Source organism: Ambystoma mexicanum, chromosome 11, assembly GCF_040938575.1.
Source record: "Ambystoma mexicanum isolate Mex_15411 chromosome 11, UKY_AmexF1_1, whole genome shotgun sequence".
Classification (NCBI taxonomy): Eukaryota; Metazoa; Chordata; class Amphibia; order Caudata; family Ambystomatidae; genus Ambystoma; species Ambystoma mexicanum.
Window position 1 is genome coordinate 1,358,346,265 of NC_090934.1, and position 288,358 is coordinate 1,358,634,622.

The following is a 288,358-nucleotide window of genomic DNA, read 5'->3' on the forward strand; positions in this document are numbered from 1 at the left end:
GACCTTTTGGCAATGTGAGTTACAGGTTTCCTCCAGCTGGTGTCCCATGTAAGGGGAGAAGCACTTTTACCACCTTTGTACTGCGTTATTTGTTCGATATGCAAAATTAGTTAAACATCCTTTCTGGAGCACCCTAGGGTCACCTCTAGTATCAGGCACACTCGCTGGTCTTCCTTGGCGTCTCCGTTCCTCTCGCTGATGCTGCAGAGGAACTTCTGTCTTCTGTCTGTTCCGTTGCTGGCGCCCATATATCTTCAGTGGTCTGCACGGCTGCTTCCCGGAGCTCTGACAGCTGCATTGATTCTCCGCACTCACCGGCACACTGAAATGCCTCACGTCCGGTTGATAGCACATCTCCCTCGGCAGTGCTCCTCGCTCCAACACCGCTTCCCGCTGCGCTTACTCTGCAAATTCACAGACCTCCACAAATTGCGTCGGCATCAGCTGGCATTCTCCTTTCTGCTTCTGCGGCAGACCCAGCACTCTGTTCTGCCTCAGCTACTCCTTCAGCAATCTCTTCCAGCTACCACTCATTAAATGTCCTGCTCAGATGTTTAGGTCTATAACAACTAGACAGCTCATTCTGCTCAATGGCATTGTTAATACTTACTAACTCTGAGTCCCTTTTCTTCGTAGTACCAAGGGCATTATGGATCCTGAAGTCTATAATTGTTTGCATAGTATTTACACTTGTTTGCTCTATTTTACAATACGCCATTAATGCTTTTGAAAGAATAGGAGTATCTTGGGTTAAATGTACAATGCCCCCAGGGTCAGGATCAGGAAGCAGCTGCCTTCCTCCAGCCACATGAGAGGAGGGCCACACTGGGTTTGCAGGGATCTCAATAGTTTCATCACATAGCCTTACCCTAATGTCACTAGTTTTCACAGCCTCTATTGGGAATCGAGAAAGGAAATCTACATTACCCTGTTCTTTTCCATTCAGATGTTCGAAAGAAAAAAAACAATAGGGCTGTAAATCTAAAAACCAGCATATGACTCTGACGTTAGTGTATTTCCAAAGGCTTAGCCATTTAAGGGGGGGCGGGGTGAGCGATAACCAGTTGGAACTTCCTACCCATTAGATAGTATTTTAAATAGTTCACTGTCCACTTAATGGCCAAGGCTTCAAGATCAAGAGCAGCATTGTTTTTCTCTCAAGGAAACAACTTTCTACTGATGTAGAGGATATGCTGTTCTATACCATCATGGCATTGGTGGAGGACAGCCCCTAGACCTGTATGTGATGAATCAGTCTGTAAAATAAATTATCTGTTAAAGTCTGCCACCTTAAAGATGGGTTCACTACAACAGATATGTTTCAATTTCTCAAAACACACTTGATCTTCAGGGTGCCATTTAAGTTTCTGTTTCTGGGGTTCTGCATTAATTAGCATGTTTGTTAGAATAGAAGTGATGGATGCAAACCTTCCTAAAGTCGATAGAAAATCTCTGAGTGGTCAGGTTTAACGACCAATACAAGAGGAAAAGACCAGGGGCTTTGTGATGGTTCGATAATATCAGTGTTTAACGTGGCTTCTAACTCTTCTTGTACAATTCCCGTCCTACTATCGGGAATTCGGTAAGGCTTTAGATGTACAACCTTCCCTAGGATGTGAATATAATGGTATACTCCCTTAACTCTCCCCCGCTCAGTTTTGAACACATATGGGAATTGTTGTAGGAGGTCCAGTAAATCTTGTTTTTTGGTTTTGTGCCAGATCTGGAGAGATGAATTTGTTAGTGTCATTTTCATCATTCAATAGACTGATTAACATTGCTGAAGTGTCTTGAATAGGATTTTCTCTCCACTCTTCAAGAAGGTTGATATGATAGTTGTGAGTTTTAATCTTCCTATCAGGTTGTGAGGACCTGTTTGCTCTATAACCTCATAAGGCCCATGCCCACTGGAGAGCATTTTATTTTCAGAGGTGAGAAGTAAAACCAATACCTTTTGGCCTACAGAAAAAGATCTCACGCCATTCTTCTCATAGTATTGTTTCTGATGTTTTTGGCCATATTAGTTTGTACTATAGCTCATACTGCTGCTATAAGTTCCTTCAATCACTGAACAGTCGAGACTGCTCATTCTGCTCAATGGCATTATTGTTCCTTACTAACTCTGAGCACCACTTCCTTGCCCCTGAACCAAGGGCATTATGGATCCTGAAGTCCACAGTGGTTTGCATAGTATTTGCATTGGTTTTCTCTATTTTACAATATGCCATTAATGCTTTCGAGAGAATAGGGGCATCTTGGGTTAAGGCGGTCACTGATTCTCATTGATATGAGTGCCCTCCCATGTGATCCTCCCACATAAAACCACCCCCAGGGTCAGGTAGCGGCTGCCTTCCCCTGGCAACATGAGAGGAGGCCTATGCAAGGGTTTCAGTGATGATCTCACTAGATTCATCCCAACAATTATGAACAGTTTCACTTAGCCTCACCTCAATGTAATGTGCATTTCTTGCATTTATTAAATAGGCCTTTGTACTTGCATTAAGGGCTTGAAAATATAGCTCAAATATCCTGCCCTTATGTATGGTCTAGGCATGGCTATAACTGAGGTTACTTGTCTGCGTTACGTCCATGATTGAACTAACCCAGTCCAAGGTATATGGGTGCTGGAGGAGATTTCCTGTGCCTTCCCTACCCACCTAATTATCTTATGGAAATTGGCCAAGGGTTGTAGGGCTTCTCTCTGCTTCTGTTTAAGCCGTATTTGTGGCCCGCTTACATTAAAGGTTGCTCAAAGGCTAAGAATAGAGTGCATCCACAAATGTTTAATTTGGATTCTACTTTCTTCTGAGGTGTGCAAAGGGCTTGTAAGAAGGTTAAAACGTAAGGATGCTTGAAACAGGAAGGAAATCTTCGGTTAACAACCATGCCGTCTCTTAGAATCTGTTGACAGCCTCAGTAGGTGAGGAGGTTGCTGCAGTAGGGGGTTTCCACTGGAGGAAAGTGGTCTCAGCAGGAGTCATGTTAATGGAGATGCTTGCTTGGTCCTTAACAATTTTCTGTTTTGCAAAAAATCAAAGCTTTTGACTATCAGAATCCGGATGGACAACCCCGTCATAGTCCATTACATCAACAAATTAGGGGCAACCAAATCCCAGGGATTAGCAAATGTGATCTGACAACATAGGTTTGGCATTTTGATTGCCAAGTCAATTAAAGTTTAAGGCAGAGTTCATGCCTGTGACTCCAACACAGTAACAGATTTGTGCTTGTGTCATCTGGAAGGCCCAGATCGGCATCTGCATGGCTAGGTGTTTCAAAGGGTTCTGAAATTCTGGGGTCCTCTACAATTATTGTTTCACCGCTCATTGGGCAGCTTCTACAGTTCTTCTGTTGGAGAAGAACACAAACAATGTCAATACCAAGGGGTATATATATATATACAAACTCTCATGGCATTTGCAAAGTACTATCACATAGCAATCTCCTTACAAAATAACAATCTCAATTCTTAGCACATTCTTTATTTCATTTGTATATAGAAAAACACAGTAGATAAAAAAACATTTTAAAAAAACAATTGGGATCAGTGGTGCCACAATTACTCAAAAGTGAACACACGCACCCACCCGTCACCTATATTCCAATCATTCAATCCAAACCACAATCATTCCCATACATTTTCATTCATTCTGTGCAAATTGCTAGAAGATCATTTTTAAGAAAGATAGGTCCCAGAACTTGACCTAAAGTGCAATGTGCTTTATTAACCATACATGCATCAAGTGCTGGCATGTATCAACAGTCTATTTTAATACAATGAGTGACCTTTAAATTCAAGTAGGGTTAATCCAGCGTTTGTGTCCAATGGAGCTTGCAAAAAGGAGTCTACTGGAATTTCAGCCGGGTAATCTAGCTGTGTCTCATACCCTAGCCATCTTCAGGACACAAAAGCATAATTGCTGGTAACAATAGTGTGTGTAGCAAGCTGGTGGCTTGCGTTGAAGGAGCACATGAGGAAAATATTCAATCCAGGGAACGGAGGTGAGTAGCCTGTAGCGGATGGATGGTCTAATCACTTAAAGGGCATGCTTGCATTTGGAGGTAAGAACAGTAGCACCAATTTGAGTTTCCCTTTGCTGAGTTCTGGAGTGAGGTTTGCATCTACCGGGGGTCCATATGGGCATCACCTGCCCGTGAATGTTTTTGCTTGTTGTCTGTACCTTATGTCTTCTGTTGGAGGCCAGATCCAATAGGCCAGGCCTCGGATGCCTACGCCGAGGAATGCTCAAGTGTGTTTTGTTTTTATTTTTATATCCCCAGGCAGCAACCTAAGATCTTGTTATTCCCTTTTTTGCCCCCTCAAGTTGGAACTTGCTATAACCAGACCTGCCTTCTACTGCTCTTCCAGGATATTCTCACAGGCCTAGAAGGAGAACGGCATCCTTTGATAATTGATAGCAGTTTGGTTCCCAGGGCTTGATTAGCATCAGAGATAGGTGGGCTACCACAGACATTTCACAATCAGCAGTCCAATTTATGAACAGCTCCTATGACCCATGTACTTTTTAAACCTACAAGTCTGCCCAGGATGCCTGGATTTCATGGTCCACTCAAAGGGACGCTGATGCCCATGAACACCTTTAGTAATTATGGACAATATTTTGCCAAACTTTACATTGTTTCCGCCACCTCAGTGAACCATGATCTAGTGGATGATTTTTCAGGTTTCCTTGGTTTGTTGGCTTTTCAGAGGTGTGCAATATTTCTTCTCCCCACATTGATTGTATATTGCCATTTCGAAACTCCTGCTGCACTCTGTTCTTAGTAAAACAAGAGTTCTTAAATGGATGCTCCACTTCTCTTATCCCCAACACCTCCCTTCACCCACCTCCTCACTATCTGAGGAGCATCCCCAGTGCTCTGCCAGTGCCCCTACGCCCCTCCATCTCACTGCTTTGATCACCTGATGGACACCCCGGCAGCCCTGCCACCACACCCCCTACACACCCCTCCTTTCCCCAAGCCCCCTTGAACCCTAGTTCAACTTTCTTCCTTGCTCGCTTAATGGCCCTTTCACACATGTTACATGCTTAACGTCCATTGCGCAAAGAAGAAAGTAGATCCCCACACCAAATTATTCTCATTTGTGGGACATTAAACTGGTCTGTCATTATTTGAGAGGTGGCCTCAAGACATGCATCTCTCTAAAGTATTTATCCGCTGAAATAGTCATTTTAATGTGTTAGGTAGTTTTTGGAGCGTTTTAGACATTCGTACAATGGAGCTTAAAGGCAGAGGATTTACACCCACAGCTTCTCCTTTCATTTATGTCAATTTACTAAGAGTGCTGCTTAAGTTAATGGTCTTTTCAAATAATACAAAGATATATATTTGTCTAAAACAATATGAAAGACTGACAGCTGATTAGCGAAACTCTTAGACACTTTGCCCTGGTTCTTTGGTCCGGTTGATTAAGGGATTTCTGGAGGACACATGGGTTGATACAGTGCTATGACTTCTAGAGAGTAGAAGGTAGGATAGTCTCAAGATAGATGTGAACTTAAGGGCCTTAGGGCCTCATCACGACTTTGGCGGTAACCCTTAAATCCGGCGGTCACGCTATCACCGCCGGATTTAAGGGTCTGCCAAATCAGGACTTCGGGGGATTTCGCCCCAGCTCTTGGCTGGGGGGAAATCCGCTGAAAATTTGCGCTATTACCGCCGGCAATAAGAGAGCGAATTTTCCCCATTGAGCCCAATAGGGAATGGGGCATTCCCGAATTGGCTCAATGGGGAATGGGGAATTACATTACCGCCGAACTTGTGATCCGGCGCTATTAGCACCGGGGAGTTCGGCGGTAGGACTAATACCGCCGGCGTTACCGCCAAAGTCGTGATCAGGCCCTTAATCAGTAACACATCATGCAATGAATGGGATGCAGAATAACTCTTACACCAAATAATCAGACCGGCTCAGGAAGTTTGCAAAATTGCGTTCGACTGTTTTATTAACAATTGTCTAAAACGGAGTTACAACGGACATCAACGGACGTTCTCTCGTGTTCTCTCAGCGCAAATCACATAAACATAATCCTTTATACTAAATATGTGTCATAAGTGACATCATACTACGTGGAAAATAAGAAAAACCTACAGAGGGTTGTGGTTGGCTCAAGGGGAACATCTAAGTACACTTTCTATAAGGTGTCAGGTTGTGATAGGACATCTACTATCAGGTGGACATCTTAAGCCTGCCTCTATTACAAGTCATCCTCCACACTTATTAAGTACACAGAATACTATTGGTTCCTAAAGTATAAGGCCTTTCGTTATGCAGCCTTCTATAATTGGTTGGCACACTCGTGTCTTGTCTGGAACATTCAGTGCACTAGCAGCACGTAAGCTTAGACCCAGGTGCCAGAGGGCAGACATGACTTTCACTTCCCACCCAATTAGCCCCACATCTCTCATCGCCCATGCCTTCTGCCATGCAGACTGTCTTTGAACTTGGCCTTGCAATAGTTTCTCTTATCTTGGGAATAAAAGGGAGTATGGATCTATGCTTATCACAGTTCTGGTCGGCATGTCCAACTCCTATTTCCATCCTTGGTTCACGTCACAGGAGACCACAATTCAGCCCGTTTTATAGCATTTAATTGTTTGGAATTATTAAACTTGCCACTCATGGTGTTCTTTCCTTGTACCTTAATCAGGGGACGATCCGTCTTCTCATGGTTTTCTGGCTTTGATAACAGATAACCAGTTCTTGGCTGCTTCCAGTCCTGACACCAGGCCAAGCAGCCTTTCTCGCATTCAGTCCACGATCTTCAGCTAATTTTTTGCTGCGACATGTACAGGTCTCGATCCTTCTTTCTCTGTGGGTTTGAATGTACTAAATTATGACACCGATGTACAGGTTCTTCATATACAATGGCGGCTTCGCCTGAAGTCTATTCACTACATACAGCCAGCTGCTATGATCACTTGGTCTACTTGCGTTGCTGCGTCTGTACATTCTTTGAACGGCTTACATTTTCTTCAGTGCATCACTCATATATGCGCAATCTTCTCTTTGCACAAGAATGCTCATTCAATCCGTTATTTCATCATCAGCTTCTATAAGGTCCATACATCTTCTGCTTATTATCTTCTCAGTGTGTTACTCTCACTTCTTGTGACATCACCAGCTTCTCTTTTCTCTCATTTTCATATCCCTTCGGGGACTTCTTCCAAGAGATTATCATCTCTTTGGGGATACACCAGATAGGGTTTTCTTAATGGATATCTTTTCTCAAACACTCATCGTGGTATAGTCACAACTACTGGCGTCAAACAAGGTACAGGTTCAGGCTTCCAACATATAGGCAGTATGGGGGCGGAACTTCCTGCAGAGGCATTCGGCTGCTCCTCTACACTCCCCCCTCTGGTTGATTCATTGAGCAATTCTTCTTCATACTTTTTCTTGAAAAAGTGCTTCTTTGGAGTCAAAATCTTCACCACTCCTTTCAGGGAACCGACTGATTTGACATGTTCGTCAACACTCCAGGTCATGTAACAGCAATGTCCATTTGGATTACAATAGATCCATCCTCCCATGTACTTCTTATGGTTCTTTGGATTTAGGAACTTCATTCCTTCAGGTGCTACAACGGTGGACTTTATGCATTTTCTGATTTCTTCATCAGTCAAATCCTTATGTCCAAATCCTAATTCGACATCGATCATTATCTTCATTCCTAATGCTTTCTTGGCTGTCTTCTTGCACTGTGCGATTATTATCCTCATCACACAGAATCCAAACATTATCATCACCAATACTGCTCCAGGAAGCTTGAAGATGTTCGCCATCCACTGTGGAACCCATGAGAAGATAGCTGCAAGCCAACTGTCATCTGCAATATCTTCTGTCTCATCTTCCATTTTGTTGTGCAGGCTTGTCAGGAATGTGATGGCCTCTGTCAAGGTCATCATCATGAGAAGGTTTGCATGTGCAGCCTGATGGCCCGATTTTGGCACAAACTCCTCCATCCACTGCTGTAACCATATCAAGGACATATCTGTTCTGGAGGGTCATCATTTGTATGGCCCTCAATTTTTCCCCGATAGCATTGAATCCCTTTATGGTGGTGTTGATCATCAATGATTTGCAAGTACTTTGCATTCGCCATCATCTGGATCCCAGGCAAAAAAAGATAGTCATGAAGATTGAAGCAGTTTTGCTGAATAGCCTATGCTGATACGGAATAGCATGAAAGGCATCTATTGATTTAGCTGAGGAATAGTTCTCCTTCTTTGTTTGATTGAGGAATTAAAACAATCTTCTCTTTCTCAAATGGGCATCCGCTTTTGGAAATTCACCAATGTTCAGGTCACTCTGTGGAATCACTAATGCTGGAACATGGATCAATACCAAGGAACACATTCCTCCCCAATCTTTGGGCAGCTTCATTTAAACTCTGGACCCATAAACCCAATAATGATCCGTCAGGATGACTGTCCCTTCCTTCAAGCCTGGTACATCAAAAATGTAGCCACACCGAATCTCTCCAACCTTCCTATAACCATTATTTCTGAAACACAAGGATTCTCTCTTTAGAGGTAGTATCTAATGGTCCTCCTTTGTCATTGACCCATGTCAAAATTTCGTAATCTTTGACCATGGATCCATGTATTCGTACTATGCAGTTTCTATAACTGGCCTGTACTGTTCAGTTAATGCTGCTGCTCTACACACAATCAGTCCATCCGCCCATCCTTCTAGAGTCAGCACTGTTCATTTTGATTTGCAATTTTTATTCTTGCCTTGACAATTTAGCATTTTATTTTCTTCCACCTTAAATCCAGCTACATTCGTTCCAAGCTGTTCATATCTGATAATCTGATGCCTTGTTTCTGGTTTCTCTCTTTTCTTTAAATCTTGCACGTAAATATCTTCTCTTTGAGATGTTTCTTTATTTATCCATACAAGGGATGCTGTTCTGTCTTGGAACTGTCCTCTTGTCTGGCAAAGTGCAAGATGCACCAGGCAATGGGCTTTTTTCACTTGCACTTCTGTAGCTATGACTATCTTGGGAACACACATAGCAACTCTCCTTAGATGTTCTCTCTCCTACCCTTCTCATGTGCTGATACCACATGTTATTACCCGCGTGTCCTGAATTTTCTAGATATGTGTTTATCCCATCATTATCTTCTACTGCACTTCTCCTGTGTCTCCCTCTAAACTCTAAAGCAGCTCTACTATGGGAAGACAACACAAAGGATGTTGGCTCATTCATTGGTAATAGGTAAATCAACAATAGTTCCTGGAGGGGGAGGATCAGAGGGATATCAATAAAATAGGTGAATCAAGAGAAATAAAAAAACACAAAGCATAATTGTACATATGTATATCACAAACCAACCTATTAGTCCCCACCACCTATGCCACTCTGAATTTTCTCGGGCTTGCTCATTATCCAAAACCATATTCACCTTGTTATTTCTCATTTCTAATGTGATCATTTAAGGAAAAAAGAAACACCCTATTCCTGAAGATATAACACTTCTTCAATAATCGCTATGAGCAATCTTCTTATCACAGGGCCATTGTTAGGATCCTGTAAAAATGTATGTATGTAAATGTTTCTTCTGACAAGAGCAGGATCAGCTTGAAGGATAAATACAAAAACAGCAAGCACAAGGCAATGCACATCCCCGTCCTTGAGGACCATAAATTCAGACAAATAGATACACCATGAGAAACAAATCGTGGTATTGCTCCCTTTTCCAATTATCGAACTTGAAATTCAAATCCGGCATATTCGTGATAAATACATTTTTTCTAAAGTTCATTTTCAAAAAATGTCCTGTGACTCCTGGCAAAGATCCATGTGCCTGCTATAATATCTATAAGGAATGTCCCAAGGGAGCCACATTCAAAATGCAATCCTCATTTTTTTAAATCAACTTGTTGATATATCGTCGTCCTTCCTTGTCATCTATCGAGTCTGCACGTGCTGAAATAATTTTTCTTGTCTTGCTTCTTGATCAGTCGGGGGTGGTTCGGCCTCGCCGGTGTACAGCCTCACGTCGTTTAGATGAATTCACGCTCGTCTTCCCTGGACTTTTACTGCTGAGGGAGTGACATTTTTCAACAATGTATGGTCCATTAAATCGTGGCTCGTGCCTCTTCCTAGTGAAGTTTCTGATAAGCACAGTATCGCCAGCAAATAATTGAGGTGCTGATAAGAGTTTCAATGTAAACTTAAGTTTGGCATTCCTTTCTTTAAGGAGGCCATTGAGTCTCTCAAATATCCGTTTGCTTGTGGGTGATAAGCAGAATAAAATGTATGCCTTATGCTCAATAAAAGCCCTGTTCAAATACTTCATTGACAAAATGTGGGTCATTATCAGATATCAGCACTTCCCACACACTCCATCTTGGAAAGACTTGTGCACTAGAAACTTTGCAGCGCAGGTGGCGTCAGGGTGTGTACATGGACCTTCCTTGATTCACCTAGAGAAGGGACACACCACCACTATCAGATTCCTATATCCACTACACACCTGCAGCATATCAACATAATCAATATGTAAATGTTGACAGGGATCATTCAGTCAAGGAATAACTCATCTAATCATTTGCAGTGTATGCCCAGCGGTAGACCTTTGACATACGATGCAGTTTACTACATAAAATGCAATGTGTTGGTACCACCAGGGGGCGCACGGATGAAGACTTCCTTCGTGTGAGCTCCTCGCCCAACAGTCTCAAAAGTGGATTGAGACTCCTCCACCGTGGAAGGAACCGTAATTAAGATTTGAAGAATGCCCCCCGCACATTGAGCGAAAGAATGGAGAAAATCGGATAAGGGGACACGCTGAACGGGCCGCCCGACTGTTGTGTCAAGCCAAAAGGGGCCCAGTGAACGAAACTGTAACTGTACCCCGCCCCTGCTTGGTGCGAGCTGCGGTGGAGTCTCCTTGTAGCCCGGGCGGTATGCTTTCAGCATACACCTACTGCCACATGCGCCGTTCTGTCCTTATGAGCACAATGGCTCTGCTTTCGTTGCCTTTCACTCTGTCTGTATGCTGATCCCAGCCATGCTGTATCTGATCTCACCCGATCGCTCTGATCCTTCACATTGTGTGCCAGCACCCGCCTGTAAACCAGAAACAGCTATCTTTTTTAATGTGCATATTCGGTCTGACCACAAAAAAAATGAATTAGCCTATTGCTCTAATGTGCCCTTCTGGTCTTGCCCTGAATAGTTGCAAGAGATCCTTATACAATTGTGTTTACTGGTCTAATCCTTAAAAAGTCAATTTAGCCTCTCCCATATATGTGCCTATTGCTCTATTCTGAAAACTGAATGAGCCCACTCTATTATTGTGTCTATTGGTCTTATACGGAAAAGTTGGAAGAGCCTATTCTACATGTGTGTTTATTGGTTTTACTCTGAACAACCTGTACAAGTCCACAATTGTGTTTACTGGTCTCATCCCAAAAAGTCGAAATAGCCTACCTTACATATGTGCCTATTGTTCCTACTCTGAAAATCGAATGAGTCCACTCTATTAACATATTTATTGGTTTTGATTTGAAAAGCTGAGCCTAGCTACGATTATGCCTCTCTAGTCCTGCCGTGAAAAGGCGCAATCGCCTGCTTTGTCAATTTTCATACTGGCCTCGCTTGCCCAGGTGCCCCATGTCGACTCAGACCATCAGTGCTAATGTCAGACTAGACTATAGATGGAACTAATAGATTTGCCCAATTATGTAATCACTAAAGCCACTGTGCCCAGTGCACTGACTAGCCCACTCCCACTCCTTGTAGGGTAGACCAACCCATCCACCTCACTTTTCAGCCACACCAAAATCATGTTAGCGTGGTTAACCTTCATTATGTTCCCGTTTTGCTTTATCCCTCACTATACTCCCTGTACGGGAAGCCATTATATCGTACACAATAATGGCTCAGGCCTCCCTAAAGATGTCTGCCTAAGACACCATCCAATCCCCTGCCTCAATCCATTCCTGCCATCTACAGCCCCATTCCCATCAACTACCAACGACAGTAGAACCACTAAATCTAAGACTAAGTCACAGATCCCTACTTATGACACCTCCACTACTCAACCCTTAAAAACCACTCTGAACCATAGTAACCTTGAAAACAAGCAGTCAACGTCCATCCTGGGAAAAGTTAGACAGGTCCGCCTCATTCACGAACCCAACACCAGGCGAATGATCACACTTACATCACCCAGGCTCCTGATTCATAGACCAAATCCTCTCTCAGAGCTCACCAAATCACTGCCAAAACAAACACCGAACCCAGTACCAATACTAGACTAGTGACTGTGAAAACTCTACACCTGAACCTCCTTCCACCCTCCAAAGTGCCCTCATAAACGCCCGCTCCTTAGGAGCCCATGCCATCGAAACCCATGACCTTATCACCGAATCCCATCTCGACATTCTAATTGTTACCGAATCCTGGCTCCACCAAGCATCCGGCCCTCACCTCACTATAGCCATCCCGCCTGACTACACTATCCACAGAGTGGATAGGACACACGCACATGAAGGTGGCGTGACAATCATTGCTAGGACCTCACTCCAACTAAGATCATGCCAAATTGAAATTTACTAGGAAATGAATCATTGCTAGCCAAACTCCCCATAAATGGCAAAACAACCATTAACCTACTAGTCGTCTACAGAGACCCAAACCAGAACAACCTACCAGAGATTGATATTCCACTTCTATTAGCTCCCTACATAAAACCCAATACCAAATGCATCCTTTTAGGAGACTTAAATGTAGGATTCAACGATAACCACGACCTCAAAGCAGAAGCACTTCACTCTGCTTTGAAAGACATGAGCTTCTCTCAGTTAGTAAACTCCCTTACCCACATCAAAAGACGAATTCTTGACTGGGACCTCTCACTCAATATGGACGTCTCCATTGATTCCATAACCCCACTTGAATGGTCTGACCATTATAGTATCATGTTCACCATTAAGACCTTCAAACACCCCTCATCAACCCCTAAAAGCTGTAACTCCTATGAAACCAGAAACCTGTGCAAACTCACACCAGAAAATCTAGAGCCTCTACTGTCTAAGGCGCTAAGCTCACTACCAACTAATGATAACAGTCCCAACACTCTAGCAGATGCCTACCACAGCTGTCTCACGACCACCATGAATGCAGTAGCCCCACTCATGACAAAAACGAAATGCTCATAAAAACACTTGTGCTTCTGGTTCAGTAAGGAGCTCATCGCACTCAGGAGAATTAAACGTGCTCACGAACACACCCATAGGAAACATCCCTCAACAGAAACCGAAACAGCTTACCAGGAAGCAAATAGAATGTACAAAAAGCCATTATCTCCCACAAAGCCAATGCCTTTAATGCCCGGATTAGCAACGCTGCATCCGACTCAAAAGAACTTTTCTAAATTCTAAAAGAATTGGAAAACCCAACACCAACCACTAACTATGTCAACTCCAGCAAAGAGTGGTGCAACACCATCCAAGATGCTCTTGCTGCCAAGATTAACATCCTTCAAAACAAAATCCTAGATAAAAAAACAACTTCTTCTAGGGGACAAACCAGCCTCAAACAATCAGCTACTTACCATTAATGATAATAACAAACCCACCTTCCAGTTCACTCCAGTCTCACAAGAAATAGTGTTCAACACCATATCCAAGCTCAAAGCCTACAATTGCAAGGGAGACTCTGTCCCTGCTAAAGTTGTGAAATCTTGTGCAGATACACTGACACCCATCAAAACGAAATATATAAATGCTTCCTTTGATAATAATGTGGTGCTAGCTAGCATTAAGGAAGCTTGGGTAACCCGTTACTAAAAATAAAAACAGCCTTGACCCAACCCTGCCTACCAACTACAGACCCATAAGCACGGTCCCATTTCTATTGAAAATCCTTGACAAAATTGCATGCAACCAAGTCCAGGCACCCTTGGAACAGAACCAACACCTTGGTACAAGACAATCTGGCTTCCGAACCAATCACAGTATGGAAACAGCCCTCCTGGATCTCAAAATCCAAATGGACACCATCAGCGACTAAGGAAAACTGTATCCTACTCTTATTAGACTTATCTGCAGCGTTCGATCTGGTGGACCACAACAAACTCTGTGTAACCCTAGCCAAAGATTTCAATTTTTCTAAGAATGCCACCTCATGGATCAAAGCTGCTGATCCCATACCAGTCCCCATAGGCGTACCGCAAGGGTCCTGCCTATCACCCACACTGTACTACGCCACAACCCCTACACCAAGCTCCTATTCGAAGCATTGGATAATATGGGTGTCATCTACACCAACTTTGCAGATGACACCCAAATCCTCATCCCCCTATCAGGGAATTACATCCAAGACACATTGACCATAAACAAAATCTACTCCATAATCCAAAATTGGATGGCCTTAAATAGTCTTTGCCTCAATGATGACAAGACAGAGATGCTCAACGTGGGCTCTCAACCCAAAATAAACGCTCTTCACTCCGACTACGCTGCCATCAACATAGACTGTACCATCATCCTAGTACTGAAACATGTTAAAACCCTAGGAGTCTATCTGGATTCCAACCTCTCCCTAACTAAACATATCAGCACCCTCTCATCTTCCACATCCTACACCTCTCCCTCTGCCGCCAATTTTTGACACCTACCAACTGCATTACTCTGGCCAGGGCCCTGATTCTATCAAGACTCGATTATTGCAATGTACTACTCCTAGGCACCGCTACCACTAACCTCAACAAATTGCAGTAGATACACGGCGGGCTGCACTCAGAATAAGAAAATCGGAACATATATCCAAAATCAGAAGAGAGCACCACTGGTTACCTATCAAAGCTAGAGTTATCTTTAAAACTCTATGCATTACATTCAAATGCCTCCATGAAAAAGCTCCCATCTACCTAAATCATGTTATCTCCAGAAAAACTAATACCATATCCTTAAGATCTAACAATCAGTCACAACTGGTCTTACCACGATTTAAAACGACCAGAGCAGGGGGCACTAGTTTCCAACATCTAGCCCCAAAACACTGGAACTCGCTGCCACTCTCTATCAAAAATCAGCAAACCCTTACGGGTTTTAAAAAGTTGCTGAAAACCTGGCTTTTTAACCAATATCAATAACAAAGCCACCTCAACACTTGTAAATATGTTTTCTTGCTTTCTCCTCTCCAAATATTTTATGATGTTATATACTATTTCATGTCACGGTTTCCATACTATGTACCTTGCCAATGTAAACTGTGCCAGCCCAATCAATGTATGCTTTTTCAAGCTGTCTGTAACCTTGCCGTGATACTCAAGGGTCTGGGCGAGTAACAAATGTAATAAAAAAAAAGAAAAAACTTCCCCAATTTGCACTAATCCCCTGGGACGTGCCTGACGGCCCGAGCCGAATGCCCTGGATGGCCCGGACCCGAGTACCCTGCGGCTGCCCGAGTGGTGAGGCCCCACAGGAGGAAGGAGAAGCACCGTAAACCCAGATTAAGAACTGTGGTCAGGTGCCCCGCCAGTGAGCACCTACCACTGAAGTACGCGGGTGTAGGCTATTGGCCTCCCCCCGGTGTCATACAGCGCACCATATCCCAGGGGGCAGCGAACCACCGCAGACACTGTGGTACTCCGCCCCATGCTACGCGTAAGAGACCTGCGCCGCTGTTACGTTCCATCCTGCATGCAGCTCGGGCTCCCTTGCAGACAGCACTGGGGCTTCCCCTCGTGGGCTTCCAAGAGGACGACAGCAGCACAAAACACAGGCAGTAAGAACAGCCACCCCCCCAAACCAGACGCGCACTGGGGTGACACCAGGGCACCTACCTGAGCCATGCGCCCATTTTCGGATCAGCACGTAGCATCATCTGCAGCGTGGGCACAGGTTGGACAGGGTTTCTAGACTAAATTAAGCCAACGTACTAGCACCTTACATATATTTGGGGAACACTGAGATTACAGGCCCTGCTCAGATGGACAAATAACGCCTTCCTTTGGCATCACAAGACCCCAGCCGTCACGTCACAAGGAAGCCGCAGAGCCATAAAGTGATGGCACATTGTGAACGACTGCTAAGCTGATTGCTCCCCTCACAATCCACGAACATTAAGAACAGTAAGTGCACTGTGACTTGCTACCTGGCACATCATATGGTTAGATGCCCACAGCAGTGCCTGCATAAAACGCTGGGGCCTGGGTACAGTCTCATACAAGAGCTTCATCCAGGACAGCTGAGAAGAGGCAAACAAGGTGCAGCTGGGCTGTTTGGCTCCCTGATCACAAAAAGGTCCAGTGATGGCACACAACCACTGTTACTAGCTGCAGTAGTGACACTGAGGGAGGCCAGTGGGCCCCAGCCTAGCATCCTCTCAGACGGGTCTCCCTCAATACACAAATGTACTGCCTGATCCCTCTCAAACGACATTTCTTTCTGGAAGCATGGCATTGCTTGCCGCATAGTCAGACAGTGATCACAGAGGAACGAAGGGTTGGGTCCCCAGTTAGTGGGACGTGTGCCCTCCTTCTACACTTTAAGATCTGAGTTCACCACATCTACCCTGGACCACCTCAAGGGGATGCAACCAGATCCTGAGGTCCACGTCTAATCACCTGTATACGCAGCAAGGGCCCTGTAAAGGCGCAAGGACTGTCAATCTAACAGACTCTCGCCCGTACTCCGGCGAATAGGTAGAAGTTGATTTCCTAATCGGCACAGGTAACTTGGCTGGAGCAGATGACTGACTGATCTCCCACTTAAGTCGAAGCCCTCACCAGGCTCCAGCTGCAGCAGGTCTGACAGCGATGAAGTCGATTTGAAAACACTCAAGGCACATGACTAAGCACCCACGGACACAAACCCGCCCCAACGGGTTACTGCCGGACTCTCCCCCATTAGAATGCAAATTTCCCTCAATCCAACCCTCGGAAAGCTGTAAAGGTCAGCCCTGCAAACCAGATACACTTCACCCTGCGAGGGTTGGGCCCCATAGCTGTTTGGGACGTGTGCCCTCCTCCAGGGAGTGATACATCTCAAATACATAGGAACAAAGTCCCACCCCGAAGACAAGGAGGGAAAGCCAGACTCCCAGCGACACCCCAGTGAGTATGAATCCCGACCGGAGGGCCTGTCACAAAGTCTATGGACATAAAACAGAAATTGGCAATATACAAATACTATCCATCTCCCTCAACACTGGTAACCTCCCAAAGATCAGTCATGGCGACCTCGGGGGCGGAGGCAGCAGCCACCAAGGGGGATGTCGCAGCTCTATTGGATGAAATCAAGAACATGGGGGCCAACATGGGAGGATAGATTGATAAAATCACGCAACAATTGGATAAGATGGAGGAGAGACTTGAAGGAGTCGAGAATAATCAAACATCATTAAACACCTTAGAGATGCAAATGGACCACAGGATTGCTGAAATAGAACAAGAAGAAGAAGAATTCCATCTTAAAATGGACAATTTAGAGAATTGTGAGAGGCGAAACAACCTATGCTTTTTTGGTAGCCCGGAAAAAGAGGGGGAGTCTGAACGAGATCTGAAAAAGACACTCCACGACTTAATGAAGCTCTTATTTGAGGACGATGTCATTGATGAACCACAGACAGAAAGGATGCACAGAGCAGGTGGGACAGCGGGTAGACCGAGATCTGTCCTGGTCCACTTCCATAATTACCAGGACAACACCAGAGTTTTGGAGAAGGCTAAAGCAGTGGCCCAGTAGCCCTCGGTGAGGTGAGTGACAATCTTTCAAGATCTGTCTTCCCTGACTCTTGCCTTGAGGCAGATGTGCATCCCTCTCACCAAATGGTTGAAAGAAGGTGGAGTACATTATAGATGGGACTACCCATTCACCCTCTCACTTGAGCTCGAAGGCAAAAAAGAGAGGCTGAGGTCCGAAAAAGAGATTAAGAGCTGCACTGCCGACTTACTAGACAGACACGAGGAGGGGCAAGACCAGGACGAGAAGAGATGAGAGACAGTGGCGCGCCCAAGGAGGAAGCGTATACCTAGTTCATTCTAGGAAATACCGAAGAGGGAATGCCTCCCCGGACACAGAAGACTGAGAATTTCTGACAATACAACACGTTTCCTTGAAGCTTCGTGTTACTCCCTTATAGGGTGAGTTTGAACGCCCATCGATACATAATTCTCTGAGGTGAACAGTTGGTGGACCGGACCCACCATATGAACCCTTCATAACCACCTGCAATACGACGGGCCAGGGGGCATCTGTGTCTTGGCCTCAGGAACAGGCGATTTAAAATACCCCGGACCCTGGGGGGACCCTGGTTTCGGGGATGTTGGTGGTTGCGGTCTCGCCTGCTTCAAAGTTCTCAGCCTCTGTCACAGGTACAATTAAGCAAGTTTTGACATCCATGGCTCTGGGGACATGTTGAATGTAAAGACGTGACAAACATGAGAAATGTAGGTCTGATTTTGAAGTTATGATTCCGGGGGGTGGTGGAGGCGATGGAGGGGGCTCAATGTTACTTTGGTGGTTTCGTGTGCAGGACTGTGAGGTAACGGTCTCCACAGATGGTCCGGCATTGACTCAGTGAATACAACTGGGTCAGATCAGATGCCGTCAGGGGGAGTGGGTGGGGTGGGAGGGGTGGGCCGGTAGAAGGGAGGTGAGAACAGGAACCTCAATAAATTGCGGATTCGTGAAAATGTGGGTGTCCCATTACGCGTCTGCTTGCCGACCCTCATTAACACCAAAACAAATGGTGGATAACTTAGACTTCAAGAAGAGGGGTCTCCTCAGGGTAGGGACACTGAATGCTAAGGGTCTGAACTCACCGACAAAAGGGTCTTTGGTGTGCAGGGAGTTACGTAGAGCGGGACTCTACGTTCTGTTCCTATAGGAAACTAAGTATGTACGCGGGGAGGAACGGAGGATATTGAGCTTGAGAACGGGGACAGAGTACTGGGGTTCTGGCCCCCTGAGGATGGCGGGAGTTGGGATACTCATTAGAAAGGGATTAGAATTTGAAGCCACCAAGATATGGGAAGATGTGGAAGGAAGAGCGCTACTGGTAGTAGGAGTCGCACAGAAGGTGACCATCACATTTGCAACGGTGTACTCCCCAACTCTGGGCAGTCTCGTTTTCTCACGAGAACGCTTCCCAAAATTATGCTGGAAGCCATGGGGCATGTAATCCTTGGCGGGGACTTCAACCTATGGGCAGACACCAGACTGGATAGGAGGGCTGGCAACCCCAGTACACGGGACACAGTTGTTGGTGGTTGGGCAGGGGTTATGGACATGATGGATCTCTACAAGGTGCAAGATGCATGGCGGGGGTTTCACCCAGAGGAAACAGGATACACCTTCTACTCCGCCCCCCATAGCACTTTCATTGGATTGATTACATATATCTTTCTGAGGAACTAAGGGATGCAGCGACGGGGTCAGAAATAGTTCCGGTCACGTGGTCTGATCACAACGTGGTCACGGTAGACTTGAACTGTGATAGCCTCCCTCGCAAAAGGAGGAAGATGAGGAGTAATGAATCCCTCTGGAACGATCTGGTCTTTAAGATGGAGATGGAGGGTGAGATCCGGGAATATTTTAAGACAAACAACACAGAAGAGGTCTCTAAAATGACGGTGTGGGAGGCGGGGAAAGCAACCCCCCCATATGGGACATATGGAGGGAGGGGATCGGCATGCGTGGTATCACTATGTGGCCGCCACATCTGGGCTCCCGGGATTACAGAAGGCATCCCTAAACTCGAAAGATTTCAGACCTGGTACAAAGCTGGGTTGGAGAGAGTGGGTCAACTCTGGAGGGATGGTACTTTTGTGACAATTTCGGAATTGGAGGAGGCACTGGGTTTGGGCCCCCTTCTGGTCTTTCCCTTCCCGCAACTCAAAGGTATTCTCACAAGGGACAAATGGAGGAAGGAGACCCGTAGGGACCTTACTCCATTTGAAAAAATATTAAACATCAGAACTGACACTAAAGGCCTAATCTCTGCCATGCATAGAAAATTAATTGAATCAGGGAAGGGATCAACTTTACATTTGAAGGGTAGATCAGAGAGAGACTTTGGGGAAGAAATTGACCTTGACATGTGGGGCAAAATGTGCAAAGCCGCCTCTCAGGCCTTGATAGATAGCCAGTATAAGCTTCACACCATTAAACTGTTACACAGATTGTCCCGGATGTACCAGTTAATGAGCCCACTGTGCTGGTGTGAATGCAGGGAGAATGCAAATTACTGACACATGTGGTGGGGATGTGCCTGTATTAGAATTTTCTGGAACGAGGTCTTAGGCTGGATTAGAAACCTTGATGGCATTCAAAGGGTAGCCGACCCCCTCCTAATACTATTTGTGTTTGAAAAGTGTGAGGATGAATGCAGAAGGATTACAGGACTTTGTTGGCTGCAAAGGCTGCCCTGGTAATGAGGTGGAAAGCAAATTGGGTACCAGGGGAGAATGAATGGGTAAATGTGGCCACCATTTGTGTCATGGAGAGGATCACTACAGCTCTACATGGGAAATCTATGCAATATTAACTCATATGGGGAGACTTTGTGAATAGATACATGTCATGTTTGGAACTTGACAACGTGCGCGTGATGAGAACTGAGGATCTGGCCCTACCTAACTATTGAAAACAGGAAAGTTGACCTACCAGAGGGGACCAATGTAAATGTTTCAAATAGACCTCAATGAGGCGACCATACTCAATGTTGACTGAAAAATGAGAACACTACGCATAAATTACGAATATGAGAATTGTACATAACATTTGGAAGTTAGAGGAAACAAGGTTCCAATGGGAAAGGGGGCAGGAGGGGAGAATTGTTGTTCCGAGCCTCGTAATCAAGGATAGTTGGGGGAGGGTCATATTTGGGTGTTATTAGTTGCAATATGTTCCTAACGTTGGAGCTGTACTTTTCTTGAACTGTTTTGAAAACTTTAATAAAAACTAATTTTTCAAAAATGCAACGTGTTCTAACAGGTTTGGAACAAACCAGTCTTCTGCAATTGTTGCAGCAAGACTTTCCCTAGTTACATGCACAGGATAATGCAGCTGTTCAAGTGCGACTTAACAATGTTCCTGGCATCACTGGCTTTACAGTGCTGTCCTGTCGCAAAAAATGCTTTAGAGGGGGACAAAGAACACCCACTTCCTTTCCATAATTCCTGCTCTTCTTGTGGTGCACTTCCATGACTCCCTTCAGGCATCCAGCTGATTTCACATGCTCATCCTTGTTCCAAGTCATGAGCATGCACTATCCACTTGGACTGCAATAGATCCAACTTCCCACATACTTACGATTCATTGGATACAGGAATTTTGTTCCCTCAGGTGCATGGATACTGGTCTTTACAAAGTCTCTTATTTCTTCATCTGTCAAGTCTCTGGCATTCCATCCTGATTCAACATTGATCATGATTTTCATCCCTATGGCTTTCTTTGCTGTCTTCTTGCATTGTGTGATTATTATCATGATCACACCGAATCTAAGCAACACCTACACGATCAGGGCTCCAAGGAACTTGAACATGTCTGCCATCCACTGTGGAACCCAAGAAAAGAGTCCTCGAAACCAGCTGTCATCAGCAATGTCTTCTACTTTGTCTAGTATCTGGTTGTGTAGCTCTGTTAGCATCTCTATGGCCTCTGTCAAGGTGGCATTCTCGTCATCATGAGAAGGTATGAACGTGCAACATGATTCTCCGATTTTTACACAAACACCTCCATCCATTGCTGTAATAATGTCCAGGATCTATTCTGAAGAGTCATCAGACGTATGGCTCTCATCTCCTCTCCGATTGCATTGAATCCCTTTATGGTTGTGTCCATCGTCTGCTTCGATTCCCATCTGGTAATCTGCAGCCATTTGGTATTTGCTCCAACCTGGATTCCCGGCATGAAAATCAACGTAAATACTGACGTAGTCTGGCTGAACAGTCTGTGCTCATAAGGAATGGATTCAAAGGCTTCTATTGACTTGGCAGAGAAATAGTTCTCCCTCTTCATTCGATTAATCAGTTATACAGATCTCTTCTTCCTCAGGTGAGCATCTGCTTTCGGGAAACTCGAGGTTCAAATCACTTTTAGGAATCACCAAAACTGGAACATGAACATTCACCAGTGTGTATACTCCTCCCCAATCTTTGGTTAGCCTCATATATCTCGATCCAGATGCCCAATAGTGATCCGTGATCAGTGCTGTTCCAATGTTCATTCTGGATGCCTCAAAGATACGATCACAGTTCTAATTCTCTCCAATCTTTCTTGTGCCATTGTTTCTCAAGCACAGGTTCGCACTCTCCAATGGCACTATCTGCAAGGGTCCTCCTCTGTCTTCAACCCAGGTCAGTAGTTTAGCAAGTTTCAGCAATAATGGCTGGCACAGCACTTGTGCATTCCAAATAGTTGATTCAGGACGATCAACTACCATCCAAGCTCTGCATCTGGCATCTGTTTTTCCAAATTCGAATGTCGTCTGAAGATTTTCCTGTACTCTCAAGTCTTCTGTTTACTTCCCATCTGATTCCAGCTCCTTTCACTCTAGGCTTTTCAAATCTGATCACGTGATTCTTAGTATGATCTCTTAGCCTTGTCTTTGTATCCTGGATATAACCATCTTCATCTGGATCTGTCCATTCAGTTGCCAATTTGAGATAGGCATCTCGGCCCATGAACTGGCCTCTTGTTCGACAGAATGCTATGTGTGAAAGACAATGTGCTGTCTGGACGTATACTTCAATAGCTATGAAGATCTTCGACTTCCCCATGCTATAAGGCAGGAGTGCACATACAAAGCATTCCTCCTTTGAGGTCCTCCTTCCCACTTCTTTCATATGCTGATACCATATCTTATTCTGCAAGTGTGCTGTGTGTCCCTTCGTTTGTCTTTCCTTTCGAGCCGGTTTTCAGTGCTCATTGTTCATGCTTCTTCCGGGATTTCATTCAAATGGCCATTGGTACTGTCTCATATGCAGGTATGGTTTCCTCAATGAGAACCTTGCTTCCAGGATTCTCCTTGGCATCAGTATTTTCACTGGTACCGCACGTGTCTTACACTCTGGGTCCCAACATATAGGCAAGATGGGCGAGGTGATTGAGGTGGAGGTGCTTAGCTCCTTTTCTACACTGGCAAAACATAAATGAAGCCAAATCTTGTGAATCTTTATACAACAGGATTGAGAAAATCACATTTTTCAAATCAATCCCCATGAAATATTGTGGTTCTACTGGGATACTGCATAGTATCATCGTTAGATTCGGAACTAAAGGAAACTTCGCTTCTACAATCTGGTTAATCGGTCTCATGTCCTGTATGAATCACAGGATACACTGCGGTGTTACACAATGATTCTGATGGTAGCATAATACATAGCTCCATCAGTGCTGAAATGGTCTTAAGTATACCCTCATCAGCCTCTCAAGACATGTTTTGTTTGAGGTGAAATTGCTCCCGGTTTCAGCTTTATTTGAACTTCCCCTATACCCTTTAACAGGCCTACGGCATAGGGGCCTGTAGTCCATAAGATACTTGGCACCTTCTCAAAGTCTTTCTCAAAAAAATGCTGGACGCTGCCACATTATTGTCATTCTCTGTGGAACTTCCCTTTTTTTCTACCTTTATCTAGTAAGTAATGCTCATGTAAAACCCTACTTCATCGCCTGTCAGATCATCTCTAAACATGTCATCATCAGTAATGTCAGTCAACCTATACCAAATGTGGAATACACTCCCATTACTCACCAGAAATGAGCCTTCTCACCAATGTTTCAAGAAGTCCCTAAAAACCTGGCTATTCAACAAATTCTAGGCCGCTGCACCTGCCCCTAATCTGAATGGTATGTACTGTGAACCCGTTGTTGCCAGCTGTAAAAGTATTGATGTCAACTGTATCCACTGCTGCCATTTGTTAATGTATTGATTTTAACTGTATCCATTTATGCTAAGATGTCTGTAACTACACAGTGACACCCACGAGTTTGGGCTTATAATAAATGCAATAAATAAATAAATACCTTTCTTCGAGAGCTATCACTGTTCTCCATGGTCTGCCCTCATCATCTGTTCCTTCAAGCATTTCCATTTCCCTTCGTACTATTGGCTGCTTCTAACTCAATAGGGATAGCCTGCCCCCCCACCCCCTTCGTCCATATGTTTCTGTGGTTTGAACAAGAATTTGTCCGGTATTTTCACAGTCTTCCCCACTAAGCCTGATAGCCATGTTAATAGAATGGTCACCCCATAAAGAAAAACCTCTAGCTCAATTGGAATGCCTCACAAAGCCATTTGCCCTGTGAATGCCAATATAAATTTGCCCACGTTTAAATAGTGTATCCCAGGAGTGGAACACACTATTCATCAGTAAATGAAATTGTCATATTAAGTTTTGTCATCAAATCTCTTCCCAGAATATTAACTGGTGTCTGTTGTGAATACAACAATGGAACAGACATGTCACACACCCCTATAGAGACTGGTAATGTATCAGTAAAAGTAACTCGACTTATAACTCCAGAGAACCCTTGAGCATTCATGGCAATTCCCGACATTGGGTACTTTCCCTCTTGTGTACATGAACGTGTAGACCCAGTGTCTACTAGAAAAGAAAAAGATTTGCCTTCTATTGGCACATCGACCCTTGGTTCCTCTTGGGAGTCTGGTGTCATTGATAGTACTGAACACATCAAGTCACCCTGTGTGCTGTCTTATTGTGGGTGTACACACACCCCTATACCTGTGAAGAGATTGCCTCCCACTACAGTGGCACCACCTATTCTAGGTGTCAATAATTGTCCTGTGTTTGCAGTCTGCTGTATCTGTCTGGGGGCATGTTGAGATTGCCCTTGCGGTGGATTCATTTGTACCTTCTCTGGTTGCTGTGATTGTTGCATTTGTGGTGCTTGTGTCTGATACACATTGTCTGATCTTGGGAAACTTCCTTCCCCTAGTTTGTATGCTATATGGTGGAGGATAAGTTGTCCCCCCTTGCCAATTGTCCATTCTCTTGGCTCCCACATGATCGTGCATTGTGCCCTACGATCCCACATGTCCAACATACAGGAGGAGACCTCCTGACTAACCCTCCTTGCATGTTCGGATTGTAATTTTGCGTATTTTGAAAATCCACCTTGATTATTTTGAAATACACCTCTTCCTCTATATCCCATACCTCTGCCTCATGGCATGAACCCATTCATTGGTCCATCTGGCTGTGATTATTCGCGTGCGATGCACCCACTGCTTGCTGTATTCCCAGACCTTCTCCGCTTGTCCATATCGCCCCTTGCATGGCGTACTTTGACAATTTCCTCTGAACTAATTTAGCTTCCTCAGTTTTCCTAGCTTCATCTTTCTGCATATTCTTCTCCTGCAGTAGCCGATAGTGATGCATTATTGTCAACTGTATCTCAGCCCATGGTTTGGCTTCCATCCCCACTAATTTCTTCATCTGCCTCTGCTCCGGCTCGGACAACCCTTGACATAAAAAGTGTTAAAATAATGCCACCGTTTTTTCCCATGGCTCTTTCATTTCAAGAGTCCAAGGCTCTTGAATTTCCTGAATGTAAGCAATAGTATCTTCATCTTACATGTCTTGATTGCACCCATATCTGATGTGTCAGGATACTGTACCCGGAGAGCCCTCCACACATCTGCCCTGCAGTTATTAAACAGCGCTTTATCGTGCACTGTATTTTGTGCCGTCACACTTGAATAGCCCACTCTCGTCCATATGTCAGCTCTCTCTCCAATAATGGCTGCCAAGAGACTTTTAATATCCCCTATGGCCAACGTGTTTCCTCCTGTCATTTTTTTCTAATTCGTATATCCATTTCCCCGCACCCGATGTGAAACTCGGAAGTTTGCATCTTAAATTATCCTTGTCCACCTGTGGCCAAGGAATATACTGTGGCCTTGCTCCCCCTTTTTCCAATGAGGGAAACTGTGTGAATCCTAACCCGCAATTGGCTCCCATCGTCTGCTTATCCATTGCAGGGACAATAGTCCCTGGCCGTCTCCTCCCTGGTAATTATCTTAACCTGCTCACATATGGCAGTGATTCTCCCTTTTCACTATGTGATCGTCCTTGGGGGTGTTCTGACTATGATATGGGGTCTGGCGTCCTGTCTTTAAGTTGTTTCAGACCATCTTACTTTTTTTGTTACCTGCCTGTAGGCTTCCCTTGGGGGCACATACACCTCCTCCTTCTTCCCCATGGAATTATTCTCTCTCCTTGTCTGACTTATCTAGTCCCCAAGAAGTATGACTACCTTCTCCTTCACCCTGGTCTAGGTTCAGCTTTCTTAAGGACAGGGCTCTATGTTGAAAATGAAACCGATTTCCTTCTTTGCTTTCTAATTGAAATACAGGGGATTGCTCTCCCTTCCCTCTGCTTCCTGATTTGCTACCTCCCTTTAATTCTTGATAGGCTTTATCAATCCTATGTTCGATACTTCCTATATCGAAGTTCTCTCCATCTAGTGTTACTCTAGAGGTTCCGGACATTGCTTCCTTTAACAGAAGGAACTCTATTCTGTCCCATTATATTGACATACTCAGTTCCATTAGCTCCTTTTGAATGCAATTAATATCAAGCTCCAGTTGTCTTCTCTTTCGTTCTAATTCTTCATCTAATTCTGTTCGCTTTCTCGCCTCCCTTCTAATTCTCTCCTCCTCTTGTCTCATCTCTTCTCTCCTTACTCCTGCTCTCCTTTCTTCCTCTTCTCTTAGCCTCTGTATTCTTTTGCCCCTTAATCTGTGCACTTCCTCCTCTTCCCTCTTTATCGTCTGTCCCTATCTTCTATTGCTCTTTACCTGTTGTCATATTTCCTTTGTTCCTCTGCCCTCTCCTTCCTTTTGTTCCTGATATATCTGTTATCGCCTTTCTTTTATGTTCATCTTCCTTCAATAATTCTTCCCCGTTCCCTGTCTTTTCTATCCTGTTCATCTTTATCCTCTCCTTGCCTTACTTCCTCGATACTGTTCCCATCTAGCTTGAGTAATGTCTGTCCTCCCATCCATTCATTCTCCACAAATGTTATCTCCTCAGCTTTATCCTTTTCTCATTTTCATCTCTTAATCTTTCGTTCTATTTCTGTTGATATATTCCCTCTATCACTTTCCTCTTTTTTATCTTGTATGATCTTAAAGATCTCCTCTTTCCTCTTACGCTCTTCAGGACTGTCGTCACTGCTATAAGTAGTTGGTTCGTATATGGGGTTACTATATCCTGCCGCCGCTTTTAATTCCCATAATGGATACAACACTTTGTCTTCTATATCAACGCCTGTCACTTCAGGCGAGGCAAGTGGAGATGAAGGCTCAACACCTTCCTCCTTTCTCAGATTAAGCATCCACTCCTTGGGTGTCGGATCCTCTTTCTCTTTTACAAAGCTTTAAAATAGCTAATCTTTTTTCTAATTTCTTCCCCTTGTATGCAGTGTGCAAGTATGTGGTCATGTGTTGCATCACTGCCTTTTGACAGTGATCCCCCTTGTGGCCATGACATCTTATCTGCTGTGCCTTTTACCCATTCTGCACTAGATTGTTTAAGCTTGGGCATGTGTTTTGGCAATGCCTTACATAAGTGCATCAGAGGAGTGACATCTCCCATTGTGACAAGTCTCAATTGACTGTCAATACTTACCAGACTTTATAAAAAATACCTTCACCAAAAATAACAAATATGGGTGTGCTCCAACATTCGCCGCTCAAGCTTCTACCTTTTCACTGATCTCTGTCTACCTCTGGATTGGTACCAACCACTTTCCTAGATAGACAATATAACATTTTCTCAACTTTTCTTTAAACCTCGTCACTCTTCGACACCTTAATTCAACACAAATACATAAACAGACTAGTCGACTTTTCACATTTAAACAACGGTGATCACCCTCTATTCTTCTTGCCCTTAATCAATACTCTGATCACAGAGTTTAGCTTGACTTCTTATATGGACCTGTCCATACGTATTCTAGAGACTCCAACTGGAGTGTAAGGCAACCTCTTCTGAAACTGCTTGAGTCAGGACTCATTAGGCGTTATTTCTATCTCTTCTCACAATATTTCCTGTTACTCCCGTTACTCTCAAAATGACCTCAACCCATGTTCCCTTAATTTGCCATGCTCCTCAATCTACTCACCATTCGATTGTTCTGCTCAAGGCCTTCGGTACCGTCTCCTCCTCCAACCGACCACTTTTGCCTTCTGTCCGCAAAGCGCCTGTGTAAACCAGGTTGGGATTTCGTCAGAGACAACCTGCTCAACGGCTCGATTTTCTTGCAAGAATTCTATTCCCCGCTCTTCACAGGAAACGCTGGGTTCTTCTGGCTACATGGTAGAGGATGTCCGATCGTCCGAAACTGAGTCTTTACAGGTCTATGGGTCTTACGAAACCATCCGACAGTGCTACCAAGTGAACTTAAGTTCCTTAATCATTAACATGTCATGCAATGGATGGGATGCAAAATAACTCTTATTATTATAATAATCAGTCCGACTCAGTAAGTTGGAAAAATTGCATTCAATTGCTTTATTATCAATTGTCTAAAACAGGGACTTACAACGAACATCAACGGACGTTCGCTCATGTTCTCTCAGTGCAACTCACATAAACATAATCCTTTCTACTAAATATTCATCATAAGTGACATCATACTATGTGCCAAATAAGAAAAACCTACAGAGGGTTGTGATTGGCTCAAGGGGAACATCGAAGTACACTTTCTATAAAGGGTCGGGTTGTGATACGACATCTACGATCAGTTAGACAACTTAAGCATGCCTCTATTGCAAGTCATCCTCAACACTTACTAAGTACACAGAATACTATTGGTTCTTAAACTATAAGGCCTTTCGTTATACAGCCTTCTATAATTGGTTGGCATGCTCTTGTGCTTTGTATGGAACATTCGGTTCACTATCAGCATGTAAACTCAGACCCAGGTTCCAGAGGATGGACATGACTTTCACTTCCCACCCAATTAGCCCCACATCTCTCATCACCCATGCCTTCTGCCATACAGACTGTCTTTGAACTTGGCCTTGCAGTAGTTGCTCTTCTCTTGAGAATACAAGGGAGTATGGGTATATGCTTATCACAGTTCTGGTCGCCATGCCCAACTCTTATTTCCATCCTTGGTTCACGTGACAGGAGACCGCAATTCCGCCTGTTTTATAGCATTTAATTGTCTTGCATTATTAAACTTTGCTCTCATGGTCTTCTTTGCTTGTACCTTAATAAAGGGACATTCCGGCTTCTCACATTTTTCTGCCTTTGAGAACAGATAACCAGTTCTTGGCAGCTTATAGTATTGACACCAGGCCAAGCAGCCTTTCTCACTGCCAGTCCACGATCTTCAGCTAATTCTTTGCTGCAACATGCACAGCTCATGATCCTTCTTTCTCCATGGGTTTGAACGTACTAAATTATGACACTGATGTCCAGGTTCTTTATATACAAAAGGTAGCTTTGCCTGCAGTCTATTCACTACGTATAGCCAACTTCTATGATCACATGGTCTACTTGCCTTGCTGGTCTGTACATTCATTGAACAGCTTAAATTTTCTTCAGTGCGTCACTGGCATGACCCTCGCCCAAAACCCCCTCTGGCAAACCCATTGGCCAGGTGGAGTCAGGACTCGGGCCTCTAGAGCCTGGCATCCTCTTCAAAAGCCATCATGGGGCCAGTCCTGGCACCTATAGCGCCAGGCTCATACACCATGAAAAACAATGTGCTTGGGAACTACTTTATTGTATTTTCAGCCAACATGGAGGCATCCACATAGCTTGGTTCCTAAGAACCAAGCTATGCGGTCTAGTGTTTTGGGTATGGTAGCCTAGGGACTACTTTACCTGGACTATTTTGTTGGGGCTATTTAAACCACACCCGAGCAAGACAACACGCTTCGCGTTACTTTGCAGCTTGCAACGTGACACTCACCGTGTCCAGCTATTCCCTCGAACCTCGGAGAAGCAGAACCTGCAAGGAGACAAAAGGAACATCATTAGCAGCAGCATCATCTTACCTGCAATCTTCATCTTTAAACACTCGCAGCTACTGAGAACAGCTTCCTCGAATCTGCACGCCTCCCGGACAGAACGACCTGAAAGAGGAAGAGAGAGGCAACATTAAAGAAAGCATTAGAGACATTTACAAATTACGAACTGCTCAAAAGGCTTACCTGGCTGGTCGCCTCTCGGCTGGCACCACTCCGGACATTCCACTTGCGCTGAAAAACACCTACAAGGAAGGAAAACAAGGGTTAGCAAAGGCAAGACTTCGCAGCGCTGCGCATAGCGCTTACGTACCGCATCATAGCGCTCTTAATGCACCATCATTTCCCAGCGGGGCTCAACCAAGCCAGTTTGCCGCGTTGGAGCTCCGCATACCTAAGGAAGAAAAAAAGAGACATTTTAAACAAAGAAAGGCATGCAGGATAGCAACAAAACTAAAGAACAGCAATAAGACCTACCTGAACAATATCAAATGGGCCGGCGTCAGTGAAGTAACTGGACCGCACTCGCCCATGAAAGTCAACGCGCCCCTGCAAAGAAGGCAGACGTAGAGCACGCCTAATTCTACCACAAGGTGAGGAGAGGGCGCCAGAGGGACTGAAATCATATGGGGGTGGAGGGAGGATACTTACCCCAGTCGGTCAGTCTTGAACACAGTCCTCCTGTATTTTCAGGCAGAACCTTCCCCGCAGACCACATCAGGGCAAAGCTGAGGAGCATACCAGCGAGTAACCCGGCTGGGTAGCGTCCCTGTGGATACCAGGTGAGCGTAACAGTCACTCATATATGCAAAATCTTCTCTTTGCACAAAAATGCTCATTCAATCCCTTATTTCGTCATCAGCTTCTATAAGGTCCATACATCTTCTCTTTATTATCTTCTCAGTATGTTACTCTCCCTTCTTGTGATGTCACCAGCTTCTTTTTTCTCTCATTTTCATATCCTTTTGGGGACTTCTTCCAGGGGATTATCATCTCTTTGGGGATACATCAGAAGGGTTTTCTTAGTGGATACCTTTTCTCGAACATTTGTCGTGGTATAGTCACAACTACTGGCATTAAACAAGGTACAGGTTCAGGCTTACAACATATAGGCAGTAAGGGGGCAGGACTTCCTGCAGAAGCATTCAGCTGCTCCTCTACATATGATTGGTCTAAGGATTCGACTTTCTATTGCAAACTTTCTGTGCATGTGTCAGATGTGGTTTTTCACGCTTTTAAGTGTACATAATAGGATCTTCTGGACAATGCACTGCGTACCAAATAGTCCTGGCAGATTCTGAAGGACTTTCAAGATTCTTTTAAGTGCACAAAAGAAATAATTAACCATCCTTCATGTAGAGATCATTGAAGAAACAACACAGACCTTTTTCTAATGGGAGAATGTTTCAAGGGTTTGGCTAGAACCGCTTGTCAAGACATTTCGACCATTAAATGATGAATGTCCCAGACCCAAAAGTGGCTGAATGACGGTCATGATTGGACTTTCTATGAGACTGAGGAGTGCTACTGATGGAGAAGGGGAGGAGTACAGACACTAAGGATTGTCAGAGTGGTAGTTTATTTGTTTATGCAGGTTTCTTCTGGCTATCAGAAAAACAAGTGCATAGTACTTGCCTCTATGCCCTCGATAGAATCACAACTGTCATAATATGCTTGGACTAATCAGTAGCATATTAAATACATTTGAATCATGTGTTTCCTGTATAAAAAGTTTTCATGCAGTTTTCCATGTTGCAATTATGCCCTTCAATGAATCGCATCAATGTCTGCATGTGGACTATGATAGGGAGACATGTGGCTCCTGCCAGTCGAACCTCAGAGCACCCTGGGAGCAGGCAGCTAAACTGGCATTAGGTCATCCATCCTCAAAGCCACCTTGCTCCCTTCCTCCTCAAGTCAACTAAGGTGAGATACCGAGGTACCCACCCCTGAGAAAAAAAGATTAGCAGATGGCATAAAAAGTCTGAGAAGTGAGTCCCACCAGTCTTCTCCTCTTCCCGGAAAATCAAAAAGAGACAGCGGTATTGCATGAGGAGGGACAATGCCTAGAAATAGTCTAAAAAAGGGTTGGAAGGCCTCTGTACCTTCAAAGCATGCTTCTAGGGAAGGAGTTGTTTACAGATCAAGTGTTGCCTTTTTCCTGAAAGTCACTACCCTCAACATTGTGGCCCCAAAGTCCACTCTCCCCTTGACGGCTGGTAAGTATGTCTCAGAGTCAAGTTGAATGCCTGTTATCTTGGCTCCTCCCGGGCAATGTTGATTCCAGTGAGACAGCATCTGTCATGGCCGATCCCTTGACCAGTTTGCCCCAACCAACATCTGGGGCCCGGGCCCCAGAATCTAGGACTTTTTTCTTCCAGTCCATGCGGGACATATTTGAGGATACTGTCCATTTTGACCTACAATCTCTTGGGGGCATGAGGCAGGGTCCTTTTCCAGATGTTTTGGCGAATAAGGTGGATGCTTTGATTTTGGCACTGGGTGGCCATAATGCCAGTGGTCTTGACACCTCACCTGATCTTGAAATGCACCAGGCATCATCATATGAACACCTTTTGAGAAAGTGTTAGCTGCCTTGGAGAATTGTCATAGCCACTGGTGTGTTATAAACCTATGGACATCCATGGCCAACAAACAGACAATGCTGCAGTTTACTGCGGGCATAGTAAAACTGGATACTGCATTATATCCAAGCCCATGTTCCACCCCAGCAGTTGCTAAAGAGCTTAAAGTAAAAGCCGGCATTGGGACCATCAGTTCCACTCTTGGCACCTCTCTGGAGGGTCTTGTAGCTCAGCAGCCATGGTTAATTTAAGGTTGGCCTCTTTTGCAGCACTTGCCAGATAGAGAAAGAAGATTGGCACTCTCGCCAAAAAGGTCTTTGCCGCAAGGAGCATGGCCTTGAACGCTTCATGTCTACTGGCTATGTTTTTACACATCTTGTGGTCAGGGCGTTCATAGCCTCAGTGCATTTGCTAGAGAGTGAGGTCCAGGATGGATACCTGGACATTGTGAATGAAGTCTGGGAGGCAGCCTGTATGGGACTGCAGGCTAGGCTAGATGCAGCAAACTGTCTGTGCTTCAATGGGGATGTACTTGGTCATAGATAGGTCACATGGTTCAGGACTTCTTGCTTTGCGCTGTAGACACTGATGAAATGGTCAGATAAACCGTTCAACGGCAAGTTTTGGGCCAGAAGTAGTAGATGTTGCAGGAGTGGTTTAAGGGCTTGAAGGCCACTGCCAAGTTGTTGGGTCTGACGATCCAGCAGCTGGTCTCCAAGTCCTTTTGCTTAGTTCATAGGTGGGGGATTTCCATGGTCTGTCTTTTGCTCAAAGAAAGATGTAACAATCAAGGAAACCCTGTTCACTGAGGCAACAACTTGTTTATTGTCTTGCCCCATGGTGCAGCTAGTAGCAACAGACTCCCCAGGAATTGGAATCCTCACTCCCTTTTGCACAACACTATGTACCCATAGTGTTTCATAGAACACTCATAGTGCAACTGTACTAGAACATGGCTACTACACTTTCCCATCACACATACACACAACTGAATTTAGATAGCATATCAAAAACCAAACAAACTACCCAGCCCCCGTACTAGAGACTCTTCCACACATAGTCCTTGAATTTGATATGATGTATCCTTACCCTGGATGTACCCAACATCATGCATGCCATTCTCACGGGCCCCGATCTCTCACACGCATCCTTACCTGCAAATCTGCTTCTTTTCCATCCCCACCTTATACCCTTGCCTCCCTGGTGCACTGTCACACTTTCTTCTGCAGACTGACCCTCTTTACTACTGTCAACCACAGACATTTAACTTCATTTGGGAACCTCCCACCTCCCCCTAACACTCCTTTCTCCACCATCGTCCACCCTGCTCCCCATCTACCACCTTTAACAGCAATTATTTTCTTACTCTACTGCAAACCATCATCTAACCACACATAACCAATCCCTACCTTCACCACAATTCAGGGTGGCATGTACGCCCTCATGCCTTTGGGCACAAATCTGGGATTTTACACTCTTACTTCATCTTGCACACTCAACTCTGTGGCACCCTTCACTCCACACTTGCGCCTCATCTGTTCTTGCCTGCATCGAGTATTCTCAACACCTCGCCCATATCACCATTGGACACCATGCCACCCTCCTCCCCCAAAGCCGTGGATCCCAATTTTGATCCTGCCTTTCTGCCCCCTCATCAGTTCAAAAGGTGAGTACCCTGCAAAAGTAAATGGCCTGTGCATGTATGTCTTCAAAGCTTCTGAAGCAACACACTGCTAACTCAAATTGTTTGCAATCACCAATTGTATAGCCTCTTTCATAAACCTGTTTAGTTTCTCTACCAAGACATTAGCAGAAGGATTGTACAAAGCCATCCAGTCATCCTGTCAAACCTGATGCCAAATTTGTGCATAAAATCTGACATCTGGTGTGATACAAACTGCACACCAATGTCTGTGACGTTGCTACAAGGCACCCCTTCCCAGTCGAAAACCTTCCTCAAAAGTCTATAATCTTAACCTTGATGGACTCCATAGCAGTTGCCTCCACCAATTGTAATCCTCTAATACCACAATAAACATCAATTCCCCACCCAAGGCATCTATAGGCGCCCATAATGTTTAGAGCTAACTTTGCCCACACTTCACTTGGCACCTCAACCGGAATTACCGGTTGGTTGAAAATCACCCGACACTTGTGGTACACTCAGGCACAATCTTTGACTAACTCTTCCATGTGGCCGTACATCCCTGGCCACCAATTACACTCTGACAATCTCTGTTTCTTCAATGACCTTCCAAGATGTCCCTCATGTGCCAACTCCGCAAACCTTGTCTTTAACGCTAGTGGATGAACCAATTGATCACCTTTGTTCACACCCCATGGAACTGCTGCTACTACATTCAACACATGCACATAACGGTTCACTAAACCTGCGAGTTCCCCGCTGCCCCAACCATGGTGTAAGCCATTTGTAATCCATTCCAACTTAACATCACATTGACTTTCCTTCTCCCATTCAGACTTTTCCAATGAAGGATTGATACAGGCCACTTGCCTCCCACTGGTAACTTTGTCCTTAGCTTCCCAAGTGAGGTGGGCAGGCAGGCAACTGGATAAACAATAATCCACAGCATTCTTAACCCATGGAACACTCTACACAAAAAGGATACTCTTAAAGATCTACCATCCACTTGGTAATCCTAGGGGACACCGACCCCAAATCCCTTGTTGTCATGACATAGGCCAGCAGTTTGTGATCAGTCCTGATCACATATGGAATACCTCATAAGAACATTTCACAATATTTGGATGCCCCATACACAGCCAAAGATTCCCTCTATATGATAGCATACCGCCTCTCTGAGCGCCCTGGAAGCAAAAGCAATGGGGCTATATTGCCCTCCTTGCCATTGAGCCATAACTGCTCCAACCGCTACATCACTCGCATCAGCAGACAGAAGTGTTTTACATCTAACAGCAAAAGAAACCAATGACAGCACTTTGTCAACATCCTCTTTGATACTTTCAAACTCACCTCGACACTGCTGGGACCGTAAAAAATGCATGTTTTCTCGCATGGCAACAGTTTTTTCAGATTGATTGATTGATTAATATGATAGTTTATTTCTATCGCGCTCGTACACAAGTGTTTCAGAGCGCGACAAGGCAAGGGAGGGGAACAGGGGAGAACAAAACAGCGATCTTACTAGGCCCAGTGATATTGAGAACGCGCAAGTGCATGGGAGAGGGGGGAGGGGAAAAGTGCATGGAAGGGGGAGAGGTGGAAAGTGCGAAGCAGAGGAGAAACCGATAAATAACAAAAAATAAATAATAAAGGCAACTAACAGTGGTAATGCAGCCAGCAATTTGCAAGTGCTAGGTTTAAGGCAGCAGACAGTGTAGGCCCGATAAGTGCAGGAATAAAAAGGGGGGCTGTATGGGTACAGATACAGACCCCAGTGCAAGGGGTGGCCCGGAGGCAGTGCGGGAGGGTGACAGGATGAGCAGGTACCTGGGCCCAAAAGACAGGATGGATTATGAGGGAATTCATTTTACATAGTATTACGCCATCCATAAGAACAACCTAAGTTGATCTTAGGAAGAGGGTGCTGGTGCTTTCCTCACTACCTTAACCAACTGTTCTTTGGGTCTTATGCCATCAGCATCTATAGTGTGCCCCAGATAAATCACGCTTTGCACTCCAAACCTGGCATTTTGGCAACTTTATGGTTAACCCCTTCTCTTGCAACACCTGCAACCATGTGTTTCCTTTGTGTTCACGCGCATCCCTTCCCCACACCAGAAGGTCATGTTGAAAATCGTTGACACCCGTCATATCCCCAAACAACGCCTGCATCAACCGCTGACGCCAAACCAAAAGGCACCCATCAAAACCTGTATGCACCAAAAGGAGTCAAACAAAGTAAGAGGACGAGACTCCTTGTGCAGATCTATTTGATTGTATGTGGATAAGCCAAAAGTTGAAATCCATGCAGCTTGTCCTATGGTAGCTAACAACTTATTTATGTTTGGCAATGGATGCCCATCTACCCAAATGTTTGCATTTAACTCCCCCAGGTCCAAACACATTCTCAATCCACCATCCTGCTTCTGTGTGAACACCACAGGGGACAACCATTCTGATTCTTTAATTATTTCCATTATGTTGACATCTCTCAATTTCCGTAACTCTTCCCTGAAAGCTTCACTGGCCAATAACGGAACATTTCTAACTTGGTGTTTTTGGTACCGTTCCCTTCTCCAAAAGGATTTTGTGAGAAAATCCATGTAACATCCCCAAACTTTCTGAAATACTAAAGGATACATCCCTTTCAGATACTCGGCCGACACACCTGTCCTGGATTGTTCTCTATTTTCACTTGCACACAATACTGGCACCTTTCTGCCCTGGCAAATTTGTAAATCCAATGTGGCTTGTTCATCTCGCCATAGGACACTCTGCTTTATGCGCAACATACAATTTGCTTGTTGTACACAATCCCTTGAATTCTATTTTTGCCCTATGGTAACCCAGTACCTTTATGGGAACTTGTTCATGTGCACTCAGATTTATGTGTGAGGCTTTAAAGTCAGCCACTTCATTACAATCACTTAACACATCCAATTCTGGTGAAATCATAGCGTACAGAGACCCAGAATCAACCAACATCTCAAGTTGGACACGATTCATTGTTAACATGTCGCATGGCACTTTCATTTTGTATTTGCAACAATGTCCCTTCCGTAACTCTTGTGCTCTCCTCTGGTTCAACCATACTAACACTCTGTAATAATTTCCACCCTTTTCCTCCCCCTCTAGTGTTCAATCTACATATTCTGGAAAAATGCCCCTGTGTCTCCCATAGGCCCCAATTACACCTTTGGGATATCTGACCATCTGCCCCTCTTGTTTCATAGATCCCTCAGTCTTTCCTCTCAGAAAGTATTCGCTACTGCCAAGTTTCTTATTGGCCATTACCGCTTCTATTACTTCTCGTTGTGTGCCTCTTGACCACCACTTGCGCTGGACTCTTCAATTGCTCTCGCTATTTCCAGATCCTTGTCCAAAGGGAGATCTTGGTTGATCCACAACCTTCCTCTTATTTTGGTGTTACATGTTCTCATCATTATTTGATCTCTTATGCATTTATCCTGTATCCTTGTAAATTTGCATGTAGCTATCAAAGATCTCAATGCTGTAACATACATGTCTATTGATTCACCTGTTCTTTGTGCCCTTGAGAGAAAACTGGTAGCGTTCTAGCACTATGTTGGGCCTTCTCCCAAATTGTGTCTGTAGCTTCTTCAATGTCATCTCCTATACGCCGACGTGTCATCTCATATACGCTGACTAGTTTCTCGGTCCCCACCGCTAAGGGCTGTGATCCTTATATCATCACCTGGTAGATGTCTGAAGACTAAGAACCTCCATGCCCAAACAGTTTAGGAGAGCCGCCTCTTTCTGGTCATCAGTATATGTCGCTCCACTCGCTGCTCTTAAACTTTAAATTAATCCACCCACAAATCCCATACCACAGGCGGTTCCCCTGGATTCACCCAAAAAACTGGACGGGACTTGGCACTTGCTTGCTGCATAATGATGCTGTGCCACGTAACTATGTCGTACTTTACAAAAAAATCTATTGATTAGAGTTTGGGATCAGTCTCCTGTGCAAGCCAGAGCTACCATTCTTCCTCTTTCACTTCACACGCACAGCGTGGTGTCGTCTCTGTGCTTCCCTTTAGTTTCCTTGAGCCAGAGCTGCTCGCTTCACTGTTGCCCAAAGAGGTCTTTCCCTCTATCCATGTTCTGACACAACGTCCCTACGTTGCTGATGCCATCCTCTGCACATCCCAGCTCCCTTTCGTGTTTGCTGCTCAGCGCACCTCAGCCTGCGGTTCTAATCAATGCCAAATACCTTGTCTTGTGCCCCAGGAGCCCAGCCTGTGCATGCGCTCCAGCACACTGCTCCGGGCCTAACAATCAAACAAAAAGAAAAATATCTCTGCTGCCGCACTGTGGATGATGCCCAAATCAACTACTCCTGACGTGGGTTTGCCAGCCATGGAGTCCAATCCACTCGTCGCCAATGTTATAATCAAGGACAATATAGTTGAAGGAAGTATCAACTTGTTTATTGTGTGGACCCATTGGTGCGGCCAGCAGCAACGGACTCCCCTGGAATTAGAATCCTCCCTCCCTTTTGCACAATAACACTATGTACCTGTAAAGTTCTATGGAACACTCACAATGCAACTGTACTAGAACATGGCTACTACAAGAGCTACATGAAGCACCTGTGAAGAAGGCATGGCAGAGAAGATACACCCATTCCCGTTAGAGGTAAAGGTGGGTCTAAAGGGCAGGCTTCGACAGCAGCAGTTCCTTCTGCACGGTTATATATATATATTTTTTATATGGGATACATTACTCACCGTAATCATATTTCTGATGCTTGTATCTGCTTAGATTCACATGCTGTGCATAGGCCGACATCTAGTGGAAGCTGCAGAGAATTACAGTTTGTTTTTCGAAACTCGAAAAGGGCATCGACACAGGGCGTGCCAGTAATACTATCCCTAGTGTGACGTCCACTGTACCTATGATCCCTCACACGTCTAGGACCCTCAGATTGTATTTTTTCTGACATGAGGTAGCATGAGGAGTAGCGCGAGTACAGATAATCCAAGCAGATAGAAAGGTAAGACTACAAGCATCCATGCGCCTTCTCTCAGAGGGGAGGAAGGGTGGATCGCATGTGAATCTAAGCAGATACAAGCATCAGAAATACGATTACGGTGAGTAATGTATCCCTTCTGAGGCTTGTGGAATCTGCTTAGATCACATGCTGTGCATAGATTCGCAAGCAGTACCTGAAGAAGGAGGTGGGATGTGAGAAGAGTCATGAGCAAATAAATGTCTTAGAACCGCTTGTCCCACTTGTGTATATGTCTTGGAATAAGTGTCAATGCAGTAGTGCTGAGTAAAAGTGTGAATAGAGCTCCAAGTAGCTGCTTTGCAAATGGTGTCAAGGAGTACATTTGCAATGAAAGCCAGAGTGGCCCCAATGCCTCTTGTAGAGTGGGCCCTAGGCGTGAAAGGCAGAGTCTTTTCAGAAAGTGAGTAACACAGCTGGATACAGTTAATAATCCACTTAGAGGTGGCACCTTTAGAGACGCGATCCCCCACTCTGCCTGTAGCTATGGAGACAAACAGCTGATCTGTTTTCCTTAGCGGTCTGGTCTTGTTTACATAGTAGAGGACCGCCCTACGCACATCTAGTGTGTGTAGTTTCACCTCAGCCGAGCTTTGTGGGTCTTGGAAGAAAGCCGGAAGCTCGATGGACTGGTTCACGTGGAATTTTGAAATAAACTTAGGTGAAAACCTAGGGTGTGTGCGTAAAACCAGTTTATCTTTATGGACAGTAAAGAAGGGATCTTGCACTGACAGCCTGGATTTCACTGACTTTTCTTATAGATGTAATTGCTACTAAGAAGGCCGTTTTGTAAGTCAGGTGTTTGAGACTGCTTTTGTGCATGGGCTCGAATGGGGGGCCCATGAGCTTAGATAGCACCACGTTTAGGTCCCATCCTGGTGGTGGGTTTGAAATAGGAGGGTGAAGTCTCTTTACTCCTTCCATGAAGGCTTTAACTACTGGTACCTTCCACCACGACACCTTGTTATGGGAAGTGGTGTATGCTGACAGGGCTGCCAGGTGTACCTTCTGTGAGTTAAAAACCAGTCCTGCGTCCAGCAGGTGGAGCATGTATGTAACAATAGTGGAAGGAGTGCAATCAACTGGGTTGATTTGTTTATTCTGGCACAAGATAACAAATCTCTTCCATTTGTCAAAGTAGTAGTGCCTTGTGTTAGGTTTTCTAGATTCCTTTAGGATGTCCATACACCTCTGTGGTAATTTGAGATGTCCGAACTCTATGACCTCAGGAGCCATGCTGCCAGGTTCATTGAGTTGGGTTGAGGATGCACTGTTTAACCTTGGTGCTGGGACAGTAGGTTGTACCAGCCCGGAAGTTTGATGGGTTTGCACACCGCCAATCTGCGTAAGTGTGGGAATCACGGTTGTCTTGCCCACATGGGAGCAACTAGGACGAGCGTCATCGATTCTCTGTTCATCTTGTTGACCACCTTCCTGATTAGAGGAGTTGGTGGAAAAGCGTACGTAAACATCCCTGACCAGTTCATCCACAGGGCGTTCCCCTGGGAGTCTGGTTGGGGGAACCTGGATGCAAATTCTGGGCATTGTCTGTTTTCGCTTGTGGCGAATAGGTCTATAGTCGGGAAACCCCACTGAGAGAAGATATCTTCTATGACTTCTCTGTGTAGACACCATTCGTGTTCCTCTGGGAGGGGGTCTCTGCTCAGAGCATCCGCTAGGGAATTGAGATCCCCTGGACATGTTGCGATAACAGGAAGATGTTCTGTCTGAGTGCCCATATCCAGATTTTCTGGGCAAGCTTGGACAGATTTGGCGACCAAGTCCCTCCTTGCTTGTTCAGGTAGAACATGGCTGTAGTGCTGTCCGTCCGGATTTGCACTGACAGATTTACCAGGTAGGTCTCGAACGCTTGAAGTGCTCCGAGTACTGCCAGAAGCTCTAACAGGTTGATGTGATTCTTGGCCACTAGTGCGACCAGAGACCCTGAGCTGTGTGGTGGAGATGGTGAGCTCCCCACCCCGTCAGGCATGCATCGGTTGTGACTACCGCCTGTATCTCGGGATCGTAAAAGGGTTTCCCCTTGGACAGATTCTCTCTTGTCCAACAGTGAAGGCTTTGTAAAAGTGTTGGCGAAACGACCACTAGATCGTCCCACTTACCACTTGCCTGAGACCACTGTTTCGCCAACCATTCTTGCATGGGACGCATGCGCAGGCGCGCGAGGGGGAACAGGTAAATACATGACGCCATCATGCCCAGCAAACGCATTGCTTTGCGTACCGTTAACTGGCGACCGGACTGATATTGCGGAATTTGCAGTAGTATAATCCGAATTCTTTCCTCAGAAGGAAAGGTCAACCCCTCCTGAGTGTCTAGGATAGCTCCTAGGAACTGTTTGGATGTGCTTGGCACGAGACTTGACTTTTTCTCGTTTATTGAGAAACACAATTCGAAAAGGAGGTTGATTGTCCTTTGAATGTTTGCTCTGCAAATTACTGGGGTCTCCCCCATGATGAGCCAGTCGTCCAGGTAAGGGTACACCGGGATTGCCTCCCTGCGTAGGTGTGCTGCCGCCACCGCCAGTACCTTGGTGAATACCCTTGGAGCGGAAGCTATCGCGAAGGGCAGTACCTTGAACTGGTAGTGCCGACTGTCCACCTTGAAGCGCAAGTACTTTCTGTCCGCTGGGAACATGGAAATATGAAAATAGGCGTCCAATGTTGCCATGTAATCCCCCTTTTTTAGGAGGGGGATTACCTCCTGGAGAGTAGTCATGCGAAACCTTTGGGGCTTGACATACTTGTTTGCAGGCCGTAAGTCCAATACTGGGTGCATTGTCAAATCTTTTTTTGGCACAAGGAAGTAAGTTGAATAAATACCCTTGTTTACCTGGTGTCCCGGGACGAGTTCTATCGCATCTTTTGCTAGCAGATTGACTATCTCCTCGAGGAGGATCTTCTGGTGGTCCAAAGAATGTATTCTTTTTCGTGGAGGATGGTTTCGGGGACGCTCTAACAGTTCTATGCAGTACCCTGCGGATACTGTGGACAGCACCCATCTGTCTGAAGTGATCCCTTCCCAAGCTTGGGTGAAGTTGGAAATGCGTCCCCCTACTGGGGTTGCATGAGAAGGGACTCTGAACTGAGCGTCACTGTTTTGGTGGAGGCGTGCCACCTCCTCTACTGGGGCTGCCTCTACCTTTCCCACATCCTCTCTTATTACCCCTGCCGCAACCCTGGGTAGACTGTTGGTTATTATTGCTCCACGGTCTACCCTGCCCCTGGGAATAGTTAGATACTCTCTGGGAATTTTGGCCGCGTAAGCGACGAAAATTGCCATTCCCTCTCTGATTAGGGGGTTTATTGGTTAGTTGGCCTAGGGATTTGAGTGTTTCATACTCGTCCTTGGCATTTTTCAGCGCGTCCTCGACCGCCTTACCAAACAACAGATCCGGCTCTGCCGGTTTATCTAACAATGATGCTTGGGTTTCAGCCTTGAATCCAGACTGCCTTAACCAAGTGCGTCTCTTGATAACAGTTCCTTCTGCTATCAATCTGCCGGCGTTATCAGCAGCATCAAAGGTTGCCTTTAGAATGCAACCGGACACAGCTCTTCCCTCTGCCGAAACTCGTGCCAACTGGCTCTTTAAGGGTTCTGGGGCAGAGTCTATGAGTGCCGTGACTTCTTCCCATTGATGGCAGTTGTAGCTGGCCAACAGGGTGGTGGAGTTGGCAATCCTTTCCTGGTATGCGGAAGTGGAGGCAACTTTCCTGCCCAACCCATACAGTTTCTTGCTCTCCTTGTCGGGAGGAGCTTTGGACGATGACAAGGGTGTTTCAGCCCTCTTACGGGTGTTTGTTACAACTAGGGAGTCCGGCTTCAGATGCCCCCTTATATACAGTGGGTCTGATTGGGCTGCCCTGAAAAGTTTCTCAATCCTGGGGTTCACTGCTCTGGTGAGGTTAGGATTTACGAGTGAAGGGTCTATTCTCCTTTGAATAGACTTCAGGATAGAGATGGCCTGACCAACAGGCCTCCTTTCTCCCACTAACTCTTCGGCGAAGTCCCTCTCCTCTTGAGAACCCTGGGTGTCAATGTGGAAATGTTCAGTTGTTCGAGACCGCATTTCATTCAGGAGAGGTTGGTTGTCGATAGGGGAGTCGGTAACCGGGGGTCCCTTCTCTACGGGGAATCTACTCTGTAGGTTTCCGGGTCGTCCTCATCCTCTTCTTGGTCCTCATCATCCCCATAGTAGCCCGTACCAGTTTGTTCTTCCAACATGCCCAAATCTGGATCCTCACAAAAGGATGTCTCTCCTTGATACTGAGAGTAGGGCTGTACATAGAAGGGGTCCGAAGACCGTGTTGGTGTTTCAAACCGGGACTTTTTACTTGGAGGTATAGGATCCTTAGAGCCTGAGGGTGCTGACCCGTCGGGAGTATATGAGAGAAAGTGTTCAGGGTTTTTTGCGTAAAAATCTGCCAATGAAGACATCCTTGACATGACCCTGTCTATGTCATCACTAGACCATTCTCTCGAACTGGGGATGACCCTTTCTGGAAGTTTTTCTGACTTATCCTGACTAGACTTGGTGGTCTGAACAGGGCTCTTTGATATAGCAGAAGACTTGGACTTGTCTGTCTGTTTCTGAGGAGTGGAGTGTCTTAAAGGTGTGGAAGTAGGCAGAGGATGCTTCCTTTGTTGTTTTTCCTTCTCCCCGTGAGTGGAAGAGTGTTTTCCCTGTTTTTTCGCCCCTACGGAGCCTTTCGACGCCTGGCGTCGAGGTTCGGGGGTAGTGTCCCTATCCTTTGAGTGTGGAGGTAGGGGTTCGGGAGCCGCCGTAACGTGGTCTGCGGGCGCCGACTCCTGGAGTGTGGTCTGGGGATGGAAGTCGGCTTCGGATCGAACTTCCATTACCTTGGGGAGCGAGGCACTCTTGGCAACAGTGGATGATTGCCTGGAGTCATGCGGCGATTGTGATCGAGAATGCCCAGAGGACGCCGATTCGGACCGTTCTCTATGTGCCTCTTTCCGAGAAGTCGACATGCGCGTCGAGTCCCGGTTGGACTTCATGTGTTTTGTGGAAGTGGTGTGGGAAGCGCTTGTGTCGCCGGTGGTCTTCCCCATAGCCGCCCTGCCAGACGACTTTCCGAGGTCGGGGACTTGCGCTCGGCTGTCTTTCAACGCCATAATGCACTCACCGTCCGAAAGCACAGCGTCGCTGCCATCACTGAAGGCGCCCTGCCCTCCGCTGCCATGGCCTCTTGATTGCACGTGGCGTGCCTGTCGTCCCAAGGGTATTTGCGGTTGCACTTGGGGCAGAATTGGAAAGGGGTACCCTCCATACGCACCTTATGGCAGCGGGCTTGTAAGTGTAGGAATATATGAAAATGTACCTATATACCAAAAGAGTGTAGAGTATGTCCACCCCCCACTCTCCCTACTTGCAGGGCCGAGGCCAGCGGCCTTCCAAGGCCCGGGCCGAGGCCAGAGGCCTTCCTAGGCCCAAATCCGTCGTGCAGCTGTCGACGGTCGAATTCTTCTCCGGGCCGACGTCGAGTGTGAAAGTTCGGTGACTCGACGTTGGGGTGGAGAAATGGGTAAATTTAACAATATTTAGTAAAAGTATGGCTAAGGCCAGGGAACTCTGCCAAATGCTTCCGACCAGAATGGCGGAAAAAACAATCTGAGGGTCCTAGACGCGTGAGGGATCATGGGTACAGTGGACGTCACACTAGGGATAGTATTACTGGCACGACCTGTGTCGACGCCCTTTTCGAGTTTCGAAAAACAAACTGTAATACTCTGCAGCTTCCACTAGATGTCGGCCTATGCACAGCATGTGATCTAAGCAGATTCGACAAGCCTCAGAAATATATACACACACACACACACACACACACCTCCCAAGTTGATTCATCTGGGCATGTGTCTCTGCCTTAGTAGAGAAATGGCAGGAATTCACCTCCAACACTTGGGTTCTTACTGTCTTCCCTTCCTTCAGAAACAGCTGGACATGCCGCTCCTTACTTACTTTTTGGGACCCACTGTTTCTGGAGAAGCTGGAAGCACTTCTGGCCAAGGGGGCGGAAAAGGAAATAACATTTTTTGGAGTAGGTTCTGGATGGTGGTACACCCCAAACACATACCCTCCACACCCTGCACTTCATTCCCCATTAAAGGATGCTGCACAGCATAAATATGTGGATGTGCGACACAAGATTTGCCCCCCCCCCCCCCAGGTCTGCGTCCTCATTTAATAGGTAAAATCACGACTCGATCATGAGGAATACCTTTTTTTATTTTATTTATTGTGTTCATAGTTTAAAACAAAGAATAAACCTTAGACAATTGTTAATAAAAAAAGGAAAATACAATACAGCATGACTAAAATATCCAAATTTACAACCAAATTCCAGTAAAAATACACATATGAAGAAAAATATGCACAATTCACACATTCACAAAAAAATCCATGTTTATGATTACAAAGTTAAAAACGACATACTGACAATAGATTTGGGAGGGTTTCTTTTTCTTCCAAACAAAAACCTACACACAGCACAACATAGGTCCTTTCCCTCGCGAATGGAAGTGATCTCTTGCATAAGAAGTAGATTGAATGGAATCTCATGAATTGATTGATATCCAAGTCAAGAGCTGGGTTAAATAATGCAGTAAAATGACCCTGTGTTTGTGGTGCAACTGCTGAAAAAGCAGAAAGCTCTTACTTAATTGAGTTGCCCCAGACTCATTGCCATAAGCATATCTTAATGATGCAGGTATTAGTATTTAGCAGATTTAAAGACCCTCCAATTTAATCTAAAAACAACTCCCACTTCTGAACAAATTAGAGAGGGTGCTTGTCCATATAATCATGAAAGTCTTCAAAAAGTGTTTTTGGATGTTCTAGAATCTTCTTACATACTAGAAATCTTTTCCACATCACTCTGGAATTAACAAAAATCGGACCAATTTCAGTGCAGATGATTGCAGTGGGAACACAGTTTGGAAGTGCTAAAAATGTCCTCCACACTAATCCCTCGATAGGGTTTAGATCTAAGCTTTCAATAAAATAATAGGGTAACTCTAAACCATAAATTAAAGTAGACATGACTTTTGCCTATAGAGCATTTCTCATATTATTGATCCATTTAATCCAAGTGGACAACACGATTGCCTTGTTTTTGATAATTGTCAGGAGTGATTTATTTATTTGGGTTTTGCAGGGATATGGAAACCCAGAAATGGCAATTCATTTGCTATCTCCACTTACTGGGAATCAAGATGGCAAGTGAATGCCATAGTCTTCCTCCCTGGGGTTAAGCCCATGATCCTGGTCTTTTTAGCATTTATCATTGGACCATTTGATCTGGTATATTGTGAAAAGGCTTTTATGAGCCTCTGTAGTCCAATCTGTGCCAAGTCTAAAAGGACCACGTCTTCGGTATAAGAGTGTCAGCATAATATCACTCTATACATCTTGGCGGATATAAAGGCTGCCTGGTCCACAGTCTCATCCATATGGAAATGTATAAGTTAAATACAGAGGGTGCAAGAATGTACCCCAGTCTTAAACCCTATGGTTCAGGATGTCTTTCAATAGCTGCCCCTGCAGATTCAACCTAACCCCGAGTAATAACTGCATGCTTTTGATTGTGGCTAGACAATAGCAAAGCTAGATCTTTGTGCTAGATTTTTGCCCCTTGCATTACACCAATTTTGAAAAAAAATGTAAGCCTGCATCTGCAATAGCAGCAAATGTTCACGTACCTGAAAGCTCGCAGATTCCAGGAGTCCAAACCTTGGGTTAAACAACTTGTACCTCTGAACTTCATCACACTCACTAACAAACCAAACATTGCTTGACATCAAAACAGCAACAGATGTCAGTGTAATTTTTATTTTGGAATTCAACTTCAACAAAGTGATGCACATAAAACAACCTCTTGTACTTTGACAAATAATCCCTATGTAACCAGGCACTTATCGTCAATATTCAAGCTATATGTGCTGCTGCCTTACCCTTTTTGGCGAATGTGGCAAGTCAGTATAAGGGGGATTGGTTATCTAAATAAGACGAGAAACTCCATATACTCCAATATTAGAATGGCCAGCCCGTATAATTGGGATTAACCATTGCTTAAGTAAGGCACTAAACCAGGATCAGAAAAAGAGGAAATGGGTAAGATCCTCGCTCATCCCCAGAACACAGGTAGAATGTACTGACTGATGAGCAAGTCCTTTCCCAACTATACACAATACTTCTATTCTTAAGTTTAATTGCAGTTTAGCATTGATGTCCTTGTGCAAATTCTCTGGAATCAAATTCAGGTACAGAGGAAGTTCTTCCTACTTCCACAAAATCCTGGTGTTTTACTTGGGCAATATGACCCGAGGAGGGAAGCCATTACCGGATCGAGTAAAGCCCCCGGGGCCATAGCTAGAAGCCCTAGCGAAGCAATGGCTTTAAAGGAGCCCCGGGAACATTAGCCACATGGCCCCCTCCTCGGGTCATATTGCCTCTAGCACCCCAGCACATCGTACTGAGGTACTAACTGCAGTTTTTCGCAAGTCGAGAAACGGCACTCAACCGCTTCACGACTTCAGACAAAAACCAAAGAAAATGGTCACCAGGGATAGGGGAGAAGGGACTACATTTAGTCCCTTATCCCTTTCCATGGCAGCCATTAAAATCAATGTGAAAAAAAGTTTTAAAAATGGCAACCATGGAAAGGGCGGAGGGAGTCCCTTCTCCCTTTCCATGGTGGTCAGTCACGGAAAGAACTCCGGACGTCGCGGAGGTTAGAGCAATCCTTACCTGCCCGGATGAGAGCCAATAAGCTTACGTTTTACAAGCTCATTGACCCTCGCCGGGTACTAATACTGAGAACATTTGGGCAGCCCCAGCCCACATGGCTTCCCAAAGATCGGGCTGTTCAGTTACTTTTAAGGTCTGCTTCCCCTTTGTAGGAATAGTGGAGGGCCTCATGTTCTGGTTCTCTTTTCCTATAATTTAGACAATTCTTTTTTCCTATCACCAAACCATAATATTTTCTCATTACGGAGAATCATACAGAGCAAAAACAATTTCCCTGCACAGTGACTATGCTGGAGTTTTTCATTTTTTCAACCACAATAATGCACCCCTCAATAACAGCTTACCCCAGAACCAACCTGTATGGGCCTCACTATGCACAATTACAACACCCGTGCACAGCCATTGTGGGACCAACATTGGTGCATGACTGCACATGGACAAAATGTTCTTACAAAACCTTCAAGAAGGTCTCTCCATCCAGAGGAAAGAGATACTGCTCCCAAAAGCCATGGTGAGAACACTAGTATGACAGCCCCTGCCAGTAATGTGAGGCTCAAAAGCAGCCTGTGTAGGGAAGATGCCTACCAGGCCACCCCATCCATTTTAGGATTATATATCAAGTCAAGGCGAGATCATGCAATCAAGCAGTGACATATTTAATTAAGAGCTATTAGAGAAGGATTGAATACAGCATTCACAACCAGCCATCAGTCTCACAAAAGCACTGCCCACATCACCAAGGGGCAATCCAATATGCTACTACTGCCTTGAAAAAGACCCTGTGACGAAACATGTTTTGGCTGAACAATTCTTCTTCAAAGTGTATTTCATTAAAACCAGAATTGTGTTGAAAGACAATATGACTCATGTACTTATAGCCTCCTGTTAAGACGAGCGCGACCAACTAGAACCAATCAGTTTTACCTGGCAGTAATGCTGCACACATCTGCAACAGAAACACCATGGAGTGTGCGTTTTTGATTAAGAATCTATTCCAGTGACTAAACAAGACAATTGGCGCACGACAATACAAATCTGCAAGGTGTGCCAAAACAATGTTTCCAGTCAGTGAGGAGGGGGGGGGGCAGATAGACACAGGCATCGGAACAAGAAATATTAGTTGATGGGATCATGCAGAGGGGTGAAGGTATAAACCACGTCTTCCTGTTAACTAACCTTTTAATTTTTTTCCTGTTATAACAAGCCCATAAGAATACCACATCTCTTCACCCAAATGAATCTCTCTCCATTCAGTCCATTATCTGTATCCCCCTCCTTTGAGGGGTTTTGGGGGGGAGAGGGGGGCTTTGTTGTAATGTGTCTATATTTAACAGCCAATGTCTGGTTGCTGAACATCTGCATTGTATGTAGGCAGGGATGTCCTTTGGGGGGTCGCCAGGGGTCATAATTGCGACCCCCCTGAGGTCTCCCTTGCTACCCCTGTGTTCTCCCGTGCACCATGTAGCTCTTTGTTTCTGGGGTGGCTGGCTTTCCTGTTCAGGCCTCTTAAAAAAAAAACAGAGGGTTCCACAAGTGTTAACACTTTGAGCAGTGACCCTAAATAAGAAAGAATAGGAATAACAAATAGTCTTTCTGGAATTCTATAGTTATTGCTAGACTCATTAAAGGTTTATTTTAGGCACACTTCAGGGGTTGAGTCACTGATTTAGTCTGTTCTTAAACACCTACAATTCACAATGCAGACAAAAACTATATGTATTTTGTTTTTTGCAAAATTGCAATTATAGCATGTTTTTTTTTCTGCCGTTGACTCCGTTATGATCATCACAAAACATTCCATCTCGGTGTCCTTGGTCACTTGACAAAATCCGTGTGCCTAAAAGCTTGTGTACAGTGCAGACATTTTCACAATAGCACTTCAAGTGGCCCTTGATTTCATTGCGCCACAATAAATGCTTTGTTGTAATGTGTCTATATTTCCTACCCCCATGGCATGCTGTTCAGGATGTTTGTTTGCATGTATGAGGTAACGAGTGCCCAGATTACGGGATGCTGTGCAAGTGCGCTGCTTTCCCTGCGCTACTTTAAATTCTTTAATACACAGTTATGAACCATCCCAATGGTATGTATTTTGCCAACCTCTGAAGCCTGAAAAGTAGATCCATGCAGGCTTGACATGTGGCCAACTTTTCACCAGACCTGCAGATGAACTGGCCTACCGTTAAATCTCAGTTACCAGTTTATTGGTATCCACTACAGAGTGTAATTTGCTTTCTGACTTTGAGACCAATCAGGCATGTCATTTCTCATTTTATTATAGCCTGTAAGATAGCTATAGCTGGCAAGATAGATCAGTGAGTTGAGCGCTTGCTGCTGTGATGTATGTGCGATCTGCGGGTTGCAGGTTCGAATCCCAGCAATGCCAACTCAGACTGGAGCTATATAATAACACATCATTTTCATTTGGCCTTGGACGTCTGCTTGCATTCACAGTAATTTGGTAATATGGGCCTATACACACTGATCTTAACATTACATATGGGGATTCATTCTTGAATTAAATATATATCACATTACAGTGATATCATAGAACAAGTTACTTTCTTACCTGGTAACATTCTTTCGATGGGATGTTCCGACGACGTATCCCACATCTATAACAGGTAATCAGCACAGCTGTGGTGATTACCTGTCATAGATGTGGAATACTTCGGAGGAACCAATCCCTTCAAAACCATATTTATCAGAGCGCACTTAGGAACAATTCTATGTGATGCCACTTCCTGTTTTGTCGAGAGTTAAAGGGTTGTGTTCCATTGCGTACGGTGAGGTCACTTCGGGGTGGAGTCAAATTACATCACTTCCTGTGATGTCATTGGAGGTCAAGGGTCATGTGATGTCACTTCCGCTACCCCAGGCATTTTGGTGAAATGACGTCCCTGGATGTAGGGCTTGCTTCGTGTGCACCAGCAGTATAGTCAAGGTTGCATAAGACTGAGCGTGCTTGTTGCTGGTGTCAACCAATAGAGATAGGTTGGTCAAGCCAACATTGCACATGGCAGCACCAATTTCTAAAGACGAAAAGCATTAGCCTTTGCCTTGCCCCACTATAGATTACAGTGCATTTATTAAGAAAGTAATTATCCTGAATATTAGCCCAAACTATAAACCATACACTGACTCACCATGGCAAATTATAAGTAGCTCATTACATTTCACTTGCTCATAAGGTTTATTTATATGCTCATACAATCCAAAAGATGCTAACTGAATGTAGGGCTCGTGAAATACTACCAGACATGGACAACGAACGTTAGTCATCTAAAAATTGTATAAAAAACGATTTGGTAATGAAAATGTACTAAAGGAAATGACACATTTGAAAAGTCTTGCAAAAATGTGTTTATTTCATTTGATATATTCTCGGTCATGAAGTCTTTGCATGTATGGATAATACATGCACACTTTGAAATGAAAACTTTTTTTGTATAGAATTTGTAATCTAAAGTCCAACGTTTGAAAGGTAGATAAGCCTATTTGCAATGCAATTTACAAAACGTGCTAATTTCCAATTAATTTCCACAGAACAAGTTGGTTCCAAAGGATAGAAGGACACGTTGCAACAAAACATTACCTTAATGTTTATAGAATTTGTTTTAAATGCATTTCCTATCCATAAATTGGCACTGTGATCAAATGATATTTTTAACTAATACGCATGCTTTTGGCACCAATTGCAACCACGTGACAGACTTCTACGGGGGCTCCAAGCTTCCTCAGTTCATCCAGCCAGATCATCTGCTTGTGTGAAAGACGGTCATTGGGACCTTTCACTTCGACAACCTGAGCATTTGAAAAAGAAAAGTGATGTTGAAAGTATTGGGCTTGCAAAATAAATATACAATCCACATTCCCAAGTGAGCTGTTTTGCATATTCCAAGTTATTAAAAATACACACATGCAAATGATTTGCTAACAAACATGGTCAATGCCGTGCCACAGACATAAGTCTACTGCTTGGTGTCTTATTTAAAATCATGTGTGCTCTTACTTTTGCACCTGATCCTCCGGTAAGTCTGAGACGCCTTTCTTTTGGTTAACACGAGCGTGCAAAGGTAACAGTTGCTCAATGTTAGGAAAGATTTCTTAATTGTGGGTAATTTTCCTTCCATGTGGCAACCCCTCAACGTTTTGCTGTTTTCACCATGATCTAGACTTTGCCAGAGAAGTGCAGCCTTCTGCCGCACTCCTCTGGGCTTTCGCTCCATTCTTACGGGGAAACTGACATGCCCTTAAGACAGTCAGTACCGGGAAACGCTGTTTTCCGTAGTTTCTTTATCATGTTGCGGCTTTCGTGCAACATGACACAAGAGGGCACTGTAAGCTAAGTTACTGCTCTCTTGGATCTCTAGGCTTCTACAGGCCCTAGATACTCTTTTTGGATTGTAACTGATCGGTGCAAGTGAATCACGGACGGGAATGGTGGCAGCGATCGTTTCTTGTGTTTTGAGCTCCTTTTGGCGTTTTAAGCGCGTTTCTCGCGTTTAGCCCAAAATGGTGGGCTGGTTCCCAAAATGGCCAGACCACGAGGCTCCTTTGTCCTGTCCGCTGACCGTCTTGCCCCCTTCACCTTCCCCAGGTCGAGCCGACCCGGGGCCTTCCTTATTTGGGCATGTACTTTCCTGCGAAACACAGATGCTTTCGCAGGCTTCTACAGGCCTTGTGTGTGTCTCCAGGATGTGGGCTGGGATGTCTGGCCCCAATACACATCCTGGGTGCCAGAGAGTCTAGTGTGGTATGAATGCCTGGGACCACCGTGGTCCGTGATAGGTCCACGTATGGTGTGAGTGTTTTATGAGTGGATCTCCAATTGGGTCCCCTCCGTTTTGGCGCGAAGGGAACCGTGGATAAGAGGGGCCTAGAAACGCCACTACCATGTCGATCTCCTGAGTTCTCACGAACAAAGGAATACAGGAGCCAAGTATCCTGCAACCACGAGGCTGAACCGAGGAATCGCTGGTGACCCGCTGAAGGACTGCTCCTCTGCACTGCTGTCGCCTTGTGAAACCCTTTCTACCTCTGATCGAACCAGAAGGCCTGTACTGGTACTTCGACCCTTGGAATAGCGGGAACAGCTATTCTCGGCATCTTCACCATCTCCTGCACGTAAGCCTTCGGAAGTGTCTCTGGGCCATCCAGCAGACTGACCAGCCTACCCAGGAGTCTTGCTCTGTAACCGCCGCCAGGTTGTGTTGTATTTCGAGTCCTTGTCACTCTCACACGATTCGTACACTTGGCATTCCCAGGTCTGAAGTGAGTAGTGTACATTTGGCTGAGATACACACGGCCGCTCCGTTGCCCTGCTGTGGTAACAAACTGTGCGAGTTCACTTCGTTTGGGACATCTTTAACTCAACTCTGCTGCTGCAGAATCTACACGACAACGAGACGTCCCCTGCTTCCGTGGACCTGCCAGCACTGAAACTGACGCAGAGAAGCCTGGGTCTGCTTGCATCGGGGACCGGTGAGTAGCATAGCTAGGAACTGGTCGCCCTCCTGCAGGAGCCCATAGCTTTTACCCGCTGTGTCAAACAGCATGCCTTTCCGTACTCGCGCTCTGCTTCTGCCCACAGTAGAGGCTGCGCTTGAGTCGCAGAACTCTGTTCTTCATTTGTGCACCAAACTGAACTGCCTGATTCCCTCGAAGAGACTCCCCTTTTTGCCCGTTGGCACCAGCGGGTGCAGGTACTTTTGAGCACAAGGCTCCACTCTTCGTAGGGCTTGGACTTCCTTTTAGTTAGGTGCCTCTGAAGGCGGACTGGATCTAATCATTATTTCGCACTGCCTGTTTTCCTCCCCTTCTAGGTGGACTACACATTTCGTGCATCTAACGCTTTAGACTCGTTTGTATTTGTATATATATATATTGTATTGGTTTAGTATTTGTTGGTTTACTAGAGTTTTATTGTGATTTCTCGCTACGGTCATTGTTGCAAAGGCCTTGGAATAAATGTGTATATATTTTTAATATAACACCTGTTTGGAGTAATTTGTAAGTGTCCTTGCTTTGTGTGCTCATTGCGGGCTTTCAGTCACCCTCACCCCTCTTGAGACCTAGTCTTGACCGCCGCGATCGCTACCCTGATTGGTCTGGCTTGTCCAGAGGTTACCCTGTTCCAAGTAATTAGGTTGGCCTTCTGAACTTCTGCGCCGCCAGGACAGAGTTCAGAAATCCGTCTTAACACTCAAGAGCACCTGATAACCTAGTAGACACAAGTTCCCAGTTAATGTATGGGTTGTTCTATACATTACCTCCATGGTGAAGTATGCTATTCCTTACGAGACACAATGACCAAAGAGTTTGTATTTAATCCTCTAAGAACATATATTCACTAAAAAAAACTTAGTTAAGGTGGAGATAAATTGAGTAGATTTAACGCAACAAAATCGTTAAAATTCAGCAGATGTGGAAAGTCATGACCAGCTTAACTTGGCACACTCTCGTTGATGTCCCCCATAATGCCATGTCCCCCTATAATGGCATTTTGTATGTCACTGTGAATCCCTTCTCTTCTCTTGTAATATGTAAGTACTCTTGGGCTTTGCAACGGAAACGTGCTGAGTTTAGCTGGTCATGACTTCTCACGTCTGCTGAATTTCAAGGGTTTTGTTATACCCTTTTTTTTTTATGAGCCACTAGCCATGGTCTTCGGCCTTGTCCACATTACATGTTCCCCAGGTATGTTTATTTTTGACCCAATATACATGTTTTCTCGGGCCCATTAGCCAGGGCACCAGTGACCACGGCCTTTGGCCGTGCCCACTGTATATTTTAAAACACTAACGGGCCTTTCGGCCATGGACAGTGGTGACAGCCTGTGGCGATGTCCTCTGTACATGTTCTTCAAATATATTTCTTTTGGACCTACTAGGGGCCTGTGGCCTCTATGCATGTCTCTTGGGATCACTAACCAGGGCATCTGGCCCTGGCCAGTGAGCACGGCCTTCGGCCATTCCATCTGTATATTTTAAAAAACTACAGGGTCACTAGCCATGGCTTTTAGCCATGGCCAGTGGCCATGCCCACTGTACATGTTCGCCCAGTATGTTTCTTTTGGACCCACTAGGTGCTTGTGGCCTCTACACATGTCTTTCGGACCCACTAAATCATGGCCTTTGCCCCTGGCCAGTGCGTATGGCCTCTGTGCTCACTGGCCAGGTCCATATTGCACCCCTTGAGGTGTTGCCCAACTAGGTTACCCCACACCTCACCATACACTGTAAAATTTCACTTTTTTTTATTAATCTAATTTATTTCCACTCTTTTTTCAAAAAAACCTTTTCTTCATAACTCGGGTTATATCAGCAATGAACTACAGATAACTAAATATTTAGAAAACATTTAGGGTTATAATTGTGACGCACTTTCAAAAAGAACCCTAAATTTGAAAATAAATAACCACAAAATGCAAAAATGTTCATGCTCTGAACTCCACACCCAAATTTCACATGATGTGAGAAATCTGAAGGTGTTTCCCTGACTAGTCCCCCGGGGGTCCATCATCGCTGTGGCCAGGACACAGCCATCGCTATTGGATCCAGTTAATGAGGGGGGACCACTGAGGGAGGATCGCCTGGTTGGGGGTCCTTGGGGAGTGACGGGTGAGACGCAATATCCCCCTTCTTATGACAACTTTTCCCCAATCTTCCACGTAGGAAACACAAACACTTTACTCCCCCCGCCCCTTTTCCGACACAAACACTTTCGCATACTATGATAGTCGATGGACTAACACTCAAGCCATTTACCTGACAAGTCCCAACACCAGGGTCAGGCAAAGTCAGGAAACTGACCAGAACCGCACACACCTGACGGTCCTTTCCCTTCCCCATAGGGATAAAAGGTGGAGCACAAGAGCACAAGACGAGCAAGGCAGACTGCATGTCCAGGGAGCTAACTCAGCACGGGAGTTCAAGAGGAGGAGGAAGACGGCACATATCGAGAGGGTGACAAGGAGAGAAGCAACCTTGCCCTATCCGACAAAGGCCTGTTAGACCTCCGCAGATGGAATCGCGTTGCAGCAGATGCGCACGGTACACAAGACCCTCCTCCGCTGATAACCAAGTAGGAGAGAGACGCTGGTCTCCGTGGTACCAACCCTGAATCTGAGGAGAAAGAGAAAGCCAAGTGTTTCATCACAGCCTGTGATTCGAGGGGATAGTCGATAAGAAACCAAAATGTGTTGAACGAAAAGTAGCAAAAGGCTAATTGAACTTTGAAAGCATAAATAGCTTTAAAAGGGGGAAAACCAGCAACAGAGGAGTCCGGCACCATGTGGGTGCTCACTCAGGAAACTTTGGTCGAATACCCAAGTATTGAATACCCAAGTATTGAAACTACCGTAACCAGAATGCCTTGGGAAAGGCGAGAAGAGGGGTCAAAGTGGTCCTATAGGGGTCTTGAAAAATCCTCTGTACAGTCGAAAACTCTGACCGACAGATGATTGTGAAGCTAAGGGAAGTGAATCCTGCATCGTAAAAGTTGAGTGAGAATGACAAGATTGGCAAGAGTGAACCCAGCCGAGGGATGTCCACAGTGAATTGTTTAAAAAAAGACATTGAGATTAGTGAATTATACCAAGAAGATTGTGTTGAAAGTTATATTGAACACGGCAGAGGGAGGCTAACAATTAAGAAAGGTCCGAGCCAGGAAGAGGGGATCCGGGGTGAAAAGCATCACCCAATGTTTATGTGAAAAGGAACTTTGAACTCTTTGTTCGATTATTTGAATACATCAGGCCCAAGATGGCAAGAGACTTTTGATAAGAAAACAGACAACCACCGAAGGACCTGATTGCTGAAAGCGGAACTGTTAGCTCGTGCTGGGAAAGCTCGAGTGTGTGCTGTTGTCCAAAGTCCACCCTTATCCTGTGCTGAAAACGTGGGTAAGGGGGACCCCGAATACCACGGCCTTAGTTATGATTTGTGAACACTATCTTCTTTCTTAAGAATATTATTAAATACTTGTTTTTGTATTTAGCGTACGGATTGGCCATAGGTTTTTCTTAGTATAGGCCCTTTTATTTGACACAATGCCACTAGGACTGCCTTATTATTAGATGGTTGAAGCTTGCTCCCATCTTAGATTTAGGTTTAGGATTAGGCATTTTTCCAACCTACCTTTGCAGTTTAATAAACACCATTGAACTATGATCACTTGTGTCGGTCTTTACTGTTGCCACCATGAATTCCTTACAGTGTCCTCTGTCCCCCTCCCCAACTCTAGTCCGATGCCATTTAATTCTTGTTCCTACTCAAAATGGCATTTTTACACATTTTCATTTTTGGATTACCTCGAATATTACCCTGAATATTCATGAATATTGGACAAAGAAAAATTGCAGAATATCATTCCTGAAAATCCTCTCTGCTGCAATGCACCATGGGAGATATAGCTATAATTTTGGGCGAAGCGGTCATCCCCTTCTCCGTCAAATCACTGGACGCAATAACCCCAGCCCCACTGGAAATCGAGTCAATGCTTCATGCCCAAGTTGGTCGAATTCCGTCCAGCGGTTTTCACTGTGTGCACAAGCGCAAACTGGACTTTTTTTCTCTATGAGAACATTAATGGGGACTAGGCCAAAACTGAGCTTTTGTTTTCATAATAATTTTGTTATTTTTTAACAGATCTTTCCTAAAATGTGCAGTCTGGGGGGGCCCACAAGTACAATTTCAGCCAAATCCGTCATGCGGGTCAAACATTATAAGCAAATTATTTTGTGGGTTTCCTATATATTTTGATACTCTACTTAACTGCAACCTCCGTACTATTATATAACAAGCACTCCGCAAGTGCGAAACGCGTCTTTTCCCTTTGTGTGCCCTGGTTTGTCAATGTAAATATTTTTTTCACTAAAGACCTGTTTCCACTATACCATGGTGTTGCCTTCACTCTGTCTTTGGTGCCCCGACCTTGAAGTGCGGTCTGTACCGTTGTTCCGGCGTTTTTGTGTTTTTTTGTTGCCTGCAAAATATATCTATCTTCTAGAAGGAGCACTTTTTGGGCTGATTATAAATTCCCCCCACCCCGGGATGAATCCTCGCCAAACTATGCAAAAAAAGTATATGGCCCCTTCAGAATGGTTTTGCAAAGTTTGGTGCGGTTTCGTCCAGGGGGAGGTGGGTGGCGTGGGGGGAGAGAGTTATAAGGGGGTCCCAAAATTTGTTGAAATCCTCAGATGCAATGGAAAAAAGATGTTGCTTGCGTCTACAGCCCAAACCGCTCGATGGATTTTTACCAAATCTGTGCTAGGAGTGGTGGCTTGGTCCCGAAATTGTGCTTTTGTAAATTTGGTGTAAATCCTTCCAGTAGTTTTAAAAAAAATGGCCAAAAAATAGGTCAAAAAGAAAGTGATATTTGGATACGGTGAAACTGACTAATTTCCTGATTCGTGGTCTGCGGTCGCCTCTGGACCAATCAGGGTCCGGTGTGATGTCTGTGGACAACATACGCGCCCGCTGATTGGTCAATTAAAAACATGAGGTGCGTCAAAGCTTTTGCAATGGAAGCCATGTTGGATTTGTGAACTGCGCCCGTAGTACACGGAAATCTCTGTAAAACATAACAAAAAACACAACATTGCACTTGTCAGACAAATGAAACTATCTCTAGGGAGGTGAGCGGTGATGAGGATGGGATAGGATATGGCCATAAAAAGCCAAAAAACGCAGGTGGTTTTTCTTCTATGAAGTAAGCAAACATCTCAGATGTCCGGCACAGTCCTGCAATGTTCGCAAACATCTCAGATATTCAGGGACATCCACGCATATTTCTGCATTACAGGGTCGGTGAAAAGCAGCTTTTGGATGGCTTATAACTTTGGCACCACTCGATGAAACTGCATGACATTTTACTATATCATTTTAGACCTGACCCCGACTGATTCTTGGTGCTGTTTCGCCAAAGGGGGGAAAAAATTAGAGGGTGACCCAAAATATTTTTAAAAGGCTTACAAATGTGATGCCGTTTGACAAATCTGCAAAAAGAGTTTAGACCCAGATTTGAATGTTTTTGCTAATTTTGGTGGTATTTTGTCAAGAGGGTGCAAAATTAGAGGGGGGAATCTTAACATTTTTAGATGTCTGATAACTTTGTTGCTTTTTGACGAATCTGCACAACCTTGCATGTTTGTGCAAAGTCTGAATGGATTTTGTCAAGTGTGGGCTAAGTTCTATAACTATTTTTTGTACGTTCATATTGACATTTTTCAAAAAAGTAAAACATGATCGGATTTGCAGCAAACGCGTGCAAGGAGCATTTGCAAATACCCAAAAGCATTGTTTTGCAACTGTGTCAGCGTTTTCTTTTTTGAAAAGTGTCATAATGTAGATACAAAAAATAATGATATACCTTTGGTGACTGAGGTATAGCTTGTGGCCACGGACAATGGCCAGATTATCCACGACCCAGAAAATCTGGCTACTGGCCATGACCACGAGGGACCGGCAATGGGGTTAATGTGGTCATGGCCACCAGGGACGGGGGGATATGTGGTCCAGTTTTTCGAAATTGGGATAGGTTGGAAAGGAAAAGAACATCCTGCTTGTGGCTACCGCCCGAAGTGCTGGACAGGATTGCAGCAAACATTCGCGAGGAGCATCAGCAATGCCCTCAAAGCATGGTTTTGCAAATTGGTCCTGTGTTTTATTTTTTTATAATTTGTGAAAACGTAAATACAAAAAATGGTGATATACCTTTAGTGCCTGGGCAATCAGTCTGGCCTTGAGAAAGGACACATGTGTCGTCTGATTTGCTTATTGGGGCATGCAGCATGGCCAAAGCCCTAGGTTTAAATGGGAAAAAATATTCTGCTTACGTTTACAGCCTGAAGTGCTGGATGGGATTGCAGAAAACCTGTGCGAAGAGCATCAGCAAGGACCTGAAAGCATACTTTTACAAATCTGTCCTGTGTTTGACTTTTTTCAAAGTGTTGTGTCAAAAAAGTAAGTACAAAAAATAGTGACATAACTTTGCTGCCTCGGCAGTGGGCCTGGCCCTCGGCGAAGACAAATGTCTACTCTGGTTTGCCTATTGAGGAATGCGGCATGGCTGAAGCCCATGCCTCATGGATTGTGGAGACTGGCCATTGCTGCAAGCCATGAGCACTTGCAATTGGTCACATTATGAGGAAATAGTCGACAATGAACTAGGATGCAGGGTAGGTGCAGTGGATAACGGGGGTGGATTGGTGCAGCTGGGGTCATGGTCTTGCCTCTTGTCCTAGGCAATTCAACCAGGTCTTGCATCTCCAACATGCGCTGCTGATTACGTCACACATCGGTATGCGTTGCAAAAAATATGTTTGTTAAAGGAGGTTTACGGTTCTTTCATATATGTTAAAAGAGGAATTAATAATAACATATAACAGTGATGTAAGATCATGAAACATTTTCACTCACAAAAACCTATGCAATTCAGTGAAAAAACTTTAAAGGGACGTTATGGTTACAGGTAAAACAGAAAAGCCCTGAAATTCGCCAGTTATGGTAAGCTAAACAACCAAAATTCGCAACACCGCTGTGCATGACATCACATATCTAGGCCACTTGTTTTTGTTCACTAACAGAACTAGGCAACACGTTTTTGTACATTTACAGTCAGAATATGAAAATTCAAAAGTTGCTATATATCTAGACGTTAACCTTGTATGTTCAAACAGTACTTTCCTTAGGGTTTGGTCTCAGCTCATGCGGCACATACACAGGCAATAAGCAGGTCTCAAACATACAATACATGAAGATGAACTTTAATGTTATTGACATTTTGTGGTGATGTTCTTTCTTTTTTCCTCACTTTAGTTTCCCTGTATGTGCCGATGATTTGTACGCATTGTGGGTCTTCATATGTATTGTTTGTATTAACACAAGTGTGTAGTAAGTCTTGAATTGTTAGCTTTTTATTTCATGTTTAACATTACTCAAAACACTGATTCGGTAGCAGTCATTATTTTGCCATCCAAAATTACCAGATAAAAATGATAGTACTTCTATGGTGCATGCTGCAGCCATTGCCTGTGTGTATGTATGATTAGGTTCCTGTATTAACAAAACTCCAATATAATGTTTTGTTTTGATGAGTACATTCTTTAATACATTAAGTTCATGCTTGTTACCAATATTATAAACACAACCCCTTGTAGGGACTTTTCACCGAAATTAATTTGATATATGATGTCATCAGTGATGCCATCTTTGATGTCGTACGTGTTCTTAGCAGTGCACAGTGGTGGCGTGAGTTATGGTTGATTTTTGGCGTTTCTGAACAGAAAAAAAAAGAAAATGTCAAAGAAAATGTCTGCTTGGGAAGGGAAAACGGAGTCAGTTTTCCCTTTCCATAATGGCCATCGGGAGCGGATGCGCTGGGACAGAAAAAGGACAGATAAGAAGGTAAGTGGGGTTGGGAGGGCGCGGGAGGAGACTGTTTGTGGGGGAGAGGGGAGGAATAAAAAAATAAAACAATAAAAACGTACCTGAATCTCCAGCAGGGGAGAATGGCCGCCTACAGTCGTGTGGAGGCTCGGAGCGGGAATGGCCCCGTTTCGAGCCTCCTCATTGGCTGAGGGGCTGCCACGCCCCCCGCCGGGGACAAGGGAATGGAATTCCGGGCGAGGTATGGACCTGGGGAGGGCCAATCAGAAGGTTTGTTTCATTCCTATATAGTACCTCGCCGGGTACTATAGAAACAGAACATGACTGTGAATCGCATTCTTTAGCAAGGTCAGTAACGGAGAAGACTTATACATTTTCATTCTCTTTTATACTAATTATCGGCCCATGTGATGAAGTGTTTATTACCCAATACATTGTGGGGCTCTGAAAGGACAAGGCAAAGCATGCACATTGAAAATATCATGTTAATGGAAGGAAAGCTTTGAATATTTGTTACACTAAAATAACTGAAAACGGATCCACAAACCATGTGTGTCTGAATGCCTTTTTGTAAACATGCGTGGGAGCTCTGTACAGTTACAGTATCCATTGCTAAAACATACTCTGTACCAGACTCTAGCATTTCAGAGGCTGATAGACCAGGTGAGCTTATTTGAGTAACAGTGGCCTGTTAAATGCAGAAAGAGCTATATACAACACTATGTTAGTTCAGTACAATTAAATAAAGGTATTTGCTCCTGTAATCTTGCCTTAAAGCTGCTATTCGTTGTATTCCACACAACCAGATCAGGAAGTCCTCCTCTGCAGTGCCGAAGATCTTTGGACAGTCGCAGACACACCCCACTTAGAAAAGGGCCTCCAAAACAGGCCACCAGGCTCTGGAGGGAGGGAGAGGACACACAAACAGAAGCATCATTGTCTTGAAATCCAAAAATGAACAAGAATCTGAACAGTGAAATCTCTCACAACTGAGTCATAGACAAGATGCTAATATAAAACTGGAACCTATGTCTTCAGCAGCCAGTGCAATACATCTTCATTGTCGCTGAAAAGGACTCTGCGCTCAATGGTAATATGCTAGGCCATCATTTTTCCAAGTGTTAACCTTGAGATTTCTATCAGTCAGTATTTTGCACCTAACAAAAAGATCTATTGCAGAAGAAAATTGGATGCAACCGGCAAGCATTTTTTTCTTGAAAATACAATACTTCTCTGTGCTCTGAAAGTCTCTCCGTAGCACTCACATCCCGGAGCGCAGGACTTTTTTTTTCTGCTTTTCATCATTACAAACTTCCACTCACAATCTATTTCCGACAAAACCATACAATTGGTAGAAAACTGGTAGGCATGTTCACAATCTCTCAGGAGAAGGACTTGAATCACTGGGGAATTCAAAGGTCCACCACATTGTTAGCCAATGCCCACTTAGCCACTATATGGCCGATGGTTGGCGTTAATGCGAAGGCAGATAACCTAGGTGTTTGATTGCCATTTAGCCGCTGTATCGCTTTTCTCAAAGCTGAACTTGGCAGGTGGAGTACTCTTCATACCCTGAGCTAGGACGCCGTAGCCAGCTCTTCTGTGCACTCCTATTGTGCCCCAATTTGAAGCTCAAACATGTCTATTTGGCTTTTGCACTCACTATACCCCTCCCAAACCACTTAGGAGCTGCTGTGCAAAGTGTCCCAAAAAAGGCAGGGATGAACCACTCTACAAAACAAACAAGGATCCGTTCTGCCACAGTAACACCCATCTAACGAAAATGGATGAACACTGCAAACTCCTTCAGCACATTACTGAGACGGTTGGGCTTTCTTTTTGAACCCTACCTCTGCTGCTGACTCCAATACCTTAAAACACGCCCTGTTTATCACACTGCAAAACATTTTTTTAGTCCACCTGAACACGGCTGTGTTTCAAGCGTGATCTGTTATTGTCTTCACTGCACCTGTGATTGTCCAATAAATTATAGGTTGCTCACCGTAGCGACCAACGTACTCCTAAGTCCATAGTCCGCTTTGCTCCATACTCTATGGGCGTCCCTCGCTAGGGACGGGAGACAGAAACTTTTTCACCAGAAAAAATCTTCCGCTTTAAATTTAGAGGCACAGGGCCCTGGGAGCATGCGCTCCACCGACTCCGCCCACCACTGCCACTCCTCAGTCCCCATTGACGCGTCGACAATATTACCATTGCCTAATGACAGTAGTTTTATTAGGGGGGAGGATGGTGGGAAGTATGGAGGAAAGGGGACTATGGACTAGGAGTACGTTAGTCACTAAGGTGTGGAGAGGTGACCCTCCTTAAGAAAACAAGTTCCTTAATACTGCCTGTCCGAAATCCGCGTCTGACCTGGAGCCAGAATAGAGACAGTGGTGCTTGCAGAAGGCCGAAGGAGTGGCCCACATGGCCGCCCTGCTGATGACCTGCCGTGGAAGGTGCCTCTGGAACACGACTGCTGTGGCCTTGGCTCTGATAGCGTGGGCATGCATATTTGCTGGAAGCGGCTTGTGCTGCCCCTCATAGGCCTCCTTAATGGCCGAAACCATCCACCTTGATTTAGAGCCCTTAGAAGCCTGATATCCTGGCTTTCACCCACCGAAGGTGACAAAAAGAGCCTCAGATTTGCAGAAGCTCTTGGTTCTGTCCAGGTAGAATTTTAGAGCGCACCTAATATCTAGTCAGTGCAGGACCCTCTGAGCATCGTCCTTAGGGTCCGCAAAGAAAGTGGGTAGCACTATCTCCTCATTTAGGCGGAACAAAGAGACTACTTTAGGCAAGAACGTGGGATGCGTTCTGATGACCACCTTGTTACTATGAAAGGTAGTGTAAGGGTCGGAAGCCACCAGAGCTTGGATCTTGCAGACTAGTCGTGCAGATATAAGACCCACCAAGAGGCTGTCTTAATGGTGAACAGCCAGATGTCTGCGGATGTCATTGACTCAAAGGGTTTATGTGCCAAGACGCCCAATGCTATGTTGAGCTCCCACACAGGGTGTGGCTTCTTGATAGGCGGGTAGAGCCTGGTGAGGCCTGCCAAATGTCTTAACCACCGGGTTGGAGGATGAGAAAATGCTCTCCTCTGAGTTCCGGTAAGCTCTGATGGCCGCCAGATAGGTGGAGCAATTTCTCCGAGTGTTCGAGGTGTGCTGAGAAGGATAGCACATCGTCCAACGTGCAAGTACGAGGATCAACCTCCTTAGACTCCGCTCAGTGGCAAAACCAAGTTCACTTGGCTTTGTACTGGCTCCTAGTAGCATCGCTCCTAGCACCCTGTAAGATGTCTAGGTTAGCCTGCGACAGACGCAGATGCTTTAATGTAACCTGTTCAGGAACCACGCTGCAAGGGAAGTTCTGGGGGGCGGGGTGGATGACCGTGCCCCCCTGCTGCGATAGTAGATGAGCTGAGCCCAATGGAAGGTGCATCAGAGGATGGTCCGACAGGCTGAGCAGCTCCAAGAACCATGGCCTCGCCGGCCACCAGGGAGCAGATCACCCTGTGTACCAGGGGAGTAGGAAGGAATGTATATGTGTTCATGCTGTTCCACTGTAACATTAAAGCATGGCCCAGGGAGCCTAGGTCCTGTCCCTGCCAGGATGCAAAATGAGGGCACTTCCTGTTGTACCAGGTGGCGAAGAGATCCACTTGGGGATACCCCCATCTGTTCAAGATCCCCTGAAGGACCTGATCATTCAATTGCCATTCGTAATTGTCTGCACCCAACCTGCTGAGCCTGTCCGCCTGCAGGTTTGACTCCCCCGGGTGGTGGATCGCCATTAAGTGTATGTTGTTCACCAGAGCCCATTCCCAAATGCTGACCACCAGGGTGCACAGAGGAAGAGACCTGGTGCCACCCTGCTTTTTGATGTAATACATGCTGGGGGAGTTGTCCGTTTGAATGAGGATCGTCTTGCCGCTGATGGCAGGAAGGCTTTGAGAGCCAGCCAGATGGCCTTCAGCTCTAGCCAATTGATATGGGCCTCCTGTTCCTGAAGAGACCAACCTCTGTGGACGCTGTGGTTGTTCAGTGTAGCTCGCCAGCCCTCCAAGGAAGAGTCTGTGGTTATGGTAATCTGCGGTGCTGGTCGACAGAAGGGTCTGCCTATCCTCAAGTTGCAGTCCGTGCTCCACCAGACAAGGTCCTGGTGGAGAAAGGGAGGAATGCTGACGAGTTCCGCCTGGGAACTCCGCTCCTGACTCCATGAGGCTGCAAAGTGAAGCTGTAATATTCTCATTTTGAGCCTTGTGTAAGGTACTGCCAGTAGACCTGCCACCATGATACCCAGGAGGTGCTGGTACCACCATACTGAGGTCACCGCTCTGCTGAGAAAATGACTTGTGGCTCTCTTGATGGCTGTGATATTGTCCTCCGAGGGAAAAACTCTCTCGGAGCTTGAATCCCAGATGAGGCCCATGAACGCTAGACTCTGCCTCGGCTCCAGCTGCAACCTCTTGAGATTGATGGAGAATCCCAATTCGTGTAGCATATTCATGAGGGCGGAGGAGGTGTGATGGACCGCCTCTGGGCTCCGAGAAGGGATGCCACTGCATTCATAAGTCTAGTAAAGACCCTGGGGGCTGAATTGAGGCCAAATGGTAGAACCTTGTATTGGAAATAAAAGCCCATGATCCTGAACCTCAGAAAGGACAGATGAGGCTGCTAAATCGGGACGTGTAGGTATCTGTCCTTCAGATCCAGGGAGTACATCCAATCTCACTGGGGTAACCATCTTGAACTTTTGAAGCTGGAGGGAAAGGTTCAGGGCGGAAAGGTCCAACACAACTCTCAGGCCAGCCTGGTTCTTCTTGTGCGAAAATTCTGGAGAAGACGCCCATGCCCCACAGGGAGGCTGGGACTTCTTCCATTGCCTGACTTTGTACGAGTGCTCCAATCTCCGCCAATAGAGTTGGTGTCCCAATCTGTGGGAGTGGAGGAGAGGAGAGGGGAGGAAGGGGCCGGTAGCCTGTGGACACTACTGATAGGATCCAGGAGTCAGCGAACCTCGCACGCCAATACTGTGCGTGAATTCCTTCCTTCTTTCGTCCCTCCCTCCCTCCCTCCACCAGAGACCCTCTTTTTTTCCCGCTGGGGCTGAGGAGGGCGACTAAAAGAAGCCCTTATTCTCCGCCTTGTGCTGTTTGCAGCGGTGCTGACTTGGAGATCGGTCCGGCTGCCTAGACCTTTGTTACTGGAAGCCCCGGAACCTGCTGAAGACCCCGCCCCTTGACAGAACGCTGGTGTGTCTGGCTGTACGTCATGGGCGTGGACTTCGTGAGGATAGATAAGGATTTTACAGTCTGCAAACTGTTCTTCTTATCAAGTTCCTCATCGGTGGTGGAATGAAAGAGGTCGCTACCCTCGAATGGAAGGTCCAATATGCGCTCCTGGACGTCTGGGTTGAATCTGGTAGCCCGCAGCCAGGCAGTCCTTCTCATGTCCGTGGCGATGCAGATGGCACACCCTCAGGTGTCTATATGCGCCACTGTGGACTCCATGATGTCTTGAGCCACCAACTTTGCTTCTGCCAGTCCCGCCTTGAAGCACGTCTGACTGTGTACCGGAGGTTCCGGAAGGAAGTCGGCTATTTCCCGCCAAAGACTTTGGTTAACGGCTGCGAGCATGGCGTCCACATTAGACTGACGAATGTGCAGCGAGGGGTTGGAATAGATCTTCTTTCCATATGCCTCCAAGACCTTCTCCTCCTTGCCTAGCAGAGCCGAGGACAAGGTGGTTGAGGAAGACTGTGGCTTAGAGTAGAAAGAGGCCGCAGAAATCACTGAAGAGTGTGGTTGAGGGTGTGCCGACAGCAAAAGTGTATCCCCCTCCAATTGCCTGTACTTGGCATTGAGGCGCCGATTAGTGGGCTGTGCCGAATAGGGTTTAAGCCATCCCTTTTTGCCTAAGGCGACAAAGTCCTTCTGCATCGGAAACCCCGTTCTAGCCGTGGCTAGGACCCCCGCCTCTGGTTTTTCAACCCCGGACCTGCAAGTCCATCATGGAATGCCTTGGCTGAAGACGGAGTGTAGGGGTCCTCCTCTTCATCAGTGTCCACCAGGGTGTCCTGCTGGTCTGGGACAAGTGGAGGAGTACTGAGCACACAGGGTGAGGTGTAGCGACCGGAGACGGAGGCTGCTGTGGAGGCTGGTATGGAGGCTGGTATGGAACTGCCTGGGGTGCAGGAGGCAGAGGAGCCAGAACCACAGGGTCTGGCGCGGGCAGCTGAGGCTACGCAGGGGCCTAAGGCACTGGAGTCATAGGAGGAACGACTATGGGTGCAGGTGGCGGGACAGACGGTAACATGTCCCTGATCACATCCCGAAGGATGGTTCCCATCTGAGGGGATCTCATTAGCGTGAGGAATTTCTCAAAAAACTTGTCCTCACAGGCAGGTGGTGTTAGGTGGCGCAGGAGAAGGGCCCTGAGGTTGCTGAGGTCTGGGCGTACTCTGCCTTGCTGCCTATGTGGGGTGTCTGCCCTGCAATGCTGAATGATATGCTGTAGGCCACGTACCTGGAGAAGACCTGCCCCGCCTTGAAACTTGTTCTCCCACCTGCTCCCCACAAAGGGTGGTATCGGATGAACAGCCATTTTGTCTGGCGCAGCTGCCATTTTGTCGGGCTGCATGCCACGTGCCTGCACCGTGGTGATTGCTGTGCTAGGCCCGGCCTTCTCTAGGACTCTTGACGGTGGAGCTTGAGGCTTACCCTGCACCTCATGACGGGGCCTGGTAGGCGTTGTGCCCTAGGCTGCGTCACCGGTAGTGCTGCGTACAGGCGCCCCCTCAGACACTTGTCCGGTAGTAGGGTGTAGCCACTCGTGTGGACACCGGGTAAAAGAACCTTGCGGTCCCTCAGCGACATCACCGGCAGGATCTAGTGAACCCTCAGCCTTGCAGCCGGTAGCTGATGAAGCCTCGGTACCTGTGCTGGTGTTAGAACTTGAGCGGTACCTCCCGCTCGGACGTTTCCTTGGGAAGGAGGCACCCTTGCGGGGTGCGGATGAAAAAAGTGGCCCTACCTATGGCCTTGACTTGTACTTCACGAAGTCCTTCAAGTCCTCTGGAGGCGATCGTTCGAAGAGCTCCCTCCACCGAGCTAACCTGTTCTTCAGAGCGTGAGGTGTAAGCACGTCACAAGCGGAGAACCCTCCCAGCCTCAAACTGGCATCGTTCACGCAGTCCAAATCTACCACCCCACATTCTTTTAAGCATTTCTGTAATCACCTGAATAAACAATATGTTATTCATATTCGGCTAAAACACAATTTTTGTAAAACATCCTATAATGTTGACTGTTATCCTGTATGCTGGAGTATGGCTATGTAATACAATTTTAACACAACCATAAATGAAGAACTGAGAACAAGTGTGGTCCTAGAGCAGCCGAAGACGATGTAGCATAACAAGACTCCCACTTACTTTCCTGAAAATATCCAGATGAGGAAAGCCCTGTGAAAGCACAGCATCCGTTGGCAAACACTAACCAGGTTAACCTACTGAAGCGTTTATTTAAGTTGAGGATGATTAAATAAAGTTTTGGAAAAGGCTAGGAAGGCAGGTTTGGAAGATAAAAGAGGACTCACACAAGCTGCTCACACATCTTTCTACCCCGCCACGTCATTCCACCCACAGTGACGAGCACAGTAATTTAAGCACTCATTCTATTGCTGTAAGATAGATAGCTCAAGCAACATCAAAGAGGAGATTCTACTGCAGTGCTTACTCCAGGTAAGAATGTGCACAAACTAATGCAGAGCATGTGTATCCACAAGACATAGTCCTGGATACATGGTCAAGCAACCCTGGAACGTCCTGGTGAATCTGGATGGCCCTATTAGACAAATACAAACATTGCTCGTGGGTCCCTAGTCTCAGTGCCAAGGATATGATCATCAGTTCAGTGGTCTAAGGGTTCATGTTAGTTCCAGCCGGATTCCGCTGGCATACAAGCCAAGAGATTCTTTATAATCAGCAGCTGCCAGTCTGGTAGTAAATACTTATGAAGGTTAATTTATGAAAGCAGTGTCTGCAAAATAGCAATGGCTGTGAATCGGATAAAGCCCTCCACTGCAGGCACCCTGGTTAAATTTAAGAAGGGCATCCTTTCTTTGCCTTAAGGGCAGTTGCGCTCCATAGGACAATTGATAGAAAAGAATATAAAAATGCAGATGCAAGTCTAACCTTGTGCAATAATGTACAGGGGCATACCCAAAATGAAAGGTCTCATGCTAAATATGGTGAGGCGGCCACGCACTTCCCATTGCCATTCCAGGAGAAGTCGCCTCCCGAAAGAGGGGCCCCGATGCCACAGGTGCTGTGGTACATTTTATTACTCCCCGGATGATGTCCTTAGAAATCGGAGATCAGGATAATTAGTTGGCAATTAGAAGTATTTTAAAAGTTTAGCTTTAAAATAAACCATATGACCAACCAGAAGTATTTTTACAGTCCTGTTAATGCATTCATATTGCCTATCTTTTCCCATGATCTGATGGTCTTGAGTGCTCTGAAACTTTTGGAATACGATGACATTGAATAATTATTAACTAAACAGGTCAGATGTTTGCTAAGAGAAAGATTTCTTTTTGTATTGGGTCAATTTCTAGAGTACTCGTACAGCCTGAGCTGAGTTCCATGGACAACTCGGGGCTTTACAGACCCAGGTGAGGCATAGGTAAAGTAGAAGATGATTGCAAGGGGTGTAACATGATTGCAAATGACCTAAAGATACACAAGTATAAACAGATTTTAATTTAAAGGCATTTACCAATGCTCATGTAACCACAGATGCTTCAAATGATTTGAGGTGGAGATTTGGGGTGTAGAAGGGCAAAGGTCTAATGCATACACAACTGCCTGTGAAAAGGGCCAGCGCAGGACCTATTTTGGACCATTCTGGTGCATAATACTTACAAATATTTCAACATGGAGAAGTTAATAGCCTACGCTACCATTACCACGAAAGAGGAGTATTTGACAGAGGATGGGCATACCTACCCAGAAGGGACACTGGCAGACAGTTTCCTGGGGTTCTTTCAATCCTTTATCAATCTCAATTTCCTTAGAGGGAGAGCTTGGTGGTGTCCAAACCTATGCAAACCTACAGTCCCAGAAAAAGGGTGGGAACATCTTAAATGTGCACACACAGGAGAAGAGGACTGTGATGAGAAGGTCAACAGCAAGGGCCATTGTGGCTATGGGCAAGGTAACATTTTCTCAGCCGAGAAAAATACCTATATCTTCACCCTCTGCCCAACCACCCATGCACTGCAGAAGAACATAGAACACACCCTCCAATGACCGAAAGCACTTTTTAGGATTTAAAGTTAAAGAGAACAAAAGCACTAAGCCTTCAAAGGGTACCAAACGCCATGCCTATAACCCTCTTCCCTGAAAAATGTGACAAGGGACAAACAAGATTAAACATCCTCCTTGGATCTACAATCAAAGCATTGGGGTCCTCAGATCATCAAGCCAAAGGCTTGACTAACCTCAAGAGTGATGCGATGGGTGAAATCAGGCCACGGACGGATATGGATCCTGTGTGCTAAATAGGGACCTGCTTGCATCCATGTGCAATGAACAGCTTCCCTGATTGTTTTGCAGGAGCACCCACCAGGAAACAGCAGCACCAGATGCGTGCGTTTTTGCAAGCCTGGGGCCTAGGTTTCACATCTGCTTTTCTGCCATTTGACCGGATAGCCTCAGGAATGGCTCGAGCATAGCTGCATGTAGTACAGATAGTCTGGATTGTTACACTTTGGAGTGCACAATTGTGGTTTGTAGTTCTTGTGTTACTTTCATTGGATTCAAGAGTCTCTCTCTTCTTGTAGATCATGATGGGAGCCATGTCCACACGCCAGCAGCGCAGAGGATATACTCCCACATTGGCGAGTGTCGGGTCAGTCAGGCATTTTCAGACTTTGGAGCAGAGAAGGCACCTACGATGGTTAATACTTACCTCCACATTTTAAGCTGGCCACAGAAGTTGCACAGGGGGACGGGTGGCAACATCCTTACATCTGTAGATTGTTAAAGGAGACTCAACAAGTCATGCCTACACCAGCTACTTTTTTCAGTACTTTGGGATAAAAACATAATGCTTAGGGTGTTTCAGGAGTGGCCAGAAAATGAAAGCCTTTCCAGCTAGTCCTTGCCATTATGCTTTGTCTGCCTAGTCTCATGCCAGCAAGATTCAAACATAGGCAGAGTGTTCGCCCCTGGAGCAGTAACTTAGCACATCACTAGGCATGCGGAATGCAGGTCCAACATTTTATATTACTTGCCATTTCCAGGTCACAAGATTGTGCATGGAAAAGTATATAAAAGCTTAAGAGGCAAAAATGGCAGATCTATGATGCAGTAAACCCGGATTTCAATAGAGAACCCTGTGGCCCATTGCATCTCCAAATAACAAGGGGGGTCCCCGGGAGACTCTCTGCCAGGAGTGCTGGTTACAAGAGCCTTACCCAGAGTCTTTAGCTCACTACCTTTCACAGAGAAGAAATATCCCAAACATATCAGTCTTTGTCCTGCCCTGGGGCAGTCCAGCACCGGAATGCTAGGCAATTCTCCTCTGAACAAGAGTACCAACAGCAACACCAGACACTATTCTTAGCCAAGCAGGTGGCGCGAGGGGTGATGTGGTGATGGCCTAGGTGTTGAGGCTGAGAGATTCCTCAAAGTTGTGATTCTTGAGTTCTTTTCTGAATTGTCGGAGCGTGGGGGCGCATCTGATGCAGACGGGGATGAGGTTCCATAGTCTTGGGGCATAGGCAGAGAAGGCTTGTTTTCTGGTCCTTTCCATATTGCAGCAGTGGATTTCAAGTCTGTATGTGTCCTGGCTTCTGGTGGTGCGCTGTCCGCTGGAGATGCTGAGTTTCTCTGCAGGGTAGCTTGGTGACTTGAGCCTTATAGATGATGCAGTAAGACTTGGTGAGTTGTGCGTGCAGATGAGGGCCAGGGTGATGTGATCGTATCTGCGTAGACCCTTGATGAGGCCTGCAGTCACGTGTAGGACACTCCTCCCGGGCACATGGGAGGACAACGGGAGGCCTTTGAGGAGTGCATTGCCCCCATCCAGGTGACATAGGACCAGTGCTTGGACGGTGGCTCTAAAGCTGTCCCGAGGGAGGAAGGGCTTGACTTTTTGCAGGAGGGAGAGATGATACCAAGCTGTCTGAATTGCATTAGCTATTTGTGTCTTGAAGGAGAGGCGTTTGTTCATGTGGAAGCCGAGGGACTTGGCGCACGAGGTGAGCTCAGGTGTGAAGCCCTCAGGGGGTCATGGTTCATAGCCAGGTCTGTATGTCTGGGTGTTCATTGGTGTCGGTGAGAAGTAGGAATTCAGTCTTGGAGGGGTTGAGCTTCCAGTGTGCACTGGACATCTAAGACTGGATCAGCGAGAGGCAGGTTTTGAGCCTATGGATGTCCTTGAAGGAGTCGATCTTGAGGTATAGCGGTGTGTAGTCGGCGTATTGGTGGATGTTGTGTGTGTGGTCATGAGGGCTCCCAGCGTCTCCATGTATAGATTGAACACTAGGGAGAGGATGGAACCCTGCGGGATTTCACAGTTGACAGGTAGCATTGGCGATCTAGAGGAGTCCATCTAAACAAACTGCTTGCGGTTTGAGAGGTAGGACTTGAACCAGCGTAGGACAAGGTTGCGAATTCCCATGCGCCAATGTAGGATGCGCGTAAGCGTATGGTGGTCTACTGTGTCGAAAGCGGACGAGAGGTTGAGTAGAACCAGGTGGTGGCCTTGTAGTTGGAAATCCAACAGTCGGTTTGATCTGGTTATCTTCCTATGTAGTAGTTCCGTAGAGTGGCATTCTGTGCCCTCTCCCAGAGATACCAGACCTTCGTTTGATGGATATAAAAAACATTAAAAAAGGAAGCGTGAAAAGCTCTGGGGGACCTGGTAATAATGGGGCTTAAGGTGTCTAGAAGAAAGCAACCAGACGGGTGACATAACCAGGGCCTCCACTCTTGCAATCATGCTGTTTCAGGTTCCACACAAATGACTGGATATAAATGTAACCCCTGGTGACCTGCCTTCTTGCCCCAAAGAAAACTTCTAAAAACCGGGCACTTCGGCATGAAAACGAATGAGCAACACCCACCACCCATGCAATGAACACACAACTGGAAAGACGGGGGACTATGCCGGGCCACAGCGACGTGCAGGAAAATAAAGAGGCGCCTGAATGGGAGGGAGGGAGACCCTTGTGTACCCATTCCCATAGAGAGTCCTACCGGAAACCAAGGAGAAAGATGGGCTCAACCTAACTGAACCACAGATAGAGGGCATTAGAATTAATAGGGGAGAGGCGAACAACATTCGGAAACAGATGAGGCACAGGGAGCTCAAGGGCATAGGAACTAGCTGCCCCCCTCTCCCTCTGGAGGGGACCGTGGAGGCGGTGGTTGCTGCACACAGGGATGTGCCAGGGGGTAAAGTAATGTGGACATCCATTAGTCTGGGCACTGGGGGTAGAGGGGGCGCCACCACTAAAAAGCCCTGCTAACGACCCACACCTCTGCAAAGAAAATAGGTGCGGGAATTGTAGTACACCACAATGTACAACATTGGAAGGGATATGTGCGGTAACTGAGGGGGTAAGGTATTGCCACTAACCAATCCCACTAAAAGAACGCATCCCTCTGCATACGCCTCTCAAGCTCTGAACTAAACACAACTATCCCTCTGCAGCAAAAATAACGCACCCACTTCACTACACCGCAACAACATAACAGACCACACATAGCCTCACACAACAGCACATGATGGCTACTAACCGGAAATTCACACCTACGCTCAGCGAACGGTGTAAACTGAACTGAGGCTGCCAACAGCACATCACAGCTCTGTTGCTCTTTTCTCCCGCTCACTCCTACTAATTTACTCCCCACCTTACCCTCTTGCTTTACAGATCCGTCAGAGCACCAAGGGACCACGCAGGTGGTGATAGAGCATGGTATAAAAGACCTTTAACATAACATCTGTTGAAAGTGAATGCTCATAACATACACAATGACTTTATTAAATGCCTTTGTACAAAACAAATGCACTTTTGACTCCTTTAAAGGAGTGCAACACCATTCACATTTCAACTAATTAATCACACTTCCTTGTGATACTGAGAAAATGTTTAGTCACTGGAAGTTAAAATGTTGTTTGTCTGTGCTAAAGGTATTCTGCGCTGCCACCTAATGGCGGTAGCAAGCAATTAGAACGAAACGCTTGCTTCAAAGCAAGCACTTATAATGGCTTTGGAATCCATTGAGAAGGCCTTTACCAGGTGCAGATGAGCCTAATCCAGGAGCTAAACGGCAAATAGCGCTCGGAAATTTCGAACCCTGTATATCTCAAGACAAAATTCGGTCTAGCTGCTCACATAATGGGTCTCTTGCTTAACACATACTTTGCACAACACCTCTGGCACTATAACGCGGATATTGGAAAAAGAATTGCTAGCCATCAAGCAGGCCTTCCAAGAATGGCTGTTGCTGGATTCTCTTTTCCAGTCAATTCTATCTAGCTGCAAACATAATGTCGCTCTTGCATACTCTCTGGGCACCTGCCCACATGTCTGCTCAACATGGGCGACTAGCAGAGACTTGGCCACCCCTACCTGCCATTAATACCGGCTAAGTGCACACACGCACTCTCTCTCTGACAAATTTCCCATACCTGGACCTCGGTCCCTCAAGGACGTTCAACCTACAGCACGTTGAGACCATACCAATGGTGAAAGGCGCTATACAAATGCCCATTACATTACATAAAAAGGCATCATGGCATTGTACCTCTAATTATTTAAATTCATTTATAACATTTCTGTTTGTTGTGAGTAGGTACAAGAATTATAATAATAATCGTGGACTCTTTAAAAACAAAATAATGTTGCGTGTCTATTCCTTCCAATATATCAATCTATTTGTATGATTTAAGGGTGCAGAATAGTCTGTGCTGTGATGCTAAACCCTCTATCCCTTTAGCTGACCTGTGGCCTAAATAGAACCACTGCTTAAGACAAGCTGTTCCTAACATAATCTATGCACACCTTCCTGTACCATTTCAATCTGCACAAACAAAAACTCCAAGGGGTTTACAATAAGCCTCTAATTCAACTTCAGGACAAAACTTGAATCCATAATGCTAAAACTCTTCAACCTAATTCAGTTTCCAGAACAATCAAAAATATGCCCAGCTTTTTTGTCTCTCTGCTAAAATGGAAAAAGATATGACTTCGCACTCTCGAGCTATAAATGTAGCTTTGCTTATCTTGGCTGGCTGATATTCAAATCTAACCCCATCTCTGGTGGGTTGCTTTTACCTCCCTGCTTCCATCTTCCCACAATTCGTCTTGTCTGCCAAAATGTCACAGGATGATATTTGTTTCCAAGCAGCCTTCGCTATAATATTCCCCTTCGATGTTTATATACCCCAATTAAAATGTTAGCTAATGATTGGTCACTTCGTTTATTAAACAGCAAATTGCACTAGGTTTGGCTAAAAAAAAGTACATGACATATTTCTAGTGTGCCGTGTTCAAGCCTGCATCTGTCGTGACCTACAATAGCTCATCTCAATATGCCTACATTATGAAAAAAAGTATGCATAGCCATGGCCTTATCTCGCTCTTGTTCAGATTGTTTATTCAGTTTGACCTTGTTCTCATTGCTTAGGAGCTGAGGGCAGAGAAATAAATATATATTCTGAAAAGGAACGTCCCTGAATTCAATTCTAAATGTACTCAGAAAATAAGCCCCTCACTGTACAAGGCCAATTGAAAAATATAAACCCAATGTCTCCATCTAATATATTCACTACGCAATCTGCTCTTAGCACTATGCTGAAGCATTACACGTTGCAGTCTGATCCTCTAAGTGTTTGCACGCAGTGAAATGATAAATGTCATACGCACCCCCTAGTCTTTCTAAATCTGTGCAGTCATTGGTATAATTCCAACCTTTCTTTACCCCATACAGTGAACAAATGACTTTATAATCGGTGTAAGCACTTCTATGCACTCCAAAGCATTGATTGCGCTAATCACACTGTTGAAAGGTAGTGCTTTTAAGCACAGATGTATACATTAAATGACCTTTTCACAATTGATTGTGAAATGAAGGTCAATCAGGAGATATGCAGGGGAAACTCCCCGCAACTCCCCACTCAATCCAAAATCCCTGCAACCCTGTACCCAATCCCATTATATGATTTATTACTACAAACCCACCCCACACACACATATATATATATATATGTGTAAAATAAAGATAAAGGCCAATTGCGCAGAAGGTCAATTAGGACCACTATTATTAGGTCAATTAGGACAAAAGGTCAATTTGGGTAATACCTTTAGCACATAAGATGACATTTGTGCATTTCACTTATACCCATGCATTTTATACGACTTATCCTCTAGGCCAGAGTGGGGAATTTAGGATCTGCAGGTGTGGTTTCCATTGTGTAGGTTATTTAAACCTAAATTCTCCAGGTGTTCCATGCGGCTCCAGCCGTCCAATTGTGGTAATTTAGCGGCCTGAATTGGCTTGTAATGCTGCAAAAAACAGTATTTGGCAAAAGGGACCAGCTTTCCCCAAATGAAGGAGTGCTGGGAAGGAGAGGCGCAGGGTGGTCAAATCAGCAATGGAAAAGAAATGTACACAAACATAACAACAAAACAATCTTATTTTGATTCGTTCCTTTCATTCGAAACAACTGTTCTAGATGTTCTGAGTACATCCATTGCTCCTGGAAAGCAAACTTTACATTATGGCAGACAATGGATCAAGGAGCAGGCAGACTGCCTTAAATAAATACCCACCTTTACATGCCAGTACTTGAAGCTCTCCCAACCCTACAGAGCACTTAATTTTTAACAAGCGGATGCTAAAGATGATCACATTTCCCACAAATACCACCACCGCCGCCAGTTAGTGCCCATTGTTCAACTAGAAGAACAAGTTACTTCTTACCTTGTAACGTTCTTTCGACGGGATGTCCCTCCGACGTATTCCTTATCTTAGATATCTCCTTCCAGCTCTGCTGGTCTGGAATTTTTTTCTCTAGAGGGCGCTGCGCGTCGACGTCCTCCGAGTCGATGTCCCTCGACAGCCGCCGTATCGACGTCGACGTCATCCTGCCTATAAAGGCCGCGCGCAGCGTCCGTTGCTCAGTTCCGTTTTGTAGCCCACAGTATTTCTGTCTGGACTAGACTAATCACCCTGAAGGAGCATAAGCTGCAACAACAAGGGAAGTAGAACTGCGGGGATGGATGGGAGGGTCGATAAGGAATACGTCGGAGGAACATCCCGTCGAAAGAACGTTACAAGGTAAGAAGTAACTTGTTCTTCGAAGGGATAGTGTCCTCCGACGTATTCCTTATCTTAGATAGGCTCCCATAGCAGTATTCTATTATTGGAGGAGGGAGTACTGACTTCACGCTGTCTTCTATTGATGAATAGAGTGCAGTACAGCCCTTCCAAACCTAGTCTCTTGACTGGAGGAGGAATCCAAGTTGTAAAATTGTGTAAAGGTATGGACAGACGACCATGTAGCGGCCGCACAGATGTCTTTAACCGGCACACCTCTTTTGAGGGCCGATGAAGCTGCAATACCTCTGGTCGAATGAGCCCTAAGGTTTTGAGGGGGCTCTTTCCCTGCCAGTTTATAACATTCCAAAATGGCTAGAATGATCCATCTGGAAATGGTCTGCTTGGTTATTGGTAACCCCAGCTTGTGGCCTGTGTAACCTACAAACAGCTGGTCTGCCTGTCTTATCCTGGCTAGTCTACTGATGTAAAAACTTAAAGCCCTTCTAGGGTCCAGCCTGTGTAAACTCTCTTCTTCTTTCCCCTGATGAGGAGGAGGATAGAAAGATGGTAGGGTATTCTTCTGAGTGATATGGAATTCAGAAACCACCTTTGGGAGGAAATTAGGCTTCACTTGCAGGACAACTTTGTCTTTGTGAAAGATTGTATGAGGGGGTTTACAAGAAAGAGCTTGTAATTCGCTCACCCTTCTAGCAGATGTAAGTGCTATTAATAAAACAGTTTTAAGGGTAAGGAATCTTAACAAACAAGAATGGAGTGGTTCGAAAGGTGTGCCCATCAGCAAAGTTAGGACTAAGTTTAAATCCCATAGGGGAACTTGGAATGGTCTTGGGGGATAAACATTGGTTAACCCCTTTAGAAACTGTATTACCAAGGGTAACTTGAAATAGGATGGTTCTTCCGCAGTGCGCTTAAAGATGGATAGCGCTGTGAGATAGCCCTTAATGGTGCTAACTTGAAGGCCTGAATTCGCCAAACAGAGTAGGAAGGAAAAAACCATTGGTGTACCACATGAAAAGGGGTCAATATTCTGTTCTCTACACCAGCTGCAAAATCTGTTCCAACGGCAGCGGTAGAGAGACTTTGTTGCTGGCCTCCTTGCCGAAAGCAACACCTCCATAACATCATCAGGGAGGTCCCAATCCTTGTACCTCAGCCTTTCAGAAGCCAAGCGTGAAGGTTGAGGGTTTTGATGTCTGGATGGAGAACCTGACCTCCCTTCTGTGAGAGTAGGTTCTCTCTGAGTGGAAGTCGAATTGGAGGGCAGATGGACAAGTCTAGAAGGTCCGGGTACCACGTTCTCCTGGCCCAATCCGGGGCAATTAGGATCATGGTTCTCCGGAATCTTCTCAACCTCCTGATCATTTGAGGAATGACAGGGACCGGTGGGAATGCGTACATAAGCGGAAACTCCCAGTCCACTATGAACGCGTCTCCCAGAGCTCCTCTCGGGGGAAATTCCCTTGAGCAGAACAGATCGCATTTCCTGTTGACGCCGGTGGCGAACAGATCCACCTGAGGGGTTCCCCAAAGGGCGAAGATCTCTTGAAGGACTTCCTGAGCTAGTTCCCACTCGTGGGAGACTGTACTCTGCCTGCTCAGAGCGTCCGCTGTCAAGTTCTTCTCTCCGGCTAGGTGAACTGCCGATAGAGAGATTCCTTCTTGGATTGCCCAAAACCAGAGCTGCATCGCCTCTCTGCACAGGGGTAGTGATCCTACGCCTCCTCTTTTGTTGAGGTAATGCATGGCCACTGTGTTGTCCGTCATTATCAGGACATTTTTCCCTTGTACAGCTGGCAGGAACGCCTTCAGCGCAAGTCTGATGGCTCTCAGCTCTAACAGGTTGATATGTAGTCTGGACTCCGATGGAGACCAACAACCGCTGATGGTCAAGTCGTTGGCGTGGGCTCCCAACCCCGTGAGTGAGGCATCCGTGACTACTGTTATCTCCGGCCAGGGTTGCCAAAACTGTTCTCCTTTCAGAATGTTCTCCTGACAGGCCCACCACTGAAGGTCTCAAGCCACCCTGTCGGGAACCTGAAGAAGATCTGTCATTCTCCCTGAGAATTGTGACCACTGAGTCCTCAGTGTCCACTGGAGGGATCTCATTCTCAGGCGAGCCTCTGGCACTAGGAAAATGCAGGATGCCATGAGGCCTAGCAACCTCAAAAAGTCGAAGGCTGGGAGACGTTGGGCATCTTGGAACTTGGTAACCATCTGTAGAATATCTTGAGCCCTCACCTCTGGTGGCGAGGCTTTTCCCAGGGAAGTGTCCAGGATCGCTCCTATGAACTGGAGTCTCTGCGATGGTATCATTTGTGACTTCTTTAAATTGAGGGAGAAGCCCAGTTTGTGAAGGGAGTGGCAAACGTGATTTAGCTGGATCTGAGCTTGTTCCGAAGATACAGCCTGATCAACCAATCGTCCAGGTAGGGGTAGACGTGAATCCCTTCCCTCCTTAGACTTGCCGCCACTACCGACATTAACTTGGTGAAGACCCTCGGGGCGGAGGTCAGCCCAAATGGCAGCACTCGAAATTGATAATGAGAGTTGCCAATTGCGAACCTCAGGTATTTCCTGTGTTTGAGATGGATAGGCACATGGAAATAAGCGTCCTGAAGGTCCAGAGATACCAACCAGTCCTGGAACTGAAGGGCCTGAGGGATCTGAGAAAGAGTGACCATCTTGAATTTGTCTTTCCTGAGGAATTTGTTCAATTCTCGCAAGTCCAAGATGGGTCTCAGTCCTCCGTCTTTCTTTGGAATAAGAAAGTAAGGGGAGTACCAGCTCTTGTTCCTCTCCGCTATAGGTACCGGTTCTATGGCACCTTTCTCTAGCAGGTCCAAAATTTCCTGCAAGAGGAGCGGATCTGGAGCTTTCTGAGAGCTGATCCCCGGTGGATGACTCTGAGGTATGCGTAGGAAAGGCAGGCAGTAACCTTGGGCAACTGTTTTCAATGCCCAAGCATCTGACGTGATAGCCTGCCATTCCGCCAGATGTTGAGTCAAACTGCCTCCTACAGGTGTCCTGTGAGGGAAGTCCTCAGAGTGGTTTTGGGGCGGCTGATGCAGATGGTAAAGAGGCACCTGCTGTTGCTGAGGCTTTTGAATATCTACCCCGTCCACCTCAGGTAGTTCTTCTTTGTCCCCTTGGAGCCGGTCGTCCTCTACCTCTTCCGAATGCGGAGTAGAAGCGAAAGGACTTGCCCCTCGCACAGGTTCCTGTGGGACGAAAAGGTGTCTGACGGATTGCAGCGCCTAGGGATTTTGCTGCTGCTTTTGAAGTTTGCAGTTTCTCTAAACTGTCATCCGCCTTTTTCCCGAACAAAGAAGAGCCATCGAATGGCATGTTCAAGAGCCTGGCTTGCACATCTGGGGCAAAACCAGACTTTCTCAACCAAGCGAATCTCCTGGTTGTTGTACTTGCCGCCATTGCTCTGCTGATACTGTCAGCCGAATCAATGCCCGTCTGGAGGGATTCGCACATAGCGTCTTTACCGTCCTGTATGATATTCAGGAACGCCTCCCTTTCTTCTCCCTCCGGGATGCAGTCAGCCTTTGTAGAAGCACACTCCCAAAGTGTATGGCTGAATCTAGCAAGGGTGCAAGTAGCATTAACAGATTTTAACGCCATGCTACATGCCGAAAAAACTTTCTTTGCCATAGCATCATATTTTTTATCGTCCCTGTCCTGTGGGATGGTAGGGTAAGCAGTCTTGACATCAGTAGAAAATGCTGCCTGTACCACCAGACTTTCTGGGGATGGGTGTTTTGACAAAAACTCCGGGTCTGCAGAAGATACCCTGTATTTTGTAGACAGTTTTTTATTTACTGCCGGGACGACATCTGGGGTTTCCCAGTTCGTCATAATCTTCCTCTGAAGAGCTTTATGAAAGGGCACTAGAGGATCCTCCTGTGGGCCTTTGTCAAGAATATCCGTGAGGTCATCTTGTTGGAAAGACTGTGAAGGTGCAGACCACCCCATAAACTCTGTGATCCTGGCCATTAAGGCTCTATAGGGGGTTTCAGCATGCTCCCCCGGGTCTGGCCTAGCAAACTCCACCTCAGGGGGTGTCTAACCCACTTGCCTCATGTAAGGAATCATGAAGATCCTTTAACCTGCGTTCTTCAGAGGATAACTCCTCTCTAACTGGGGTTGCAGGTCCCTGCAACTCAAATGTGTCTTCCTGTTCAGACAATTCACCCTCTTCCATAATTGAGGACATAGTTCTCAATTGTTCTGAACTCATAAAGGGTGTAAACCCCATCTCCAAGGCAGAAGGTGCCAAACTTGTCATAATCGGCCTCGAAAACGTCAATGTCGTCGACGCCGAAGGCTTCGGGAGTGGCGTTGAAAACAAAGGCGGAGGCCTCGATGACCTTGACAGAATTGGGATTCTGCTCGAGGAAGTCGACAATCTCGACGCCATCGTCATCGAGGACCTGGGGATAGCCACTGGGTATGTCGTAACCGTGACTTTTCTTGGCGTCAACGCCGGTGTTGAAGATGGCGTCGAGTCGACAGACCCGTGTGTCGAAGGTCCCTTCGACAACGGCGCCGAAGACACCGACCTCGGCGTCGACGGTACCTTCGTCGACGGCGTCGACGGAACCTTCGAAGAAGGTTTTGAGGTCGTAGTCTTACTCGAGGGTTCGAGACGCGCTCGAGAAGTTTCCTTCGCTGGGTACTGCGACTCGCGGCGTTTTTCACCTTCGGGTCTTTCGACCAGAGCATCGCTCTCGGCAGTCTTCGAGGGGGTCGAGGCCGCTTTCTCGAAGACGCACATCATACTTTTGCGGAATTCCTCCCATTCAGCCCGGGAACTATGTTTCGTGGGGCAAGGGATTCTCTCTTTGGAGAAACAGAGGAAGAGGAAGACGGAGAAGGGGATCTTGGACGTCTCCTCTTCGAGTGCTTCGATGTAGAGGAGTGATGGGACCCACTCCGAGACCTGGAGCGCGAATGGTGACGAGGAGACGAATGTCTCGACTTCGTCGAGGAAGAAGAAGCTTTAAAAGTCTTACCTTTCTCCAGCTTCCCCCTACGCTCCTTCAGGGTCTTAGCTGTCATGGACATACAGTCCTCGCACTCCGAACAATGGTGTTCAGCTCCCAAACACTACAGACAAACTCTGTGAGGGTCAGTCAGCGACATCTTTTTCCCACAATCTCGGCATTTTTTGAAGCCGGACCGAGGAGTTGTCGGTTCCGACGAAGAAGCCATCGAGTACGGATCGAATAACTCGAGGTAAATAGGATTAACCTGACAAAACTGAGCAACGGTATTCCGAGGCACTGAGTAAGCGCGGAAAAATGGAACTGAGCAACGGACGCTGCCCGCGGCCTTTATAGGCAGGATGACATCGACGTCGATACGGCAGCTGTCAAGGGACATCGACTCGGAGGACGTCGACGCGCAGCGCCCTCTAGAGAAAGAATTTCCGAGGCCAGCAGAGCTGGAAGGAGATATCTAAGATAAGGAATACGTCGGAGGACACAATCCCTTCGAAATGCCCACCTGCTTCACTTATCAGTTAAGCAAGTCAATATATAACTTCACACGCCAATGAAATGGGAGCAATACTCTTTCGACATAGAAAACCTAGGTACACAGTTCTTTATCACTAGGTTGATATATGAAACTAAATGCTGTTAAGATTCCACCTCGACTGTCAGACGAGCATAAATAAAACATGGTTGACAAGAATTTGACCGCAAAACATTTTAAAATAGCAGAAGATGGTCCATAAGAATCAGAGTACATACCTGAGCCTGTTGCAGGGAAGTGAACCGTTCCCAGCTGACGAGCGCCGCCGCTTTGCCCTGCTGCACATTCCATACATCTGCTATCATCTCTTCCAGGGTCTCGGTGGAAGCCTCCTGGAGCAGCTCGAGCCGGGTCGCAATGGCAGCGCTCCTGTTCTCAAAGAAACTGTCTGTGTACAGATCTAGCGGGAAAGCCTGGAACAAAGAACATGCAATTAGGGGATCGAGTGTGCAATGACACCTGAATTCATTTGAGCTATTACGGGAATGAAATTTTAATATTGTGAAAGAGCCATAAAAACATGCAGTGTTAATTAGGTAGATATTTGGGTTTAGTCCCAGTACATGAAAAGATAGATCCCACAATCTGCTTTATTGCAAGTATATAATCATTTTGAAACAAGGAGGCATCCGAGTGGGGAGTTGCACACAACATTCTACACATGCTAATGCACACAGCCTGTCACACACGCAATAAAAAATTATCCAGAAAAAGTGATGGGTTATGTGTTGTGAAGGGCTTCAAAGAGATTGAGGAAAGCTCCTTAGGTTTTCTTGGTTTCATGCGGTCCTGGCAGATTGCTTTCTCCTAGGAAGACATTGATGGAATGGTTGACAGCTGATGCAGCGATGAGGTTGGTAAATTCATTCAGCTAGGCTGTGTTACTTTGTGGTGGACAGTAGATCAAGTGGAAAATACACACTGTGGTGTGGGAGAGCGGAAAGTGACATGTCAGGAACTTCATGGATTAGAGGGGTAATGAATCCTGGATTGTAAATGTCCATGTACAACCTTAAAAGCACAGCAGGCTCTGAAGGCTGCGCCACACTCATCCTCCTTGACCCCCTAGGCAGCTTTCGACACGATCAACCACTACATCCTCACGAACAGATGACTCTCTGCCCTATGCATCAGGGATACCGCCCTAAAATGGATCTCCTCTTTCCTCTCTGACCGCTCCCAAATAATGTTCCTCCATCTGCTCTCCTCTGCCCCAAGGAGTCCCTCAGGGAGCGTCCCTCTTCAACCTCTAATTTTTCACCCACTCCCTGTGCTTATCCGCTCCCACAATCTCACTGCTACAACTACACCGATGACACTCGGGTCATCCTCAAGATCCCCAATTCCCGGTCTTCCCCCACCCAGATCTTGTACCTTGCCTCTCAGACAGACCGCTGGATGACAAACCACCACTTCCACCTTCTCAATCTGGAAAAAAACGAAATCCTAACGTGCATCAAAATAACTCATCCTTACCCAACCTGCCCTGTGGCCGCCTTCCTTAGGACCCTCACCCATTGCATTGTCCTCAGTCAAAAACCTAGGATGCACTAGCTCAGGCCTGACCCTTTTTGGCCAAATCAATGCAGTCTCCAGACCATGCAACTTCCACCTCTGCATTCTCAAGAGGATTTTTTTGTATCTCTCTAAACCTTATAGAGTCTCTGCAATGATGGCCATCATCCTTTCTCGCCTAGACTACTCTAACGCCCTCTATCTAGGCGCACATACATCCCAACTCAGAAAGCGCCAACGGATCCACAACTCTGCAGCAAAGCTTCTCCTCGCACTCTTCCCCCAGAGAGCACATCTCCCTTTCACTCTGGGTACTCCACTGGCTGCCCATGAGCCACCAAGCTTCTTTCAAAGCCATGTGCATTACCCACAGTGCCATCCTTAAGAAAGGTCCTGAATTCCTCAAAATGAAACTCACACACTACCACCCCACCCCGTCCCCAGATCAGGCTCTGCACACCTTCTGGCAGTCCCCCCTTTCAAGTTCTCCAGACTAGGAGGAGCATGCTTCTCCATCCTTGCACCTACCTTCTAGAACTCCCTCACTCTCCGTCTCAAAGAGCATCACTTGGCCTTCAGGAAGGCCCTCAAAATCTGCCTGCTCCCTCCTGCATCCTAAACCCTCCTGCACCCTCCCTCCACACGCAAGCACGACCAGCAGTCAGACCCCCTTCCTATGCCCACCTCACCTGTCTGACATTGTTACCTTACCATGTCTCTCATTTATCATCGGAGCTCTGCCCCCACACACTTCCCCCTGAGCCACTGCCCCCCCCCACTCCCAAATAAATGCAGCCATGACCCAGAGTATGGAGGAGTCAAGAGGGCATCCAGTAAGTTGCACTCGATAGGGATGCTTGAAAGTGGGCTGGGTATTGCACTCTAATAGGTCCTGGGGTGAGCAACATATCACACTTAAAACGCACCTTCAGCTCAAACTATTGGATCAATTTGAGGGATGATAATTAATTGCATTTGAATCATCATTGGCGTTTAGCACTGTACGTAACTAACGCATACGAGGATGAGCATTTCCGCTGCAACTAGACATATGAGACAGGCACTGCATCACACTCAAAGAACCTGGGGGTGGGCAATGTATTCTTAGATCCACACATAGGGGATATTTATTGCACTTAGATCGTATGTAAGATTAAGCACTGCTCTTTGTACCAAGATGGAACCAAGGGGAACTTCGCTGAAGGCACCACCTCACACCTACACACATCTGCTCTCACATATAACTCAAACACGATTGCACAACACCCATGCCATAAGAATGCAGCTACCTTTCAGGACAAAATTTTGACAAAAGGTTTGAAAAGTCGCTACTCACATAACTATCTATCCTCTTACACACAACTTCCTGCTTAGTTCCTAGTATACCTCCTTCCACCCATCCACATGCCATTCAGAGATGGGTGACTATCAGGGTCTTGGCGACCCTCTCATAATGTTAATGGCTGAAATGCACACACGCATAATAGCTCTCCCCAATTTTCCCATAATTGCCCCCCCCACCCCCTTTCTTGTTGAGGGCATTCAATGTAATTATGGTGAAAGGAGCTATACAAATGACAAAATGAATGAAGTCCTGTGGATAACTGAGGCCCCTGACTGACTTCTCTGTATGTTTGACAAGCTGGCCTTGCTACTGAAAGGTCAGCAGAAAGGGCTGAACCATCATAGCAGGGGAGCACCTACAATAATCACGCTCTTTGTTGTGCTGCATCTGACTCCCTAAGCACAACCTCTCCAGTCCCTTGAAGCCAAAATGGTGGATGTCATTAACTTATAAACCTTCTTAACACTTATAGATGCACAACCAAAAGCACCTTTAAATAATAAACACAAAATATAATAATGAATTTTCAGAAAGTAGGCCCAGACTATACTGCAACATAGCCTATGTACAATGTTGCTCACATTTCTTAAAAGGGATTTCAAAGCAATGCCTAAGCGAAAGTAATGTATAAGCAACAGCATCTGTTCACATGACCTGTACTGCTCATTCTGCTACTCCAACAGAGAAGGACGGGTGCACTCTGCATACAGAAAACCACCACAAGCAAATACAATTATTCATGGGGATAAGCAGAGGGTGGTAGATTCGGTTTGAATTTTGAATCACTGATTCCTGGAAAACAAATACTTTTAAATACCTGATAGGCATTTCTGAAGACATCTGGCACTCCTTCCATGAAGATAATATCCCACATAAGCAAACTAAAGAGCGTGCTGAATGTGGAGCCTTCACCGTGAATTCCTAAAGTGAAACAGTTAAATCCAGGAAATATTAAACATTCTCAACCATGCATATCCAACTGAAAAATGACTTTAGAAAAAGGCAAGATTAGGATCTACTCCTATAGCATGCCTGCAAAAGAATGAAGTTGCAGAGGGCTGCATGCCGAAGGCCAACCCCTGCAAGGGCGTTCACCTTTGCTTCCCTACCATCCCTCTGATTGCAGGGGGCCTCCCCCCCTCTTCCTCCTTTACCACTCTGTGGCTCTCGCCTAATCATCCTACGCTCTTCCCAATCCTGTACCCCCACCTCCTTGCCAGTCCAGCTCCTCGTATCTTGCCCGGGGAAAGCTTCTCACGCAGTTGTGGGTTGACTTTTTGTATGGCCCTCTTTTGTGCGTTGTGCCTCCCCTGAGTGGCCTACAGACTACAATTGTAAGATTGCGCTTCTAGCAGAATGCTAATGAGAACAGTTGCCATCACACCAGGCAACAGTTCAACCTTCTCAGGACAATGTGGAACCAGCAACAATGAGTCATACTTCAGTCTTCCTCTTTGGGTCTAGCTCTTCAGGTCAAGCGTATTCATGGGATGCTAGGTGCAATCTACAACTAATGGGGCAGAGACAAAGGTCGACAGTCCGATCCTCTGGGGTTTGAAAAGAGTCTTATTATTGAAAGAAATATTGAACAGTGAATTAGTTAGTATGCACTAGGGATAAATATATTTGGGAGGCGAGAGAAGAGGGACGAGTGATGAGCGAATACGAGAGAAGGGGTAATGTGATTGATTTTAAGAGATTTTTAGGATCCAAATGGGGGTCTTTCTTTCTATTCCCACAACCGAGTAGGGCTGGTAAACGCACTAGCGAGAGAAAGGAAACTGCAGAGTTTGTCACACAGAGTTGTCAGCAAAAAAGTAAATCTGGAGAGTGAGGTCTGGGGTAGAGAGCCTGCCTCCTCTTGGATACTTCTGAAGCTAAGAAGGAAAACTCTGCTGAGTGGAGAATGGTCTGAAGTATGGGTATGGCTGGGAAACTGTCCAAATGTGCTGAGATGAGCAACCTGGATACAAGGAGCCAGTGTCTATCCAGGCGTGGAGAGAGGGCAAGGAGAAGGGACGAGCGTACACTGTTAATCAGCTGCCCCCTAAAGAAAGGATCTCACAAACCCCAATTGGAGGTCTCGGGGTCAGAGAGACAACAATGGGAGAGCCGGAAGAGTGGAGGACAGGGAGCGAGAAAGTGATCACAAGAGAAATCCCTTTGGAGTAAAGCTGCATAACAGGGTTGCAGCGAAACACCTAGAAAACCCACAAGAAAGGAAGGCATTAGAAAGATGCATGCTGGGAAAGAGTCTTAAAAGTCCAGAATGAATTTAACTGTCATGTATTCTAAAGCTATGCATGCTGCCTGCATGCTAAAAAAGAGAACAAAACCATAGAAAGCAAAAAGCTTTGGAAAAATGCTGCATACTGGCAAACAGGGTCTTAAAACCTGGGGGGAACTGAGCGGTCATCTGTCTACACTGCAAAATAAGGAAAGGTGACAAAGCCGGTGCAGATTAATTTGCTCACCATACTAGGTTTGGGAAAAATGTCTCTAAAAATACAATAGGAACCGAGAAGCCTAGATTAAGCCGATATATACAACATACGCTAAAGATAAGAAGATCTCTAACACCCCAATATAGTTTCCCAATATGAACTGTTTCTTACACTTGCACCCCAGTAGTCGCTCTTTCATATCGTAAAGTTCATTACACAAAAGTTTCTAAAGAAAAACGGACTCCTCAAGCTGCAGAGGCTTTAGCGGAATAAACACAAACAAAATCTAAATGAAATGAATGAAGTGCCACCAACAAAATAAATAATCGCTGAAATTACCTTGATCATAGCCCTCCTGCCTATAGTGAGCCAGGGCCAGGTCTTCGACCGAACACATGACAGTGGACAGGGATGAACCTTCACCATTCTCATCATTGCATATTTCCTGGCGTAAAAACACCGATTTTCCCATTCCGGTATGAGGGAACATCTTTCCTTTGATAGTGACCTGAAAACAACAAAACAGGTAGTTACTTTTAAATTTCTAGATAAGCGACCCAGAAACGGTTAGAGATGCCAAGAGAATAAATAATCATACTCTCTTACACAGACAGCTCTTCAGAAATTCCGAAACACAGAACCTCGAGTCTTTCTTCCAAAATAAAAAAAAGAGACAGTCCAGTCAATCAATAACCCTAATGAAGCATAAAGCTGTAATACGACATATTTGAACTTTTAGACAACAGGAGAATGGTTAGTGTGTACGCTTTATCGAGTATTTTTCAGGAAAAGCACAGTCGTAAAAACATACAATTATGATGTCCAAAACAATTGTAGAACGCTTAAAAGGTGTCAATAAAAAGCACAGAAACAACAATGCATCACCCAATAAGATTGGCAAGGAGGTATTAGAGTCCAGGACGTCAATTCACCAAAGTGCCATGGGCAGTGAAAGTGATATCACTCACCCAATTGCATGACAGAAAATGGCCTCAACATGACTTTTTGAAGACTGGAGTGGACATGATGTTACAAGGACTTTGACAAAGATTATATTAGAGGATGCGACATTGCTGATATAAACAAACACCACAATATGTATAAGTGAACATATAACAAAAAGATATTTAGTCAGAAAATAAATGAGTCTAGTTGCCCACAATAAAAGGACTACAGTGCTGCTTTGATGTGCCCGGGGTGCAGGCATTACCTGTTCTGCCGTATGCAGTTACTGTTATCTTAATGCCAGCTATTAGGCAAGCGTGAGAAACCTGAGGGTATTCTCACTCCTAAAACCCTTGGGTCCTCTGCGCAGGTGGCCAGGGAAAGGCTATAGAAGTGAGGGAGGATCACCTGGGTGGCGGGTCAGTAGGGAATGGGAGTGGGGTGCCCTTGGGCGAGACATGGTATTCCCCTTTTCCTATTGACAAACAACCCAACCCATCCCCAACCTTCATAGGCTTTTATAAGCCAGTTTGCCTCACTTCCCCACAATTGACACTTGACAGTTCTGTGATGAAGAAGCAACCAAGAGCAATGAAGACTACACTCTTTTACCACTCTAGTAATGGGACGAGGAAGAGGCCTGCTAAGATCTGTGAAGGTCAGGCATGTACCTTTGATTGTGGTCAGGCAGGGCTAATTGAGCATTCACACCTGCAGCTTGTAAAAGGAGACCTGCCCAGTGGAAGAGAGCACGACAGGAGCAGGATGCTGGGGACCAAGGAGAGAGGCGTCCATGGTATTGTGGCGGGGGAACGGGGACTCCCTGGAGCTGGCTGAGCACATTGAGGGTAGCCGTGCAGGAAGGCTGCCCCATTCCTCGTTGCTTGAAGTGCGCGTTCCCCTGTGTGAGAGAACCAATAGAGGGGTGTCTGAAGGGTAGGAGCTGGAGCCCTGACATTAATATCAAGAGGCTGTGTGATCCGCACTGCAACAAGAACGAGGAAAGTGACCAGTGAGTTTCTAATAAACGGGAAACCCGGTGGCGGAGTATGTGAACTGTGTTATATGCTGAATACTTTGTATCGCAATGGCCGCATGCCTTAAATAAGCACGTTTTCCGAAGAGCTAAAAAAACTGAGGTTACTTTGTGTCGGAGTGGTCGCGTGTGGCAAGAAACACGTTTTCGAAGGTCTCCGAACACTGGGCAATCCAATTAAAGGGAAATAAACACTTATTGAACAACAGAAAAAACGCAAAGGAATATGAAGCAAACCTCATAATTATTCAATACCGAACTGAATCAAAACCAAGACATTTTTGAACCCAACAAGGGAACAGAACTTAAATCCAAACAACCCATGGTATATTAAAATGCTGAAATGAATACAACTTTAAAGGATAAATAAACCATGGCATGTTAAGTTCTAAATTGAATGTGACTTTAAGGAACCTACAAACAAAGGTGCTGACGCTTGATTTACAGTGGAACTTTAAAAGTTACAAGAACAGTGGAAATTACAAGGAGTATCACTTGTGTGAAAAAGCTACAAACTACAAAGAACTTATGGTTGAAAACGTGAACTTTGGAACTTTAAATTCAGAAAAAAAACACACTTTGCTTTGTTACTGAAATCTTGGGGAATGGAACCCCGAGTCCTGACTTGGTGAAAGGAACCCCGTGTCCCGATTCAAGTTATTGATGGTCATTTTGAGAGTTTTTTGTGGAACTGTTTCACACTTGAGGAAGGGAGCTGAACGGAAGCTGTGAGCTGGAATAAGTTCAAACGTTTGTGTTAAACATTGTTTTCTTTTTGGTTGCTGCCATCCCTACACATTTTACAGATTTAGTTGTGAGGGCAAGCATAGGTTTTGGACACAGACAGGTTTGTCAGTTGAACTCTTTGATTCTGACTTTCCTTAGTTTCTTTAGGTAGGGAAATCCCTCCTTAGCACAGGGCAAGTTAGGCCTTTGTCCATCCTGATATTTAAGTTAAAAGTATTTATTTTGAACTTTGAATCTGTTGTATGTGTCTTGCTTCATGATGCCTACACACAAGCTATATCACATCACACGTTCAGATGTTTGCAACACATGAAAATAACAGCTTCAAATGTCCAAAGACTGAAATGTTTGCGCCAATATAACCTCACATGCCAGATAGATCCTACATTATATACAAGTTACAGCCTCTTTTGTGATGGTGTTGCCATTATATGAAGAATGGTCACTCACATGTACAATTAGCACCGCCTTATGCAGGAAATGACTTATTAGTTAGAGACTTCATATTCACAGTATTCACAGTATTCACAGTACAGATGTACATATACGGATGCCTCAATCCAATGCTCAAATAAACCCTGTGACACCACAACTACCACATACCGTTAGATAGTGCCACCATGTGCAAAGCTATCCTTACGGCAGCACATGCCCAGCAGCACCCTCGCTTATGAGCCATTACACACATACATTATTAAATGGATGCAAATTATCATTATACCTTACTGAGCAGTAATGCTGGGTAAAGAAAGTTTTTTATTCAACTGTTTTATTAAATAAGTGTGCAACTTTAATGCACCCATTTTCCTAATCGCGACCAACATAGCTTGTCGATCATACGCACACATTTAGCAAATTACAGATCAAATCATCCCGCTGTTCGTGTTCTGGTTGGCCTCCTCGGTTGTAGACAATATCTTGACATCTCAGTGCATTTATCTATAGGACATCATTAAGACACCATAAAATCACTAAGCAGTATACTCTTGTGACCCACATGACTTTCATTAAGGTTACTGGCATACACCCTAGCTTGCGAATGCCCCATTATGCCACCAGTAATAGTATCAAAGACACATATGGCAAATTAACTGCATTGTGCCCATTCCACGAGATACCTTGCGTTGAGGTTTTTCAAAACCACTATAGTTTTAGGTTTCTGTGAAGAAAATCTTAATTGGCACTAGTCTAACAAAGCGTTCACTTGGAAAGGAGGCAGGGCAGTAAGGAGTTCAGAAGCTTGGTCTAAAGCACAGCTAACACACACATGAATTTATCAAGCATTAGATTACCCACACAGGTAAGAATACACTTATTTAACAACTCATTAACAAAGCAAATATAACACAGACAAGAAAAACATGCATATATACACATATATAATCACAGTTGTGTCCAAGTGAGCAGCCCAGCCCACTTTAGAATTATAAAGTTATGGGTAAATACTGTTACAATTAAGTGGCAAAAAATATTACTATACAAGTATCAGAGGACTTTATAAGACAACCAGTAAAGAGTAACTAAACTTAACAAGTCCACCCTAATGTATGAACATGTTTTCAACAGTGTTCCAGGAACCAGGTTTCGGCTACTTTGGGGTGGGAGGAGGGGTTGGGGGGGTTTGTGGGGGGAGTTTTGAAGAGTTAGTCAAACATTCTGCAATAGGAAGCAATGGGCTGAGTGCAGTAACGCAGTGCTTTGGACACTGACCATTTTCATAAAATATATACAATAGGATTTTGCTGTAGGGAGGTTGCAGACTACCAGTCCTGGATGTCTAGAAAGCCACCAAGCAGGATGCAGAAATCCAGGTTTCACCACCAAATGCAACGCAAGGATACCAGCAGGGAGGGACTTTACGCACAATGTTAGTGAATGGGTACTAGGGAGACACAAAAACATGAATGCTCACAAGCCTTTAGAATCCAGACAATGAAGAGCAATGACCCTTGGAAGGTCTAGGCCATTCAAGAGGTTTGCTCTCACGGTTGATTGTAGAATTCTGCGCCCAGGTGTTGCGGGTGAGGTGTACTCTTTGTTCAACCACTTTGACTGCTGAGAACAGTGGTTCTGGTCTCTTTCAGCGACCTCAAGATTCAAACACTAGGCACGACTCAGGATGAAGATGATGAAGAACTTGATTCTGATCCCAAGACTATGGATGACCTCCAGGATGCCACAGGCGAGGCAACACCTGCACATGGTCAGCAGTCACGTAGAGAAAGGACCACATGGCTCAGGCTCTAGCAAGGCACCTCCTCATGGCAGAAAGCAGCAATATCTAGAGCCCACAATGTGAGCGCAGTGCTAGTTTCACAGCACTGGGTTGCGCAAGATCCAGGCAACATACAGGTCTGGTCCAGAAGAGTGATCTCTGCCATGCAGGACACAGAATTGGTTTGGCCAACAAGATCATGGGAGAGAGGAAACATGGGAGGCCTCCCTTGTCAATGAAAGTGAAGATCTCTGCCTTTCCGGGAGATGGCTTGGACAATGGTTGTCCTAGCAGCAGTCTTCCACCGTCCATTTGCAGCCTTTTGTGCTTCAGGCTCTTGACTACAGTGGTCACCTAAATGAATGGCTTCAGATTATCTCTTGATATGCAGAATAACTGGCTGGGGGCAGAAAGATTCCAGTTTTGGGTGGCTTACCAATCATGGACTCTGTTCTCCGTTTACCCCTTATCTGCACTCTGCACAGCCTATCGGATGGATCAAGTAGATATTGTTTGACTGTTGGGGGGTCCGCATGTATTCTGCAAATGGCTGCTCCCCCCCGATTGTTCCGCCAGGAATTGAATGCAGAGGTTGTCCCTCTGAAAGTGGCTCTTGAGATCCTCGCACTTCTCTGATAAAGGCCAAAGCGATGTCCTTCAGAGATACTAATTCTGTGTCCATTGGCTGAAGCACCTCCTTTAGAGTGGCTATATCTATTTTATACTCATCAATTCTCTCGCCCAATGCTGCACTATCTACTTTTTTCTTGCCAACGGCTATAATTAAGTCGACACAAAGGTTCCTAATTTCTTCACTCAAAGCGCCTTCCAGGCCTACTGTGTTGGCATACAGTTAAGCCTAGAAGATCTCCTTAAATGCAGTGCTGGACCACCACTCATTACACCATTTCCTCCATTTCTGTTTTAGACACCCTCTATGCCACTGCCTGATTTTTCCAAGGGGAAACCACCTTCCACAGGGATTTGATGTTATGAGAGAATCCTGGGAGTTTTCTTGCTGGTCTTGGTAGACATATGGTGTCCTGGGTGTACACCTAGCCCCCTGATTTCCCAGGACTGATGGTGTGCTTAAAGGTACTGTGGGTCTACACCAGAGTCCTTTCTAATAGCCGCTTGAAAGTGCCCCCCACATGTCAGGTCAAGGAGGACCTGCACTTTGGCGTTTCAATGATTCTTGTCAAGGTTATCCCCTTGAATAGGATTCTAACCTCAGGGTTGTTCTTGTTCCTCTGTCTTTTCTGCTGCCTTTCTTCCAGTCTTCTTTTGAGGGACCACTCTCCTTTCCATGCAGAGAAAAGAACGATCCCTACCAGTCACCACTATGTCTGCCCATGATCAACAGGCAGAAACAAAGGGGCAACCGGAGGGTCTACCTCCAGGGCAAAAAGCCCAAAGGCACACAAACAAACCTTAGTAAACACAGTCTCCAATGTAAGTAATAAAAATCCAAAAAAGCTCAGGACTCTTCCATATGGTAAATGATAGTATTGAGTTAATGTCCAATTAAGGTTGAAAAGTCCAATGAGAGGTAGAACAACGCAAGGCTTCCAAAAGGAGATTGTGAAAGGATTGGGAGGATAGCTCAGGGGCAACGAGTTTGTCTTGGAAGCAAGACAATGCATAGCAACACAGGTTCGAATCCCAGGCTTGGAAACTGGTACCCAGTATTAAGCACATTATAAAACAACATCATTATTATAGAAGGGAGGTGCGTGCGTGAAACTCACAGTAGTAGAAGCAAGGAACAGGGAATAGCAAGCAGGAAGCCCCAGGCACAACCACTAATGAGCAGAGTAAGTGCAGGGAGGCGACATTGTGGAAAATGCAGAGGTCAGACGAAGAGGGAGCCGGAAAGCAGAAAGCAAGGGCAGCGACGGCAACCTGGAGAAAAAGCTGCAGGCTGGAAATTAATGAGAGCAAGGCAGAAGCAGCATACAGCGAAGCGTAGAGGAAACAATACAAGAAACAAGCAAAAGATAGCAGAAGGAAGGAGATTCTACATTATGGTACCAACGTGTCCAGTGGCAAATGCCACCACAAGACCAAGAACAGCTTGCCCAGACTCAGCCGGCCAACAAGTACACCAGATAATAAAGCAGGACAAATGCTGAAGAGAACAAACTACAGCTATTGGTGAGGCAAACTTACACAAAAGGTATATTAGCACATAGGAAAGTTTCCAGCTAATCAGATGACAAGGAATGCGGTAGTAAGTGCTTGCGTTCTCCGCAGCCATCTGTGCCTCAGGTATCTGCCATTTTTCCTTTGCTGTCCCTCATTGTCCCCCTACTTGCAGCTGCTAGCCCGCCACCCCCACTCCTTCCTCAGAGTTCTCCCTGCTACACACAAAAGCCCCACTTAAATGATTTTCGCTCTGACTTGCCTTCCCGCTCACTCGGCCAGCATGGCTGCCATGGAAACCGTAAATGGACTTACTCCTTTTACTATTATCCATGGTGGGCATCTTTGGTAGGTTCACTTTTTTAAAAAAAAATTTACGAGCGATATTTAGCATGCACGACAGACTCAGTTCCAATTTCCCAAGAAGTATAGAGATTTATTATTAATGCCCTGAGGAAAAGGTGCCGGGGTACAAATAGCTATCACCACCCTTTTCGGGGGCAGACAGGGGCGTTAATAGCCCTGAGTCCCGGATAAGGCCCTCAATATGCTCAGGCATAGCCAAGGATCAGGTTGGCAGGCCATTAACCGGCCCTGTCAGCCGCAAATGTAGGAGTGATAGCTAAATATTTTTCACCTCTACCCATTATAAATCAGAAGTGGAGCGTGACATCAATCACAGAACATATTGTGTGAAGGTAGAGGTTATTTATATTTACATTGAGAGGTCAATAATAGACATGCATTTGTCAGCAGGTTGTCTGCTTCTGAATCTTCAATTGCCATCAAGACAGTGACTGGCCATAGTAACACTTTACAAGGCAAATCATTCAGTTTGAGGGATTGGGGGGTTGGGGGGAGTGTTCAATGGAAAGAAAACAGCCTAAAATAAAGTACTACAAATAAAGTGTGCAAGGAGCGCTTGTTTTTGCTATTAAGGCTAATAGAAGGGAATAGTTTCTTACCTGTAACTCCATTTCTCCAGCATTGGTATCTTTCATGGATTAACATGCTTAGAATATTCCCCGTCATCAGGCTGGGAATCCTCTGTAAATTATATAGACCTTTTCCATATGAAAAATGTCGACACTTTTGTGTCCTATCTACGTCGTTTTGGGCCGCGTACGCCTGCGCCACTAGGACGTAGAGGTATAAGTAGCCCCGCCCCCGCGGCTCCCTCAGATTTCGACCCCCAAAGTAGTATGGGAGGACATCTGGTTTGTATGCCAGGGGAGGCCGGCGGGCACATGTGAATCCATGAAAGATACCAATGCTGGAGAAATGGAGTTACAGGTAAGAAACTATTCCCTTCTCCAGCATTGGATCTTTCATGGATTCACATGCTTAGAATAGATTGTACAGCAGTATCCCCCATAGATGGAGGTGTGTATGCAAACCAATAACATTATAACCATGAATGCATATTTGTCTTGGCTAGACTTCAAATCATAGTGCATGAACAGCTAAAAAACAACACTTTAAAATACATTAGCCGAAGGATATACCCCCTTTACTGGGGCCTACCTTATTTAAACAGGTGCCGTAGGACTGCACAACCCATCTGTGTATCCTCAGCATGTTGTTGTCCGAGACAATAATGCAGGGTAAACGTATGTGGTACCGACCAGGAAGCCGCCTGACATACCTCCCAGCGGAATCCCGGACCACAATGCCGCCGACGACGAAGCAGATCTCGTCGAATGGGCTTGTGGACGTCTTTCCAGCGGTTTCCCAGCTTTTGAGTGGCAAAAAGAAATGGTAGATGACACCCAGCGGGACAGTCCTTGTTTTGAGATTTACCTTTAGCCGAAGGGCCATAGGCCACAAATAGCTGTCTTGTGTCCCTGAGATTTTGAGTGCGATGGAGGTAAAATTTCAGAGCCCTTCTCACGTCCAACGTATGGAGAGTCCTCTCCGCAGCAGACGAAGGTGTTGGAAAAAACGTCGGTAGCACCATAGAAGAGTGCCTATGGAACATGGTAGGTACTTTAGGAATGAAATGAGGATTAGTAGCCAACACAACTTTATTCTTGAAAAACCTCAAATATAGTGCTGCTAGAACCAGGTTAAGGCTCCAGATCGGAGGAAACTTCTTAGGAGGAAAAGTTTGAATGTCTCTTCCGAGTAAATCTCGAAATGGCCGCGAGATGCACTTTTATCGATGAAAAAGACAAACCTTTTTGAGCCAGGAGTAGCAAGTATGGTAGAAGCTGCTCCGGCGTGATGTGAAGTGGACGTAAACCTGGTTGATCCCCGCACCAAATACAGAATCTCTTCCATTTGTACATATACGAAGCGTTTGTGGACGGCGCCCTCGCAGCTTGCAAAATGCGACGACAGTCCGGTGGAATTGCTAACGTACCAAACTCGGAGAAATCAGGAGCCAAGCTGTCAGACTGAGGCTGTCCGGGTCGTGGTGCCAAACCGCCCCTTTGTCCTGAGACAGAAGGTTCGGGATCCTCTGGAACCTCATGGGATCCGCTGCTGAAAGATGGAGTAGATCGGAGAACCACACTTGTCTCGCCCAGTACGGGGCCACCAGGATCACCCGACATGGATATCTGTGAATCCATTGCAGCGTCCGACGTATGAGGGGAAACGGGGGGAACGCATACAAAAACATGTCCGTCCACGGGAAGGAGAACGCTTCCCCCAGTGAGTCTTGTTGTGGCCACCTGCTTGCGTATTGTGAGCACTTCCTGTTCTCTCTCGTCGCGAAGAGATCTAGAGCCGGGCGACCCCACTTTTCGAAGACACGGTGTAGTTGTTGGTCGTTCAATTCCCATTCGTGTAGTCGATTGATCTCTCTGCTGAGAGAGTCTGCTCGCACGTTTTTGACTCCTGGTAAGTGGCACGCCAATAGATGTATCCTGTGGCGGAGGGCCCAATGCCGAGCGAGTACCCCCCTGCTTTCTCAGGTAAAACATCGTTGTTGTGTTGTCTGTCATTATCCGTACAACGGATCCTTTTATGTGCGGCAGAAAAGACTTCAAGGCCCAACGCACTGCCCTTAACTCCAGCACGTTGATGTGAAGGCTGGACTCCTCCGATGACCACCGACCTTGAACCTGAAGGAAATCCAGATGAGCTCCCCATCCAGTCAGCGAAGCATCTGTCACCACCGTCATCTGGAACCCAGGTTCCAGTAAGGGCATCCCTCTTGTTAAATTTTTGGAGATTCTCCACCACTGAAGTGCCTGCACGAGCCTGCTGTTGATGGTCAATTTGTCCGACCAACGACCTTGACTCTGCGCCCATCGATCCGTCAAGAATTCCTGAATGGGTCTCATGAAGAGACGACAATTGTTTATCAAGGGTATACAGGAAGCCATGGTCCCCAGCAGGGACATGTACCTTCTCACCGACACTTTGGTGTTGACTTTCCATTCCGATGCCTTGTGTCGTAGTTTCAGAACTCTTTCGACGGATGGTTTTACCAACCCTGACTGCGTCTGGAACTCCGCCCCCAGAAAGACCAAGGTCCTTGATGGCGATAAGGAGGACTTTTTGAAGTTTATTGCGAAGCCCAAGCATTGGAGGAGGGACATGGTGGCATTCAGACTTTCCCGTGCCCTTTCCGGAGATAAGCCCCTTATTAACCAATCGTCCAGATATGGGTACACATGATGACCTTCCTTCCGTAACCAGGCTGCCACTGGTGCCAAACATTTCGTGAACGTCCTGGGAGACGATTTTAGTCCGAATGGGAGGACCTTGAACTGATAGTGGGTTCGCCCGACGACGAACCGCAGAAATATTTTGTGTCGTCGACGCATCGGGATATGAAGTACGCGTCTTGAAGGTCTAGCGATGACAATAAATCTCCCAGTTGTATCGATCGGATAACCTCTTGCAGAGTTAGCATTTTGAATTTCAGATTCTTTAGCAGTTTGTTGAGAGCCCGTAGATCTAGAATGGGATGCCATTTTCCATTGAGTTTCTTGACCACGAAGTAACAGGAGTACACTCCCTTTCCTCTTTCGGCCACCAGACCAGTTCTATAGCCCCTTTCTGCAGCATAAGCGTCACTTCCTGCACCAGTACCTGAAGATGGGATTGCGGCGAGAACCCTGGCAGAATGTGTGGTGGCTTGTCCTTGAACTGTAGGGGGTGACCCAGACGTATCGTGTCCAAAACCCATTGGTCCGCTGTTATGCGTTCCCACTCGTCGACGCAATGAGACACTCTGCCCCCTAGGACGTCTCGAAACATGTCATTGCTGGGTTTTTGCCTGTCGATCCTTCGCCGACGATGAGTAGGAGCCTCTCCTTCTTGAGGACTCGTAATCTCTGCCTCTACGAGTAGCTTGGGCTGCTCGTCTGTAGCCTTGGGAAGAGTAGGATGGTCGACTGAAACCTCGGTCTCTAGGTGATGCAAACCGGGAGTTTCCGGAAGCACCTCTGAAAGGACGAAAGGAATGAAAATTTCTGCCACTTTGGAGGGCTCCGAGTGACCAAGCAGTGTCAGAGTCTTCTTTCATGCCCTTCAAGGCTTCATCAACTTTCTCGCCAAACAGTTGTTCCCCTTCGCACGACATGTCCAGCACCCTGTATTGCACCTCTGGTCGAAAAGTCGTGCACTAAAGCCAGGCTTGCCTCCTTAACACTACGCCGTTATTAATTTGTTTAAACCCGGCCTCCGCCAGGTCGACAGCGATATTTATGGAGTGATTGGAGGCCTCTTCCCCTTCCCGTACTAGTAGCATAGCGGATTTCCTGTGTTCCTTCGGCAGATGGTCTAAGATAAGAGCCAAACGATGCCACATCTCTCTATCATACCGTGCCATAATGGCCAGGGAGTTGGCTGCTTTCACTGTAGTCGCACCGACTGACAATACCTTCTTCCCAAACGCATCTTGTCTCCTGGTGTCGTCGTCCGGCGGGGTCGTGCATTTGTGTTGCGACCTCGCTTTTCTGGCCGCAGCAGGGGACACCACCGAATCCGGCGAAGGTTGAGATGTCAAGCATTTGGGGGTTGACTCCGCAGCCTTGAATTTCTTTTCTAACCATCCTTTTATCGCCGGTTCTCAGAAAGGATGACGCATTGGCCTCAACCCCTCTTGCCAGACATGGTCCAAAATTGGGATGGCAAACATCGATTTTCTTCTCTTGCCCATATGATCGAAGGGAAAGCAATCTTTCTTCACTTCTTCCGGCACCAGGCCAAATTCCGCACACGCTTTTCCCATCATTGCATGGAAGGCCTCGATGTCATCCGGTGGAGATGGTTGCGCCGGGCTCTTTGGAGGTTCCATCTCTGCATCCGAATCCCAAGTGGGGTCCCTTGAGGGGGATAATGAGACGACTGAAAAGACCCTTCACGCTCAGTCTCTGACTCCGGCAGTTCTCCCTCCTCCGAGTGTGGGCGAGAACAATCCTCCTCCACCGGGCAAGTAGCCTGTGGTACCGTCGGGACACCAGTGTGAGGCAACTGCGTGTCCAGACGCTGTAACAGCTTCTGCAGCGTGTTCAACACCTCCAGGGACAATAGAGACTGGGGATTCAGCAAGGAAGAGGCGGTTGGGATGGCACTCCCACTCGGGAGTTCCCCGAACTGATTGCATGTAACCCCAGATCAGTCGGCTGTACGATCGGACCACGGTCATCCTCCGCCGATGAGATGGAAAGGGCCGCTTCTGGCTGCAACAAGGCCTCAGGCAAGATCGGGTTGAAAACTTCCGGCAGCCAACCCACCGAAGGTGCCACCGTCGACGACGACATCTTCTCTATAACTGCTGTTTGACCCGCCGAAGTGATCGCAGGAAGAGCAGGCCCAGATGGCAAAGAAGACTTTGACGATCTGACCGTCGACGACGAAGTTTTTGGCGCAGAGCCTTGTGGCGCACTCGCCGGTTTAGAACTCGGCTTGTGGGTCGAGGACACTCGACTCGAGGTAGAGCCATGGCGGTCTCCCGAGGAGGATTTCAATTTCTTCTCCTTTTTTGACGAGGAGGAACAAGAGGACGTTTTCTTTGACGAAGAGTCCCTCGCAGGATGTTTATCAGAGGGGTGTTTTTCCGATGAACATGGTTTCTTTGTCGGGGGCTCTGCTGACGCAGAGCGACGAGGGGGTACCGGAGATTTAGATCTCGAGGCCGTAGAGCCTACCTACGATGCAGGGTACGCACCCGCCCCATCATTGAGCCAAGTCACCAGGCGTCTGTTTCGGTCCTTCAGGGTCTTCTGGGAGAAGCCTTGACAGATCTCACACGTGTCGGCTGAATGATGAGGGTGAAGACAGTAAATACAGTCCATATGCCCATCAACTTTATACACTTTCTTAAGACCGCAGGTAGCACATGGACGAAACAACGCCTTTCCAGACATTTTCGAAGGAAGTCGAAGAAAAAAGAACGCCCAACCTAGCAAAAATAGTAAATACTCTAGGTAATCCCACTACTTTGGAAGACGGTTGAAATCTGAGGGAGCCGCGGGGGCGGGGCTACTTATAACTCTACGTCCTAGTGGCGCAGGCGTACGCGGCACAAAACGACATAGATAGGACACAAAAGTGTCAACATTTTTCCTATGGAAAAGTTCTATATAATTTACCGAGGATTCCCAGCCTGACGACGGGGAATATTCTAAGCATGTGAATCCAAGAAAGATCCAATGCTGGAGAAAAGTGGGTCTGATTTTGCATCTGTGTAAAAAAGCTGTGCAAAAACAAAATCATCTATGCTGGAAGGCATGGTGCTATCACAGGCGAAACACTGGAATGTCAATTGGCTATAAAATTGTTTCATTGCGCAAATACTTGCCTTAAAAATAAAAGATCATTCATCACATCCGTGGCATTCTCCTTGCCACCAACAAGGACAAATAAACTACATATGGCGATCATAATACATTTTTTGGGTCCAACACTTTATGAAAAAAGAGAAAGGGAAGCAGTCACCATTGACAACACTGGGAACAATGGGATGCCTAATGATCTTCCATGTCAACATCGGACATCCATGCTGAGCCTGAAGCCACATATTCTAATCCCCGCAGGGATGACTCAGCCCTTAATCCTTCTGTGGCGATTAAATTGCATACAATTAAATATTGGCAATGATTGTACCTGTTAACCCAGTGCTAAGAGGCCCAACAAATCTGTGATAAAGCGTATGTATCATTATGTATCATTATTATTGTCTTTACTCACATGCGGAACATCCTCCACTTCAATCAAAGGCATATTTTGGAACAGGTGTCGTAACTTCTTGCAGCTGGCCGAATCTCTTATCCGCTGTGCTCGCTGGTAAAGAGCAAGCCGGTGGCCTGTCCGTACAAAAGGGTCCACCAACCCCTCTAAAACATGCCCAACGGCCTATAGAAACATGAGATTATGCTGATTACGGGCCCTTGTTCAGGATATCAAAATACAAAATGGTTATCAATATATATATCACCAGAGCAAATAAGTAAATCAGTATTTTCTGCAGTAAGGCAACTATTATAGAAGCATACCAAATGTGGTAATTGGTGGCCATGGGCATTACTGATAAACCTTTCAAGGCATTACTCATATCATCAAAAATACCCTAAATCCTAATATTGGAAATGCCCTCAAAAGTAATAAATACAACGTATGTCAGCAGTTGCTTGACTAGGTTGTTCCATGATACTTGGGCAACTCTTTTTCAACACTTGGGATTTAATTTAAGAATATAATGCACTGTCAAGAGTTGAAGGTATAATAAACTTTGAATTTATCAAATTGGATTTAACCACCCATCATCAAAGATTTCAAAAGGAAAATCCAAGACAGAAAAGGGGTGTCCTTGGGACATTTAGTCCTGTTGCCTTAAACAGTTGGTTTAAGGCAACAGGACAGGTACAGGTTATTAGTTATCTTTTTGAATGTTGGGTGTGGTAGGCAATTTTGCCTACATGGCTAATGTCCGTGTCCGAGAACTACCTTGCTACTTTCAAAGATTATTGTCTACTTGTGGAAGTATGTGAGGGGAAAGTGTCAGTTTTCTTAGAGGGAGTTCCTAATGCACAGACAATAGAAATGCCCAGCCTGTATAGTGCCATGATTCATCCTGATACTACCTTTCTTTTGAAAAATTCTCCAAAAACTCTGAACTCTAGGACTCTTTGAAGAGAAGAGCAAAATGTTTGCATGCCATGTGATGGCAGAACCAATTTGTCCAAAAACCTCAGGTATGGGCTGCAAGCTATTTAGCTCCTGCATGTAGCCTAGAAAAGCCTTGGTAGACTGGCACCCAGAGCACCCAGGAGCTACTTATTACTCACCAGGGCAACTGGTGCCATACAAACATATCAACATGTGTCAAGCTCATATGTATAGCTACCAGTAGTCTTCCAGAGAAAGTTCTTTGGTGTGTATTTAACAATTAACCATAGATGCAAGCAAGTCACTTGAAACTCTGAGGATTCACATTACATTTGCTATGTCATACACGTACAAGACACATTAAAAGTTAAGCAGTTCAATTACCGAAGCTGCTGAAGAGAAAAGCTCAACCCATTTCTTGTGCATATGCCGTTTGGTTTTCTAGCTCAGTCTTTGCTCTGTAGTTTTACCGGACAGTGTTTCTTTGTAAAGTTGTCATCCAACGTACACTGAGAGACCCTTAATGATCATGCAATATGGGCTAGTGGAGGATTGCATTTAGTGCCGGATGGGCCCCAGATACTTGGCAGCATCTTCACGATTCCCCAAAGCTGGATCTCAGTCTAATTAAACAGCTACCCTTGTGTAATGTTCTTTTACCCGTAATATACAGCTCCCTGCCACCAAAGCAGCCCGGTCTCTCTCCTGGCAACCACCCTCTAAAGACCACACCTCTTCCACATCCACTCCCTTATTCAACATGTTACTTCTTCCCAGTTAATAGTAAATGTTAACTATTTCCTGAAGCCTAAATGATATTTTGGTTATAAATGAAATGAAAGAACTGTTCCCACTCCTGTTATGTTGTTACAAGTATTAATTATGGCAAAACAACTGCCCTGCAAGGAGCACCAAGGCCCAGAGATGCCCGAAACCAATCATTGACATAATTAGAAATGGTGTGAGAGTGTTCGACTATCTTAGATTGAAAACTGGAACATTTTAATTAGATGTCCAAAGGCCAAATGATCAACTATGCTTACAGAAATATTGTTCCACCATGTGGCGTCATGTACCTAGAAAGAGGTATCCAACATTTCTTTTGTGACGGGAGTTACATCATCTCAGCCAATATTGCTTCTCTGATCCCAACAAACAGAGCAGAGAGCAATTTCTACAATCTGCTTGTCATGAAGTAGGGCATCGTAGAATTAAAGGCTCTATAAAGGATAATGTTTTAAAATCAACAAGACCCCAGCAGCCAGAGATTCTGTTGCTGGGCAGGGGGTAATATGCCCACTATGGTGCCATTTTGGGGACAAACTAAAACCAAAAAATTGATGGGTGGAAGCTTTTGAATTAATCTGAACCACTGGCACTGCTCTGGGCAACCTTCCACCCTGCCGTTTTATAGCCCGTCTGCGCCATTGCAAAAGGGGACCAGTCATATGCAAATCAGTCAGGCACTGCCATTTTAGAAGCAACATTTAAGCAGCACTTTGTTTGCTTTGCATTTGGAGGATAGCAGAACAAGGCAGGCCCAGAAATACAGAATTTTCATAATCCAGCCAGGTCACAATGTATGTATATATGTATGAATGGGGTATTTATATAGTGTGAGCTAATGCCCGAGGGGGTCAAGGCGCTGAAGGAAAGTAGGGGGGCAGGAAAGGCCACATGGGGAAAAACCATTAAAACACACCGGCGGGAGAGCCGCCAGGGGCGCCGAGATGTGCTGACTTCTCTCGGCGGGTCTCCGTCCTGGGGCGCTAAAACTTTGGGATTTGAGGCCCCCAGCCCTGTTGAAGTTGGACTCCGACCCCCATGAAGGCAGGCTGAACCAGGGGCGAGTCGGCGGAGTGCGGTTTCGGAGTTCCGAGGCCTTAGAAGACTGTGTTTGAGCAGTATTCGTGCTCGAGGCGTGCGCGGCCTGCTGTCTTCGCCGGCGCGTGGGAGACGTTGGCCCTGCGTTGGAGGAGGTGTGCTCTTGGGCCGGACTGCGGGACCAGAGCTTTGGTGTCGGGAGCGGCGGCTGCCTCCCTGCACCCCCCGGGAAGTGTGTGAGGCAGATAGTGGAGCTGCCTCTCGAGCCCAGGTGAGAGCTCCAGTGTGGCTGGCGCACGGTGCGCGGCAGGAGCTGTGCCCGCGGCCAGGACCGGGTCAGAGGAACCCGCAATGGCGATTCCCTCCCCGTTCCCTTGGGGCTTGGGAGCGATGGAGGCTGGAGTGGGCCGCTGGGCCTGGGTGAGGGCTCGGGTGCGGCGAACCCCCTAGAGAGTTCAGGGAGGCTCCCCGTGATTTTTGGCAGTGCCCTTTTGGAGCAGGCAGAGGTGTCCTGGAGGCTCGATCCGGGCTGTGGCGGTGGGTTGAGCCTGGTGTGATCATCATTATTGCCCAGTGAGTTGGCTGGGCGAGTCGGCTAGCTGCTCTTGGTGGAGGCTGGTGAGGGGGTGCGTATTTCCCCCCCTGGAGAGTTTTTTGGACTGTACAGCTGTTGGACCCTGGTGTGGATACGCGTTGTGGAGGCGCGCTGAGCTGCGTGTGCCTTTGTCCCAGGGGCCTGGACCTCGTTCCTGGCGTGACTGAGTAGGTGGAGGGGAGAGGCCTTCAGGCCAGGCCAGGGACCCTAGCACAACTGCCCCAGGAGGACCCCCCTTTTTTTTCCCTTATTCTTTGTTGCCTGGGGTACCCCCTTGATCCCCCCCTGGATGGACTGGGCGCAGGCCCTACCAAAATATCGGAGAGTAGTGGCAGAGAAGGGGGAGGATGCTGCCATTCAGGCTGGGGCCCAGTTGGAGGCGTCAGAGGCCCTGTCAGTGGGCCGCAACATGGCATCCCTGCTGGAGGAGATACGAGGCTTTAGAGCGGATGTCAACAAATGCCTGGACTCTCTGGATAAGAAGGTTGACGCAGTGGAAGATCGTGTTCAGGCACTTGAGGCCAACCAGTCCTCGGCAGACCTTTTTGAGACGCAATTTGATATGAGGTTGGCTGAGCTTGAGAGGTGGGAGGAGAAGGTCACCCTCAATCTGGACAATTTAGAAAATAGGGAACAGCGCTGTAATCTGAGGTTTTTTTGGTATGCCAGAACTAGAGGGGGAGTCTCAGGCGGACATTGTGAAAGGGGTCAAGGCGATTGTGAGTAGCCTCTTTGATGGTGAAAATACTAGCAAACCCACAATTGACAGGGCCCACAGAGCTGGGGGACGCGCGGGTGAGCCCCGTACGGTCCTTGTGAAATTTCACTATTATGCTGAAAAAGCCAAGATCTTGGACTTGGCACGCAGGAAGGGTCCCATCGATTGGAAAGGCGCTCAAATTAAAATCTTTTCGGCGCTCGCCCTTGCTCGACGGCGCCTTTGTGGACCTTTGAGGAGGTGGTTGCAGTCAAAGGGGGTCCGCTATAGATGGGGACATCCGTTTTCAATTGCCTTTGAACTGGATGGCTACAAATATTCCCTCTCCTCAGAAACTGACATTCAGCGAGTTTCTCGCGAGCTATTGGGAGACCCCCCCCCCTTCTAAGGACGATGCAGGGAGGGGGAAGGGGTTGGATGGAGATCGCCCTGGCCCTTTGGAATTTGTGGGTCGGTGCCGGGTGCGGGGACACAGGAAGTTCAGGAAGGTGGCGCCTCCTTCCTCGAAACAGCCTACGCCCTGACTTTGTTGGTGTAGTCTTTTGTGCTGGTTGTTGAGGGGGGGAATTGTGGGGCCATCTGGTTTGTCTTGCTCTGGTCATGGCTGCCCTCTGGGCTGATTGTTCTTTGCTTTGTTCCAAGCTTATGTGGAGGTCATGGGGTCGGGAGGGTGGCGAGTACAGGCGGTGGTGTTTGGGGCTTGTCTCCGGTTTAGGGATGGAGGGCTCAAAATGTTATTTGCTCGCACGATGAGGCTGGCGGCCGGGTGGAGGCGTTCTCTGGCGGCCTGATGGTGCAGCGGTGAAATGTCGAAGTCTATCCAGGCGCTCGGGATTGGGGGGGGTAGGGGTGAGATGGTGCTGGTGTTTTTGGGATGGTTTTGGGTGGGAAAGGGGGGGGGTCCGTTTGTTGTTCTCATGGTTATGGATGTGTGTTTAGGGTTGCTGGGGTTTCTGAGGTGGAGGGGTGTTATAGGCCCTTTTTTGGTCTCTTCTGGTGTGTGTGAGCTGGGGGTGCGGACGTTCAAGTGTGGTCTCCAAGAGGTGGGGAATGCATCTTATGGCCGATCAAATGAATGACTCTTTGCAGAGGTCGCTGGTGGGGTCCCTGAATGTGCGGGGGTTGAATTCTCCTACGAAAAGGTCCCTGGTGGCGAGGGAACTCTCCAGGCTTAAGCTGCACTTCTTTTTTGTCCAGGAAACACACTGGGTGAGGGGGAAGGAACCGCTGCTTCGATCTAAAGCTATCCAGTATTTGTTCCACTCCCCATATGTGGCGAAGAAGCGGGGTGTTGCTGTGTTGGTCTCCCCCAAGGCTCTTTTTGTCCCAAAGGCTCATAAGCCCGACTCTGAGGGGCGCTACATTATGGTTAAGGTGTCAGTGAAAGGCAGGTTGTTTACCCTGGTAGGGGTTTATGCCCCAAACGAGGCACAGGATCTCTTTTGGGAAAAGGTGGGGGAAGACTATTCAGGGCTTTGCAGAGGGTGCACTGATAGTGGGCGGGGAATTTAACATGGTTCTCTCAACGGATAGGGATAGGAAGTCCCTTTCTCCTTGCTCCGACCAGCGGGTTCAGAGGAAGTTGGCGGACTCATTTCGGCAGCCTAATGAGGTGTTGGGTTTGGTGGATGTGCATTCCGTCGAGGGGACCCGCGACCCCTTCTTCACTTTTTACTCAGCGGTACACAGGGCGTTCTCGAGGATAGATCTGGTCTTGGTGGACTCTAAGCTTCGGGATAGTATCTCGGACTTTGGTGTGAAGGTTGTCCCGTGGTCCGACCATGATCTAGTTTGGGCCACGTTGGGGATTCCCCCGATGACGCCGGCTAGGGTTCGGTGGATATGCAATGATACGCTGCTGCAAGATAAGGAGCTTAAGGAATCTCTATTGGGTTCAATTAATGAATATTTCCAGCTTAATGACACAGGGGAGGTGAATGTCCAGGGAGTGTGGGATGCATTTAAGGCCACAATCAGGGGCGTGCTCATAGAGATGGGCGCAAGAAGAAAGAGGGAGCGGGGCAGGGAGGAATTGAAGTTGAGAGAGCGAATTGCTGCCATTCAGCCGGGAGCAAAGCTGAAGTCTCAGATGGCTCTGGGAAACTGGGAGGAGATTCAGAATCTTAAGGCTAAATTGTCGGCCTTATGTGTGGGACAAACAGAGAGAAAGCTGGCATTTTTGAAACAGCGGTATATGGAGCGGGGGAAAAGGCAGACAGGATCCTGGCGTGGCGCCTGAGGGAGCTTCAAAACAGCAGGAGGGTGAATCGGATTGTGGGTCGGACGGGGGAGGGAGTTCTGCAGGATGATATGATAGCATCGGAGTTTGGGCATTATTACGAGGGTCTTTACTCGTCGGAATATTCTGGGGACGGGGCTTATGTGGACCTATTTTTAGAGTCACTGCACATCCCTCGCCTTGCCGCCGAGGGTGTCGACGTGCTGGAGTTGCCAGTTTCTCCCCAGGAGGTGGTGGACACTATCGCCTCCTTAAAGAGCAGCACAGCTCCGGGAGACGATGGCTTCACGGTCCGGTTTTATAAGACGTTTTGCTCTGTGATAGCCCCATTTCTGGCTAAGGTGTTTAACGCTGCTTTGGATTCTGGTTCCCTGCCCCCCTCCATGATGTCAGCTCTCATTGTAGTGTTACCGAAAGATGGGAAGGATCCAGAGCGATGTCAGTCCTATAGACCCATTTCTCTTCCTAATGTAAATGTTAAGATTTTGGCTAAACGTTTGGCGAATAGACTGTCTAGGTTTCTTCCTTCCCTGGTCCATGGCGACCAGGTCAGATTCATCCCTGGTCGCCAGGGGTCGGATAATGTAAGAAAGACTATGGGGCTAATGTATGAGGCATCGAAGCGAGATTTGGAGGCCTATCGCCTGTCATTGGACTCTGGGAAGGCCTTCGACCATGTTGAATGGCTTTACATGGGGAGGGTATTGCGGAAAATGGGCTTTCAGGACAATTTTTGTAAGTGGATTGCTGCGTTGTACAATTGTCCCTCTGCTAGGGTGTTGGTTAATGGCTGCATGTCCATGGCATTCTCGCTCTCCCGGGGCACTCGGCAGGGGTGTCCCTCTCTCCTTTGTTATATGCGTTGGCAATGGAGCCTTTTGCCATTGCAATCAGGGCTGATGGGGGACTTACGGGGGTACATTGTGGAGACCATGAATTCATATTGTCCTTGTTTGCAGATGATATTTTAGTGTATCTGACAAATCTCTGCATGGCTCTCCCACGGCTGTTGTGTCTTATTCGTCGTTTTGGGTCTTTCTCCGGGTTAAAGGTTAATTTGTCTAAGTCATGTATTATGCCAATGGGGGGGTGGATCTTGAAATTGAGGGAAGAAAGGAAGTATATGGGGTGCGTGTGGAGCAGGAATCTACCAGATATTTGGGGGTTAGCATTCCCAGGGACCTAGGCAAGGTGTTTGAGCTAAACTTCCCGCCCCTTCAGGCAAACATCCAGGGCGATCTCTTAAGGTGGGCCCCCTTGACCCTTTCATGGTTTGGGCGAATGGTGGTGGTTAAGATGAATATTCTCCCGCGGCTCCTCTACCTTTTCATGTCCCTTCCCTGTCTGGTGCCGGAATCCTTCTTTGCCTCTTTGCAATCTCGTGTCCTTTGTTTTATTTGGGATGCGAAGAGACGCAGAGTAAGCTTGACTACCTTGACCCTCCCCAAGTCCTTTGGGGGTTTTGGTTTCCCAGACTTTAGAGGGTATTTTAAAGCAGCTCAGCTGCGAGTTATGTTGGAGCATTTGAGGGACGATCTACGAACAGACTGGACGTTTGTGGAGGATGTTCAAGTTCATCAAAGAAAAGTTAGGGACCTTTAGTGGGCTCCCCCGAACTGCATTCTAGGGCCTGTTAAGTCACAACCGGTTCTTGCTGTCTTGTGATCAGTTTGGCAGCCCTCTGAAGACAATAGGCTTCTTTCTTCCTGGCCTTCTCCCCTGTCATCCTTGTGGGGTCCCCCGATTGACCTGGGCAGGAAGGGATTCCGGGAAACGCAGTCCTGGTCTGATCAGGGGTTGGAGAGGGCCGCACAGTTGTTTAACAAAGGGTCCTTCTTGGAATACGACCAAATGGCGGAGGTGTTCGAAAGCAAGCCGCTCACAGTCTTTGATTATTTGAGGCTAAAGGGTATCCTCACCCAGGCGTGGTGGGTGGCTGACTTGTTGGACCCCCTAACCCCGTTTGAGAGGGTTTTTGCAGAAGCCAAGTCTAGGAAGGGATCCCTTTCTAAGATCTATAATGTACTTATTTCTTCTAATTTAACAGGAAGGCAGTCTTTCAAACGTATCTGGGAGGAGCGGTTGGGCTTGTCCTTAGATGACGCAGTTGGTGTTTAGGTCAGTGCTTCCTGGGGGGGCTTTATACGGCGGCTATGGAGCATAATTTTAAGATTTTGCACTCTTGGCATCGTCCTCCGGTGGCCCTTTCCAAGATGTTTGTGGAAGCGTCCCAATGGTGTCCCAGATTGTGTTCCAACAAAGGTACCTGGTTTCACATGTGGTGGGAGTGCTCGGTTATTCACTCATACTGGGCGGAGGTTGTTAGCTGGATTAAAGATATTCTGGGAACATGTCCCTTCTTGCACCCACTCGAGGTTCTTCTGGTTACTCCCTTGCCCGATAAAGAGGTGGGTTCCTTCTCGAGGGTAATGGGGGCCATGTTGAGAGCGGGAAGATTGGCTCTGGCTCAGAAGTGGAGGAGTCCCCTAGCGCCCTCCAAGACAGAATGGTTTACGAACGTTAATCGCTATTTTTGAGTATGAGAAACTCTCTTCTATTGTTAATGATTCTATGTCATCTTTTTTGCAGGAATGGACTGTGGTTATACTCAGTGCGGACTGTGAAGCCTTGAAATTATGAACTGTTTTGTGGTTTTATATATTATGTCGCCGGGGAGGGATTGTTGATGCTTTTACCAGTGGAAATGTGCTTGGGTGCGCGCGGAGACTCCGCCGCTAGCTTGGCCTAAAAGTATAGATGCGTTCTGTGTTCAGTCCTTGCTCTTAGTTTCCAGCATCGAGGATTTTCAGAGGCCTAGTCAACCCGTAGCTTGGGGGAGGTAACGGGCGGGATAGGGTGGTGGGATAATGGGGGTGAGGGGGGGTTTAGTTGTTGGGTGGATCCTGTTTTTGGTCTCCGTTTAATGTTTTTTGGGGAACTTGTTTTTCTTTTGTTGAAACCTTTTAATAAAAATAAAATGGGAAAAAAAAAACACGCCGGCGGAGCATTCCATATTGATGGAGCCAGGCATGAGAAGGATCAGCTGCTTAAGCGTGCTCTTTGGTAACAGGGTATTTTCAGCAAATTCTAAGAAGCAGGCCGAAGGGACCTACTGGGCTGATACCACGACATCTTCTCCTGCAGATATATTACTCCTACATTATGTATTGCATGTTGAGTCATACACAACACCTTAAATTTGATGCAGGAGTTAACAGGGAGTCAACAAAGCTTATGCAGCATAGCCTGTGCTGATGATAGACTTGAGGCATCAAGTGTCAGCCGTCTTGCTGAGTTTTGAAGAACTTGCAGCCACTGGATCTGAAACATGGGTTTTCCCAAATAGATCCTGTTGCAATAGTCAAGAAACCCCCATAATGGAGGTCGTGACTACCTGAATTCTGCACTCAGGAGGAAGGAAAGGAAGAATCTCCTGGATGGTTCTCAATTTAGCATACTGCGGTAACGTGAACGTCTCACAAACCAGAGTGCAGAAGCTTCACCCCAAAGCTTTTAACAGATCTGCTTGGCGTAGGGCAAGTCCCCAGGAAATCTGTCCAAAACTCAGACCTCCAGTTAGACTTCGAGCTAGGGGAGCTGATCCACAGGACCTCAGGTTTTATCACCCTTTTGGTTTTAGGCAGTTTTCCGCCATACACTCCCCTATTGCTGAGAGGCATGTTTTCAGTTTGCCTGCCGGGTCCCAACACTGGCAAATCAAGGCGGAACACCAATTGCGTGTCATCCATCTAGGTGTAGAAGTGCACCCCATGATGAGCAAGAAGGTTGGCCAGTAAGAGAAGATATAGATTAAAGAGAAGAGGGGAAAGAGAAGATCTCTGGGAACCCCGCAGGAAAGGGTAGATGGAGCAGATCACCCAAACACGATCTGAGATGCCGGCCTCCTCCAGACAACGAAAAAGAATCACTTGGTCAACTTTATCAAAGGCTGCAGAAAGGTCTAGGAGAATCAACACCTGACCTTGCTGCGGTCCAGAAGTAGAGCATAGTCATTTAACAGCGAGACCATGACTGATTCAGTGCCCATCTGGGGTCTGAAGCCTGAATGAAAGGAGTGCAAAAGCATATTCCCTTCCAAGAAGCGTGAGACCTTAGGTGTAATAATCGCCTCCATGAGCTTCATAAGCACTGGCAGAAGTGATATGGGGCGATAGTTAGATGGTAAATATGGGTCAAACTGAAACGTCTTTAAGTGTGGTGAGAGAAATGCATGTTTCAGTGAGCAGTGAATAATGCCGGAAAAGAAAAAATGCTGAAGAACACCCGTGAATAGTGGAATGACAGTCAAGGGTAACCCTTGAGAATGTGAAGAGGAATAGGATCCATGGAGAGGCAGACTTCAATTTGTTAAGTGCGGACCACACTAGGTCATCAGTGACTGGTTCAAATTGCAAGTGTTCCACAGGGTTAGGCCCATCGGGGCGACGCCCTTTAAATAGGGCCTTAGGGCCGTTCCGGAGAACGGTGCTGATCTATTGTCTGATATTTTTTTAACTTTTCTATGGAAAAAAAAATCACTAACGGTGTTGCATTGAATATGCGAGCTTGTCAAATGATTTCCAGATGGGGGCGGCGCCGATAGTTCTCTTGCAACCCTGAAAAGCTCTCGTGAGGAACAGGCTGCCGAAGTAATACTGTTGGCATTACAACATGACTTAGCTTCTTTGATCGCCCCATGGTGCAGATGCAATACCTGCATATATACTGATTTAGCTTCAAGATTGTATTGTTTGCGCCAATGTCAACTATGCAGGTGTGGACCACAGTCACCTGCTATCCTAACTTGAAGAGGCTCAGGATTCTGTTTAAATGCTGGAGCTGGAAAAAGGTGCCTTTAGTAACTGCATTCATTTGCGGTCACATTATTAAGTCACTTGACATTTTTATGCCCATGTTTCGAACTACATTCTCAGGAGTAGGTGGTGTGCCGAGTCCATTAGCCATGAAGATGAATTCCACCCGAGAACCTGGCATCCACAAAGCAGGGCTTCAGTGCTTAATACACTGAATTTCAGCCGGTTCAGTATTACCCATCTTTGTACCCCAGTCATACAGTGTGCAAAATGTATATCTAGGCTATCATAGATGTTCTAGAAGTTCAATAATATCTGTGTGTCATGGCATGGGCATACATAAAGCCCGTCATGCCAAAGGTATAAAGAAATGTGGCCAGCACCTGAAGTGGAAGAGTGAGTAAAGGCAATAGTGCAGACCCCTGAAGTACAACACGTGAGATGTTATTAGTATTTAATTCAAGGCCAAAAACTCTAGTCGCGGGTCAGAAAAAGGACTTTTTGACCATATGTTTATCAAAGAATAAAAAGAAGGCCCATTTACCCTTATCGCTATGGGGTATTCCCCAACTACTTAACTAAGGTGCTCATGAGACATGAATAATTGTCCAAAGGAATCAGTCCGCAGTCCAGAACTAACCTAACTGACCCTACCACTATTATAATCGACTAAGGCCAGGAGAATGACTCCCTTCACCTGGTGGCTGTGCTATTCCACTGGCGTTCTTCGATTTCAGAATTCTGCTCAATATATAATTTGTGAATAGTCTCTCGCTATACTTTGTATTAACCTCTGTAGTTCTCTTAGTTGATTGACAGTCTTTCTCTCCACTTTTGTTTCTGGGGCTTTTCTTGCTCTTGTGAGACAACTCTCTTAAAGAACTATGTGTTCTTGTATAGTCTTTCTCTGGACCTTTTGTTGTTCAAATCGTTATATTTCACTGTTTCCTGTGGTACACTTTCTTGTATACGTTTCATCACTGGGACCCGAGAGGGAGAGGGAGAGGGAGGGAGAGGGAGAGAGGGAGAGAGGGAGAGAGGGAGAGAGGGAGAGAGGGAGAGAGAGAGAGAGAGAGAGAGAGAGAGAGACTCTCTCTCGACTCCTTGTTTCTTGTCTGTTGGGTGATTTTCCCCTTTTCCCAGGGTAGTAGTTATCCAATTCTACTTCTCTCCCTCTGTGTCCTCTGTGCTTCCCCTTATTGCATTAACACAGTTCAAAGTTATTAATTGCGTTCCACACTTTCATTATTGCTACTGGGACGAGTTGCCCCCAAGTCTATAACGAGTCCCCTTTGTCTTCCCAGTATTCCTGTTTTACCCATTACCTTTGGAGTTGTAGGGGAATGTCTCCGGTGCCTGTGGGTATTGGAAACCACCTTCTTCCTTTGGTTTGTTTCTTGCTTCGCGTTTCGCGACATCTGCTTCGAACGCATTCCTGTCTCCTTCTCGATACCGCCATGAATATCCGATTCAGGAGTTGCTTCCTCCCTGAGGTGGTAACAGCTTAGTTGAGAGGGTGCCTTACCCACCACGGGCTCTCTGTGGTCATGCCACCACCGCGCTCTGTGGTTCAGCCTGCCCGGCTTTCTAATCCGCACACATGCTGGGCTTCCAGAGATGCTCACTCCAGCTCGGAGCCGTCATGAATTTCGCTGACTCCGTCAGCTCTGCCATCACCAGGTGATTTACAGTCAGTGAGCTACCCCCGTCTATCTCTACCTTCCACTCTCGTTCTCTGAGTCTTTGGCACATCGTCCCTTTTCAACAATCTCAGCTCAATCCATTGAAGATTTTGATTCAAAGGGAAAGTTTCACCTTCTCTTTGGGAACGGCATACGTTCACTTTATCTTCACTCGAGTCATAGAACTTATGATATTTGGGTGTATTGTATAGTTTCATATAGGCCATCACATGGAGGGCATCAGGGAGTTCCCCATGGGAACAGGAGTCCTTGTTCCCTTAGGGGGGAGTTCGCCCTGCTGAGGTCCCACTTCCCTCGACCCCTAGGGAGGGTGTTGCAGAGAGGGTTCACCTCACTAGCCTCACAGGGAGGTGGGCGTGCGGAGGGGGCGAATGCCCTCGATTCGTCACACTCTGCACAATCAAAAACATTTAAGCACCTACTTAGAAATGCCAAAACCCAATAGTCCACCTAGCAACATACTGCAATCGACCGTATCTTCAGCTGCCTACAGGTCAAGCAGAATCACAGCGCTGGACTTGCCACGGTCTGCTACTATTCTAATATCAGCCATCACCATTTCTGCACCCATTCCAGGACGATTTTCAACATGTTGTCGAAGCAGACACATTGCGTTACTATCTCTGTAACTCTCTTTTGTATGCCCTTAGCCTTTACTGATGCAAAATGCCTAATTTCTTCACAAAGCTAGGTTTGTGTACAGTAATTAGCTGCAGTAGAATACATAAAATAAACTTGGCTAAAGGTATCACTGTCACATTATGATTATCTTTAGCTGAGAACAGAAAAGCTATGTCCATGTTCCAGTGCATGTGAATGATGGGCTTTTCTCTTACCAAGTATAATGTAGCATGCTTAATGGAGCTTGGAAGGTGATTTTAAGGGGGTGGATAGGGTGGCAGTAAGTGTGCTTGCACAAATTACAGAACCACATCGATGACGGACTAGCAGCACACGTTGAGCAAAGTGGGAATGAAAGGGTTGAGCAAGTACCAACAGTCAGACTTTCCGTTGCATTCTTTTACACACTTCTGGGCCTCAGAAACCTAGGCCCACTCTATTATTTACTGAGAACATTATCTTTTTTTTTTTTTTAAAAGCAGAACTTTGCAAGATGCCATCATCAGCAGACACAGAATTGCAGCATTTCAAATACCATTACAAAAATGTCAATTCTTTAGGGAAAACGGTATGCCAATATATCACCAATAATAACTTAATATATATATCAAGGTCACATTTCTGTTGTCAATATTGGATAAAAAATTGACTGAAGATGGTTACGTTAAAATAAAGAATTACCTTCTCAGTGTGTTTCAAATGCTGGTGCAGATTGAGAGCCAGGCGGTCCCACCAACGTCCTCTACTGTCTGGGCAGTACACGATCTGAGACAAGAGACTTTCAAGCTCATCCACAGCCTCCTACAAATAAATGAATAGAATCCTGTACAGAAATATTTAATTTGTTCTTCGATTTCCAGTTCATAAATGAAAATGTACATTAGAGCAGCATACCCACAGTTCATGGAGTACCGGTGAGCACCCTTGGGGATTAACACAATAATCAGATTCCTAAAGAATCAAGCTAAATATCGAAAGGCATAAAAATGACTGTGATTTTCTGAAAGATAAGTCTTCATGGCCTTAGGAAACTGAGATATAGTAGTTCATTTCCATCTCAGCAATAACAGGCTATAAAGTGATTATTAGCACAGAAAAGGCAGACATATTGTATTCACAAACTACGGTTCAGCTTACTGGTCGAAGCCTTGACTATGAACTTCATGACTGAGTCTATACTTCGATAGAAAGCTTATTTACCTACCTACCAGCAGCGTACGGTGAGAAGAGCCTCTCAGTGCATTAGGGACAGTAAGAAAACCTTGCTGTTTTTTAAGACATCCTGCAAAAGGGTGATGCTTCAGGGTATTATTATTAGGATCTATGTGATCCGAACGCGGCTGATTTTCCCGCGGTCGGAAAGTTTGCATGTGAAATGTACGGACCACAAAAGGTTTGTACATTTCCACGTTCAATACCCCTACTTACTCCCACCCCCATCCACACCCACAACACCCCCAACATAAACAAACCCTACTTACATTCTCTTCACGCTGTGTCCCTGCAGCGCCAGTTCCCTTTCACTTCCACGATCGGGAAACGGCGCCGCAGGGTCCTTTTTTTTCCCGGGAGCTGCATACTCTAAAGTATAGTGAGCGGGGTGTTGCAGGGGCCACCCCCGCACCACCCGTTTTTTCTTCTTCATTTTTTTAAATTTTCAGGTGTGCTGCAGTGTTGCCCCCCGCAACATCCTGCTCACTATACCACACAGTTCACAAAAGCTCTGTGAACCATCAGTCCCATGATCCTGAGGTCCTTTGTAGTCCTGACCTCCTCTAACCCACCAATCTGGGCATAGGTCATAGTATAAACTCTCTGCCCTCTCAGGTCCCTTCCTCTTTCTTTGCTCTCAGAATAAACCATCTAACTCTTTAACTGTCCAACTCGTATCACCAGAACTGTGTAGATCCGAAGCTGGTATATCCAATGGTCCAACGGGGTCCAATGGCTCCTCCCCAACTTGCTAGAATAAACGCTGCTTCACGTCCATCTTGTTCAGGACGGCTTCTGATTGTCTCCTACGAAAACAAAGATATTCACATAAGGGCGGGTATATGTTCATAGTATAAACTCTCTGCCCTCTCAGGTCCCTTCCTCTTTCTTTTTGCTGCCTCAGTGAGATAAGTGCTTACCTAATACTTTCATTATGTTTAGAGTTGGGCACTATTTTTGTGTATTTCTGTGAGGATTTAGATCGATTGGTTGTGTACTACATGAACGTTGGTGTGGTAGTAGCCGTTCAAATTATTTATCAGCGTAACTATTTTCATACAGCGCGTTCTTCCCCGGAAGGAGAGGCGGGGTGGAGCCGCGAGCAAAGCCGCTCGTCGCAGGCAGCCACCCCGCTCTCCATGTGTAGTACCACAGGATCGACTCCTAAGTATGCGCTAAACGTTATGAATATCCCTTATAACAGGAATGCTGCAAATATTTAAAGTGCGCATTACGCTCTCCGTGTGAGGTACGCGGCCGTATACGCGAGCACTAGGACCCAGCGGCACGTGTTCCGGCATACGCGCGTATGCTTTCAGTCGGCTCCAGCCACCTCATATGAGGGTTATAGGACCCAGCGGGGCAGCCTTCCTCCTGAACTTTCCCAGCATTCCCCTCGGCTCGCCAACGTTCCTTACATTGCAAAACAGAACGTTTGGAGAGAGTTGTGAGATTCGAGTGCAGAGAAAAGATATTTGTTTAAAAAAAAATAAATAAATAAAAAAAAAAAAGTGGGCATTTGAATTCCACACAAGACGAAGCTAGAAAAGCGCAGAGTGGAATAATACGACCTCTGCTGGAGAGCCGGATTTATAGCTGATTCCCAAGAAGCTAGCTCTGTTAGCACGTGAATATGGCTCATTCATCACACCCGGGAGACTCCCACTCCACTTCTCCTGAATGGAGTGAGCAAGAGTGGGACGAGGAACGCAAATGGCAAGAGGACGATTTGTCTCTCAGCTTTAAAAAGGTGCTAGGGGATTCCCTCGCGCAAGCAGTCTCCCAAGGGGTGCAACCTTTGGCGCAAAGGTTGGATATGCTAGAAGCAAGCATGGCTGAGCAGCGAGAGAATTTAGCAGCCAGAAAAAGACGGGCAGATAGCCCTGGGGAGGGAACTTCAGCTGGACACCCTAGTAAAAGGGTTGACAAAAAGGGGTGTAACAAAGCCCGAGAGAGCCTAGACTCTTTGACTCCCGCGGGCGCAGATGAGAGGGACAACACTGTTCCCCACAGTCGGAGCGACCCTGTCGCCAGATTAAAGGAAGCTTTTCTAGCTAAGATAACCGAGTGTCATGATAGACCCCCCACCCTAGGGGTGGATAATTCAAGGGATTTTGAGGAAGGCTATGCCCCCGATGATGAAGGGGGCGAGGAGGAAGATATAGTGGAGCCCATAACGCAAAGTGCACACGAGGATGAAGATAACATCATTGACATGTTCGACCCGGAAACTATTAGACACCCTAAATCATATGAATGGGTGCCCTCGCCCAGAGTGGCATTGTATATGTCGCAGCACATTAGAAAACCGCTGGACAGAGAAGTCCGATCCCGAATGCGATCGGAGTGCCCTTCGGCCTGAGTTACCGGGAAAATTAGCGGATACACCAGACTTAGACCCAAAGATGGTCACCTTTGTTACTAAATCTGCGCAAGACATTAGGAAGGGTGTGGATCGTGCTTGGAGGGGTTGCCAAGACAAACTCCTGGATTTAGCAGGACCGCTTGCAAAAATTATGGATTTAGTAGAAAAAGCGAAAGACACCAGTACCCCGGTAGATGTCCAGGCGTTGAGTAACTGGGCGCAGAGAGCGGTGTGCTTATTAGGAAACGCCAACTGCGCACTATCATCGGAGAGGAGAAGAGGTGTTCTCTTGAAGATTGACCAGAAACTTAGTGACCTGGCCACATATGAAGCCGGGGAGGGCGCCAAAGGCCTACTGTTTGGTGAAGCCTTCGCTAAGGAAATGTCCCAGTTTGTGGGAACATACACGGCCCTTGAAAGAGCCCAAAGCTCGATAAGGAACATTTTCCCAGGACGTGTTTTTGCCGGGACCGGACGTTCTCGAGGTCGCTCGTCCGGTCGTTTCAACTATCAACGAAGGCCTCAAGGACCACGCGCCCAATATTGGGAAAGGCGTCAGCAAGACACCTTCTTCCAAGCAAGAGGAAGACATCCGAGAGGTCGCAGGGGAAGAGGCGCCTTCCGTCAGCAGAGTGCAGCAGGTGGTGAGTACTCCAAATGTTCCTATCGGAGGGAGAACTCTCCTCTACATGCAGCAGTGGCAAGCTTTATCAAGCGATGCTTGGGTTTTACAGGCAGTAGCGGGGCTGCATCTAGATTTCACAGATATCCCCGTGCAACACAGGGAACCTGTCCCAATTCGCATGAATCAGGGAGAACAGGCGCTTTTGCACAGCGAATTAATAAGTTTAGCAGGCAAGAATGCGATAGAGCGCGAAACGACGGTAGATCGAGGTTTTCTCAGCAACATGTTTTTAGTGCGCAGGGGAGAAAAAATTCGTCCTGTCATACATTTGAAGGATTTGAACAGCTGGTTAGTGTACAGCCATTTCAAGATGGAGGGCATTCACCTCCTCCGAGACCTATTGCGTTCAGGAGATTGGTTAGCGCGTCTGGACCTCAAGGACGCATACCTAGCGATTCCGATAGCGGCAACCTTTCGGAAGTATCTGCGATTCCGATGGGGGAAAGAGATCTGGCGTTTCTCATGTCTTCCATTCGGTCTAGCGTCAGCCCCATGGGCCTTCACGAAAGTGATGAAGCCGGTAGCGGCCGCTATCAGAGAGAGGAGTACGGATGATTATCTACCTGGACGACATCCTAGTGATGGGATCCTCCAGGGAGACTCTCGCAAGAGATGTACGGTGGATTTTCAATTTCCTATCTTCTCTAGGGTTCTTAGTGAATTTAGAGAAATCACAATTGTCACCGCTGCAGAGACTGGAATTTTTAGGCTTCACCATAGACACAGTGAAAGCGATCTTGGAGCTCCCAGCCTACAAAGTGAGGGCGATAAAGAAAGAGCTCAGGGCCGTGATAGCGAAACAATTTATTTCCCTTCGGAATCTGGCCAGAGTAGTGGGGTTGCTTGCAGCTTCTATTCAAGCCATTTTCCCGGGTCCATTACATTATCGAGCGTTGCAAAGATTGAAAATAAAGCACCTCCGCGGAGGCTTGAAATACCATCAGATGGTGAGTCTGGATCAGGAAGCCATAGCAGAAGTCCAATGGTGGTTAGAAAATATGGAAGCCTGGAACGGGAGAGCGATTTTCAGAGACGTGCCAGAGCTGCCATAGAGTCGGATGCGAGCAGGACAGGCTGGGGAGCCAGGTGTGCTCAGATTCAGACAGGGGGGAAGTGGTCGGAGGAGGAGTTGAATCTCCACATAAATTGTCTCGAGCTTCTAGCAGGCTCCTTCGCGGTTCGAGCGTTTACGAAGGACAAAGTAAGATGTTGTATACTGCTGAAGATGGACAACATTTCAGCAGTCCATTACATCAACAAACTAGGAGGCACGAAATCCAAGCCACTAGCGGAATTAGCGAAGGATTTCTGGCATTATTGCCTTCAGAACAACATTGCAGTAACTGCAGAATATCTTCCAGGGAATCAAAACAGTATAGCAGACTGGAATTTTCGATATCTTGTGGACTCCAGCGATTGGAGACTACACCCCAGAATATTCAGACGCCTTCAGGAGATATGGGGACCCCCAAGCATAGACCTATTTGCCTCCCGGCTGAATGCCCAGACTCCGCGATATTACAGCTGGAAGATAGACCCGGGAGCAGCGGGTACAGACGCATTCCTGCAACCTTGGAACGGAGCACTTCATTACGCCTTTCCCCCGTTCGTTCCCGATGATCACGAGAGCTCTAGCCAAAGTCTGCAGAGACAAGGCAGAACTAGTGATAGTATTGCCTTGCTGGAGAGCTCAAGCCTGGTTTCCAGTAGCGATGGAACTTTCTACGGATTTTCCGAGGTTAGTTCCGAACCTGCAGGACCTTCTACTCGATCCGTCCGGTCGGACCCACCCGATGATAGAAGCAGGATCCTTGCAGCTCATGGCATGCAGGGTTTCAGGAAGAGATGGCACTTGCCAGGAATTTCGGAACTCGCTGCAGACTGTATCCGAGATTCCTGGGCACCTTCCACCGTCAGGAGCTATAGCACAGCGTGGAACGGATGGGCTCAATGGTGTTCACAACACAGTTTGGATCCCATTTCGGCCCCTCTAGTACACATCCTCAATTTCTTAGCTTCTAAGTTTCAGGACGGCTGCATCTATAGAACTATAGGAGTGTACAGATCAGCGATTTCAGCGGGCCACGACAAAGTGGAGTGTAGGCCAGCGGGAGAACACCCTGCGGTGCTGCGTCTCCTCAAGGGCATGAAGCTGCAAAGGCCACCAGAACCCAAATATTCAGTACTTTGGGATGTCAGAGACGTGTTTCAGTTGTTCCTGAGATGGCCGGATAATGACGCTTTGTCCAGATCTCAATTATCTGGCAAACTAGCTATGCTTTTGTGCCTGGTAGCTTGCCGGAGGGTATCGGATGTTAAGGCATTGGAGATAGATAGAAAAATATTTTATCCGGAAGGAGTAGCTTTCATGATCGTTAAAAGGACAAAGACCGATTCCAGAGTGATTTCCTACCCGTATTTTACAGGAAATAAAAAACTATGTGTAGCGCAATGCATTAAAGATTATGAAGCAGCATCCGCGCAGATTAGGCCACGCGGCGTAACGCAATTGCTTATAGCGCGCAGGAAACCCCACCATGCAGTAGCTACAGCGACCATTGCAAGATGGGTGAGGGAGGTGATGCAATGGGCAGGGATAGATTTATCCTTATTTGGGGCACATTCTGCGAGAGGGGCAATGGCCTCTAGAGCATTTGCATCAGGTGTCTCTTTGCAAGATATTATGAAGTCAGCTGATTGGTCCTCTGAGTCTGCCTTTAAGACATTTTATTTCAAACCAGTATCTGATATTCCGGATAGGGTAATAGCAAGCTTTGAACAAGCATAATGCGAGCCTCCTGTCTTGTCATAGAATAAAGATTGCCCACGCTAACAGCTCAGGAAAGTCTTCATTCTATTAAAGACAAGGAGGCGAGCATTATATCCCACCCGAATAGACGAAATGATGTGTTGAATGTGATAATAAATAAAACATTAAAGTAGTTCATGTGATTATGTGTATGACACTTGAACATATACCCGCCCTTATGTGAATATCTTTGTTTTCGTAGGAGACGATCAGAAGACGTCCTGAACAAGATGGACGTGAAGCAGCGTTTATTCTAGCAAGTTGTCCCCGTTGGACCATTGGATATACCAGCTTCGGATCTACACAGTTCTGGTGATACGAGTTGGACAGTTAAAGAGTTAGATGGTTTATTCTGAGAGCAAAGAAAGAGGAAGGGACCTGAGAGGGCAGAGAGTTTATACTATGACCTATGCCCGGATTGGTGGGTTAGAGGAGGTCAGGACTACAAAGGACCTCAGGATCATGGGACTGATGGTTCACAGAGCTTTTGTGAAATTTTGTTTGGATAAGAAACTTGTAACTTTAACATTTATTTTTTTCCTAAGTTATGTAAAAAAAAAAAAAAAAAAGGAAACGTTAAAGTTTAACCTTTGAAATGCTGAGTTGGCAGTAATAAAGAAAGATAAGCATAATGCTCGCCGCCTTGTCTTTAATAGAATGAAGACTTTCCTGAGCTGTTAGCGTGGGCAATCTTTATTATGAGGCTATAGAGAGCTAACAAAAGGCTCCTTTGATCGACCACTACCTCTTCATTTCTTCGAACACTCTGACAGCCTGTATATTTATTCTTGGCGTCCTCTTGCACCCTTTCATTATGCAACGACCATTTCAATTTATCTGGCCCCCGGTCCCATTAAACTCTTTCTTGCTAACCTATTTGACCCACTCATCGGCCCACAGTCATCTTCGCTTCCAGTCACCCATTTACAGTTTTAGCCACTTACCTCAGATTGACCCTGCCAGACCGCAGATGATTCTTGGGCCACTCGAACAACAATTTCCAAGCTCAAAAACTCGAGCCCAACTTTCTTCATTCTATTTCAGCTCCAAATAGCTGCTCCCATGTTGTTGCAGCTGTCCCTCTGCCAATTGATATTTTCCCCTTTAGGCAGCGAGTCCTCCGAACAAGCTACAAATCTATTTCACAAACTCAGGCTTCATCCTACACAGACCAAATCTGTGGCATCCAATCTCCTCATATATTTCCCATGTGTGCATATTTATATTTATGCATGCCTGTTCAAAACGACTGTTTCCCTTCACAATGGGGTTCCCATTCAAGAGCCTTTTCCCACTTTGTATGAAGCTCTGTGCTTTAAATCTCATCGCGCTAAGTTGCACAATGTGCTCTCAAACTATGTTGCTACGTGCACGAAGTTCATAGCAGAGAGCAGGTCTGGATGTCAGGGTGTTTTATGTTGTTCGTCTTCGAGGGATTGAGCTTTAGGTAAGCACTGGACATCCAGGACTGGATCAATGTGAGGAAGACCGTGAGCCTGTGGATGTCTTTGCTGGAAGGTATTGGTAACAGCAAAAGAATCTTGCCAGCAAAAAGGGCACCAGCCCAATTCCCTTTTTAGCTTGAATGGGTCTAGGGGCTTTTAGGGTGCAGAAGGAAAAGTCTGACACACAGATGGCACACAGATGGCATGCTTGTTGGCATAACCTTGTATTTAGTAAAATAAAGAGAGACCTATCTCTCCCCAACTCCAAGAGGGATTTCCCTGCCTCAACTAAGGATGCTGCCAGAATGCCCAAGTAAATAAAAGAGTGTCAAAATGCCTACTTCTTTCACTTACATCATTCCTTATTGCCCATAGTTAACTCCACTATTAAGTCCCTGGAGAATGCCCTCCTTCTCCTGGTAGCCCGATGAGTACTTTCACAGTGCCAAGGGCATGACTCCCTTCCCTGGGTCTTCCTTGACTTTGCTTCACGGTATGCACGGTCAGAGGGTATGGTTTCCTTTTCCTGACCTTTCCTGTCTTTGCGGTACACAACAAAAGGGGATATGGCTTCCTTCCCATGGGTCTTTCTACAGACACTTTGCCACAGTTCACGAAAGCCAGGGGAATGACTCCATTCCCTGGCCCTTCTCAGGCTCTTTATTCAAGTTCACAGAGGCTGGGGGACCAACTCCCTTTCCCCAGGCCCTCCTCAAGTTTTCTGAGGAAGTTTGCAATGCTACAGGGGAATTATTATTATTATTACTTCATTCCCTTGGCCTTTCTCAGGCGTTACAATGTAGTTTCCAACACCAGGGGGACTGACTCCCTTCCTCTGGTGTGAAGGCATCATGAAGAAGGACATAGACAACAAATTTAATTTTTCTAAAAGTAAAGGTTATTTTTTTTTTATTTGTTATTTTTTTTAACACCTTTATTTATTCTTGCTTGACAAGGCATGCAGGGATAATCAGAACATCAATACATACAGTAATAAGGTTTATACATTTGCACGTATTATATGTATGTAGTATACAGTTTATCCTGGGACAAATCCTCAGTTCGGAGGGCCCGCTCATATCACCAGCAGTGATATCTGCTGGTGTTGTCACATCTGCTTGCTCCTCTCCCGTGTTGGCTAGAGTCTGTAAATATGCCCGGCTGGTGGCCATATATCTTGCGGTCTGCAGTTAGATGGCTACATGGATATCCAGCGCTCCTCTATCTCTGCCGCCCAGGTGACGGCACAGAGCCACTGATCAATAGAAGGTATAGAAGAACAGAGCCATACCAATAGTATACCTCGCATTGCTAACAGCGTACAAAGCGAGGCCATCTTACAGCTTATCCCTTGAATCAATATGAATTTGTGGAACAGACAGTTAAAGGGCGTAGACTCAACAGTTCACTTGAGCATCACTGATATGGCAGTACAGACCCCAGCCCAGTATTCAGATAGTTTAGGTCAAGCCCAGACCACGTGAAGGTATCCTGCCTTATCAGCGTGATCTCTGGGGCAGCAAGGTGAGTGATCCTGAGACATGATGTTCAATCTGCTAGGGGTATAGTGATACCTGTGCAATACCTTAAAGTGCATCAGACAGAACTTAATTCAAGGACACTGTGCATGCCTGAGCCCATATAGCATCCCACCTAGCCTCGGTCAGCTTGCTTCCGAGATCCCTGCTCCAGGTCTCACAGAGTTTAGTTAGGGGCCTATTGCATCACTACTGTCGTTCTTGGTAGTCTGGAAACCATGCCGGACAGGCCAGCCGATCCAGTCACGGTCACCAGTAGGGGATCATCCGGGGGTAGTGTGGGGAACTCAGGCCATCTGTTCCTAATAGCATGTCTCAGCCCAGCGCATTGCAGCCATCCAGAAGGGAGTCCACCCAGTTGCCCACGGAGTTCGGCCCAACCAACAAGTGTGCCCTGATCGTATATGTCGCCCAGGGTGGAGTAGCCGCTCGCTGACCACTTGACCACTGCACCCTTACTAATCCGCGGGAAGTCAGGGATAAGGTTCTAAAGTGGTAGATTCTGTAGGAATGGGTGGGGACTGGCGGTTCGCCTCCTTATTTTGGCCCATGCTAGGGCGGTGATGCGCTCAGGGCCGGATGCACCAGGATGTCCCCCCAGAGGAGGCAGGAAAAGGGAGTGCAGCTCCCTGGCTCCAGCCGATAGGTGCTCGATTTTCACACGCGGAAGATGGGGGCCCTCGGCTGTCCAATACGCTGCATAATGTGCCTGTGCTGCGAGCCAGTACAACTCAAAGTCGGGGGCCGCCACCCCCCCCCTGTACATGTGTCCTAACCATAATGGACCACTTCAGCCAAACCGCTCCGGAATGCCATAGAAAGCCATTAACCTCCGATCTAAGTCTAGCAAATAGTGGTGCGCTAGGCCACAGTGGGACATTTAGGAAACAGTAGAGCAGCTCGGACAGCACAATCATCTTGAGTACAGAAACCTTACCACAGAGAGTGATGGACAGCTTTGTCCAAGCGAGCAGCTTGTGATTAAGCTGATGCAGATAGTTCCCATATTTACACTCATATAGGGCGATCTGGCACCTTGTGACTACCACTCCCAAGCATTTCATTTCATCCGGTGCCCACAAGAATCCCATGAGGTCAGTTGGGCCACAGTGGTGTCAGCTAGGGGGAAGAGCTAAGATTTAGTCCAGTTGACCTGAATGCCAGACAGGGACCCATAGTGGGCCACATCTCGCATGATGGGTACGAGGATGCGCTCAAGATTCTTTATGTACAATAATGCATTGTCCGAGTAGAGAGAAACAATCTTGGGTGACCCAGTCAGCCGTATCCCCCTATGAGAATGTTTATGGTGCATCAAATCAGCCAAGGGTTCCATGACAATCGCAAAAATAAGTTGGGACAAAGGGCATCCCTGTCTGGTCCCCCTGCTGATATCGAAAGGGGGCGACAGCTGCCCAATAGTGCACACACTGGCAACAGGCTTGGCATCAGGATACAGAGTCAAACACTTTCTGTACGTCCAGCATGGCCGCAACAGCACTAACCCAAGGATCAATCTGGGAAATGAGGTTAAAGAACCGACGCAGATTGAGGGCTGTGGAGCAGCCAGGCGCAAAGCCAGATTGATCGGCATGTATCAAGTGTACCATATATGGTGACAATCAGAGGATGAACATCTTGGCAAATATTTTAACGTCATTGTTTATTAATAAGGGACAATACCATCCACAATGTGTGGCTGGTTTCCCAGGCTTACGCAGTACCGTTATCACTGCCTCTCTCAATGTGGGGGGCAGTTCTTTTTTAAGACATGACTTGTCCCATAATGCAGCCAGCCAAAGAGATTTTTGTAGCTCTTGTAGAAATTGATGGTAATTCCATAAGGCCCAGGGGCCTTATTGGGTGGCAAGGCGTCAATAGCCCGAATGATCTCCTCAGCGCCCATGGGGCGGTCCAGTGCATCGCTACCATCGTTCGAGAGGACAGCGAGCGGCAACCCGTCTAAAAAGGCCTCAATATCAACAGCCGGGGCCTCATTGCCTCTGGAATACAACTTCGCATAGAAGGAACGTAATACTGCATTAACATCTTCTGCAGTATGGATCAGCTTTCTATTAGAGTCCTCTATAAGTGGGAGGTGGCCCCCGTCCCGCTCCTGACGTATCTGCTTGGCTAGCAGGGAACCCGGTCGCTCACCCTCCAAATATTGCCTAGCAGCTATCGGACTATCAAATAATTTTCGCTCCCTATCGGTCACCTCTTTGAAGCCATCAAGTGCCTCTTCAATAGCGCCCAGTGTTGTAGTTACAGGGTTTAGTGCATATGAGTTTTCTAGTTGTTTCAGAGAGTTTTCCTGTGTGCGAATGCCCTTCGTATTGCCTTAAAGATTCCTGCCTCCTTAGTCAAGGCCATACCCCAGTTATATGCTTTAAAAGCGTCCCAGAGGATGGTCAGAGTAGTCCACCGTGCCCGTGTTGAGTTCAAAGTAGTCTTGTATACATTCCTGTAACTCAGCATTAAACACTGGGTCGAGAAGTGAGTGGGGTTTAAATCTCCAGGAACGGCCGAAGGGTGGCCACCCCGGCCAGTTTAGGGACATAGTGATCGGGAAGTGGTACGAGTATGTGCTTGGGAGTATGTCAGCATCGGTTAAACAATTAATCAGCCACCCAGATATTAACCACAGGTCTATCCTAGAGTGAGAGTCGTGTACAGTGGAGTAGAACATAGAACCCTGAGACTGTGGAGGCAACAGTCGCCATGAATCAGCTGTCCCAAGGCCTCTCAGCTTGTCCAGGACAGTACGGGCTGCTCTAGACGTTAGTCGAGCCCTGTTGCCAGATCTATCTAATTGGAGGTCTAGTATGGTGTTAAAATCCTCGTCCCAAAGGACCGGAACCAAGGGGTATCTGCCCAGCATGTCCACCAGCTGTGCGTAATACTCTGGATCATCGAAGTTAGGCCCATAAATATTGAGTAACGCCACCTCCCTTCTGGCCAATATACCATACAGCAACATGTAACGCCCCAGATGATCAATAGGAGTGTCTTTGGGTGTGTATTGAGTTGACCTATGGATTAGGGCATCACCCCACAGCTCTGGGTCAAGTTTTTAGTGTAGAAACATTGGGCACCCCAACTTTTGGCAAACCTCTCCCAACCAGCTACCAGTGAATGTGTCTCCTGCAGTTAGAGGATGTGTACCTTGTGATGCTCCACATACAACTGCAGCCTACGCATCTTGGAGTAACCACCAATTCCCTGAATAGTCCAGCTCATACATTTTATTACGTCAGCCATAATCAAATCCTGACAGTTGGAAAGGCCCGGATAGGAGTCAGTCTGAGCAGCGTTGCATCCCGATTAGTGTAACCACGCATTGTCGCAGTTGGATATCCCAGCCACCTATGTCAAGCATTTTCTGAACTTACTTAACACCCAAACCACCCATCTCCCCCACCCACCTCCCAATCAGGGGGATGAAAAACCCAGAACCACCGTAACAGACAACATTGCAAATTAGCATGGTGTATCTTATCGCGCCAAGCAGCCTGCTCCACCCACAGCGGGAGCTATATAGGTATAATTTAGGCACATATCAAGCTTACTGAAACATTGTATAGTAGAATCTAAACTGCATAGGACCACATAGGGGATAGTAATCCAGAATACGCCAGCCCCGAAAAAGCAGCCTCCATCAAGAATTGAGTTATAGTGACTGTGAGGGCTGTGTCAGCCGGGGAAGTGCCGTTATATAAACTTCATAGCTTCCTCGGGTATTGTGAAAAAGAAGACCTTTCCGGAGAGTTCGAAGCAAAGCCTGGGAGGGAACATTATTGCGTATTTTACATCTTGACGAGGGGCGATAGTTTGGGGCCATCAAGCAGCAAGAGTAGAGTGCGCTCCAAAGTCTTCCATATCACCAGGTACATTGTCCTCAGGCACGCCAATTAGGCGTATGTTGCTACGCCGGGATCTTGACTCAAGATCCTCATTCTGTTTGCTGATCTCTTGGTGGTAAACGTAGTGAGGTCAGACCTGATCGCCGTGATATCATCCTCAGCCACCCCAACTCTGGATTTGACTTCGGTCACCCTGGTATCTGTTTTCTCCATCTGAGCTTCAATTGCACTGATCGTCCCACTCATATCGTCCAGCTTTGTGTTGAGAGTTGTAAATCCCTCACTGATGCGATCCAAAATGTTCTTCATCTCTACAGGCTCCCCACTTCTACTCATGGTGCTTTGTTTCTTCCTACATCCCTTAGTCATGGCGATTCTGTATCCCTAGCAGTGAGGAACGTATTGGGGTCGAGACAGTTGTAGCACCGGTTCAGGAGGATAATGAAGAAGTTGTGTCAGCAGGTACGTTGATAAGTATTGGGGGCCGCTGCCAGAAACCATTAGAATACACCCAGCAGCTCACTGGGTCATCAGAGACAGCAGAGTTGGGTTGAGTATTGACTCACCCTAGTCACACATTGACAGCACTAAGAGCGGCCAAACGATGCAGTAGGGGCTGAGACCGCAACTGTTTTAGGTAAACCATTCACACCGCCGGGGTTCGTGGACAGTATGTCAGAGGGCCTATGAGACCGGCAGCTTGAGCAGCAGCAGGCCGCTACTAGCAAAGCAATATGGGGCGAGCAGAGTTTTAGGGATAATTGTGTGCAAGTCTTCGGTGTCAAGGCCTGCAGGCAATTATCATGGTAGCAAAGGTTAGGCCAACCAGTCAGAGATCCGTTCCATAGAGCCAGGAGGTGGGAAGCCGAGTATCAAACTAAGCAGTATTCTTTCAGGCAGCCAGTGTAGTCGGCTATCAACAACCAGGGCTGGCTAGGCCCCGGCACTCAGTCTTTAAGGCAACCCCAGGGTCAGTCTATCCGGGTGCTGCCTGCATAGGGGGGGCCTGTGTCAATATTGTAGCAGCAGGTCTTCTCTGCTTCTGCAGCCAGCTGATTCCCCCACCTGGTACGAGGTGAGGTCCAGTGAGATCTGTTAATTCCGAGCACCGGCATGGGACCGGAACACAGAGCAGGCAGGCAAGGGAAGACTTGCTGGAATGTGCATCAAATGCACGAAACGGGGCAGCCCACAGGGAACGGGTAAGATGAATGCCGGAGTAGGGAGAGCCAAGTGGTGCTTCTGCAGCACGACTTCTGCACTGCTGGCTGCCTCCCTAACACAGCCCTACTGTCAGTAGCTGAGTGCTGCCCGGCTCACCTCACAACGCATCCACAGTTCGGCATCGGTGCCTGGAGGCAGAACTCGCTGCCAGCCTCACTGCGGGTGGGCTCTTACACAGGCAGATGGTTGTCCCTTGCCGCCGGAGAGGCACAGCGGCCCACAGAGCGCCGGCAGCTCGTAGGGGGAGGTGTCTGTCCACCCGTGCCCAGCGATCCTCAGGGGTGAGGGGGGAATTCAGAGCGTTATCGCCAGAAAAGCCGGGGAAAGGAGTTTCACAGTGAGAGCTTCTGGAGAGAGTCCGCAGCGTCTAGGTGATCAGCACCTCCCAGGATCTTCAGAGAGGCTCCAGGCGGTAGTTGCGGCCTCACATTGGCAATGAGCCACGGACCCAGCGGGCCGTGATTTAGGTAACCAGGATCCAGCAGTGAGAGTAGGCAGGTCACACAGGCCACAACACGAACAGCCGCAGCTTCGGTGCTGGCACAGGTCGGGGCGGGCTCCCGATAAAGGTACCCTTCCGACTGCTTCAGGAACCGTTCCAAAAGATTTCCGTGGCTGGGAAGGATATGTATCTGCAATGGGTTGTCTGCAGGCTGCAGAGCCAAATGTTCACATGACCATCTTGTCAGCACTCAACAGCAGCCCACCCCCCCAGGTTTATTTCTTAAATATCAGGATGGTGTAAGGCCTAACTCGCCCTATGCTAAGGTGGGATTGTCCCTAACTAAGGAAACTAAGGATAGTCTGAGTCAGTAAGTTCAATTTAAAAGTATGACCGAGTCCAAAACCTATACGGGCCCTCACAACTAAAGCTTTCCAATGTATAGGGATGTCAGCAACCAAAGAAACAGTGTTCAAAAAAATGTTCAGAGCGTCTTCCAGCTCCTGGCTTGCTTTCAGCTTCTCCTTCCTCAAGTTTAAAACAGTTCAACAAAAACACCTTGGGTTTCCTTCCCCAAGTTCAACAAAGTTCCCTTGACTTTCAACACAAAATATCCTCTGGGTTCCCTTCTCCAAGGGCAACACATTAAAATGTCTTCAGGGTTCCCTTACCCAAGTTGAGCACGATTCCACAAAATATAATTGGGAATCCCTTCCCCAAGGACAACACAGTTCTCTTGACTTTCAATTCGCAGGCAATTCAACTTTTTCAGCAAATCTATTTTATAACCTTTCAGGTTTATCACCAACTTTCTTTTATTCACCTTCCTTCCATTCTCTTGAATCATATTAGGCATAACAGTTTCCTCTCTACTTTCTTTGGTTCACTTCCAAGTTCGGGTTATTCGGTCTAGGCGCAGTTGTCAGACCACCCGATCCACCCATCACAGGTCATGCAACCGATAACCCTTGACACTTCGTAACGTTTAGTGATTTTCCTTGGACTTACTTGCCAACACAGGTTTCCCTTCTGCAACTGTGTCTTTAGTTCAGGTACACTTTTGTATTACGTTGGCATTCTTTTGACTCTGCCAACTCTTTTACACACTTTGCTTTGTGGTATTTCTCCTTGTCGCCACCTTGCTTTCACACTGTCCCATAGTGCTTCTCAAATGCTTTTCACTCACCTCACAGGCTTTCATTAATAGCTTAGACTTGATTGGGACTTTCATTCAGTTAAAAAAGACTTTTCACTTGGTTTTAATGCGTTCAGAAATTTACATTACGTTCCTTTCACTTGTGAGATATTTCACAGACGTACATTTCTTTCATTACCTCAGTATTCAATAATGCAGTAAATACTTTGCTGCTTGTTCGGGTTTCAATATTTGCCCTTTTCATTAGTTCGGTATTCAAAGTGTTCCTCTTTTGGTCTCCAGACCCATGGGCTACACACTTTTGCTCGACCAGCACATTCCGTTACACACACACACCATGAGCCTGGTGTGCCCTGGCCTGAGTGATCTTTGCTGTTCACTCACTGATGTGCGGTATCACCACCGGGTGCTTCGGCTTTGCTCTCCGGTTCTTGCTCACTCCTTCCTATCTCTCTAGGACCTCTGGCAAACAATGAACCATTAATTGGTTGCAGGTGCACATCCTTTGCCGGGCCATAATTTCCTCCGTCAATGGCACATGCTGGACCATCATGGTAGTGTTCTCCAGTCCTCTTCCCCGTCCCAGTAGCAAAGAGGTGCGCACAGAGGGTAGTGTGCATTACTGCTCGTTGCTTCTTCTAGGTCCCAGTCTTAAAGGGATATGCCTATGTGACAGTTGGTGTATGACAAGGGGTAGTGTGACACAATGGGCGAAGACTGATAATGCCCTACAAAGGTAGAGGATGGACGGGGTAACTTCTTGATTTTACCAGAGGAGGTGAATGTGGAATTATTCTGTCCATGCAACAAGGTGGTCTTGTTGTTTTTCTCTTCCTGGTCCCTTGACACTGAGGATTTACAAGAGGATTGGTTTGAAAGGACGAAATGGATGTACCCTATAAAAGCCTCAGAGACCCAGGGTTCATTGTGGTATGGAAACGGGGGATACTGTGTTTCACCAATGACATCCTCCTTACATTCCACAAATCCTCTTCACCCAGGTGATCTTCCCTCGCATATCTACCCCCCAGGTTCGGGATCCAAAAGCAATGGCCTTTCCCTGGCCACCTGATTAGAGGAATATGGGGAGAAGGAAGCGCGAATGCTCTCAGATTTCTCTGATTGGCCTGTCTCAGGCTTTTCAATGCAGTTCGCAACACTAGGAGGAATGACTAATTCCCCCTTACTTTCCATCTATGGCTTCCGTAGTTCTGTGGGTGAGGGATCACCCCCAGACCCAGAATTTCTTTCTTCTCCTGCTCAGGCAGACCTGGTTCACTTGCCTGCCAGGCACTGCGACACAGCAGATTGCTGAATGTTTTCTTCTCCTGTGGGTCCCAGAAACTAGCTTTTTTGCTTCTACTTGTATTATGTTTAGGGGTGTCTTCTTTACCACTGTTACAAGTGTCAAATATTTTCTTTGCCCCTCTTACGGACCCACCAGCCATCTCAGGAACCCAGGTACCTATAACGGTTGCACCGGTGTCTGGCAGTTCTTTTCTGGCTCTCCAAAACCCTCTTCTGGGTTTCTCTTGGTCTCCGCCGGTGTCTCTGCAGATGCAGCAGTGGCTTTGCAGCATGTCCTGCTGTGCAAGGAACACACTTCCAGTCTTCTCTTCCTCTCTCGTGCCTCTGTGGGTGTTGCATCGCCTCTGCAGAATATCCAGCTGCGTAGGCTGCGTGTCCTCTCCAGGGGGCAAAGTCAGCTTGCTTCTTCCTCTGGTTCGCCTGCTCTGGTGTGGTCCGCCCCTTCATGGCAGAACGACTGGGGAGGCTTCTGACTCCCGGGCAGCGTCCCATGGAGAATCTTCGGTTCTTCTTCCTTCTTGACAACTTTGAATCTCAGGTTTCCTCTCCAGAGAAAGCTCAACACCCTCTTCTGTCGTTCTATTTCTACTGTGGTTTCTCCAATGAGCATTCTCAACCCACTACAAGGCTCAATGTTCTTGTTGGAAATGCTCTTCAGGGCTCGGCACTTCTCCTCGTCTCAGTAATCTCCCCGAGATCCATTAGGTTCTTCTTCATCCCAGTACTTTGCCTCTTCTGAATAAGACAGAGATACATGGTGTAAGGGTACATCAGGGAAGGTGTTTTGGGGTGTGGAATACCGCATTCTTCACAGATAGTCTCCCCTAGTCCCACAGTGGGATCCTCCCCATGAGATTCACTCGCTGAGTACCAGCCCCAGGGGGGAGAATATCGTTGGCGGCCTCACCTCTCTGGCTTCAAGGGAAGGGGCTCCGCCTAGGGAAGAAGGGATGACATCCAAGGATTCATCACAGGGAATAGATACGAGTGGGAGGAAGGTGATGCAATGGGACTACACTTCTGTTAGAAAGGGAGGGGGGGAGCAAAAACAGGAATGCTGCAGCTACTATTTTCGCAGAAGGCTGTTCATCCATGGGAAAAAAGCCAGCTAATTGACAGGTAGGAAGAGCTGGCAAGCGAAAGCGAAAATCAGGCACGGAGAGTGAGTGGCAATGGGGTAGTAATTCAACAAGGAAAGCGCAGAGGAAAATTGAGTTTTCTTAGAAATGAAGGAGAACACCACACTTGTGACTCAACCAATGCTCTTGCCCCAAAAGTGGAACGCTGTTTTCTTCATGGACCTGTTTTAATAAAGCATGATCCTTACTTTTAGGTCAAGCTGAATCTAGGAGTTTCAGATCTCCAAACAAGGATAGATGTACATACTCAATGCAGTCACAGAAATATTGGAGTTATGTCTCCTGGTGTAAACTGTAGCCCAGAAAAGTTTGTTTTAATAAAAAAGAACACTGCTGCAATGCTCCATCTACGATTAGATCGCTGAAGGCCTCATTATAAGTTGGGCATTGAAGTAAAAATGCTGCAGTAATACTGTTACCGCTGCATTACTGCACCGCCACAACTATGAGTTTGATGGAGAGGTGGAGGACTCACCTCTAACGAAGAGATGGATTTAAATCCGCCACCTTTCTGCCACAATAGAGCAATTTCATCAGAATTATTGTGGACGGTAATTCCGCCGAAATCCCCCATGGAGTCCTATGGACTCCAATTAATGGAAATTAAACACCTACCACCACTTATTACAGCCAGACCAAGTGGTGGTAATGGTAATTACATTTGGTGCTATCTCAGTGGATTTACCACTGAGATACCAATAAACGTGTGAGGAGGCCCTGAGTTTATAAAATGCCAATACAAATAAAGGGGCCCCTCACCTAAAAACAGTCATAGAAGCCTGGACCCTTTGAAAAAAAATACACTCTTCTTTATGAGGATAGAACAAAACGTACAGAAACAACAATGCCCTGAAATTATGAGAACATACAGGCATAACAAAAATTTAAGAACACCTGACCGTGTGAAACGGGGCCTTTTAAATATCAATCTATAAGACTAAGACAAAACCAAGGCAAACACACCATTAACAAGAGGATGGCGACCACACACCGAACCAGAAACAATAGGAAGGGAAGCCACAAAGAGAGCATGCATGTGACCTACCACTTGCCTTTAAACCCTGAGGCATGAAGGGGGAAAACACACGCAATAAACACGAGAGCACAATAGAGAGGCGAGCACACAGACAGCGCAAACATGGCAGACTATGCCCCAAGGAACAAAGGCAAAAAAAAGAAAAAAGGCATATTAACACCCCGTCCTCTTTGGTATCCATGAAGCTTCTCTGTGTCTTGTTGAAGTTGTGCTGCTTAGAATGGTGTTTATACGCGTAATTCTCCAGAAGACGCACAGATGCTTCAGCCATGTGAATTAGGAGAAACATAGCAAAATTCAAAAATGCACAAAAAAGGTCTGGGACCCCCTCTGAAGGGTGCAGTGAGCGAAAACGTAGTTGTAGACCATCCCGAGTTGAAGAAATTCCATAGAACAGGGTATTCTCATTAGAGGGGTTTCCACACTCCTCTGTAACATAGTAAAATTCAATCAACTTTTGGGAATTGCAGCAGCTCCAATTTACAACCTGAGTAGAGCGAGTATTCCAATTGCAACATAAACCTTTCCTTTAGACTTCTGCATCTTAAGCTCAGTCAGTTGAAATGTCGTCTAAGACATTTATTTTCCAAACATGCCAGACTGCGCTCTTCAATGGAAAACGGAAAAGAAGAAAAATGGAAAATCAAAGTGACAATTAACAAGCTCCCACAGTAAGTTATGGAAGTTACAATACAAAATGTCTATCACTGAAAGGAAATAAATGCACCCTTTAATGCCATACTTCGTCATTATATCACTCTTCATGACCACACACTTACCTCATATAGGTGTAGTCTCTGTAAAATCTCAACCCCTCGAGTCCGAATTCTGGTGTACACCCACCCAACAGTAAAACACCGCAAATAGACTGGCAACTTTTCATGGTGGCTAAATGAAATACATAAAAAAAAGCTACATTAGCAGTGCCTATCAACATTTTCAAAAGGCCACCAATTCTGCATCACAACTTAGTCAATTTCCCAAAATTGCTTGATCTAAATTTAATTGTACTCATCAAGTCTTAGAATCAGGTCACCTCCTTAACTAAAAATGACAAAGCATTGCAGCGCACATGGGTCAGTGATCAAGCTTGATGTATTAGGGCCAATTACAATAGTCTGTCCATCTACTGATTCCTATTCACGCCACATCGCATACTCTACATTGCCAGTAAAAAGTGATTGGAAAATATAGGTGGCGCATTAAAAAGTAATTTGTCAATTGTATTAGAATAGTTATAAATCTTAAAGAGAACACACAGGTGAGCATTCCAAAGCTCAGGGCCAACTACAGAAATATATTTTCCCCATACCTCGAGTATAGGGACCAGTTGTTTTTGGCAGGTAGGGAACAAAGTGTATCTGAAATCCAGTGAACGGATAAACACCTGTAGTTTCATATTCAAGCAATATTATGGAAGGGTTGGATTTAGAAGGCTCGGTGTGAGATCCAAGACCACACTCTTTAGCACCACCATTTTTCAATGCCTAAAGAGAGGGTCATTTCACTTGGATAATACTGCTATTTTGAATCACAACCTTTGCATTTGGTTTGAATTACAAATCCTTGCAAGGTTGTGGTCCGGGGAATGTATCATATTTGTTATTTTAGTGACGGAAATGTATATTTTAATGCGGTCAGATTACTCGAATAATCAGCTTGCTGGTCAGAGAATGTATCTGCCATCAGGACAGTGGAATATTTATTTCTGATTAGTCTTTTTTAATTTGTTTACAATAACTTTTCAAATGGTCTATGGATATCACTAGTCATTACTGGTCAACTTGCAGCAATGAACCAATTGAAAGGTCTTGCAATAGGCTTTATGGACATAGGGAAAGCGTTAATCGAAAGGTAATTACGTTTCCTAAATGGCAAACTGAGACCCAGAGCTTCTACCGTTCTACACCTGACTTTGTACAGTTCTAAGCATTCTAACACTTAAAAGTGGAGATGCTTTTATTGGTCAACGTTAGTGCAGAGTTCTATTTCTAGGGAGTTTGGTTGTCCCTTTTTATGGACCCCTGAGCTTTTTTCCTCCTTGTGGTTTTTAAGATTTCAGACCCCTTTTTGTACTCAGAGTGACTTCAGAAGTCCCTCTGTCACTAAAGTCCTGTTAGAGTATATCATCCTATGGCTGCCCATAAGGGTTCTGGAGCTGGGGTGTTTATAGATCCGTACATTTGGTTTTGAAGAGTAGATTTAAGGTGGATGTACTTTAATTTTGTCTTCACCAATGCTGCAAGAAGATTTACTGAATTAGTAGCCAAATGTAGTTTTCTGGTAGCCACTGGAGTACTAATGTATTTTTACAAACCCACTCTGAGCCAACCCTGCACCCTTCTGAGTGGTATGGGGTGGTTTGTACAAGTACCTTGACTCAGACATGGCCATTGCACATTCTGTCGGGTGGTCCTGGGTATTTGGCAAATATCTTGGATCAAACTGACAGGTTGGTCACCAAAACCTTTGCTTAAAACCTCTTTGTGTAATTGGATGGGTGGCTTAGGCCAACCCTCGTGTATGGTAATATCTAGCAGAGGCCCTGTTCTTACATTAAATTCTGTTCAGATTTTTCTAAGACTTCTGAAGGAATTTTGCAGTGAGAAAGCTGTTGTTGCATTTTGTAGGACCAGATCTGTCCACAATGGCTGTTCCGTGTCCCGGGCAGGGCTTTAAATAGGATGGGGATAGGTGCTGCAGAGGCCCGGCAGCCTCTAAAAAGTGCCTGTAAGCCAGGGCTCTGCCAGGGATCCTCTAGTTCACCACAGGTAAACACCTGGCACCGTACAGTGCACACAATGACATGTGATAGGGAGGGATGATAAATATGCTGTGAAAGGTCATTCAACACCAGACTCCCATAGGCTGGATGTGTCCAAAGTTTACAGTCATTTTACTGTTAAGAGTATTATTATAAATGAACTAAGCAGGAGGGCTAGTGAGTACTGTGTGATCAGAAGGGCTGCATGCTGGTATCACTGTCATGGATATGCCTAATTACAAATGTGTGTTCATTTTTGTGTACACACAAAAATGCTCTTTGATTTGATGCCAAGCAGCAAGTAGCTTACCTTGGCGTTTTCTCACCAGTGATCTTATGGGTGATTTCAAGGTCAGCTGAAAAGGCATGGGGGGTCCTTGTGGCCACCCAGGCCCCTCCTTTTTCCACACACCCTTTTCAAGAATGCTGGCCCCCTCCCGCCCCAATGTTGTATCCCACTTAAAGCACTGTCTTGGGCTAAGCTCTGGTTTCAGCTGCTTGACGTTTTCCCAAGACTCCTCATCCTCACTCTGGTCCAGCTCTTGGTTGAGCCAGCCTTTCCCTATTGGGGCAGTTTTCTGGGCTGTTTTCTGCTGCTTCCCTTTTTTTACCACCTAGGTCATGCGCCAAGATTTTGGAAGCTGCCTTCACCTGGAAGTTTGATTTGACTCCCATTAACCTGCTATATGTTCATCTGGGCCATCCTGGGTCTCCCTCCATCATTGTTCCCCTGTGGGATCTTCTTCTGCTAGTGGACTGTTTCTCGTAGTCCCTTGAATCACCTTGAATCACCGGAACCTGATTGTCTGGATTCTTCCAGCCTACAGGAGGAATGTTTGCTGTTACTTTCAATTATCCCTGGGTGACCCGACCCTACATTTCGACCCTGCAGAGGAAGACACTTTACTCACTGGGTTGTTTCACCATTTCTGGGCTCGATTCTCGGGACACCGCGAGTACCTATCTCCCGATCATGGGCTGGTGGGTTTATCAAGATACTACCCCAGGGGTCCCCCTCCCTGGTCAATGGTTGTGGGTTCTAACAGGTTGCCTTCTACTGTGGTTGGGCCATTTACTTAAATTGGCTTGAATCCTGCTGTGCGACTCATCTCCATTTAAAGTGTGGACCTAGCTTGAGAGCAGTAGAGTGCTACACAGAGTGCACGTAGCCAGCATTTGGGCTGGCACCTTTTAACAATATCGCAGCACTGAGAGTTGAGGTCTGTGCATCGATATGTGCGACCATTGGAAAAATGTCCTTATTTTGTTGTGGATCTATGTGATCACTGCGCCGCCCGTAACTGCGACGGCCGAAAAAGCTGACGCCAGTTACAGCGCAGGACAGTCCTCATATAGATTACTGTGCTCGCTTCCCCCGGACTGCATTACCCTTCCCAACCCCCCACCCCACTTACCTTTACGGCGGCACACTTCTGTGTGTGCCGCGTGCACCCTGCGATCCCTGCGCCGTCAGCTCATTCCACTAATGTGGGTTAGAGCTGACGCCGCAGGGTGCTTTTCTTTTTTTTTCTTACATGTTCCCCGCTCAACAAAATGGTAAGCGGGGGAGAACCCCTGCAACCCCGACTCCCGTTACGGCACCCCAATGTAGAGCGGGGTACACCCCCGGAACCTCTGCTCTGCTTGGGCGGCGTAAATGTTGCCCTCATTTTGTGCGCCTCCAAAGTCGCAGTTACTGCGGGGGTGCACAAATGAGGGTGACATTTTGGTACGATTCCGTCTAACAGTATGCTAGCCCGGAGAGGAAACCAATGTAGTTCATGTAGGACTGGGGTGATTCAGTCAAATATCTGTGTACCCATAATAAGACGTGCTGCAGCGTGGTGGACTGCTTTTAGGGAAGCCAAGTAAGTAGCTGGGAGTCCCATCAGGAGGGCATTTACCCCATCGATGTGCGAGACCACAAGGGCTTGCACTACGGCCAGGAAGTCCTGCAGCAGGATGAAGGGTTTGAGTTGGGTGGAAAGTCTCTTTGGGCCTTTATGTCTATGTGTTTCTGGATATACAGGCTGCTCTCAATGGTGCAGCCAAAAGACTTTGCTGAGTTCCAGAGTTGTGGGTCAAATCCTTCAAGGTGCATATCATTCAGCCATTATTGGACAAGTTGTGTTTTAGTGGGGAGACTGAGGAGGATGAATTCAGTCTTGGATGGGTTTAGTTTGAGGTAGGCAGTCGACATCCAGGACTGGATGATGGCTAGGTAATGGTATTGTATTCGTCATTTATATAGCGCCCTTTCCCAATTTGTATGACCTCAATGTGCTGTGTGGTTGGAATGCCCTTGGTGGGCGCAGTCCATGTGCATGAGGATCTAAGAGTTTGAATTAAAGATGCTGGTGTGCATTTCTGCCGGATTAGGACTTAAGGTGGGCTGGCAAAAGCTCCAGTTAGCAGCCCAGAGGTCAGGCACGTGTTTTAGTGCTGAAGATTCGATGTGTGCCCAGCAAAACCAAATTATTCTCATTGGTTGTCGCTGTATACTAATGGCAGAGGTGTTGAGGTATGTCAGGGGTTTAAGTGTGGACGGCTGTGTGTGCTGCTAGGCCGGAATAGCTTAACTGTAGCTGCATTCTAGGGTGCATGGATTGGTGGCCGTGCCTGTGGACTGTGACCACAGACGTGGTGTAAGGTATACGTACGTTCGGCGGCTTTCTTCTTCTTCTTGGTCCAGTGTGGTTGGCTGATGTCCCCATTTGTGGTTTCCATGTAATGAAGGTCTGAGCAGTGGGAGAGGGCCCAGAGGGGTGGCGGCCGGGGTTGAAGGAGGGCAATAGTTTGATACAGTGTGCCTCTGTGAACACTGCAGGCATTCCATGGGGTGTCGGTGCGGAGGGGTGTTCATGTTTGGGAAGGAAGAGTGCGTTACGGTGTGCTGCCGGCATACATGGGGTATTGGGGGATAGGAGTGTTGTAGTGATTGGGATAAGCATTTATGTGTGTAGAGAGGGGAGGGTGTCAGGAAGAGGGAGGGAAAAAAAGGTTTTGAGGGCCTTTCTGAATGCCAGGTGATTGTCAATATTGCAAATGTGCAGGGTTAGGGAGTTTCAGATGGTCGGTGCTTGAATGGAAAAAGGAGGATCCGCCAAGTCTGGAGGAGTTGTACTGTGGGACTACTATAAGAGATGCTGTGCCAGATCTGAGAGTCTTTGAGGGATGGTGGTGGGTCACTGTCTTGAAGGAACTCAGGCCCGTGTTGTGGAGGGCCCAGTGGGTGATGCGCATGGCTTTAAAGGTAGTGTGTTGGCCAATACGGAGCCAATGGAGGACTCTCAGTGTAGGGCTGATGTGTTCTCTGGGAGGTAGGTTAATGAGCAGGCGGGCTGCAGCATTTTGGATTCTTTGAAGTTTCCTTAGCTGAAATGCTGATGCCCCGCTCCTGGTTCCATGAGGCCGAAGAGTGCAGCTGAATCCTACTGATCCTCAATCCCGTGTGTGGAACGGCTAATAGGACCGCCGCTAAGAGACCCAGGAGATGCTCGTACCACCATGCCGAGGTCACCTCTCTGCCAAAGAAGTGGGAGGTGGCCCTCTTGATAGCGGAGATCTTGTCCTCCGAAGGAAAAACCTTCTTGCAGCACATGTCCCAGATGAGGCCCCAGAATGTCAGAGTCTGCGTGGACTGCAGCTGCGACTTCTTCAGAATGAGCGAGAAGCCCATATCGTGCAGTGTGTCCATAAGGGCATAAGAAGAGTGGTGAACCGCTTCCGGAGATGTAGCCCTGACAAACCAGTCCTCGAGGTATGGGTAGATGTGGAGGCCTTGCACCCTCAGGAGGGCAGCCACCGTATTCATTAGCCTGGTAAAGACCCTGGGAGCCGATTTGAGGCCAAAAGGAATGATCTTGTATTGAAAATGGTAGCACATGATCCTGAACATTAGGAAAGAACAATGGGACTGCCAAATCGGGACGTGAAGGTACGTGTCCTTCAGATCCAGGGAGCACATCCAGTCTCCCTTGCACAATTTCTCTGCTATAAAAGCTGGCATAACCATCTTGAATTTTAGATTTTAGTTGGGGTAAGGAGAGGTTGAGGATGGAAAGGTCCAGCACAACTCTCAGGCCCACCTGGTTCTTCTTCTGAATGATGAACATCCTGGAGTAAAAGCCCAAGCCTCGCTGGGAGGCTGGGTCTTTCTCCACTGCCTGGCTCTCTACGAGCGACCGGATCTCCGCCACAAGAGTTGATGTCCCAATCTGAGGGAGTGGAGGGGAGGAGGGAGGAAAGGCTGGGATGGGTAGGCGGTATCCCGTGGATACTACGGAGAGGATCCAGGGGTCAGTGAAATTCTGACGCCAGTAATATGCATGGAGAGCAAGCCTGCCCCCCACTGGAGACACGTGGACCCAAAGGGGCGTGTCATGCCTGCTTTCCCTCGGAGGCTGTCGCGGAGGAGGGGGACTGGAAGAAGCCCTTACTCCCTCCCCTCCCTTTTTGTTGCTTGCACTGGTTCCGAGACAGCAAGCAGTCCGGCTGCCTGGATCTCTGTTCCTGGAAGCAGCAGAACCCTCAATACGTACGCCCCCTGTTGGAGCACTGCTGTGACTGGGTGTACGACTTGGCCGTGGTCTTTGTCAAGATGGATAAAGAGTTGGCCGTTTTGAGCTGTTTTTCTTCTTGTCCAGCTCTTCGTCCATGGTCGAGTGGAAGAGGTCCCCCCCTCGAACGGTAGATCTAATGTGCGGTCCTGGACGTCCGGGTTGAATTTCGTCACCCGGAGCCAGGCTGTCCTTCTCATGTCCGTGGCGATACAGTGTGCACGGCCAGAGCCACAGTGGATTCCATGAGGTCCTGCACCACCAGCTTGGCCTCAGCGAGCCCCGCATTAAAACGTGATTGCCTCTGTGTAGGAAGTTTCGGGAGGAAGTCCGCAATTTCCTGCCATAAACTTTGGTTAATGGCCGCCAGCATGGCTTCGGCGTTGGCCTGACTAAGATGCAAGGATGCGTTGGAATAGAGTTTCTTCCTGTACGCCTCCAAGATCTTCTCCTTGCATAGCAGCACCGCAGAGGAGGAGGCTGAGGACGACTTAGGTTTGGAGTATAGTAATGCTGCAGCGATCACAGTGGATTGTGGCTGCGGATGGGCCAAGAGCAAGAGTGCATTCCCCTCCATCTGCCTGTACTTGGCGTCCCGGCGTCGATTGACTGGCTGGACAGAGTGGGGCTTGAACCAACCCTTCTTGGCCAGGGAGACTACATCGGTCTGCAGTGGAATCCCCGTTTTGGCAGAGGGGTATCGCGTGAGGACTTCAGCCAGAACCCACTCTGCAGCTGCTCATCTTCGGGTTGGTTTTGGCCCAGGTACTCCGCCAGCCCTGCAAGACGTTTGTAGAAGGCCCTGGCTGAGGATGGCATGTCCGGATCCTCCTCCTCATCCGTATGCTGCGGATCAGGGGGATCTTGTGGAGGTGGAGGAGTAGCTGGAGCCGGAGGCTGGGGTTCAGGGACCGCGGCCGGAGGCTGCGGAGGAGGCAGAGGCTGGTATGGAACCACCCAAGGAATTTGCTGGGGAGCCAGAGGGAGCGGCTGCGCTGGGACCGGGGATGCTGGTAGAGGCACTTGTGGTTCCGCTAGCATTGTAGGGAGGACTTCCTTGATGGCCTCCTTGATGATAACCCCCATCCGAGGTGACTTCATGAGCCCAAGGAACCTCTCGAAGAACCCCTCTTCACAGGCCTGAGAGGTGGTAGGGGGTACTGACGGGGTAGTCGGGAGCTGCTGGAGCCGCTGCATACCCTGCCAATATGGACGCAGTGGGAAGCTGCCCTGCACATGAGAAGGATAGGGCTGTAGGCCACATACCTGGTTGAGGCCAGTACCACCTTGACACTCGTTCTTCACTGAACTCCTGGGATGGCGTTGGATGGGTGCCTCCGTCTGGCACGGTGGCAATCTTGTCGAGCTGCCTGCGTGCTCGGCTCACTGGGACCAGCCTCCTCCAAGACTCTTGCATGTGGCTCATGAGGCCTACCCTGCTCTTCGGGCTTATGCCGGGCCTATGCACGGTAGGTGTGACGCCCTCGACCCGGGGGTCGGTAGAGCTGCATTTAGGTGCCCCCTCTGCCGTATTGCTGGTACTAGGGCGTAACCCCTATGCCATATTGCGAGCACAAGGGCGGAGCCCATCGGATGATAATCCGGTACAAGAACGTTCCGGTCCATCAACACTGCCACCGGGAGGATCCAAGGATCCCTCGGCCCGAAGGCCGGTAGCTGCAGCAACCTCGGTGCACGTGCTGGTACAAGGACCTGAACAGTACCCCCCGCACGGGAGAGTCCTTGGGAAGAGGCCTCCTTTGCGGGGTGCAATGGAAAATAGCAGCCCTACCTTGGGCCTGGTTCGTTGTTTCAGGAAGTTCTTGAGATCCTCTGGAGGCGAATTCTGGAAGAGCTCCCTCCACCTGGCTAGTCTGTTCTTCAGCGATTTCGATGACAGCAAGCCACACACTGTACAAGCTTGCCAACCGTGGTCTGGGCCAAGGCAACGTAGGCAGAGGGCGTGGGGGTCTGAAGTTGGGAAGAGCCCGTTGCAGGATGGACACCTGCTGAACCCTGTGGAAGTCGACATGCACCGGGGAGGAGCGTGGCGCCTGAGGATCGAGTACCTGAATGATAAAAAGACAAAAAAAGACAAAAAGAAGAAGTATCCGCACGTGGAGTAACATGCCCGAAGCCAAACCCAGGAGCGCTTGTGAATTCGGCCCGTTCCCGTCAACACGGAAAAGGGGACTGGGGTGTGGCGCCCGAGGCCGGAGCCACGGCAGCACATGCTCCCCCGCACGCCTCTAAATTTAAAGGGGAAGAAGGTGAAAAAAGTTCTGTCTCCCATCCCTTGGAAGGGATGCCCATGTAGTATGGAGGAAAGGGGACGGGACGCAAGAGTACGGTGAGGATAGGTAACGATGCACCTTAGGATGCGTAGGTGTAAGAAACAGGCTCTGGAAATGGAGTTCACTTGTTTTAACTGTGGTAGAGGTGGTAGAGGTTGCAGGTCGGGGGCCTAGGGATTGTGGCCAGGGAATAGGTTGGGGAGGAGCGAGGTTTTCCCACAGACAAGGATTTCAGTTTTCCCAGGATTGAGGATGAGGTGGTTGGCCGTCATCCAGTAGTCAATGTCCGAGAGGCATGATGAAAGATCTGGATGGTTGGAGTCTGGCGACTTTGGGATTTTGAGGAGGATCTGCGTGTCGTCTTCGTAGTTGTAGCAGGTGAAATTCCTAATGAGTGTAGCCTATCTAGGATGATGGTGTGATCAATGGTATTGAAGGCTGCAGAGAGGTCAAGAAGGAACAGCCTTCTGCATCAGCTGTTCTTTTTAGGTCATCCCAGACAGACACTAGGGAAGATTCTATTCCTCAGAGCAGTCTATAGGCCAGATTGCGCAGGATCCAAATGGTTGTTGGTTTCAGTGAGAGGCCAAGCTGCTTGTATGCTTTGTGTTCCAGAAGTTTGGCTATGAAGTGGGTGTTGGAGATAGGCCGGTAGTTCTGGGGGAGGAGTGGGTTGAGTGTAGGTTTTCTGAGGAGGGGTTTGATGTAGGAGGTTTTTAGGGCTTCCGGGAACGTTTGCGATGTTAGGGAGTGGTTGAGGATCGAGCGTGCGATACTGCCTGCACAGGTTGAGGCAAGCATGTTTCTGAGGAGGATGGGCAGGCAGAGGTCACCAGGGGAGCCTGATGGGCGGCTTTGTGCTAAAAAGCTACTGGAACTCTTGTTGTGTGATTGGAGTGAAGGGGGTGAACGTAAGTATTGAAGGGGAGTTTCGACAGGGATTGGGCTGAGGGTGGGTAGGGGGGCATGTGTCCAATTTGGAGATGATGGCGAAGTGTCTGTCGATAGCAACATTGTGGACGTGTTCTGATAAAGTGTCACATAGAGATTGGGAGGTGGGTGGGGAGGGGTATGGAATCTGGAAATGGTGTTCTGTGCGCTATCCGGGAGAAAGAGAGCATTCAGCCCAGATAGGTACTGTGTGTTCTAGGGAGCAGTGGGCGTTAATTCTCTGGGAGGTTGATACAATGCTCTGTCGGATTTTGTGTACTTTTCCAATAAAAAATATGTTGAATCTGTTGCATTCTGCCCCCCCCCCCCCCCCCCCCCCGAGTTGCTGGTACCTCGGGATCGGGTCAGGGTTTGATACAATGCTTTACTACTTCAAAGAGGGCTTTGCTCCTGTTAGAGGCTACCACAATGGTGGTGGTGTAGTAAGCAACTTTGGCCCTGGTTACAGCATTTACCTGGACATTGACATTGTTCCTAGGTCCTTGTAGTTTTAGGCCAAATATCGGAATTTTAGCTGGCACTCCTGATTTTATCTGCCTTTTTAAAGACCTGCATTACTCTCATGCCTATGGATATGCTTTGTTAGATGTGTGGCTACTAGTGGATCATTATATTTTCTAGAAATGTACGAAGTCCTTGTGACTAGTACTATAGGTGTACCTTATTTGTACCCTTTGGGTACAATTGCTGATGTTTCTATCCTACTAAGTATACACGCAGTCAATGTATATTGTGCATATGTACCAACCATATTACTATGTGCCATAGACAAAGGAATACCATTGTTGTCTGTGTGGTATCTTAGGTGCTGGTAATAATGAAGTGAATGTAATGTTTTACTGTGTCTATGGTTCCCTTGCTTTCCCATTTCCTCCCTTGGATGATATGTGCTGCACCAATTAACAGATAGTAGACTTAAATGACAGCAGTAGGGCTGGATTGGGTATTTACTAACCAATTCTGTTTTGTATACACAGGCTGGTTCCACCACGTGCTGTATGCAACTACAATACTTATTTTGATCTGATAGAGACTATGTGTGACTTTAATAAAGTGTTTCTTTGTTCAGTATGCCAGTGGTGGCGTTTTCTCTTGTTATCTGTGTGGGGTAAGTGTACTTTACTACAGCCTCCATTCCTCCCTTGCGTTAAGCAGGAATACGCTGCCATAACTACCCACTTACAGAGGTTTGGCTCCCCTTTTGGTTGGGATGACTGTTTCACCATTGGTTAGATGGTTGCACATCCCTCTCCAGAGGGTTGTGTAAATATCTCCATAACAGTCAAGGTCCATAACATTTTCTCATTTCAAACTGCAAGACTGGAATGGGGATATTATTTAACTTACTGAGGAATAAGAGTAAGCCATTGCAGGTTTTAAACAAAGTCTTGATATCAGGCTGAAATGGTCACATCTTTCTAGACACACTTAAAACCTTTGCAACTTTCATAGGCATGGAATTAGGAAATTCTCTTTGATAGGAGAAAGAATCAGGATTATTTTAGATTTTGGGCATTTACTGAGCTGTAATGTATCTTCAGGAAGCAAAAGAGCGCTAGATAGGTAGGGTTCACAGGCATGTTTAATGTGGATACAGGGGGGCAGTCTTCGCAACACTGCCTTTACGGCAGCATGGAACCAGTAACATTTTTGGTGGGGGAACATGTAACCTTTTACTGCCTGTTGCCCGTGAAGACCATAAACGAAAGCCTGAGCTCAGCCCGGGGTAGCAGACGAGTGCACGCAGGAGCCGACAGGCTGGACCGCGAATCGGTCAGCAAGACAGAGAGAAGGTAAGTGTATGTGTGCGTGAGGAGTGTGGGGCGTGAAAGGAGGGCTCGAGGGGAGTTCTTTTCTGCATTACACAAGTAAGAGGTATTCGACCATCCGCACAGTCGGTGTGCGTTCGTGTTGGCTTTTTTTTTTAACATTTTTTAACGGATGGTAGGATTTTTTTACAGAAAAAAAATACATCGAAAAAGCTTGTATTAAAAAAAAGAAATATGCATGGGTAGGGGGTTAAAACAGGTGGGGAGGGGTTTGGGGCGTTGAAAACAGGGAAATGGGAGCTCGGGGGTACCCCTCAAATAAAAATTCAATACAAATTTGGTGATTTTGGCGATTGATTTATTTTGGTAAAAACATCAATTTTTTTTTCTTCATTAAAATCCACACACATTTTCCTATGCCCACACCATGACAAAGCATAGACCAATGTACTCCGGGCTGAACAACGCCGACATATTTAGTTGGAATATGAAAACAAGGAGTGCACAATTGTCATCTCCAGGAAGGGGGAGGACCAACCTTCCCCCTGCCATGTACAGCCTGATCCTGATTAACTGGCAAAGGCTCCATGGATCCACCCTGCTCTTTTGTTAGGCCCTGCACTGGTGGCAGCGATTTCAAACAGTCCCATGGGGACCTTGCTGCAGAGGATACCAAGGGAGGCAGGAAACCCAAATATTTTTCATGTGCAACTGTGTCAACCTGAAGCCAGCACCCGCATCTCGGTATCAAGGGCAGTGAACCGTCATGTCTGGGACTGTTGTTTACACTTGGCCCCCCACTGGGGGGGCATTCATAAAAGGTATGAGAATGTGGTTTGCAGGAGACAGAGAGTCTGGTCTTACGCAGCTTCAAGGGAGTACTGCCACTTTAACAGGGACCACACAAGGTGAACCCTTAACCAGAGAGACTCTTTGAAAACAGACAGGTCGATGGGTGGGACTTAGAGCTCTGGGGTCACTCCCTTGATGGCTGTTTTCACCCCTTTTCCTTTTCTGTTGCAAAGCACTCTAGTTATGACCTCACGGATAGAGGAGATTGTTGGTAGGGACCCCAGGATTGGTTTATTAAGGGAGGCTTAACCTACAAACAATCACTGGGGCCCACTTGGCTTTAAAAGAGGGCAGAGAACCTCTTTTTGCAGATCACGAAGTCAGTAAGAATAACTCAACTTTGGACCCTCGCTAAAGGTATAGTCTGCCTTATATCTTCTACCAGTGAAGGAAGTCAAGGATATCCAAAGAGGAAAAGCAAGATCCCTCTGGCGGAACAGAGGGAGATACAGAACTCGGAAGACCCTCCAGCTGCTCCAGAACTGGTATCCAGCCTGCATACTGTGTGCCCTGCTAGGCTCTGTAGCAAGCTTCCTGGAAAGGAAGAGCCAGAAGGTTTCTGAACATACAACCAAAGACAAGGCTCTCCCTGCAACACACACCACAGCTGTGGGCAGTCCGCCTTAAAGGACGACACAAGCCCATTGAAGGAGCTCGGAAAAGTGCCTCGACGAGCATCTACCAACACCCAACTTAAAGGACATTTTCGAACCAGTCGAGTTCCTCGATCCATAACCGACATCAACGTTGACTGCTGTGAAGCCGCTGTCTCTTAAAGACATCCAAGACGTCTCGACCAGTGCTTCAGAACCACCGATCAGCACTGAGACAAAGATTCCTGATACCGAGCCACCGTGTAGGCCAGCCAGCAGCCGTTCGTCCAGCTTCGCTCGCTGAATTGTCTTGCTGCCTCGTACCCACAGCCGGCTCCCGTCTTGAACTCGTTCACAGAAGCCTGCAAAGCGACTTGAAGCCGACTCAACCCTGTTGAGAAGCAAGAACTACAGCACAAGGTACATTCTGGTTCTGTCCCCCATGTCCTTCCAGGAGGGGCCTTAGAGACATATTAAGACCTGCTAAGGAGAATTCTCAGAAATGTGTTAATTCCCCTTCTACCTTAGAGACCGCTAGCTCTTTTGCTGGACTTTAGGACTTTTTATCTCTCATGTAATTTTAATGTGATTTATTATCTGTGTTTCTTTTAACTGTGGAATCTGACAAACTCAATAAGCATCATCGTTGCATTGTGTCACAGCACCTTCAGTGTAGAGACACAGGGAAGTTGTCACGATCCATGCCGCTGACCGCGTCAGGTATAACAGCCCCCTGGCAACAGTGGGGTTAAAGCCCTGCACACTGGCCCCAAGGGCCTTAAAAATCCATCAGAAATATACATGGAGTCAGTCCTGGCGCCTTTGGCACGAGGCTCATTATCAGGAATAAAGTAATACCAGTTTTGCACCTTAATCCAACATGGAGGCCTATTACACAGCTCAGTTCTTTAGAACCAAGCCATGCGGTCTAGTGTTTTGGGTGTGGCTGGGCCTGGAACTACTTGGCCCGGAACTAATTTACCTGGGCTATTTAAACCACACCCAAACAGCAGAACACGCTTTGCGTTATTCTGCACTCCTGCAGCGTAATGCTCACCGTGTTCAGCTCCTGTTCATCTGCTTCTCTGGCGGCTCGATCCTGAAGCCCTAGATCCGGATTCCATTAATAACATGGAAGAACAAGAACAGCATTAGCAAGCAATAGCACTCACCTGTGAAGTAACCAGCCTTGAATCCATCCTGCGCTTCGCTTACCTCGCCCATCTCTGGAGTTCGCCGCAACCTGCAAAGGTAAAGAAACCAGGACAGCATTAATAAAAATTCTTACCTGGGCAAGCAGCGAGTCCTGGCAGCAGCCTGCGCTTCTCTTACCTCGCCCATCTCTGGGTTTCACCGCAACCTGCAAGGGAGAAGGAACAAGGTCAGCATTAACAAAGCACTTACCTGGGCAAGCAGCGATTCGATCGCTCATCACTCCGGAACATCACTGCAACCTGTACAAAGAGAAGAGAACACAGGTTAGCAATTAACACCAATAAACAGTGCAGCGCTCCGTGCATCAATAACTCACTGTGGTCTTCGCCATCGGTGCGGCAACTCCGAGATCGCAACCATCCCTGTGAAAAAAAAAGAGAGACATTGTTAGGGAACAGCGTAGTGGAGCAAGACGCTGAGAAGACAGAGAAAACGGAGGGAAAGTAAGAGACAGAATATAGACAGAAAAGACATTATAACTAATCTGGAAGACAGCAAGCAGAGTCGGAGTCACAGCCGGTCTGGACCCGACATAAGGGCACACGGACCAGTGAAGCAACTAGGCCCACGGTAAGCCCCCACAAACCACGCGCCCCTGCACAGAGACGCAGGACGGAGAGTTCAACGCACAAAAACCTAAGGTGAGCAATAACCCCAAGGGAGGGGATTTGGACCAGATGGAGGTGGAAGTCCACCCATCACAGAACCAGTATCTTAATTCTCCATTCACCTGTTATAGGTGCTACCCAACGTCTGGCACATAACCAAGCAAAGAGGGGTCCAGGATAGCACTTAGACCTCCATCCAGTATCGTGTGGCGCCCCCGTGGATACCAGGTGAGCGTAACAGAAGTCTCTTAGATTTCCCAAAGGCTTAAATACCTTCTCTTGGTGAAACTATTTCCAAGAGCAGTGAAGTGAAAATTGACTTTACTTACATTTTGTAACTTTCTAGACCCAGCACACACTATCTTACAATAGGGTGCAGGAGGGGTTACTTAGTATCCCCTTTGTCTAGTTTCTCATATAACATTTTTTATGTTACCCTTTCTACAATTAATGGCTGGTGGCAGTGGTTTTCTTTTTACCACCAGTGTGGGTTTTTACTGTGTTTCTTGTTGGAAAGGCCCTTCTTGAGATTTACTCTGCGCGCCAAACCAGGTTTTGTCCCTTTGTTCGTTTTGTCTTTGGCGGGATTCACAAGTGAAGCCCGCCTCTGGCTCCAGTATGTCTGGCAGGGCCAGGAAGTGAGGGAGGTGCCCAAACCTCCCTCTGCTTAATCCCCTTGGTTAAAGGAATGCACCCAAAAGCGATTCGCCGGCTGGCTGTCCGTCAAGGACAGCCACCCTGCTGTGTGATTGACAACTAGGCTGCAATGAATGGGAGAAACCTGCATAAAAGGCGATGGTTTTTGGCTTGGAATGCAGAATCCACCACTGAACGAAGGAATCCGAAGAAGAACTTGGAAGAGACACCTGCTGCAACTCCTGGATCGTTGGTTTGCTCGGTGAAGCCCTGCTGCTGTGCTGAAGCTTCGAATTTGCCCCAACTAGAGAAGCCCTGCAAGGATGACTTCTCCCTATGAGTTGGTGGGACCAATCAACTCCAAAGTAAGCCCATCTGGACATCCTCTCGGAGCTGGTTGCATTTCCACTGCTGCTGCTGCTGGAACTGAAATACCAGGGAGAGGAACACCAGATTGTGTGCGTTGCTTTTAAGTCGGACCCGAGCGCTAGGAAGATCCTGTGGACTTCCCTAATGCAGGACTGACCAAGCCTGAGCCACATCAACAGAGTGCTGGACCCCAGAAGCAAGGAAAGTCTGAAGCGGTATCCGAGAACCGCAGTGTTGCTATTTGCGGTCAGACGCAAGCAGCTGAAACACTGAAGGGCCCGCTGTCCCCACGACTGAGGCTCAGGAACAACAGGATCTGCAGAGCTGTACAAGAACATAAGCCAGCTGGAACCATTTCTTCTAACCAGAGGTACTGTAAAGTCTAAGAACTTACCTCTTGTTTTGTAGCCTTGCTTGCTCTCAGTTGAGACCTGCCTTAGTTACCTTGCAGAGTTGCTAAAGCTTTGCCCCTCACAAGCCTCCCAGCTTGTGGCCCTTCAAGTTTTCCATTTTCTACAAATATTTCTAAAAACACCATGTAAGACTTTTTACCTACCTGCAAAGAAAATACATCTTCAGCTCCCCTTGACATTGTGCAAATAACATTGGCTGTCCTGGCTCCCCGAGTGACTCTTCTTACCTCAGACTCTGTGCTTTATCTTTTCCCCAAAAAGGGTTAATTTACTGAACATTGGAAGGCTTCAAAAGTGCTTACCCGTTTATGAAAGTTTTGTTAACCTTTGTTTTATTCCTTTATTCTATCTTTTACACCAAACACAGTATTGCTCTAAAAGTACCAGTGATAAATCAATGTCCACAGTGTCCTAGCTAGTTAAGTCACCTGAGGGTGTAGAAAGAGTCTGTGTGCCATTCCCAATGGGTATTATCTGATTTAGAGACACTAAGAGTGTGTTTTGAAGTGTGTTTTAAATGTTACTTATATATTGCTCCCTTCTGAAGAAGGCGTATACAAATGACTGTGAAATACATTAATCATTGTATTACCAAGAAACCTTGAGTGTGTTTATTTGAATAACTGTACTGTGAAACAATGTCACAACATTACTGCTCACATTGACCCTTCATGAGATAAGCCTCGCTGCTCAGACACACTACCAACCTGTGTAGTTCAGTCTTGTACCAAAGGTTGGGTCCCTATTGCCAAGAGGTCAAGGTTATTGTAGTGCACCCAATGGGTATTGCATACAACCTTGCCTAACACTGGTGGCAGGTGGTGAGGATCTATTGTAGAGTTGTTACATGGAGTGTTTGCTTTACCTGTGTTCAACTAAAAACCTTCACAAGGCTAAGATCCACTAGAATAGCAATTGTAACATGTAACATGTAACAGTTATATGGATAACTTCAAGCAGGAACCCCTTATTATTCTAACAGTAGATCAATTTAAAGGTGTGTGTAGGATCAGGAATCTCTTTGTTAAAGGAAAGAAACATGAATTGATTACAAGGTTGTTAGATCACCAAAGGTTGACTAGTAGGCCTGTAACTCCTACTAATTCAGAAAATGTGGAAAATGATAATGAGGATGGTAACTCTATTGTCTTATAAGAGTCAGAGGAGGGAAGAGGAGTCCCAGGATATGAACCCCTATTTGCCTCAGCCTGCCCTTTTGCCTCAACCTTTGTCCACTGGGACCCCACAAGGTCCATCACTGAGTCCAGGATATGTGTCTCTTGAAACAATGAGACTTGAATTGGAATTCAAAAGAATACAGGCTCAAGCTGAAGCCAAAAATCAGGACATCAAACTCAGGGAACTAGAAATGCAACATGCTCTTGAAATGAAAAAGTTGTCTCTTGAAAATATTTCTATTCCAGAGTCCTCTAGGTCTTCCAGTCCAAAAGAGGCCTCATCTGCCCAAAGAAGCAATGAGTATGTATGATGCAAAACTTGATATTTTGGATTGGTTGAGTGTTTTTGAATACAAGCATGGGATTCAGGGTCTCACAGGGAATCGGTTGATTGCTTGGTTTTTGTCTAGGCTCCCCCAGGTTGCAACTGATGCTTTAATGGAGGTGGGGGAACTTGAAAGATTGGAGTAATGAGAATGAGCCGACGAGAGAAGGCCAGGAGAAAAGGCCTCCTGTGCTCTTTGCAGCTCCGCTGCGAGCACGCTTCCCCACACGCCAGCTGGATGCCTCATCAGCTGTTCTCCTTTCCTTCGGAACAACCGTGTGTTCCGAGGAAATCCCTGCCGCCTGGAGGAGCCACAAAATGGATGCCGTTGCCATGGAGACCTCGACATCAACAACTGCTGCCGCGCAGTTCACCGCCGCAGGCCCAGGCTCCCATTTGCTGTGTCCGCCTGCCCGCCCCTCCCCTCCTGCTTTAAATGGAGGGGGAGAGGGCCGAGAGGAGAAGCCGACGAGAGAAGGCCAGGAGAAAAGGCCTACTGTGCTCTTCGCTGCTCGTCTGCCGTTTGCCCGAAACCTACGCCGCACCCAGAAGGTAAGAAGCTCTACCCTTGCAAGCTTCTCTCCAACCCCTGCACCACCTCAAGGCGCTTCAGGTTGCGCGCCCGTACTTTGAAAGCCGCCTTCAGCTCACAGCCCATTCCCACGAGCAGCCGTAATACGCGGCTATGCTCATGCACTGTACAACCCTCCTCACTCGCTGATAAGGCCAGGCACCCCCGCAAAACCTCAAAGCCTGCATCCACCTCAAGTACTACCAACACAGCCACCAACAAAGTACTTAACTTTTCGTATAATTATACCGCCTCCATAACCAATGTGATTACAAATGTGTCCACCACCGCTGAAAATGTGACCCCCAGTTTAAAATCTGTGATTAGCAATTCTTCTACCACCATTTTGAATGCTAGTGTGCCAAATGCTATACCACATGTGTCCACCACTTCTGAAAATGAGACCCCCAGTGTAAAATCTGTGATTTGCAATTCTTCTACCACCATTTTGAATACTAGTGTGCCAAATGCTATACCACATGTGTCCACCACCTCTGAAAATGTGACCCCCAGTGTAAAATCTGTGATTAGCAATTCTTCTACCACCATTTTGAATGCTAGTGTGCCAAATGCTATACCACATGTGTCCACCACTTCTGAAAATGAGACCCCCAGTGTAATATCTGTGATTTGCAATTCTTCTACCACCATTTTGAATGCTAGTGTGCCAAATGCTATACCACATGTGTCCACCACCTCTGAAAATGTGACCCCCAGTGTAAAATCTGTGATTTGCAATTCTTCTACCACCATTTTGAATGCTAGTGTGCCAAATGCTATACCACATGTGTCCACCACTTCTGAAAATGTGACCCCCAGTATAAAATCTGGGTTGTGCATCTCCCCTAACACCCAGAGCTCAACCCCCCCCCCCTCCACCAAACCCTCTCTCATCATGAACCCCCTCTCAGGCAATACTGAACCCCACATGAAATGCGCCATGATTAACGCTAGGTCCATCAATGCCCACGCCCTAGACATACACAACCTACTAACCTCCCGCAATCTAGATCTACTCAATATCTCAGAAACATGGCTACATGAGGCCTCCGGCACGGCACTATCCCTCGCCCTACCCCCTGGCTATTCCATAACTAGAAAAGACCGCCTCTCCAAAGGTGGAGGTGTAGCAATTATTGCCAGAGACTCGCTCTCTATCAGAAAGATAGAGAAATCCCTGACCAACAACAACAGCGACTACCTCCAAGTTAAAATAACCCTCTCTCCCCATTGCACCATTACTGTGCACACCATCTACCGCCCTCCAGGTCCAACAGGAGACTTCCAAGCCTCTCTCATCCACCTCCTCTCTGACAACCTCAAAAAACAGTCTAAAGCCATTCTCCTCGGGGACGTCAATCTAGGGCTCCGGGATAGTAAGGACGTAGCAGCCAAATCCCTTGACTCTGCCCTCAATGCTCTAGGCTACAAGAACACCATCCTTAGCCCTACTCACACTCAGGGCAGAACGCTCGACTGGATAGCACAGCATAACTGCCCACTCATCATCACAGGTAACAATCCCACCCCGTGGTCTGACCACCACATCATCACCTTTAGCATCCTCACCACTAGCTCCCCTGCTGCCCCCTGGCCTCAACCGCTCCCACCTTGCCTCGCCAGAAGCTCCCACCAGCTCACTAAGGAAAGGCTACTGCCCTTCCTCCAAGGCCCAGCCTTCAGACCACCTTTTTCATCAGACCCAGAAACACTCGCAACAACCTATGATACTGTCATCAAAGCAGCTATCAACTCCATTGCCCCTCTCAAACCCCGCAAATCCAAACCCACTACCCATTGCAACTCTTGGTTCACCCCTGAGCTCCTCACACTCCGCACCGAGAAAAAAGCCGCACTCACACAGTGGCAAACGTCCCACTCTGAAAAAGACAAGATGATCTTTAAAGCCCTATCCACCAAATACAAAAAGGCAATCACCCAAGCAAAGGCCAAATCCTTTGAATCCAGAATCTCGGAAGCCCAATCTAGCACAAAAGAAATCTTCGCCATTTTCAGAGAGCTCGAGACACCCACTCCCGCCCCCCAGAATTTCACCAAAGACAAAGACTGGTGTGACAAAATACAAACGGCCATGCAAACCAAATTAAGCCTCCTCAAAAGCAAAATACTAGCCACTAAACAAGCCCTACCCAGTATGCATATCCCTATCCCATCACCTGCCCCGGATCCCCCCCTACCCTTCTCCTTCAAACCCATCCAAGAAAAAGACATCATCAACATCATGAGGAACATCAAGCCCTCTAACTGCAAAGGTGATGCATGCCCAGCCTCCATTATCAAAGACTGCACGGAAGCGCTAGCGCCCTTCCTAACAGCCTTTGTGAATGCCTCCTTTACCACAGGGAAAGTCCCCGCCTCCCTCAAGGAAGCTTGGGTCCGCCCTCTTTTGAAAAAACCAACTCTCGATCCCACCTCCCCCAACAACTACAGACCTATCACCACTGTCCCATTCCTCCTCAAAATATTGGACAAAGCAGCCTACTTGCAGGTCCAGCACTTCATTGAAGAGAACAAACTCCTTGGACTCTGCCAATCTGGCTTCCGCCCCAGACACGGGACCGAAACCGCCCTACTTGACTTGAAAAACCAAATGGACAATGCTAGAGACATGGGTAAACCAGCACTTCTCCTACTCCTTGACCTATCCGCAGCATTCGACCTCATGGATCATGGCGTCCTATGCCACCACCTTTCCTCCACCGCCAAATCCTCCCCAGAGGCCACAGCTTGGATCACCTCCTTCTTACAAGACAGAACCATGCAAGTATTCTCTGACCTAGCCGCCGCATCACTAACTATTATACTTTGTGGTGTACCCCAAGGCTCCTGTCTCTCCCCCACCCTGTACAACATCTTCACACGACCCCTCTTCCTCATCCTCGACGCTATGGGCATCTCAAACACCAACTACGCCGACGACACTCAGATCCTCCTCACTCTCACAGGTAACTATGACACCGACTCCCTGACCCTCAACAACCTCTACAACACCATCCAAGCCTGGATGGCTGACAACGGACTATGCCTCAACTCTGACAAGACGGAACTCCTCCTGGTAGGTTCCCCGACACGCTAAAAAACCTAGATGCCCAATTCAGCCACTTCACCATTGACTCCATTAAAATCCCGGTCTCCGATTCTGTAAAAACTCTGGGAGTCTACCTGGACTCCAGCCTATCCATGGATAGACAAGTCAACGCAATAGCATCCGCAGCTGCATATCATGCTAAACTTATCATCGCAATCAGGCCCTTTCTATCCAAAGAGAACTGCACCAACATAGCCAGAGCCATCACCAGCTCCAGGCTAGACTACTGCAATGTACTCTTTCTAGGAACCTCCAACAAAAACTTAGAGAGACTACAAGTAATACAGAACAATGCTCTCCGGGCAGCCCAAGGCATTGCTAAAAGAGAACACATCTCTGAAGCCAGAAAACTAGCCCACTGGCTCCCAATAAAGGAAAGGATCGTATTCAAAGCCCTGACACTGACCCACAAGTGCATTCACTTCACTGCTCCTGCATACCTTTCTCAAAGGATCCACCCTGTCTCCACTACCAGGCCAACCAGATCCCCGTACACCAACATGCTCTCTGTGCCACTAGTAAAAAGAGTAAAAGCGGGTGGATCCAGCTTCCCCTATCTCGCGCCCACCTACTGGAATGCCCTACCTCCCACTATCCGTGGCGAGGACTCCCTCACCACCTTCCGCAAAACACTCAAAACTACCCTCTTCACATAAGGACCGACACATCAGCACGAATACTTATCATATATGTTGTAATATACGACCAAATGCAATATTTGTAACAACAGTATGATTTCTTGTACTATTCATAATGTGTCAACAATCGCTATCATATGTACCATGTAACTAAGTTATTGCAAGTAACAGCGCCTCAATGCCCCTGGGCTGCTTGCGCGCTATATAAATATAAATAAATAAATAAATGTGAAGCTAACTTTGATAGCTAGATTTGGGAAAACTCCCTTCCAGTACCTTAAGAGATTTAGGACCCTCAAAAAGACTGATGGTACCCCTTGGGCTACCTGGTTGTGTGAATGTTTGAAAAACCTAGATGGATGGGTTCAGGGTTACAGAGTAACTACCTTTGAAGGAATGAGAAATCTGTTTTTGTTGGAATCCATTTTTGATGCCTGCTCTCATGAGCTGAGACAGCATTTGGCTGTCTCAAAAGAGATTGATCCCAAGAAACCAGCAAAGGCTGCTGACTTGTGCGTTGCCAACAGAGCTACTCAGAAGGATTTTGGGGCCACTGTCATGGTCATTGGGCCAAAAACACAGACGGCCCGGTTGGACACAGTTATGGCACCTTTGGCGCCAGGTTCATAAATAACAGACAACAAGAAACAGTTTTGGGGACAAAATTCTTTTATTTTAAGCATAGCACCTCATTCCAGGTGCAAGGTGCATTTAACATGGACACTTTCATCACTTGAAGCAGCCCCGTGTGTACTCTGGAGTGGGGCTGCTATTTGCTGGGTTGCCTTGCACGTGCAGACTCACTAGGAGTGGCAGGGTGTGGCAGGCAAGCCAGGCCTAGTGGGCGTGCCCACGCTCACAGCTATATAAGCTGCTCCAATCCACAAGGCAGACGCTTCACATTATTCTGCACATCCATGCAGCGTAACGCTCACCGCCGCCTGGGATCTGAACTTACCTTGGAAATCCTGCTTCCTGCCTCCATACTTACCATCTGGGGAATCAGCTATCACCTGTGCACGTCTTCTTCACATCTTCCGGAGCACCAAACTCTTCATCTTGACACCGCAGCTCACCTTCAAGACTACAGGGACGCTGAATTCTTCTTCTTGACACCGCAGCACTACACACTTCATCTGCGACCACAGCAACTGCAAGAAAAAGCCAAAAGCAAGGTTAGACATTAAAAAGACATTGAGTTTAAGGTCGCGCTCCCATCCATCTCGCGCTTTCCCTTAAATCATCACTCACCTGTTGTTGGACATTGCGGTTTCATCTATCTTCCTCCTGGCCGCATTCGGCACCTCCACAGCTGCTGTTGATCTGCAATTCCATCTATTGGGAAGAAAGCAGAAGAGAAAACGTTATTCAGGAAATCACAACAAAATCGAGCAATAATACAAGACAGAAAGCAGAAAGGGAAAAAACTGAAAGAGGAAAAGACTAGAGACACTGAGAAACACTTCCTACCAATCAATAGAAGATTAGTCGCAGCTGGACTGGACCGTTACTCACCAGGGATCAGTGAAGGAACTAAATCCCATCAACAAGCGCCCCTGCCAGAATTAGCAGGATGGAGAGCTCACCATCAATAAATACCAGGTGACCCTTATGGGCCGGAACATGCCCATAGAAATCGCACCTTGGGTAGAAGGGTTTGAGAGGTAACAGTCACCGAGCAGCGCACTCACCTTTTCTCAAATCCGCACAGGAACCTAGTCACCAATTGTGGCAGTCCACAGCCTATCCGCAGGGGGAAGAGATCTGACGGGGGTGATCACATTCCAAGGAGGGCTGCAACCGCGCCCCAACGCCTACGCAGAGACCAGGTGAGCATAACAGAACACAAAGCCTCAACAACTCTCTGCCTGGGCGTTATGGAAACTTCTGAGACAGACCAATTGGCCCAATTACTAGGGGAATTACGGGCTGAAGTACATGCTTCAAGGCAGGAGACCTGTGCATTAAGGAGGGATCTTATTGTAACTCGAGAAAGGAACTGATGATTTGGCAAGACAGATGCTACAGCAGGACAGGTCCCCTTGCCTGGGATAGCCCACTCTTCCACGCCACAGCAATCAGCACCAGTTTTGGTGGTTCTTCCAGGGGCAGTGCCTCTAGTCCCGCCCAAACGTTACTTCGGCGATCCCAAACAAGTTTGCCATATTCATGAACCAATGCTGCCTTCATTTCTTATGCAGACCAGGAGCCTTTCCTAATGATCAAGCCAAAGTTGCATTCATACTCTCATATCTAGGAGGCAATGCGGCAGACTGTTCAATACCATTGGTAACTCAAGACGATCCCTTACTTCGGAACTTTGGGGATTTTCAGCAGGAGATTGAGAAATGATTTGCCCAACATACTCAAGGACAAGCTCTGGAAAACGAATTGTTGTCACTCAGACAGGGGAACCAAGATCTGTTGGCTTACATTGCGACCTTCAATCGTCTCACAGCCCAAACCAACTGGCCAGAGGAAAAGAGAACTACGCTATTTTATCGAGGGTTGGGTGGAGGACTTAAGGCTGTGTTGGCTCAAGTTGTGAACCCACCTGAGGGGTGTGCGGACTACATAGACCCGACAGTGCGACTCGCTCATAGGTTGCAGAATAGGAAAATGGATCGAGTTAGAACAGAATGAAGGTCAGTTTATGTGCGACCCTGTGAGAACCGGACCAAAACACACGAACAGTCAGAATCCATGCAAATCAGTGGTTTACGGAGCCCTCTTACTAAGGTGGAAAGAGAGAAAAGAAGACAGCAACAGCTCTGCTTATATTGTGGTAAAGCAGGTCACTTCCTGCGTGAATGCCCAGTAAAGCCACCCAAGAAAATCGTTGGAGCAACCGACAAAAAAGTACTGGACTCAGGGAAACTCCAATGCCCGGCAAGCGTAGGGGTCCACTTGTCAAGCGAGAAAAAGGAATCCGTGCAGACCTCACATCTAGTCCTTCCGGTACTTTTGGTAAATCACAAGCAACCGTCAAAAATAAATGCCTTGGAGGCGTACATTGACAGCGGAGCAGTAGGAAACTACATTGTCCAAGATTTGGCTATCCGAATAGGCCTTCCTGTCCACCAGAAGCAGAAATCTGAAAACGTCACTGCAGTGGATGGTTCCCAACTATCATCCGGGCCGGTGACATAGCACACTGAAAAAGTCCAGATTCTGTTGGAGGATGGACATCAAGAAGACATTACCTTCGATCTCATTGGTGCGCCTCAGTTCCAGATGATATCGGGAATGCCTTGGGTGGAGACCCATAATCCTAGGATCGACTGGCGAAAACGAGTTTTGACATTTCCTCAAGACTGTGCCGACACCTGTTACAACAAAGACGTCGTCAACCTGACAACAAAGAAAGGAATCATGCTGGGCCTCTCTAGCTCTTTACCACTTGAATACCAGGACTACCAGGATGTCTTCCAAAAGGAGAAAGCCAACGTTTCACCCCCACACAGATGCTATGATTGCCAAATAGACCTTGTGCCCGGAGCACAAATTCCCTGCAGCCGAATTTACGCTCTAACAGAACAGGAAAATTAACATCTTAGAACTTACCTGGATCAGTATTTGGCAATTGGCTTTATCCGCCCATCCAAGTCCCCTGCTTCATTGCCCCTTTTCTTCATGCCAAAGAAGGAGGGGGACTTAACAACCTGTATTGACTACAGAGCAATCAATCAGATCACAGTAAAAAAACAATACCCCTTACCACCTATACCAGAGCTCCTGGATCAGGTGAAACACGCTCAGATTTACACAAAGTTGGAGTTATGAGCGGCCTACCATCTTGTAAGAGTCAAAAAAGGAGAAGCGTGGAAGACGGCCTTCTATACGAAGTATGGCCTCTTCGAATATCTGGTCATGCCCTTCAGGTTATATAATGCCCCCGCAGCATTCCAATTCTTAATGAATGACGTACTCCGTGAATTATTGGACGTTTGTGCACTTGTCTACATAGATGACATTCTCATCTACTCAAATTCCAAGGAAGAACATGTCTGTCACGTCCGGGCAGTCTTAGAGAAGCTTCGACAACACCAAGCTGGAAAAATGTTTCTTCCATGTAACCGGGGTCGAATTTCTCGCTTTCATGCTCACATTCAGGGCGTACATATGGACACGAAAAGTGTACGCAATCCTCCAATGGTCCTCACCAACATCTACGAAAGGAGTACAAAGTGTGCTTGGATTCGCCAATTTCTATCGTCGATTTATCCCTGGATTTTCGCAAATTCTACCCCTTATTACCTCCCTGCTGAGAAAGAACAAGAAATTCCATTGGTCCACAGAAGCTGAATAAGCCTTCCGGAAACTGAAACTAGCATTTACCACAGCACCAGTTCTTAAACACCCTCGACCAGACCTGCCGTATGTGGTTGAAACAGATGCTTCAAATGTGGCGATGGAAGCGGTATTGTCCCAACGGGACCCGGAAACAAGACAGTTACAACCCGTCGCATTCTGGTCCCGCACATTTTCTGCCCCCGAATTGAACTACGCGATCACAGACAAGGAATTACTGGCCATTAAGGCAGCATTCAAGCCATGGAGACATTGGGCCTCATTATGAGTCCGGCAGTAACATGGTGGTTTTTTCTGGCTCAGTTACCGCCAGACTCGAATTACCCCGGTCACCCGGGAATTCCGGAGGCGGAATTCGGTAAATCCCCATTCCCATTGAGTCCCAAAGGACTCAATGGGAATGGGTACCATGGAAACACCGGCACCATCTCGTGATGGTGCCGGTGTTTCCACGTCCACCTGCAGGCGGGCGCTGTTAAACCCGCCAGGTCAGACCTGGCGGGAATGACACCTCCGCCTGCAGATCAGGCAATCCGGAAACAACCGATGGCGGCGGGTTTACCGCCACCGTTATTTCCAGACCGCCCCACTCGTAATGAGGCCCATTATCTTCTTGGGGGAAGACACATGGTCACCGTCATCACGGACCATCGTAACTTACAATACTAAAGACTGTCAAAGCACAATCCTCGCGCCAACTTCGTTGGGCTCTCTTTTTCGCAGAATACGACTTTATTATCACCTATAGACCAGGAGTACGGAATGGAAGTGCAGACACACTATCACGCATGAGTGAAGAAAAAGAGGCTTTTACAACAGCTGATCCCGTGGCCATCATTCCCGAAGAACAAATCCAAACCAAGATCGCTGCCACACGTGTGTAGATGACTTAACAACACAGTTTGCAGTCCCAGATGACTCAGTCAACACAACAGGAATGGCTTTTAAAGGGAGACCAATACACCATCGAAAACAATCTACCATATTTTCAAGGACACTTATATATCCAGGACAAGAAACTACACAACCAGATCATTACGAATTATCATGATTCATTAATAGAATGACATCCAGGAATAGCCAAAACGCAGGCTAAAATAAAGCAAAACTACTGGTGGCCAACTTGGAGAAAAGATATTGCCCAGTTTATTGCAACCTGTGGTGTTTGCGTAGAACGTAAGTCTCAGAAGCAAAACCCTGCTGGTTTACTGCGTCCCTTGATGATACCACCAGCACCTTGGCATACTCCGTCAATGGACTTTATCATGGATCTTCCCCCTGCAATGGTTATACCACCATTTAAGTTATTGTGGATTTATTCCCCAAAATGGCCCATTTCATCCCTATGAAAGGACTCCCAACTGCATCGACTCTCGCTACTGTGTTTTTAGACCAAATCGTCCGGTTACATTGATTCCCATAGATATTATCAGATCGGGGAACTCAATTTGTTTCCGCCTTTTGGAGAAGATGCTGTGCAATTGCCAAGACTGACCTCCGGTTGTCCACAAGCCATCACCCTCAAACTGATGGGCAAACCGAACGATCAGACTTTGGTGCAGTATTTAAGGTTTATGCTGCTGCACTCCGAGGACTCCTGGAAAGACATACTCTGGGTAGCCGAGTATTTATTTATTTATTTATTGCATTTATATAGCACACATGCAGCCCAAAGGCATAGCGGCACTGTTACTAGTGGCAGTCTTAGTTATAAAAAGTTACATGCATGTAATGAAAACATAGCAGCAGGGTTTGGGGTACATTATCTTTACATTATATACGCATTCAGATACAGATATTAGCTAAAACATGAGAATTAGTAGAGTGTCTGTCTTGGATGAGTTTTAGTTGAAGAGCATAGTTTTCAACGACTTATGGAATGCTAGGTGAGAGACTTCTGCTCTCAAGGGTGGTGGTAGGGCATTCCATTGCAGCGTTGCTAGGTACGGGAAGCTGATCCCGCCTGGTCTGGCTCTCTTGACTCTAGGGATGGTGAGCATGTTTGCATATGGAGTTCTGGTCGGTCTGGTGGATCTAGTGGGGTGGATTCTCTCAGAAAGGGAGGGTGGAGCAGTGAGGTGGATGCACTTGTGGGTGAGGGCAAGTGCTTTAAAGAGGACTCTTTCTTTTACTGGGAGCCAGTGTGCCTCTTTCCTAGCTGACGTGATATGCTCATTCTTGGGTATTCCCGTAGCTGCTCTCAAAGCTCTAATTTGTATAGTCTGAAGTTTGGTCATTTTTTTGGTAGAGGTGCCCAGGAACAGTGCATTACAGTAGTCAAGTCTTGATCCTGTGATGGCTCTGGCAATTGCAATGCAGTTATCCTTAGATAGGAAGAGTCTGGCTGCTGTCAGCAGTTTGGCATGGTATGCTGCCGTGGAGGCGATGGTGTTCACTTGCCTAGTCATCATTGGATTAGAGTCTAGATAGACGCCTAATGTTTTTACTGAATTTGCCACTGGGATTTTAATATTTTCAATCGTAAAATGGCTAAATTGTCAATGTTCTTAAGTGTTTCCTTGGAGCCCACTATGAGTAGCTCGGTTTTGTCTGAGTTGAGGCATAGGCCACTGGCTGCCATCCATGCTTGAATCGTGTTGTATATGTGGTTAAGGGTCTTTGAGTCAGTGTCATAATCTCCAGTGAGGGTTAGAAGGATCTGGGTATCGTCAGTGTAGTTCGTGTACGAGATACCTAGGAACTCAAAGATGAGGAAGAGAGGTTGTTTGAAAATATTGTAGAGGGTTGGTGAAATACATGATCCTTGCGGGACGCCGCATAGGATGATGGAGGGTGATGCTGAGGCATGGTCCGAGAAAACTTGCATAGTCCTCCCTTGCAAGGAGGCAATCCATGCGGTGGCATTGGGAGAGAGGTTGGCTGTAGTGGAAAGGTGGTGGCATACAACTTGGTGGTCAACGAGGTCGAATGCGGTGATAGGTCTAGGAGGAAGAGGAGCGCAGGTTTCCCTTTGTCTCTTGCCTCGTCCATTTGTTTTTTTAAGTCAAGTAGGGCTGTCTCAGTTCCGTGACCTGGACGGAAGCCTGATTGTCGTAGTCCAAGAAGTTTGTTGTCCTCAATAAATTGTTGTATCTGTAGATATGCTGCTTTGTCCAGTATTTTGAGAAGGAAGGGGACTGTGGTGATGGGTCGGTAATTATTAGGTTAACAGGGGTCTAGGGAAGGTTTTTTTTATGAGGGGGCGGGCCCAGGCTTCCTTGAGGCATGTGGGGACTTAACTTGCGGCAAAGGAGGCATTCACAAATGCTGCGAGGAAGGGGGCAAGGTGGCTGGCACAGTCCTTAATAAGTGTGGCTGGGAATTTATCTCCTTTGATGGCTTGATGGATTTCATGATGTTAATCATGTTGGATTCTTTACTTTCTCTAAATGAGAAGGAGTTTGATGATGCTGGGGGGTGGTAGTGAGGAGGAAGGTGTGGGTGTGGGGATGTCGAGTGCTTGTCTGGTTGTCTGAATTTTGGTTTGGAGGGTGTTGAGCTTACCGTTCATAGCAGATGGCAGATTGTCGCACCAGGTTTATCCTTGGTGAAATTCTGTGGTGTAGCTGTAGGGGTCTCTAGGTCTCTGAAAATCGAGAAGATCTCTTTGGTGTTGGATTGGGCTTCTTGGATTCTGGCCTCGAACGAGGTGGCTTTGGCATTGATTATAATTTTTTTATACTCTTTAGCTTTCGATTTAAAATTGAGTTTAGATTCATCTGTGCGTGTGGTTTGCCACAGCGTAATCGCAGCACGCTTCTCAGATCGGAGTATGAGGAGGTTTGGGGTGAACCATTTGTTGGTGTGGCTGGTTGGTTTAGCCTTTCTTGGTTAAAGAGGCGCGATGGCTTCGACTGCTGCCTTGATGGCTGTGTTGTATGAACTTGCTAGAATCTTTGGGTCAGCTGAGAATGGGGACCTGAATGCTGGACCGGCTAGGAATGGGAGAGGGTTATCTTTAGTGAGCTGCCTGGAGCTTCTAGTCAGTGCTTTGGGCAGTGGTGGCTCCGGTGTTTGTTTACTTCTGACAGTGGGGATTGTGAAGTGAATGGCATGATGATCTGACCATGCGATGGGCGTGTTGGCTGTGATGGTGATAGGGCAGTTGTGCTGAGCTATCCAGTCCAGGGAACGGCCTTGTACGTGGGTGGGTGGTTGGGTGTGGCGATGATGTTCGAGAACTGTATTGAGTGCTTTGGCTGCAGGGTCGCTGGTGTCATGAAGTCCAAGGTTGAGGTCACCTAGTAGGATGCCTTTTGGTGGAGTGTTTCAGGTTGTCAGAGAGAAGGTCTGTGAGGGCAGTTTGGAAGTCCCCTATGGGGCCAGGTGGTCGGTAGACAAGGTGTAGTGTAATAGTGCAGTGGTCTGATAGCTTAGTTCTGGTGAGTAGGTAGTCAATGGTGTCTATATTACCTTTGTCAATTTTCCTGATTGCCAGGGAGTCTTTCACTAAGATGGCTACTCCTCCCCCTAGGGTGGTGCGATTCATGATAGTATTGGGCAGTGCTGCTTGGAACATGGGTGTGTCCATACAGGCGGCATTGGCATTAATAGGTGGTAATACATCATAAGAAATAGCATTAGATTCATGTGGTTTGCTTACAACAGTACAGGCATCATTCATAGTAGTGTTAGGCATGGTGTCGTGAGGCAGGGGTGAGACCCTGGAGGCAGCATAGATACCACGTGCATTGGTGTATTGGACATTGATATGGGGCGAGCGTGCATAATATGTAGCACGGGTCTCCTTTATAACCATAGGCAGGTAGATTGTGCTAGGTCTTTTGTTCGTAGGGTGGGCTGGTGGGGGCAACCTGGCGCCAATATGTTTGTTGCAGTGAGCAATAGAGGCGGGGTTACTGGGCAGCGGTACCTTGTGGAGCCATGATAGTAGACGCAAGCTTCTACCGGTCTGAGATGGATGGTATATATGGTACGGGTATTTGTGGAAATCGCTCTCGGGTGAACACTGCATCTCACCTTGGTGTAGTTCATTGGTGACCGCTTTGAGTGCTTTGCAGGAGGTCCGCCTGGTGTTGAGTCGGATATATCTGTATATCCTTACGAACCGAAGCGAACAGGGGCAAATAGGGGGTAATGGCCTTTATCCTGGCCTTGTTCCGCCGCCGGTGGGGTGGACTTCCTGATGTTGATTTAGGTTGCAAAGCAAACTAGAGTCTCACTCTCATGTATGCATACAACTCTGTCAACACAAGTACTGGGCAAACTCCATCCTATACTGTGCCCGGAAGGCATCCGCAGACATCAAAGTTTGATCCACTGAATACTTTGGAAATGCCAGCAATAAAATCCTTGCATAAAACCATCACCCAGGTTCTTGTGCAAGCGACAGAACATTTGACTAAGACCAAAGGAAGACAAAAACTGTTTGCTGATTGGCACCGAAAAGAAGCTCCTGATTACCAGGTTGGGGATAGAGTCTTGTTAGCATCCAAGTATATACCACTGAAAGGACCAAGGGCCTTCCGCCCCAGATATTTGGGCCCCTATACTATCAAATCGATAATCAATCCTGCTGCCATGAAGATGGCGTTACCATCTCACATTAAGATTCATCCAGTCTTTCATGTCTCTCTGCTCAAACCAATGAAACCTAATACGCGAATTAGTCCTCCACCAGAGCCCGAATTACTAGATGGGGAACCAGAGTATGAAGTTAAATCTATCGTGGACTCCAAGGTAGTTCGGTCCAAATTGTATACCTTATAGACTGGAAAGGTAATGGACCTCAGGACCGAACATGGGAACCCAGTGAACACGTTCATGCTCCACGTTTAATACGGCAATTCCAGCACAATAATCCCACCAAGCCAGGACCGGGAGGAGGACCACCCTCGAGAGGGACCTTGACGGGGAGTGCTGTCATGGTCATCGGGCCAAGAACACAGACAGGGCCCGGTTGGACACAGTTATGGCACCTTTGGCGCCAGGCTCATAAATAACACAACAAGAAACATTTTTGGGGACAAAATGCTTTTATTGTAAGCATAGCACCTCATTCTGGGTGCAAGGGGCATTTAACATGGACACTTTCATCACTTAAACCAGCCCCACGTGTACTCTGGGGTGGGGCTGCTATTTACTGGGATGCCTTGCACATGCTGACTCACTAAGAGTGGCAGGGTGTGGCAGGCAAGCCAGGCCTAGTGGGTGTGCCCACACTCACAGCTATATAAACTGCTTCAATCCACGAGGCAGACACTTTGCGTTATTCTGCACATCCATGCAGCGGAACACTCACCGCCGCCTGGGATCTGAACTTACCTTGGAAATCCTGATTCCTGCCTCCATACTTACCATCTGGGGAATCAGCTCTCACCTATGCATGGCTTCTTCACATCCGGAGCGCCGAACTCTTCATCTTGACACCGCAGCTCACCTTCAAGACTTCAGGGATGCTGAATGCTTCTTCTTGACTCCGCAGCACTACGCGGTTCGTCTGCGACCGCAGCTCCTGCAAGAAAAAGCCAAAAGCAAGGTTAGACATTAAAAAGACATTGAGTTTAAGGTCGCGTTCCCATCCCATGTCGCGCTTTCCTTTAAATCATCACTCACCTGTGGTCGGACATTGCGGTTTCATCCATCTTCCTCCTGGCTGCGTTCCGCACCTCTACAGCTGCTGTTAAGCCGCAATTCCATCTATTGGGAAGAAAGCAGATGAAAAAACGTTATTCAGGAAATAACAACAAAATCGAGCAATAAAACAAGACAGAAAGCAGAAAGGGAAAAAAACAGAAAGAGGAAAAGACAAGAGACATTGAGAAACACTTACTACCAATCAAGATAAGAATAGTCGCAGCTGGACTGAACTGTTACTTACCAGAGATCAGTGAAGGAACTAGATCCCATCAACAAGAGCCCCTGCCAGAGGTAGCAGGACGGAGAGCTCACTATCAATAAATACCAGGTGACCCTAAAGGGCCGGTACATGCCCACAGAAATCGCACCTTGGGTAGAAGGGTTTGAGAGGTACCGTAGTCACCGAGCATCGCACTCACCTTTTCTCATATCCGCGCAGGAGCAGAGTCACCAATTGTCGCAGGGGGAGGGCTGCAACTGTGCCCCAACGCCTCGGCAGAAACCAGGTGAGCGTACCAGACACTCACAAAAAGGATGAGTTGAAGCAGCACAAGAAAGATGACAAAGAGAATTCTAAATCCAACTACCCAAAAGAGGGCTCCAAACATAAGAAGGGTAAACCAGGTCAGTCTAGTAAAACCTCTGGTGCCAAACGGAGGTCAGCAGCTGCCCCCATTCCAGAAAACATTTGGTAAATGTTATGCTTGTGGGTCAACTGGCCATGTGAAAGGGGATCCCAGATGAGAGGGTAAACCTTCAGGGGTCCACACTACCTCCTTAGCCTTCATCCCTGAGGGAGGAGTACATATGGCATCTATTGGCTGAAGACCCCATTGGAGTCTCAGCCAGTGTTTCTTTATTGTCCTTGGGTCTGTGGGAACAGCAGAATATAGAAGTGTATAACTCGATTCCATATAACACAAAAGAATATTTCAAGTACAGTGTACTTGTTAATGGTCAGGAGACCCCCGTCATTAGAGACACTGGGGCCAGCATTACTGTAGTGGATGAAACCTTTTCAAACCTGAGGACCTTGCCAAGGCACCCAAAGGTCCCACTAAGCTTGCTGGAGGCTCTCTCCAGATGGTTCCAATACTACCAGCTCTCATCCAGTGTACCAATATGACTGTAAGAATACCTTTCAGTGTACAGAATGAGGTGGGTGGGAGAGTCAAGTTGGGGAATCACTTAAACGCTCTTGGAGTTGTATCAAGCACCCCCAGGCCTCCCAGTAAGAGGAAGCAGGAGAAGACTAGGAATGCCAGAGAGCTCACTTTAGATGACTCTCAATGGGTTGTTACAGAGGTACCTATAACCAGTCGATGGGGAGAACACACTTCTAACTCCAAGAAGAAAGAGACAAAGGGGAAACCCAAGGTCTCAGGAAAGAAGAAAAGTATCACCCCTGTGCACAAAACAAGGTCCGACAGGACAGTCCAAGGTCACACCTGTGACCCCTCCACCAGCTGAGACTGAGTGGCAGGACCAACTAGAGGATGGTGAAACAGTTACTGGTGAAACAGAACTGGAAGAAGACCTTCGTCCTGTTGGAGATCTAGATCCTAAAGACCATCCTGAGCTGCAGACTTTGCTTGTAGAAGGTGGTCCCTGTAGGGCAGACTTGAGCAGAATTCAAAGAGAGTGCTAGAAGGGCAAGAGCCAGGGAAGCACAGGCTGTACTGGGAGGATGGCCTCCTTTACAGTGACCATATGGAGTCTACCGCAAGGGAATACAGAAGACTTGTAGTGCCTTGGGAGGTGAGACCCCAGATTCTACAGTTAGCCCCCGAGATTCCTTCAGCTGGTCACTTAAAATTTTAAGACCAAGGAAAGGATTTCTCTTTATTTCTACTGGCCTAAATGGGGTCTGATGTAGATACATTTTGTAGAAGCCGTCACACTTGTCAGACTTCTGGCAAGAGTGGAGCCAAGAACATGACACCCTTGGTGCCTCTCCCAGTGGTTGAAATTCCTTTTGAGAGGGTAGGGAGTGACATTGTTGGTCCTCTAGACCCCCCCACACCTTCAGGCAACCAATTTATATTGGTTCTAGTAGAGCATTCTACCAGGTATCCTGAAGCTATACCTATGGGAACTATTACTGCTCAGGCAGTGGCTAAGGCCCTACTTGGTATTTTTACCAGGGCAGGTTTTCCTAAGGAGGTTATCTCAGCCAGGGTGACCAATTTTCTGTCCCACTGCATGCAAGCCATGTGGAAAAATTGTGGAGTAACCTACAAGTTCTTAACAGCCTACCATCCCCAAAACAATGGGTTGGTGGAGAGGTTTAATAGAACTATGAAGAACATGATAGGTGCTTTAGAAGAACCCCTTTGAAGAAAGTGGGACCTTCGACTGCCATGCCTTCTCTTTGCTTATAGTGAAGTCCCTCAAGAAGAAGTTGGCTTCAGCCCCTTTGAGCTTGTCTATGGTCATCCGGTTCGAGGTCCATTGGCCCTAATCAAGGAGGGGTTGGCGAGTGCTCCTTCCCACAAGCCAGTGTGAGTCACTGGCTTTGTGTTAGGTCTCCAAAGGAGAATGACAACATGATGACAGAAGCTTCAGAAAACTTGAAAGCAGGTCAGGCTCTGGTTAAACATTGGCATGACCAGAAGGCCAACATGGCTGAGTTCACTCAAGACCAGCTAGTTCTAGTTATGGTACCTACAAGGCAGAGGGCCTTGCAGGACAAATGAATTGGACCCTTCAAGGTTGTGGGCAAACTTGGAGAGGACAATTATTTGGTGAATTCAGGCAATCCCAAGAAGGCCCCCAGGGTCTTTCACACCAACCGCCTGAAGACATATGTATCAAGACCAGAAATGGTAGCTTTGGTCTTAGCATCGGATCAAGTGGAGGTGGAGAGTGAACCTCTACCTGACCTTCTCAGGGCAGAGCCTTTAGATGGAAAAATAGGAGTTAATCTCTCTTCTGATCTGACTTTGGACCAACAGGAGGAGTGCAAAGTTCTGTTAAATCAGTTTGCCTCCCTGTTTTCATTGACACCAGGCTTGACCCCTTGGGGCCAGCATGATATTCTCACTGGTGACTGTTTCCCTGTCAAACGCAGGGGGTATAGAATGTCAGACCATGTAAGAACCCACATAAAGGTAGAGGTCAAAGAGATGCTTGATCTCGGGGTAATAGAGCCATCTACAAGTCAATGGGCTAGTCCTGTTGTACTAGTGCCAAAGTCAGGATCCAAGGAGTTGCGATTCTATCTGGACTATAGAGCTCTTAATGTAGTCACTATGACTGATACCCATCCTTTACCTAGGACAGATGAACTGGTGGATAAACTTGGTTCAGCAAGGTACCTCAGTACATTTGACCCAACATCAAGCTATTGGCAAATACCTATGACAGACCATGCCAAGGAGAAAACTGCATTTTCAAAACCAGGAGGCCTCTAGCAGTTTAAGGTAATGCCTTTTGGACTAAAAAACCATCTGCTACATTCCAAAGGATAGTAAATCATGTTCTGAATGGGATGGAGGACTTCTGCATGGCATACTTGGATGACACTGCAGTGTTCAGCCATACTTGGTATTGCAGACTCTTGAGCAGGCCCACCTGACCATAAAGGCAAGCAAATGTCAATTTGAGCAGAGTAAAGTGGTCTACCTTGGACATGAGGTAGGAGGAGGTGAAATAAGGCCTTGCCTAGCATGGTATAAGCTGTACAAGACTGGGCCACCCCTACTACTCAAACCCAAGTGAGAGCCTTTCTAGGTCTCACAGGTTACTATACAAACTTAGTAGGAATGTCAAGTAGAATGAGGAGTGCTAAGAAAGCCCTTTGCCAAGCTCCTGTCTACAACCAATCCTTTACTGTACAAACTGATGCTTCCAATACAGGTATAGGTGCAGTTCTGAGTCAGCTGGATGGGAAAGGCAGGGAACACCCTATCTACTTCATCAGTAGGAAACTGAAAGACCGAGAAACAAGGTGGGCAACCATAGAATAAGAATGTTTGCCATTGTGTGGTTTTTGAAGAAGTTTAGACCATACTTGTATGGATCTACTTTTGTAATCCAAACAGACCACCAACCCTTGAGATGGTTAATGCAGATGAAGGGGGAGAATCCTAAATTGTTAAGATGGTCAATCAGCCTTCAGGGGTTTGATTTTATTATAGAACATAGGTCAGGATGTAATCACCAAAATGCTGATCGTCTCCAGAAAGTATGACAGACTGGAGTAAGGAGATTCATCCAGGAGTGGATTAAATCCTCCCGTCCCTTAGTCTGGGGGGGGGAGGGGGTACGAGTGTTAGGGAGAATTCTCAGAAATGTGTAATTCCCTTCACCTTAAACACCCCGAGCTCTTTTGCTGGACTATAGGACTTTTTATCCCTCATGTAATTTTTATGTGATTTATTCTCTGTGTTTCATTTAACTGTGGAATCTGACCAACCCCATAGGTGCCATGTTTGCATTGTGTCACACAGCACCTTCGGTGTAGCGACACAGGGAAGTCTCTTAGATTTTCCAAAGGTTTACATACCATCTCTTGGTGAAACTACTGTTTCCAAGAGCAGTGAAGTGAAATTGACTTTGCTTCCATTTTGTAACTTTCTAGAGCCAGCACACACTATCTTACAATAGGGTACACAAGGGGTTACTTAGTATCCCCTTGTCTAGTTTCTCATGTAAGATGTTTTATGTTACCCTTTCTACAACTAACGGCTGGTGGCAGTGGTTTACTTTTTACAACAATTTTTGTCTTTTTACCGCGGGCTGCGTTCGCAGCTGAGTAAGGCACCCATGGGTGCCCATTTCGTCAAAATGGCCCCGGTCTTCTTTTTTCACAATTTCTTGTTGGAAAGGTCCTTCTTGAGATTTACTCTGCGCGCCAAACCAGGTTTTGGTCCCTTTGTTAATTTCGCCTTTGGCAGGATTCACGAGTGAAGTCCGCCTCGGGCTCCAGTATGTCTGGCAGGGGCAGGAAGTGAGGGAGGTGCCCGAAACACCCTGTGCTTAATCCCCTTAGTTACATAAATGCACCCAAAGGTGATTGGCCGGCTGGCTGTCCGGCAAGGACAGCCACCCTGCTGTGTGATTGACAGCTAGGCTGGAATGAATGGGAGAAGCCTGCATGAAAGGCAAGGCTTTTTGGCTTGGAAGGCAGAGCCGACCACTGGACGAAGGAATCCGAAGAAGAACTTGGAAGAGACGGCTGCTGCAACTCCTGGATCGTTGGTTTGCCCGGTGAAGCCCTGCTGCAGTGCTGAAGCTCCGAATTTGCCTCGACTAGAGAAGCCCTCCAAGGACGACTTCTCCTTTGAGTTGGTGGGACCAATCAACTCCAAAGTAAGCCCATCTGGACATCCTCTTGAAGCTGGTTGTATTTCCACTGCTGCTGCTGCTGCTGCTGGAACCGAAGTACCAGGGAGAGGAACACCAGATTGTGTGTGTTGCTTTTAAGTCAGACCCGAGCGCTATTATGATCCTCCGGACTTCCCTAATGCAGGACTGACCAAGCCTGAGCCACCTCAACAGAGTGCTGGACCCCAGAAGCAAGGAAAGTCTGAAGAAGTGGTATCCGAGAACCGCGGTGTTGCCATTTGCTGTCAGACACGAGGAGCTGAAACACAGAAGGACCGCTGAATTGAAGTTTGCTGACTACTGCTGCTGCCCGTCCCATTGCAGAGCAGGAGTCCCCAGACATCCTCCCCCTTGTCCCCAAGACTGAGGATCTGCAGAGCTGTACAGGAACAGAAGCCAGCTGGAACCATTTCTTCTAACCAGAGGTACTGTAAAGTCTAAGAGAACTTACCTCTTGTTGTGTAGCCTTGTTTGCTCTCAGTTGAGACCAGTCTTGGTTACCTTGCAGAGTTGCTAAACGTTGCCCCTCACAAGCCTCCCAGCTTGTGGTCCTTCAAGTGTTCCATTTTCTACAAACCTTTCTAAAAACATTGTGCAAGACTTTTTACCTACCTGCAAAGAAGATCTCCAGCTCCCCTTAACATTGTGCAATTAACATTGGCTGCCTGGCTCCCTGAGTGACTCTTCTTACCTCCGACTCTGTGCTTTATGTTTTCCCCAGGAAAGGGTTAATTTACTGAACATTGGAAGGTTTCAAAGGTACTTACCTGTTTATGAATTATTTGTTAATCTTTATTGTATTCCTTTATTCTATCGTTTACACCAAAGTCAGTATTGCTCAAAATGTACAAGTGATAAATCAATGTCCACAGTATCCTAGCTATTTAAGTCACCTGAGGGTGTAGGAAGTGTCTGTGTGCCATCCCTAATGGGTATTATCTAATTTAGAGAAACTAAGTGTGTTTTGATTGTAATTGTTACATATATATTGCTCCCTTCTGAAGAAGGCTTATACAACTGACTGTGAAATCAATTAATAATTGCTTTTATCAAGAAACCTTGAGTGTAAGTGTTTATATTGAGTATTGCCCGGATTCTAAAACATCCTGATATTGATCGAATGTTGCTCTTGCAAGATCAAACACCCAGGGTAAGAGAAGAATAAGGTTTAACTATGCCTGGGAAATTGTCTTCCTGTAATGTTGTGAAACTCTGTGTCACAACATTACTGCTCACATTGACCCCTCTTGAGATAGGCCTGGCTGCTTAGCCACACTACCAACCTCTGTAGTTCAGACTTGTACCAAAGGTTGGGTCCCCATTGCCAGGAGGTCAAGGTTACTGTAGTGCACCCAAAGGGTACTGCATACAATCTTGCCTAACAAGACCCATTGCTGCCTTTCTGCTGAAGCCACGAAATATTGAACTGTTGCGGTTATTAACCTTACCGACTACCCCTCTGTCAGTATCCAAAGTGCATCCCTTTTCCTTTAAAGGGTGAGTTGCATTTCGTAGTGTTGCGAGAACTGTCTGTTGTGACACAAATAAAGTAGATATTTTTGATACAACCTTGATTGGACAGTCCGTTTTATAATTGGGTAATAATTGTTTTTCGCTATGTTAACCAATGATCAACAACCTTTCGGAGATAAGCCTGCTGTTCCGTCCACATTACCAAAATTGGACAAGGAGGTTTATAATTTGCTTGTTATTCCAATCTGGTCAGATCCTTTGGGGTGTACTAGAGATGTGGGGCTAATTGAAGGTTTAGAAACCGATATTCACCACTGGTACACCACATGAGGGTGGAAGTGAGCCTGGGGTTGACTGGTCTGAGCTGTCTCAGTCTGGGGACAGACAGAGGAGAATAGTTGCAATCTGTGTTCTTGTGGGTATTTTTGCATTGCTGTTGCTTTAGTCTGCCCAGGGCCTTAATTCTAGTATAATGCTGAATTCTAGAGATGGTAAACAGCTCTACCGTAGCAGCAAGTGTGCATAGTGAGAGTTGTTGTGTGTGTGATGCAGCTGGTGGTATCAGTCTTTGAAGTTCAAAGTGTGCAGATGCTATGTGGTCATATATGCCAAGACCTTTGATGAGAAGGGCAGAATTGTGGCGGATGCTTCTCATAGGTGCCAGGGTAGGCTGGATGTACGTGATTATTTCGAATACAAAAATGTTAAATTTGAAAATCACGAATGCGACATTCCCGTAACGAAATAATCACGTACATGACCCCCCGCCCACTAGCCCCATAAGCTTATAAAATTACCTACTGCTCCTCACTTAACTCTGTTTCCTCTGCACGGCCACAACTCTGTCTCTACGACGCGAGTTCCGCCTACCCAATGAGGGGCGGAACTTCTGCTGCAGGGTCCATTTTTTTATTTATTTTAAATCTTTGTTTGCCTTTTTATGGAAGCGGGGAACCCCCATGAGATCCCTGAATTCCCTTAATGTCAAAGGAGAGGAGCGGGGGACACCCCCAGTCACCTTCTACAACATTTTGGGGTTTTGGATTTTTTTTCCATTGCCGAATTCGCCATTTTGTCTCATGCTTTTTTTCCCCTGCCTTTTGTGCCAATTGAGAGTGATGGGGGGGTCTATGTAATCCTTGAGACATGGTAAAGCTCTCTCTTGGACTGCGGGGGGGATGCTTACCTGCAATATGGGTGACCTTTCAATTCTTTCCAGGAATCCTTTGCACACTGATAAAGCAGATTTGCAACTTCCCATTTTCCGTTCGCCATAGCTACTGCAATCTCGATCAAACTGTGCATTGCGGTTTCATACCTGGCAAAGGAAAATATGAATCTCATGAGACTGGGACAGACAAGGATGAATAACAAATTAACAGATAATAGCTGGTTGGCATCATGGATCTTCCAAAGAATGCAAGTTTGCATACTTTTCCCATTTGGATAATGCACACATCTAAAATAACCCCATGATCACCCTCAGATTCTTTATCAAGCCTCCTTCTCCTGAGACTTGCTTTCTTTATGACCACCTATACCCCACAAGAAGGTTGAAAACTTTGAATGGGTAACTTACTGAAGAATCTCAGGATTAAAAATCAGTCACAGAAAAGGGTCTGCTATTAAAAAATTGATCTTTCATGGGTTGACATGTTTTGGAAATAGTATCCTTCAGATTGTGTGGGTTAAAGATGAAGGAATTCTTGATACACTGAATAACTGTATGGTTTACCAAAGCATATTAGTGAGCATTAATGTACTCAAGGACACCTGGAGAAAGCTTGCACAGTATCATGCTTCATTTTTGCAGATTTCAACAAATGGAAGCTTTCTAAAGAATGCAGCTATTGCTGCGTACCCTCCTATGTAATGGAACTTAGATTTGCTACCTGTTGGTAATAATGGATACATTCTCTATTCTGCACATTGATTTTCATACAGCTTTACAGTGCACAGCTATTCCAAAGGTTATATGCAATTATCATTAAGTTCTAATATGCCTGGCTTTCTCTACAAACAGCAACACTCTTGTAGGAGTCAGGATGAGCAAAGAATGTGTTGTGGTGGAGAACTGTGTATAATGAAAGTTATGCAGAGGGTAGTTCAACACATAATGCTTGCAATTTGCTAAAACTGGAATGACTGCTACAACGAACATTATAAGAAAGACAAAGGTTATCACATATAAGCAAGGATTCAAAGGCCACCCAATAACAAATCTAGCGTCTTAGAAGCAGGCTGTCAAGCAAATGGGTGCTGTCTTTTCAAGCCTTCCATGAAACTAGGCACAGCTGACAGCCTGAATAATAGAACCCGTCTAATGTAGGGGTGTCACTGATAGGATGAGTGGCAGCACGAAGGCAGACACAGGGACGTTACTTTTTATTTTTTTAGAAGCTGGGGGTTTATTTACAAAACTAAAAGAGTCTGGATAATTCTCCTTTAATTAAAAGGGAAACCAGTCTCTCTTACAAAGTTCCAGGCTCGTGCTGGCCCCAACTTCACAGTCCAGTAGTTTGCTCTTGTCTTTAAGGTGCAGGTTTTCAAGGGTTTCAAAGCTTCTCTGTGTGGTGTAGGCTGGCTGGGGCCCAACCCTCCCAGATTGGTAGCCATCTTATGATCCTATGCAATGTTTGAGGTACTGTTGGGTCTTTTCTCATAGAATGAAAATGTTATAAATATATATAATATATGTATAGCTCAATGTGGAATGGATATATCAAATACTGTTATAAATGTCTGTTGGTCATGGTGTACTGTTTTGAATATGCAGCAGTTAACTGTCATCATGAACATGTTTTGGGACTGTTAACTGGAATGATAAACATGTTTTGAGCAGGTGCATTCATATGTGCATGTGGTATTAGGTTGTCAGGTGGATGACCAGTAGTATTATAACATGTTATGTTGTCTCCAGGGTAGCATGGAATATTCTAAGTTTCCAAATCAATGTATATAAATTGAGGCTTAGTGAGAGTTGAGATGATCAGACCACATCTTCAACAAGAGGGTCTCCACTGAGCATAAATACTGACTCCTGTGGATTACCTGGATACCTCAGAAACCTATGAATCTCAAGGGATCGGGCTTAGGGTCTCTACTCTGACGGGCCACATCACTCTACTAAGGTTTTGGGACAGGCACCATACTGATGGTCACAAACGTAGCTCCCTAGCCCTCAGAGAGATTGCATCATCTCATATCTCCTCCCACCCAGTTTGCCCTGGACTGACCTGGTCCACCGGAAACCTCTCTGCTCTTAAACTCTACATGGGCCCCATCTTCTCATCTTGTCTTCTCAGGCTGTGCTGGTTGGTTTCACCCCACTTGCCCATCTCCAACCTCCTTTCTCTCATATGAACCTTTTTCTCTGATCACCTCACCCTCTTTTGCCCACTTCCAACTCCCTCCTCCAGATGGTACTACTTCTCCCTTCCGACTCCTTGGTATTCTTCCTCCAACCTGCCAAATCTCTCCTTCAGATGGTATCAATTCCTTCTTCAAAAGCCTCAATACTCTCCCCCAACTTTCCACTCCAATTGTCCTTGCCACAGACATTTAACTCACCAACATCCTTAATACACCTTCCTCCAACCCCTTCTCAAACGACCCACACTTACAGACGGAAGGGACTCCTTTTTATAGTGTGGTGTCCCCTCCTCAACGTTGAGACTTAAGGATATTGCATTTGCACCCAGGAAAGACAGATTGACCAATCATGTGCTTTTCCCGGGCGCGATTGTGCAATTACCAGCCGCACTCGCAACATAAAATAGAAAATAGGACTATGTCCCTTTTCCGATGACGGCATCCATTTTTTGTTTCTTATGGCCGCTGTCATCTGCAAAGGGACCAAGTCCCTTTTCCATTTTAATGGCAGTAACCATTTTTTTTCTTTTCTTCAGGAGATGTGCTCGTGCACTGCATGCTGAGCCCAATCATCGGCACCCCTGTAAAACCCATGGTGCAAATGGCTTGCACCTCCTTGGTGGGGGGCTGACATGGCCGGTAATGGCCCACAGCCCACGCAGAGGCCCTCACTTCGCTCGGCCCTACCTTGGCGAGCACTGGTAGGCTGTTACTGGCCATGTCAGCCCCCTACCACCCCCCCCCCGCCAAAGTGAATTTGGCACTTTGTATCTCTTCTGATGCTCAAAGGGGCTGGGAACGTGATTTGTTTATGTTCTTTCTCTCACACAGAATGCAAGTCTGTTCCAAATTGTCCATGTGTTACTTTGTATCCATGGGTGTTCCTCAGTCTGCTTGAGTACGACTCACAATAGGAAATGTGTCCCGTCGCACAGCATCAGTGCTGAAGTATCAATTTTATTTTCCTACTAGCTGTGACTCTGAAATTTTGCAAGGTTAATTCCTTAAAGGGAAAAGATTTACTTCCAACATTGCGTGTTTGCGTCTGGCTAAGGAACTGAAATAGCTCTCTGAGTGAGGGAACCTTAAGATAAGAGGCATCTTTAAAGGTCCTCGACTCCCCACTTTCCCCTAGTGTAAATGGTTTTATGTGATTTTATCATTCCTAAAACATCTAAACACATTTATAAAACAACATTAATAACTTAAATAAATATTGACATGCCTTTTACATTGCGCGTATTATGTAAATGCAGACTGTTTCTATAGTCTGTGACTGCCATCTAGTGGCCCTTTTAATAATGTAGAATCGTGGTTTTGTGGCTTTTAAATATCTTTTCAGTAGCTTTTCCCATCGGACCATATTACTTTATATCTACTTTTGCCTTGCTAATACCATTTACTGGGGGGGGGGGGTCACCCTCATAACCACTTATACCTGTCATTCCTCTTTTTCACCCTCCCCTTTATGTTTTAAAAGAAGTCTAACTGGACTTTTTCCCCCCCACTTAAACTCAAACCTGCATTACTATACAATTGCCTATATTTTGTTATTTTTTCATTATACCACTGTTTTGCACCCTCTTTATTTTTTGTATTGCATTATTGTTACCCCTTCGTTTATTGTCTCTATTTTTTACTGCAATTTAATCACTGGTCACTGTGTAATTTAAAGTATGTGGGGTGTCAGTGCTCCTGTGAATGCCACCTGACTTAAAGTGGGCACCCAGCTTGGGTTGTCTTGGGATCCCCTGTATACCTCCTCCAGGTTTAGCATCTAATTGGCCCACCCCTCAATTGGCCCCCCAAGGTTACGCAGAGAATTTCATCACTGTGGTTAAAGAAACTAATTACACTGTAACAGATCAGGACTACACATGTTGCAAACATTTAAACGTGGCCATATGTTACATTGTTTGTACAACCAAAGTCAAACCAAGTCAAACAACACACAAAAAAAATGGTTTCCATTTCAAGGGACAGCCCTGCATCATGGAAGGTTTCCTTGCCTCTCTCAGAATTGATACACAGTTTTGTAGTAATGAAAAATGACCAAATACTAAGAATTAAAACACCAAGTTAAGAGACAAATGAAAAAGCATTCCACTCATTATGGAGGGTGAATCCCGCACTCACAATGTCCTGAATGGGCATAGCGATATTTGCATGTATGAGAAATAAGAATAATCTTCATTTATAAATACTATAACATAACATTTTCTGAAATCCTCTCTAAATCCATTGCAGGGAATGAAAAGCTGTGTATAAAGGTCCTTGTCCTTAAGAGCTATCCCTAGAAATTTCTCTGGGAGTCTGTTTTTTATAGTCATTCCATTTTACAGGTTCTCTTGTTGTGAAGAGGTCTAAATTGTATGGTCAGGGCATCCGACTCATTCCTTACAACAGGGGGCAAAAATTCAGGCTGCAAGCTACTGGCAAGCCATCAAAGAGTGATTTGCCACCTCAATTCAATACAAATGCACAGCACACCAGTTCTTACTCGCCAAGAGTCAAATTTCACTAGCCAATGGCAAGTGCATATTTTGCAACCTGTCTTACAATTCTTCGGTGCATCCGTTAACCACGTTGATCGGTCAATCATTTTCAGATTTCATATGACAGAGTTACCAAAAGAAATATCCCTTATAGTTTCAAGTGACTTATCTGTTCGATGAGTGTATCCTCACTGGCTCACATAATGATGCTCGTCAGGATAGCACCACATAGTGAAGGCCGGAGCGTGGGGGAGGATACAGGTGCTTAACTGTTTATTCACCACCTACCGGGGATCCAGATACTTTATCCACAGCACTCAGGTTTCAGTATTCCCAAAGAATTTGTGGAGCGATTAGCTGCCATGGAAAAACACACTTAGGTTTCCCTTACATGGTATTAGCATCCTTAAATTGATACTATACAAGGGAAATGCTTACCTCGGCAAGGTGTGGACAAAGCAGTTAAAAGCGACACAATGTACCATACGTTCTGCAGGGGAACACATGAAATACTCCAGACTGCCACAGTGCACAGGAGCATATTACAACATGTTTATTGTCCATGCTGCCTTTAGCCAAGATAAATTGAGAGCCCTTTCGCTACATATGCAAGCAGTGCCACTGTACACCTCTTTTTCATGCCCCTTGTGCCCAAAGAAAATTATGAGCACTTTCTGATGCTAGTGCCAAGAAAATAATGAAACTTGTCGATGACGCAGACCAGCACCAACCCTCTCCTGTTCTGTTGGTTTCCCCACTGGGCCACAAACATGCGCATCACATCACTGCTCTGTGACCCTGTGCGGAAACAGAAAGCAAGAAGGGAAGAAGACTGACAACTTTCCTCCCAGAGTCTGACCTCTGGGAGGCCTATAGGAGGCCATGTCCTCTACGAGGCAGGCCTCAATGGCACCGCCTAGATCCTAAAAGCACATGGGCCTTGAAAGCGCCCATGTGATGGCATACCGCCAGGAAGGCCACCAGGCAGGGAAATCACTTCCAGTGCAGTCTTCTGTCGGGGAAGGCTGTGCTCGACAGGGCGGTGGTAGGCGCTCCATTATGGACAGACTAGCAGCGTGGAAGGGAAACTTAAAGCTGTGACTTAAAAAAGTGAAATCAAAAAGGAGCAGGCGCCTTTACTAAACAGTAAGGCCATCAGAATCATCCTGGACATGACCTTGCAATTACATTTAAAGGTATTCGTCACAAGCTACCCTGGAGATAAAATCGATCTCATAGCAAACCAAAAATAATGCGTCTTCCTCATTTGGAAAACGGCAAGATAAAATGTTGCCACAAAAACTGATTCTGCTGGTCATTCTGTAATCATTAAGTGGATGGCCCATTTCCTTATCTATATGTGAAACTAGCTTATGATGGTTCAGCCGCTTTCCGTCTCGTGACACTGCTCTACCTGTGCACACATAAATGTGTGCAGTCTGGACAACCAATACAAGCTTCCGTATTTTAAATGTTGTCATTTCGATCTGCCGGTCATCAAGCAATGAGGCACGCATAATACTGCATGTGCAAGAAGCCCGAGCTATAAAAGTTAATATTAGGAAAAAAGAAAGAAAAGACCTGCGTAACAAATACAACAATACAACAGATCTGGTCATGAATAAGACATTCATTGCTTATGGCTTAAATTAACTGCTAAATACACATCTACTGCAGTTGTGCATGCTACTACCCCATGTATACGTTCCGGGACCCTTATCTGTTTCATGTGCATGCAAAGGGGCAACAGCAGGCTGGAGAAAATGTTTTCTGCAGATGTTCCATTCCTTGCAGTTACCCTATACTGCTAAGAAATACAGCAAGCTCTGTGCTACGGCTCTACAGAGTACTTCAACATCAAAATCCATTACCTGATGAGATCCTCTCTGTCCTGGAAGATTTTGGTTTGCCTGCTCACCACGTAGGTTGGGAATATCGTTCGCCCCATGTTGACCATGAGCACTGTGGAAAGTTGGGTCTGGCCACCACTTGCAGCCTCTTCCACCTCCATGGAATCAGTCAAGGAAAAGAGCAGCAAGACACGAGAGAACACAGTCCGAGGGGCCCTGCATACCCGGACAGACCTCCCGGAAAGCTCCTTGGCCCTAAAAGCAAGCCAAACAAACGTCCAGTATTCAATACACCACATTATAAAACCTCCATGTTCATGAAAACCATCAATTTCACACAAACAACTTTCAAAAAGGTAAAGAAATGGCATATGCACCATGGCCCGAAACCACTTTTTGTACATTGCAAAGCTCAGATCCGTAAAATGATTTACTTCCAGTGTCACAAATTAGAATTTTGAATTGGGGAGAAAAATCCCAGAGAGCACGCAACAGACTGGTGGGGTTCTGCAAAGACTTCACTCTGGTGATAAGATTTGTGTTTTACTGGAGACAGACAGTGGCAAAGCATAACATCTTCCCACGTCAATCAATTTTGAAAGCTTTGCTGGGAAAAGGTATCCTACATTTGTGTTTGTTAGGAAGAATCTCCATTTTATGTGATATTCTCCTCACCTGGTAGTACTCATGCACCTTTTGCTTGACTATTGGGTTTTTCTGACTCATGTTTGAGAGGGAATCTTTTTCCTCACTCGCTCATTCTCATTTATTTACTCGGTGCCTGCCTTTTTGGGTTTATTTTGATGTCACTTTCCTGCGTCTTTTTCTCAGGCATCTGTAATTTTCTATTCCAGACCACAACGCATTATGTGTGCAGTGTTACTGGAAGCTCCTTGAGCTCCCCTCTTTGGTTTTATTTTTATTCCTTGCAAGAACTGCTGCTCCCAAAAATAGGATGGTACTTTTTAACCTACCTAGATTTTCTTGTAAAACCAATACCCCCCACCTTACGTGGAGTGATGAGGGGATCCCTTTTTCTCTTCTCCTGTAACTTTTTGGTTACACTAACAATTCCATCTGAGCAACTAGTGGCAGTGGATACTTTTTCTACAAATGTTGTGCAACAGACAACGCAGGCTGCATTCGCAACTGCAGTAAGGCTTACATGGGTCACCAATGATCCAAAATGGTTCCTTCTTTTTTCGCCAACTCACAATGGTTTGTTCTTTCTTGGTCCTTCTGCCGTGCTAGATGGGGTGGGGCGGGGGTGGTCGTGTGTGTCTTTTGTCTTCACCAGGATCACTTTGTGAAGCCCGCCGCTAGGCGCCAGTATGTCTGGGACAGAAGGCTGGGAGCACTCAAACTTCACAGGTCTTTGTCCTCCAGTGTGCCTGCTTAGATCCAGTTCTACCTGGGAGGCTAGCTGTCCTAAAAGGACAGCCCCACCCCATGTTTGATTGACAGCATGCATGTTGAATGGCTGGGTTCCTGCATAAAATGCCAGGGTCTTGATGCTGAAGCCAGAGTCGACCATTGGAATATCCATTCCGATGAGGAAAAGGACACATCTGTAGCTACCTTCAGAGACCGCCAGAGCAATCTCAGTGACCACTGTTGCTCAAGCCCACTTTTCCAAGCGACAGGGAAGCTCCGATTTGGACGACTTCCTCCCTTACACTCATGGGACCAACCGGTCTGAAGATTACATGCATTCCAAGCCATCACACGAAGAACTGTGACCTTCACAGGCTGCAAACCGCCGATACTCTGGGACCAGTGGCCGGTGCATCACCTACAGAATATCAAATCCTCCCGAATCTTTGGTGGACTCCTTCTGGACATCCATAGGCAAGATTCCACTCCTTGAAGTCCCCTCATCTAAAGGCTGGACCAAGAGAGTAAGCACAGTTGGCCGGCTGTAACCGTTCTTCATTGGTGCTCAAAACGGTGCCAAAAGTCACAGAAACTTGTAGAATCCTTTGTCTGAAGCCTCTCCACTCGACTGCTGCCGCAAAGATCCTTCCAGTGTCCCTTCTTAAATCTGCCTGACCAAGAACCCAGTGACCCTGTCTGCTTGGAAACTTCATGCTGCAACTTCTTCTTCATGCTTAAGGTACTGTGAGGCTCTCGATAGAACTTAACCTCAAGCTGCTTTGTTACTGGAGTATGTATTTGTGCCTTTGAGAGTTTGTCAACACACATTCAGTCGGGCCTAACGTTTGTGCACCTGCAGGTAGCCATCTACGATGTCCCTGAATTCTTTTTCCCAACAAAGAACTATAATTACTTGTAGCAAGTCTTCTTCTGGAACTCTTGACATTCTACAGCGTGTGCCTCATCCATTTTATCCTCCAATCTGACCCCGAGTCTTTCATACCTAGATAAGGAAGGAGTTCTAAAGCCTAAGGCCTCTGTGAATTAAAATGCAAGTCTTACCAGCTCAGTGTTGGTCTTGATTCATCTATTCTCCCTTGAACCAGTGAGTCTATAGTATTATTTGCCAAGTGCTTTACTTGCCTTGAAATGCTTCCATTATTCTACAAGTAGGTAACAAGTTATTTCACTTGCACTGTTTTCAGTTTATGATTGTTGGTTGATGAATATGGTTAACCTGGAGAAACTCTTTCACTTACCTGCATTCCAACTTAAGGTTTACCATTACAACTGCAAAAACCTTACTGTATATATGTATAGGTTCTCTTACCTTAATTGAAAAGTGAACTTAACACTGCCTAGTTTGTTTAATATATAATGAAAAGTATATATAACTGCAAGCGTGCAAGTGTATTCTTGACTGTCTGTGTGCTCAAAGGTAATTGTACTCTGCTACAGTCCTTTTCTCTCCTAAAATGAGCCTGGCTGCTCAGTCATAGCTACCAAACCGTTTTGGTAGTTCAGGCCTATACTAAGAGTTGGATCACTGTACACTAAAATGAGAGTCTTCTATAGTCCTACACTAGGGGGATTTTAGTAAAACGAGCTAAAGATGTTCCTTCGCAGTGAACTCTCATCAGGAGATCCTGCACACGGAACCTTTATTCCAAACGGTCCATTTACCCCTCTGCGTGGGCTCTAATGTGGCGACATGGACACCAGGCAGGAGAATGCAAACCCAATTGATATTCTTAAATTATCTGTTACCTCTCAGGGTTTATCGTGAGAAGCAGTCACTGCCACTTCATTTTCGGTGTTCCTAGCAGATGCACATCAATGGCCTCAAGCTTAACACTTGAAAAACCGGAGGCGATGCTCGTAAGCACCAATGCTAAATTAACCAATGGACGTTTTCAGCCTGCATCATCAAATGACAGGACTGCCATTTACTTCCTCTTGCTCAGATGTAAGTAGTGGTCTACACTTTGTACTACTAGCAGATATTCTTAGCAATACCTAGTGCCACCTGGGTACAAATGGACTTTCAAGTAGAACACGTCAGAAATGTGGGAAACCTCGGTTACTCCCACAATACAAAGTTATCAGCCACCAGCAAGAGAACAGGTAAATCAACAGAATATTTCATGTTATGTTAATGCTTTTGAAAAGTGCACTAGCCTCATTGCAGGTGCTCTAGGGTGTGGACACAGCAATGGAGAAAAGGAAGAAAGTTACCTATTAAAAGGGAAACTTGATGGTGAATGCCATGAGCTACCTTTTCAGAATAACTGCTCCAATGCCAGGCTGGTTCTTGCCAAAGCTGAAGATTGACCGCTGCTTTGCCAGACGAAGAAAACTCTCAACCAGCTGCTGCTTTTGACCGTTTGGGTTATCCAGATGAAAGGTTTTTGCCAGCATTTTAAGTTCTGGTGCAGGGAGCAAATCCAGCACTTCAGAAACGTCCAGTAATTCAGATTCTGTAAGTTTACATGTAGTAAATATGTTAACATAGACGTTAAAGGAAGCATGTTGTGGAAGTAACATTAAGAAGGCAGAGGACAAAGCTATGCCAATTAAACAGCAGCACTTAACGACATCTGAAACCCAACCAGCTATTGGGAGCGTGTTCAGCTTTGTATCGTTCACATTACACCCTTCTGAGCCCATTAAAGAATATTAGATATGGCCAGCAAATAAAAAGACCCGCAATCTGGCCAAATAGGAGCGCAGACAGCACTGATACAGCCTACCCTCTGAGGAGACATTGCCTTTCCACTCTGCTGGCAGTATCTTGCTCTACCACAACTCTGTTCCCAAGGTGACATTGGGGGTTCCACCTCAATACAGATGATAGTTCCAAAAATTCATATTGTGAAGAATCCTACAGACACCCCGCTCCCCCCTGCCTAAAGTCTCCTCCAGGTGGCCAGGGGAAGGCAGATGCTTCTTGATCCCAAACCTGGGGGTGGTGTACCACGGGAGGATCACCTGGGAGGAGACAGGGGCCAGGGTGGTGAGGAGATTCCATGGGATGGGACGCAGTATTTTTCCTCGGATAGGAAGATTCTTTACCATTGCACCTAAAGAGGTTATGTCTTATTGTTATTTTAATGTCCCTCAACCTCATATGAGACCCAAGGTTGTAAAATCAGAACAAGACATACTGAAAGAAAGATCCTTTTTGGTATCCCAGACAAAACAGCTCTCTCAAACCCAAGGGTATAATGTAAAGGATTATAGAAATGTTGTCTTCACTCAAACAACTTCCTCTGTAATAGCTAATACCCATAGTCCCTCTGTTAGAAGTCTTAAGGGAATTAAATATACCTTTAGAAATAATACATTTGTGGATGAAACTACAAGACCCAGAATCCTAGAGGTACTGAAACGAGGTAGGGGGATGATGAGCAATTCAGAGATAGTAGTCAGGCAAGTAAGGCTAATGGCCCACACACCTGAGACAGCAGATTTCACCTGCAAGCTCGCAGAGAGTCCTGTTCTCTCTAACTCTTAAATGCAGATACTGCGCAGCGGAAGGTATGCAGGAGGCGGAGTTTTCTCCATGTGAGCCTTGTTGCCGTGATTGCAGAGCCTTGGGAGACTAATGCCAGAAGCAGAAGGCAAGCCAGCGAGCCAGAAGTAGGCAGAAGAAGTCGGGAAAGTAGTGCAACCTTCAAAACCAGTGTCTACGAAGCCGAGGAGTGAAGCACAGCGTTCAGAAACACAATGCGAGCCTTGCCGGTAACTGTAGCCAGCTCCTAATTGACATGCATATTGTTATTTGCGAGTAAACACTGCTCGTTATATCAGAAGTCTTACCAACAACGGAATTGTAGAACTTGCGCATAACGTTGAAGATCACTATTCGTGTGATAAGTTAAAGTACTTGAAAACCATTGTTGATGTTTCTAAAGACTTTCTGTGTAACAGAGTGGTTGTGTGTCTCTAATTAATATAAGGAAACACTTCCTAAACCATTACCGAATACCGAACATTGTCTATATAAGAGTTCGAAGTTATAGAGTGAAAACTGCTTGAAAGAGAGGTTGCGTGTGCCTAATTGTAATCCCCAAAGGAAGTCAGAATCTGATCATTTACCGTTACATGGGAATACAATTAATTACTCAACTTCAAACCATAAAACCTACTTGCAGAGGTTGTGTTTGTCCAATTGGGTTTTCACTTGAGAGACTGAACTCTATACTGTATCCAGAAGTGACATTTGTTCTATTTCATAGATGTAAAGAGCCTAAAGTCTTCAAGAGAAGAACTATCAGTATCCTTGCCAATGGGCACCCCCTTTTCATAGTGAAACCTGTCTTGCCAAGAGTTTAAGAGCCATCCAATTACAATGCGAAGTTGTTAACAATCACGTGGCATAAGAAACAAGTATACCATTGTGATCTGAAGCTGAGTGTGGCACGTAAGCTTCTCGGTTATTACTTGAGCTGATAACTGGCAGAAAGGTGGGAGTAAAGCTGGGGAAGGGGAACCAAATGCTTGTGAAGAATACTCTGAAGTAGAATACAATTGGTGCAAAATAGTGCTCCAATTTATCTCGCCACACAACTCTCCAAAGTCCAGTCTAACAGACCCACCCGATCAGCCTACTCTTGCCACCTGGCCATCCCAAGATTTAGATGGTAAAAAGATGGAGGATGTAGTTTCCCTGTGATTGCGGCAAAACAATGGAACTCCATGCCTCTGGCCCTGATATCAGACCCCTCCCTTCGGACCTTCCGCAAAGGCCTCAAAACCTGGTTCTCCCAAGATGCATAGAAGCATCCAGCTGCATACGCAACTATACCTTGTACCTACCCCTCACCGTGACCTTCCTCGATCTGTAACAACTATGTCCTAACCTGTATGTACTCTCCAGCATATAGTAACCCAATGCAATGTCTAATTACCGTAAGCTAATGCAAGATAGAACCACTGTAACTAAAGTATGTAACCTGCTATGTAAGCAACCTCTCTAACCAACCATCTTATGCAAAAGCACCTAGATGCCTCCGGGTTCGGCGCGCGCTATACAAATGACAAAATAAATAAACAAAAGACTGATTAAGCTAAAAAGGAGAGTCTTGTGAGCAGAAGCAAGTTGTTCTTGTGGTAGTTAGACAGCCCGAAGAGGCAAAGAGGCTACCCCTTTTAAGAAAGCCATTAAAATGAAGAGTGCCTTGTTTACCTGAAGAGGTTGAAGTGTCTGGTCAAAGCCTACCTAATGATTCAACAATACTGAGCAGTAGTAATACTTGAACTGTGGTGGTATATTAAGTTGTCAGCAGATGTCACATTGAAGTGATTTGAAACAGTAACGTATTATGAGATAAAGGTGACTGTTCTCATAGTACCAACAGTAAAGGTGTGGTTGTTGAAAATAGAAGCAGTAGCACAAATAAAGCATCCTGACAAATATACCAAATGTAAAGTTGAAACTGAAGATGTCCTAATGTATTGTGTATTATTGACGTTGGGAAATTTTACACCTTCTTTTGAACTGTGACAAATGATCTTGAAGAAGAGAAAATGTATAATTATAACCAGGATTACCATTGGTGCTATTTTTTTTCTAGAAATTGGAAGGGGAGCTGTTCATCCAGGATTTTTGTTTGTTGAACTTTTGCTTTAAATTTCATCTTTCAAGAACTGGTTCAAAACCTCTCTTTTCTTGAACATTTTGGAGATGATTTTGAATCCTGGGGAAGGGATCTTGCCCAGGACAGGAGAAGGCCATTCAGATATTGTGTCGATATTGTTTATTATATTGTGTTGTTATATAATTTCCTTTGTATGTTTGTTGTTTAGTGTGAGGGCCAGTTTATCCATGCTAGAGAATGTTCTGTTAGCCTCTAGACTACGTGGAGAATTCCTCTGTATTGTAGGCCAAGCAAGGTATTTTCTTTATATAATTTCTTTAATAAAATGGCATATTCTGAGAAATCTACAAGCAGTTGTCCGCCTCGCATTGCTGACCCCTCACAATATTCCCTTATTTTATGACATTTCTGAGGATAACCTCAACATTACTAGCATGGTGAGCCGCCCCCTTATAAAAGATCAGAAGGGTGGTGGTAGGCACAGGGGAAATTAAATCACAAACAGAACAAAGCTCTTAAACGAAGTGCCATCACTTCCCCCACAATACATCAGTGTGCACCACTTCTCCCCTGAACTATGGTGCAGCTCCACCTTCCTGGAAGCCCCTCAGTATCAGCCGCAAGCCATTCGCTAATCTTTTCTATTTACATTATAGGGACCAAGATGGTTGATCGGCCCCTGGGTCAGGCACCAGAGCACCTTACTGGAGACCACACCAGCCCCATTTTTGCACTGTGTGAACCAAAAGCTCATTCTGCTGGTGGCTGTGTGCAGGGGTATTTGAGCAGTAGTATAAGGAAGCAATAGATTTCAGAGAAGAGTGGGTTTTTGATTGATAGTTTATTTGTATAGCGCCTATACACCATGCGTTTCAAAGTGCGTCAAGGCAAGGGAGGGAGCAAGCGAAAGTACAGTGACATTCCTACAAGGTCTTGAGACATTAAGATTGTGAAATTACTATTGTACTAGGCCTGGCGACATTTCAGATAGTGCAAGAGCTATGACAAAGATAAGGAGAGGTGGGGAGTAGGAGATGAGACAGACAAGCAACTACCGTACTAGGCCTGACAACATTTCTGGTAGAGCCGGAGAGTTGACATAAGGTGCAGGGAGGGGGAGAGGAGGGAGTAGGAGAGGAACAAAACAAGCGACTGTCGTACTAGGCCCGACGACATTTCAGGTAGTGCTGGAAGGGGAGGAAACAAACAAGGAGGGAGGGGGAGGAAGACAAACAGCTACTATCGTACTAGGTCAGATGACAATTTCGGATAAAGTAAGAACTATGACAGGGATAAGGAGGGGATGGGGGGGGGTAGTAGATGGGACAGACAAGCAACTATCGTACTAGGCCCAATGACATTTCTGGTAGAGCCGTAGTTGACACGAGGTGCAGAGAGGGGGGAGGAGGAGAGGAACAAACCAAGCGACTATCGTACTAGGCCTGATGACATTTCAGGTAGTGCTGCAAGGGGAGGAAACAAACAAGGAGGGAGGGGGAGGAAGACAAACAGCTACTATCGTACTAGGTCAGATGACATTTTTGGATAGAGTATGTGCAAAGAGTATAGAAAGGGTGAGGTTCCAATACATCTGAACTTCAAAACTGCAATGTTCAGCTAGTGGGTCTGCATCACTGTTCTCATCTGAGGCTGTTCCTGGTTTGGGAACTAAGGAAGAAGTGCTCGCCTTTTTATCCCTTGCATGGCCCTCAAGGCACCAAACCATTAAGTACATCCTCCCACATTTTAGTCAGGGAGAAGAGGGAAGTAGACAACAGGAACTGGCACCAGCTGGGTAAATCATTAGAATGTTCTGTTAGTTGTTTGCAGGGTATTTGTTTGATTCAGTTTCGCTTTTGTGGGGTCTGGTCAAAGCATGTCTGTTTTCCAATAGTCTTTATCGGCAGGTTGCATGTGGGTTCCTATAATTTAAAAAAGGAGATGTTTGTGGTCTCGTGCAGAAGGGATGTGAACTAGTAGTTCGGGCTGGACTGCCCCTTTTGGGGTGGGGCCAAGCCTGATTTGCATATGATATGATATGATATGATATATTTTATGTGTATCAGGCTCGTACACAAGTGTTTCAGAGCGCGACTAGGCAAGGGAGGGGAACAATGGAGAACACAGCACAACATAAAAACGATCTTACTAGGCCCAGTGACATTGAGAACGCGCAAGTCCATGGGAAAGGGAAAAGGGAAAAAGTGCATGGAAGGGGGAGAGTGGAAAGTGCAGAAGCCGAGGAGCGCAGATAAATAAAATAAATAGAAAATTGAGGCAAACTGTGGTAGTGCAACCAGCAAGTGGCAAGTGCTGTTTTAAGGCAGCCGACTGGGTAAGTCTGAATAAGTGCAGTCTTTCCCCTTCTGTAATGGCTTGGCAGGCGAAGAATAATGGTCTGGAGGGTTGCCCAGAGCAATGCCTGTAGTTAAGATTCATTCTAAGCCTTCCAGCCATCACCCATTTGTTTTTGCCAAGCACGGCGAATAGTATTTTGTGTGTTAGTATTAGATCCCTCCCATGAGCACAAACATCACTCCGCCCCTAATCCCACCCCTGCCATGTCTTGCAGAGTCTAAAAGATCCTCCATTGTCCGAGAAGTTACAGGCCCACGCGCCGCCCTGGGAAGAATGCGCATGGCAAGGTCATGTGAAGGGAGCAGAGCGCTTCTTTGCTGTACCATCCCACGGAACAGATAGCAAGGCCCTACTGCTCCCAATAATCCCTCACAAGAAATACAGCTTTGCAATGCTTTCATCCTGAGACCCGTGCATGCCAAAGGACCATCCAAACCCACACCACCGACCATAAAATATTTACACCCCTCGATCGATCACTAAGATCAGAAGGCAAGGCTATCGCATCTTCATAAATGGGTCATGTGTTTTGTGCAGCGAGGTGCAGGGTGGCAACCAATTATAGCCAAAAAGGAAGTTGGAAGACCTTGGGAGTTGCTGGTCTGTCAGAGCGAGTGAAGCATGCGAGTTAGTGTGACCTCGGCTCACCACAAGCCCATTCCTGTATCTCCCAAGCCCATTCCTATATCTCCCAGGTGCTTGTTACAGCGATAAAATAAGTTTGTGTTGGTAGCCAATTATTAGGCCAACTTCACTCAGGTGACAAGCCCGTCAGCGTCCACGTGGAAGGAAATGGACAGATGAAGATGGACCAATGTCCTGGGATCCCATATAGAGCAGGCTCTACATGTATAGGGTCCCTCCAATTCGTATTGTAGAATTGTACTCCATGTCATGACGTCATTATTGACTTCTTTTGTGGTTATAATGTGCTGCACCTCCCTATGGAACTGAGAACGCTTGGCGGCAGAAGAGTTCTTTGCTGATGCATTTTCTAGTTTTTAGGAATAAATACTTGTTATCCTTGCAAGCATGTCTTGATCCTTTTTCCCTGGCGGGCTGTATATTCTATGGTGTGAGCGTGCAGGGACGTGCTTTCATTCCTCGGAAGGATGACGGGCTGAGTGGGCCCTGCAGATCTTGGCTCATGTCAGTGGATAGGGCTTGAACCATGAGCCACCCACCCAGTGATATTGCTTACTCCTAATTGCAATGAAGACTGGGGACTGTAATGTAAAAGAAACGATAACAGATTAATACTATTTCAGGCATTATATAGCTACATCTCATTGGCGATTAAAGTCATACCTGTCTGCAGAAAGCCATTGTGCGCCAATTCTTCAATTAGAGGTAATAAATCAGCGCCAATCTCTGTATACTCAATTTTAGCGACTTTTATCCAATTCAGTTTGCGTTGAAAGAGCCTCACGTAGAGCTTCTGGCTGCCATCTTGAGGTGTGCGGTTCCATTCCCCAAAAGAAAGAAGCAAAGTATCAGACAGACGTCTGCAATCTCGCTTACCTGGGACATCAATAATTTCCGTTGCTGCCCCAGGCTCTGTCTAATGGACTGTACAAGCCCGCATTCGTGATATTTTGGCTGGTTTCATGAAATGCCCTGCCACAATGGAAGTCACGCACAAACAAATTATAAACATTTTCGAAAAACAATGAAGGCATCGGATCGGTGGAGGGGAGGGGGGCCGAATTTTAATGGCCTCGTGAGGATGTCATAGCGAGGTCAAACATCTTAGGAATATTGGCAATTTCATTTTGAGTATATATATACTCTATCGCAGGTCTTTAGGATTGGCAGGAAGTAGCGTGAAGTCACTAAAATATCGGAGAAACCCAGGGGCTGCACGCTTCCCTTGATGTCCCATTCCATTACACTCCATGAAACTAATAGACTTACAGCACTGTCAAATAGAATGATGAAAATATAAAACGAAGTGGGTCAGAGTACCGTTGTCACGTGCGTGTTTGCCCCCCGCACCTCCGACAACCTGCCAACTCCTGACAGTTTTCCGATCCGAGGGAAAAAACATATCTTGGTGTGTGTGGTGGCTGTGATATTTTGCAAAATCTGCGATTAAAGTAAGCACAACAATGCTTATTGGACCTGTATATAGTTTTTCGTAATAAGAATGGTACACTTCTCTTACTGAGCAAAGTACTATATCAAAACCTATAAAAACAATGTGCATTATTTACAGAAGGTTATCATTGAAGATGGACAGACTGGAACACTCCTATTGTACTCTTCTGAAATACACCTAAGTTAAAGAGGAAGACGGCAAATAACACCAGTGAAGATTACAGCTTGCTTTGCATAAAATCAGAAGAGCATTAGGGAACAAAGGAATGGCCAGAATTCTTTATATTTAACAAACGTCCCTGTGTTAAAAAGGGCTGCAAGCTTCAATCACTAAATGCACGATACACACTGGGGTTTGGTGCTCATTACATTTTTCTCAGAACTCACCCCAACTTTAAAACGTTTGCAACATTGAACTATACACACAGATTAAGACCGCCTCACTATCTGGGTGTGAGGACAGAATGGCTGTCACATCAGTCAGTCTTTGATGTCTTAGGGCTGCTGGGAGACATGTTCTCTTTCTAAAATCTTTTCAACACAAGATTTTATCACTTAGGAAATTGTCAGTAATTTATTTCACATGTTAGAGAAGAGCAGGGTGAAAAAGGTCATGTTGCAAGATACTAGCCAAGCACAGATGTCACTCGCTCCCTGAATTGAAAGCCAGTTCTCTACATGCACACAGCACACCATTTCTCACCTGCCAAGAGTGAATTATCACTTGCCATACTTTTTGTGGCCTGAATGAGGGAATTCCCCCAACTTAAAATGCATGATCTAGAAGTCAGTCAGAGAACGTATCAACTTTATCTTTCCATTACTCATCGATGTCTATCCAATTCCGCTCCTCCCTCCCATCCGCAGAGGTTCTCGAAGCACGGCTCCTCCAGATCCACAAGACCCATCAACAGCCAAAGACTGACCACCTCACAATTTAGACGTACAAGAGCAGGGGGTTCCAGCTTCCCAGTCATTGCCTCCCTTTTGTGGAACAAACTGTCTCCTTGGAGAAGATAAAAATGTAGACCTGGTCTACAAGAAATAATCCTATGCTTCAGATGCAGTACCAGAGGGTGAAGGGAAAAGGGTGTTTGTAAAGCACCCCATGGCATGCTTATTACCAATGGGAGCATATTATTATTGTCTCGGGAGGATAGCTCAGTGGCAATGTGCTCGCCTTGGAAGCAAGACGACACAGAGCAACGCTGGTTCGATCCCCGCATCCGCGCCTAGAAACCTCTGGGTATTAAGCGTGTTATAAATAACCTATATCATAACGGATGCCTTAGAAAACATTTGTGATATATAGCAGGTCGTGAGACCTTTGATCAAAGACCACTGGTTTGATGAAATAAGAGAGGGATATATGTAAGGGTGGAAAGAGGCGATAACAAGGAATATGGTCCCTCACCTTTATGTAACTTCATACCAGCTTTCATTCCTTCAAATGTGCTCTGTACTACAAACCTGCAGACATCAACATGAACTTCAACGGATTTCATGAAAACAGTAACCTTCTACTGGCAGGATTGTTTACTCAAATTGGACAGGTGAATCAGTTTTGCCATTAAGCAACATTCCATCCCTTTTCGTCAGAAACATGAAAGGAAAAATGTATTTTGAGCAAAGCCCGCTGCTATCACTTGCATTAGTATTGGACTCTAACAAGGATTCCCACCCAACAGTTGTAAAAGCAAAAATAAATAAATACATACCTGAAAGTTGGAAGAACTTGGTCAGGACACTCGTATCCTGTTCATTAAAAAGACTCATATCGTCTTCATTGTCCATGACAGTCTGAAGCACCATCAGGAAGTTTCGGAGGTAGTATGGCTGTCCATATGGGTTTGTTGAGGAACTTCTACTACCGTCTGCATTTTCAGGAACGTCCCCTTGCAAGTCTTTCTCCTCAAAGGGTTTAGAAAATTCCGAAATTATGTCAGCACTTAAGTAATCCGGCTCTTCCACAGCATGCACTTCCATCCCGCCTCCCATAAGAGCGCCATCAGTTTGATTCCCACAATCCGCGTGTGAAATTGTGGCTGCGCCATTGCGGATCACCAACCGAGCTTCTGCCACAGAACCATCACACGGTTCCACTGTGCTAGAGTTTTCTGAATGCAATACTTTCTTGCCTCCTTGTATTTTAGGAATTTTGGCTGCAGACTTCCTTTGCCTTCTAGGACTTTTCCCCACAAGAGACATTGGTACTTTAGGGATGTCTTTAGTTGAAGCCAGTGCTATTTTGGGGGCCAGGCAAGGTTCGGGGTTGGGTCTGGCACATGCAGCTGAAACTCCTGCACTGCCACATTCAGTTATCATGAGCTCAGCAGGACTTTCCGTGACTGATGTTTCTGTCCTGGCAGCAGCATTATTTTCCTTACCCTGGTTTTCCTTTTGAGAACCATTCATTAAGCCACAATCTGCAGACTCGTCGCCTTCACAGTGAATAGGTAAGATTGGGGACTCCCACACACTTGGTGCGCTATGACCTTTTTGGCAGTTCTTTGACAGTTTAGATGACAGGCTTCCCACAGACCCCATATTTACAGCTCCGGCCCTTGGAAGGTCGTGTGTTCCACATTCATGATCATCTTGCTGGAAGTAAGGACTTGCCTGCACATTCACACATTCCGTTTTGTCTTTGTTACTCCTCCAGCTAGGACTAATAGTTGCCACTGGATCTAAACATCTCTCTGCTGGAGAAGTTTTTAAGCGTTTATTTTGTCTCAAAGCAGTTAATCCAGATTTCAAAGACGGCACATTCACAGGCTCAACCAAAATCACGTCATCACTGTGTAAACTTTGGGTTTTTTGGCACACCTTGTCCAAGTGGTTGTTCATCTCAAACCGCGGCACGAGTTCACCACAAATAGGACATGCAAATTTTGCTGGGGGTACATTGTTAAAAAATGCAATGATTGAGGACGATTTGGATGGCGTCGCATTCTCAGGGGCATTTTTCTTTGTTTTACTAATTGAGAGGCTCTTGCGAAGTTTCTTCTTTTCTGGAGACTTGCTCTCTGACATCATTGAAACAGACTGTGCATGTTGTATGACAAAAAAAGATGACTTTCTAATTGACAAAATATCCAATGAAGCTTTTCATCTCGATGGACTCCACTGTATCTGCCAGAAAATCTTTTAATTTCCTGTAAGGAGATGAAAAGAATACATTAAGGCCGTTTCATATATAATTCACATATTCAAAATGTGAAAATGAAGTAGTCTGCCCGCCCGAGTCCAAACTGGACTTTGTTTCAGTGATTTTCTTAAAATCTGCCGATTCCCACGTTTGCATGCGTGTGTATCATACATAAGGCCTTGTTTGCTTGCTTTGGCATAGTAAATCATCAAAAACAAATGGCTTTGCTGTGTTGTGGAACCCTTCCACACAAGACAAAAATCTGGCAAAATGTATGTGCCTTAAAGGGATGGTCTAGTAAATTTTTTTATTTAAAAAATAGAAAGGCAACATAAAAAAAAATACTAGCATTCTCCGTTTTAAAACTTCCTATGTAAAATTTTGAGCTATTCAAGCTCAAAATTCACAAAAGCAAGCACATGGGCGCATCCATTTTGTGAAATGGAGGCCCTCCTGTGCTGGCTTTTGCTTTTGCGGCACTAATGAAGGAAAAGCCAGCCAGCTGTAGTAAACAAAGGCTACCGCTGGGTGGCTTTCCCTTCATTAGTGCTGTAGGCGGAGGACGGGGACCGGAGACCAGAGAAGGAAAGCTGCAGCTGAATCTCGGTAAGTGCTATTTATTTTGTTTTAAAAAATAAGCACTAGCTGCGTTTTTTTTTTTTTTTTTTTCCAGGGGAGCACCGGAGACCCAAAGTGAAAGCCACAGCAGGCAGAAACACACGCGGTTATGTTTATATGCCGCGTAGTGTTTCTACCTGCAGCTGATTTCCCATTTGGGGCTCTCGGGCTCCCCGTGGGGAGCCCGAGAGCCCCAAATGGAAAAGCAGATTCAAGCAGAAACAACGCGGTTGTTTTCCGCAATGCCGCGTTGTTTCTGCCTGAATCTGCTTTACCATTTGGGGCTCTCGGGGAGCCCGAGAGCCCCAAATGGGAAAACAGATTCAGGCAGAAACAACGCGGTTGTTTTCCGCAATGCCACGTTGTTTCTGCCTGAATCTGCTTTACCATTTGGGGCTCTCGGGGAGCCCGAGAGCCCCAAATGGTAAAGCAGATTCAGGCAGAAACAATGCGGTTGTGTTGGAAAACGCTGCGGTTTTTCTTTCCAAGTTTCTCAGGCTCCTCCGTGCCGGAGGAGCCTGAGAAACTTGGAAAGAAAAACCGCAGCGTTTTCCAACACAATAACGTTGTATTTATGTTTGCGCTCGCTTCAAAAGCGACCGCAAACATAAATACAACGTTTTTAAAGCTGCGGTTTTATTTCTAAGTTTTCCCGGCTCCTCCAGCCCAGAAAACTTAGAAAAAAAAACGCAGCTAGTGCTTATTTTTAAAAAAAAAATAAATAGCACTTATTTCAGCTGCAGCTTTCCTGCTCTGGTCTCCGGTCCCCGTCCTCCGCTTACAGCACTAATGAAGGGAAAGCCACCCAGCGGTAGCCTTTGTTTACTACAGCTGGCTGGCTTTTCCTTCATTAGTGCCGCAAAAGCAAAAGCCAGCACAGGAGGGCCTCCATTTCACAAAATGGATGCGCCCATGTGCTTGCTTTTGCGAATTTTGAGCTTGAATAGCTCAAAATTTTACATAGGAAGTTTTAAAACGGAGAATGCTAGTATTTTTTTTTTATGTTGCCTATCTATTTTTTAAATACAAATTTTTACTAGACCATCCCTTTAAGCTTTCTAGATCCTAGGAAGCTATGGACAAGACACAGATATCAGAAAATTAAAATGATGATGTGTTTACTTATTTAAACATTTTAGAAAGGTGCCAACAGGGAAAATTGCAGTAACTTCAGTGGCTGGTAGTTGTGTGTGAGGCGAATAACCCTATCCAATGGTCATCAATAGCAGCAGCCACGTCTTACACTTCTCTGCCGAAAACGTTGGAGTAGTTCATTTTTAAAGGTTTTCTGAATTGTGAGCCAATTTTATTCACCACCCAAGCAAGGCCTAATAGCTTTTTAAAGCACAAGGCCTTGGAATCTCAGGGTTATGCATTTTGTGACTCGTGAAGGATGGTTGGTGAATTGTATGTGTGTCCAGACAATCACAGGTTTCTGGCAGGGAAAAAGCGAGAAGCATGGTCTTCATTGCGGTATACTCTGTACAAGGAGTGTAGTACTTTAAATATTATCCCTGCCTCCAGTGGAAGGCACCAGAGACATGTTAAGGCAAGTTTCACCTGATCAGGGTTCACAATTTCAATTTGCAAACTGCTAGCCAGGGAAACAAAGCAACTCCCTCCCTCAATTCTCTCCATACACACAGCACACCATTTCTTAAATGGCAGTCAATTATCACTAGCCAGTGGCAAATTTGGACTCCTGAACTGATCATGCTTTTCCAAGTTGAGGCACAGCCTGGTTGCCTGTCTTTACACCTATTCAGTCATTACACTGGTCCAAGCGACTCAGGATCAAGGCTCTTGTCTAATCCACCCTATGTTTGGAGAAGCAGGAGGATCTTTCTGAAGAAGGACAGCGCAAGTTAGTGCCATAACAGGGAAACAAACATATGATCTAAATTAAACATTAAACCTAGATTTTTCCTTTTCTGACAGGTGGTGGGAGCACCCAGTGCTGAGGGGCTTGCATAACGTTTACATTAAGCAGATTATGGCTTCTGTATTTTAAATATCATCCATGTGATCCCTTTGCCTTCCTGTGGTACAAATGTCCCTGTAAGATATCTGAGGTAACTATTTTCTGAGTCCCTTTCTGCATTCTTAACTAAATGTGGTGTTTATGGCATCCAACTTCTTTACAAGTTCTGGCATGTCTTTGTTGATGAAGCTGCAAGGTGAAAAGCAGCATCTCTCTTCCCTTCACGTCTGAAACCGTGAAGGAAGTTGCCTCCTGTCCCCTCTTAACCTTCCAAGCACTTCCCTGACATGCAAGTGCTAACTTCAGGGCTCAAGTCGAGGGTACACGCGGGGACGCTAAGCCCCCCTGTGATCACCCCACAACCCTGGTCCGATCACCACTGTATTCTGTTCAACATCCTCACCTCCAGAGGTCCTACTCCGCCTACCATCTCTCTTCCTGCATCCATCTCCCGTAGCCCCAAACTGCTCACCCACGACAACCTATCTAAGCACCTCAGTGTACCTGCTTTACTACCTCCCTTCACTGATGACCCTGATAGCCTTGCCAATGACTTCAAGACAGTCATCACCCAGGCTGTTGACCTGGTGGCACCTCTCACCCTCAAAAAAGCTAAGAAATCCAAACATTCTAACGCCTGGTTCACTCAGGATCTCCTAAAATTACGCGGGGAAAAAAGGATTGCTCTCAATACATGGATCAACAACCCCACTAGAATCGCCTTCAAATCCATCTCTAAACAATACAAAATTTCCATCAACAATGCTAAAGCCTCATCCTACAATACCAGGATAGCTACTGCTACATCCGGAAGTAGAGAAATATTTGGCATTTTCAGGGAACTTGAGACCCCCCACCTCTCCCCTGTCTCCAATAGTGAAGGATGAAGCCTGGTGTAACGCCATTGAGTCTGCCATGCTAAGCAAACTGGAAACCTTGCAAGTCAAAATACTTGCACACCAACGAGAGCTCACTAAACTGATCTCTAGTACTCAAGGTGACCTCACACCAGGAGACAAACCCACCTTTTCCCCCCGTGTTCGAGATATGAGTGAAAACGAGGTCACCTCACTTCTCCAATCCATCAAACCCTCCAATTGTAAGGGCGACGCCTGCCCCGCACAAGTCATCAAGGACTGTGCCCCCTCCCTAGTCCCTATAATCACAGCATTCATCAATGCCTCCTTCCGTTCTGGCTACGTCCCAGTGGGACTTAAGGAAGCGTGGGGGAAGCGTGGGTTTGTCTGCTCCTAAAAAAGCCCTCCATCGACCCCTCCAACCCAGTGACCTACAGGCCCGCCAACACCGTCCCCTTCCTGTTGAAAATTTTGGATAAAAGCAGCCTACCTGCAAATTCAGAAATTCCTAGAAGACAACCACCTCCTAGGACTCAGGCAATCAGGATTCAGACCTCGTCATGGGACCGAGACAGCTCTCCTTGACCTCAAAAACCAAATCGATGATCTCAGAGACACAGGCAAACCTGCACTTCTCCTACTGCTGGACCTCTCAGTAGCTTTCGATCTGGTCGACCACAAAACCCTCTGCCAGCACCTCTCGTCAGTAGCCAACTTCTCTGATAGGGCTTGCAAATGGATTGACTAATTTCTTAAAGGACAGAGCAATGAAGGTCTTCTCTGACTCTTCAAGCGCCAACCCCAGCACCATCAAATGTGGGGTCCCGCAAGGCTCCTGCCCTGCCCCCACCCTCTACAACCTCTTCACGAGGCCACTGTTCATAATCTTGGACTCCCTGGGCATCTCATAAACAAACTATGCTGATGACACCCAGGGACTCATCCCCCTCTCGGGTGATTTTCAGGCCAACCAGAACACCCTCAATTCCATCTACACAACAATCCAATCCTGGATGGCAGAAAACTGGCTATGTCTCAACAGTGAGAAAACCGAACTACTGCTAGTTGGTTCCCCCTCCACATTGAGCAAACTGGATAACAAATATTCCACCTTCTCCATTGACAACATCCCCATCACTGTGTCACCTTCCATCAAAACACTAGGGGTTTACCTCGAACCAGACCTAATTATGGAGAGGCAGGTAAACGCCACAGCCTCCTCATCTGCCTATCATTCTAAACTCATCAACGCAGTCAGACCCTTCCTGTCTCAACAGAACTGCCTCACCATCGCCAGGGCCATAATTGGCTCCAGGCTTGACTACTACAATGCACTACTCATCGGCACCTCTGCCAAGAATGTCGCCAAACTCCAAATCGTTCAAAATAACGCGCTCAGAGCCGCCACCGGCCTCACGCGTATAGAACACATCTCGGTACTTAAGAAGACAGGTCCACTTGCTCCCAGTCAAGGAGAGGATCACATTCAAAGCCCCGGCTTTGACTCAAAAGTGCCTTCAGGACCTTGCCCCCCCTACTTGTCATGCAGAATCACCAAACCCGCCTCCCTTAGACCTTCTAGATCCCCTTACTGTAACCTCCTATTGGTTCCCAGAACCCGTAAGGTCCGGGCAGGCGGCTCCAGCTTCCCTGCTGTTGCCCCCCTATTCCGGAACTCCCTACTGCCCCACATCAGGATCATTGAATCCCACTCAGCCTTTCGCAAAGCCATCAAAACTAACCTCTTTGTCAGACTGCTTTAACCTGGATTCTATGACAATTTGCACCTGCATGTATTCTGTATTACTCTGCAAACACTTTCTTTGAACTGTAACAAACACTCCTGGCCAGCTTCCTTGTAACCCTTAATCAAGCCTTCTTAAGCTCTGTCATAGCGCCTCGATGCCTATGGGCTGTAGTGCGCTCTACAAATTTTAATAAATAAATAAATTCAGAGGGGGGACTCAGTCCCCCCTAGCTAAAAGAGAAACATTGGATGTCCTCTTTGAATTTATGAATTCAAGCCACCCTCAGGGATGAAACTGCAGTCATCAGGTTTGTAGGCTGGACACTTCACCACTGCACTATATAACCTGATGAAAAATAAACTAAAGGTGAAATATCCCATTCCGGTACTGCAAGTCCCAGGGAAAACATTTGTATTGGTTCTTGAAGTTTAAAACATGCACACCTTTTTAACGTTTTCAAAAACACTATTAGACCAAAATATCCTGTCTTGGTTTTGTGTTTGTGTTGATTTTATGGAAGGCAAACGCCATTCGTCCTGTTCAATTTGGGTGGTTATGCAAAGCCAATTTAAGAAAATGTGCATATTTCGCCTTGATATGCACATTTCTGGCGACGTCACATCCCATTGCATTTGTTGATGAGTCCCCTCACTTTAATTTTTAGGACTTGAACCCTGGCTAAATTCCATCACCATTTTAATAGCCCCTAAAATTGAATGTACATGAATGGCGCAGTTCACAGCGATTAAATGCTTTACATAAACAAATGCTGGGTCTTTGTTAACAGCCCGAGGCACCGTGTATCATCTGCGTCCTGTCCTGCAGATGGCGCTCTCTGTAGGTGAGCAAGTTCAAATCAAATTGACCGAGAACTTTGGTGTTGGAAAGGGGGTGAGGTAAAGCCCGATTTTGAAATGAAATTTATATCGCGCTCGTACACAAGTTTTTCAGAGCGCGACCCGACAAACGGAGGGGAACAGGGGAGAACAAAACCAACAATCTTACTAGGCCCAGTGACATTGAGAACGCGCAAGTGCATGGGAAGGGGGAAAAGGGTGTAAAGTGCATGAAAGGAAAAGTGGAAATTGCGGACCAGAGGAGAGAACTGAAAAATAAATAAAAAATAAATAATTTAAAGGTGCTAGTGCAGCCAGCAAGTGGCAAGTGCTAGGTTAAGCAGATAGGGTATATCTGATAAGTGCAGAAGAGAAGTGGATGGGGGTGTATGGATACAGATACAGACCCCAGTGCAGGGGGTGGCCAGGAGGCAGTGCAGGAGGGTGGCAGGATGAATAGGTACCTGTGCCCGAAGGACAGAGGATGGTCAGGTGAACGGTGCAGAGAGAGAAAAAAACTGATGGAGTTCGAGGTAGAGGTGCGTAGGGCTCGAGAGTGGAGGTATTTAAGTAGGGATAGTTGAAGGTATCTTGGACACAGGCCCCAGAAAGCCTTGTGGACAATGCAGAGGCTTTAAAATGTAATCCTTGCATCCAAGCGGAGTCAATTAAGGGAATTCGGAGCTGGAGAGATACGATCCCAGGGCTTGAGGCCAAGGACAAGTCTTGCAGTCCTGTTCTGGATTAGTTGAAGAGGGTGGAGATTGGAGGCAGGAAGATTTAGAAAGAGGCTGTTACAGTAGTCCAACCTAGAGAGAACAAGAGCTTGGGAGACAATAAGCTTCTGAGGGAAGGAGAGGAAAGGCACAGTACCTCTGAGGAGGTGTAGTAAGAAGTTTGATTTTTTCAGAGATGTATGAAGAGAAGGAGAGTGTGGAGTCAAAGATGACACCAAGGTTCTTGACCTCGCAAGCAGGACCATTGAACCATTTTGCTCAATGTTGTTGTGCACCTGTCCCTACTGCCAGACACAACATTACATTCATAAAGTTCTGGAAACATCTCAAAGAGTCACTAGATCATATCACAAGCAAATAACGATGCAGACATTCAACAGGCCAATGTGGTCACAAACTCAGAAAACACCTACAACCCCAGCCTAAAGAACACTGTATAAAACTCACTGGCAGAAATAGATAAAACCACGGAGCAAGCGGAAACGCGACTACTAAAGAGAGGATACGACCTTGCAGAATACCTACTAACAGGAATATCAAATACAGACAAACAATGAGAAGCTACAGGGCAAGCAACCACAACTAGCAACTAAAACAGGAACCAGACATGTAACCAGTGCAACAACATGGAACTTGTCAATGATAAAATACGCTTTCCCCTTCATTGCATTAAAATCGAAGATACTAGAAGGTGCTATTTTCGAGACCCTGATAAAAAGATCTTAAACTTCATAAAACTAAAGGATTAACAGAAAATGCCAATTCTGTCGCGTGAAAACAAAGCAGCAAAACGACATGAGGCACCTAAAAACCTTAATTCATCACGGAAGAGCTTGGCAGTAAACATACATTGAGACATTAACCAAACATATTGGCAAACTATGCCAGTCGATACCCTCTGCTAATCTCACATTTGCTGTGATTGGTGTCCGGGTCCCTTATGCATCCTCGGGGCCCCTTACCTCCCACACCCAATAGACCTAGCTCCTGTCTAGCCTCAGAGCTTGCATTGGCACACCCTCCGCCCTGGAGGTTCGCACTTAGACCCAACACGGGTCAAGGCCATGTAGCACTCAACAATCATATCACTTCATCTGTGGCTCACCCATGACCTCAGACTCTCCAGCACTTACCCCCATGCCCTCTTCCTTGATGCACTCGCACGTTTTGAATACTCACAAGGCATAGTAGGCTGGTCCCATTTCCTTCTTTACTCCCCCTGCTCTTAAATATTGTGTTTGTAATGTGTTTCACTCCCTTGTTCCCTCCCTTCGCCCTGTGGACGCTTTGAAACAATATTTTACTTGCTGTATAAGAGCCTGACAAGCAAACAATAAATAAATAATAAATATTGATCAAATATGTGACAGCTTTGGCAATATGTACTCTGCTTTGTTATGGCAATATTATAATACATATAATAATGTGCTGTATTGTTCTGTCACTTTGAATTATTAAACACTGCAGGTGCGTCCTCCAATTGGCAACAATTAAGGGTAGACATGTTTGCATTGACTCCTGTTTGGTTGTTAGTGCTCTTGCATGTATTTTGCTATTTGCATAGCTCTCAAGTTTCCTGCTGCCATACGTGTGAAGGCCAACCAGCCCTCTTTTTGCTTTGAATTCTAGGACTTGTAGTTTTTCCATGAAAAATTAAAAGAAAAATACAACCCTGGTCTAAAAGGATGACTTTAGAGACCATCCCCCGGTCATCTGATGATCATCGAACTACACTAGAAGTCATTCCCACATCATCAGACATCATCACGCTGTTAAAGTCATCAACAAATATCTCAGAATGGTGGGTGATGATTTGGGTATGAGCTTAGGATGACTTAATGAATATGCTAACATCATCCCCATTTAAGAAAACTCTTTGTTCCTGCTGCTTTTAGGATGACCTGCTGATCACTTCAAGAGCATTCCCATGAAATATGTTTGTTCTTGATGATTTGGGGATGACTTACCGATTACTTCAGAACATCAGAGCTTGTAGGACGATATGCGGACCAATACAGATTGTCATTCTGCTTTTGCTTAGTTGAACTTATGCTGAATGATCCCGCACTGTGGCAAGGGTAAAGCTTGAGACTATGTTGGGCCAAAGTGGAAGCCAGAGGCCTAAACATAGCATGCACCCATGAGAATCCTTTGCCATCCCAGTCAAAATCAGGCACCCATCACCCTCACAATCCCCAATGTGGCATGGGTAAAGCCTGAGATTAAGTTGGGCCAAAGTGGAAGAAAGAGGCCTAAACATAGCATGCACCCCCTGGGTGAGAATCCTTTGCCATCCCAGTCAAAAGCACGAACCCAGCACCCTCACAATGAATACATTTCCATGCTGACTTGTTAGGTAAGAATTGGTGTAGTCCCACTGTGTGAGACTACACAACACTTATCTGCTTGGTATTAGGTAAGCCCACCTTTTGGTATAGGTCTGAACTACACAGGTTGGCAGTGTGACTGAGCGGTATTACCCAAATTGACCTTTTACAATTGACCTTTTGCACATTTGACCTAATTATAGTGGTCCTAATTGACCTTCTGTACAATTGACCTTTATATTATTTTAGTTATATATGTATTGGGTTAGTTTTGTATTATAAATAACATAAAGGGATTGGGTGGGTGATTGTGGGTTTTTTTTGGTTTGGGTGGGATGTTGCGGGGGGGTTCCCCCCGCATATATGTCCTAATTGACCTTCAAAATTAGGTCAATTCTCCCGAGGTCAATTCTCCCGACGTCAATTGTGAAAAGGTCAATTAGTATACAACAGACTGAGCAGAGCTGTACAAATGAAATCTATAAATATAAGTAGCCAAGTAAAACCTACACTCAAAGTTTCATTTATAAATAGTTATTTAACTAACATCAATTTTTAAATAAGCGTTCTTTAGAAATGCAATTCATGTAACAATATAAATATACTTTTGAATTACTTTTCAGAATCAGAGCAAGTTAGTGGATAATCTTTAGATATGCTTCTTACACAATTGCTACACCTTGGGGTGACTTCAATTAGAAGGACAGTAATGGCATTTATATATCACACTATTTATACTTTTCAGATTCTGAGGTTGCAGAAAGGAAAGGTTTAAGGAAGGGAAAAGTTTAAACAGGTTCTCAGTATATGTGAGGACAACTAAATCTTCCAATGAATCCAGACAAGCCTTTCCCAGCAGTAACAGTCTAAAACTATTTACCACCTATGAGGGACAAACCCCATCAAAGTCAGTGGGCTAGAAGAGTCTGCAGGGAGCCAGGACAGCCAAAGTCATTTTGAAACAGTCTATGGAGCTGAGGCACTTCTTAGAATCAAAAGTCTTGCAAAAAGTTAGAGAGTTTGTTAGACAATCACTTGTAGGGTCACAAGCTGTGAAAACAGAGTTGGAATCAACTCTAAAAGTAAGCCACTGCAATTCCCAACTGTGAAAAGCAAGGCTACAAGACAGTGAGGCAAGTACCCTAAGTCTAAACAGTACCTCTGGTTTGAAGAAGAGTGGTCCAGCTGGCTTCTGTCGTGCCACAGCGTTGCAGATCCCGTGTTCCTGAGCCTCAGTTGTGGGGACAAGAGGGAGGACATCTGTAGGGCTCCTGCGGCGGTACTTCGGAGGTCGTTGGCAGCTACGGGCTCTTTTTGGTTCAGCGGCACTTTGCGGTTTCAGCACTTAGTAAACAGCACTGTTGCGGATCTCTTGTACTGGTTGGGCTTCCTTCACTCCTTGGGTCTGGTCAGGGGACTCTAGCTCTGGTCGTCCTGCTTCTGGAGGGTCCTTAGGAGACTCCTGGAGCTTCTATCCGGATTTCAGACGTTTCACTCGACTATGGATTACTCGACCTCTGGCACTCGGTTCTTGCAGCAATGAAGAAATACAGCCAGACACGGAAGATGGTCCAGTGGAGTTCGTCTCTGGGTTAGTTGGTCCGACTAACCCAAGGGGAGAAGTCGTCCATTCCGGAGCTTCTCTGTCTGAAAAGGGAGTTTCAGCACAGCAGCAGGGCTTCACCAGGCAGTTCAAAGGTCCAGGAGGATGCAGCAAGCTTTGTTCACGGTTTCTTCGTCGGGTGTTTCTCTCAGTGGTCGACTCTGCCTCTAGTCCCAAAACCCTCACCTTTTAAGAAGGTTTCTCCCATTCATGCACAGCCTAGGCTGTCAATCACATCAGGGTGGCTGTCCTGAAAAGACAGCCTGCCAGCCCTTCAGGACTGGTTTCATTCAGGCATTCCTAGAGACAAAGCACAGGTGAGTTTCGGGACCCTCCCTCACATCCTCTCCTTCCAGACACACTGGAGCCAGAGGCGGGCTTCATGGCTGAAGTGTGCCAAAAGCAAGACAAACAAAGGGCTCCATCCTGTTCGATGCACAGAGTAAAACCGAAGAAAGACCTCACAAACAGAAAATGGCAAAAAAAGAAGACTGGGGCCGTTTTGATAAAATGGTCACCACTGGGTGCTATAGTGCACCTGAGGGTTCAGCCTGCGGTAGAAAAGTACAATGGTAGGAAAAATTAAACTACTGCCACTCGCCATTTAGAAGTAGGGAGGGCAACATACAAATGTTACATGAGAATGTAGGATAAGGGGCTACTAGGTAACACCCCAGAACTCCACATAAGATAGTGTGTGCTGGACCAACAAAGAGAAAAGGTAAGTAAAGTCAATTTCACTTTACTATTCTTGGGAACAGTAGTTCACACAAGAAAGGGTATTTTAAACCTTATGAGAAATCTAAAGGATTTCTCAGTGACACTGCACTGAAAGTGATGTGTATCATCATACAAAAATTAGATGCATATGGAGTTTGTCAGACTCCCAAAACAGTGAAAACACATATTCCAAAGGTCAAAACACATGAGGCAGTGGGAAAAGGGTCTCACTGACTCCTGGGTTAAACTGAAAAAGTCCTACAGTCCAGCAAAAGAGCTGGGGGTCTCTAAGGTTGAAGGGAAGAAGGGAATTACCACAGAAATGAGAATTCTCCCTAACATGACTGCACCAATATATGCCAGTATTCACATGCACTCCTTCACACAGTATTCATGGTTGCTTTGCGCAAAATCAAATAATCAACAACCATAACGAAAAGTACATCCAGGAAAAAAGAAAAAGGATCCCAAAAAGAAAGAAGCAATAAACAAACGGAACCACAAAGTCCCATCAACTGAGGTCTGAACTACCCACAACCTCAAATACAAGCAACAACAAACCACAAACAGCAAAGACTAAAGCCAAAAGACCATGAAAAACACCAATCGAAAGAGGACGCCCACTAAGGAACACAACCCACACATCATGCCTCGCTTCAAGAAAGACAAAGAAGCCAGAAAGGACAACAGAAATAATAAGAAATCCCAAACCACTCGGGAAGGCACGGACAAGCATGATCCCACAACCCCAAAAAACTAGGCAAACATCTGAGATGGCCCAATGAGACATACACATAACAGAGCAAAGACAGAATACAATGCTCGCTACCTGTCCACATACGAAAATGTGGTAAACAAAAACAGCACAGCAACAACGAACCAACAGCCAACAAGCTCCACAAATACAGAACCAACCAGGACACCGCCCGCGAGGCACAAAGACTTTCCTAATGGAGTTCGGCCCACAAGCAGCATCGGCCACCCTCCATTAGGAAAGTCTTTGTTGTCTTCCTGGCAGGACAAAACACTGGCCCTCATTGATTGGCTCAGCACACACGCACCACGTAGCTCCTACGAGCCACGTAGTGCGTGTGTGCTGCACCAATGGAGTGCCAGCACTACGGCTGGCGTGGTCAATAAGGCTTGATGCCTAAAGGCATTTCAGCCTTGCCACGCCAGCCGTAGTACCACTCCAGTTACCTCGCCAGCGTTCCAGCACCTGCCTTCCAGCACGTCCGGTAAGTGGTCTGTTTGTTTGTGTGTCGGGTCTGTTCTGCTGTATGTTTGTGCTGTGTTTGAGATGCGGGGGCCGGGGGGGGTCGTGTATGCATGAATGTTTGTTTCTGTATGTTTTGTGTGTTTGTTGCGACGCAGGGGTGGGGGGTGTCGGGTGTACATGAATGTTTGTTTCTGTATGTGTTTGTTGAGATGCAGGGGTGGGGGTCATGTCGGGTGTGCATGAATGTTTGTTTTTGTATGTTTGTGCTGTGTTTGAGATGCGGGGGTGTCGGGTGTACATGAATGTTTGTTTCTGTATGTTTGTCTTGTGCTGTTGAGATGCGGGGTGGGGGGGTGTCGGGTGTGCATGAATGTTTGTTTTTGTATGTTTGTGCTGTGTATGTTGAGATGCGGGGGTGGAGGGGTTGTCGGGTGTGCATGAATATTTGTTTTTGTATGTTTGTGTTGTGCATGTTGAGATGCAGGGGTGGGGGGTGTCGGGTGTGCATGAATGTTTGTTTTGGAGTGTAAGTGTGGTGTATGTTGAGATGCAGGGTCTATATGGGTGCATGCTTGCTAGTTTGTATGGTGAGTTGAGGGGTGGGGGTTCGGGTCTGCATGGGTGCATGTTTGAGAGTGTGCTAATTTGGGGGTTGGGGGGTTCGGGTCTGTATAGGTGCATGCTTGAGAGTGTGTGTGCTGAGTTGCGGGTGGGAGGTTCGGGTCTGTATGGGTGCATGTTTGAGAGTTTGTATGCTGAGTTGGGGGGTGGGGGTTTGGGTCTGTATGGGTGCATGTTTGAGAGTTTGTGTGCTGAGTTGGGGGGTTTGTGTCTCTATGGGTGCATGTTTGAGAGTGTGTGCCGAGTTGGGGGGTGGGGGGTTTGGGTCTGTATGGGTGCATGTTTGAGAGTTTGTATGCTGAGTTGGGGGGTATGGGGGGTTTCGGTCTGTATGGGTGCATGTTTGAGAGTGTGTGCTGAGTTGGGTGTGGGGGTTTGGGTCTGTATTGGTGCATGTTTCAGAGTTTGTGTGTTGAGTTGGGGGGTGGGGGTTTGGGTCTGTATGGGTGCATGTTTCACAGTTTGTGTGTTGAGATGGGGGGGTGGGGGTTTGAGAGTGTGTGCTGATTTGAAGGGTGGGGGTTTGGGTCTACTTCTCCTTTTGCTGTTATTTTCTCCTTCATCCTTCCCACTACTCTTTCCCCTTTCCTCTACTGCCCGTACTCCACCACTTCTTACTACTACCACTCCCATCTACTGCTAGTACCACTTCTCTACTACCGCTTCTCCTCCTTCTCTACTCTTACTACCAACCTCGACTACCACCACTACTACTACCACCACCACCACCACCACCACCACCTCTCACTTCCACTCTCACTCCCTCCACTACCCCACCACTACTACCACTTCCTCCCGCTACAACTGCTAATACCTCCTACTCACTCCTACTACACTCACTCCTCAATCCCACACACAAACACTTCACATACCCCCCCTCTCCAATAACGCCCACAATCCTTCAGCACTCTCCTCCTCTGGTCTCTCAGACTTCACCCTCCACCCCCTGTCCCCACCCAACTACAACCCACACTTAACCCATCCCAACGTATCTATTAAATAGCCCACCCCCTCCAAGGATTGATCACTCTACCTAACCATTCTTACCTGGCTTAGTGGGGAATGGAGTGACAAGGAGGGACATGGGGGCTTACAAGTGTTTGTAAGCCCTGTCCCTTCTCCATGTGTCCTTGCCACATTTCTAACCAGAAGGAAAAAGTGGTTTAGATGGAACTGAGTCTTTGGATATTCGTGAAGGTCTCATTTGATATTAGAACCAAGTCCCTGATAGTATAGTGGGTTTTTAGGGTCACCTGACCTGCCCCAAGAGGATATGGGAATGTCTTCCCCATGAATAATTTGAATAAGGTATGACCAAATGCTGCAGGTTACTGCAGGTTAGAGCACAATTTTCTAAGGAATTTAGGCAAAGAGCCCAACATGTGACAAACAGCTCTGAAGAGGAACATATACGATAACCATGGACAAGTTCCAAGCTGTAAACCAGGGCCTTTCTCCAAAACAGCAACTCATGTTTGTGCCTACTGAAAACTTTGAAAAACGTCATGCACAGCAAAAATGTGTTCGGCATCGCTGAAGAAGTGGGCTATGATATAGTGTGCAACTGCCCAATAGAGAAAATGTGAATGCGACATGGTGTGGAAGAAAAAAGTACATCTGTTTGAAATACTGTGACAGGAGCTATAGCTCATCACCTTGCCCATGTGCTTGCTAATAGTCCATAGACATGTATGCCCAAGGAAATTAACTAAATTGCTGTTATATGCCATTGTGCTGCCATTATATCAAATGCCTATTCAAATGTCCCAGAGTGTTTTTAATAATGTGTTGGGTCAACATGACAGCATTTAAAATGTGATTCTCAAATACCCAGTGGTGCATGCAAATCTGCTCAATTGTAGCTCCATGTGCCAGCCTGTTAGATTCCACTTCGACATTACAATGTCAACATTGCCTTGCCAGTTTCTATATAACCTACAGATAACTGCCCTGCCCATTTCTACATCGCCCCCGAGAAGAATATGCTCAGCCAGGTTGGCAAATTCTGCCTAGAAAATTGCCATGACAGTTTCACTTTGCCCTTGAATTTTGCCCTGGCAGTTTCAACACTGTTATGCCAGTTGCGGATTGCCCTTGAAAATGGGGCATGCAAGTTTGCCAACACTGACATATCGGTTTTCCAGTGCCCTGGTCTAGCACATATTCTCATGCATGTTACAAAACTGCCCATTGGAAATTGCCATTCCAATTTCATATTGTCGTTGAGATACAGACCCACATCCAGGTGTTAATGTTAAAGGATATTTGTACCGCGCATTATCACCACCGGAGTGGTCCCCTGGCGCTCTGGCGGCTCTGAAAGAAGGGGGGGGGGGTGAATTAGTGGGAATAAACTGGAAAAGTGCAAGAGAGCAGTGATGTGCTGATGGCAGCCTCAGCCCGGTGGGTCCGTCGGCTGGGCTTGGGGTGTTTTACGGTCGGTAGTTGTCGTGTGCTGTTGTGCAAGTCTATGGGGTGTTTGTTTTGTTGTTGCAGTGTAGTGAAGTTAGTGCGCATTGCTGAGAATTAGGCTTGTGGTTGTGTTTGGTTAGAGTTTCAGAAATGTATGCAGAGTGATGAAATTGTTAGTGGATTGGTTAGTTGGCATTGCTGTCCTTGCAGTTATGTCTATGTCTGATGTTTGCTATCATTCACTATTCCATCGTTGCTAATTTTCAATATTCTGTCTAAATGTGAAGCAGGCTAGTGATCACGATTCCAATCAAGTGTTGCACATACCATCATTCACAGTTTCATCCAAGTTTGGCACAAGCTAACATTCACATTTCTATCTAGATGCGACACAATCTAAAGTTAAGAATTCCATCTAAGTGTGACGCATGCTAACATTCACATTACTATCTAGAAGCGACACAAGCTAAAGTTAAGAATTCCATCTAAGAGTGCCCAAACAGGGGTGGAGTGGGAGCCAAATGTGGCCCCATATTACACTGTTTGAGGAATCCCAACCCCTCTAAGCAGGGTTTGGGGTGTTCTCTCAAAAGTAAATCTGGAAAGAATGGGTTGAAATAGTAAATTGGAAACTTCATAACACATTTGTACTTCAGAGGAATGATGGAAAGAGGGGATGAGGTGCATATGAGTGAGGGGAAGAGGAGTACACAACCAGGGCACTCACAAAAAGATGCCCACAGTGGGGAGGCCGACTGGGAAATGTAGGCAAACTACATATAGGTGAAGATCCCCCAAACCACATAGGACATCTGAAGCTGGGGTGTGGGGAGAAGCTGTGTTTCAAATGGCTACTGCAGTAGGGCCAGTCAATCCCTGCATTTACCACCTTAATCTAAAACATAGCAGTTTGATATGGTATGCAGCCCGCTATTCCTGAAAGTATCCATCAATAAGTGCATGAAAAGGTATGCTGGCAAGGCTATGTTCTTTATCTGATCTTGTTCTTTTGTCGCTTCTAGGCTTCTCAAAAAAGTATATAATTTGTATATACTCTAGACCTGGACCGTCGTAGTGGGAGCATAACAGTGGAGTTTGTATTTTTATCCATAGATGTCCCTGCCAATGTTCAGTGCAGTAAAAAAAAAAAGAAAGATTGACCAGGACCACCGTCAATTTAAGGATGAGTGGACTGAGAAGTTTTTTTTTCCATCGAGTCAAAACCTAATGTGTACTCGTGTCTCATTTGTCTCGAACGCATAGCAGTCCCCAAGGAATATAATATCCGCCGCCATTGTGAAACAAAACATTCGCAATATAAGGATTTGCATGGGGAAGCAAGAATTAAGAAAGCTGGGGAGCTAAAAACACAGCTGACTAAGCAACATGGTGTTTTTGCCCAGAAAAAAAAAGAATCTGAATGTGCCTCCTTTGCGAGTTATAAGGTTGCACAGTTTATTGCAAGGTCAGCACGTCCTTTCACAGATGGGGATTTCGTTAAAGATTGCCTGATGGAGATTTGCGAGGCAGTATGTAAAGAAAAAAAAATGCTTTTACAAATGTTCCCCTTTCACGTACGAGTATCCAGCAGCGTATTGTAGACATGGCTGACAATTGTTACAGCCAACTGAAAATGCGGTGTAAGGATGTCAAGTTCTTTTCAGCTGCCCTTGATGAGAGCACAGATGCAAGTGACACAGCCCAACTCTTAATTTTCATTCGGGGGGGGTCGATAATCAATACAAAGTATTTTAGGAACTGGCTTCTCTGGTATCTTTGCATGGCAGGACTACTGGTGCTGACATTTTTAATGCCTTTCAAAAAGTCATTGATGATTTAAATTTGCCATGGGATGCTTTGATAGGCGTGCCGACTGATGGGGCGCGAGCCATGGTTGGGGAGCAAAATGGTTTTATTGGCTGCTTGAAAAGGCACTTGGGCGAGAAGGCTGTCCATTAAAAAAATTATCACAGCATCATCCACCAGGAGGCATAATGTGCAAAACATTTGAAATTCACTGAAGTGATGGACTTTGTTGTGAAAACGGTTAATTTTGTCCGTGCACGCTCTTTAAATCACAGATTGTTTCAGGTGTTTTTAGAAGATGTAAAGGCGGATTATGGTGATGTCCTATATCACACCGATGTGCGATGGCTTTGTCGTGGCAATGTGCTGAAGCGATTCTTTGCTTTACGGCACAAAATAAAAGCATTCCTTGATGAAAAGGGAATGGACACTTCTGTCATGCAAGATATTGACTGGGTAGCTGACTTTGCTTTTCTGACTGACCTGACAGGCCATTTCAATGATTAAAATTTAAAGTTGCAAGGAAGCCAAAATCTAATACCGGATCTGTTTGAGGCAGTTTGTGCCTTTGAAATAAAGTTAAGGCTTCTGACAGCCCAACTGGAGAAAGGGATGCTGGTACACTACCCCGAATGTGCAGAGGTTTTCCCCGATGACAAGTATGTAGGATGGTATCGGCATGTGAAGGTCCTGAAGAAACTGCAAAATGTTTTTGAGAATCGTTTCTCACAATTCAAATCCCAGTGAGCCTCTTTTAAACTTTTTGCAGACCCTTTGTCAGCTGATGTTGACAGTGTGCAACCTGAACTGCACCTGTAGCTGATTGAACTTCAATGCTGTAGTGCCCTCAAAAATAAGCACAGAGAGATGCCTTCATTAGTCTTCTATCAGTCTCTGGACACTGCTCAATTCTCCAATCTGTCACAGGAAGCTTTAAAGATGGTATCTATGTTTGGCAGTACTTACATTTGTGAGTATGTTTTTTCACAAATGAAACTACATAAATCCAGCCTAAGGACAAGACTAACTGACCAACAAGGGTCAATCAAATATAATTTATTTCCATTTAGTTATTGTATATCGTCTGTTTAATTAAATTATATACAACAATGGAAAATGTGTAGTACAAAATGTAAGTTTGAAATACAAATAAAAATTGTAAATCCTGAAAAACATTCTTTTTCCATGTGTTTAATACAAATTGAGGGTTGAAAAAGCCTCCTGCCACGCCCCGCCTACATTTACTTTTCGGCCCACTATAGCCATCATGTAAGGTACTTTCGGCCCTCTGTCAAAATCGGTTGAGCACCCCTGACCTAGGTGAAAGAGATCCCACTGATACAAACATAGATACAACAGAAGGCACACTCAACAATTGGATCATCAAGGCCATTGACCAATTAGCACCAGCTAAAACATTCAAAACAACACCAAAAAAACTGGCAGCAAAATGGTTCGCAGAAGAACTGCAAAAACGCCAAAAATACAACTGAAAAATGGAAACAAAATGGAGAGAACAATACACCAGACAAGAATAAATAAAATACCAAAGACAATGCAAACTGTACAAAGCAACAGTCCTCAAAGGAAAAAAAAGAAAAAATATACTACGCCACAAGAATCGGTAAACAATTCACAGAAAGAACTCCATCACCCCCACACAAACACTTTGTGACAGTCACATACACCAGAGCAGGGTGTGTGTAGTAGCTGCACAGCAGTTACTGCCATCCTGCGCAGGTACAATTATATATGTAGTCACTTACAACAGAGCACGGTCTGTGTAGCAGCTGCACAGCAGTTACTGTGTTTGCAAGCCTTAGCCTGAGCAGGTATTAAACATGTAGTCACTTACACCAGAGCATGGTCTGTGTAGTAGCAGCACAGCAGTTACTGCATCTGCGAGCATTAGCCGGCACAGGTATTATATGTATATATAGTCACTTACACCAGAGCAGGGTCTGCATAGTAGCTGCACAGCAGTTACTGCGTCTGCGAGCATTAGGCTGCGCAGGTATTATTATATATGTAGTCACTTACACCAAGAGCAGGGTCTCTGTAGCAGCTGCACAGCAGTTACAGCTTCTGCGGGCATTATCCTGCGCAGGCATAATTATATATGAAGTCACTTACACCACAGCAGGGTCTGTGTAGTAGCTGCACAGCAGTTACTGCCTCTGCAGGCATTAGCCTGCGCAGGTATTATTTTATATGTAGTCACAACAGAGCAGGGTCTGTGTAGCAGCTGCACAGCAGTTACTGTGTCTGCGAGCCTTAGCCTGCGCAGGTATTATACATGTAGTCACTTACACCAGAGCATGGTCTGTGTAGTAGCAGCACAGCAGTTACTGCGTCTGCGAGCATTAGCCGGCACAGGTAAATATGTATATATAGTCACTTACACCAGAGCAGGGTCTGTATAGTAGCTGCACAGCAGTTACTGTGTCTGCGAGCCTTAGGCTGCGCAGGTACAATTATATATGTAGTCACTTACACCAGAGCATGCTCTGTGTAGTAGCAGCACAGCAGTTACTGCGTCTGCGAGAATTAGCCGGCACAGGTATTATATGTATATATGGTCACTTACACCAGAGCAGGGTCTGCATAGTACCTGCACAGCAGTTACTGCGTCTGCGAGCATTAGGCTGTGCAGGTATTATTATATATGTAGTCACTTACACCAAGAGCAGGGTCTCTGTAGCAGCTGCACAGCAGTTAGAGCTTCTGCGGGCATTATCCTGCGCAGGCATAATTATATATGAAGTCACTTACACCACAGCAGGGTCTGTGTAGTAGCTGCACAGCAGTTACTGCCTCTGCGGGCATTAGCCTGCGCAGGTATTATTTTATATGTAGTCACTTACAACAGAGCAGGGTCTGTGTAGCAGCTGCACAGCAGTTACTGTGTCTGCGAGCCTTAGCCTGCGCAGGTATTATACATGTAGTCACTTACACCAGAGCATGGTCTGTGTAGTAGCAGCACAGCAGTTACTGCGTCTGCGAGCATTAGCCGGCACAGGTAAATATGTATATATAGTCACTTACACCAAAGCAGGGTCTGTATAGTAGCTGCACAGCAGTTACTGTGTCTGCGAGCCTTAGGCTGCGCAGGTACAATTATATATGTAGTCACTTACACCAGAGCATGGTCTGTGTAGTAGCAGCACAGCAGTTACTGCGTCTGCGAGAATTAGCCGGCACAGGTAAATATGTATATATAGTCACTTACACCAGAGCAGGGTCTGCATAGTACCTGCACAGCAGTTACTGCGTCTGCGAGCATTAGGCTGCGCAGGTATTATTATATATGTAGTCACTTACACCAAGAGCAGGGTCTGTGTAGCAGCTGCACAGCAGTTACAGCTTCTGCGGGCATTGCAGAGCCTGAACTGTACCATAAATGAGGTTCGCAGCAGCTACTGTGTCTACAATACCAACAACAGGCTGCCCCGTGTAACTTCAAAACCAGATGTTTAGAAAATCACGTACTTACAATATTTAATTTCAACAAGTGATAAGTACAATACAAGGAGGAATACAGCTTCAACGTGCATTTCCAGAGGTTGCAAAAGGGTTCACTCATTTTAACAATATAACGAAGAGGTGAGAACGTCTAAGTTAATGGCTGCAAAAAGAAATGCATATAAAATTCACTTCAAGAGCTGGATCGCATACACTCACTAGATGCTGCCTGGAAACTGGACACGAGCGTTTCGTAAAGGGTGGTGGCAAGCCCCGCCTACACTTCATCACGTGGGCTGCTCTGCATCACGTGGGATTCAACGTCGACTTCATCACGTGAGCTGCTCTGCATCACGTGGGTTTGAACGTTCCGTTCTCATCTTTTTTGCATGAGCTGGAAGGCAAGGCTTTGTGAGCGATTCCTCCATTGCAAAGCACGTTTCGTATAGATGATTGTTATTTGGTTTCTGGTAGGTTTCTGGTAAGTCTTAAAGTTATCTCTTGTGAATAGTTACTTTAATGCAGAGCGGTAATATTGGGAAGGGGCTATTTCTGTGTATTTTGGTGGGTTGTAATGTCCATCAGGGGTGAGATTTACTTAAAGTACAGGCGGATTCAGTTTTGTTTTTTTCGTTATTTCAGTGTATTTTGAGGATATGCAATGTACATCACAGGGATGAGGCAATATTGGGGAGGGGGTATTTCTGTGTATTTTGGGGGTTTGTAATGTGCTTCGGTAGAGATTTACTTAAAGTACAGGAGGATTCAGTTCGTTTTGGGGTTTTCTCATGCAGATGTGCGATTTGCCCAGGGAAGATGTGTTTTATGGAGTGGGGCTGGGCACAGCGCGTTCCTCGCTTCCCAATTGGACTTCCACTGTACCAGTGAACAGTACAGCGAACAGTTAGTTATCCTCCCCCCTGGAGGGGGTTGGAGGATTTGCTATGTGCAGCAGATGGGGATATGTGTCTTATGCAGACAGACGTATTTGGGTACGAATTTCCAGTATAAAAGTTCAGTTATTTATTTCTCCTGCATGGGGGCGATTTGGCATTCCCTGGGGAGGGGGGTTGTTCATTTGCCCCTTTGCAATGTGTGGCAGAGAAGGCTAAACGGAGACCTTTTATTGCTTTCATTATCAATCACACATTTAAAGTCCCTATGAGACCTGATGGCATTGTGTGCTTGTTTAAAAGTTTGCAGATACTTTCTGAAATGTCTTTTCAGCGTATGACATATTTCTGTTATGTTGTCATGACGTTTACACGTGGGTTGTCTACGTGCTTAGTAAGAGGATCACGGGGGAAGGAGCGCTCCACGTCGTGCACAGGCAGGTATTTATTTTTTATTGCGCATTTATAATGCGCTTATTCATCTCGGGGTAGCGCCAGGTATATTTAATGATATTTTTATTTATATCGCGCTCATACACAGGTGTTTCAGAGCGCGGCAAGGGAGGGGAACAGAGGAGACCAAAACATTGATGGGTTTGTTTTTCCTATTTTAATTTTAGTTGCACCAACAGCTGATCTTTGTGTGTCTTCTTGGCTGATATCCCATCCTCGGCTTGCCCCACCCCCAAACAGAAGTGGTTTATTGCCATGCCGCACACGCTGAGGGAATTTCAGGGAAGATTTGGCTGCCAGCAGCAAGTCGGATTCTATGACACGACAGGAGGCTTGATATTATGCAAAACAATCTTTACTACTGACACAGCAGCAAAGAAAAATTTTGTGAAACAAAATTCCTTACAAGAAAAAACAAGGAAAAGCACAGTATTCCATTAGAACCACAGGGAAGCAATCCCAATCCAAGATGGGGTGCAGGTCAAGCCCTCCCAGAAACCAATCGGCAGGGACCCACCCCCATAAAAGTCCCTTTCTCTAACAACTCCTCTTTCTTTGCTGCAGACGCATGAGCTAAGTACACTTATTGTCACGCTTGTACTTTGCTGTATTATGTGATATTTTTCGTTTCTTTGATGTGATTGTGTTCATTGTGTTACCCAACTGCTGAGTGTGTTTCTTTTCCCCCTCAGTGGTCACGTGTGTTAATACGCTTTGTCAGCGTTTATGTAGCCGCGGTCTTCTTGTCCTACCCACGCTGCTATCAGGTGTGAGTAAACAGATCCCTCTACTCCGCCCTTTTGGCCCTGCGGGCGAGTCAGACCTTTCCCTCTCGTTCGCCTCCCCCTCCCTCTCTCCCACCTTCCCATAGTGCTTGGTCTCATATGGCGCAAGGTGCCGCCTCAGCATCCGGTCAGCGTTCTATGCTGATTCTTTCGCTTCTGCCAGCATTCGCTCGCACCTGCTCGGCGGAGTGGCACTCGTGGAGCGTCTTTATGTTGATTTAAGTACTCGCCTGCTCGGCGACTGTGAGCATATCTTCCTCTTTCTTTATTAATCTATATGCAGGTTCTAAGTTGGTACGTAGGAGTGTGGGGAGAGATAACAGCTCTTTTTTTCCTTTGTGGTGCAGAATGCATTTTTATTAATGCATGGGATTCTGCTTGGTTTCCAGGCTCAGCCTGGTACAATTCATAATTTCGTGAAGCGTTTCACTGCCTGCTCAGCTTGCTATTTAGCCCACTGCAGCCCACGTGTTCTTATTGTAGGACAGTTTTGTGTATGCACATTCTTTATTTTCTCTTTCACGGTTCCCCAGCCTGTTCGCTTCCAGGTGCTCCCTGGTTGTGTTTTTCGCGTCATTTGTTGGGGTAGTGATATTTCCCTTTTGCTTGGTGGATTGTTGCATTATGTTTACATCCAAAGGTTCCCATGGTTTCCCTTTGGCTGATGTTTCTTTCCAAGTAAGATCTTCTTATAAAACTGAAAGGTCTGGGGAGGATGCTGGGTTGGGGGGTGCAGGTGAGGGTGCCCTAGCGGCCCTCCCAGCGTTAACTAGGGCGGTTCAGGATTGTGTGGACTCTGCCCTATTTAATTTGAACCCAACGCTAGTCTCAGCTTTTGATAGGCTGATTTCTAGGGTGGCTGATTCCCATCTGAGCTGTAATCCGGTTCCCCCCCTTTGGTCAATAGGAGTGTTCAAGGAAGTTTAGGACTTTAAGAGGACAACTCAGTCCTAGGTATAGGTCTCCCTCTCCTGCTAGTTCCCCCGTTAGGGTCCAGGAGCCTGAACTGTGGGGGGGGTCTCTCTCAACCGATTACTTCGGCTCAGGCCACTCCCTCTCCTTTTTCCTTTGCAGATGCTTCAGATATTTCTGATTATCCGCCTAGGAAGCATATGAATAAGGGGATCCCTGTGGGTTTATCCCAGGATGGTAGCAGGGTTCCATATTTTGACCCCTCTCTCATCTAACATCCAAGGTTTGCGGATTGGCATCCTTCATTGGCGGTTTCTTCTTTTATTTATCATTGCGTTCAGAGACCGCTTCTTGAGGAGGATTGGAGCAAATTACACTCAATGCCTCAGACCTGTTATTGCAGATAATGTAGTGTGTACCCCTGACATCGATCGCTCCATACTGTCCTTTTTGTCGCAGAAGGGGAAAACTCTTACAGAGGGGTTGACGGGGTCCTTGGTATTGTCAGGATAAGTTTTACCTTAGACCCTTGGCTCTAATATTTGAATTGGCGGAAGACGCTGCTCTCACCAATTCCCCAGTGGATGTCCAGGCACTCAGAGGTTGGGTGCAGAGATCAAAATGCCTGCACGGCAACGCCAATGCTGGAATCTCCAGGGAAAGGCGCAAATGCATTCTTATGCACAATGACTGTAATCTGCTGCACATGGCAGAGTAAGAAGCTGGGCCTAAGGCCCTAGGTAACCTGTTGGACACAGGTACATTAAAGATCTCTCTGCATATGGGCATACCTTAACGGCTCTTGATAAGGTCTGATCAAATTTCAACAAAGGCTTTGCCCCCAGGATTTTCGATGAGTCTGGGCGAAGTGCAGCCCGCTGTTCCTTCCAGGTCCCTACCCGCCCGCAGCAGTATGCTTCCTGAGGGGCATGTCATTCTTCCTCTTCTAGAGGATCCCAGGTGGCCTTTTACCCCCAGACAGATTTTCAATGGTAAGGACGTACCGCCAAGTTTGTGGGAGGAGCGGGGTCCGCTCCAGGTACTACCACATATGTGTATTTATAGGTTTTACTTGTTTCTTCCCTCAGAGATTTTTTTCCTCCTCAGACTATGGGTGGTTTTTAAATGTTTCAGACATTTCAATGGGAATTCATTGCTCCTTGTCAATTGTCTCCTCCTCCTCCTCCCCTCTTGTTCAACAAGATCCCAGCCACCTATAGTTTTTTCCCCTGCCCCTCAACACCAAGATTCCTGGTTCCGAATCCCAAGTGGGTTTCATCCAGTCATTGAGTTTTACATTCCCAATTATTTGGGCGTTGGCCAGTTTTGTCATGATGTAAGGCATTAGCCTTACATCATAATTAGGGGATCTGTTTAGTACTCAGGGACATTTTTCCTGGTAGTTCCAGTTTTCCTTTTCATCAGGGGTTCTTTTTCTCTCCGGTTCCCGGGTTGGGGCTCCACTTCACCATTGTTTCCGCCTCTATCCTGTTAGGTCTCTGGACGGCCTGTGGTGCTTCCCCTACGTAGCGTACCAGTGATTACCTGTCTCGGGGAAAGAGGTTTTGTTTTATTTTTTCCAGGACTTCATGCTCCTTTTAGCGCAGAATTTCCAGATTCTCCTAACTCTCCTGCTTTGATAGGGTCCCTGTGGTTGGTACTAGTTTTTTCTAATGACTGTGGATCCAGCCTTCGCAATGGGTACACTAGCAAGGACCAGAAGGGTCTTTCCCTCTTATAAAGTTGGAATGCTGTCCCTCAAGTTTGTCAGAGAAGGGAGGGGAGAGGCTTCTGCCTCCATTCAGACCGTCTTTTCAGCTCCCTTCCATTCAGTGTTCTGCAGCGCCTGGGGTGGGAAAAACGCTTTCACCAGAAGGTGTTATACTCTCAAGTAGTGGTATTGTTCCCTGGGCCAGGTTATAGCTCGTATGGTTCCTCAGGCATATGTCTGCCCGGAAAGTTTTGGATTTTTTTTGGATCCATTACAAATTATAGTTTGGAATAGGGGATCTAGGATGGAACGGAGGGGGAACCCTTGGAGGTCCTGGTGGATATAGCAAAGAGCTTTGACATTCTGGCTTGTGAAAAGCTTCCTCTTGTAGGCAGCCCTTTTGACCTAGTGTCTCATCTGTCTAGTTCACTCTCTCCTCTCTCTTTGCAGTTGCAGGACAGATTTTCCAATTTGATGTCCGTTTTTTCTCCCGAGTTTGGGCAGGGTCTCTGTCCTTGGGTTTCCGTGGTGGTCAGAGTTCTGAGACAGGTGTGTAGGAAGTTGATAACATTTTTTACTAGCGGTTACTTGTTGCTCATCTCTGGGGTGGTTTGCTGCTTACTAGGAGATAGCAGGAGGTATCCCGTGCCCTATCTGATCACGGCTCGTCACGGACCCGATGGGTCTTCTTCACGTCCTGGTCCTGCCGAGGTGTTTCTCTCGTATGCCTTGGACGCTTGTTAGCTCTTTAGCTGTTTTTCAGGTCTCTGTTGTCACTAGGAGTTACTAGGTGGCCTCTGCTTAGTAAGTTTCTTTATCTGTATAGGTCTGCTTCGTGAGCTGGTGTTTGGCTTGTCACCTCCAATCCTTTTCTGCTCCTCCTATACAAGTTGCTACTCGTTGGATTTATTGAGCAATTCTTTAGTTTAGTTGAAAGGTTCAAGGGAGGCATGGCTTACCATTTTGGCTGGTCACGTGCTAGTGCAAAGGGAGTAAGTGGGCAAGGCCTTTTGGTATGATAGACCCTTAGATCTATCTGCATTAAGATTACCCCTACGCACAAGTTTTAAATTCGTAGGAGGTTAGTGGGGTCCTAGGTTATTCTCTTGGCTCAGAAGAGTAGCTCGCGGGCCTCGTATTGCGTCATACTATAGTTTTCTCAAAGTTGACAATGTTTGTTCGTCTCTCATTTCAATTTAAAGAGTGTCAGTTTGGACCTTTGGAATTGGCAGAAGGTTTTTGTCCTCATTGGGGTAGTTTTTGTTCGGGTCTAGAAAAAATAAATGCTTGTTTTTTCTTTTTTGGTATCCAACATTTAAAAAATGCAATAATTTGTGTTTTTTTTTTTTTTTCAAGATTTTAAGATGTCTTGAAATGTGAAGGTATTTTGATCTCCATGTACCTCCTGAGCTGCTTTCCTAGAGTAACCTTATAGCATATATCTCCCACCTCCCTGACTATGCGGGTTTGGGGGGTTTATTAACTTCCTGCTTCCTACGGGGCTTTCTCAGCCAAAGGGAGGACTTGAGTTGTCATAGCATCCTCTGGACGGAGGTTCAACAAAAATGTTGAATGCAGCTGACAGGTTTAGGAGGTTCACATTGAAGACATTTTATCATTAAAGTATTGTTAAGGTTACAATTGATGTAATGCAAGGGCTTTGAACTTGCATAATATGAAGCCTCCTGTCATGTCATAGAAGGGTTAATCCCCCTTACTAGCGTGAGAGGGGGTTTAGGTTCTATGAAAGACAGGAGACGATTATTATCCCAGACATCCACCCACGACCCTGTTCTTTTTTCTCTTATTTGCAGCTTCGAGTTGAGGAGTTCCAGGTAAAGGGGTATTGCCAGGTCCCGGATGGTTGGGCGTGTAAGGATCCCAGAGCTGGTCATCCATTTGACTGTGCTGGTTAATGTTTTCCTAAGGATGGCATCAGAGTGCAGTCTCAGAAGAGGAGTCGCTGCTAGAGAAAGGGACTTTTATTGGAGTGGGTCCCTGCTGATTGGACCCTGGGAGGGCTTGACCTGCGCCCCATCTTGGATTGGGATTGCTTCTTTGTGGTTCTAACGGAATACTGTGTTTTTTTTGTTTCATAAAATGTTTTTTCTTTGCTGCTATGTGTCAGTAGTAAAGATTGTTTTGCATAATACTCACCTCCTGTCTTTAATAGAATCTAAACCCCCTCTCACACTAGTAAGGGGGATTAACCATTGTACGCCATTTTCACCCTTATCCAGTGGTGGAAATGGAAACAATTTGATTGGGGGGGGGGGTCCCAAAAAGGCTGGGTTGTGGGCGGAGCTGAAGGGGCGATGCCCAAAGAGGATGATAATAGTTTTGACCAGTGTTGCTGAGTAAATATTCTTTAAAATGCACAATTTGCATCCCATTTTATAAAACAAAAACTCACTCTTGGGTACTATTCAAACAGGGTCAGAAAAGGAATGAATTGCCATTTACAACTATGGGCCACTTTTTCATTGGTGCCTGAGACAATTTTATGGCACAGTCCGACCCACACATTTACATGGGAGCAAACCGTACCAGCCACCTGTGCACCTAAACTACCAACAGCAATGTTAGTCTACGCTGTGATCTGAGCTCATGCAGAGGAGTAGTTTAAGCAGACTGAAAGAATCATTAAGAAGAGCAATTACTCTAGCTAATGGTGAAAGAGCAGATAATCTGTGGGGAAATCCTGGTTTAAAGAGAGGGATTGTCCTGCAACCTCAATCTTAAAACCTGCTGATTTCTGTTTGCCATAAGCAACGTTTTCTTTTACTTGAAACATACCCGGCACAGCTCCTGCGGCTCCTATCTGAAAGCAGTTATGTGGCTGCATCGTGTGGGATAGTTGTGTGGGATCGTTTCAATGTTAATAGGGGGTATTTATTTATCTTTGCAATGTTTGTCGGATACAAGTATCCGACAAACATTGCATGCATTAACCGGATCGTGGCTGAGGACTATAACTTCCTCTGGTGACCCTGTGCAACTTGCACAGGGTCACCAGAGGACGTTTGTTTGCTTTTCGTACAGTGTTAAGACGGATTTCTGAACTCTGTCCTGGTGGCGCAGAAGTTCAGAAGGCCAACCTAATTACTTGGAACAGGGTAACCTCTGGACAAGCCAGACCAATCAAGGTAGCGATCGCGGCGGTCAAGACTAGGTCTCGAGAGGGGTGAGGGTGACTGAAAGCCCGCAATGAGCACACAAAGCAAGAGCGCTTACAAACTACTCCAAACAGTTGTTATATCAAAAATATAAACACATTTATTTTAAGGCCTTTAAAACAATGACCGTAGCGAGAAAATCACAATATCACAATATTAAACCAACACATACCATATCAACACAATATATATACAAATACACAGTCGCAAGCGTTTAAAGCACGAAATATGTAGTCCACCTGAAAGGAAAGGAAAACAGGCAGTGCGATAACGCTTTAGACTCAGTTCGCCTTCAGAGGCACCTAACTAGATGGAAGTCCGAGCCCTGCGAAGAGTGGAGCCTTGTGCTCAAAGTACCTGCCACGCCGGTGCCAACGGGCAAAAGGGGAAGCTCTTTGGAGGAAGTCAGGCAGTTCAGTATAGTGCACAGCAGAAGGAGAACAGGTTCCGCAACTCAAGCACAGCCTCCACAGCGGGCAGAAGCAGAGCGCGAGTACGGCCAAAAGGGTGCTGTTTTTACACAGCAGGGAAAAGCAATGGGATACTGCAGGAGGGCGACCAGATCCTAGCTAAACTACTCACCGGTCCCCGAAGCAAGCAGACCCAGGCTTCTCCACGTTAGTTTCAGCAGCTGGCAGGTTCAGAAGAGCAGGGAACGCCTCGTAGTCGTGTAGAGCAAAAAGACGTCCCAATCGACGAAACCAGCACAGTTTTGTTGCCGCAGCAGGACAACGGAGCGGCCGTGTGTATTCAAGTCAAATGTACACTCCTCCCTTCAGACTTGGGAACGCCAAGCGTACGAAGCGTGGGAGAGTGACCAGGACTCGAAATACAGCACAACCTGTCGGCAGTTACAGAGCAGGACTCCCTTGTAAGCTGGTCAGTCAACTGGATGGCCCAGAGACACTTCCGAAGGCTTACTTGGCAGGAGTTGATGAAGTCGCCGGGAATAGCTGTTCCTGCTATTCCAAAGGTCGAAGCACCAGTACAGGCCTTCTGTTTCGATCCAAGGAGGAAAGGGTTTCACAGGACGACAGCAGTGCAAAGGAGGATTCCTTCAGCGGGTCACCAGCGATTCCTCGGTCCAGCCTCTTGGTTGCAGGATACTTGGCTCCTGTATTCCTTCGTTCGTGAGAACTCAGGAGATCGACATGGTAGTGGTGTTTCCAGCCCCCTCTTATCCACGGTTCCCTTCGCGCCAAAACGGAGGGGAGCCAATGGGAGATCCGCTCATCAAAACACATACCATACGTGGACCAATCACGGACCACGGTGGTCCCAGGGATTCACACCACCCTAGACTCTCTGGCACCCAGGATGTGTATTGGGACCAGACATCCCAGCCCACACCCTGGAGGCTCACAAACGACATGTAGAAGCCCGCGAAAGCAACCACGTTTCGCGGGAAAGTACATGCCCAAATAAGGAAGGCCCCGGGTCGCCGGACCTGGGGAAGGTGAAGGGAGCAAGACGGTCAGTGGACAAGACAAAGGAGCCTCGCGGCCTGGCCATTTTGGGAGCCAGGCCACCATTTTGGGTTCAGTGCAAAAACGTGCTCAGAACGCCAAAAGGAGCTCAAAATAAACAATACGATCGCTGCCACCATTCGAGTCCCTGAATGACTTGCACCGATCAAATACCATCCTAAAAGAGTATCTAGGGCCTGTAGAAGGCTAGAGACCCAAGAGAGCTGTAACTTAGCTTACAGTGCCCTCTTGTGTCGTGTTGCACTAAAGCTGCGACACGATAAAAGAAACTACGGGAAACCACGTTCCCCGGTACTGACTGTCTTAAGGGCATGTCAGTTTCCCCGTAAGAAAGGAGCGAAAGCCCAGAGAAGTGCGGCAGAAGGCTGTACTTCTCTGGCAAAGTCAAGAACAAGGTTAAAAACAATAGCAAAAAGTTTAGGGGTTGCCACATGGAAGGAAAATTCCCTACAATAACGAAATCTTTCCTAACATACAGCTGTGACCTGTATCAAAGTCCTGCTGTGTACACACAGGGGGCAAAGCCATCAGAGCGCGCTTGGCGGGAATAAGCTGTTCTGCTGCCCCCTACTCCGTGCTGTCGCGGGCGCTTTCTTTTTTTTTCCTTTTTTTCTTTTTCTTTTTTTTTTCCAAAGTTTTTTCCAAAGTGACCCAGCACAGAGCATGGGTTTGGGGTTTGCGGCGGCTGAGTGGCCGGATCCCGCGATCCCGCTACACATCTGGTGCCGGATCTCGGATCCGGCGAGAGCCAGCCCAATGACCAGCGCTGCCCTTATCTGCGCAACATGGCTTTCACTGTTAAAACAGAATGAGCTCACTACGATGGCATGCAGTTCCCTGAACTTTTCTTCTGTAACTTTACTGCCTTCATGAGGTGAGGGGTTCTGAACATTGCAGGGAGTTATGCCTGACTTTACCGCTCAGTGCTGCCAGCCAGTGCATTGAGCTGTGCCGGCCAGAGTCTGTACCACAAGATGTCTTTCTTGAAATATTTCTTTCTCTGTATAGGACCGACTTCCTTCATTTACCTGCGACTTCCTTGATTTACTTGCGTTGTCTCACTGACTCGGTGCATTCATGTTGCTTTGCTAGTAAGTGAAAATGCAAACTCCTAGAGTATTTAGTCCTAAAAAGATAGCCATGCTGTAAACAGAGGTCTTCAATCTGTGTGATACAGGACAGCGAGAAAAGAGAAAATACATTTTTTTTTTTTTTTGCCCCACATGCTCAGTCAGTGCAACGTGATGGGGTGCGGTAAATAAATGCAGCCTGGATGTGTGCTTTCCTGCATTTGGATCGCATGTCCACGCTGCTTTGCTTCCTGTTGGTGCCGCCAGCGTCTTATTGCCTGGTAAGGGATGCTGCTTCTCGGCTCAGACTACCACACCACAGTTGGAGGGAGTGCCGGGAAGCAAGCGTTTCAGGCCTTTGCCGGTCCCTCTGCCTCCCTCTCCCCCTTTGGAACCACAAAGACTAACACGTGGGGAAAGGTGAGCAGGGGGGCAGGATCACTGCAATGCTGGTTCCCCCCTGCGCCCCTCTCCCTCTGTGCCCCCACCTTGCTTGGCAATGGGGGAAAGAAGAGGTGAGCGGCGACGTAAGCACGCATTGCCAGTGTTGTATGATATCCAGCTCCCCCACCGCAGATTGCTGGGCTCTGGGGGGAGCCAGATATACAACACCGGTCCCCCTGCTTTGGCTGTCCCTCTGCCTCGTCACCCCTCTAGTCCATGGGACGGCGCTGGCCGGGTCCGAGATCCGGCATCAAATGTCTGGCCAGATCTCGGGACCCGGCCTGCCTCAGCCATGACCAGGCTTTAGCAAGCCCCCAGCTTTGCATAGGGAAGCTGGGGGCTCGGTGACCTAATCTAAGCAGTGCTCCTTTCCCCAGCCACCATTTGTACATTTCCTGGCTCTCTTTGCTCATCCCGTTTGTTTTTTCTGTCCTGAAAGGGACACCACGGAAATCAATGGCACATGAACATCACTGTGGCGGGGAGGGGGTGGTCACAGTTGTAAGCAGGCATTCTACATGCTGGACACATTATTGTTCAAATGTGCGTTTTACACATTCATAGGAAAAAAGTAATTTCCAAACTCAAAAACGCTGCTTGCGTTCACTAGTTTTCTTTGCTGAGCACCACACCAATACTTTTTTTTTTAATTTGTGTGCCCCTTGCTTTGTGTTTTATCACAGGTGTTATCTTTACAAATAAATGCTTCCCTTGTGCTGAGAGCAGTTATTAGGAAATTTAACTGGGTTCATGGGTGCCAAACGGAGGCAGAAATACCCCAACCCATCCCTTGGCCAAACACATTTTATAGCACTTCCTTTTTTTATAAGTAATTGCAAAAAGTCATTTGATTAACACGTTTTGCATATATTTTTTTTGTTTTTATTATTTTGGTTAAATTCAACCTTAAACACAGTCTCAGCAATGGTCTGTGAACCTGCTGAGCTACCCCAGGAGCCATCTACTATAGAGCAAGTCTATGTATCCCTTGATGTACTAAAATCACTGCATTACCAACAGTACTTTGGGTGCACCGCTGCCATAGAAGTGATTTAAAGTGGAATTCATGTATATCGTCCTGCTGTGGCACCATATGTTGCAGAGAAGCCGGGGGCCCTCATGGCTGGCATGGCAGCCGCGGCAGTCTGCTTCTACATCGGCGCTGTCACCTAACTGCAGTATAAGCTACATGGCTATTACTCAATGCTTCCGAAAGTTAGCTAGGTGAGATAAGAACTACTGTGTCGTATTCTATGTAAGATATGTAGATGAATGATTGGAATGCCAGCAGGCTGGATTTCTCAACTGTTCTAGGCAGGGAATAGAAAGGGTAAAATATAACAAGCTGATGCTCTTTCTCTCGCTCGCTCTATTAATTTTTTGTCTCTGTGACTGAATATGTGTCACATTTTCAGGTGTGTGCTCTGACTGCTCTCTCTGCCAGCTGGGGTGGACTGGCCTAAAGGGAACTTTGGAGATTTCCTGGTTGGACCCTGCACCCTATGTACCTTTTGTGTGTGGGGGAGGATGTGTGCCGACTGGCAGAGTGTAGTGCGCAAATATTGGTAGGATCATTCTGGTACGTCTATAATATTTCTTTTTATTGTAAATTTTCAATTGCAGGAACACAAATTGGCTCAATCATCCCATCTTGGACAGCAAAGTCCCCAGCAGCAATGGCACCATCAAAAATCCTGACATCAGTATTAGGACTTGCCGACGTTAAGAATTTATTTTTTAAAAATGACTGTATTTTGCTGTGGGTGATGGTGGGGTGATTTTAAAGGAAGTCACAATCGGGGATTTCAAACCTATTTTTGAGGCTGTTCCTTTCTCGTGTCCAGTTTAGGGCAGTACTGAAAGTTCACGTGTTACGAAGAGCCGACGGACCTGGTCGATTTGGCATCGCTGGCGTCACATTTCTTCAGTATATTTGAGTTTCCCCAAGGTGGCGTACCATACTGAGGGTATCATTTCAGCCTTGCAGACCGAAATACGAGAAGCACTGCCCCCATACCCGGAAACAGTATTTCTGAACCAGAAACCAGGACCGCAGTGCGTTGCTACTGCTTATGGTGTTTGCGCTACGTGAGTTACCGAAGAATAGTTTCCTAACATTCTACTGCTTACTTACCTTTCTTTCTGGTACCCCTTTCTTTTGTGCTTCTAGACAATCCTCTTTCACGCGTCTACCGAGCGCGGACGTTAACCTTGCCGTTCTAAATAGAACGTGGATTCCCATTCCGATCATAGGTTCTGCTCCTTAGCTAACAACCAATCTGTGTCTTGTTTGTATCCCTCTTTCAATAGTGTTTTCACTCTTGTTAGCTTGCTCATCTTCAAAGCAAGAAGCATAGAACCAAGACTACATCACCCAGAATTCACTCCGCTCACACCACAGACGTCATCCACAGCGCTCTTGGTAGGATGGAATTCTAACAGATTAGCAAGTCAGGTTCTGTCTGCCTTCTAACCAATGTTATCCCTTTCTTGCTCGAAAGAAATCAAGCGTGTTTACGATCAGCAAGACTTCCTGCCAGTCTACACTCTGTCTGATCATTTCCATGCACCGGAAAGGTACTCTAGTTTCTCTCTCTATACATAACGTCCTATACCAAAGTTATCCCATTAACTCTCCTTTTTATATTTTAGTTCCATCCCTGAGCCTTAGAAAACATCTAAATCCTTCATCCTTCAGTTCCAAAAGGGAGAAATCTACGCTCACTAGTGACGATCCCTATTCCTCTTGACCAGCGCTCTCAAGCCACACAGGGTTTTTTCCCCTCCCGAGGGTTTCCCTGCCGTGGTCTCTTGTTGCTTAATTTGTGAGCACGGAGAGAGCGTGGTAGGTGAACTTCTCATCTCTATTAGTGGTTCCGAAGGCAAGGTAAGCTTCTCTTCTGATTGTACTGTCTATTTGTCAACGAGAGAGAGAGAGAGGAGTTGTCAGAAAGTAGAGCGGGATAACAGATAGCAACGCCCATACCTCCGCTCAGCATTGACATTTAGAGAATACAACCGAAGTGGCTTGCCAGCATGGAACAACAAGTGCAGCAATTAGTTACCGCCATGCAAGCACTTTCGACAGAGATGCAACAGTTTAAACAAGAAAATCTCAATTTACGCCAGTCTGTAGGACATTCAGCTCCGAGTTCGGGTGTCCCCCCGGGTCCATTGCCTTGTGGGAGATTCGACGCAAACCCCCATTTAGTCAAAGAATTCCTTGAATCCTGCTGACAGAGATAAAGTAGGCCATATGCTAACCCAAATGACGGGGGCAGCTTTGGCGTGGGCCACACCACTAGTGACCAGCAATAATCCCATCGTAGACTCTTATCCCGCCTTTTGTAATAGTGTGAAGAATATGCATGGGAGACAAGAAGTTACTATCGCCTCCCAAGAGCGACTACTGGATTTCAAATTGAAACCAGGTCATACTGTCCTATATAACTAAATTCAAACAAATAGTGGCTGAAACCTCTTGGGCAGATGATGCCCAGATCACCATCTTTAGAAGAGGTCTTTCGGAAGAACTTAAAGATGAAGTGTCCAGAGTACCTCACCCCCATCACATGTCTAAGTTCATTGCTTTAGTTATGCAACTGGATTTCAGTCTACAAGAAAGACATCGAGAAAGGAAGAAGGGACGCACCTTCAGACAGCAGACCGATAGCAGTACACCCGTAAACAAGACGGTCTCCGTCGAGGAACCTATGCAACTAGGAATTACTAGAGGACCACTTTTGGCAGAAGAACTAGCTAGACAAAGGGCACAGGGTCTATGTATGTACTGTGGATCGGACACTCACACAGTGAAAGAATGTACTGTGGCACCGCCAATGAAACCGGGAAACGCCAGAGCCTGAACGTAAAGGGAACGACGGGGCAGGGCTATCTTTCAGTTACCGGTTCCCTTCTTATGGAATCTTCTCACCTTTCTACACCCATGGAGAACACCATGATCGTTCTTGAGATATCTTTATCTTGGGATAACTTTAGGCTGGAGAAAGTATCTGCATTGATCGACAGTGGTGCAGCAGGAAATGTTATCGATGAATCGTGTGCCAGACATCATGGGATACCCAGAGTAGCTAAATCTATAGAAATTCCAGTAGAAAGCGTTGACGGGAGCCCATTAATATCTGGTCCCATTAAAGAACAAACTTGTTCCCTTGGTTTAAACATGTCCTCTCACCAGGAAGCATTAGTCCTAGATATAATCCGGACTGCACATTATCCCATCATACTAGGATTACCCTGGTTGAGGAGACGCAATCCGTACATTAACTGGATGGCGGGAACTCTATCTTGGTTCGGAGCATTGTGATCACCAATGTTTGGGACACACGAAAGGACAACAAAAGGACAGCATTACCAGCAGAACACTCAATCAGGTATCTTCATTGCCTCAAGAATATCAGCATTTTCAGTCTGTCTTCTCTCAGACAGAATACTCCTCTCTTCCACCTCATCGAAGAGATGATTGCGCAATAGATCTGGTTCCTGATAGTCCGTTACCATTCGGCCGAATGTATATTCTATCCACCAAGGAAAAAGAAGTTTTGAAAGAATATTTACATGCTCATCTACAGAATGGTCTAATTACGGAATCAACCTCACCAGCAGCTGCCTCATTGTTTTTTATTCCAAAGAAGAATACAACGGAACTTCGTCTGTGCATTCATTATAGGGGACTGAACAAAATCACTGTGACAGACAAGTATCCCATGCCCCTCATTACAGACATTTTGGAGGCTATCAGAGGAGCTCAAGTATACACTAAACTTGACTTACGGGGAGCTTATCATCTGATTCGCATACGAGCTGGGGATGAATGGAAGACAGCATTTCGTACGCCCTTTGGGCATTTTCAATATCGTGTTATGCCTTTTGGCCTGGCAAATGCCCCAGCAGTAGTTCAATGATTTATGGACCACATTTGTGCAGACATCTCCTTTCATTATGTCGTAATATATCTTGACGATATACTGGTCTTTTCTCAATCACTATCTGAACACATTCAACATGTACGCGAAGTCCTACAAAGACTACACCAAAACCGGTTGTTGTGCAAATTGGAAAAATGCGAGTTTCGTAAGACAACAGTAGCATATTTGGGATATATACTGTCTCCACAGGGTATCGCAATGGACCCGGCAAAAGTATATGCTATCAGGGAATGGCCTTCGCCAAGATCGGTGAAAGACATTCAGAGATTTCTAGGGTTCGCTAATTTTTACAGGCGCTTTATACCCTGTTTTTCCATGCTCTCCTTGCCTTTGACTCACCTTTTAAAGAAATGAGTTAACTTCGATTGGACGCCGAAGAAACGGAAATCATTTGAAGATCTGAAAGCTTTATTCACAAAGGCTCCGATTTTATCGGTTCCGGACCAAAAAAGGCGTTTCATAGTGGAATCCGATGCTTCTCATCACGCCGTAGGCGCTATTCTCTTACAACCAGACCATAGAAACACTGAGAGACCCATCGTCTATCTATTCAAGACTCTGACATTGGCAGAAATAAACTACACGGTCCTTGCAAAGGAGCTTTTGGCAATCAAACGCGCCTTTGAAGAATGGCGTCATCTCCTCTTAGGAGCCCAACATCCCATCGAAGTGAGAACAGACCATCCAAATCTCCGCACTTTGCAGTACGCCCAAACATGCAACAGCAGACAAGCAAGATGGGCCCTTTTTTTAATTTATTTATTTATTTATTTCCTCCATTCCGCATTGTGTTCACCTTTATTCCAGGAAGAACTAACTTGAAGGCAGACGCACTCTCCAGGAGGGATCCTTTGGAAAAAGCTGCATTTAAACAGGAACCTTTGTTTCCCAAGGCACTGTTAATTCCAGTTGTGCATAACTTTTTACAAAAAGTGGAAGACAAGAGTAGAACCTGGGCCCTTAGCAATACCGATATTATTGCACAACATACCCTCACATGTAGTAGAGGGTTATCGTTTAAGGAGGAAAGAATATTTGTCCCTGAAGAAACGCTGCAAAGAGATGTTTTACGACTGTGTCACGATTCCCGAGCTGCCGGACACAGAGGACTAGCAAATACGATGGAATTAATACAAAGACATTTCTGGTGGCCATCGCTTCAAAAGGACTTTCAAGATTATATCAGTTCCTGTCCAGTCTGTATACAAACCAAATCATCACGCAAACCCCCCCCATTGGGGAATTGACACAAATGCAACTTCCCACTAAACCATGGCAGATAATCTCTACGGATTTCATAGTGGATCTACCCCCATCAGAAGGTTGTACCACGATTATGGTCACGGTAGACTCTCTAACCAAGATGGCACATTTTATTCCTCTCCACTCAGTACCTTCAGCCAGCACAATGGATCGGGTCTTCTTGGATCGTATTTTTTCTCTACACGGATTACCCAAAACCATCTTATCGGACCGTGGTCCACAATATACATCCAGTTACTGGCGCCATCTTTGCAACACTTTAGGGATTTCTCGAGCTTTAAGTTCAGGATACCACCCGCAAACAAATGGACAGACCGAACATCTTAACCAGACCCTAGAAGGTTATCTCCTATGTTATGTATCTTCGGCCCAAGACAACTGGAAGGAGCTATTACCATTAGCAGAATTCGCGTATATTAATGCAAACCATTCAGCTACTCGTTCCAGTCCTTTTTTTTTTTTTTTGTACATATGGATTCCATCCATCCGTTTTTGTAGCATCCTTGCCACAAGCCTCTCCCTTTCCCAATTTGGAGAGCATCGTTGATGGGATTCAACAAAGACACCAGAAGGCAGCTCTACCAGCAGCTCAAGAGGCGAGCAAGAGACAGGCTGACAAGCATTGGACCCCCACTCCGCTAATACAAATAGGTGATCGTGTCTGGTTAGCAAGTAAATTCTTACCCAGGAGACTTGTCCCATCCAAGTTATCTCCCAAATATTATGGTACATTCACTGTTTTGGAAAGGAAAGGATCTGCAGCTTATTGATTGCAACTTCTGCAGTCCTGGAGACGCATTCACCCAACTTTTCATGTGTCTCAACTGAAACCGGATATTAGAGGCCGTTTTCATCCTAAACATTCTGGTACACCTCCCCCTGTTCTAACTGATTCTGGTCCGGAATACGAGGTTTCGGGGATCTGTGACGCCAGATATCATCGGAAGGTCCTTCAGTTCTTGGTTGACTGGAAGGGCTATTCAGCTGCAGAACACTCGTGGGAGCCTGCCTCTGCAGTTCACGCTCCACGCCTGATTCGCTCGTTCTACTGGTGTCATCCGGGTAAACCGGGTTATGCCTCCCTTAGGAGGGGGCATACTGTTACGAAGAGCCGACGGACCTGATCGATTTGACATCGCTGGCGTCACATTTCTTCAGTCTATTGGAGTACCCCCAAGATGGCGTACCATACTGAGAGTATCATTTCAGCCTTGCAGACCGAAATACGAGAAGCACCGCCCCCATACCCAGAAGCAGTATTTCTGAACCAGGACCGCAGTGCGTTGCTACTGCTTATGGTGGTTGTGCTACGTGAGTTACCGAAGAATAGTTTCCTAACATTATACTGCTTACTTACCTTTCTTTCTGGTACCTTCCATTCCTTACCTCCCTTTCTTTTGTGCTTCTAGACAATCCTCTGCCACGCGTCTACCAAGCCGTTCTAAATAGAACTTGGATTCCCATTCCGATCGTAGGTTCTGCTCCTTAGCTAACAACCAATCTGTGTCTTGTTTGTATCCCTCTTTCAATAGTGTTTTCACTCTTGTGTTAGCTTGCTCAACTTCAAAGCAAGAACCGTAGAACCAAGACTACATCACCCAGAATTCACTCCGCTCACGCCACAGATGTCATCCGTAGCGCTCTTGGTAGGAGGTAATTCTAACAGATTAGCAAGTCAGGTTCTTGTTGCTTAATTTGTGAGCACGGAGAGAGCGTGGTAGGTGAACTTCTCATCTCTACCAGTGGTTCCGAAGGCAAGGTAAGCTTCTCTTCTGATTGTACTGTCTATTTGTCAATGAGAGAGAGGAGTTCTTGTCAGAAAGTAGAGCGAGATAACATCACGTCTCATGTGGGAGTTGCATTTACAGTGCATTGTGTACTCTCTCCTGGTTTCTCAGTGTTGCGTCCTGCTTACTCGGTGATGCATAACACCCAAGAGCTGGTATCCTTGACTAACTGTTTTCATTGCAGCAGCATCGCTCCAAGAGTCTGTGTGTCAACCTAACCACCTGTGTCCCAGCAAGAAAAATCCAATAAAGCACTTGACCCAGTCACGCAGGCAGGTATTTATTTTCCCTATGTAACATTGGTTGAGTAGAAGTGCTGAAGGTTTATATCTGCAATGTGCATCCAGGTGTGGTTTTCGCTGCCAATCTGTGGCCTAGTCCAGGACCACACTTCAACAAATAATTTGCGCTAGCACTTCATGATCTGAACAAGGAGTCTTCTGAGACTTGTATCAATGTGGTTTTTCTTTATTCCAAGCAGCATTTCTGACCCATTTCTGCTGAGTATTTCTTTTCCCCCAAGCTGTTCACATGGTTTCGTTTGGGGGACTTTTTTTTCCCCCCAGCCTTTTCATGTGGTTCGTTTTAAATCTTATGTGGTGTTTGTCAATTTAAAGCATTTTTAATTATTGAAAACTTGAAATGTTTTAAAAGAAATAACGTGACATAAATTAACGTGAGGGTTTGCAATGTTTTCAGAGCCAGACTCCTTTTTTAGATGGATCATTGGTACTAAGTGAAAATATCTTTTTCACTGTACCGATTTTGGGGGGGGGAGGGCGATTTAGAAAGACCGCTCTGTGACCGAACAGAAGAGTCTTTCTAAATCAAACTATCATACTTGTCAAACCCCTGTCGCACACGAGTACGTGCAGGCTGACGGGCGCTGTGAACCCCAGCAGAGTCGTCATACGAGGCATAGGTGAGTTTTGGAGTGTATGTGCATGTGGGTAGGAAGCGGGTAGGGTGAAATTGTTTCGCCCCCCCCCCCCCGATGGACGAGTTATTGAGCAGGTTGGGAAGGAGGCGGGCAGTATGTGATTTCTGCACTTTAAAGACAATACAAAAACAGCTGGAAAAAAAATCTATCTTTATTTGTGTTCAGGCTTTAAATTGTAGAAATAACACATAGAACTGGATCGTTTCCTAGTGTCCAAAGATGGTAGGAATCTCAAACGAAAAGCGGAAGGAGAGGTGGAAACGGACACGAGAAATGCAAAAACACGGAAATATGTCTTTTTTACATTTTGGGTTCACATGGATCACAGTTGCTGACAAGTTAAGCTAGTGTGTGGTTTGTGGCGCTACATTAGCAAGCCTGAAGCCAACACTAGTAAGGCAGCATTTGGAAACAAAACATTAGCAAAAAAAAGACCAGGGATTTGTTTGTACGGCAGCTGCAAGGCATACACAAACAAAAAGACACTATTAAAACGTGGCCTCAGTACCTGCAAATGCTTTGAAATCTAATTACCACATTATCTGGGGGGAGGCCCTTTACAGATGCTGAGAGTAATTCTGCCTAAAATTCTTGCTGTCAACCGGGTAATCCTGACGGTGCAGCAGAGAAATGCAAAAGTATCCTTATGTCTGACACCACAACTTTCCGCCGCATCATGGACCTCTTATATCAGTACAGAATTGATATCATGCTTGAAATATTGGAGAATAATTTTGTAAACCAATTCAGGGCAGAGCAACTGCATCTATAGTCATTGACATTGTTAAATACTTCTTAAATTCCCACTGCCTAAAGTGGGAGGCGTGTGTTGGTATTTGCTTGGATGGTGTTCCTTCAATGTCTGGTGCTAGAACTGGGTTAAAAGCAAAAGTGTTGGTAGTAGCTCCACATATATTGTGGACACACTGCGTGATCCCCGGGAAGCTTTGCCTGTGCGCAATATGGGGAAGGGACTCTCGGAGGTGCTGACTTCTGTTGCGGTGATTGTGCATTTTATTAAGATGCACCGCACAAGACCTGTCTGCTTGCTACATTATGTGTAGAAATGGGAACTGAACATGATGCTTTGTTTCACACGGAGGTCGGGTTGCTCTCCACGGCAAAAGGTTTTAAATTGTGTTTTGGAACTCTGGAACAAAGTGAGACACTTTCTCCTGGATTTAGACCAGACGAACGAAGAGCCTGTCTTTGATTCACACTGGCTTGTACGGTTAGCTTACTATGGCGACCTCTTTGAAAAGCTACAGCGATCTCACTGAAAAGCTACATTTTCTAAACCCCTCCCTGCAAGGCACAGAAAAGAAACCACATCATTGGCTATGAATGCAAAAATGTCAGCGTTCAAGAAGAAGCTGGCGCTTTGGAGGAGGGTTAATGTCTGCAGTCTGATGTATTTCCATTATTAGCAGATGCTCTTGAGGAGGCGGAGTATGATCTTTTCATGTGTTGCTGAACTAATGGGAAACCATCTCAGAACCACTCTCAAAAGTACTTTCAGAGGACAATTGTGGCATCAATGACTGAGTGGTTCAGTAAGGTTCAGCCTTACCTAGCAGACGTAGGTGCCCGCCCACCTCCCAATGCACCTCTAGGAGGAACTAATGGAACTTCAAAGTGACCACCTATTGGAGAGCCAATTCAAAAAATTGTGCTTTGGTGGATTTTGGCAAAATGCAGTTTCCTACTTTATCCAAATTCACAGTCAATGTACTGTTCCCTTTCAGCACCTCGTACCTTTGCAAGATTGGATTTGCAACACTTACAGCCTTAAAGTCTAAATATCGGTCAAAGCTGGAAGAAAACCTGTGGTTGGCTAGTGCAAACATTGAACCCAATAGTGATGGCTGGCTGCTGAAAGGCAGGCCCACCCTTCACACTAGTTCTCCAGTATGCCACTGTCCAACTTGCAAGTGACTGCATTGATAGTAATCAAGTTGTTGTACTTAAGTATGTCCTACGTTGGAATCCGTGTGGGCATGCATGATGGGGGGATTTACCAGACCATGCAACCTGAAACATGTATGCAAACTCAAGGACCTGGCCTACATTCTGGCCAAAAGGAGAATAGCCATGAGCTGGAAAGCTACCTATAGGCCCAGACTAGAGGTATGGTGGAATGATCTCCTGAAATGGGCAGAAGCTGAGACAGTAGTATGGTATGAGGCAGCCAATAGAGGGGCGGATGATGGAGTGGGACCTGTGATAGCATGGAGACAAATGGTAACCGCATTGTCGGGGTCCTCCCATGCCAATTCCAGTGAATATGACACGCCCACGGTGAAGGGGGATCAACCCCAAGAGGAGGGAAGTCTGAAGAATTGAGGTGGAAGCTCGAGTTAAAGGGGGGCAAAGAGGGAAGACATTAATAAATAACACGCAAATACATGCTAAGAAACTTGTAACTGAAAATGTCGGGTGTGATGGTTAAGTTTTGTTGTAAAAAATTATTTTAAAAAAAAGTATGTCCTACGTTACTGTAGGAAATAAATAACCAACACTACTTTTAGTCAAGTCCCCTGTAGCAAAACAATCTGAATGCTGTGTTTACAAATATTTTCCCTCTAATTATGAGTTATTGCAAGCAATGATTTTGAAAGAATTTGTTGGCACCGTTCTGCACCAGTTAAACATTTTTGAGTCCATGTGTATAGAGGGGCCCAAGCCAGGCACCGTTTTCATAGGGAGGGCTTGGGGGTCAAAAAAGTTTGAAGACCATCTTGTTATCAAGAAAATGTTTATTTTTTTTTAAAGGCAAAAAAACGTTTTGCTATCTTGCTGGTGCTGTTATATGTTAATATATATTTTGATTGCTAGTTTGGATGAGCACTTGTCCTCCCTGGACCCTAGGGGACAGTACACGTGTGGGCTTGAACGCCAGAAGCTTAATGTACTAAACAAACTTTGCAAAATCCCTGGTTGCTTTAAGTGGTCCATTATCCACGTGCTTGCTGTGCCCTTGTGTGCGACGTTGCTATGTGTCCGGTACAGTGCATATACAAATCGTGCATATAACTGCACCTTCAGTGGGTACGAGCGAAATCATTCCAGTGCTTTACTGTGAATGAAAGAGTTGCATGGACCCAGCGATACTCAAGATTTGACTCTGTCGTCTGCTTAAGACCGTTGCAGTGTCGCATAGCCCCTGTGAGAATGTGTCTATTGTATATAGAGGGCACAGTGCTTGTAATTTTCAATAAGTTGCCCAGACAGCTGCATGCCAGTGCACAGGCACCCGCTGGCATAGATTTCCCTTGTGTGGTGATTGTTGATGTGTGGCTTGTGGGAAGCGTGTGTGACTTTGGCAGCATCTTTAATATTGCTTAATTCTGAAGCAGGGTGCCAAGTGGCAAAGTTTTGTTTGGCTGGCATGAAGGCTGGCAAAGTTTTGAACTGTGTGGCAGACTGTTTGAGCCGCTGTGTGGTATGGGGGTGTGCTGCACACACCGCCAGGTGTAGTCTCAGGCTGGGGATGGTTGAAACGCCCTGATGAATGAGTTCTTCAAGGCATACATTTGTTTTCAAAACTTGATTAGCAGAGTTAGTTCATACAATTTTTCTTGATTAGCAAACAAACCCATTTGATTAGCAATGTTGTACTAATGTGTTTAATGCCACCAGAAGATAATTGTACCCAAGATATAAAATGGGCAACAATACGCAGTTTTGTATACCGGTGAAGTAAGACATTAGTGAGATAAGTCAGGCCTTGCAAATTCTTTTTGTAAAACGGTGCATGTCACCACTGACCCGCTTTAGTTTGGCACACTGCTGCCACCCAGAGGCCAGCAATGCACAGTGAAACTTTTCTCTGACATTTACTGCAAACAGAGTAAATATTTAATGTTTCCAGCATCCCCTGCAAATGGTACTGGCCGTTCTTAAAATCTACTCGACTATGCAAGTGGGTGAAAATACTTTGCGAGCCCTGGACGAGTGTCTGTAAAAAGGTTACCTGCATGAGTGGACACAAATAAATAGATATGATAAAAAGGCTCTTGAAACTGTTAGGCTAGCTCTCTATACTCCAGGTGCAAATATAATCATAGAGCAAAGTCAGCTCTGGAGGCCAACTACAGTGTACAGTTTTGCAGTAGGTCTGTAGATGTACAGACTGGATGAAACTTGATCGCTACTTTAACTGTCAAGTTAGCTTTGTGTATTAATTATGTAAAAGACTAAGCAGAGTGGATGGCATAGCAGGCAGAGAACTGGGCAAACTAAACAGAATATTGTAGTTTGTAGCCATCTCACTTTCAGGGTAGCGGGTATAAACCAACATGGCAAGATAGAATGTCAAGGAGTATGGAATCAGCTCATGGGTTGAGAACCAGTTGCAAGCTGTATGTAACCAGCAGGCCACAGGACTAGGTTTGCTGTCAAAGCGTTTGGCCTGGTGGTCATGTACATTTTCAAACGGGTCCACTCGTCAATATGATACATCTTCCCTAACAAAATGAAATCTAGTTGGCACTGAGATTTAGATACACTTGAGTGTAAAGCATGAAGACAATGCAGTGTTTTATAGTAGCAATACTGTAAATGTGCTTTATGTAACCCATTGCATATTTAGAAAAGTAATTCAAAGCCTTAAAAAAACACATACTGGTCTTTGGCAGACAGGATACAGTTCGCTTATTAACAGTATTATCCGATTTATTTCTGGTTTGCAAATATTTGAAAAATAAAATGTGTAGCACTCCCACACATGATTACTGCTGTACTCTCTCTCCATTGGCCCCTTTGAGCTTGTAATGAACAGAGAAAAGAGGGTGGGGAGAACTCTGAAGGCAAGAGAGGAATGCAGGGTGAGCTGTGCTTTCATTGAACAAGGTAAGTTAAATAGCTAACTTTGCTACACAAGTGCCAATTTAACTAGCAAACCTACAGAATTTCATAGCAAATTTCTCCGTGACACTGCTTATTTTATGCCTTTTGTTCTTTAATTCCTGTATTTCTCCTTCTGGTTGCACAGGGTGCTTTGGGCTTAAATTTGCTGTTGTGATTCTGCGCACAGAGAATGGTTGCAGATATTGGCCATCCAAGCTCTCATGAAGAAGGGAGAGAAAAAGACTCCTCTAACCAACAGTGGACAGATGCCCCCCATCTATTTATTTCTCTTAACAATGCTTGCAACCTGATCGTTGCTTTCACTTAAGCCATTGAACACCAGCCAACTAAAAGAAAGTGGCATCCATTAATTGTCCAGTATCTGAATTTGCATTAAAGGAGAGTCTCGATGCCCTCTTTGCCCCCTAATCCCCCCTTTTCAAGCTGGGGAAGATAGTTGAGATTTGTGTAATGTGAAGTGTGTACAGGGCAGGTACTCTGTGAAGTTCAAGGACAAATCGTACCTAAAGAGGTTCTGTAAAGCTGCCCCCCCTAAAAAGCAAACTGTCTGGCATTCAAAGACTCCTTTTTGCATTGTAATGCTTTTGAATATTATGTTTTCACTGCTGGAAGTTACGGATGCTATACCCGTGAGGCAGAGCTTTTTACGCCATTTATTTTAAAGAACACATAGATGGCTTATTTACTCCCTTTACCATTGAGAAAGAGGATAGATTTTATGCCCCGGTCCAAGTGCAAGAGCAATGTACATTTTCGACGCTGGTGGACATTGGATCCCAAGCCGCTCTTTTGTCAAAAAGGGCCTTTGAGCAGCTATATCCAGGAAGGGGGAGAGATACCAGATCCCTCTCACCCCTCTTCCTGGACAACTTCGATGGGAATGAAATTCCTGACGAGGGGACTGCGGATTTGGAAATAAAAATTGGGCGACACAATGTGAAACACCTGGTCCTAGTCGTGACTCCAGAGGGCCCACCCTATCTACTAGGGAATTGCATCCTGCGTAGGTTGTCCCCCCCCCTAATAGACTGTGTGAACAAGGTCCTCTGGACTCAGACTAACAGACCAATAAAATTGAAATGGAGTGTCAACCATGTTTAAATGGCACATGCCACATGGTTGAACAAAAACTATTGAGTTTAATTTCCAGAACAATCAAATACCTGACGTGACAGTAATTGCTGTAGGACAACACACTGGTGATGGGAACTCCTCTCCATTCCTGAAAATCAACCTTCCTTCCAGTCTCAAGTGGCATTCCACACTGGAAGGAAATACTTTGAAATTCTATACCAATTCACAATCTGAAAATTCCAATTCTATAGCCACAAGTGATGAGAAACCAGCTCAAAGTTTAGCTGATATTCAGAAAATTAGAGAACAGTTATTCATCCCTATTCATTTAAATGAGGGGAAGGAATCTGTTCCCGATTGTGCCTAAACAACAGTAAGAGCTTCATCAGCGAAGCTATGTTCCAAAAGCTCCCAAAAGATCCAGCCATTCCCACATTTAAATTGATCGAGAAGTGGGAAATGGGCCTGGAAACTCCCAATTCCAAACATCTCCTGCCTAGCTGGTGTATGCTCAAAATTTTTATAGGAAATAAAAGAATAGTACATAACTGTTGGGTCGTGCGAGATGTCCCTGGTGCATTCTATTTAGGCAGTGACATTCTCAATCGGTTTGCCATTAATTTGGACCTGATCAATTACAAAGCCTGGTCCCGACTAGGGGGTAATCCCATGGACTTCGATGAGTCAGAAAAAGCATTTCGGTCAGCCCAATTGCTGCTGTATGCAGCTGAAGTTCAAATTGGAGAGGCGGTCACCATCCCAGGGCGGACACGACTATTCCCACTTGAATTAAAAATTAATAGGACAGAAACTGCAGAATCCTGACACATATGTACACCTCAATGCCCATCTCCAACAGCAGGGTTTGGGATTAAACCCCACACCCTGCCATTAAACATTAAGTCGGCCAATTCCTTCCAGTCCTTCAGGAAACTTGCCATTGGCACAAAGTCATTTAGTATGTTAGACACAGCTACTATCTGTATATACTGTACATGTATCACTTATGTCTTTAATGGATGTCTTCATTGCCATTGCCTGTAATCTCTGTATATAATTTGTCAATTACTATGTATTGTGCTTTGTAACCTGTACCAGCGCCCATTTACTCACGGGTCCGGAGCGCTATATAAATAAAATAAGCAAACAAAACAAACAAACCATTAGTCAATGTAGAACACAACATCATTCCAATATTGATGGATAACAGCGACCCTAGGAGTATCAATCTGGGCGCAGGTACCATTATTGGAATGGCGGTTGATGACCAACATTTTTACATGGATCTAGTTAATGAACTGGTAGAACCAATCCCCGCTCAGTGATAGTGACAATGACTTGCCGCCAGACAGGATCGTCACCCGGCAAGGGGGAAATTTTCTGGTGTACTCTTCCTGCCCTTACAGTGAGGAAGAGGTGACCTGTGAAATCAGGCAGGATGAGGTGATCTTCCAGGTACACAATGACAGCCTCCCCTACCTGAAACCCTCTGTCCAGGTCAATACTCTAACCAGGGACCTCTACACCCAGCTGGAGGAGGCCGCTGAGATGGCAAAACCAGAAATCTTTCCAGGCTTCAGGCAAATGGTTGAAGAGCGAGTTGACCTAGCTGATGCCTGTGAGACTCCAAAGCAAAAGTTGAAAGAGGTGTTCTTAGAATTTCAAGATCTCTTTGCAGTGGATTCATATGACTGTGATCACACCGAAATCCACAGCACAACAATTCCCAATGACTCTAGAATGACTCCAGTGTTAATGAAGCAATATTGCTTGCCTCTCGCATCCATGAAGTCCCTCACGGAAATCATCAAAAACCTTGAGTCCCGTGGGATCATTCGAATAATCCAGTGCGGGGGATTTTAAAACCGAACGGCCAATGGAGAGACTGTGCTGACCTGAGGGAGCTGAATAAACGGGTCCACATGTCCCAATGGACTCTCCCCTACATTGACCAGGGGCTGGCCCAGATCCAGGGGTCAAAGGTATAGACTGACATTGACCTGACTAATGGGTACTGGACCATGCCTGTCAGTAGGGAGGGCCAATACAAGCTGGCCTTTAACTTCTGGGGTCAGCAGTACACGTGTACCCGGACTCCCTTCGTATACATCAACTCCAGCAACAAATTCAACATCTTCCTACATAAGACCATGCCCTATGTGGATGATGTCCTGATAAAAAGCTCAACTGTGGAGGAACACATAGCGGAAATCTGTTATGTTCTGACACAGTTGAGGGTTGCCGGAGCAAAACTATCCTTCCAAAAGGCACAGTGGTGCAGAACCTGTGTCAACTTCTTGGGACATGAGAACTCCCGAGTGTCTCTGCCCTCAGGAGAAGGAAGTGGAAGCACTCTTAAAACTTAAAAGACCCCACAACTCTGTGGGAGCTAAGAAGCCTCCTTGGACTGAATAACTACAGGAGGAAGTTCATTGAGGATTACGCAGAGATCACAAGACCCCTGATCCATCTGTTGAAGGGTGAGGTCAAATGGGAGTGGGGTTCAGAACAAGCCGAGGCAGTAAAGCAACTTAAAAGAAGCCTCTCACAAGCTCCTTGTCTAGCTTACCCTGTCAAAAACAAGGAGTTCTTCTTGGAGACAGAGTTCTCGAATACATGCTTGACAGCAGTATTATATCAAAAGCATGACAAGGTCAATAAAGTAATCTCCTATGCAAGCAAGACTTTATCCTCTGTGGAGGAAAAAATCAATAATTGTGAGAAGGCACTCCTGGCAACGGTGTGGGCGTTGAAGAATTACCGCTCGTTTATCCAGGGGGAAAACATCATAGAGGAGACTCCACATCAGCCTTTGCAATACCTCCAAAGTGACAGAATCCAGGCCGGAAATGTGAGTAATTCCAGAATTACTTCCTGCATTCTGTCAATGCAAGGCTTTCCTGTGGAGGTCAGATATGGCCAAAACAAGAAGAGTCCCCTCGCAAAGTTCTGGCTGACTTGCATGATTGTGCCAGAGAAAACTGTCTTGAGGACGAACTCTTAAAACCCAGGACAACATGGAGGCGTACTTGAATTCCCAACACAAAGTCTATGAAGAAGACAAATGTGAGGGAACAAAATCGGTCCCTGTAGTAGTCGGGTGGCGGAGTTGATGGCGGTTCATCAAGCCATCCTCATAGCTGTCCAACCACAACTCCACAAACTGGTCATAATCACTGATTCAGATTATGCCTGGGGCGGGTTCGTGGAGCACCTGGTTAGTTGGAGAACCAAAGGCATGCTATGTGCTAATAACAAACCTCTCAAACATGGCAAGCTAATCCAAAATATTGATGATCTGGTCACCTCTAGTGGGATGACCCTCTATTGGAAGATGATCAAGTGTCTTTCCACAATAGAGAGGCCAGACAAAACTGGAAATGACCTAGTGGATAAGTTGGCCAAAATCCAGTGGGATCTCCTCGAGATCGAGTCTCTGTTGGAAGAAATCCAGGTCACTGCTATCACTAGGTCCCACACAAATGCTCACAATGAACTCTCAACTGCCCAATGGTGTAAGTAGACCCCAGATGCTGATTTAAGCACGTCACAAAAAGGGTATCCAGTACCGATTACATTGGAAAGAGGACCTCAGGGTGTTGATGCAATGTCCATAAATGTTCCGAATCCAAGACGGGTTGTTGGTAAGGAGATCCATATCTGACTGGGACCAGTGGGTGGTCCCTACCTCATTCCGAAGCCTGATGGAAAGTCACGCCCATGATGCAGCCACAGCCGGTCATCGGGGGTTTCACACTACTCTAGAAATCTTGCGAGAGGTTGCATACTGGCCACACATGGGGCAGGACCTCAACCAATACTTGAAGGGGTGTCTTGTGTGTGCACAATTTCAGCCAACATCACTCACACAACAAGCTCCCCTCCAGAAGAGGGGGAATGACACTGCCTTGGTCAGATTTACAAGTAGATTTAATTGGGCCCGTGATTTGCTCCTCTAGGGGGAACAAGTACATGTTAACCGTAACATGTTTTTTTACCAAATGGATGGAATGTCTCACGTCCCCAAATTGCAAGGGAGAAACAGCAGCTGCCCTGATGATCAATCACATCTTCTCGCGTTTTGGCCTACCCCCAAAGGATTGAGTCAGACCGAGGTAGTTACTTGACCGGGAATTGATGACAAAGATGTGGGAGATACTTGGGGTAAAAAGGAAACTTCTCATTGCATATCACCAGTCCCCTAGTGGTGGAGTGGAGAGGTACAATAAAACCATTGTGAGCATTCTAAAAAAGTTTGTGCCAGACTCTGGGCCAAGTTGAGACATCAGATTACCGCTTGTCCTGATGGCCATCTGATCTACACCTTCCTCTGAAACTTAGATGACTCCATTTGAGCTGATGACTGGACGAAGGATGGTGTTGCCTCAGCATTTGCTCTACAGAACATAGGAGCAGACACTGAAATGCCTCCACAACTCATGAGTATGTTGAGAATCTAAAAAAACACCTTCAACATGCTTTTGCGTACGCTCAGCGGAATCTAGAAAGATCTGCAGAGGGCATGAAAACTCAATATGATCTAAAAACAACCAAAAAGGAGTACCAAGTAGGAGGCAGGGTCTACCTGTACAATTTCCAAAGGAACCAGACCAAAGAGTGCACATTTTTGCCCAGTTGGCGCAGTCCTTTTGAAATTGTAGATAAAATTTCACCTGTCGCCTACAGAATCTGCACCCCGAAAGACGAAATGACAGAAGAAAAATGGGTCCATGTTAATCAGTTAGAGTTGTCACCCTAGGCATACTTTGCAACAAATTGAGGAGCACAAAGAGAATCAAATAGAGGAGACATCTGAAACGTTAGAATAAGAAAAAGAAGAATCAGAAGGGAACCGATAGGATTTATAAATATAATTATGTAACAGTATTTTTCTTCATTGTCAACTGTCAGTAATGAACGTATGCGTATCCCACTACTGCCAACCCTATTGGAGGGCAGTTAGTGGGAAATTGTAGTAATCGGTTTGTGTTTCAATCATAGATTTGTACTGTTTGCATGTTCACTACCCAGGGACCGGGAAAGGAGAAACCAAAGGAAATCAGGAGGTGTTGCTCAACACCATGAAGGAAGCCCTCAGAGAAAGCTGTGGGTGTTGTTCCACGTCCCAACGAGAGATGGCAAGAGGATCATGACACACCGCGCTCTGATGGAAGGACTCATACCTGACTGATCCTGCTTTGCCCCATTGAGGAATCCCACTTGCTCGATTCTCCCTCGACTTGGAATCTCAGAAGAAGCCGGGGGGGTATATGTGGGGATATATTGACCCACTCAACAGTATTTCTCCACATCACCAAGTGGCATTTGCGCAGATACAGCAAAATGGCTGCGCTGGCTCTTGTGAGCGCAATGACCTCAAAACTGCATTTTGCAGCAACGAAAAGATGGCTGCACCGTCCTGCCAAGCACACATCAGGCAGGATGGAACCAGGGGACACACTGAAGGAGCGTGCCAGTGTGTTCTGACACATACAAATGGAATAAAGTGAAAAGGCAGCACTGCTTTGCTGAAACCCCAAAATCCCCATTGAAAAGGAAACCTTTTCACCTTTAAAAAATGCTGCTTTGACACTAATTCCATCTGTTCTTTCTTAAACCAATGGGATCAATAAGGCCCTGCCATGCCCAGTATCTCATTGTGCCTCAGCAAAACCAGGCATGATTTCTGAATGACAGGCCTGTTAAGCCAAATCTGAAAAAAAGGCCCAAGAAATTTCACTTTCTGCCGTGCACGGGAAACACTTTATTTTGTGCTACAAAGTGTCAAAGGAATAAACCCTACACAAGAAATCATAGCTCATTGCACAGGCAATTCCAGGAGACCTTTGCCTTGTACAGACTGTTGTGTACAAGAAACTAACTATGGCTGCAAGACAATATTAACAAGCCAGGTGGCAAAATCGAATTTGAAAGGAAACTGCTAGCAGTTTTCACCACATGTATAAAATGGACTTTGCAAACCAAAGAAAATAAATGCCTGTCTGTTTTAAAGGAAAAGTAATATGTTGAATGAAAGCATGCCTAGCAATGAGAAGGGGTTGGCTGCTGGGAAACACGTATGGGCTATTTTTAATTCCAAAGGCTTGTTTTTGTTTTTTTTATACAGGACCAAAGAAAATAAAGGTTTTAAACTGACTTGGCTAGATTTTGCAAGCTTCCAAAAAAGTTATTCTAGTTGGCAGAGAAGGCTTCCCCTGAGGAAGGGAGCCACCATAAACATCCAGGACACGAAAGTGATAATTGCTAGGTAGGAAAACTGTGACTGACCAGCAAAAAGAAACTTCACATACTAATCAGACTGCAGTCTGAGCAGGGGCCGCTTTCAATAGACATCAAAGTGTGAATTGAATAAAGGGCTGTAAACCTTCAATCAAGCTGGAAAACCCATCCTCCCTTTTGGGGAAGTGACAGTTGGTGGTAGCTGAAAAAGAAAAATAATGATCCAGGGCAGGACAAAGGACTGCCATTTGCTTCCAAAGACTATTTTATAAATAAACTTTAAAGACTTTTACCTCTGCAGCTAGACTTTGTAAAAATCTTGCAGTTTAAAAGTGATTTTGTGTTTTATAATGTGAGACATTGTAGAAGTCACTGACACCTTGGGAGCAGAAATGGCAAAGTATTGGGGATTATAAGAAAAGTACCAATGATACCAATGCACATTTTTATGCTTACTTCCCTTATGTTAAACCATACATGTGTATACAGTTATGGAATTTTAGGCCGAATCATTCATACTCAAAATTACCAAAATGTATCAGAGGGGCAAAACAATGTCTCACAGAGTTCAGAGTGGGAGTGGAATGGTCTGCATACAATATGTAACCTGCTCATGTCATTGGGTAATATGCCACAACTGTACAAATGTGTAAATTCTGATTTTTGGCTAAAAGGTCTGTGGGAAGTCTTTTCACCTCATAACAGCACAACCCCTAAACTGAGTGACATCCGAGGGCAGGCAGCCAACATTGATTGCCCAATCCAGTTCGTCTAGGCGTGATTAGCAGACCCTGCCCAGCCATATACTTCGATGTCACTATGTATTATAAATAAGAGTCCCTGACAAGACTATGGACTGACACACTCTTCCTGACGTTCCTGCACTGCGTTCCTGTTCCATTCATCATCCAGATTACAGACCCCAACTACAAGGCCAAAGCATTGTTGACCCTACTCCAGGGCCCAGTGCAAAACCCAAGCAGTGCTGATCCTATTCCCAGCAAGGCCTCAAATCTGAAAACCCACTAATCTCCCATTAAAAAGGGGAAAGCTGTGGTACCTTTTGCATCCTTAACCAGCCTGGCTTGCTGCCTACTGCCATCCATCTCACCTTTAGTATCCAGTGACCAGAATTGCCAGTCTAGAAGTGCCATCCGGTGACCAGAACGGCCCAGCTGTTTGCCAGGCGTGCCACCGTGTAGTGGCCAGACCCTATTGACGGTCCAAAAATCCCAAAACTAAAAGTGGACTGTGACTATAAATCACCACTCCATAGAAATCCATAGTATATCTTGTCTTGCCTTGGTCCTTATCCCGCTCTGTAAGCCATCCTGTCCTTATCCTGATAATCTGTAAAACTGTCAGACTTATCTGTGTAACCCTACCCTTGATTTCTAGTGCTAGCGCCATCTCTCGTTTCAATTTTGTCTTGTGTAATCCTATGCCAATAGTCATATTTCGAGTGATCGGAATGTTTTCGCCAGGGTTGGGCACTGGGGTGATGGGGTTGAACTCGCAAATCAACCTTGGATCTTACTGTGTCAGTCTTTGGTGGCCTATCCTGAATACTATAGTGTAGAGTAAAACTGTTCTTGTCACAACTGATTTCCTTTCCTATTTCACTTTATCATTTTACTCAAAGCACACCTTTTTATATCTTGCATAACTCATCCAATTTACCAGCTAGAGACTTACTTACACTTCCATATTATCCCTGTGATATACCTCTATCCCCAGCCCAAAGAACCGCACTCCAAAACAGTGTTTTTCACCCATTTTTAAACGTGTCATTTTGCTGCATTCCGTTTTAAACATTCCACTCATTTTCAAACTGTATGCTTTTGGTAATCCATTCTTTGTGATCGTTAGTGTCTTTGCATTGTTGCTTTAGTGAGGAATTATATTTGTTTCAAGGTTTTAACACACATTCATTATTTATTTGCCCATTTCAGAGTATCATTTCATAACATTGCAAGAGGTTTAAAATCCGTTTTTCTCTCTTATTTGGGGAGCGGGGGGGTCAGATTTGGATTCAGTCTCCTGTTTCTTATTCCTGATTACCTGCTGCCTCTGTTTATCCACTCAAAATTGATTATTTGTGGGTTGAGGGAACATTGCAGGGGGAAATCCTAACTTGGGTGCTATCTTTCCTAAACCAAAAAGTGCTCCTATTTCGCTGTGCTGTGTATCTGTTCCACTAGAAGGTTAAACCCAGTGCATTTCTCACATTCTCATTGTAATTATCACCCCATTGGCGATTGCTGCCCCATATTAAAAAGTGTATGATTTCTTTTGAATTTTAAAATAAATAAATATTGCATTTTACCAACCAGCCTGGTTCATGGTCCATTGTGACCCGGGGTATTTGAAATGGAGGTGTGATATGAGTGGTGTACCATCCCAAAATTGAATTTGCATCGAATAAGGAGAAAAGCATCTCAATTGTGTGCTAAATACTAGGCCGAGACCAAGGTGTGTGTCGCTTGATTGAAATCCTTAACCGGTTCCTGGAGCTAACACAAGTGCACTTGAAATTGCATTAGTGTAAACATTCCACACCATATTGTTCCATAGAGAAGTGACAGTTCATGTCAATTCAAATAGAGAAGATGGCATATTTCGCCCAATTCAGCAAATATATAGACTTAACATGAAACTTCAAGTCCTGAAGACACCAACACATAAAACAGTGGTCAGATGTTGAAGAGCAAAACAAAAAAACAAGCAGGAAATTTAGTACATAAGGTTGCTGACAAAGCAGTGAATACTTGGTAAACAGGAGAGGAAAGAGTGGAAAGCAAGCCACTGGGGCTGCCTGCAGAAACAAAGGAAACTACTTGGAGAACAAAAGGAGTCTATGAGAGGAAAGATCACAAAAGAAAAATCAAGGTTTGATAGAAATCAACAGAAAGGCAGCACAGAAAATACACATAATTGGAATGCTGAATCAGCAGACAGGGCAGGACACTGCACATAGCAGCCACGGAAGGCAAGCTTCAAACACAAATCCATGATCTCCAGGATAGGTTGAATTTTCTAGCTACAGGAGCACAAAGCAGCCACCTGAAGGCAGTGGATAGAACTGCAACTGGCGAAAGACCGCTTATGAGAGTCCTTAAAGCTCATGCCTATATGGGTCAGCCACGGCTCAATCAATAGTCAACTGAGAGCAATCAAGTGCATCCCTCTGCAGCGTGCTATGTCAGACTTCAATCAAGGTCTCTCCAGCTCTCAGCAACTAGAGCCAGGTGAGAGCAATTGAGGTCCGTCCTCCAGCTCGCTGCCTCTTTAAAAGCATACATCTACCAGAATACCCCCACTGGACTTAACCAAAACCCAGACTGGAACATGGAATGAGCTTGGTCCGACATAGTAACTATGAAGCAGGCAACTGAATGCAGGGCATTTTGTACGTTTCAAAACTGTGGTCATGCTTTCAAAAGAGTCTGAGAATATCGGTATGCAGCAGTGAAGAGTGGTGGGCGTGTAGGATCCAGACTGGTGAGCTAGGCTGTTGACATTGCACAGCCCTCCAATGACTGTAGAACATATATGCTGATACTATGACTCAATCTCCAATTAATGTTGCCAAATTGAACGTTTTCATTGCCTGTGCAAATAGGGAGTCTGGTTATCAATTCTTCCTTTATTGGAAGAGGTTGAATGAAAAGAGTGGGAGATTTTGCATATTTAGGCATTTCCTTCTTCGAAAATGTGATGGGTATGATCCATACTTTTTTTAAAACATACATCTCTTATGCTTCAGGTTGATGGGGCACATATGCACTTTACTAACTATTGAGGGCCCCACCGTGGATATACTAGGCAAAGGCATTGGGCACTGTCACTTTCTGTTTCTGGATTCAGGGGATTTAAGAAATCCAAATGCCTTTTGAAAAAAGTTAAAACAATTTTTTTTAAAGGATTTAAAGGTTACCTAATTCTGCTTCAAATTACACTGTTCATATTTTTATTTTTTATTGACATGTGGTTTAAAAAAAAAACGTATCATTTACATTATTATCCAATCTTCAATGAACAGTGCCTCATAACTCCATACAATAATTTCTAAAAGTCCCTTGTGTAATCAATTAAATTCAGAGTTTTCCAATTAGCAAAAAGGATTCCTTTAGATAAGATATCAAAGCAATTGGTACGGACAGTCTCTACCCTTGTAACAAAATTCTCCACCACTCCTCAGCAGGAAGCGGCGGAAATTCTATGACAAATTTACCCAACCATTTGGTTCTTCATACAGTGAGTCCTTCACAAAAAAGAACCTGATGGTACAAGGTTTACTTCAGACCCGATTGAGGGCACAATCGACAACTTTGTTCACCATTAGGTCCAGTAGATCCGGAACACATCACCTCTTGAGTGGGGTAAAGATGGAATCTAATGCACATGAACTGTACTCAAAGTTGAGGGTTTGGGAATTTCTTGAGGTATTGTGGAAGCACATTTAAACCTCTTGCTTCCACGCAACTGGAGCCATAAAGCTTAAAACCAGATCTTTCTTCTTGCGTGCAAATCCAATCTTGCGCTAATAATTTGCTTTTGACTCTGGTAGGGTCAGTGAGAAGTAAGTCTTCTGAAGCACCCAAATCCGCAAGGATAGCCATATGAATCAGCTTCCATTCTCTCAATTTACCATCAAGCCCTTCAGCAATAACTTCTTATACCAACCTGAAGCTCAGAAGTGGTTTTGAATCAACACATTTGCGATATATAGGCTCTGTGATTTCCAAACCACCATAGCATACATGGAAGTCTAGCCTAGCTCAATGCTTAACACTTGAACTGGTATGCTTTGTTGCGGGTGCAACACTTTCTTCCAGGATTAGCCCTCTAAAAGGGGCCCGGTTTTGGCCGGGAAAAAATGCTTCTGCTCCATAGGTGATGATGGGAACTACCTTCATCGATAAAATGCCAGTAGTGGATCAATGATAAACTTGCAATATCTGCTCAGAATGATCCTAGTCTGTGTTGCTAAGGTCTTGATCTTGCTTCACAGGAGGGCCTCGCTTGGGGCATCATTTTTGCTGATGCTTACACTCATTCCCAGATACATAAGCAAGCTTACTTTCTCACGTTTCACGCCCTACAGTATCCAAGAAAGTTTGTTGTTTTTCCTTCTAGTTGATACTTCCAATATAAGGATTGAGTTGCCTCTGCAGGCCTATCGGGGTTTGGTCAATGAGCACTAGGTCAGCTGCATACAAATGTCGATCCAGATGTTCACCACCCAGTTTGGGTGGGAAGCTTCTAGCTTTCATCAGAGAGTTGCCAACATCCGAAATAAATAAATTAAATAACATTGGAGCTAAAGAACAGCCTTGCTTTAGCCCTTTCTGTGTTTCAATTGGGTCTGATAACAGACCGTTTGCATCCAATTTTACCCTTAATGAGGTCTCGGCGTATAGATCTTTTATAGCTTCCAAGATGTCTGATGGACAGTTCCGAGCTTCCAACTTGGCCCAGAGTTTCAAGCGGTCAACTGTGTTGAAGGCCTGGACAAGATCTATAAAGGCCAAATGTGTTTTGGAGTTTTTGTTAGTTTTCAGATGGCCTTTCAAGATGTTTATTAAGAAAACGTTCAAGGCAGTACCTATACCTTTCACAAAGCCAGAATGCCATGTATCAAGGAGTCCCGAAGTCTTGATCCAGTTTTCCATGCCCTGGAGGAGCAAAGTAGCAAAGATCTTTCCTGCTATGTCCAACAGCTCTATAGGCCTGTAGTTAGTTGGAACGGTCGCCCTTTTAAAAATCAGCACAACTATGGAAGTTTTCATGAACTCAGGACGTTCCTTGATTTCTTGATGTGACTAAACAAAACCCAAAGGAAGGATGCCCACTGCTCAGGGTGTTTTTTGAGCATGGCATTTGCCATTCCATCGGGGCCAGGGGCTCCAAAGTTACTAGCTTTATTAATCAGGTGCAAGATATCTTCTATGGTAATGTTGAAAGACCAGTCTTTGATTTCTGATAGGCAGTTGATCTTCTGCGCCACATCATCTGATCTAAAAAGAGCTGAGAAATGATCAGTCCAAGAGCTAGGCTAGACAGCATTTGTCAGCAGAGCTTCATGTGGTGCCTTCAGGCCGTTAATCAGCTGCCATTTTTCACTTGTGTTTTTCGATGCTATTAGTTGAAGCATTTCTTCAGAATCTTGTTGTATCATGGTGTATTTCCTTGATTTTATCCAGTTCCTGTATGTTTAAGTTTCTTGCACTGCTTCATTGCTTCTTCCGAACCCACCTTTTCAGTGATTCTAAGCTCGCTATTAAGCACCCTTTTCTACGTCAAATGTGTGTGTTGGTTTAAAGGCGGGTTTTACGCCTGGTCGTCTCACTTCCTTAAACTCCATCAGTAGCTGCAGGTATTCAAAATCTGCTTGGACCTATCGTTCGCGTCGTGGGTCGATAAGGTTTTTAGTTTGTTAGTCATTTGTTTAATGCTAGCTAAATGTATACCTAGGCGGTGGCTACCTGGGGCTAGTTCGAGGGCTGGTCCTGGGTGATTAGACAACTGCGTAACAAATGGCTTACATCTCAGGTTTAATATGTTATGATCGTTCTTAGAGGTCTTCAAGACGGTTAGATGTTTCATTTGGGGAAGAAAAATTACGCGAGGCAAAAAAATAGTTCAAGGTTTTTTCACCTGCCCCATTTCCCCAAGTTAATCTACCCGGTCGGTCCCCCTCTGTGCATCCGTTCAAGATTTCGATGTTCCTCTGCAAAAGCTCCTTGCGCCATCTTAGGTCTCTCAGTTCCGCTTCAGTTGCTGCCAAATTTCCAGTGGTGAGGAGGCTTTTTGCTTAATCGAAACAATGAATATTAAGGTACCCACAAAGGATTAAATAGGGGTACTTCCACCTTTCTCTTTTGGCGTCAAGAAGATCAATGATGATTGCTAAGAAGGAGGTATTCTCCCGCCCCAGTGGATTCCAGTAAAGATTGAAACAATCAATATTGTTGGTTTACTTGAGTTAGGTTCCCCACTCTGATGGTTAGGATCTGGATATATATTTATTAAATTTTTTATTTGTTTATGGTTTGCAAAAGCACATTTTTCCAAAAATAACAAGTGTTCCAAGATAGTTCAAATTCAAGTATTTTAAGGTTAAAAATAACACATATACAAATAACAATCATACACTATCAAGAACAAGCCTTTACACAAATATCAGCTTTTCCAAGATAGGTAGAATTCATCATTTGAAGTTAAGAATAGCAAACAACACAAAACAGACACATAGTATAAAAGTCTTCCCATCCCAAAAACCACTAAAAGCAACATAAAACATTCGGTATCACAGCCCCTCTACTAGGACTCGGTTCCACAATGCATAATATTGTACAAACTATCTTTAGGACATATGTCGGGTGAGTTTACATTTATTAAACTTCCATCACCATTCTATCTTAGTTCTTTTTGTGTTCCAATCATGTGCTCTTTATAGTTTCTCCATTTCCATAGCTAAAGACTTCAAAGAAAGGTACTCTGTCAGTCACAATAGTTTCAAACATTAAATCAACCAAAGCATAATGCCCATAACCAACATATGCAGTATGGACAATAGGTGAGGCCAGTCACTTTTGTTTAGTCCTCAAGCAGATGTTATTCGAGGAGTGTATTATTAGTTGTTGAGATAACCCCACATATTCTTGACTAAAAGTCCACTACTGCAATTTTAAGTGATACAAAGTGTCCATACATCATATTCCACCAAAGGGAGTCCAAATTTACCCATTCTGGATTCAACACAAATGTTCTAAAAGCATTAATTCTAGCAAGTAATAAATCCTTGCAAAAAAAAGAAGCAGATGTTTAAGTGATTCTTTCTCAGTTGGGTGCTTACAAAATCGACATGGAAAACATTCTTTAGATATTCCTTTGCCTGCCCTGATTTCCATTATTTCCCCGGTCGAGCATACATTGAAGTGAAATCTCATGTCATTTTGTCTCCAACCCTTGTTAGGAAATCTTTTTAAATAGGTTTCCATCTCTGTCCAATGTTCCAGACCAATCAGCAAGCTGTAACAATTTATTTAATCTGATAGGATTTTCTATCAGCAATTTACAAGAAAGGCCCAATTTATCTAGTCCTTTAAGACAAAGTAACTCTAAATTGAAGAGTCGAGCATCATTGGAGTTCCCCTGCAATAAACCACCCCCACTAGTCTGTACAGATTGTCACCTGAATCTAAGATCAATCTTCTGAACAGCGATAATTGTCTCCAGAAGACATGGAAGCCCAGGGACAGGAGACCTAACTCATGCCGTATTACTTCAATTGGTACTGCATTTGGTAAAAAAAAAACAGCATAGACTTTCAAATTTTAGATTCAAATTTGTCATGCGTAGCTATTACTGAATCAGGATATAACTCCAACCCGTAGAGTATTTTTAGTATAACCTTTGAACGCCTCAAAAATATAACGAGAGGCGTGGCCATGGAGAAGGAACTAATAGCCAGAAATATACACATGGTAAATGGAAACTTGGCGGGCGATAAACCAGCCGCCCGTACATGGAAACGGGGTGCCCAAACAAGTACATTGGATTATATCTTTGCATCAGAAAACCTCTTTGGCAAATTAATATCGTTGGAAGTGATCCCCACGATCCAGAGTGATCACAACATCCTGGAACTTAAATCTGAGGCCTGGAACAAGCTCCCGTCTGTACCAGGCAAACATCTACCAAATCAGTTTCTTGAGTTAACTCCTGGGGGAAATAGACTACGTATGGGAAGAAAAGAGATGGCTCTGGTGCTGGATTCCTTAATCAAGGACCAAGGTCCCAACTTGACAGAATATGCTGAAACACTGAAGATCTTTCGCCCAAAAGTAGTCGCCAAGGAAAGTCACCAATGCAAGCGGCACTACTACGATCATCAAGTAGTGACAGAAAAAAAACTGGTAAAAAAAGCCAGGAGGCTATATGTTAAAACCAGTGCACCCGCTGACTTAGTCCTGTATACTAAAGCTAGAAACACCTACAGGAATTGGCTTAAGCAACACAAACACCAACTAATGCAACAAGACAGTGAGAAGATGCTTCATCTACTATCTACTAAAAACATCACTGGTATTTGGAAGTTGATCAATGAAATAAACATCCCTTCCGACTCAAAAATGTTAAATCCAATAGCCTCAGAAGTTTGGGAAACTCACTTTCGGAACCTTTATTCTACGGGGAAAATCTGTGGTCCTGCCTCATCCTTACCATCGAATGAGCCTTGGGACTTTAAATTTGGAAAACAAGACATTCTAGACCTTATTAAACAGTCCAATTCTTCAAGGGCCGCAGGACCTGATGGACTTACTAACGGCATCCTTAAAAGGGACCCGGAAAAATGGGCTTCGTTCATGATGGTTTTGTACAACAACATAACAAGACTAAAAAAGTTACCTAAATCTTGGACGACGTCCATAATTGTGCCGATTTTTAAGAAGGGAGACAGGTCCGTACCCACAAACTACAGACCGATTGCCCTTTTGGATGTCGTCGGCAAAATATTTGCAGCACTCATTTTGAAACATCTAAATGATTGGAGTCGGCTGGCAGACCATTTGGACCCTTGGCAATCAGGCTTTCGTAAGGGCATTGGAACATCCCTAAATGTGCTACTCATCAATACAATCAAACGTATGGTCAAGGCCAAGAAATATAAGAACATCTATATCGCGTCAATAGACTTGGAACAGGCATTCGATTCTGTTGACCGCGGAATGCTATGGCACAAATTGAGGAAATGGGGATGTCCGGCCAACCTGAGAGAACCTCTCGAAGCACTACATACGGGGACAACCCTCAAAGTAAGGTTGGATAGACAGGGCAACCTCTCAAACAATGTGGTGGCCATGAATGGTCTGAAACAGGGCTGTCGGTTGGCTCCTGCTGTTTTTTGCCTTTTTATATCCGACATGCAGGAAACTTTCTAAGCAGTGCAGTGTTTCCCCCCCCAAAAATCGCGGAGACCGCCGTGGGAAGGCTGTTATTTGCGGACGATCTCCTGTTGCTAGACCAAACGGCCATCGGACTTCAGCGGCAACTAAAGGCACTCGAGTCATACACACAAGGAAACGGCCTCCGTATAAACCCGAAAAAATCAAAGATCTTGAGGCTAGGACCTATTATCGGCATGAAAAACCTAAGGTGGTACGTTTCCGGGGAAGAAGTACCAGTGGTCTCGTCCATGATATACCTTGGAGTAACCTTAAACAACAGCATCCAAGATGGTCCAGGTATTAGCAGGCTTAGAAGTAAAGTTATGAACTTAGCTTCGCAAGCTTTGTTAATCAAGCGACGATACTGCTCTTTTTCCCTTCGTCCCCTGATAGATTTCTACAAACTGAAAGTTGTGCCTATTCTCACTTACGCAGCGGAGGCGAATTTCTTCATCAATTCAGATGTTTGGAAACTGTTGGAGGGCCTATTCTGGAAAAGAGTATTGGCCTTACCGACATCAATTCCAATGGAAAGTGTGCGTAAGGAACTAGGCCTATCCTCCCTTTACATATCTACGGTCTGGAAATCCCTGACACTCCTTGGCAAATGTTTGCACCCCCAGGAAAGAAGTGGATTTGTGGCAATTAATGAAGCAATTAAAAGACAACTGATTCCGGTCCTTACCAAGTGGCAAACAATTTGTTCAGAAATCCTGAATACCATAGCATTAAAACCAGACAATCTTATGTCAAATCCGCTCATGGTAAAGAGGAAACTCTTGGACTGGGCCTGGATAGCCACCCTGGATAGGCTCAGTGCTTTGCCATCAATCACCCAAGGTATGGACGAGCACTATTGCAGAGGCACCGCCCACCATTATTTGGACAAATTTCCCTCAAATACGGAAAGACAGTGGTTCTTAAAATTCAGATTAAACCTCTTCCACACAAGAGAAGTTCTAGGGAGAAGAAACAAAAAAGAGGAAAAACCCAGTTTGCTGTGTCGAGGCTGTGGGCAAGAGGCTGAAACCTTACAGCACCTAGTGATGAACTGTGTCACCTTAATTAATCCCAGAGAGAAATGGTTGGGGACGCACCTTTCAAATTTAAGTACTTTAACCTTGCAGGACAAGTGGGTAATTCTGAGAAGGGGGGAAAAAGTATCTGTGACCTTGGCTTTGTTGAACTTTATGAGAGAAACTTTTACAATTCTGGACATCTAGTGATTTTACTCGAGCTATACTGTTTATCCCGTATATATATATATAACTGACATAATTGTGTTTTTTCTTTTTTCTTCCTTTTACCTTCATAATGCATTTAAAGTTTCCATTGGTAACTAATTGATGCAATAATAATAAAAAAAAATAATAACCTTTAAATTGTAAAAGCATATTAGAGGGATCATTGAATACCCACCAAATTTATTGTCTACTTTCTTCATCTGAGCAATCTGCAAAGATATTTTATGCAGAAAATGATCTTGAAAAAGGTTCTTCCTACATTTATTGAAAACTGGAAAGTCCAGAAATGTCATCTAATTTTTCACTATTAACCTTACATGGTCGATATGAGAGTTATAACTCATCAAATATCTCGTCCACTTAGTTTTATAATCATTGCTTTGTTCGCATTAATTTTTAAGTGGTTTGATTTGACCTACAAGCTAAAAGCGGAGATCATTCGCTGCAGTCCCTTCGCAGATTGGTCAAAAAGCAGAAAGTCGTCGGCGTACGCACACCATTCAACCATCTTACCATCAATCTTAGGTAGAATAAAGGAAGCTTCGTCCAAGCAATCGCCTGCATCTGATGCATATAAATTAAACAATGTATGAGCAAATATGCACCCCTGTCTTAGACCTTTGACAAATTTTATAGGATCAGATAATAAACCCTCCAAGTTCAACCAAACATGGACATATGAATCCTGATGCAAGTGTATGAGTAATGCTAAACGGTTACCTTATAGGCCACAATTTTCTTTATAGTTTACACTACATGGTGTCCCTATCCACTAAATCAAAAGCCATCGTTAAATCTATGGCTGAGAGATATAAAGGGGTTGCATCGACCTTCCAGGCCCTGTGTTGCAGCATAGACAATAAAAGTCCTCCGGCATCAGTTCCATTTTGTTTCCAGAAGCCAAATTGGTACGGTTTCAGGATATTATTTGACTTTGCCCATTGCAGTTTGTCATTCAATATCTATCTGGAGAAAATCTTGGAGTCAGCGTCCATAATCGGTATAGGGCGATAATTATTGGGATAATTATTGGGATTATTTTTGTCTCCACTTTTATAAATGGGGCCAATATAAGATAATTTCCAAGTTGATGGAGTGATCTTTGTCCTAATTATGTCATCAAATAAAAATGGTAAAGCCTTAGCCCATATTCCAGTGTACCCTTCATTAATAGATTAGACAAATGATTGGGACCAGCCGCTCTGGAAGTACTAGCTTTCTTAATCAGAGTCTCAATAGCATCAAAAGCTCCCCTTTTTGAACATAAATTTCCCCAAAATGCCCCGACCAGGCCACTTCACTAATGGAATTAGTCTGTAGCATACACTGACTTGACTCTAATTTAATCATTAGTGTCCAAAAAGTTCTACTAGGGCCATCTTTTAATGCTCCAAGCATATTTTCACTTTCTTCTTGCATTTGACTCATCCTATGGTTTTTTAGCCAATTTCTTCGTTTTTGTTTTAATTTCTTAATTCCGAGAGAAATAAATTCCCTTTAATGCTCACATTTTTGAGACGTCAAATGTCTCTATTATAGGCAGGCAGGCATTCTTTAAGTCTCTAACTTGTGTATCAAATTCGTGTCTATGTTTGTCTTCATGTCAATGAGTCTTTTCAGTTTTGCTTACTGTTTTTCTGATTATTTTATCTATGTAATGTCCAAAAAATGTGAGAGTAAACAGGGCTTGTTTTACCTCAAATGTGTAATTCGTGTTGTCTTGCAAGAAGAGCTTATTAACTTTCTTAATATTCCCTTCATGCCAGTTCACCTTTGTTTTACCCTGATTTACCATTACATTTGTTGCTCCACAAAGGGTAGATTTTTGTTTGGTACACAGATCCCAAGTTGTTATCAACATAGAATGATCACTCAATTCAGTCGGTAATATTCTGAATTCTGATTTTACATTGAGCAAACCTTGCATCAGAAATACATAATCACAGAATTTCTTTTACCATTCGACCAAGTCGGACAGTGATTTTGGGTATGGTCCCATTCTCTGAAAGATAATAAGCCCCAGTAAAAAAAAAAAGTAGCCATAGTTCTACCTGCTCAGTTTTCTTTCCCATAATTTTGGTAACTTCCCATACATTGTTTAGTAGAGCTTAACTCTCTACACATTCTATATGAGTGTTCAGGTCACCTGTCACAATGATCTGCAAACCAACAGTTTTTTATTTCATCAGAAATATACTTATTCAGTAAATCTAGATGCAAGATCAAGTTCTTTTTTGGTGACCAATAATTATTGACCAGCAGTAGGTGTAATTTACATTCTGATGTTACTATATCTATCCTTACTGCCAAGAACCCCAGAGCAATGTTAGAGCACCTGACTTCTTTGATGTTGCTATCCAATTTTACAGCAATTAGTAAACCACCGGCCGGGCGACCAAAAGGGCCTTGTCGGGCAGGTTCAAAGAAACATTCAAAACCATCAAGGACATAAGGGTATATCATCCAGGTTTCTTGTAGACATAAAAAGGTGTAAGCAGCAAGTCTAGCACACAGATCCAAGGAGCTCACTAGATGACCGTGACCCCTAGTGTTCCATGACAACAGCGAGAGATTCCCGCTATTAAAGATTGGACCTTAAATCCTTCAGTTGGTGAATGGAGTCCCTAAGTGTCATTGCTAACCAGCGCCAGCTTGTAACATCCTCCCCACTGTCCTGTGATCCACCATTATTTGGCGGCAAGCCCCTAACCGAATTAACATCATTAGGTAACGTGGCAGCATTTGTGGTGTCTGCTTCAAAATGCCCCGGGGGGAAAATGATAGCACATCGTAGCCCATTCTGTTAAATTGCTCCACCTGCTGCAGAATTACATCATACACCCTTCTTGTGTTTAAAACCAATCGAACATGGTCCAGTCGTCTTGGATGAATAAAATCTACCAGCCTTATATCCGCAGATAAGATTCTCAAAGCCGGAATTTCATTCAAAAGGGCCAGTACTCACCCTCTATGCAGCGAGACAGGACCCCCCAAGTTCAAACAGATAATATATTAGAACACTCAGACAGCTAAGATGACAGGGCTGTCTCCATTTTACCCCCCCCTGAAGTCACTGGACTGAACCATCTTAGGTGGATCAGATCTCAGCACCACTACCGGACTATGCCCTTGGGGATGTAAATGTTTATCCGAAGGATTCCATAAGTGTTGTTTATTGGTTCCCATAGGGGTTTCAGTCAAATGATTATCCAGGCTACTGCCTAACTGGTTACCCGCAATCAATGGCTCTTTGTCATTTAATCTCTTTGGTAGATAATTTTCATTAAGGATGGTGAGTCAGACATTTGTTCTTGACATGCCCCCGGTTGGCACTCTTTCCATCAATATGCATCATGTTTGTTGTTTTACAAAACCTCAGTTCTATGGACTCACGGTCCAGATTCGGCCATGAGTGCTGTGTGTTCAGACTCTTGGTAATTCCTGGTTTAACAACTGGGGCCTCTGCTCTTAATTGTAGTGCGTGAAAGGTGTCATGTAAATACACTCATTTCATTGATGTAACTACTGTAACAGTACCAGTTTAACTATACAAACCTTTGTTGGAGTGCTGGCCAGCTGCTTGTTTTACATAGTCAACCCCTTTCCCTTGATCACTAATTACCTTAGGGGAACTGAGAGAATCAACAAGAGTCTCCAATGTGCTCACTACCTTCTCTTTGGTTAGTTTCTTTGGAAAACACTTCAGCATAGTGCCCTTCTTTTTCCCAACACTTTTGACAAAAGTAGGGCATTTCGTAATCAATTTTTCATTATTATTGTTTTTTTTGGGGGGAGTTCTCTTCATGTGATCAGTGATAGCGTCGGCCGCTAAAATTCCTCCCTCTGGGTTAGATATAACCTCACATTCTCCTGAAGTGTCCAGGTTGGATGTATTGTCGCGACATATCATATCCACTTTAATCATATTTCGTCAAGCGTTTCTAGGATTATTTTTGTGGGCTTTACTGTCCAAACGTTTGTTCCTCTTTGTCATTTGAAACTTTTTCTTTAAGGGAGAGGAGCACTCCGGAATATTCTTTTTTTCTGGCTGCCTTAATGCGTTGGGTACATCACTGCCTACTGATTTATTTGATAAAGGCGCCTCTATATCAGCCTTGGGGGACCCCTGGTCATTTTGTATCCCTATATCACAGTGCATCTCCCTACAGATCCCCCTTTCCAGGCATTGCTTCATTTCAAGAGATCACAAAAGTTTATCCAGTAAAGCTGTTTGATGTTTTAATTCTTGGAGGATTTTCCCTTGTATTAATTCATCCTTCAACATCCCCTCACCCTCATTAGTGCCTTGAACCTCTCGTTGGCCAGACAATATTTCTCATACACTCTCTTGACTCAGAAGGTATTGGGAAAAGGCCATAAGAGAGGTGTCAAGGAGGGGAGATGGGGATTTGGGGGGAGGTTATAGTTTGTGCCAGCACGACATATGTCTTTATCAGCGGGATTCACTGAGGGAATGGAGGCATCCCTGACACCCTCCCTGAAGCTACATCCCTGCGTACCTCATTCAATTAGTAGAAGAGAGGAGTCTTGTACTATTTCCGCTGCTAATGCTTCGTTGGTGGGAAGGGCATTGCCATTCTCATTGTAACTTTTACCGGCGTAAATATCAATGGTGCCGACAAAATGTCCTCATATTGCCTGCATCCCGACATACTTGCTTTCCTAGTTACAGGCTCTGTTCGTGAATAAGTGTACTTTACATTTGTCCTCGAAGACCGCACTCCCCTTGCTTTAGTTGGGGACATAAGAGCTCAGCAAGGCCCAGCGTGTGTACCACAAGAGACCAGCTCCTGTCCGCCTGCGAAGACGGCGAACAGGCAGGCTTCAAGCAGGAACTTACAAGGCACTTGCGGAGGGGGGAGCGCATGGGGCCATGTGTCCTGTGCCTTTATAGTAGTGCCTGCCTCCTTGGCCCCCCTCCTGCCTCCTTGGGGGCGGGATTATACTTGCACCGTTTTTCCTAATAGCAATGTGCGCGAATCCACAGTTCAAACGGATTTGATCCAGCGATCTCGGCAGGGCTTCAAGCAGGCACTTGCAAGGCACTTCCAGGGGGCGCCATATCTGGATACATAAGGACTTGGATTCTCCATGGACAAATCTTTGCAATTCGCCTTTTGTTTTATGGCTATCACCAGACCGGACATCATTCAGCCCCTCAAACCTTTGAAAGCTGTATTGAAATAGATTGTGAAACTGTGCAAAATGGGAGGGCTGGTCCTCCACGTTTCCAGAAGGCAAATCATTATGTAGGAGTCCGGGGCCAGGTCCCCCTGCCCGAAAAGGTGTCTAAAGCCTCTTGTATTCCAGCTTCCCATAATCAGGTTTTTAGATTCATGTTGATTATCATGTGACACTGTTCAGAGCTATACTATGGAAGACTACAACCTTAGACCCACGGCAGCTCGATGAATCCCCGCCCAACTCATTTTCCAAGAAAATTCCTGATGTATGTCAGCTCGAAAGGACATGCTAAGCACCTACTGTGGCTGACAGATCAAGGACAGGTTTGGTTCCATTAATTTTAGCAGTTGGTTTAACTCTCGTTTCGAGATGGCAAAAAGACGTTAGAACCTCACTTTGTATGAAAACCTGAACTGTCAAGGATGAGTCATGACAGAAACGCATGCCCATTATGTCTTAGACTCATTCCGGCAGAAGAGAACTATCTAAACTGCCTCCCTTCTCCATTTGCTGGCAAATGTTTCACCCGATTTGGGTTCCAACCAAATATGGTCTGTTAGCTGCAACCTAGAGTTCTGGTATCATTCTAAAAGCAACCACCCACCTCTTCCCTTTTTAGCCTGAAGAAGAAGAAACATTCATGCATTTTATGTTTGTGTCCAAAATAGGTTCATTGACTTATCCCAATACCTAGATCTTTTGGTTTCAGATAAGGCAACCTAAGTGCTGTGGTTGTGCTTGGGCACTACAACAGTACTTATTTACTGCCTTTAGAATTACAGCACATTTAAGATAGTTCTTCTATATTATTGCTTCCACAAGGCTAAAGCGACCCTCTTCATTATGATCTATTTGAGATTTCACGACTGAATTTATGTTCTTGTTCTTTACTAAGTTTTAATGATTTAGGGCTATTTCTTTTAATGTTTACTTTGAAATGTAACGTTTTCAGATTTATTTTTCTCTTTATTTTTGAGGATTGTAATTGCTTTATTATTGATTGATTGTATTTTGTGATTTTATTTTTTGTCCATGCCAAATAAAAGCTGTTTCACCGACTGATAATGGAAAATACAATGCAAAACTATTTGACCTAATCATTATTTATATTATTATTAGGGAATGTATTGAGCATGGAAAGTAATGGAGCGCCTAACAAGTCATAGGAGAGAAGAACACGATAGGGGGAAGCAGATCATAAGAGAGCAATACATGGCAGCAAGGAGCTAACAACAGGGATAGGGAGGCAATCGGTCAACAAGGAATCTACAAGCAGCCTGGGAAGGAAACAAGGGAGCAGATCACCCAGTTGCATGTCAGGAGTGGAGGGGTGTGGACCTAGTTTTTAAGGACGAGCCATTCCTTGAAGAGGAGGGTCTTGAGCTCCTTCTTGAAATTTAGAAGTTAGGTTAAGTCTGATGTTGACATGGAGTAGATTCCAGAGGCTGGGGGCGTACACAGAGAAGGCCTGCCTTCTGGTTCTTTCCTTCTTGCACCAGCAGAGTTAGAGTCTGCACACATCCTGGCTTCCCGTGATTCATAGGTCTTTGGAAATGCTGATTGGCATTTGCAATTGAAGTAAACATACCCCAATATCGATTTACCCTCTCCCTAATCCCAAATCATCCAATTGAACCAACCCATCATTCTACCGTTCTGAGCCCCAATATTCCCCAATTTAATCTTGCCATAGTTGTAACTCCAACATTCACTTCGCCAGTCTCATCATAGCCTATCCAGAACAGCCCTAAATGCAATCCCATATTAATTTCTATCCCTCCGTAACCGCCAACATTCTTAGATTCCATTCCAAACCCACCCATTCCTTAATCCAAAAACATATCAAACTGCTCTACTCTCCTTGTGGAATTGGGTGCGGAAAGGACTTCTGGCCCTACTGGAATTGCAGATCCTCTCTTTGTTAAGACGGTGGAAGGGAAGTTAAGCAGACAATAGTGGATGCCTGTATATGGCCATATGCGACAGGAAGTATACCTTTACCTGCAGGAAAAGAGCCAAGGATATGATACTTTATTTATATAGTGCCTATACACAGTCTTTCAAAGCGCTTCAAGGCAGGGAGGGAACTTAGGAGAATACAATGAGATTCTTACAAGTCCTTGATACATTGAGAATGTGACATTAACTATCGTAATCGGCCTGGCGACATTTCAGATAGTGCAAGAGCTTTGACAATAATAAGGTGGGGAGGGGGGTGGGAAGGAGAATGAGAACAGACAAGCGGCTACCGTACTAGGCCCGAGTCGTAGCAATTAACACATTGTGGGCCCCCAGATGCAGGTTAAGGGGCATATTTGAGGCACTCACAGCGTTGAGTGTCTGCGTCATTGCCCAGAAGGCATTCACAGGTGCCAGGTTGGAAGACCTGGCCTCATGTCATGCCTCTTGTGTTTCCTAATGGACAGCTAGTCCTCTTTCCATTCTCACTACATACATTATTGGTCCGACTGGACAAATAGCCTCCACTTGTTTGTTTCCATGTTCTAATATTTCCCTCTGTCCAGCCTCGACAGCCATACTCTTGACACTGATGGGCTATCCAGCAGATGGTCTAATACGAAGGTGCAGCCTACCAGAGCTACACCAAGGTCATAGGCTGCAAGTAAACACAGCCACTGCGTTCCCCATGGTGCTTATGACCTCTCATAGCCTGGACTTGGTGCTTTGTGACGTTTTTTATAACTTATAACTTTCTTAGAAGGTGTATTTCCCGGAAGCTAGCTGCAATGTTGGCAGGCCTCAAATGGTACTGTAGGTACATGGACAAGTGGCAGCCCACCCACCCTACATCCCTCCGTCATTTATTATGACCCTAGCCCCCATACATGTGCAACAAAATTCGATGGACATTTTTTTTATGTAATCAAATAAGTTGAAATCTCCTACGATGGAACCCACACGCACGTTCAAGTTGTAAAACAAATGAGGAAACAAGCAGGGCACTCTTTCAATTTGTATGTTGTGAACTTGTGTTTTTCGATGTGATATTTGTATATTTCTGTATGTACTTTGTGTTATGCATCTGTATTTTTGTTTTTGTATTTCAATACCTATATTGTATGGTATTTTCCTTTTTAAGGAGTTTGCTTTTTCTTTTAAAATTTGAAATTTTAATAAAAATGATGTACTTGGAATATTAGTTAAACAAAAAATCCCCAGTGGCTCACAACTTTTTAGGTTTGTCAGACAAGCATTTTTCACACACTTTCATCAGCTCTTGGCACTGTAAGGCAGTCGTTCTTTAAAAACCACTGTCCACCTCTTGTCTTTGTCCCACAAGATGGTGATCCTTCAATGGTTTCTATAAGAGCAGCCAACTGGCTGCTTCTCCTTCTACAAGGTGGGTCTGTTGCGTTTCTTGTTAACTGCCACCCGACAGATGCCTGGATTACCACACCCTGCCTTTTCCTCTGAATTTCCTAAGGATGGATTGTTTCCCTTGTCTCATGAAGGGGGATTAAAGTTAACAAAAGTCTGGAGGCCGTTTTGATTTTCTTTGCCAAGGGTCAGAACTAACCAGGTTGACGGGCCCACGAAAATAAAGGAGTTGTAAGTAATATGGCAAATGTCAGACTGCAGAAAATTCGAGAGGTTAAAATAAGTCTTCGACTCAAAATTGTTTTTGTGAGGAGCCAGTTCCTGAGTGGTCCAAAGATTTTGAACCTAAATGTGAACATAGATTGGCCCCTCCGTTCCCGAAAAGTATTCTGATGAATCTGACGGAATTGCCACTGCAGCCTTCTGAAGTGGCAGAGAAAGCATGACAATCATTTTCCGTCACCAACCAAAGGATGACCGCATGGTCTTTGGGCGAAATGTGAATGCACATTTTGCACATTTCTCAAAAGGTGCCCATGTGACCAACCAGGTAAATCGTCCAGCTAAGAAATGACACAACATAAGATGAAGGGCTTCCACCCACTTTAGCTGTTGAGAGGAGAGAAGGAAGGCTTCCTCAATAGTCGCTGTGGCAAATCGGCGATTGAATGGACCAGGTCATGCAGCAGGGGTAATACCCAGCACGGAACCCATATAGTTGCAAGATGATGGGAAGCTCTAAGCAGGAAGTTGGGTTAGATGCACGTTCCTTGGTAACATAGGAAGGCCAGTATCACTGCCATCACCTAAGTGAAGACAGCACATAGTACAACTTAAAAGAAGACCCAGTACTAGTAGTGAATCCCACCGACTCTCTAACTTGTAACTGTATGTGGTCAGGATAGAATGTGAAAATATGTTTAGATGTCTGTAGCAACAAGTAAAAACCCTTTTCTGTTGGACACACAGATTTGGCATAGGTTCCCATTTGGAAGGATTAGTTGAGCAGCAGTGGGGGGAGGAAGCTGAACAGGTGGAGCCAGCCCTACAGATAAGGGGGGTGTATCTGCTACTTTTACTCCCTAAAAATTGGTAAATACCCCCAAAAAAATAAAAGTAGGGAGTACAAATACTCCCAACAAACAAACAGGGAAAAGACAAATAGAATATTTCGCCCCTGCTTTCACCCTCACAGCTCCATGGATATGTTTGGACCAGTAGTGCACGAAGTAACTGCATGACTGGAAGACATTAACATGTATCTTTTTAATGTGCACGAAAAACTAGGTGCAAAGAAATAAATATTACAAAAGCATTTCCGTTTTTCAGTTGAAACATTTTTGCTCACTTAGAAAATACTCTCATTGAGAATGGTACTTACATTTTAACTCCCTAACAAATCATTTTACTCTCAACTTTAAAAAATAGGGAGTAAAATACTCCTGCTTCCAAATCTTATCTGGAGCACTGGGTGGAGCTATACAACAGTACAAAGACAACCTGACCTCTTGTCTACCACAAAGAAACTGGTGTAAACACGCAATTTCCTTTCCCACTGCAATTACCTCTCCCACTGCAATTACCTCCAATCCCTGGATCTCCAGCACTTTCACCAAAATCTCGAGAGACGAGATGGCGATAGGAGGATGGCAAGGATCCAATGAATGCAGTCTATTGGAAGTGACATGGAAATAAAACGACCCACTAACGGGGAGACGTTGATTTTTTGGCTGATAATTTTACAGGACGAAGGTGCATTAAGAGTTGGGTTTTTGGGGCACCTCAGGGAGAGGTGGTTTCTATTAGTTACAAGGAAAACAGCTCTTTGAGTTGCGCTTTCCAGTGGGTTCATGTGGTTGGTATAGCTGCATAACGCTTGCAAGGACCCGCCTGGGCACATAAGAATGAAACTAGGCCAACAGGTAGGCTTTATAGAAATCATCTTCCCCGATTTATATATTTCAGTGGTCGTAAAGACCATTTCTTCACAATCAAACTGCTGTCCAACTTCTCTGGGTAGTCCTGCAGAGGTAGAATGAGCAGTGCAAGGTCTGGTGTTCCACGCCCACTCCCCATGTTTGTGCTCATGACCACATGCAACTTGACTGTACAATAGAAACACTGTGGTGCACATGCGCTCATTGGCATTTCCCACAAATGTTGCTTATTTACCTTACAGGTTTGAGATGTAATCAGTCAATGCTGCTCACATTGTGCTGTTGCATGCAATCCGTGCAGCATTTGTATTAGCCTGGCAGAAGCACACTGGCGAGCTCTGATTGGTACTTTCACCAATTGGGTCAAGAATTTGGATTCCTTATCCACTGGTTTGAGCGTGAAGATGCTGGAATGTTTCATCTCTTTAGTACTGCACGATAAAAAGGCTCTATGTTTTGTATCATGGATTTGTTGACGATCTGGAAGGAATGAGGCTTCTGTCAAATTCGAGCACCCCTTACAGGCACCACAGACTTCTTGGAACTGGTGGGAGAGTGAAGCTGGAAATACAATTATGGCAGTGTTGCTTCCGCACGCACTGTCCAGACCATTACATAGTCTATATGCTGTTGAAGCTAGGCCCAAGATATTAATCAAGATCTTCCCTCCCTCATCCAAACCCATGTCCAGGTTCCCCAGACAGGGAGTGCACAGAAGCATAGGAAGAAGCTGGCTATGAATCGAGGAGCCCACTGGTGGTGGTCATGGAAACCATGCCAGAAGATGATCCAGAGCGTTGACTAGGATGTGGCAGCTAGAGGGGGACCAGCGGCCAGGATCATAGCCATGGTCCCCATTGGCCAAGCACCTGGTAGCGCTTTCCGAGAAGGGAGGAGCCCCATGCCCGAGTAGGGCATGGCTAAGCTGAAAGCCCAGCAGTAGAAAGTCGAAGAGGAAAGGAATGAGGCACTGCAAATAGGAGACCTGGAAGACTTTAAGGGGTTTCATACATTACTGATCGGAGATTCTGGCTATTACAGAAGAGCATCTGCGTAACAGTTCAGGCACTAGGCGAAGATCTAAAAAACACAGCAAGTTTATTCTATACCTTTGACAGAGGCATATATTTAGGGGTTAACAGTTAGTGGCTTGTAAACATTTCCCCATCTGTTTTATACATTTTATATCGTGACCAGTGTACGGAAAGAGATTTTTCACTCAACTATCCCTGACCAGATGTTGTAATTCAAAGCATTTAGTATTGGTCAGTCCAGAAATAAGAGTAACCTCAGAATGCCCAAAGACTAGGGATCATTGTTAAAACTAGGAAGGTCAGTTTGCAGTTCGAAAAAAGGAAAACAAAGTGATAATCCCACAATTTGCCCCCCACCCCCCACTATTAACAAATGTCCATGACCGCACGGATGCAATGCCAGGCAGCAACAAGTCTGCGACGTCATTGAACCCGGTTGAGAGGGAGGGCGATCTACCACTACCAAGTACATTGCTAGCAGGCAGAACAGGACGGCCAACGATGCTGATCCCGGCAGACCGGGAAAACGAAAACCCAAGTACCTGACTGAAAGCCCTGAAGAAACAGAACCTTGACAATGGAAAAGGGGCCCACACCGGGATAGGGTACTGCTTATCTGGGGGTCCTGAATTGGGCAGCATGTAAGGGCTTCGCACGCTGCAGAGATGAAGGGAGTAGGGCTTCAGTGCAAACTCAGAGTGATTGTTGCAGAAAGGGAGGTGATTAGCCACAGTGAAGGGTGTCGTTGGGATACGGCTCTGGGACACCGGGGGGTGGGGAGGAGGATAGTAATCAGGTGCAGGGAATGCAATAAACCAATAGGGTGGGAAGAGGGTGTGTAAAAAGGGGATAGTTGTGCAAGGAGGCGATTCTTTGCTTCGCATCGTTGTTGTAGGAAGGTGCTGAGAACAGAGACCCGGATGAGTACATGTGAGTACTGAGGACAGACAACCTGAGGGAGCAGAGATTCGGAGCGGAACAGAGACAAAAATCTCAGACTTTGGGTTTTAGTCAGAACGAGGGAGGTGTGAGCATAGAAGCACCTGTATGTTGAAATAGAGGAGCGTAAAGAAAACAATCCCTGTCTATCCAGTGTCTGGTGCCAAAAGGTGAAGAGTGGTGGCAGCAGTGGGATATCAGACAACACCATGGAATCGCCCATCAAGACCCTGAGTGAAGGCCAGCAACAGTTACAGCAAGCCTTCCAGATGCAAAGGCAGCAGGCCCAGACAGATCGACAGGCCTTCCAGCAGACCATTGAGTACAGCAAGCCAAGCTACTTGATGCCACGCCATGTTAAAGTACCGGCTACAATGTTTCAAAAGTTTACACTAGGAGAGGATTCTGGTGCATTTATTTAATTTCAAACTGGTCCCCCGAAATGCCCAACGGCGCCAGGACCGATTGAGCCAATACACAGCGCTGCTGACAGGTGAAATGCAGAGTGCCTACCAGGCTGCCAAACCGATGGGGAATACCAACTATGTTGATATGAAAAAAGCAGTCCTTGAATGCATGGAACATAAGGAGGAAACCTATTGAGTGCGGTTTCGTGAGACTCTTACTGCCAACCTAGACAGTTGTTTTACAGGGTCAAAGACTTGACAGATAAATGGCTGCAGACTGCTACAAGTACGACAAACAAAATGGCATATCGAATCATGCTCGAACAGTTTGTGGAAGCACTGCCCAATCCCATTCAAAGATGGGTGAAGCAACACCATAGATCAAGTCTAGAGGAGGCGGTAAACGTAGCATTGTGAGGAACCTGAGGGTGTCTCACTCACTAGTCCGCAGGGATTTGTCATTCAGGTGGCCAGGATACGGCCATCACTATTGGATTCAATTCCTGGGGGTGGACCAGTGGGGGAGGATCACCTGGCCGAGGGGTCTTCAGGGAGTGGAAGTGGGACACAGAGGGTTGAGACGCGGTAGCCCCTTCCCTATAACACCTTTTCCCCATCCTACCCTGTAGAATATTTAGAACAAGCTCTTTCTTACACGATAACAGACAACAGACTAACAGCAGAGCCGTTTACCTGACCTGTCCCAATACACAGGTCAGGCAATTGACAATCACGCACACCTGACGGCCCTTTACCTTCCCCACAGGGATAAAAGGCAGAGCACAAAAGCACTCTTCGAGCAAGGCCAAATCACGAAGAGACAGCTACATCAAACCGGCAGTTCAAGAAGAGAAGAAAGGCGGTGAGACCTAGAAGGACGGCGAAGGGGGAATTGCCCTTGCCCTTTTCATCTCAGACCTGCAAAGCCTCAGAAAGGGAAAGCGTAAGGCCAGGAGCTACAGCTGGCGCATAAAGCAACAGACGTCAATACACAGGGGCCACCCACTTTGATAACGCAGGCAGTGAGGCAAGCTGACAACCGTAGTACTATCCTTGACTCCAGAGATCAAATAAGCCAGCGGGTTCAGCACAGCTGGTGAATCCGAGGAAGCCGATAGTAAACCGAACTGTATTGAGCCCAAGGTTGCAATGCAAGTGGCAACATTTTTGAACGCAAGGAATCCGAAAGACAAATAACTTGTGTATGTTGTTGAACTTTAGAGAAAGCCCAGTTGAGGTACAGGTGCAGAAGGGTCCAGTGCCACGTGGGCACTCACTCGGAAGACTCTGACTGGGACCTATTCTTTGAAATTACAAGAACCAGAAGCCCTAGGAAGGGGTGCCGTGAGGCGTTAGAGTTAGACAATTGAAAGTCTCTGACCCGTGACCAGAGGAAAGCTAGGGGAAAGGAACCCCACTTTCTGATAAGATTGTGAACTGTGGAATAAGGCAAGTGTGAACCCGACTGAGGGATGCCGAGGGAAAGTTATGAGAAGGAAAACCCTGCTTTCTGATGAACATGAGCAATACATGAACTGTGCAAGAAATACCCAAACTGTGTTAAGACAAAGCCATAGTGAACCCGACAGAGAAAGGCAAACATTCGAGAAGGGTCTGAGCCCAGAAGAGGGGGATCCAGGGGTGAAAAGCCATCACCCAACAACACGTGAATGCAACAGATAGTCTTTTGAATACAAGCCAACAAGCCAGAGTAAACTAGATAGAGGGAAGGTGATATTCGAGAGGTGTCTGGGCCTGGAAGAGGGGGACTCGGGGGTGAAAAATCATCATCCTAAAGTGAATAAGGAAAGGAACTCCTGTTTCTTATTTTAAACATATCAGGCCCTCAAAAGCCACAGATTTATCCACTGATGGTCCTGATATTACCAAGAAGGTTTTGTGGATCTGAGCCCGGAAGAGGGGGATCCAAGGTTGAAATATGGAAAGGAACTTCTGTTTCTTGTTTTGAACCAGAAGGCCTTTCAGGGCAAGAGACTTTTGCAGTAAAGAACCTCAGCCTCTGAAGGTTTTGATATTGTTGAACCGAACTGTGAACCTCGTGCTCACGAGGCCCAGGAGTTTCCTGTGCCCGAGAGTCCTGCCTTGTCCCGTGCTTCGAACGTGGGGAAGGTAGACCCAGCCATACCATCCTGGCTTTTCATTTTTGTGAACAGTTCTTGCTTTTCTGGTAAACTTTATCTTTGTAATTTAGTGGTAAGGAATTGTCAATAGTATTTTTTTTTTTAGTATAGTCCCTTTTTATTTGACAAGCCGCCACTAGGACTGCCTTATTATTTGATGGTCGTAGCTTGCTCCCATCTTAGATTTAGATTAGGCAATTATCTCATCCACATACCAAGGCAGACTCATTACATATGGTTTCTCGCCAGGGGTGGACTGGGAGCCAAAAGAGGCAGTGGAAATAATTTTCAATGTGGCCCCATAATACACATTTTCATCAAGCCCCACTCTTTTCCTATGAGAACATTTAGAAATACCACACAAAAGAGGCCCAGGGTGAGAGGCCTACCGGGAAATCTCCAGAGTTCCTTTTAGGCCAGTTCACCCCCGTGTCTCGCCGTTCAGTAGGTCCAACAACAGCCCGGTAACCCAGACCTGTGGGGTTAGGGGTGAGGGGGAGACAAACGGATATCCAGGCGAGATGTACCAAGGGGGAATTGGCAAGCCCTGGTCAAGCTGTGAACATGGTGGAATCAATCCCCAAGCCTTGCATCCTGCTTCCCCGACAACCACAAGGTTACAAATGGGGCCAGATAGCCAGACATTGTCTGAGAAGCCTATGGCCATTGGCCCGTTTGATGCCTCTCCGTAGAAGATTAAACCCTGAGCAAAATATGTACATCGGGTCTCTCTGTATTCATAAACCTGTGAAGCAGAGGTGGAGGGGATCCCTACCCAGGCCATGCTGGATTCAGGAAGTTTACAGACGGCCATCAGTGAACAACTGGCAGGTGGAAGCAAGGGGCTGCGGGGGACATTAAAATACATTGAGTGCACCGAGATGTGAAGTCCTACCCCACCAAAAACATTAGGGTTAAAACGGTAGGGGAACAAATTGCATTATGAGCCGCAGTACTAACTGTGCTGCCAGAATCATTGATTGTGGGTTACAATGTCACCACACATACCGCATTTTATAAAGGGAGTCGAGGGAGAATGGCTAGCTCAAGGCTTCTTTTCATGGGGGGGACATTCCAAATCACTCTACAAAAATGCCTAAAAGCCAAAGGGGAAAAAAAGGAAATTGGAGAAGCAATGGTATGAGCGAGCTATGTTGCCCATCGTGGTGGACTGCAAGCTAAATGAACAAGGAGACAGCTTCCGAGTGGCCTAGGAATTAGACCCCACACTACATAATACCAGAACATCAGCAGGGCGGAAGGAGAGGTGGGGAACATGACCCTATTTTGAGAAGAAAAACTGACTACTAATGAGAAACACAACCTGAACTCGGACCATGTATTTCAATTACTGGTTCTCGCCAGATATCTAACAACGGTGCTGGAAGTAGCCCATCTACAAATGGTAGAGGGACACCTCGGTATGGAGAAGACAACGCAGAAGTTCCTAGTGTGTTTCTTTTGGCCAGGTGTTTATGGGCAAATATCCAGTTTCTGCCAGCATTGCAAGGAATGTCAGAGGAAAAAAACAGAGCAAATGTACCAAGGGTGCTGTTGCAGCCAATGCCTCAGATCATGGCACCCTTCCATCGATAGGCATGGATATTGTGGGACCACCAGCAGGGGACACAAATACTGGTTGGTGATAGTAGGCTATGCTACCAGGTAGAGGCATTCCACCTGCCCAGCACCACGGCCCAACAGTTCTGTGATGTCCTGCTACTTTTTTTGGCACATGTGGGATACCATGAGAAATTGTAACCGACCAAGGTACGATCTTTAGGTCTGCTGTACTTCAACAAGCGTGCCAAACCCTGCAACTTTGAGCAGCTGAAAACGGCTGTCTACCATCCACAAATGGATGGGCCAAGCGAAAGATAAGAGACAATTAAACAAATGCTCCAGAAGACCACGAGCCCCGCTTAATAGGACTGGGACTGGTTGATTCTGTGGATCTTCATGACGTTATGGAACGCCCTTCAGTCAGCCACAGGGTTTGAACCTTTTGAATGACTTTTCGGCAGGCAGGTACAGACACCATTGGACCTTTTGAAGGAGGAATAGGAGGACCACCCCCAAAAGGAGACACCGCTAACAAGAGTATGTAGACCAGCTCGCCGAAAGAGTGGTGAAGTTGCAGGCTATTGTGCACACTCACCTGCTGCAGGTTCAAAGAAGAGAAGCAGAACAACAAAGGGCCCAGTCTTTGAAGCTTCCAAGTTGGAGACGAGTGCCTGGTTTTTATTGCCTACTTTTGAGAACAAGATGCTGGCTTTGTGGAGGGGACCTTATGTCATACACCAGCTCCTAGGTTGAGTAACGTACAAAGTCCAGCAGGAGGATTCTCTTACACAGACTTACCATGTCAAGCTCCTTAAAAAAATGGTTGGATCCAGCTATGACCATAGCCATAAGAAGTACGGAACCACAAAACACTAAAGTGATGCACCTCGAGTTGGAAGCCATTGGAAGGGAGGCCTTGTGTGTCAACCCAGAACTTGGAGACAAAAGGTGGAATTGGACAACCTTGTCAGCGAGTTCTGGAATACGTTTTCATAATTACCTGGTCCAACCACTGATGCATAATGTACAATATCTTCCCCACCAGGACCTACTGTACAATTTCGTCCATATCAAAATACTGAAGCCCGCATCAAGGCCGGGGACGCATAGGTACAGTCAATGCTGGAGTTGGGCGTCATCAAATCTTCACACAGTCAATGGTGTTCCCTGATCGTACTGTTCCAAAACCAGATGGCAGATTGACCCATCAGTTCAAGGTAGCAGTGACAAGTGGTCTAAGTTAAGTCTGAAGAGGTGGTGAGCTTGTAAAGGGTCCACAACGAGTACATACAATGGGAGTCACAAATTACACTTGGACAGTAAGTATACAAATACATTTATTTATGGCCAAACGACACAATGAAAAATGACTAACAGGTAGACTAATAATAGAATACATATATACAGTCACTAGAATAGGGCATAATACAGGTCAAAACCCTGGTCAGGAAAAGTTCAGAGACAGTTTGTAACGCTGGAAAAGATGAAGTTATGGTCTCTGCGGTCCAGTGAACGATTCCAAGGGTTAGAGGACAAGTTATTCTAACAAAGGTTCCCGCAATTGTTTTGTACAGGTTTTAGAAAAGTTAGCAAAACTTTTAATGGGAGTTTAGGGGCAAGTAAGCACCGCTGTAACTCACCCCCCATACTCTGATTCTTCACAGGAATTGGCAGGTCAATGGAAGAAGGTCTCAGGTCACTTTTCCCACCATCATCCTCAGCCCTTGATTTGCAGTGGTTGCAGGTTTGAGCAGATCTCTGGTCGGTGTCTTTAGCTGGTGCAAGGACTCTCAGTGGCAGAATGCAGCAAAGCACGATGCAGGACCCCTCTCAGGACTGGACTGGAGTAAGTTGTCTCGGACGGCGGTCACCGCAGCGCGACTAAGCAAAGGACTTACTTGTCATGGTTGGACTTTCCCTCCTGTTTCCGGTCCCGTTGATGCTAGGAATCCAAAAGTTCCAGGCCCCGATGTGGAACGGCGACGTCGGCAGCACAATAGCCCAAACTCAGAGCTGACCAGCCACAGGGCAGTCCCAGGACACTTCCGAAGGCTCTTCGCAGCAAACCAAGCAGATGTCAGGAAAGGATGTTCCCTCCACTCGACGGGTCGCAGCTTCCATGCTGGACTGCTGATGATCAACAGCATCACAGGGCTCTGCCAAGATAGCAGAAGTTGTTCAGTCTCTCCTTGATCATCTTTTCCTGCCCATGCATATCGTTTTCACTTTGTCCTTAACTCTTTTCCACACTTTTTCCTTTTCTGTATCTTACGTTGTAGTTGTCATGAGTTTAGCGTTAGTGGACCGTCTGCGTCCTGTCGCCTTTTCCTTTCCATTGTGCTGTTTTCACAGTCGGTCTCCCACGTTCTTTTGATGCTTAGACCAGAAGTCCATTGTTTTTTCCTTTTCACAAGAAATTCATTTCTTTTTCCCCCAGAGTGTCTCTCTTTCAAAAAAAGGGTTCATTGTTCAATGAGTTCATGGGGATGCAGGGTTGGAGGAGTCTTTTTGCAGACGCAATTCAGCGTCGGGCTTTCGCTGGGTTTCTCTACGACCTCCCTTTCTCCTCACGCGGTTCAACGTTAATTTCCCAAGGCTTACAGGTCCCTCGACGTATACCTGTAATATAAAACGGAATAAGTTTCTTTTGTAAAATAAACAGGTCTCTACTATTTAATACATTTCCTACCAACCCATTTCCTTAAAACCTCTTTTCGCATTTGCTCCTATACCTTATTGCCTACAAATAGCGAGCCATTCCCTCTTATTTGACACCCCTGCCTCCTAGACGAGCTACAAAACATTTTCTTTTAAACATTTCCCTTTTGTGGGTCATTTTCACGCCATAACTAAAATATCCCCCATTCCTAGCTCTGTGTCAGCTGGCTTAGAAAATGATTTTTGTTTTCAATAACACAAAATACACCTTGTCCTTCATGGGACACATTTTCCCCTTCCGGGTGCCACAGGGCAACCCTAAGGAGACAAAACAATTAAAAAAGATGTCGTCTTCTTTCCTGGTCTTCTAGGCACGTCCGTAGTAGATGACACAAACGTCCTTGGGGATCCCCGTTGTCTGTAGAAAGTAAAAAATAACGACAAAAGTCATTTGGGCATCGGCAAGGGGTCAGGTTTTCTTTCTGACTTTAACCCCCTTCCTCCTTTTCTGCTATCAGAAAATACTCTCTGGGTCATTCTCCCCTATTCGTTGGTGCACAAAAAACTATTTTCCAACCACCCCGCGGGGATACTTGGTTTTTGGGTCAGTTTAGCTGCATTCTTTCAGGTTAGCAGTAAATAATTGCTGGTTAGCTACACATACTTCTTCAGCTTAGCAGCCATTCTTCCTATTTTGTTTTTTTTTAGTTGGACCATGGTCTATGCTTGTGCTTTGTGTTCATCCTAGGGAGATAAAACAGAGGCATTTCGCTGCACACCGTCCCTGTCTAACTTGATCTAGCCTACCCGTGTCTTCTAAGATTATGGCACCAATTCTTACTACGCGCCTCTACCTTTATTGTTCCCATTAATGTTTGCCTATTCTAATGCTTGCCTACCTCTATCATAACAATCCTTTTGACATTATGAACATGAAAATGATTACTCACCTTTAATTTTACTTCTGTTTTCTGTGGTTGTCTGAAATGGCCATGTTATCTATTTTCTACTCTTTCCACACATGTTGTACCTGTCTTGGGAGAAACAACTAACTTTTGATGACATTGTGTCTCTGTCACGACCCTCGCCCAAAACCCCCTTTGGCAAACCCATTGGCCAGGTGGAGTCAGGACTCGGGCCTCTAGAGCCTGGCATCCTCTTCAAAACCCCCATGGGGCCAGTCCTGGCGCCTATGGCGCCAGGCTCACACACCATGAAAAACAATGTGCTTGGGAACTACTTTATTGCATTGTCAGCCAACATGGAGGCATCCACATTCCTAAGAACCAAGCTATGCGGTCTAGTGTTTTGGGTGTGGTAGCCTAGGGACTACTTTACCTGGACTATTTTGTTGTGGCTATTTAAACCACACCCGAGCAAGACAACACGCTTCGCGTTACTTTGCAGCTTGCAATGTGACGCTCACCATGTCTAGCTATTCCCTCGAACCTCGGAGAAGCAGAACCTGCAAGGAGACAAAAGGAACATCATTAGGAGCAGCATCTTACCTGCAGTCTTCATCTTTAAACACTCGCAGCTACTGAGAACAGCTTCCTCGAATCTGCACGCCTCCCGAACAGAACGACATGAAAGAGGAAGATAGAGGCAACATTAAAGAAAGCAGTAGAGACATTTACAAATTACGAACTGCTCAAAAGGCTTACCTGGCTGGTCGCCTCCCGGCTGGCACCACTCCGGACATTCCACTCGCGCTGAAGATCACTGCGACCTACAAGGAAGGAAAACACAGGTTAGCAAAGGCAAGACTTTGCAACGCTGCGCATAGCGCTTATTTACCGCATCATAGTGCTCTTAATGCAGCATTATTTACCAGCGGGACTCAACCAAGCCAGTTCGCCGCGCTGAAGCTCTGCATACCTAAGGAAGAAAAAAAAGAGACATTTTAAACAAAGAAAGGCATGTAGGATAGCAACAAAACTAAAGAACAGCAATAAGGCCTACCTGAACAATATCAAACAGGCCGGCATCAGTGAAGTAACTGGACCGCACTCGCCCATGAAAGACAACGCGCCCCTGCAACGAAGGCAGGACGGAGAGCACACTTAATTCTACCACAAGGTGAGGAGAGGGCGCCAGAGGGACTGAAATCATACGGGGGGTGGAGGGAGGATACTTACCCCAGTTGGTCAGTCTTGAACACAGTCCTCCTGTATTTTCAGGCAGAACCTTCCCCGCAGACCAACAGGGCAAAGCTGAGAGGCATACTAGCGAGTAACCCGGCTGGGTGGCATCCCTGTGGATACCAGGTGAGCGTAACACTCTTTCTCCCTGTTTTCCTGTTACTCACCTGGATTCTCTTACCTTTAGTGTTGATCAATTGTGTGTTCACACCCTTTTGGCGTGAACTAGTACTTACCTTTTTCTCTTTCTCCCTTATTGAAGGCCATGCAGACAATTTCTTGTGCTCCCACGCAAGAGGTTCATAGCTTGTCTGTAAAATAAATCAAAATTGTTACTGGCATTCACAAGTTGTTTTGCTTACTTCACCATGTTATCTTAAAATGGCTTTGCGAGTTTCCTTTGTTTAATTGACCCAATTTTATCATCCATGCTCCTTTTCTTGGTCTTCATGGTCTCTTGATGTTTTTTATTGCCCAACACTCCTTTTTTCTGTTGGCCAGGAAACCTCATAACTGCTATTTGTTTTCCACTTTTTGCTTTTTTTTCGCTTTATGCTTTTGAGTGAATCCTTTTCTTGGTCTTCATGGTCTCTTGATGTTTTTTATTGCCCAACACTCCTTTTTTCTGTTGGCCAGGAAACCTCATAACTGCTATTTGTTTTCCACTTTTTGCTTTTTTTTCGCTTTATGCTTTTGAGTGAATCCCTTATCCTTTTATTAATTTGCCCAATTGTTCCTATTTCTCAATTTTCCCTTCATTCATTTTTTATTCAAGATAACCACTCATTTTCAGTATTTCCTGATTTATTTATTTGTTTATTTATTTTTGTGACCAATCCTTTTGCGCTTCCTCGCCTCTTCTCTGACCCTACCTTCTTCCTTTTCCCTTTATTTCTACGTTCACCTTTCTTTTGAACTTCCTCATCCCTTCTTTCACGTACCTTTTGCTTTTCTTCTAACCTTTGCTGTTTCGGTCTTTCTTGTTCATAGGCTGTTCTCTGGTTTGCGATCAAGCTGCTTTTCTTGCTCTTCGCGATATAGCTGTTTCTCGCCTTAGCCTAACCTTTCTTATTATCCTTCCATCCCTTAACTCCTTCTCTTTCTTCTTCCTCTGTGCCTCATCCAACTTCTTTTTAGGTCTCCCATCATCACTTTCTTTCCCATCGAGTTTCAATGAGATTTGTCCTCCCGTCCATTCGTCCTTTGTAAATGCCATCTCATCAGTTCTGTCTTCACTTCCTCTCCTCTTCTTTCTCCCTCTCCCCTTATCGAGAGATACACTTGTCTTTTGCCTGATCCCCCTCCTTTATTAACGCATCATTGTGTCTCCCCTTGTCCCTTGGGGCTAGGGATGTGAGATTATTGTCCTTATCCTTCCCTTGATTTTTGTTACTACTGGATGTAGGCGACTCATAAGCAGGGTTGCTATACCCTGTGGCTGCTTTTAGCTCTCTTTAAATGGGTAAAGTCCCTTAGGCTTACTTCCCTCGGTTCTTGTTTCAGGCGGGGCAGGCATTGCTGCAGGTGTCTCACCCCCCTCAGTGCATTTTTTTTTTTTTGCAACCAAGCTTCTGGAGGCTCTTCCTCCTTTCCTTGTTCTTATATTTTTCACAATTTGAGAACAGCATAGCGTTTTCTGACTTTTTTCTTGTATATGCGGCATGCAAGTAAGTTGACATGCTTGTAAGATGGCTTTAGATGAAGACTCAATTTGTGGCCGCGGCATAAACATCTTGTGGGTGGTACTTTTAACCCACTCCTCCAATTGGAGCAATGTTTTCCGGGCTTAACTCTGTTTCTAACGATATCCTTATGCGAGTCCAACACTCCCATTACTATGACCGAGCACCAAATACCGCAAGCTCCAATCCAGTCACTTCCCGCCTAATTATTTATACCGCCAGTTTACTCAAAGAACATCAATCTGTGTGCGATTCCCTCTCAACTATAGAATCACATAAAACCCTTTCTTGATTTCAACCAACAAGGAGACAAAATTCCTTACATGCGACATACAACAGGACATGTCTAACAGACACTTGACAAACTAGACAAACACCAGCTGGACACACATATACCTGCCTTCTAATCAATACCCTGACATGGGGTGTAAACGAACCCCTTTGATGCCGTCTTTAATCGTCACTGTAGCCTATCGTCCCCTATTATGTGGGCTCTGGGTTCACGTTTCTTCTGACCGCTGTATTAAAGCGCAGGAACAAGGCGAATCCTCTTACGTTTTTCTCTCGGGTGCCCCCCGGAACCCTTACGTTTTTCTCTCTGGTGCCTCCCCCCCCCCCCCCCCCAGAACCCTTACGTTTTTCTCTCGGGTGCCCCCCGGAAACCTTACGTTTTTCTCTCGGGTGCCCCCCAGGAATCTTACGTTTTTCTCTCGGATGCCCCCCCCCCGGAAACCTTATGTTTTTTTCTCTCGGGTGCCCCCCCAAAACCTTACGTTTTTCTCTCGGGTGCCCCCGGAAACCGTTCACTTAACCACTACTGTTCTTATTTCATTCTGCTGGCTCTTTATTTATTTGCCATATTTCCCTATTTTATGGCTGCCTTTATTTTCCTGGAGGTCCTCTGTTTCTACGTCGTGTCTGCAAATGTTCATAATTCGTGGCCTGCGCCTGAAATTCTAAAATCCTTCCTCTCCCTTTTCGTTATTTCTTCACCAGGTCATACAGCTAGCTGTTCTTTACCATGCTGCCATGATAATGAAATCTTTTAGTTTTCACCCAAACATTCTCATTGACCTTCTGCCACTTTCATGCCTTCAAAATTGCTTGTGTTTAACTAAGGCATGCCCTAAATAATCATGCTTTCCTTGGTAACCCCAAAACTGTCATCATGCTTTCACGCTTTGTCATTCAAGCCTTTCTTCATTCATCTAAATCATATAATACCTGAATCACAGCGGCTCGTCTCAGATCACCAAAGGGTTTTCCCTATTTAATAAAAATATTCTCCACTCTGGCCGTCAAGGCCTCAAATTATAAAATACCACCCCTGTATGACTCCATGCAAACTGTCCTATCCCTCACGGTGGAGCTCCTAGAAAAAGCCTCTAGGAGCACCCCAAAAAAACCCTCTTCACTACATGTGTGGTATCCCTAAAATTCCCCAAAAGCTGGTCGCAGATGACCCAGTAACCTCCTTCAGTTTCAGGGGGCATTCCAAGTCAAAAATGATAGAACACATGAATGGCAATGGACCATTCAGCTACAGGGCAGTGCCTGCTCCTGCCCACACTTGTTTTAAAACCCCATGTAAAATCGCTTGCTTCTCATTTCATGAAGTTTACCACTATCTCTTAATTCTGACACTTCTTCTGTAGCTGTAAAATAACCTTTGCTCATGTCATGCCAGGTTACATGCTACACTCTGCATTGTTGCACTTATTGTT

The 288,358-nt window shown here is 45.8% G+C and overlaps 1 protein-coding gene and 1 long non-coding RNA gene across 5 annotated transcripts; one reads left to right on the plus strand and one right to left on the minus strand.

The window, feature by feature from the left end:
• Positions 1-51,388: 51,388 nt before the first annotated feature.
• Positions 51,389-220,640, minus strand: FAN1 (FANCD2 and FANCI associated nuclease 1). Of its 4 annotated transcripts, none has more exons than XM_069624916.1 (14): positions 220,555-220,640; positions 197,959-199,395; positions 195,452-195,592; positions 188,461-188,662; positions 184,833-185,066; positions 178,281-178,412; positions 137,318-137,426; positions 116,998-117,117; positions 102,885-103,049; positions 88,990-89,158; positions 87,024-87,127; positions 83,565-83,759; positions 62,205-62,333; positions 51,389-51,847 (listed from the first exon to the last, which is right to left on the minus strand). In XM_069624916.1, exons 2-14 carry the CDS (start codon positions 199,274-199,276, stop codon positions 51,710-51,712), a joined length of 3,156 nt encoding a protein of 1,051 aa, XP_069481017.1. In that variant the 5' UTR covers positions 199,277-199,395; positions 220,555-220,640; the 3' UTR covers positions 51,389-51,709. The 4 variants fall into 4 exon arrangements, with proteins under 4 accessions (XP_069481017.1, XP_069481018.1, XP_069481019.1 ...); XM_069624917.1 differs by having other exon boundaries at positions 220,551-220,589; XM_069624918.1 differs by lacking the exon at positions 195,452-195,592.
• LOC138504432 (uncharacterized) lies at positions 220,636-227,239 on the plus strand. Its single transcript, XR_011279840.1, has 2 exons — positions 220,636-220,816; positions 226,904-227,239. It is a non-coding gene; the product is annotated as an uncharacterized lncRNA (long non-coding RNA).
• Positions 227,240-288,358: the final 61,119 nt, after the last annotated feature.

What these genes read in the sequence shown, in the direction of transcription:
- FAN1 (XM_069624916.1), bottom strand. Translation starts at nt 199,276, where the DNA reads ATGATGTCAGAGAGCAAGTCTCCAGAAAAGAAGAAACTTCGCAAGAGC. An exon ending in CAAGTTCTTCCAACTTTCAG is followed by an intron (nt 195,593 to 197,958) that starts GTATGTATTTAT and finishes GCACACCTCAAG; the next exon opens with ATGGCAGCCAGAAGCTCTAC. An exon ending in GGAGCAGTTATTCTGAAAAG is followed by an intron (nt 185,067 to 188,460) that starts GTAGCTCATGGC and finishes GCTTGCTTTTAG; the next exon opens with GGCCAAGGAGCTTTCCGGGA.